The sequence below is a fragment of the Budorcas taxicolor genome, chromosome 18 (assembly GCF_023091745.1).
Source record: "Budorcas taxicolor isolate Tak-1 chromosome 18, Takin1.1, whole genome shotgun sequence".
Taxonomy (NCBI): domain Eukaryota; kingdom Metazoa; phylum Chordata; class Mammalia; order Artiodactyla; family Bovidae; genus Budorcas; species Budorcas taxicolor.
Window position 1 is genome coordinate 60,595,804 of NC_068927.1, and position 288,358 is coordinate 60,884,161.

Genomic DNA, 288,358 nt, shown 5'->3' on the forward strand with positions numbered 1-288,358 from the left:
TGAAAGAGGAACTCCCCAGGTCGGTAGGTGCCCAATATGCTACTGGAGATCAGTGGAGAAAGAACTCCAGAAAGAATGAAGGGATGGAGCCAAAGCAAAAACAATACCCAGTTATGGATGTGACTGGTGACAGAAGCAAGGTCCAATGCTGTAAAGAGCAATATTGCATAGGAACCTGAAATGTCAGGTCCAGAATCAAGGCAAATTGGAAGTAGTCAAAAAGAAGAAGGCAAGAGTGAATGTCAACATTCTAGGATTCAGCGAACTAAAATGGACTGGAATGGGTGAATTTAACTCAGATGACCATTATATCTACTACTGTGGGCAGGAATCCCTTAGACGAAATGGAGTAGCCATCATGGTCAACAAAAGAGTCCAAAATGCAGTACTAGGATGCAATCTCAAAAACGACAGAATGATATCTGTTCGTATCCAAGGCAAACCATTCAATATCACAGTAATCCAAGTCTATGCCCAACCAGTAACACTGAAGAAGCTGAAGCTGAACGGTTCTAGGAAGACCTACAAGACCTTTTAGAACTAACACCCAAAAAAGATGTCCTTTTCATTATAGGGAACTGGAATGCAAAAGTAGGAAGTCAAGAAACACCTGAGGTAACAGGCAAATTTGGCCTTGGAATATGGAATGAAGCAGAACAAAGGCTAATAGAGTATTGCCAAGACAATGCACTGGTCATAGCAAACACCCTCTTCCAACAACACAAGAGAAGACTCTACACATGGACATCACCAGATGGCCAACACCGAAATCAGACTGATTATGTTCTTTGCAGCCAAAGATGGACAAGCTCTATACAATCAGTAAAAACAAGACTGGGAGCTGACTGTGGCTCAGAACATGAACTCATTATTGCCAAATTCCGACTTAAACTGAAGAAAGTAGGGAAAACCTCTAGACCATTCAGGTATGACCTAAATCAAATCCCTTATGACTATACAGTTGACATGAAAAATACATTTAAGGGACTAGATCTGATAGAGTGCCTAATGAACTATCGACGGAGGTTCATGACATTGTACAGGAGACAGGGATCGAGACTATCCCCATGGAAAAGAAATGCAAAGAAGCAAAATGGCTGTCTGGGGAGAATTTACAAATAGCTGTGAAAAGAAGAGAAGCAAAAAGCAAAGGATAAAAGGAAAGATATAAGCATCTGAATGGAGAGTTCCAAAGAATAGCAAGGAAAGATAAGATAACCTTCTTCAGCGATCAATGCAAAGAAATAGAGGAAAACAACAGAATGGGAAAGACTAGAGATCTCTTCAAGAAAATTAGAGCTACCAAGGGAACATTTCATGCAAAGAAGGGCTCGATAAAGGACAGAAATGGTATGGACCTAAAAGAAGAAGAAGATGTTAAGAAGAGGTGACAAGAATACACAGAAGAACTATACAAAAAAGATCTTCACGATCCAGATAATCACAACGGTGTGATCATTCAGCTAGGCCCAGACATCCTGGAATGTGAAGTCAATGTGGCCTTAGAAAGCTTCACTGTGAACAAAGCTAGTGGAGGTGATGGAATTCCAGTTGAGCTCTTTCAACTCCTGAAAGATCATGCTGTCAAAGTGCTGCACTCAATATGCCAGCAAATTTGGAAAACTCAGCAGTGGCCACAGGACTGGAAAAGGTCAGTTTTCATTCCAATCCCAAAGAAAGGCAATGCCAAAGAATGCTCAAACTACCGCACAATTGCACTCATCTCACACGCTAGTAAAGTGATGCTCAAAATTCTCCAAGCCAGGCTTCAGCAATACCTGAACAGTGAACTTCCAGATGTTCAAGCTGGTTTTAGAAAAGGCAGAGGAACCAGAGATCAAATTGCCAACATCCTCTGGATCATGGAAAAAGTATGAGAGTTCCAGAAAAACATCTATTTCTGCTTTATTGACTATGCCAAAGCCTTTGACTGTGTGGATCACAATAAACTGTGGAAAATTCTGAAAGAGATGGGAATACCAGACCACCTGACATGCCTCTTGAGAAACCTATATGCAGTTCAGGAAGCAACAGTTAGAACTGGTCATGGAACAACATAGTGGTTCCAAATAGGACAAGGAGGACGTCAAGGCTGTATATTGTCACCCTGCTTATTTAATTTATATGCAGAGTACATCATGAGAAACGCTGGGCTGGAAGAAGCACAAGCTGGAATCAAGACTGCTGGGAGAAATATCAATATCCTCAGATATGCAGATAACACCACCCTTATGGCAGAAAGTGAAGAGGAACTAAAAAGCCTCTTGATGAAAGTGAAAGAGGAGAGGGAAAAAGTTGCCTTAATGCTCAACATTCAGAAAACTAAGATCATGGCACCCTATCCTTTCACTTCATGGCAAATAGATGGGGAACCAGTGGAAACAGTGGCTGACTTTATTTTGGGGGGCTCCAAAATCACTGCAGATGGTGATTGCAGCCATTAAAGTAAAAGACGCTTGCTTCTTGGAAGAAAAGTTATGACCAACTTAGATAGCATATTCAAAAGCAGAGACATTACTTTCCCAACAAAGGTCCGTCCAGTCAACCCTATGGTTTTTCCTGTGGTCATGTATGGATGTGAGAGTTGGACTATAAAGATAGCTGAGCACCAAAGAATTGATGTTTTTGAACTGTGGTGGGGAAGACTCTTGAGAGTCCTTTGGACTGCAAGGAGATCCAACCAGTCCATGCTAAAGAGATCAGTCCTGGGTGTTCATTGGAGAGACTGATGATGTTGAAGCTGAAAGTACTTTGGCCACCTCATGTGAAGAGCTGACTCATTCGAAAAGACTCATGCTGGGAGGGATTGGGGGCAGGAGGAGAAGGGGGACGTCCGAGGATGAGATGGTTGTATGGCATGACTGACTCAATGGACATGGGTTTGGGCGGACTCCGGCAGTTGGCGATAGACAGGGTTGCCTGGCGTGCTGCGGTTCATGGGGTCGCAAAGAGTCGGACACAACTGAGAGACTGTACTGAACTGAACTGAACTGCCCGCTGCGGCAGGACGCTTTGCCCCCCTGCGCCGAGTCGCTCCTCCTCAACGTGCCGCTCCGCGCCGGGACGCTCCGCCCGGCCGCGCCAGGAGGAGTCTCCCGGCCCCGCCCGGCTGAGTCGCCGCGCCCCGGCGCGCCGGAACGCTCCGCCGCGCCCCTCCTGCCAATTCGAGACGGCCCGCCCCTCTGCTCATGGGGTGCCGCCTCACATTCCAAAGGTCTGGCTGGTCAGGCTTCTCTGAACCACCTACTCCAGGACGGCCAGGCCCTGCCTGCAGGCCGTCCAGCTATCTTTCTGCGCGTGCGGCACCGTGACACACGCGGAAGCGGAGAGCGGCAACTGGAGGTTCCAGCGCAGCGTGAGTTTCTGTCCTTGGAGTCAAACCTGCCTCTCGCATTCACCTTTCTTTGTACCCCGGCTCTGAGGGTGGTACTGACTCTAAATCCCCGCTCCCGCCCCACCACGCTCACCAAATTCGAACATCTCCGTAAGCGGCGAAGGGGCGCCGGCCTTTTGGTTTAAAGTCCGCACTGAAGCCTGTTCCTGCTTTTGGAACACTGAAACCCTGCGTTTCGCACTTTTTCTGGCTTAACGCTGTTTACTGACCTCACTGACCCCTCTATCCTTTCTGCACCACATACAATCCTATTAGGCGAGGTGGTTTATTCGCTCCACGTTCTCAGCCTCTCCTCGGGCCCTGGAGGCCTCGCTGGCCGCCCCGCTCCCGGAGAGGCCGCGTTCTCTCCCCGGTCCTGGGACTCTGGAGAGCTCTCCCCGCTCTGAGACCCCTCTCCCCTCCAGCCCCTCTGTTCTCAGGTCTCCTCAGGCCGGTCCTTCTGCGCTTCAGAGTGACCTTCCCCCTGATCCCTGGTAGGGGAATCCTGAACCAGCCACGTGACGCCCACGGTTCTTCGGCCCCAAATACCACCCGCTGGAATTTGGCTCTTGCGGGAGGGCCTTTCTTATTCAGTCTCGTACCCAACAGGGTAATAGTGGGCGGAAGGCGGGATCAGAAGAAGCCGAGACAGCGACTCCTAGAGAAATGGAAAATTGAGAAAAGCATGTGGGACAAGCGATGGCAGTGAAGAGGATTGTGAGGAACTTGAAAGACAGCTTCATGAAAGAGAATGAGCCTTGAAGGGAGCGGTTGGGGAAAGGAGAGAAATTCAAAGAAAAGCAGGATCTCCGGAGCGTTAAAGGTGAGCAACATAGGGAGGTGTGGTTGTTCTTTCCGACTCTGCGAGTCTTGTATCTCCCAGAGTTTTCTCAAATCCATGTCCGTTGAGTCCAGGGATGGTATCCAACCATCTCATCCTCTGCCGCCCTCTTCTATAGCCTTCAAGGGAGAGCGTCTGTAAATCAGGGTGACAAAGAGGGCGACAGTGGAGAGGCAGTTTACACAACCCGCAAAGGGGACACAAGAGTTGGGACCAGAGCCACAATATCCTGCTAGGGGAGAGAAAGGGGACTTCTAGAGATTGGAGGAGCTGAGAAAAAAGCGAGCTGAAAGGAAGCATAACCACTTGGGAGTGCCAGAGTGTTGGGAGGGAGGGAGGGCAGAAGTGGAAGAAGAAAGGCAGAAATACAGGGAGATTGAGGATCACCAGGGAGGTTGAGAGAAAGCAACTTGAAGGCGAACAGATGGCAGAGAGAGGCGGGATGGGAGGCAGGGAAGAAGTAGAGAGGAGGACAGGCACAGCAGGAGAGCAGAGAAAGAGAGACAGAGAAAGAAGTAGGGAAACAGATCAACCAAATGGAGTGGAAACAGCTAGTGTGCAGGTGATGGTGGGGACTAGATCCAGAAGAGTGCTGAGTCAGTTGGGTAAGAATTATTAAGTCGTTAGGCATTGATTTTTGGCTTTAAAATCTAATGCAAATCTTGCTTCTTTAAATTATACAGATAAGAAAGAGAAATGCAAAACTTCTGTCTGTGAGGCATGTGTATTTTGTAATAATTTGTATTCAAAGATCATCCATGTGTAGAGCCTGTTGAGGTGGGGGCTGTGGCAGTGACTTGATTCTCTCAGCTGTGGGTCACCCCCTTCCCTATTCCTGGTGAGAGCAGAGATGAAGAGAGAAGAAATGGGACAAGAACTGGACTGACTCTTACTACATGATGCCTTTTCAAGGAACCTTAAACATGTTCTTTGTGATGGTTTTACTTTTGGCTTTCTGTTTTGTTTACATTTAATTATTTTTATAGCTTGGGATAAAGATTTGTTCATTCAATAGCAACTTTCTTATAAACAGTTATGGAGATGTGTCTCACTTGGGACAACTTGGATGAATGTAGAGAATATCATGGTAAGTGAATTAAGACAGACAGGGAAAGACTGGTATGTCCTTCCATTATATGGAATGTAAAAAAAAATGAAACTCACTAGTACCAGAGGATAGGATGGTGGTCACCTGGGGCTGGGAGGTGGGGAAGATGGGGAGATGTTGGTCAAACGGTACAGATTTTGAGTTGTGAAATGAATGTGTCCTGGGGAGGTATGTGCAGCATGCTGACTGTAGTTAATCCTGTTCTGTTACTGCATGCTGGGAATTTCTCAGCAGAGTGCATCTTCAGTGTTTTCACCACACACAGTACATGGGAATTTGGAGGTGATGGATGTGTTCATTAGTGGTTTGTGATAAATATTTCACAGTGTACACGTGTCACATGGTCACAGGGTGTATGGTATTGGTTAGTCGGTTCTCCTCCATCAGACATGTTCCTCAGGATCTTGTGTGGGGCTTTGCCCCAGGAATGTGCAAAGAGCTGCAGATGATTCAGATCTGGATCCTGCATTGAGCACCAGGGCTCTTAGCCTCCACTTCTGAGACTGAGTTCAGGCCTTGGGGGAGGGGAGGGTGCTCTGTTCTGAGTGGAGCTGGACCAAGGCCTGCTGTGTGACCTGAAGGGCATCTTGGGGTCAGCAGAGGTGCCCCCTGCCACTGGGTACATGAGGCCTCACCAGGAGGGGAGTGTGATTCAAGGAAATTATGGGAAAGTCCCGTATTGGACTCTATGCGGGAATTGACTGTCCTGAGTCCCTCCTGAGACAGTGGGCACAGAGGACTGTCTGTTCCACACAGTGAGGGCTTCCCTGTGTGTGTGTGGTTGGGGCTCAGGAAAGGGATGTGTTGACTCTAAGCATTAAAGAGTGTGTTTTCAACTTTCATGATAGAACTGTGAAGACTCATGGCCGAAGAAGCCCAGAGGAGGAAAAAGCAGGAGTCAGGGATGGTTCTTTCTCAGGTAGGGTCATATTCTCAGTGGATTCTCACACTGCCTTCCTGAAATGCCCTTCTCAGGACTCACTAATCGTGTCTGACTCTGGAGTGTCCTGTCTGACTCCTGTACATGCACACTCACCTAGGGCCTTCCCTCAGGGCCTGTCGTCTCCACTTAGATCCCGTCTCCCCATGACCTGGTGACCTGGCCCTTGTGAGGAGGCTCCCCTGGGCACCATCCTGGGCAGGGCTTCTCACCCACGGGTTGGAGACGGGGTCTCGGTGCTGTTGGGCAGCAGGGACTGTTTAGGGCCAATCTGGATGCGCTGTCTGCTCTCAGTCAACCAGGGTAAAGAAGCTATATGTGGACCTCAGGTATTAACATGTACAGTACATGGTAAAATCTGTAAAAGAGGCCAATGAGTGAAAATCAGTTCTTACTTTTTATAGTACATTTAAAACTAAATGAGCACCTCCTTGAAAACTTAAGTGTTTGGGAATGGAATGGAAAGTTCAGAAAGAGATCTCAGGACTAGTTGGTGTTTCATATCATTGTCTGTTTTATCTTTTTTCTTCTTTTTCAGTTTCTTTTTTTTTTTTTAATTCTTTTCATTGTTTCTAGTCTTTCCATTGTCTATTTAAACCATGAAATCAAGTTTACTAATATTTTTTGTCTTTCCTTCTTGGTTGCAAGTTGCGTCTTGCAGGATCTTAGTTCCTGAGAATCAATTGAACGTAAAACCCCTGCAGTAGAAATGCAGGGTCTTAAGCACTGGACTACCAGGAAAGTCCCAACTTTACAAATTTTGATTCATTATTTATTTCAGAAACAATATTTAATGTAGGCAATTAGAGACCAAGAATTGGCTCCAAATAGCTTTCCATTGATTTATCAGAATATTATTTCTACTGAAATGATCCTTACCTCTTTTTCTTCTTCTCCTTTTGTGTGAAAATAAAAACTCTGCTCAGGGCCTATTGGTGAAATGTATTTTCATATCAGGGACAGTTGACCTTCAAGGTTGTGGCCATCAAATTCACTCCTGAGGCATGAGAATGCCTGAACCCTGTTCAGAGGGCCTTGTACAGGGATGTGATGATAGAGACCCTCAGAAACGTGCTCTCTGTGGGTAAGAATAACTTGCCTCTGAAGTTTGGGATCTGCCCTGGGGGTGTGTCTCTGCATTTTCTCTGTATGCCTCTTGGTAGCCTGTTTTTAGTGACTGAGCTCAAAGCCCTGTTGACTCAGACATGAAAAGCCTCATGATTGGCATTAGGAATTTAAACTTGTCCTTTCTTCAGGTGATCTGCCCACTACATGGTACACAAGGAGTTTTTCCAGAGCTTAAGTATTTGTAAAGTTGATTTCAAACTTTTGAAATATCCAATTTCCTATTTTGTACCCCTATGGTCTTGGTTTAGTAGTTCTTTAAAAGTAATAGATATTTGCATATTGTACTATTCCTTATGCATTCAGAAGGAGGTAGAGAGGGAATGCATATGTGAAGTACTGTTCTTTCCGTCTTTAATGCTTTAATCAATATTCACACCTTGGAATTCATCAGAGAATTCATACTGGAAAGATATGTAAGAAGTGTGGCAAAGTCTTTAGTTGGAGTTGGGGCCTTATAATTCATCAATACATAATGGACAGAAACCATAGAAATGTAATGAGGGTGGGAAACCTTTAGTGCACGTTTAGTCTTAACTGACCATCAAGCAGTTAAGACATATAGGAGAGAAGCTCTTGAAATGTATGTGGCAAAGCCTTTAGTTACATATCTTATTTTTACAGTTCATTGGAGAATTCATACTGCAGAAAAACCATATAAATATGATGTTTGTGGCCAGTGCTTTACTCAAAAGGTGAGCCTTGGAATTCTTCAGAGAATTCATACTAGAGAGAAAACTTACAAATGTAATGAGAGTGACCAAGATTTCAATGCATGTTGAGCTCTAACCAACCATCAAGCAGTTCATACAGGAAAGAAATTGTATAAATGTAATTTATGTGGCAAAGCCTTCTGTTACAGGTTTTATATTATGGTTCATTGGAGAATTCATACTGGAGAGAAACCATATAAATGTGATGTGTGTGGCCAGTTCTTTACTCAAAGTGCACACCTTGGAATTCATCTGGGAGTTCATGCTGGAGAGAAACCGTATAAATGTGATGTATGTGGCAAAGCCTTTAGGCAAAATGGACACCTTACAGTTCATCAGAGAATTCATACTGAATTCAGATCAGTTCAGTTGCTTACTCGTGTCCGACTCTTTCTGACCCCGTGAACCACAGCATGCCAGGCCTCCCTGTTCATCACCAACTCTTGGAGTTCACTCTGACTCACGTCTATTGAGTCAGTGATACCATCCAGCCATCTCATCCTCTGTTGTCCCCTTCTCCTCCTGCCCTCAATCCCTCCCAGCATCAGGGTCTTTTCAAATGAGTCAGTTTTTCACATCAGATGGCCAAAGTATTGGAGTTTCAGCTTCAACATCAGTCCCTCCAACAAACATCCAGGACTGATCTCTATGGGACGGATGGGTTGGATCTCCTTGCAGTCCAAGGGACTCTCAAGAGTCTTCTCCAACACCACAGTTCAAAAGCATCAATTCTTTGGTGCTCAACTTTCTTTATAGTCCAACTCTCACATCCATACATGACCACTGAAGGAACCGTAGCGTTGACTAGACAAACCTTTGTTGGCAAAGTAATGTGTTTGCTTTTGAATATGCTGTCTAGGTTGGTCGTAACTTTCCTTCCAAGGAGTAAGTGTCTTTACTTTAATGGCTGCAATCACCATCTGCAGTGATTTGGAGCCCAGAAAAATAAAGTCAGCCACTGATTCCACTGGTTCCCCATCTATTTGCCATGAACTGATAGAACTAGATGCCTTGATCTTAGTTTTCTGAATGTTGAGTTTTAAGCCAACTTTTTCACTCTCCTCTTTCATTTTCATCAAGATGCTCTTCTTCTTCACTTTCTGCAATAAGGATGGTCTCATCTGCATATCTGAGGTTATTGATATTTATCCCAGCAATCTTGACTCCAGCTTGGGCTTCTTCCAGCCCAGCGTTTCTCATGATGTACTCTGCATATAAGCTAAATAAGCAGGGTGACAATATACAGCCTTGACGTCCTCCTTTTCCTGTTTGTCTGTTGTTCCATGTCCAGTTCTAACTGTTGCTTCCTGACCTGCATACAGATTTCTCAAGAGGCAGATCAGGTGGTCTGGTATTCCCATCTCTTGAATAATTTTCCACAGTTTATTGTGATCCACACAGTCAAAGGCTTTGGCATAGTCAGTAAAGCAGAAATAGATGTTTTTCTGGAACTCTTGCTTTTTCGATGATCCAGCAAATGTTGGCAATTTGATCTCTGGTTCCTGTGCCTTTTTAAAATCCAGCTTGGACATCTGGAAGTTCACAGTTCATTTATTTCTGAAGCCTGGCTTGGAGAATTTTAAGCATTATCTTACTAGTGTGTGAGATGAGTGCAATTGTGCAGTAGTTGAAGCATTCTTTGGGATTGGAATGAAAAGTGATCTTTTCCAGTCCTGTGGCCACCGCTGACTTTTCCAAATTTGCTGGCGTATTGAGTGCAGCACTCTCACAGTGTCATCTTTCAGGATTTGAAACAGCTCAACTGGAATTCCATCACCTCCACTAGCTTTGTTCACAGTGATGCTTCCTAAGGCCCACTTGACTTCACATTCCAGGATGTCTGGCTCTAGGTGAGTGATCACACCATCATGATTATCTGGGTCGTGAAGATCTTTTTGTACACTTCTGTGTATTCTTGCCACCTCTTCTTAATATCTTTTGCTTCTGTTAGGTCCCTATCATTTCTGTCTTTTATTGAGCCCATCTTTGCATGAGATGTTCCCTTGGTATCTCTAATTTTCTTGAAGAGATCTCTAATCCTTCCCATTTTATTCTTTTCCTCTATTTCTTTGCATTGATCACTGAGGAAGGCTTTTTTTTTTTAATCTCTCCTTGCTATTCTTTGGAACTCTGCATTCAAATGGGTATATCTTTCCTTTTCTCCTTTGCTTTTTGCTTCTCTTCTTTTCACAGCTATTTGTAAGGCCTCCTCAGACAACCATTTTGCTTTTTTGCATTTCTTTTTCCTGGGGATAGTCTTTATTCCTGTCTCTTGTACAGTGTCACGAACCTCCATCCATAGTTCATCTGGAACTCTATCTATCTACTGGAGAGAAACCGTATAAATGTGATATATGTGGCAAACCTTTAGTCAAAGTGCAAAGTTGTAGGTCATCAGAAAATTAATACTGGAGAGAAACCATATAAATGTGACATTTGTGGCCAGTGCTTTACTCAAAATGCCAACCTTGGAAGTCACCAGAGAATTCATATTGGAGAGTAACCTTACAAATGTAACATGTGTGACAAAGCCTTTAGTCAGATTTCTGGCCTTATAGTTCATCAAAGAACTCATACTAGAAAGAAATCATACAAATATAATTAGTGTGCCAGAGCTTTCATTGCACATTCATCTATAACTGACCATTAGGGATAGCAATATAAATGTAATTTATATGTCAAAGCCTTCAATCACAGAAATCGTTTTGCAGATAATCAGTGAATCCATACGGAGTGAAACCTTACAGATGTAATAAATGCAGTTAAGTATATCATCCTTTTGACCTTCAGAAAAGTCAAACTGTAGGAAAACTGCACAAATACAGTGGGTGTGGCATAGCTTTGGATTCTGAGTTCAGAACAAACTAACCGTCATGTAATGAATTCTGAGATCTTGCCCATGTAGTGATTGTGGCAAATGTTTTAGAAGGCATTCAAACCTTACAAATCATGAAAAAAAATCATACTGGAAAGAAGCCATACATTTAGAGTGCAGTAAATCTTAAGGGGACCATAAGGTCACCTGTACATGAGGGAAAGGATGTAAATGTAATATATGTGACCACTGCTTCAATATAAGTCTCATCAGTCACATCATCAGGGAATTCATAATCCAGAGAAAGGAAATGTAATAAGTGGGGCAAATGCACCAGGTAGCATTCAGGCCTAAAAAGACATCAGGTGATCCATACGCAAGAGACCTTACAAATGTATTCACTGTGGAGAGGCTTTTGTCAGGTGTTTCCATTTAGGCTTCATGAGAAAATTCATACTCTAATACATAGAAGCTATGTTGATGTAATGAGTGTGTCTTGACAACAGTCTTATAGAGAGCTTATAGACAACAGTCTCAATTTAAGATTCCATAAAGAAGTCATTCTGAAGGAAAAGCTTACAAGTGATAATGAATGTGTAAAACCTTTACTCAGGGCTCATATCTCACCAATCATCAGATGATCCATACTAGGGAGATCCTTACAAGCGTCTGTAATGTTGCAAGGCTTCTAGGTGCTGCCTTAAATGCAGGATTTATCAGATACTTTATACTTAGAATTGCAATGACTATGGCAGTTTTTACAATTATAACTCACTCTCTAGATATGTAGGAATATATATCCTGGAGACAAGCCACACAAATGTGTTTGTAGGAAGGAGTTTTCTGAAACAGCAAAGTTTGGGGACGATACTAGAGCAATGCCTTACAGGTGCAATGGGAGTGGAAAAAGTTTCACCTTGAGTTGAAGTATTATGCAATAAGAGTCCATATTGAAGAGAAGTCATGAACTGTGTAGGCAAGGGCTTTCTCAAGACAACAGAGTGTATTAGACTTAAAAATATATGTCTTTCAAAGAAACCACACAAAAGTTGTGTATGCTATTTCTTCTGAAATCAGGAAGAAGACAAGGGTGCCCACTCTCACCACAACTATTCAACATAGTTTTGGAAGTCCTAGCAGTGAGAGAAGAAAAAGAAATAAAAGGAATGCAGATTGGAAAAGAAGTAAAATTCTTACTGTTTGCAGATGACACGATCCTCTACATAGAAAACCCTAAAGATAGCACCAGAAAATTACTAGAGCTAATCAATGAATATAGTAAAGTTTCAGGATATAAAATTAATACTCAGAAATCTCTTGCATTCCTATATACTAAGAATGAAAAAAGAGAAACTAAGGAAACAATCCCATTCACCATTGCAATGAAAAGAATAAAGTACTTATGAATAAATTCACCCAAAGAAACAAAAAGACTTATGTATACAAAACTATAAAACACTAGTGAAAGAAAGATGACACAAATAGATGGAGCAATATACCATGTTCGTGGATTGGAAGAATCAGTATAGTGAAAATGAGTATTCTACCCAAAGGAATCTATAGATGGGAAGATGTTAATGTGTGAACTTTGAGTTGGAAAATGAGTAAGTTCTGGGGAGCTATGTGCAGCATTCTAACTGCAGTAAATTCTTCTGTGTTACTACATACTTTAAATTTGCCAGCAGAGTAAATCTTAAGTGTTCTCACCATACAAAACATGGAACCTGGGAGTTGATGGATGTGTTGATGACTGGATTGTGATAAATATTTCACAGTGTATACATCTGTCCAATGGTCACATCATGCATGATAAGTATACACATATCCATTTGATTAATTCTATCTCAGTAAGGCTGGAAAAGAAGAAAGTAGGAGGTGGGCTGGGTTTGCCACCTTTAATGGTGTTCAACCCATGTTTCCCATGAGATCCATGAAGCATTTTGCAAAACCATGTATGGTACCCCCTGCCCTATCAGACGTCCTCAGATACTTGTGTGCGTCCTAGTCCTAGGTATGTTCACAGTGCAGCAAATCTGATCTGGATCCTGCATTGAGAACCAAGGCTCTTAGGCTCCACTTCTGAGACTGAGAACAGCACCAGGGATGAGGAGGACACTCTGCTCTGAGTGGGGATGGACCAGGGCCTGCTGTGTGACCTGAAGGGGATGGTGGGGTCAGCAGAGGTGCCCCCGGCTGCTGGGTACGTGAGGCCTCACCAGGAGGGGAATGTGATCCTAGGGAAAGTGTGGGAAAGCTCCTGTATTGGTCTCTGTGCCGGAACTGACCTGAGTCCCTCCTGAGACATTGGGCACAGAGGACTGTTCCCCATGGAGGGCTTCCCTGCATGTGTAGTTGGGGCTCAGGAAGGGGGAATGTTGATTGTAGGTATTAAACAGCATGTTTTCAACTTTTGGTATCAACCTCTGCAGGATGCCTGAGAAAAAACCTGGAAGAGGGTAGAAAAAGAGTCAGGAATGGCTCTTTCTCAGGTGTCATATTCTGAGTGATTCTCAGTCTGTCCTTCCTGAAGTGCCCTTCTCTGGACTCGCTAATCGTGTCTGACTCTGGAGTATCCTGTCTGTCTCCTGTACATGCACACTCACCGGGGGCCTTCTCTGAGGGCCTGTCATCTCCACTTAGATCCCGTCTCCCCATGACCTGGTGACCTGGCCCTTGTGAGGAGGCTCCCCTGGGCACCGTCCTGGGCAGGGCTTCTCAACCATGGGTTGGAGACAGGGTCTCAGTGCTGTTGGGCTGCAAGTTTGCTTAGGGCCCATCTCGATGTGCTGTCTGCTCTCTGTCAACCAAAATAAAGAAGCTGCATGTGGACATGAGGTATTAACACTCACAATACGTGGTAAAATCTGGAAAAGAGGCCAATAAGGACAAATCAGTCCTGACTATTTCTAGTACGTTTAAAGCTAAATGAGGACCTCCTTGAAAATCTTGGTGTTTGAGAATGGAATGGAAAGTTCAGAAAGAGACCTCAGGGCTAGGGGGCTTTTCATTCCATCATCTATTTTTCACTATGAAGTCCAGGTTTACTGATTTTTTTTGTCGTCTTTGTTACATGGTGCAGCTTGCAGAATCTTAGTTCCCTGAGTATGGATTGAACCTGAAACTCCAGAAATGGAAGTGCGAGGTCTTAACCACGGGACTGCCAGGGAAGTCCCCAACTTTACTAACCTTGGTTCATTGTTTTATTGTGGAATTAACAAATAAACTTTGGTTTTTGTTAATAACTACATACCTAAAATTAACTGCGGATAAAGTCATTTTTTTAGAAAAATTATTTATTTAGGTGTTCTGGGTCTTTGTTGCTGCTTGGTCTTTTCTCTAATTGACAGCACTGGGGGCTGTTCTCTAGTCGTGGTGCATGCGATTCCCGTTGTGGTGTCTTGTTGCAGAGCATGGGCTGTATGATGCTTGGGCTTCAGTAGTTTCAGCACGTGGGCCTAGTAGTTTGGGCTCTTGGGCATTACAGCACAGGCTCAGTAGTTGCGTCACTTGGTCTTAGTTGCCCCGAGGCATGTGGCATTATCCTGCAGCAGAACCCATGTCTTCCGCATTTGCGGGTGGATTCTTTACCATTGCGCCAGGAGAGACGCCCTCATATTATTTGTGAAGACAGGTATTTTATAGAGATTGGACTCAAAGTATTCTATATATGTTTTTTATAAGACTACTACTTTTTCTTTTTTTAAAACTAATATAGTATTAGAGTTGAGACGTCCCTGTTGGTACAGTGGATAAGAATGTGTCTGCCAACGCAGGGGATATGGGTTGGATCTCCCTGGTTGGAGAGGATTCCTCATGCCTGGGAGTAACTAAGCCCGTCCACCACAACTACTGAGCCTATGCTCAAGAGCCTGTGAGCCAAAACTACAGACCCCATGTGTTGCAACTACAGAAGCCTTGTGCCTGCACTTCACCTACAACCTGTTCTCTGTAACAAAAGATGCCATTGCAGTGAGAAGCCCTCTCACCACAACTACAGAGTATCTCCCGCTTAGTGCAACTAGAAAAAGCCACACAAAGTAACAAAGACCAGCACTACCTAAATAAATAAACAAGCTTTTTAAAAAAGGTAATATTGACACACTTAAGTACAGTTGATTCATTTTCATGGCCCCAGAGATGCTGAAATACATATGACTAAAAAGTGATAATGGGAAAATGATTTAAAAATGTGTCAAGAGGCAACTCTTCATTTCAGTTAATCGTGTATTTACATGTGCATGCATGTGTGCATGGATATGCACTCCATGGTTTTATTACAAAACATCATCTCATAAATAAGCTTTGTATTTTCGAACAGTTGAAATTATATCTTAAATATATGTGTAGCTGTAAATTTTTGCTATCCTAGCACAGGAATGATTTAAACAGTAATAAGATTACTGATATTGTGTGGGGGGGGAGGGGTTGAGGAGTGACCCTATACAATGACCTTTTATGGCCTTCCATTGCTCTTCAAATTCCTTGATGTTATTTGAGGTTTCTCAGGGAACTCTTACTGATGGACTTTAATGCTCTGTTACTTAACTGTTTGATTCCTTAGGTTCAAAGGAATTTGACTTGACTTGACTCCCTCCTCTTTTAGTATAAAAGGGGACTGAGTTCTAACTCAGATAAGATGGCTTTGGGGGTACAGTCCACCATATTTTGACATACTCCTTTTCCTATTTGGAACTAGTCTGTTGTGTCATGTCCAGTTCTAAGTGTTGCTTCCTGACCTGCATATAGGTTTCTGAAGAGGCAGGTCAGGTGGTCTGGTATTCCCATCTCTTTCAGAATTTTCCACAGTTTATTGTGATCCACACAGTCAAAGGCTTTGGCATAGTCAATAAAGCAGAAAGAGATGTTTTTCTGGAACTCTTGCTTTTTCCATGATCCAACAATGTTGGCAATTTGATCTCTGGTTCCTCTGCCTTTTCTAAAACCATCTTGAACATGAGGAAGTTCACGGTTCACGTATTGCTGAAGCCTGGCTTGGAGAATTTTGAGCATCACTTTACTAGCGTGTGAGATGAGTGCAATTGTGCGGTAGTTTGAGCATTCTTTGGCATTGCCTTTCTTTGGGATTGGAATGAAAACTGACCTTTTCCAGTCCTGTGGCCACTGCTGAGTTTTCCAAACTTGCTGGCATATTGAGTGCAGCACTTTGACAGCATGATCTTTCAGGATTTGAAATAGCTCAACTGGACCCACATCCTCAAAATTTCCAGTAGGCTGTGGGGGAATGTATAAAATTCAAATTACATCGGAAGAATTTAAGACGAGAACTGTCTAGCAGCCAACAGGCACTAAAAGAAGAAATCAAAGGTAGGCACGGATTGCAGAGTTTTAAGTCTGTCCCCAAACACTGACCATACCCTGGCTGCTTAGATGTTGTTGCTAAAACACTGGATGAATCTTACTAACAGGGGCTTCCCTTGTGGCTCAGCTTGTAAAGAATCAGCCTGCAATGCGGGAGACCTGGGTTAGATCCCTGGCTTGCGAAGATCCCACGCAGAAGGGAAAGACTACCCACTCCAGCGTTCTGGCCTGGAGAATTCCATGGACTGTATAGACCATGCGGTCCCACAGTCGGAAACGACTGAGCGACTTTCACTACTACCACTGTTCTTTTCTCAACATATGACAAAAAGTTTATTTTGTTCATTGACATTCCTATATTGTAATTATAGAATATACTATCTATTTAGATGTTAAAGGCAATAAATTAGGAAAAAGAAAAACAGACTGTAATTTATGGGGCATCACAGGACTGTTAAACACCTCACGGCCGCTTGCACCGCCTAGCTCTCCGCTGCAGACATGGACGCTCCTCGCCCCGCCCCTCGCCTGCAGCCGACCCGGAAGCTCCGCCTCGGAATCGGCGCGTGCGCAGTTTCCTGCGGAAGCGGAAGGCCGCGAGAGAAGGGCGTTGGGGGGGGGCCCTTGAGTTTTTTTCTCCGAGTGTAAACGCGTGCTGCGCGCTTAGCCGTCCAACCCGCCCTCGCCACGCCCAGCTTCAGGTCCCGGTGGTTCTGCCGCAGTAATATCCCAACACCCCGCCGTCCGCCCCAAATAAACCCAGAGGCCGAGGTTGCAGGTCGAGTGTTCGAAATCGCTCTGAGGCTTGTCCTTGCCGTTTGCTTTTCGGCCTTAGGCCCCAGAGACACCGCCTTTAGGGATATTTTCCTGCTTAAAACTTAACCGTTAGTACCTACGCCTGTGCCTTGTAAAGTCCCGGGCGCGAGGGGGATTCGGACACGTCCACCTCCACCGCCTCACCCTGTCGGCCCCTGGAGGTCGCGTCAGCAGCCCAGCTCCAGGAGAAGCCGCCTCCTCTCCCCGGTCCTGGGATTCTGGAGAGCCCGCCCCTCCCGAAACCTCCTTGGCTCCCAGCCTCGCTGCCCACGTCTCCTTAGGCTGATCGTTCTGCCCCGCAGGCCTCCCTTCCTGGTCAGTCCCTTTTCCTCACTCCTGGGCTGCACGTGTGACACCCAGTGTTTTTCCGTCACGAGTCCCTCTTGTTGGAAAAGGTGCTCTTTTGATAGGCGGGCGTTTCATTTACTCATCATTTCTGTAGATACGTGGGCGAGGGGGATCAGAAGAAGCAGTGACTGAGAGTGAAAGGAAAACTCAGAAGTGGAAAACAATGCGAGAACCGACGGGGTCGCCCAGGATGGCTGAGGCAGTTGCAAAGGGATGGTAAAATGAAATAGAGTTAGCCCCTAAAGCAGCGGGTGGGTGAAACAGAAATGGGCAAAGGCGTGGGATCTCCAGGAGTTGGAGACAAGGAGACAGGGGCCCCGCGTCTGCGGTAGGAGGGCTGACAGGGGTGATCCTAGGAGAGAAACAGGGATAGGTGTTGACTAGAAGAGAAGAGAGGGAAGTAAGCCTAGACACCTGCAGTGCCCCAGAGTGGGAGTGTAACAGGGAGAGAAGGGGTGTGACTAGAAAGCAGAGAGGGAGCAGAGTTGGAGAAAGAAAGAGACAGATGTATAGATGTTTAGCACGGTTAGAAGGGTGGGAGAGGAGAGAAGAGCAGCAAGAGGAGAAACAAGTTGCCGAGGGGGGCAGGTCAGGTGTGAGGAAAGAAATAGGAGGGCAGAAACAGCATCCCACCTGAGGCAGTGGACACCAAAGGACTGTTCCACATAGTGAGGTCTTCCTGTTTTTGTGGTTGTGGCAAACGAAGGGGGGACGTTGATTCTAGGCCTTAAGCAGCCTGTTTTCCACTTGCCAGATCAACTTCTAAAAACTTACATTGTCTGAGGAACAAGCTGGGAAGAGGAGGAAAAAAGGCAAGAAAAGAGGAATGGCTCTTTCTCAGGTAAAATCATGTTCTCCGTTGATTCTCAGTCTGTCCTTGCTGAAATCCCTTCTTTGGACCTACTAATCATCTCTGACTCTGAAGTATCCTTCCTTACACCGGTACATACACACACTCACCAGGGAACTTCCCTCAGGGCCTGTCATCTCCACTTAGATCCCAGCTCCCCATGACCCAGTGGCCTGGACTTTGTGTGGAGGGCACCATCCTGTGCAGGGCTTCACACCCACACGTTTGAGAAGGGCTCTCAGTGCTGTTGGGCAGCAGGGATTGCCTCGGGTCCTTCTGGATGTGCAGTCTGCTTTCTGTCAATCAGGATTAAGAAGCTGTGGGTGGAAGTCAGGTATTAACATGCACAGTACCTGGTAAAATCTGGAAGTAGACCTAAAAAGGGAAATTTGTCCTAAGGTAATTGAAGCTAAGTGAGTGAGTCACTGACTTCAAAATCTTGATTGGAAATGGGATTGAAAATTCAGAATCAGGTATCAGTGATAGAGAGTGTGCTATTCCATCATCTGTTTGAAACTGTGACATGAATCTGAATCTCTGAGAGCTGGAAATTCACTGTCATTGCCTTCATTGTTCAGATTTTGTCTTTTCACTATGTTCATTTTGTGGTTTGGCACAGAGATGTTTTTACTTTTGATGCAGGTGAGGTTTCCTCTTCATTGTTTAACCCATAGATTCACCATTTGTTATGGAAGCTGTCTTTTTTCCACTGGGTTTTCTTAGCATCCTTGTCATTAGATATTAAATATATGCAAATATTTATATGCATATGGTTATATTTTAAATATAGGCAAATATATGCAAATGGTTATTTCTGAACATTCTCTTCTGTTCCCTTGGTGTATAAATCCGTGTTTACGCCAGTACTACACCATCTGGATGATATTTTGATATGGCTTGAAATTTTAAAAAGGGTGGCCTTCATCTTTCGTCTTTGTACTTATTGAAGAGTATTTTTGCAGTTTGTGGTCCCCTTGAGATTCTTTATGACTTCTGGCAAGTTTTTTCTATTTCTACCAACATTTCTATTGTACGTTTCATAATGAATTGATTAAATATGTGGAACACTTTGAGTAACTTGGAAATACAGAGTACTGAGATTTCCAGTCCATGACTACTAGATTTATTTGTTTATTGTGGATTTCTTTTAGAAATGGTTAAGCAGTTTGCAGTGTATATGTTTCACCTCCTTGGTGAATTATTCCTAAGTATTTCATCCATTTTTAATACAATAGCAAGTAATTGTTATGTGATTTTCTTTTCACATTGTTCATTGTGTATAGAAATGCAGCTGATTTGCACGTTGACTGTTGTATCTTGCAAGTTTGCTAAAATTGCTATTTGATGTGGCAGGAGGTTTTTTTGTGTCTGTATGGAATCAACAGTTTATACACAAAAGACTTTATCCTCTAGGGAAGAAGGTAACTTACTATTTTTCACTTTGGAAAGTTTTGATTTCTTTTTCTTATGTAATTGCTCTGGTTAGGGGTTTCAGTCCTTTGTTGAACAGTGATGCAGTGTGCACATCCTTGCCTTCTTCCCAATCTCAGAAGAAAAGTTTCCAGTCTTTCACCATTGAGAACAATGTTCAGTTCAGTTCAGTTCAGTCCCTTGGTCATGTCCGACTTTTTGTGACCCCATGAATCGCAGCATACCAGGCCTCCCTGTCCATCAGCAACTCCCAGAGTTCACTCAGACTTACATTCATCGAGTCAGTGATGCCATCCAGAGCCATCTCATCCTCTGTCGTCCGCTTCTCCTCCTGCCCCCAATCCCTCCCAGCATCAGAGTCTTTTCCCATGAGTCAACTCTTCACAAGTATTGCAGTTTCAGCTTTAGCATTGTTCCTTCCAAAGAACACCCAGGACTGATCTCCTTCAAAATGGACTGGTTGGATCTCCTTGCAGTCCAAGGGACTCTCAAGAGTCTTCTCCAACACCACAGTTCAAAAGCATCAATTCCTCGGCGCTCAGCCTTCTTCACAGTCCAACTCTCACATCCATACATGACCACTGGAAAAACCATAGCCTTGACTAGACGGACTTTTGTTGGCAAAGTAATGTCTCTGCTTAGTACAGAGTTTAAGCAGAGTTGTTTTGTTGTGTAATCATCAGCTCTGGGCTTAAAGAAAACAGTTTGTCCTTTTCTCCTCCTTGATAATTCCAGACCACTTTCTATCCTCCTTGAGAGACCCAGACCCCTTTCTCCTCCTCGGGTACCCCAGACTTCTCAACCTACCTAGGAATTGATTCTCTCAGCTCTTTGGCCACAGAGAAGTTTGTTTATTAAAGTCCCAGAGGAAGCTTAACCTTTCCCCGAGTCCTCAGCCTGTCCTTCAGCATGTATCATGTGTTCTTTCACCCGCCAGTGGTGCTGCAGCTCCATCAGACACAAAGGCAAGGTTTGTATCCACAACACTCGCCATCTCCCTGCTGCGAGCTGGTTCTTGAGTGTGAGGAGCATGAGGTGGGCTGCCTTGCCCCCTCTTCTCTTTGTGGGCTTGGATCTATTGGCTACTCAATTCTTAGTCCATATAGATCAGAGGTGATGCCCCAAGCGTCTAACCCCTGATCCAGTGCTGGTTGCATCACAGTTGACATATTTGGAAGATAGAATCGGCAAATGGGAAAGTACTGGCTGCTGTTTAATTTTATCTGGCACCTCAGAACCTGTAATGAACTGCCTTAGTCCCTATCTGCCTCTTGAGATCCCTCAGCCATTTCTGCTGTTCTCCTTTTGCTGCCATACATGTCAGGGTGTGTGGAATAAGCTGGTGGATTGGATCTTCTGTGCCTGTTACTTGGGAAAACTGTAAGGACAGCAGTCCAACAAAGGGAATATGTGTGAATCTTTCAGGCTGTTAACTTGGCATCTCTGGGTGGACCAAATAGTCCCATCTCAAGGTCTTAGGCTATGAGACCCCCACATCTCATAGTTTTCCACTCTTGTACTGGTCTATCTAGTCTGGGAGTGTAGACTCTTCCTGACTTTGCTTTCTCCTTAGTTTGTATAATTTTTCCTTTTAAATTTGATTTGGAAGTATGTGGCTCTAGGGTCTGAAGTCATGTCCAGTTTCTTTGCTGTGGTAATCTGCCTGTGTTTACAGGGCAGCTCCTCCTGGACTCTCTGTGGTGTGGGTTTACTGGGTAAGAGAAAAATTTTAAAGGAGAATACTTTCCCTTATTGGTTGTAATATTTTCCTGCTGCATACAGAATTACCACTTGAAGCTACTTAGTATAGTGGTCAGCGTGTTCTGTGATATGAGAAAGTATCTGAAGACCTTGACCTGTACATCTTTTTCTGGCTTTGAGTGATGTCACAGATGCCTGCATGAAGGGCACTGTGATAGTGTTGTTCACGTGTACTATCACCATGCCCTTTGAACCTCACCAAGAGGTGTAGGAACTTCTCCTGACAAGGGTACTGTCCAGGTTCACACTCTCATATTTGTGAGGCTGTTGACTAAACTGTTGCTAATGCTACATGCTTGTCACCTGGGTGCTATTGATCATTCTGCCTCCAGACTTAATTTTGTAGCAACTTAATGACAGAGCTTATGTAGTGGAGTGATAACTTCAGTGATGAACCATCATTTGTTTTTTTTCAAGGCATAGCTACTGTCCTTTTTCTTTATTTGTATGCATTATAAATGATTGTCTTTTATTTTTGTCATTAAGTTTCTATTTTATGTTACTCTTTGTATTTTATTTGCAATATGTGGGATGGTTGGTTAAGAAAGCTACCCCATCCCTCTCGGGGAATTGGTGATCAGTACTTCGTAGAGTTCTTTATGTATTCTTAATGTTAAACTATTATTGAATATATGCTTGGCAATTTTTTGGTCTTATAGTGTACATTGTTTTTTCACTGCTGAGGATGGTTTACTGCACAATATTTGATAATCAGGATGTGTGCAATTTACCTTTTTTATTTTGTTGGCATGAGCTTTTGGTGTTGTATCTGATAAATCATTGGTGAATCCACTGTCGAGAATCATTTTTAGGTTATCTGTATGAAATTATGGATGCTAGGCAAACTTATTGTGATAATCGTTTCACAGTATACGTATCAGTTAATTTTTTCTCTGTAGCTTAAAGTTACACAATGATATTTGTCATTGTAAGAGTTGCTTATAAAACCCCTTTATGTCACTGTTTAAAGAGTTGGGTTTAGAAAGGGGAAATAATTAAAACACGTTTGATAAAAGAAACAATAACGCAGTTTATAATCATTTAAGTGTCTTGCTCTTAAAAGGCTGTGGTTAGTAACCCAAATGATCACATCCCTTAAGTCCTCCATCTCAGACACCCAGGTACTGACCCTAAGTTTGCTGTTCTGTAGGGTATGAGTAGGGAATAGCCCGTTTCTACCTAGGCAGAGTTTTGTATTTGCATTATAGAGACTAGTCCCATTCTTGTTTCTTAAAACTGCCGAATTTCCCAGATCCCTGAATTGCTTCAGCCTCACTAGCATGATCTGAGCACAACATGCTGTGAAAAACAGTTTTTATTGAGAATAAACCCTTTTAGACTTAAGAGGAAGTATCTTGGCTTCCGACATAACTTGAAGCTTTTACCTGAGCAGTGTTACAGACGGTAACTGAATGCTGTCAAGGTAACAGGCCCCGCCCCCTCCACGCCCCGCCCCTCCCACGAACAGTGCGCACAGCGGGTGCTCGCCCCGCCCCTGGTCGGAAGCCGCGGCTCTAACACCAAAAGCCCTTTCCCACGGAGCCGGAAGTTGGAGAGCGCGCAGCCGAGGTCCCCGAGCGGCGCCTAAGCTTCCTTCTAGAGTAAGTTTGCAGAGCTCGCCACCCCTCCAACCCCCACCTCCGCCCCCACTCACCCGTCCTCATGGTGTGAGAATTGCCAGCAACCTGAAAACCCTGGCACCCGGTGCTCGGCCTCGAATAAACGCTGCTGCTGCCGTTTCGGCCCAGTTATCTTTTCGTTTGGGTTTTAAGTGTTGCTGAGGCGGTTTCGGCCCTCGGTGCGCGTAAACCCCGCCTCTGGCGACATTTTCCTGCTTAAAACCCTTTTTGACCTCTGGCCTTGCCAAGTAAAGCCCTCTCTCGCGAGTTGGAGTCGCGCCCGCCCCGTCGCCTTCTCGACTGCTGGAAGCAGAGCCCTGATAGGCCGCACACTCTCTCCCCAGTCCCGGGATTCCCCGGATTCCGCAGAGCCGGCCCTGCTCCTGAGCCCCTTCCCTCCCAGCCCCTCTGTCCTCGCGTCTCCTGAGGCCGGTCCTTCTGCCTCGCAGCAGCCCCCTTTCCTGTCAGCCCGTCCCCTCACCCCGCATAGGGTAGGTGACCTGGGCCAGCCATGTGTGTCCCATGCCCAATTCAACTCGGTCGGAAAAGATGATCTTCATGTCCAGGGGCGTCTCGTTCTGTCGCCCACTCAGTAAATTCAGGAGGCAGGAGGATCAGGAGAAGCAGAGTCAGAAGGACGGAGAGAAATAACTGAAACCGAGGAGAGAAGCATCAGGGAGAACCAATGGGAAAACTGAGAATGGCTGAGGGATTTGCAAAGGGATAGTCAAGTCAAAGAGGTTAAGCCTTGAAAATAGCCAAGTGAGTAAAATAGAGAAGTATTAATAAATTAGAAAGCCAGATCTCCAGGGACTGGGAAACAGCATAGGGAGAACTGCCCTGTATCAGTGATGGGAGCGGGGAGGCGAAGGGCGATGAGGGACGTCAGAGGTGAAGAGTCCCTAACTGGGTTTTGGCCAGGTTTGAGTCCAGGCCTCTTGAGTTAGGGTCCTGAGTTGTGTTTTCACCTGGTTGGAGTCCGGCCACAAGGGTTCAAGTCTCAGTCTGAGGTGGCCGGTTTTATGGTGCTGGCAGAGAAGGGTAGGAGCAGAGGAAGAAAGGGCTGGCAGGAAGCATAGCCACATGGCCTGCCAGAGAGTGGGGAGGAAGGGAGAGTCACAGCGAGAGGAGGGGAGTAATCTGGAGCGCAGAGAGGGAGCGGAAATGGGGGAAGAAAGAGGCAGACATAGGTATGGATTTTTGAAAGACTCAGGAAGGTTGGTGAGAGAGAGCATTTCGAGGGGTAAGGAATTGCAGCAGCCTGGGACAGGACACGTGTGAGGGAGGAAGTAGGACAGGAGCAGCAGGAGAGCAGAGGGGGAGAAAAAGAGACACCGAGACCCAGATGAAATAGGGAGATAGGTGAACAGAGGAGTAAGCTCGATCCAGGTGTGGCCAGTTTTCGGATACAGATGATTTTTTTAGTTATACAGAGGAGAATGAGAATATCAAAACTTCTGTCTATGAGGCTTGTGTCTTTTTTTATTACTTGTGGCAGAAGATGACTTTCATTTGCAAACCCTGTTGAGCCTGGGACAGTGGCTTGATTCACTGAGTTGTGAGTGACCCCCTTCCCTGGTCCTATCATAAGACAGAGATCAGGGAAGAAGAGACCTGGAGCAAGAAAAGACCATCTCTAGAGTGTCTTTTTTTTTTTTGATGAGTTTTTTTGGCTGTGCTGTGCTGTGGGCTCAGAAGCTGTGGCTCCCAGGTTCTAAAGCACAGGCTCAGTAGTGCACAGGCTTAGTTGCTTGTACTTGTGGGATCTTCCTGAACCAGGGATAGAACCCATGTCCCCTGCATTGTCAGGCAGATTCTTATCCACTGTATCATTATTGGGTAGCATTTTTAAAGGAACACTTTAAAAAAAAAAACAGATTCACATTTTCTCCTTTCTTTATGTATGGTGCTTTTTGTAGCTTGGAATAGGTCTTAATTCATTCAGTTTCTGTACTCATTTTTAACTTCAGAAATAAGCTTTTTTAGTTTCCAATATTCTACTCTTATCATCCTTTTCTAAATATGATTATTCTCCACATTGTTTTAAACTTTGACACCAGGTTTTTGGATTAAAAATCATTCAGTTTTTTTTCCAAATTTTTTTCAGATCCATTCCTTGCCTGAGTGCTTTCTTCCCTTCATCTCATACATTTGAAATCTTCTTCGGTAAGTAGTAAATGTTCTTAGACTATTTGGTGCCATACTTAGCAAAAATGTCACCTCGTTTATCAGTTCTAATGAGATAGAAAAACCTAGAGTCTATTATACAAAGTGAAACAAGTCAGAAAGAGAAAGACAAGTACTGTATATTAATACATATATATGGAATTTAGAAAGATGGTACCAGTGATCCTACATGCAGGGCAACAAAGGGAGACAGAGATGTAAAGAATAGACTTTTGGACTCAGTGGGAGAAGGTGAGGGTGGGATGATTTGAGAGAATAGCACTGAAACATGTAAATTACCATGTGTAAAATGGAATGATGAGTGCAAGTTCAATGCAGGAAGCAGGGCAACCAAAGCCAGTGCTCTGGAACAACCCAGAGAGATCTGGTGAGGAGGGAGGTGGAAGAGGGTTAAGAATGGAGGGGCTGCTGCTGGCTGCTAAGTCGTCTCAGTTGTGTCCGACTCTGTGTGACCCCATAGACAGCAGCCCAACAGGCTCCTCTGTCCCTGGGATTCTCCAGGCAAGAATACTGGCATGGGTTGCCATTTCCTTCTCCAATGCATGAAAGTGAAAAGTGAAGGTGAAGTCGCTCAGTCGTGTCTGGCTCTTATCGACCCCATGTACTGCAGCCTACCAGGCTCCACCATCCATGGGATTTTCCAGGCAGGAGTACTGGAGTGGGTTGCCATTATAGTCACTGCTACTGCTAAGTCACTTCATTCGTGTCTGACTCTGTGCGACCCCATAGACAGCAGCCCACCAGATTCCCCCATCCCTGGGATTCTCCAGGCAAGAACACTGGAGTGGGTTGCCATTTCCTTCTCCAATGCATGAAAGTGAAAAGTGAAAGTGAAGTTGCTCAGTCGTGTCCGACCCTCAGAGACCCCATGGACTGCAGCCTTCCAGGCTTCTCCGTCCATGGGATTTTCCAGGCAAGAGTATTGGAGTGGGGTGCCATTGCCTTCAGTCTCTTAATGAAAGAACGGAATGTTTTAAAACTCAGAATGGCACCAGGCCCCTCATCCATAAGATGCATTTTGGGATAATCTTGGCACCAGATGATACATCCCAGGCCAAAAATGATTAACTTGAATCTTGTAGAAGGGCAGATTACCATGCAAATAGTTTTGTTTACATAGATTAGGGGACAGTATCTGAGTATAACATACTGGTTTGTGAAGTAGGTTCTGAGCCATTAGGCAGAACAGACTTGAAGACAGAGTCTGGGGTAAATGCATAGTCCATTCACATAGCTTAAGACAAACATTTCCATAAGAAAAATGCCTTGGTTAACTCAAGGTTTGAGAATAGTTAACTTCAGGTAAAACCAGGTGTCATTATGGAAACAAGGTATGTTAAAAGAAACCTCGTTTTAAATTTATATAGAGAATGACAAAAGTATCGCTAGTTGGTTTCCTCCTGCCGATTAAGAGAGAGAAAAATGTCTGACACTTACAGCCTATTTCCTCCATTTGGAGACCCCTGGCCTTCCTGCCTGTTACCCTCTCATTCCCCTCTTTTCTTTTAGAAGAATTATGTTGCCTAGGGAAAAGGGGCATTGTTCCCGTTCCATAACTGCTTCCAAGCTGAAAATGGGCATTATCCCTAAATTGGTGAGGCAACATATTCTCCTAACCCTCATACCGAAGATGTCTGATCCAGGGCCCCCAAATAGTAGTTGGAAGAAGCTGCAGCAGTAGCAGGAGTTTGAGCAACTATTGCAGGAAGGGGGATCCCTTCCAGGGTCCAAAACTGAGCTCTTGTCTAACACTCGGAAATGAATTGTCCGAGGAGACACATGTGCTGACCAAGCAAGAGATTTTATTGGGAAAGGGCACCTGGGTGGAGAGCAGTAGGGTAAGGGAACCCAGGAGAACTGCTCTGCCACATGGGTCGCAGTCTCGGGTTTAATGGTGAAGAGATTAGTTTCCGGGTGGTCTTTGGCCAATCATTCTAATTTGGAGTCTTTCCTGGTGGCACATGCATGGCTCAGCCAAGATGGATGCTGGCGAGAGGGATTCTGGGAAGTGGACAGACACTCCATGTCTCCTTTCGACCTTTCCCGAACTCTTCAGGTTGGTGGTGGCTCATTAGTTCCATAATCCTTATCAGGATCTCCTGTCATAAAACAACTCATGCAAATGGTTACTATGGTGCCTGGCCAGGGTGGGGGGTTTCAATCAGTGTGCTTCCCCTAACACAGCCATTTGTAACTTAAAAGCATTCATGCAACTAGAAACAAATCCAGTTACACAGTTACAGATGCAGGGAGCAAACAGCAAAAACAAACCAATCACAATTATTGTAAGAAAGATAGTTTTCCACCATGGGGCACTAGTTAACAGCTCCCAAAATGAGGCAGTTGAGGCTTCAGGAATATCCATAGCCCCAATCATCTTGTTCATGTGTTTAGTAAAATGAATAACATTTGGGCTCATATCAGGTATATATGTACAGCATTGGGTATGAATAATGGCACAAGTTCCTCCTTGCACAGCTGTCAGAATATCTAAAGGCAATCTGTTTTGTAAAACCACCTTTCTAATTTGTGCTTGTTCAGCATTAAGAGCTGAAATAGCTTTTTGAGAATCCTGTAATGCCTGTTGAGTAAAATTAGTCAAAGCATCCACTTGTAGCATATCATCTGTAGTTCCCAAAGAGGGAACAAAGACTGCAGCCAAATAATCATACCAGTGAAATACAGACCTTGCCCACCGAGTTTTAAGGTGGGGTAAATTAGCAGGCTTTTCTGGAAGCTCTGAAAATATAAAGCCATGAATAAAGGCTAGACCCAGGGTGCATCTCCCTATCCAACAAAGGGGAAGCCATGCCCATAAGTAAGAGCCATATATCCAATAGGTCCTGTTTGGAGCAAGCCAGCTGACTGAGATATCCAGTCCCAGTTAGTGCCTGGCCAGACAAAGGGAGGACCTGAATTGGGGTTGGAAAACACAGGAATGATTACATTGCATACATCCTGAGGCAAAAATCCCAATTGTTTCCAATCATTGTAATTAAGTTGTTGGCTGACTTTTGGGGATGGCTCTGTTTGTTCCCAGCATAGAAGGGCAGTAGATACTAGACGTCCTTTTTCAGGAGTTAGCCATATAACCTCATCCCATATTTGATAAACGTCAGGTAAAAAACCATTAGATCCAGACCTATTTTCCTTATGTGTAGCGAAATAGTCATTAAACTGAGACAGTGTATAATCAAAATTAAAAGTCACATTATGTCCATAGTTAAAGTACAAAGTGTTGCACCAGTCCAATTTAGGGTTGGTAGATGCCAGCAGATGTAGAAGAGGCATCACGTATGATTGCTGTCGAAGGTATTCGCAGACTTGGAGAAAGTCTTTTTCTTGAAGTGGAGATGTCCACCACAGGAAGCCTTTCATGATGAAGAGGGGAGTGCTTCACAGACCCAGCAGTTAGACCAATTGTAGAATGCAGCGGGGTGAGCCCAGGACAGGAAGTCATTGTCTTGAGGATCAAAGGGCACACTCAGGATTATTGGAGCCAGCAGAAGTAGGCTCACATAGATTATCAGGCCCATCTGAAAGGTACAAAGTCAGAGCATAGAAAGTAAAGACATAAAATGAAGTCACTTAGTTCTGGTCAGGGTGCCACCTCTTAACTCAAGTGTGATGTACCCATGAATCAATTCCTGGCACTTTGACAGCTGTGGAAGAAGAAAGAATTACCTGGTTAGGGCCTTCCCAGAGGGGCTCGAGGGATGGGCCCCCAGATCCCAATGTTTTTATGAGGACCTCGATTCCTGGCTCAAATAGAGGCTTGCTTGACTCAGAGGCTGGATCAGGAGTCATCTCTCGGAGTTCTGTTAATGCCTGTTGAAAAACTCAGAGCTGAGTTACATAACTAGTGAATTCCAAGGCTTCAGGGTCTATAACTATGTCTGTGCATAAGAAAGGCCTTCGATAAATACATTCAAAGCTGGGCAGTCCTTCCCTTTTGGGGGCAGTTCAAGCCCTCGTTAAAGCTGTGGGTAGGACTTTAATCCAGTTGTCCTATGTCTCTTTAGTTAATTTGGGCAGATGTCTTTTGATAATGTCATTAGATTTTTCAACCTTTCCTGAAGATTGGGGTCTCCAGGAACAGTGTAAGTCATACTCTATTTCTAGAGCTTTAGATACCCCCTGAGTTACAGCAGCTTTAAATGTGGAGCCATTATCACTCTGAAGGCTCCATGGCAGCCCAAACTTGGGGATAGTTTCATGGATTAGAATCTTTATAACCTCCTTAGCCTGCTTACTACAACAGGGAAAAGCCTCAATCCATCCAGTAAAAGTATCTACCCAAACTTGTAAGCAACAATATCAATTAGCTTTTGGCATATGAGTAAAATCAATTTCCCAGCCCTCTCCAGGATACTTTCCACTTCGTTGTAATCCAGATATTGCTAGGTTCTCAGTCTTTGGGTTATTTTTCTGACAAACCTCACACCTTTTGATAATGTTCTTTAAAGTTTTCATTACATTTTTACCTTCAAACAAATGAGAAGCAATCTGGTAAGTACTGTCTGCACTCAAATGAAAACTCTGGTGTAAACCCTTAAGAATTTTCCATTGAGCATTTTCAGGAAGTATTAATCGTCCATCCTGGGACTATAACCATCTTTTATTTGTAATCTTAGTTCCTCTTTTCTCATATCTTTCTAATTCTTGCTAAGTATATTATGGTTTTTCCTGTTTCTCAGGACCTGTGTAGCTCAAAGGCGTCTGCAATGAAGGGGTTTCATAAAGTGCCAGCTTTTCTGGCTTGAGAGTCAGCCAGCTGATTACCTTCAGCTGCTTTGCTTCCATCCCTGCTGTGCCCTTTGCAATGCATAGCAACTACACAATATAAAGCAGTTAAAAGTCTCTCAATCTCTCTGAAATGCTTCATAGGTTCTCCTGTTGCTGTTTCAAACTGTCTTTCTTCCCATATTGCAGCATGAGCATGTAAAGTCAAAAAGGCATACTTAGAATCCATGTAGATATTTAATCGCTGCCTTTTGCTTAACTCTAGAGCTCGGGTCAGAGCCACAACTCCGCTAACTGAGCACTGGTTCCCTGGGGGAGAGATTTTGTTTCTGAAACCTGTTCAGCAGTCACCATGGTGTAACCTGCTTTATGCTTTCCATCCCGAACAAAAGAACTGCCATCTGTAAATATTTCCATGTCAGGATCATCTAATAGGGTATCCATTAGATCCTACCAAGTTGCATAGTTTAAAGTTAGGAATTGGGAACAATCGTGATCAGCTGTTTCATTTTCCTTCTCAGGAAGGAAAGTGGCAGGATTTAAATGTCCACACACTTTAAGCTTAGGTACTGGTCCTTCTAACAACAATGACTGATTGTAAAAAGCCTACTGTCTGTCATCCAAATATTAACCTTAGAATTTAAGATTCCATTCACATCATGAGAATTCAGGACAGTAAGATTTCTTCGATTAATAAAGCCGCTGCCCCAATTACTCTCAGGCAGTGGGGCCACCCATGTGAAATTACATCTAATTTTCTGCTTAGATGAGCAATAGGTTGCCAGTGAGGCCCTCGGGCTTGTGTCAAAATTCCCAAGGCCACACCTTTTCTTTCAGTGACAAACAAATTAAATCCTGACCCTGTGGGCAAGCTCAGAGCGGAAGCTTGCAGGAGGGCAGTCTGAAGAACCTTAAAAGCCTTTTGAGTATCTGGAGACCAAAGCAGTTTGTCTGTTTGGGCCTGCTGAGTTTCAGCTATAAGTTTATATAAAGGCCGGGCAAGTTCCCCATAACCCGGAATCCAAATATGACAGTAGCCTGTGATTCCCAGAAATCTTCTCAATTGTCTTAAAGTCATAGGGGATGATTTGGTATGGGTTTAATTTTCTCAGGGCCTATGGCCCTAGTCCCTTCTGATATGATTAGGCCCAGATATCTAACAGATTGTTGACAAAGCTGAGCCTTTTCTCTTGATTCCTTATAACTGCAGCCTGCCAGAAAGTTAAAGAAATCTTCTGAGGCTCCTGAACAAGCTTCCTCTGTCTCAGCACAGAGCAAAATATCATCTACATATTGTAACACCACCGCTTCGGAGCTATTAAAGTTTTGTAGATCCCGTGACAAACTTTGTCCAAATAAGTGAGGACTTTCACGAAATCCCGGGGGCAAAATTGTCCAGGTTAACTGAGAAGCTGCCTGCATAGGGTCTTCAAAGGCAAATAGAAACTGACTTTCCTCCACCAAAGGCACAGAATAGAAAGCATCTTTCAAATCAATTACTGAGAAATATTTGGTTCGTTCAGGAATTTCAGACAATAGAGTATAAGGATTAGGCACGATGAGGTGTAAAGGAACTACAGCCTCATTTATTATTCGTAAATCTTGAACTAGTCTCCATTTACCATTTGATTTCTTTATATTCAAAATAGTGTTGCATGGACTGTTACAGGGAACTAATAGTCCCTGCTCCTTTAAAGTTTTGATGATGTGTTTTAACCCTTAACCTCAGGTTTCAGTGGATAGTGCTTCTTATGTGGAAATAAGTGGGTCTTTGAGCTTGACAACTACAGGAATAGCATTTTGTGCTCGACCCACAGATTTTCCATCAGCCCATACTCTAGGATTTACAGTTTGTTCAACTAAAGGGAGAGAGAGGGAGGGCTCCATATTTATGAAAACAGAGGCATGGACCTTGTTCAGTATATTCCTCCCCAGAAGGGGTGAGGGAGACTCTGGCACAATCAGAAACTCGTGTGAAAGTAACACAGAATCTAAGTTACAACGTAAAGAATAACTGAAATAATACCCTTTGGCTCATCCAGACAGTCCCATTATGGAAGTGGATCGAGCAGGAAGTGGGCCAGGGGCTTCAGTAAGCATGGAGTAAGTTGCCCAGTATCTAAAAGGAAATCGACAGATTGGCTCCCCACAGTTATTAATATCCGGGGTTCCTCAGGTGTAATTAGGACAGGAGCTTGTGTGGGGACCGCCAGGCACCTTCAGTCCTGATTGTCTTGAGAATCTGACCCCAGGTGTCATTATGACAACCCAGTATTTTAAGAGAAACCTCCTTTTAGATTTGTATAGAGAAGGAAAAAGATATCGCTAGTTTGTTTCCTCCTGCTTAAGAGAGATAAAAATGTCTGACACTTGCAGCCTGTTTCCTCCCTTTGGAGACCCCTGGCCTTCCTGCCTGTTACCCTCTCAACATCGTGTAATAAAATAGACATATTTTCAAGTGTGGTTTTACCAAAGACGTGAATTGTGTGTATGTGTTTATGTGTGCACACACAAATGGATATTTCTGGTCTCAGCTCTTTACCAGAGGATAATGGAGGTATGACATTAGATCTTGTGAAATTAAAGGCATTTCTTTGAGAAATGGGAAAATAAAAGAACATTTAACATGATAAAACCACCAAAATGCTTCATTCTTTCCTTTCAAAAAATGAAAAAAAAAAAAAAAACACCTAGTTTAACTGGTTAGTCTAATGGTCTGCTTTCTCCATTTTCTATGATCAGTGAAAAAAAGTGAGCTGTGCGGTGATATGAAGATATTTCCCTCAGGTCCCTTTGTGACTTTTCTGTGCAAATGGGGAAGGATGGGCTGGATTGACCTGGAACCTTTCAACAGAGCCTCTCTCTTCATAATGAAAAAGATTGCTCAGATCCTATTTCCAAGCTGACCCCTTACAATGGTTTTTGTACCAGTGGATATATATTTGCAATTCTGTATTTTTAAAATATTTTACTGCAGTCATATAATAAAGAATTACCTGCTTGGTATCAGTTTGACCCAATCTTGAAAGAAAAGTTTCGTTTGCTCAGATACATGACTGATGTTCCTGGTCTTAAAAGGGATGGGCAATAAGGACAAACTTGGGCCACTTGCCCTTCAGCCTCCCCTTTCATTATTAAGTTATACCCAGTTCTCTTCACTCAGCTCGGACATTCTCATAAACGGCTTCTCTCTGGGCCTGAGGAAGCCGACTTGTAACATGCAGATGAGAGACTAGAGTGGAATCTCTGAGCGTGAGCAACACTGGCCCCTGAAACGATTAGCCAAATTGGCTGTGTGTCTGTGTGTGGCAGTTCGGGTTTGGAGGGAGTTTCTGGTGGTACTTAGAATTGTAAATAGATCCCAGTCCTCCCTGAATGAAAAAGGAAAAGGAAAACTGTATGATGGAGGCAGGATCACAGGCTCAGAATTAGATGACTTCTATGAATAAGGCTAAATCTGAAGGGAGATTTATTATTATTATTATTTTTTTTTAATGTCCTGAGGTTCAGACCTCCACTGGCTTTCATTTGTTGGGTCAAAAGCTTGACTCCTTGCTGTTTCTCCACAGTCCTCTGTCAAGCTCAGGGCCCTGTCAGTGTCTCCAGCCTCATCCTGGGAGTTGACCCTTTGCTCATGGTTTAGCCTGTCCTGGTCTCATTTACTTTTTCTCTGTTTCCAAATACCCAAACCATTTCTGTCTGACATTGTAGTTCCTTTTCTCACTATCAGGCCACCATGCCTCAGGCCCTTTGTCACCTTTCAAGTCTAGGCTCAGATAGGTCTCCCCATCCCCTCCTAACAGTCTCTCTCATGTTATCCAGGTTTATTGCCTCTGTATCAGTTGCCATCAGCAGAAATTAATGCCCTTCTTCATGGGTTATTTTGAGTCCTTCCTGGTTCCCCTCTTTTTAGGGCTCATAGTGTTCCCCTTCTTCTCAGCATGGCTGCAGTACCTGTTACTGGAAATGTCTTTAGATGACAGAACTATGGGTTGGGCTGAATAATCCTCCGGGAAGATCAAAAGAACAGGGCAGGTGATGAAGATGTTTCCCATGTTCTGGACATTTGAGCTGTAATTGATTTTTACCCCATGTGACTACTTAATTACTCAAAAGATGAGCCAAGAAATATAGGAAGTCCTGGAAAGCCCTACAGAACTGGTGTCCTCAAGCAGTGGGCTAAGATGTCCCCATGTTTAGTCTGCTGGGTTTCGTCCTCTGCAGCCCCCAGATCTAAGCTCTGTCCATCCAGGACCAGTCATCATTGTGAACAGTAGCTTTGCCATCTATGAGTTCATGTGCTTAGTGTCAGCGTTGTGAGTTCAGTGCGCTGAGGATGATCAGAAATCCAAAACCTAATGGAGCAGGAAGGAGACGCTGCCCCCTGCGCCCTGCAAGAAGTAGAATATCTTCCAAGTAGGTGTGGGTGGAGAAAACAGGAGACAGTGAAACCTGGAGACCCTTGCATTGAGACTTACTCATCTCAAATGCCTTTGTACGTGGACTCCATAATGTCCCCAGGTGGTGGCAGACTTTCCCAGGAGGGCCAGTCTCTTAATTTTCATACTGCATTGTGCAGTGTCCTTTGGGTGGTAGCTCATGGGCACTCCTCTTGTGATCCCCTTTGCCAGGAAACCTCTGTGCGCTTTAGTCTTGCTTAGTCCAGTCATCAGGGAGAAGAGGTAGACAAATGGGGAAAGCGGAGGGAGCCTGGTGGGGTCTGCAGGAGGGTTGTGGCAGTACTTGGGGGCATCAAGGTGAGCCCAGTGAGTGGAGCGTGTGCCCATCCCAAGTGTAGTTGCAGGGACAAGGGGTGTGTGGATCTGTTGGAAAAGAATGTCTCCAGCCTGAACGGAGACACCTGGCACCTGGAAGTGGGTTTGTTGGAGAGCCCACATGGAGTGGTTTGAGGTTCTACTGCCTGAGCTCGTGTTCCCCGGGACAGCATTGCTGAGACTGACATGTGCCTGCACAAGTTTGATTTGACAACTCGTGACCACACGTGAGCAGCAATGCAGGACGTGGAATTCAGCCAAGAGAAGTCTTTTCCACTGTTAGAACGGTGGCCTGGGCTGAGCCCACAAGCAGCTGTGGGTACAAGAGGATGGGAGCCTTGGGCTTGAGGGGCTGGTTCTAGCAGGTGCCCCCAGCATCCACTCCATTCCCTGGCCTTTGTTGGCTCTTTTAACAGGCAGGCACTGTAGAGTAACATGGAAAATCTCAGGTCATTTTTTTGCATCAACTTTGTTATCGTTGTGTACTTGGGGTTGCCGGTGCAGAAAGTTTCATGTCCATTTGGGAAGATACCAAGAGAATCTGGAGTGTTTCCTTGGAAGATGCTGAGTTCTCAGTGGGCCATGTGCATCATTGGAATTAACCCTCTTTTTCATAGTCTTTGGAGATTTCGACGTTTGACCTGGATCACTCACTCTAAATGAAAATATAGTGTCTTGTGTCTGTGGATCCTTGGGTGTCCTCTTCTGTATTTTGCCTCATGCATGAGCTATCAGGGCTTGGAATGCTTTGTGTTTGTATAAGAGGGTTAGAGGCTCATTATGGGCTCTGTGGAGACTCTGTTGGATACCATGAAAGTTTGTAAGTTTGTTTGAGTCCCGCTGGGAAAGTAGGAGTACTAAGGTTAAGATTACAGAATGCTTGTTATAAGGTGGTCCTACTCGGTAGGGATCTCTGGGCCCAGCCTGAGAAGAGTCATAAAGTCCTGTGACGTAGGGGAGGATGGCTCCAAAAAATCAGAGGGCAGCGATGCCACAGTGATCTGCAGCCTGGAGGCTTGTCCTCTAGAAGATGGAGCTGCAACTGTCTTGCTGCCAGGCTGGGTTCTGTGTTATCCACTCCTGTCCCTCCCAAAATAATCACACGTACAGGCACAGTACAGAAAACGGGGAATCTTAACTGCACTGTTGGTGGTAATGTAAATGGTTCTGCTATGTTGGAAAATACAATGGAAGTTCCTTAACAAATTAACACAGAAGAGGCCTACAGTCTGTCAAACCCATTTCTGACAGATATCCAAAGGAAAAGCAATCAGTTTTTCAGGGATATGTCCACAGTCCCATGAGTGTGACTAGATTTGCAGTAGCCAAGGCATAGACACAGCCCAGATGTCTCTTGGCAAAAGAATAGGTTACAAAAGTGTGGTATAGAAATATTTATTATATACTGTATATTCATGAACTATTTTTTCTCTGTATATAAATATAAAAATCAAGAATCCTGCATTTATGCCAGAATGAATGAACCTAGAGAACATTATGCCAAGTTAAATAAGCCTGACAAACGAGGACAGACACTATGTGGAAACTAGAATTGTCAAACTCATAGAGCCATCAAGTAATGAGGCTTTTACCAGGAGCTGGGTGGAGGGGGAAATGGGACACTGGTAGTCTAAGAGTAGAGATTTTCTGTTGTAAAATAAGTAAGTTTTGGGGATCTGAGGTACTGCATGCTGCCGGTAGTGTTTCTATATCCTTGAAATTCACCCAGAGAGAAATGATACAGTGTAGTCATAGGTGGAAGTGTAACTTATTCAACTATATTAATTATTCAGTGTATGAGTCTATCACATGATCACTTTGTACACATATATTTATACCATTTTTGTTAGTTACACCTTAGTAAGGCTAGGCAAGAAAAAGAGACTTGGGGGTGGGGTGCTTTTCGCCTCTGAATGGTGCTCAGTCCAGGCTTCACGTTTCATTGATGTCATATTTTGCATACAGATGTGCCGGGAGTCCAGCTCCAGCAGCCACGGAGTCAGCCTGAAGAGATGAGCGGTATCGGCAGAGAATGATGGAGCCTCTGACTCAAGGTACGGGACTGCATGTTTATTTCAAGCTTCAGGTTCACTCTCACACTTTAACGAAACCATTAGGTCAGAGGTTTGGCATTTTCAGTTTTCCCCTCACCCAGATTTATTGTCTCTATAAAACATTGTTGCCCTTCAAACAGAGTTTCTGCTTCAGCTATTCTCTCAGAATCTTGGTTACTTTAACTTGTGATTACACTGTAACTCATGCTTATGTCTGTGCTGTATAACACATTCCTCAGTTTATTTCTTATCTTTCTAAATCCTGTTTGCCCCTAGCATCCTAAGTTCACTATCTCCTAAGAAGGCTTTAGCTATTAATATCTCTGAAATTCCTAATCTGTATAAGCTATTGTAAAACATGCTAGCACTACCACATTGCTTAAATTTTTAGCTTCTAACTATTCTTAATTATTCCAAAACCCTACATTCAGCAAACTTCCTTTGCCATAAACATTTCCCTCACAAATAGGTCTCAGATGACAATCCTTCCCATGGCCTCAAGCTGCGGCCTACTTGCTCATCCTGGAATACTCTTTGTAAAGATCCTTGAACAAAGGTCAGTGGTTAACTATATGGATTATTCTCTGGGCACAACTACAGAAGGCTTTGTGCCTTCTCATGCTCCTCTCAAGGACAATAAGCACCTTAACCTTCTTTTCAGTAACGCAACCGAGGAAAGGAAAAAACAATCAGAATCACAAGACCTAACTCCTTCATTCCAGGTCCGTGCCTGCGGGACAAGGAGAGGGGGTTAGGGCCATGCCTCTATTTTGTCAGTAATGTCTAATGTAGCTCCTGACACACATGTTTTGTACCCTCTGACCAGAGATTCCCCTTCACTTAGTTTGTGTTGGTCCACAGCTCGAGACTGTTTAAGATGCCCCAGTTGATTCCAGTCTGGATCCCTCACTGAGCATCAGGACTCTTGAGTCCTCCCAGTCCTGAGGGCTGAGGTCTGGGCTGAGGAGGGGATGCTCCGTTCTGAGTGGGGATAGATTAGGGCTTGCTGTGTGACCTGAAGGAGATTGCTTGGTCAGCGGAGGTGCCTCCTGCTTCTGTGTACATGAGGCCTCAGCAGGAGGGGAGTGTGAGCCGAGGGAAAGTGTGGAAAAGTCCCATGTTGGTCTCTCTGCAGAATTTAACTGTCCTGAGTCCCTCCTGAGACATTGGCCACAGGGACCTGTCTGTTCCTCTTGGTGAGGGCTTCCCTGTGTGTGTGTGGTTGGGGCTCAGGAAGGGGATGTGTTGACTCTAAGCATTAAACAGCATGTTTTCAACTTTCATGATAGACCTCTGAAGACTCGTGTTGCCTGAGGAAGCCCTGAAGTTAAGGACGAGGAAAGAAAAGGAGTGAGGCATGGCTCTTTCTCAGGTAAGGTCATATTTAGTCTGTCCTTCCTGAAATGCCCTTCTCTGCACTCGCTAATCATGTCTGACTCTGGAGTGTCCAGTGTGACTCCTGTACACACACACTCACCTGGGGCCTTCCCTCAGGCCCTGTCGTCTCCACTTAGATCCCGTCTCCCCATGACTTGGTGACCTGGCCCTTGTGAGGACGCTCCCCTGGGCACCGTCCTGGGCAGGGCTTCTCACCCACGGGTTGGAGAAGGGGTCTCAGTGCTGTTGGGCAGCAGGGATTGCTTAGGGCCTATCTGGATGCACTGTCTGCTGTCTCAACCAGGGTAAGGAAACTGCACGTGAAAGTCAGGTGTTTATATGCACAATAGCTGGTTAAATCTGGGAATAAGATCAATTGAGCCTGTCCTTTGCCTTTTGTGTATCTTGACATCCTTGTGAATATACCTTACATATACACAAAGAATTATTTCTGAGTACTGTGTTGTGTTCAGTTGGTTTATTTGTCTGTTTTTATACCAGTACCACGTCACCTTGATTACCTTGTAATAGGTGTTGAAATAGAAAGACCTCCATCTTCCTTCCTCAAGAGTTTTGCTGTTTGCTCTTTGAATAATTCTATGACTTTCACAATGTTTTATTCTGCTTCTACAAAGATTGTCATGGCAGTATTGATAATGAGTTAATTGGTTGATTGACCCTTTGTGTGGTTATTAATCTGTTTTGATATAGCATGTTTAAATCTTAATGTTTTCTACTGATGAAACTTCGTCATGTGGGAAAGAAGATCTCATCTAATTGCTCTAAGGGTTTCAGTGCTTTGTTGAACTGTAGTGCAGAGTGTGCATCCTTGGCTTCTTCTTGACCTCAGAGGAAAAGCTTTCATTCTTTCCCCATTGCTGTGCTCTTTTCATAATGGCATTTATTATGTTGATGTTGGTAAAATTTATTGTTTGTAGTTTGTTGAGTGTTCCATCTTGAAAGGTTGTCAAATTGTTGTCGAATGGTTTTTTTCTGCATCGAGTTGATCCTGTTTTTTTTTCCCCCTTTAATCTGTCAAATGTGGTGTGTCATATTAATTGATTTTTGTGTGTTGACTTCTCCTTGCCTTATATGAATGAAATCGACTTGGTCATGGTGTCAGATCTTTTTATTTTTTTATTTAAATTATTTTAATTGAAGGATAATTGCTTTACAGAAGTTGTTATTTCCTGCCTAATACCAACATGAATCAGCCATAGGTATACATATGTCCCGTCCCTCCCATCTTCCTCCCTATCCCACCCGTGTAGGTTGTTAGAGAGCCCCTGTTTGAGTCCCTGAGTCAGTCAGCAAATTCACGTTGGCTCTCTACTTTATATATGGTCATGTAAGTTTCCATGTTACTCTCTCCATACATCTCACCCTCTCCTTCCTCCCCTTCCCCCTCCATCTGTTCTCTGTGTCTGTTTCTCCAGATCTTTGTAATATGTGTTGAAGTTCGTTTGCAAGTATTTTAATTTTGCATCAGTATTCGTCAGGGGTATTGGTTTCTAGTTTTCCTTTCTTGTGTCTTTGGGAAATCAGCAAACTATTAGAATCATGCTTGCTCCATAGAATTAGCAGGATTAGTGGTAATTCTTCTGTAAATGTTCGGTAGAATTTGGTCCTGTATTTTTCTTAGAGGTTTCTGACTACTTTTCAAATCTCTCTAGTTATAATGGGCTTCCCTGGTGACTCAAATCATAAAGAATCTGCCTTCAGTGCGGGAGACGCAGGTTCTGTCCCTGGGTTGGAAGAGTCCCTGGAGAAAGGAATGGCTGTCTAGTCCAATATTCTTGTCTGGAGAAATTCCATGGACAGAGGAGCCTTGTGGGCTACAGTGCATGAGGTCACAAAGAGTCAGACACGACTCAGTGGCTATCACTTTCACTTTCAACACTTCTCAGTTTTTTTATTTCTTAATAAGTAAAATAGTTTCTATGTTTCTGAGAATTTGCCAGTATGTCCTGTATTCTGTCATTTATAGGCATTATTGGTCATAGTACTTCCTTATCTTTTTGACCTCAGTTGTAATCACTCCTGTTTCATATCTGTTTTTAGTTATTTGAATCTTTTTTTCTCTTTTCCTTAGTCAAGGTGGGAGTTTTCCTATACAGTTTTTTTAAAACATCAACTGATGGTTTGTTGATTTTTATATTTTTCTACTTTCTATTGTATCTCTGGTTTAATCTTTCTTATTTTATTTTTCCTTCTGCTAAACTTGAGTTTAGTTTGTTTTCTGTTTTCTCCTTTCTAGAGGTCTAAAAATGTATTTCAGATTTAAGATCTTTTCTTTTCTTTACTATAAGCATGTAACAGTTCAGACTTTCCTTTTAGTACAGTGTTCTCTGTGTGTTATAAATTTTGTAATGTTGTCTTTTCGTTATTATCCATGTATTTAAAAATTTCCATGTGATTTTTTTCTCAGACCCATTTGTGGTGTAAGAGTGAGTTGTTTAATGTTCACATTTGAGGAATTTTCTTGTTTTCTTGTGTTTATTTCCTTGTTGTTAGGGAAGACACTTTTATGGTATCAGTCTCTTAAAATGGTTAATTTTGGCCTAATGTGGTCTCTCATAGAGAATATTTTCTGTGTCCTTGAGATACATGTGTTTTATGCTTTTCTTGGGCAGTGTGATCTGTAGATGCCTGTTCAATATTTGCTTCATTTTTCTGAGATATCTAATGTTAGATGTATATATATTTTTACTTGTTACAGCTTTTTGTAAATTGACCGTTTTATCATTACACAATATTTATCTCATTGCACTTTTTTTTCCTTCAGTTTATTTTGTCTGATATAACAGTCTCCCCTGCTCTCTTCAGGATGAACTGTCTTTTTCCATCCTTTCACTTTTCATCTTTCCATGTCCTTAGGTTAGTGAGTACTACCTGTTTCAACTCTCTGACAAACTCTGTGTCTCTTGCCTTGGTTTTTTTCCTCCTGTTAGTTCTTCTAGTGGCCCCTGCTCCTGTGCATCGTATGGTGGTGAAAGACAGGCACCCTGGACAGCTCCTTTCATGCCACTGTAATTTCAGAAGGAATGTATTGAATATTTCCTTCCTATCATGATGTTTCTTGAGATAGTCTTGCTTAATAACTATTTTTTTTCCATATTCTTTATTGCCATGATTTTTAATTCTGCAAGAAGTTTTTTTACTTGATATTGTGATACTTTATTTTGGTCATAATCTAATGACTCTTCTAATTTCAAATCACTGTTTTATTGGAAATGGAAAAAAAGGCAAAGAAAGTCTTTGGCTTCTGTTAATGCCTTGCTATGTAAATCTAAATGGATAAAATTATATTTGTATCTTTGTATGTGGTAATTTTATTATGAATTGAGTTCAAATCATAATTGTTTTTAATTTTTTACCAGTTTTCTTTTGGTAGCCTAGTATAGAATCCTGTTGACAAACTCAGCTGAGTACAAAGGATACATTTTTATCATCTGAAAGATGCTGAAACACATGTGAATAAAAGGATGATATCAAATTGTCCAAAAAATCTGTCAAAAGATGAATCCTCTCACGTCAGTTAATTTTTTATAGATAAGCATGCATGCATGTGCGAGTCTGTGGTTTAGATAGAAGACATCATGATTTAAAAACTACATATCACCTTTTTCTTTCAGTTAAAATTATGTTATCAGTATAATCTGTGGCCTTGAAATTTTCTAAACCATCCTGTTAGTGTTTTAAGTAGTAAATTACTAACAGTTGTGTTTCTGTATTCACGTCTATAATGACCTTTCATGCCATTCCACATTGTTCACCTTGGACTTTTTTTTTTTTTTTCATATTAATACAATATTTATTTGTTTTCCTTCTGTCAAACCCTGAGCCCACCACTTTCCCCAGGCTGCCTGGGGAGTTACAGGAAAGGGAACATACAGGGCAGACACAGGAGAAAGAACTATGGGAGGTGGAAACAGCTGCTTCACATCGTGAAGAAGATGAGCTAGACCACCATCAGGCAAAAGAGCCCCATGGCCTTTGAGAGGGCCAAGCCCATGGCGTAGAAGAGCTACTGTTTCAGAGCAGGGTTCCTGGCATAACAGTGATGAAGCTCCCAAACAATGTCCCACTTCAGCCCCGTAGCCAACCACCCCTGCTGTGGCAACTCCAGCTCCAGGGAACTTGGCTGCTGTGTCAAAGTCCTTTGAAATGGCACTGCTTTGGAAGCTGTGGCTAAGAATAAGTGAGATGGTCCAGGGACCTGGGGCTGCCAAGCTGCTGTGGCTCTCATGGGTCAGTGTCTCTGGTCCTTTACCACCACTGCAGACAGTGATCACTCAACAGTGGGGAGGTTCTCCCAATCAGGGAGGGGGTAGAGACTAATTTGGCACAGGTGTCCATTTTCAAGGGATGAAGCCCTGAGGCCCGAGAGCTGCTTTCCCTGCAGAGAAGACAGAGGGGCAGGGAAGAGGCTCACCTTGGACTTCTTTCAAGTTTTCTTTAGGAGCCCTCTGTCAAAGGACTTGTAATGTTCTCTGTATTACTTCACTGTTAGATGCTTAAGCTTCAGTTGCCAAGCCCAAGCTTCTGAATTCAGGTGCTTCATGTAACATTTCTTACCTTCTTGATCTGAGTCAAGTTTCTCAGAGTGTCTGTGACACAGGTTTTCTTCTCTAAGGTGGGAACAGATGGTTCTTTAATGAGCTATTATGTTGATGACAGGTTCTTGACTGTAAAGTACTTATTTAATGTTTAGAGTAATACTACAGTAATTTAGAACAACAGGAAGCCTTGAGACATTTGGTCCTTGCTGCTATTATCAATATCATAGCTGAAAATTTTGACCTTTCCATTAAAAGTGCCGTGGACTTTGTCATCTCTGAAGACACCACTCATGCTGTACCTCATCGAGATAATGAGTTGCACTCACTGGGTAGAACATAATATCTGACACTTCTGTATAGCCAAAACAGTGTTGAGCTTTATTTTTATATATTTCATGGATTTTGAACAATGATGAAAAATCCATGTTAATTGGAGGATCTCATAAGGTCTTAGGAAAAAGCATAAGAAATTAAAATTAGAGATCCATAATTTCTCCAGATACAGATACCCCTGCATGGATCTGTTAGAACACATACTTCAACCAAGTCAATCCGTACCCTTTACTACCCTTGCTCTTTTGCATGAAAATGAGAACTTTTCATGGCCCTTTTGCTGACATGTGATTTCATTTCAGGAACGACTGACCTCTGAGGATGTGGCCATCAACTTCACTCAGGAGGAGTGGGAATTCCTGGACCCTGCTCAGAGGGCCTTGTACAGGGACGTGATGCTGGAGACCTACAGGAACCTGCTCTCCCTGGGTGAGGTTGACTTCCTTCCAGAGCTGCCCTTGGGATCTGCATTTTCCCTGTGTGCCCCTTGGGAGGCCCTGATGTGTTTCATGTGAGAGTTCTGGTGACTGGGGCATGACACAGCTTCACAAGGTTAAACTGACCCTCTTCAGATGCTGTGTCTGTTTCATGTCATATCTAAGGTTGTCCCAGAGCTTGATTATGTACAGAGCTCACTGGCAGATGTTAAAAACAAATACCTAAAAACCAGATTTCCTATTTTCTACCTTTTGACTTTTGCTCAGTGTTTAAAAAAATCCACGTCACTTTAGATTTCTTTCTTCTGATAACACTCAATATCTATTTGTTTTCGTTTGCTTGTTTACTTTTTTTTGGCTGCACCATTCTGCATGTGGGATCTTAGTTCCCTAAGGATCAAACCTACACCTCCTGCATTGGAAATGCAGAGTCTTAACCACTGGATCACCAGGGAAGTCCCAGAATTTCTGTTTCTGATCTCAATATTATCTCCACATTGGAGCCTGAGAAAAAGCTCTGGACAGTGGGGAGTGATGTAAAAGTAGCCAAAAATACAACATATAAAGAAAAACGAGTATCTCAAAAGGGCTGCTTTTTTTCTGTTTAGGAGTGGGACAAGTTGGTGGATTGGATCCTCTGTGGTTGTTACTTAGGAAAATGTAAGAGTGGGTAGAGAGATCATCTTTTTGATCCTAGATCCTACGAGGGGAGCATATGTGAATCTCACGGGCTCTTAGCTTGCCATCTGTAGGCTGAGCGCATGGTCCCATCTTAAGATGCTGTAATGTCTGACCTTCATGTTGTATTAGTTTTACTCTTGTGCTGCTCTACCCAGTCTGGGAATGTCAACTGTTCCTGATGTTCCATTCTCCTTACTTTGTATCATTTTACCTCTTCAGTTTCTTTGAAATATATTCCTGAGGGTCTGAAATTTTATCTGGTTTCCTTGCTATGATAATCCACCTATGTTTAATTGGCAGCCTCTGAGTCTCTGTGGAGTGGATTTAGTAGGTAACAGAAAACTGTGATGGAGGCACTATTCCTAATGTTATTTTCTTGCTCTGTACAAAGTCACCACTTGAAGCTATCCAGTAGAGTGATCAGTATGTTCTAGGATGATGAGAGAGAAAGAATCATGAGAGCCTGATACGTCTTTCCAGGTTATTTTCTGGCTTTGGAGACTCTGTCAAGGGCACCATGACAGTGTTGTTGATGTGTATCAAGGACCATATATTTTAGCCTCTGTAAATGATATGGGAATTTATCCCAGGACAACTTTGTCTGAGTTCACATTCTCATATCTATGAGGCTATTGGCTGCACTATTCTGTGCATTGTAGGTTTTTTTTTTAAAATTTTATCATTGAGTTCAAATTTCTGTGTTACTCTTAGTGTTTCTGTTTTGTATTTGCAATGCATTGGATGATTGATTGGGAAATGGTCCCTATGGTGGAACTGGTGATCAGTCCCTCTTAAAATTCTTTATATAGTCTTTGTACTCAACTTACTATCAGATGTACGATTTCCACATATTTTCTCTTTTACTGTTGATTGTCTTTTCAAACTCACTGCACTTTAATGCAGAGTAGTTTATAATTTTGATATAGTTCAATTTATTAATATCTGGTTTTATTATGTGGCCTGTGCTTTTGGTGTTATATCTGGTAAATCATTTGTGGGTCCAATTTCCAGAAACATTTCCTGCACATTTACTTCTAGGAGTTTTATACAGTTGGGACTTAGGTTTAGGTCTTTGAACCATTTGAGTTCGTTTTTGTCTGTAGTGTAAGATAATGTTCCAAGTAAATTCTTTTGCTGGTGGGTATTCAGTTTTGTCAACATGTCTTGTTTCATAGACTGCTTCCCCCATTTAGTAGCTTTTACACCCTTGTGAAACATCTTTTGAACATCTCTGCAAGAGGTGTTTTTGTTTTAACCATTCTTTTAAGGTATGCTGCTGCTGCTGCTGCTGCTGCTAAGTCGTGTCAATTGTGTCCGACTCTGTGCGACCTCACAGACGGCAGCCCACCAGGCTCCTCTCTTTCTGGGATTCTCCAGGCAAAAACACTGGCGTGGGTTGCCATTTTCTTCTCCAAGGCATGCATGCCAAGTCGCTTCAGCTGTGTCCGACTCTGTGCGACTCCATAGACAGCAGCCCACCAGGCTCCTCTGTCCTTGGGATTCTCCAGGCAAGAATACTGGAGTGGGTTGCCATTTCCTTCTCCATTTTTTAAGTATAGTTAATTTAGTTTTGTGTTTCAGCAGTTTACAAGATACTCAGTGTAGTTCTCTGAGCTGTATCGTAGGTTCTTGTTGTTTTATCTATTTTGTATATACATTAGTTTGTAAATATTCAGACTGGTAATTTATCTCTCCCTTTCCTGCCCCCATCACCATCCTGTACTATCCCCTTTGGTAACCATAAGTTTGTTTTTTATTCTGGTGAGTTTATTTTGTGAATAAGTTCATTTGTATCATTTATTTCATTTCAACATATAATATCCTATGATATTTGTCTTTCTCTGTCTGATTTCACTTAGAATAATCCCTAAGTCTGTCTATATTGCTACAGAAGGCATAACTTCATTGTGTTTTATGCTGTGGAGGTGGCAACCCACTCCAGTGTTCTTGCCTGGAGAATTTCATGGACAGGGTAGGCTGCCAGCTGCTGGTCATGGGGTCTTAAAGAGTTGGACTTGGCTGAGCTACTTTCACTTCACAATATTCCCTTGTATATATGTACCACATATTCTTTATCCCTTTGTCTGTCAGTGAACATTTAGGTTGCTGCCGTGTTTTGGCTGGTATAAATAGTGCTGCTAAAAACATTGGGGTGCATGTATCATTTTGAATTAGTTTTCATCCTTTCTGGATATATGCCCAGGATTGGAATTGCTGCTTCATGTGATAGCTGTATTTTTAGTTCTTTATGGAACCTCCATGCTATTCTCCAAAGTGGCAGTACCAATTTATGTTCCTTCCAACACTGTAGGAGGGTTCTCTTTTCTCCGCACCCTCTCAAGCATTTATTGTTTGTAGACTTTTTGATGGTGGTCATTCTGACCAGTGTGAGGTGATACGTTCTTGTGGTTTTGATTTGCATTTCTCTCATAAGTAGAGACATCAAACATCTTTTCAGGTTACTGTTGGCCGTCTGTTTGTCTCCTTTGGAGAAGTATCTGTTTTGATCTTCTGCCCAGTTCTTGACTGGGTTGTTTGTTTGTTGGTTTGTTTTGATATGAAGCTGTATGAACTGTTTGTATATTTTGGAAATAAATCCCTTATAGGTAGCATCATTCGCATATATAGTCTCCTAGTGCAAAAGTTGAATTTTTGTTCTTTTTTTGGTTTCCTTTGCTTTACAAGAAGGTTTTAAATTTAATTAGGTCTCATTTGTTTGATTTTGCTTTTATTACCATGACTCTAAGAGATAGATTCAAAAAAATTTTGCTGACATTTATGTCAGTGTTTTGCATTTGTTTTCCACTATGAATTTTAAAGTATCTGGTCTTGCATTTAGATGTTTCACACATTTTGAGTTTATTTTTGTATGTGGTGTTAGAGAATGTTCTAATTTCATTCTTTTTCATGTAACTATCCATTTATCCCAGCATCACTTATTAAAGAGACTTCTTCATTCTATATTCTTTCCTCCTTTGTTATAGAATAATTGACTCCGAGTAAATTGGTTTATTTCTGGGTTTTCTGTCCTGTTCTACTGATGTGTGTTTCTGTTTTGTGCCATCATCATACCACTTCCGTGGTGACTCAGATGGTAAAGCCATCTGCCTACAATGCAGGAGACCCAGGTTCAGTCCCTGGGTCAGGAAGATCTGCTGGAGAAGGAAATGGCAACCCACTTCAGTATTCTTGCCTGGAGAATCCCATGGACAGAGGAACCTGGTAGTCTACAGTCGATGGGGTCACAAAGAGTTGGACATGACTGAGCAACTTCACTTTCACTTTGTTGACTGTCAGTTGGTAGTATAGTCTGAACTCAGGGAACATGATTCCTCCAGCTCTGTTCTTCTTTCTCAAGATCATTTTAGATATCAGAGTCTTTTCTATTTTGGTACAAAGTAAGTTTTTCTTTGTTTTATGAAATATGTCATTGTTAATTTGAGAAGGGTTGCATTGACTATGTAGATTGCCTTGGATAGTATGGTCATTGTGACAGTGTTACTTCTTTCAGTCCAGGAACATGGTATATGTTTGTGCCATCTGTTTGTGTCATCTTTGGTATCAGTCATTAGCATCTTACCGTTTTATGAGTACAGTTCTTTTGACTTTTTAGGTAAATTTATTCCTTAGAATTGTATTGTTTTCTCTGAGATGGTGAATGGGATTGTTTCATTAATTTCACTTTCTGATATATCATTATTAGTGTATAGAAATGCAGCAGCTTTCTATATATTTTGTATCCAGCAAGTTTACTCTGTTTATTGATGAGGTCTAGTAGTCATCTGGTGGCATCTTAAGGATTTTCTGTGTGTAGCATCATAGCGACAGTTTTACTTCTCCTTTATTTTTTTTACCTTGAATTCCTTTTATTTCCTTTTCTTTGCTGATTGTTGTGGCTAGGACTTCCAAAAATATGTTGAATAAAAGTGGCAATAGTGAACATTCTTGTCTTATTCATGTTGTTAAGGGGAGTGCTTTCAGTTTTTTCCTGCTGAGTATGATGTTAGCTGTGTGTTTGACATATACGGTCTTAATTATGTTGAGGTAGGGGCCATCTGTGCTGACTTTCTGAAGGGTTTTTATCATAAATGGCACTTGAATTTTGTCAGAACCTTTTCTGCATCTATTGTGATCATATGGTTTTTAGTCTTCAACTGTTACTGTGGTGTATCATAGTGATTAACTTGTGGATATTGAGAAATCTTGCATCCCTGAAATAAATCCCACTTGATCATGGTATGATCCTTTCATGTCCTTTAATGTATTAGTAACTGTTTGAATCTGCTCTTTTGAACTCAGGGAAGGTCTAGGAGAATAAAGCCTTTTTCTACAAAAAAGAGTTGGATGCCTCAGAAAGGCTTTTGTAACTGGGAAGGTCTTCCAGAGTCAGTGTCAGTCCCTCCTTTCCTTTGATACTCCTCAATCTTGAGATGATCACGTGTGGAAGAAGAAACGAAGTAAATGTCCAATGGAGAGGTTAATCATACTTGGCAGAGGAACCCAGGTTTAGATAGCCTTTTCCTGGATTTTCCTTCTGATTTCTGCTAATGAGATAGTTACACAATATCCTGGAATATTGTGTATGCTTTTCTTGAATATAAGCATTCCATTGTAAGTTACAAAATCAGAGTTGGATACATTACATTGTAAATAGTATAACAGGTATTATCCTGCTTTCTCTATATATCATAATCACTTTTAAAATCTCTCTTGTTTCTGTCCCATTCCCATAGTATAATGCCCATAAACTTGCTGAACCAGTTGTTTTCTTTTAAGGTCAGTATATTAGTTTGTGCTCTCAGTTATTTTCACAAAGACATGCAGTCACAAGCTGGTATCTGACATAAACCTGTGTACCCTATGCTCCACGCAGGCCCTTTCTTAGTCCTGACCCTTCCTCACATAGTACCTTGATATGGATGGAAACATTCTTCTTACCTATCACATCCCTCCACCTTCTACATACTCTCACTGTAAAGATAATCTCTGATCATTTATTGAACACATTTCTCAGGATATGACCTAAATCACTCTGTGCATCCATGATGGCTTACAACCCATTTCGAGATGGGATGGTTGAATAATAGTTAAACAGAGTTCTTTTGTCTTGTATCTTCTTTGATATTTTCCTTCTAAGTTTCTTGTATTATTTTTTTGAAATATATTCTAGTCTATTCATTTGTTGGGTGGTCATGTTTACAAATAATTTTTTTCAGTTGTCTCTGTAGGTTCAGATTCATATCCTGGTGCTCTTACCACTTTGTGGGCCAATTGGGTGTGTCTCCTGCTCTGATTAGAGAAAAACATGTTAATTTACCTCAAGCCTTTAAAGCAAATTAGTGCTGTCAGTAGTACATGTTTTATAGTAAATACTCAAAATTTTATTTGTTTAAAAAAGGAATATCTATATTCTGTCATGTTCTTTATGATACGACTTTATCTACATTATATCTTTTTTAAAATATAAATTTATTTATTTTCATTGGAGGTTAATTACTTTACAATATTGTATTGGTTTTGCCATATGTCAACATGAGCCCACCACAGGTATACACGTGTTCCCCATCCTGAAGCCCGCTCCCTCCCCGCTCCCCGTACCATCCCCCTGGGTCATCCTAGTGCACCAGCCCCAAGCATCCAGTATCATGCATTGAACCTGGACTGGCGATTCGTTTCATATATGATATTATACATGTTTCAATGCCATTCTCCCAAATCATCCCACCCTTTCCCTCTCCCACAGAGTCCAAAAGCCTATTCTATACATCTGTGTCTCTTTTGCTGTCTCGCGTACAGGGTTATCATTACCATCTTTCTAAATTCCATATATATGCTTTAGTATATTGTATTGTTGTTTTTCTTTCTGGCTTACTTCACTCTGTATAATAGGCTTCAGTTTCATCCACCTCATTAGAACTGATTCAAATGAATTCCTTTTAATGGCTGAGTAATACTCCATTGTGTATGTACCACAGCCTTCTTATCTATTCATGTGCTTATGGACATCTAGGTTGCTTCCATGTCCTGGCTATTATAAACAGTGCTGCGATGAACACTGGGGTACACGTGTCTCTTTCAATTCTGGTTTGCTTGGTGTGTATGACCAGCAGTGGGATTGCTGGGTCATAAAGCAGTTCTATTTCCAGTTTTTTTAAGGAATCTCCACACTGTTCTCCATAGTGGCTGTACTAGTTTGCATGCCCTGCAACAGTGTAACAGGGTTCCCATTTCTCCACACCCTCTCTAGCATTTATTGCTTGTAGACTTTTGGATCGCAGCCATCCTGACTGGCGTGAAATGGTACCTCATTGTGGTTTTGATTTGTATTTCTCTGATAATGAGTGATGCTGAGCGTCTTTTCATGTGTTTGTTAGCCATCCGTATGTCCTCTTTGGAGAAATGTCTATTTAGTTCTTTGGCCCACTTTTTGATTGGATCGTTTATTTTTCTGGAACTAAGCTGCAGGAGTTGCTTGTATATTTTTGAAATTGGTTGTTTGTCAGTTGCTTCATTTGCTATTATTTTCTCCCATTCTGAAGGCTGTCTTTTCACCTTGCTTATAGTTTCCTTTGTTGTGCAGAAGCTTTTAAGTTTAATTAGGTCCCATTTGTTTAGTTTTGCTATTATTTCCAATATTCTGGGAGGTGGGTCATAGAGGATCCTGCTGTGATGTATGTCGGAGAGTGTGTTGCCTACGTTCTCCTCTAGGAGTTTTATAGTTTCTGGTCATCTGTTTAGATCTTTAATCCATTTTGAATTTATTTTTGTGTATGGTGTTAGAAAGTGATCTAGTTTCTTTCTTTTACAAGTGGTGACCAGTTTTCCCAGCACCACTTGTTAAAGAGATTGTCTTTAATCCATTGTATATTCTTGCCTCCTTTGTCAAAGATAAGGTGTCTATAGGTGCGTGGATTTATCTCTGGGCTTTCTATTTTGCTCCATGGATCTATATTTCTGTTACTGTGCCAGTACCATACTGTCTTGTTGACTGTGGCTTTGTAGTAGAGCCTGAAGTCAGGCAGGTTGATTCCTCCAGTTCCATTCTTCTTTCTCAAGATTGCTTTGGCTATTTGAGGTTTTTTTTTGTATTCCCATACAAATTGTGAAATTATTTGTTCTAGCTCTACATTATATCTTCTTAAAATTTTATTTATGTTTTAATTGAAGGATAATGGCTTTACTGAATTTTGTTTTCTGTCAAACCTCAACTAGATTATATCTTGTATGCATTTCACTTGCAACATTTTTCAGCAATATTGTGTCTGACCTTAGTCAATGAATACACAAAGCACTCACTTTTTATTTATTATATTTTGGTGCCATTAAACTAGGTAATTAAGAATAGTGCATGGCTAGAGATTAGCCTTGCTTGGTGGCTCAGTGGTAAAGAATTCACCTGCTAATGCAGAAGATGCAGGTTTGATCCCTGAGTCAGGAAGATCCCATGGAGAAGGAAATGGCAACCCACTCCACTATTCTAGCCTGGGAAATCCTATGGACAGAGGAGTCCGGTTCACTACAGTCCACAGTGTCGCAAAGAGGCAAACACGACTGAGCGACTGAACAACATAGGTGGGGGTTGCATTGTTTATTGGCTGTTAGAAAACCGGTGAATATTTTACGTCTTAATTTATGTGTCATTTACAGATGATGGTCTTTTAGCATGTATTCTGCAGTACAGCTGACACATACCACTTGTTAACATTATAAAATGCCTTTTCTTTATGGGTACATAGTTCTATAGCAGATTTAAAAAACTATGTTGTTTCAAAAAATTGTATTAATCATATTCTTCATTTTCTCTTTTTTTTTAATTGTAAACAACCAGTTATGAATAGTTAATTATTAGTTGTTTAAGCTTGGTTTTGGATTATTTACTGTTAAAATATATATTATATTTTTTAGAATTTATGTACAGTAAATTTGCAGAATACAATGATAGTGTAATATTTTGTTTTCAATTTGAGACAGCTGTTGATTGATACGTTCCTAAGGGTTCTGGTAGAAAAACACTCTGTTTTTGAGAGCTGGCATAAGATTGTCCAATGTGAGTGTTTGGCGTATGGTTTTTAAAACTAGGCTACCTTAACGGTGAATTTATGTTATGCTTTCTTAAGTTAAGAATTCTATTCCTTTAGTGTTTCTAAAGACTTAAGGTGATCATTGTGGTGTTTCATAACTTGATGTAAGTATTACTTTTGGTGTAATATATATTCAACATGAAACATTAATTTTGGATTATTGTGAGCAGGATACCTATGATTCTTTTTGTCTTGTAGATATCTCTCCTACACATGTGATGAAGCATTTACAACCCAAAGCGAACAGTGATAAACGAGAAACATTCCAAACATTGATGCTGGGAAGCCCTGAAAGCTGTGAAATCAAACATTTTCATCTTTGGGAAAGTCAGGAAAATATGTGTAACTTTGAGTGTCAGGGGAGAGATGACAAAAGAAACTACAAAGGCACACCTATAAGCCTTAATGGAAGTGTGCCTGATGGAAGAGATTCGCATGATAGAAAGGACGCAGGCATCAAGCCCTTTGGAAAGAGGTTTGGATTTAACTTTCAGGATAAACTGCAGATGTTTCAAACTGGCGGGATAATTTCTGAATATAATCAAGTTAAGAGTTCTGTCAACAACAGTTTCTCATTTTCACCAGTTCAAAGAATTCCTCCTTGTGTCCAAACCAGTGTTTCTAATATATATGGGAATGATTTTATGAATCCTTCAGGAATAGCACAAGAACTCAAAGCACACAGGGAAAAACCTTACAAATGTGATGAGTGTGGCAAGGCCTTTACTCACAGCTCACACCTCAAGAGACATAAGAAAATTCATACAGGAAAGAAATTATTTAAATGTGATATATGTGATAAAGTCTTCAGCCAAAATTCAAATCTTGCTCGTCATCAGAGAGTTCATACTGGAGAGAAACGTTACAAATGTGAAGAGTGTGGCAAGGCCTTTCGTGAAAAGTCAACCCTTTTAAGGCATCAGACAGTTCATACTGGTGAGAAACCTTACAAATGTGATGAGTGTGGCAAGTCCTTTTGTGTAAAGTCAACCCTTTTAAGTCATCGGACAGTTCATACTGGAGAGAAACCTTACAAATGTGATGAGTGTGGCACGGCCTTTCGTCTAAAGTCAAACCTTTTAAGTCATCAGACAGTTCATACTGGAGAGAAACCTTACAAATGTGATGAGTGTGACAAGGCCTTTGCTCACAGCTCAGTCCTCAAGAGTCATAAGAACATTCATACAGGAAAGAAATTATTTAAATGTGACACATGTGACAAAGTCTTCAGCCAAAATTCAAACCTTGCTCGTCATCAGAGAGTTCATACTGGAGAGAAACGTTACAAATGTGATGAGTGTGGCAAGGCCTTTCGTGTAAAGTCAACCCTTTTAAGGCATCAGACAATTCATACTGGAGAGAAACCTTACAAATGTGATGAGTGTGGCACGGCCTTTCGTGTAAAGTCAACCCTTTTAAGTCATCAGACAGTTCATACTGGTGAGAAACCTTACAAATGTAATCAGTGTGGCACGGCCTTTCGTCTAAAGTCAACCCTATTAAGTCATCAGACAGTTCATACTGGAGAGAAACCTTACAAATGTGATGAGTGTGGCATGGCCTTTCGTGTAAAGTCAAACCTTTTAAGTCATCAGACAGTTCATACTGGTGAGAAACCATACAAATGTGATGAGTGTGGCAAGGCCTTTCGTCTAAAGGTAACCCTTTTAAGTCATCAGACAGTTCATACTGGAGAGAAACCTTACAAATGTGATCAGTGTGGCACGGCCTTTCGTGTAAAGTCAAGCCTTTTAAGTCATCAGACAGTTCATACTGGAGAGAAACCTTACAAATGTGATGAGTGTGGCAAGGCCTTTTGTGTAAAGTCAACCCTTTTAAGTCATCAGACAGTTCATACTGGAGAGAAACCTTACAAATGTGATGAGTGTGGCAAGGCCTTTTGTGTAAAGTCAACCCTTTTAAGTCATCAGACAGTTCATACTGGTGAGAAACCTTTCAAATGTGCTGAGTGTGGCAAGGCCTTTCGTCTAAAGTCAATCCTTTTAAGGCATCAGACAGTTCATACTGGAGAGAAACCTTACAAATGTGATGAGTGTGGCAAGGCCTTTCGTGTAAAGTCAACCCTTTTAAGTCATCAGACAGTTCATACTGGAGAGAAACCTTACAAATGTGCTGAATGTGGCAAGGCATTTGCTCAGAGCTCACACCTCAGGAAACATAAGAAAATTCATACAGGAAAGAAATTATTTAAATGTGATATATGTGACAAACTCTTCAGCCAGAATTCAACCCTTTTAAGTCATCAGACGGTTCATACTGGAGAGAAACGTTATATATGTGATGAGTGTGGTGAGGCCTTTCGTCTAAAGTCAACCCTTTCAAGGCATCGGACAGTTCATACTGGAGAGAAACCTTACAAATGTGATGAGTGTCACAAGGCCTTTCATGTAAAGTCAATCCTTTTAAGGCATCAGACAGTTCATACTGGAGAGAAACCTTGTGATGAGTGTGGCAAGGCCTATACTGACAGCTCATACCTCAGGAGACATAAGAAAATTCATACAGGAAAGAAACTATTTAAATGTAATATATGTGACAAAGTCTTCAGGCGAAATTCAAAGCTTGCTCGTCTTCAGACGGTTCATACTGGAGAGAAACCTTACAGATGTGATGAGTGTGGCAAGGCCTTTCGTCTAAAGTCAACCCTTTTAAGTCATCAGACATTTCATACTGGAGAGAAACCTTATAAATGTGATGAGTGTGGAAAGTCCTTTCGTCTAAAGTCAACCCTTTTAAGGCATCAGACAGTTCATGCTGGAGAGAAACGTTACAAATGTGATGAGTGTGGTGAGGCCTTTCGTGAAAAGTCAACCCTTTTAAGTCATCAGATAGTTCATACTGGTGAGAAAGCTTACAAATGAGATGAGTGTGGATAAGTCTTCGGTCAAAAACCACATCTTCAACTTCACTGGAGAATTCATACTGGAGAGAGACCTTTCAGATATAATGAGTGTGGCAGGTTCTTCAGTCAAAATTCACACCTTACAAAACACTGGAGAATACATATAGAGAAACCTTTCAAATGTTTCAAGTGTGGAAAATCCTTTTCTCAGGTCTCAGCACTCACTAAACATCAGAAAATCCATACATGAGAGCAACTCATGTGAATGTGGTATATGGTAGAAGTTTTCAAAATTCACACCCTACTGTTGCTCAGAGAATTCATCCTACTGAGAAACCATACAAATATCATGAGTGTGGCAACATCTTAAGCTTTATGAGAAAATTCATACTGGATAGAAGCCAGATATATATGTATTTATTAGTCAGGTCTTTAGAACATGAATTCATTCTAGAAAGATTCCTCACCAATTTCACAAATGTTAAAAAAAAAAAAAAAAAAGTAACCCTATCCTCACATCTCACCAGTAGTATCAGAGTATTTATCCTGGAGAAGACACACAGCAATGTAACGTGTGTGGCAAGGATCTTAGCCAAAAGTCACAAGATAGGAACGTAGGGGAGCCATACTTCCCAGACTCAGTGGTTGTGGCAAATCCTTTATCTTTTTCACTCTATGTATACTCTGATGACTTTAGTTCAGGTACTCAGCAACTGTAGTAAGTCCATATTTGAAGAGATCTTTTCGTGTAAAAGAAACCCGAATTCTACCTCAGCAAATATGATTCTTTGGGACAGTAGTCCGCCATCTTTTTGGTTTCCTGGCTTTCTGAATAAAGTCACTATTCCTTGCTCAACAAGCAGTCTCTCAGTTTATTGGCCTGTTGTGTGGTGAGCTCTAAGAGCTTGGCTGTGGTAATACATTGATCAAATGCATTTGCTACATGGGTTTCACGATGGTCTCAGGGAAGGAATCAGTGAGATGAAGGGATCGACTTCATTAGATACAATTCATTCACATCCATGTTCCCTGGAAAAACACACAGCCTGAATTACAAAATTCAATAGTGTGTGTGTGAATTAGCAATAGGGAGGGGAGAAAGTAACATAAAACTAGGACATGACTCATCACGGTCAGTAGGAACAGGAAGCCCTTCTGTACATAGTCCAGCCTGTTATAAAACATAATGTTCTACCAACTGACCCTGAACAGAGTAGGCAAGATGTTAAAAGGCCTGGGCTTTTCGTAGGAGGAGAGGGACAGTTATCAGGGACTGATGGTGTGCTGGGAACAATGCATAGGAATAGGGTCATAGTCTCCACTGGATAGAAATAACTGTTGTATATATGATTAAAGAAGAGTTACTCTTATTTGTGGAAATTGAAGACAGAGCTGTCATGGTCTTTGTAGACCAGGACCCAAGGAATGGAGTCGATGAGAAGAAGGAAGCAGGGAACCCAAGTCTCGAGTGAAACAAGTGTGTTTTATTTGCAGAAACAGATGTTTCTATATCTTCATTCAAGGCAGCTTTAGGCAGTAAAAAAAATTGAGGAAAAACAAAGCCAAGCAAATAACAATCTTGAAAGGGCCAGAAAGCATTCCATATCCTGAGGAAGAGGGGCATAACTGAACAGATTACCTTCAAGTAAAAGGTCACTGAAGGGAGTCACTGAATGGATTCCAAGCAGATGCTCTTTCTCATGACCTCAGTCCTGAGAACTGCGTGCAGCTCTGCTCATTCCTGTTTTCCAGGAACTGATAAAGAATAGAGTCCTTGAGAATCAGCACACAGAAGAGGAAAATATCATGTTGGATCCTTTAAATTTGAATGTCCCCTGACAGTTCTCTCTTTTTTACTTTTTCATAATTGGGGATGACTGTAGATACTTGTGTGAAAAAGGCCCTGAGCAAGTGAGTTTGTTTAGTTTGAACAATTTTAGTTGAAAGGCATCAGTATGTTAAGATTATAATCACCAGGATAATTATCAGCATTATAGTTCCAGATCCAATACTATGTGTAATGCCTTGAAACCATCTTCGAGGGCCTAGCCCAGATAATTGATCAGCTAGCTGTTCAGCTAAGGTTCCCAAATTGTTGGAAGAGGGTAGACTCTTAGAGAAGGTTTCAAGGATTTCCTTTTGCAACAATTGTACATTTAAGGAAGCATTATTATGCATATCTTGCAAATGATATTTGATTTTTTTCCCAATTGTAAGCACTATGGTTGAGCCGAAGAGGAGTGATACAAAATTAAGTAGAATTCCAATCACAATTTAATAATACTTGTTTTTGTAAATCTATTAATTGATCTCCAACCCTTTGGATGGCTGTTTTTATCTTGAACTTTTTCATCTTTCTCAACCTGAGTGACCCATATTGTATGAGCATCTTTAGTCCAGTTTTGAATAAAGTTTCGTATTTGAATTGAAGTTTGTAAAGCAGTGTCTGTGACAGTGGCAGTGGTGCAAATGGCTGTTAACCCCAAAATACCAAGAATCAAGCATCTAATTGCTTAGATCGTCAGAGTAATTTCGTGAGTAACTGGGAGGTAAGTCTTACGATGGGATCCTCTTTGCAGGGTCGTTGGAGATCTGCTGGCAACCACAGACTACATCGTGATCGAAGAATCAAAAGGGACTTGTGTTTTTAGAGAAATAGAGGAATTAAGACAAGTATACAATTTGCAATCTATACAAGTCACAGAACGTAAAGTCTTATTGTAAGTTTCCTATGGCGATAACAAAAGGAAGGGGAACGCAAGCTTGTATAAAACATGAATGATTATAATGGAAGGAATAGTTACTATGACTATGACTGGTCCCTGTGAAATATCCAGTCCAGTTTCCAAGTTTTCAGTATTTGTAGCAAGTTTCCAGATGTCCCATTGTTCAGGCCCAGTTTGTTTATTGAGGACAATTTGAGGGCGAGGAGGTGCCATTCCACCATCAAGCCAGCCAAGGAGTCCTTTGTCATGGAAGTGTTCCATTGAACTGTTGGTAATCTTCCATGTTACTTAAGTAACATAATCACACATGGTACTGTTAATATCATCTGAGCAGTACGATAACCACATACCATAGGGTCCCCAATCAACAATGGTGTAATTGGCCACAAACATGAATTTCCATGATTTAGCTTGCCATCTATCTCAACAAACAGGAGTATATTTAAAATCCTTATAAGTAAACCCCTTACATTCCAACTTTTGTCCTTGTCCTAGAGTGTTGGTAGTATTGACGTGGTTCTCATAAAAGGACAGGGCAGTAGACAGTCTAAGCAATGTGTGGAAATTCTTTTTTGGAGGCAGGATGAAAGCCCACGTCTGTCGACTAACATTAATACATAATTCTGCTGGGCCCATGCATAAAGGAAGGATTTTATAGCCTAGAGGAATGTTAATTAATCTTCCTTCGTCCTCAGGATGAGAGGGCCCCTCCAAGCTCCAAGGAGGAGGCATATGTACTGAGTCATTAATGGATACAACCGGTCCTGTATCTGTCCATTCTACAACCTTCAGTAAAGGGGGGTTAGGTATGTAAGCCCAATAACTGATTAATCAAGTCAGCCTGAGCGGGGGAAGCAAAAGCAAGCATAGTGACAAAAATATTTTTAGGATTCCGAGGCATTCGCTGTTGAGAAACCAGATTTTCAGCTTGATTAGTAAGGGTTTTTAATCTGTCCCCAAGTGGGGAAATCATAAGGTCGATGACCTCGAGTGCAGTGTTTCTTGGAAATTTTCAAGTCGCCATGGCTTGTACTGGAAATTCCTCCACCTGGGGATTTCGCCATTTCTTCTCTATCATGAATGCCAGTGGCTCCCCTGAGGCGGATCTTCCGAAGAGGGAGCCAGCTGATCTCGTTGGGTCCATCTGGAGAAATCCAAGCATACCCCTTTCCCTGTAATATTAATTTTCCAGATGTCCATTGTTTAGTCCACCCGTCTTGATACCAAATGGGCAGAGGAAGGGAGGTATCCTTCAATGCCTCAATGTTTTTCTGCTTTGGCAAAGTATCCCCTTGAGGCAAGTTTAAAAATGTTAAGCAAATAAAGCTGTATTAAAATCACTGCAGATGGTGATTGCAGCCATGAAATTAAAAGACGCTTACTCCTTGGAAGAAAAGTTATGACCAAGCTATATAGCATATTCAAAAGCAGAGACATTACTTTGCCGACTAAGGTCTGTCTAGTCAAGGCTATGGTTTTTCCAGTAGTCATGTATGGATGTGAGAGTTGTACTGTGAAGAAGGCTGAGCGCTGAAGAATTGATGTTTTTGAACTGTGGTGTCGGAGAAGACTCTTGAGTCCCCTGGACTGCAAGGAGATCAACTCTGGGATTTCTTTGGAAGGAATGATGCTAAAGCTGAAACCAGTACTTTGGCCACCTCATGTGAAGAGTTGACTCATTGGAAAAGACTTTGATACTGGAAAGTATTGGGGGCAGGAGGAAAAGGGGACAACAGAGGATGAGATGGCTGGATGGCATCACGGACTTGATGGACGCGACTCTATGTGAACTCCGGGAGTTGGTGATGTACAGGGAGGCCTGGGGTGCTGCAATTCATGGGGTCTCAAAGAGTAGGACATGACTGAGCGACTGAACTGAACTGAAGTGAACAATAGTTATAGGATTAAAGAGTATATTGTATTGGAATCTGTTGGGGTCCTTTAACGGACTGGAACCTGGCAGTGCGGAGTCGACGATAAAAAGTGAAAGAGAGAGACACGGGCACCCAAGCTCTGATGGAGCAAAGGTGCTTTAATGATCTTTCTGTGAGAGTATATAGGCTGTTGTACAAGAAATTTCTTTTGATAAAAACAAACAGCAACCATTACCAAGGGAACAAGGGATTAATAATGGTCACAAGGTCAGGAGACAATCCATATCTCAAGAAAGAGGATCGAGATTAAGCAGTTTTGTCATAAGGAGAAAGTTTACTGAAGGCGTTTCAAGCCTGTCTCATCCATGACCTCAGTCCTGAGAGCGGTGTGCTCTTCCACTGGTTTCTGACAACAGAAACTGATAAGGAACAGGATTTATGAGGAACAGCACGTTGGAATCCTCCTGTTAAACATTCCCTGACAATTCCCACTTATTTATATTTGTAAAAAGTGTTCTGACCATTTGAGTTTTTTAGTTCTAACAATTTTGCATGAAGGCAACGGTGAACGACAAATATAATTGTCAAGACAATCACCAAAATTACAGTTCCAGACCCAGTGGTGTGTGTAATGCTTTGAAACCATCCGCGTGGGGCTAACCCAGATAATTGATCAGCTAGTTGTTCAGCTAAAGTTTGCAAATTAGTGGAAGAGGGCAGATTTTTAGAAAAGGTTTCAAAGATTTCTTTTTGTAATAGTTGTACATTCAGAGAGGCATTGTCATGTATGTTTTGTAAATGAAATTTGATTTGTTCCCAGTTGTAGGTACTATTATTGAATTGAACATGTGTAACACAAAATTGAGTAGAATTCCAATCACATTTTACCATCACCTGTTTTTGTTCATGTATTAACTGATCTCCAACCCAGTTGATGACTGATTTTAGTTCCTGTATTTCATCTTGAATATCCTCATCTATCTGAGCCTGAGTGACCAACATAGTATGAGCATCTTTAGTCCAATTTTGGATAAAATTATGTGTTTGAATTGAGGTTTGTAAAGCAATGCCAGTGATGGCAGCAGTGGTGCAAATAGCTATTAATCCCCAAATGCCAAGAATCAGCCATCCAATGAATTGTTTAGATCACCAGAGCAGTTTAATAAGTAACCAGGAAGCAAGTCCAGCCATGGGCCCTTCTTCCCAGGGCCGCTGGAGATTTATTGGTAACCACAGACTACATCGAGATCGAAGAATCAAAAAGGGTTCATTTCTTAAGGAAACAGGAGAGTTAAAACAAGTATATAATCTGCAATTTATACATTACAGAATGTAAAGTCTTATTGTAAACTTCCTATAGCTAGAACAAAAGGAAGGGGAACACAAGCTTGTATGAAATATGATTGATTATAACGAAAGAAATAGTTTCTGTGACTACGATTAGTCCCTGTGAAATGTCCAGTCCAAGTCCTAAGTTCTTTGGTGCTCTCAGCAAGTTTCTAGGTGTCCCATTGTTCAGGCCCAATCTGGTTATGGAGGACCACTCCAGGACGAGGTGGGTGCCATTCCACCGTCAAGCCACCCAAGAAGTCCTTTGTCATGGTAATGTTGCATTACAGTGTTACTAACCTATGCTACTTAGCATAATCAAGCGCAGTGCTGTTAATAGCATCTGAGCAGTTAGATAACCACATACCATGGGGTCCCCATTCGACAATTGTATGATTAGCTACAAACATTAATTTTCCTGATTTGGCCTGACACTTGTCCCAATGAACTGGAGTATATTTAAAGTTCTTATTAGTAAACGCTTTGGATAGTGTTCTTTGTTCTTTCCCTAACTCTTTCCCTAAAGTTTCAGTAGTATAAACATGGTTCACAGACAAAGAAAGGGCGGTAAATAATCTAAGCAACATCTGAAAGTCCTCTTTTGGAGGCAGGGCAAAAGCCCAAGTTTCTCTGCTAACGTTTATGCATAATTTTGCTGGGCCCATACATGAAGGACTTCATAACCTAGAGAGGTGTTAGTTTCACTTCTTCTTCAGGGTGTGAGGGCCCTTTAAGGCTCCAGGGAGAAGGCATATGTATGGAGTCATTGGTTAATATGATTGGCCCTTTCTCCGTCCATTCTACAACCTGAAGTAAAGAGGGGTTGGATATGTAAGCCCAGTGTGATTGATTAGTTCAGCTTGAGTTGGGGGGAGGTGCCAGCAAGCAAAGCAAACCGGGCAACAAAAACATTTTCAGGACTCCAAGGCATTCTCTATTGAGAAACCAGATTTTCAGCTTGATTAGTAAGGGTTTTTATTTGTTGCCCAAGACGGGAGATCATAAGGTTGATGCTGCTGAGGGCGGTGCTTTCTGGAGATCTTTAGAGCCACCATGGCCTGTATTGGAATTTCTTCCTCCTGGGGTTTTTGTTGTCTCATTTCTTTATATTGAAGGCCGGGGGCCCCCTTGGGTCGGATCTTCCAAAGAGGAAGCCATGTGAGTTCATCTGGGGAAGTACAAGCATGCCCCTCTATAAGATTAATTTCCCATATTTCCATTGTCCATTCAACCTGTCTTATTACCAAATGGGCAGAGGAAGAAGAAGAGTCCTTCAATTCCTCAAAATGTTTTTTTCTGCTCGTGTCAAGATATCTCCTTGCAGTAAGTTTAAAAAATTTAAAACAAAGCTATAGTAACAATAGTTATAGGCTTAAAGAATATATTGCATTGGAATCTAGTAAAGTCTGCTCTGGATGAGGAAAATAAAAGTGTTCCTGTGTATTCCCCCGTATTTAATTTTTTATTTGTAGTTTCAGTGTGTAATGTGTTTGTTTAACTGTGTCTTGTGTTTGTGGATTATAAGAAATGTCTGTAATCTGTATAATAGAGGATGAATGTAAAAATTGTTTGAAATGCTTAGAAATACAGGCAAGGTCATTGTCTGTTTTATAGAATTAGGTGTTCTCATTATTGCAAAGTAAGCTAACAGGTGGGTTACAACGTGTAGTTTCATGTCGGAGAGCTGTGGCCCATATAAAAGAATTTGTATCGATCGAGATGTAAGAAGGAAGAGGAAGAAAGTTCAGAGCAATGAGTTCCATCCATTTGCCATAAAATTCTCTTTCATTTGTCAGAAACCTTTTTTATATGTTTGTATTTCTCATTATGGCAAATAAAATACATATTTATTAATAGTTTAAATCTCTTTAGTTTTTCTGTAAGGAAAACTTTGTAAGAGGAAGTTAGTGTTCAGTAATTAATTTTCTAAAATCTTACTTTATTTGGAAATGACCTAGCTATTTAATAAACTTATTTCGTTTAGTACAATTTAATGAATTTAGGTTAACCCAATCCTAAGAGATTACTTTAGGTAGACATGTTGAAAATATAATTATTTTTATTAGAGTTTATCTAAAAGTTTTCATCTCATTTATATATTTATATATATATATATAGTGAGTTACTTTTTTGTTGACAAACTTAGTTTACCTTAATTCTAGGCACAATAAAAGTATTATATAATGATTTAAGACATGTCTTAATTAGATTAGCAAATGATTATATTTAAATAAACATATTAAATATTGAATATTTTTCAGTTGACATGAATTTAAATAGAGCTCATTAATTTCATATTATCCAAAAACAAAGATATACATTGAGACATAGATAATTTTAGATAGACAGACATGGTTTTCCACTTGACATTTAAAATATCTTTCTGATATATATATATATGTGTGTGTGTGTGTGTGTATATATATATATATTTTTTTTTTTTTTTTTTTCCCCTGAGTTCCACCAATTTGTTTATGTCTGGAGTCCCAGATAGAGTGGGCTGTGTATCCCAAGGACATGATAAGAGTTAACTTTAGGTTTTTTCTTAGGCCTGTTTTTGTTTCTGAGGCAGAATTGGAGCGCCAAAAAAGTATTGTAACAAGTTAACCTTTTCCTAACTGCACATGTAAGAAGAACCGGTTTTGCAATTTCAAAAAAGATTTAATCAGTTTTTTCTGGAGTCTAAAGAATGAATATCATGGCCATTCAGTGTCAAAAATATCACTTCTCCTTTTTGTAGTTACAGTATATTAGTAATGATATATGCATGAGGGACTTGCTGTCACATTGGATGTAAAGCCTTGGCTACAAAATTTTGACAAATAGGACTGTTAAGTATACCTTGAGGTAACACAGTCTAATGAAATCTTTTATGAGGCCCGATGTGATTAGGAAAAGGGAGAGAGAAAGTGAATCTCTCTCAGTCTAAAGGGTGTAAAGGCATATTTAAAAAGCAATCTTGTAAATCAGTAATAATAATGTGCCTATTTTGAGGAACAGTGGTAGGGGATGGGATCCCTGGTTGTAGTGCACCCATGGGTTTCATAGATGCATTAACTTTTCTAAGGTCTGTTAAGAGATGTCATTTGTTGGATTTCTATTTTATAACAAAAATAGAGTTCCAAGGAGAGTAAGATTCCTCAATATGTTTTAATTCTGCCTGTCTATAAGTTCTTTAGTAGCCTGTAATTTTTCTTTCGTAAGGGGCCATTGTTCTGTGCAAATAGGCTCATCATTCTTCCAAGTTAGTTTAATAATTGCTTTGTTTGTTAAATGAGCAGTGGCCCCTAGGAAAAATGTGGAATGTATATCTGAGTCTGCCATTGCATAAATAAGTCCCTTCCTATTAGATTAAGGGGTGCATCTAACACATAAGGTCTTAATGTTGCGGGCTGGCCTTTCAGTCCTTCATGTGGGTAGATTTGAATATTTTGATAAATTTCTTGTACTTTGGTTTGAGATATTCCTGCAATTTGGCAAGAGATTTTTTCTATAGGCCCGGTTTGGGGCCATAATGCTTGGAAATAATAGTAATATCAGATCCAGTGTCGAGGAGACCAGAAAGTCTTGAAGCATTAATTTTGATATTTATATTTCATTGGGCATATTGAGATACCAGTGATGTCCATAAGGATTGTTTTTGATCTGCCAAATCTGCTTGTCTGTACATTATTAGAGGAGTTAATAGAAATGTAAGGCAACAGAAGTAATTGAGCAATTTTGTCCCCCTTTTTGAATTGCCATAGAATCTGAGATGACATCATAATTTGAATCTCTCCTTTATAATCTGAATCAATTATTCCAGGGTGAACAGTAATTCCTATAGAAGTCAAACTAGATTGGCCAAGTAAAAGACCAAAGGTTTCTGGGGGCAGGGGTCCAAAAAGTCTGGTAGGTATTGTAGAAGGGACTGCTTGAGGGTAAAGGGAAAAATCATTTAGGGCTGGTATATCGACCGCAACACTGCCGGATGTTGAGGTTTGAGGGAAAAGATAGAAGTTGCCCCTGGTTTTTGTTGTAGGGGACCTGTGGGGGGCGGTGGGGTGGGGTGTCCCCTGTTTGGAGTTTCCCAGAATAGGTTTTCCTTCAATATCAAATTTAGATTTACAGTCTTTGGCCCAATGCATTCCTCTATGGCAGCGAGGGCAGATTCTTCGAAGTTTTTTATTAGCCTTCTTAGGGCAGTCCCTTTCTAAATGGTTTTTTTCTCCACATGTAAAGTATCCTTCATTTCCCTTTCTAGAAGTAGCAGCCATTGTCTTAGCTAGCATTTGCATCTTTTGAGTTTCTGATTCTAGATTGCAACAAGCCTTCAAATAATAATAGTCTCAGTCTCACGAATTGGAACCGTAGGTCTCTGACATTCCAGATTTGTATTCTCATAAGCAAGTAATTTCTCTAGCTTTTTTTTTTTTTTGGCTTCTTCTCTGATTACAGTATGGGAAATAGCAGTTTCTAATCTAGCTAAAAAACCAGCATAACGTTGATTAGGTCCTTGTAATGTTTTAGTGTAGCTACCTGTAGGCTCTCTTTGAGGAGTAATTCCATCCCAGGCTTCAAGGACCACTGTTTTCCATTGTTCATGCAATAAGGGAGGGCATTGTATTTGGGCTTCTATGGTATCAAATTTCCTGGCGCCAGTTAACATTTCAAAAATAATGTGATTTGGGGGAGTGCCAGCTCGAGCATTCTTGTTAGCATGATCTCTGGCTATATCTTGAAACCACATTGTCCATTGAAGATATTCTCCTGGTTTAAGGAGAGCTTTTATTAAAGTTCGCCAATCATAGGGAATAAAATTTCCAATAGAAGATGCCACAACATTTAGAAGCTCTTTAGTAACAGGCGAATGTGGACCATGCATAGTTACAGCCTTTTTCATGTGTTGCATGTGAAAAAAGATTAATACCGTCATATTGATGTATTATGTGCCCTTGAGCGTCAGGATTTCTTAAAACTGAGAAGATGGAGAAACCATCGGCATCAGAAACTTGTGATTGCAAAGCCTGTAATTCAGAGAGCCTCTGTCACAGAGGAGAGTGAGTAAGTGCTGATTTTTTGCAAATATGAGTCTGTACCAAGGACTTTTTGTTCAGAAGAGCATAAAAGGTCGTTGCTGAACCATGCAAAGATCCATGCAGTAAAAGTATCCGCCCAAACTTGTAAGCAAGAATACCCATTAGCTTTTGGCATATGAGTAAAATCAAGTTCTCCGTCCTCTCCAGGATACTTTCCACTTCATTGTAATCCAGATTTTACTAGCTTTTCAGTCTTTGGGTTATTTTTCTAACAAACCTCATACCTTTCGATAATGTTCTTTAAGGTTATCATTACATTTTTACCTTCAAACAAACGAGAAGCCATCTGGTAAGTACTCTCTGCACCCAAATGAAAACTCTGCTGTAAACCCTTAAGAATTTTCCATTGAGCATTTTCAGGAATTATTAGTCGTCCATCCTCGGACTGTAACCATCCTTTATCTGTAATCTTAGTTCCTCTTATATCTTTCTAATTCTTGCTCAGTATATTGTGGTTTTTCCTGTTCTACAGGACCTGTCCAGATCAAGGGTGTCTGTAGTGAAGGGGTTTCTTAAAGTGCCTCTTTTCTGGCTTGACAATCAGCCAGCTGATTACCTTCAGCTGCTTTACTCCCATCCCTGCTGTGCCCTTTGCAATGCATAACAGCTACTTCTTTAGGACAATATATAGCAGTTAAAAGTCTCTCAATCTCTCTGAAATGCTTCATAGGTTCTCCTGTTGCTATTTTAAACTGTCTTTCCATATTGCAGCATGAGCATGTAAAGTCAAAAAGGCATACTTAGAATCCATGTAGATATTTACCTGCTGCCCTTTGCTTAACTGTAGAGCTCGGGTCAGAGCCACAACTCTGCTAAGTGAGCACTGGTTTCCTGGGGGAGAGATTTTGCTTCTAAAACCTGTTCAGCAGTCACTAAGGTGTAACCTGCTTCATGCTTTCCATCCCGAACAAAGGAACTTCCATCTGTAAATATTTCCATGTCAGGATTGTCTAATGGTGTATCCATTATATCCTTCCAAGCTGCATAGTTTAAAGTTAGAAATTGGGAACAATCATGATCAGGTGTTTCATTTTCCTTCTCAGGAAGGAAAGTGGCAGGATTTAAATGTCCACACACTTTAAGCTTAGGTACTGGTCCTTCTAACAACAATGACTGATTGTAAAAAGCCTACTGTCTGTCATCCAAATATTAACCTTAGAATTTAAGATTCCACTCGCATCATGAGAAGTCAGGACAGTAAGATTTCATTGATTGATTATTTTTAAAGCTTCAGGTGCTAATAAAGCTGCTGTCGCAATTATTCTTAGGGAGTGGGGCCACCCACGTGAAGTTACATCCAATCCTCTACTTAGATAAGCAACAGGTTGCTGGTGAGGCCCTCGGGGTTGTGTCAAAACTCCCAAGGCCACACATTTTGTTTCAGTGACAAATTAAATTCTGACCCTGTGGGCAAGCTCAAAGCAGGAGCTTGCAGGAGGGCAGTCTGAAGAACCTTTAAAAAACATCTTAGGAGAGTCGTTGTCAGAATCATTAGGTTCTAACCAAGGAGAGACTTCTGGATTTGTGCCTGCTGGCAGAGGAGGAGCATTTGAAGCAGCCAGGCAGGACTAGTAGGAAAATTTTGAAAAATTTTATGTTCTACTTGGGCCTTTTGTAAAGTTTTATCATCTACTTGATATTCATGCAATAAGTGTTCTGTCTGTTGTCGAGTATTGGGAGGGCTAGAATTTACCTTGAAATGGCAGAATTACAGCTTTAATGGGAGCCCATAGGGGTCAGAAATCAACTGGAATATTTTTTCCCTGCCTGGTGACTCATTCAACAATTTCTTTGACCCGGTGCCAAATTTCTAAATCAAAACGACCTTTAATAGGGGACCAAGGATTTCATTTAACCACTGTTTGAAAGCAAGCCTCTATTCATTGGCATGAAACCAAATGTCCCTGAGCTTTAAACAAATGGTAAAATAAAGTAGAGAAAAGATGGGGCTTTCCAGCCATTTGACCCGTGTCTTAGTACTTACCAACCTCAATAGGTCTCAACCTCAATAGGCCCTGAGTCCCTCTGTCCGAAATGCCACGTATACCAGAGTCCCTGTTCGGACGCCACTTTGGGTCCTTTAATGGATTGGAACCTGGCTGTCCGGAGTCGATGATAAAAAAGTGGAAGAGAGTAAAAGAGAGAAAGAAAGGCACGGAGACCCAAGCTCTGATGGTGCAAAGGTGCTTTAATATTTCTGTGAGTATATATAGACTGTTGTACAAGAAATTTCTTTCGATAATGATAAAGATCAGAAAACCAAACATAAGCAACCATTACCAAGGGAACAAGGGATTAATAATGGGCACAAGGTCAGGAGACAATCCATATCTTAAGAAAGAGGATCGAAACTAAGCAGTTTTGTCGTAAGGAGAATGTTTACTGAAGGAGATTCAAGCCTCTCTCATCTTATGACCTCAGCCCTGGGAGCGGAGTGCTGTTCCACTCGTTTCTGACAACAGAAACTGATAAGGAACAGAGGATTTATGAGAAACAGCACATAGGAATCCTCCTGTTAAAGATTCCCTGACAGGAATCTAGTAAAGTCTGCTCTGGATAAGTGTCAGGGGACGTTCAACTTTAAGGGATCCAGTATGTTGCATTTTCTTCCTTTGTGTAAGTTCAAGGACTTTCAGTTTCGTGTCAGCAAATAGAAGCTTATCTCCAAATGGTGGTTGAACATAATCCCTGGTTCCCCGATGAGGGCAGTTTCAATTTAGAAATTTGGAACCAGATTAAAGAGAATCTTAAACGAGTCTCACGATGGGGAAAAACTATTCCAGGATATTTCTGGCCCTTATGGGCTCTTATTAATAAAGCTGTGATTCTGCCATTTCAAGGTAACTCTGGCCCCACTCCTCCCCAATATTCGATAATAGGCAAAACACTTGTTACATGAATATGAATTAGATGATGAAACTTTACGAAACGCTCAATTAGAACAACATGAAATATTTCAGTTTTCCCACCAGCCCTGCCCCAAGTGCTCCTCTTCCTCCTCTTGCAATGGGCACAAAACCGAAAGTCCCCTCAATTCAAGAACAGGATGACCCTGACGATAATTCTTCTGAGGCTCTTTTTGACACTAAGGCTGACAATACTTTTCTTGATGACAATGATAAGCCTTTGGCACGCACTCGTATTTATGAAAAAAAAAAAAAAACTATCATGCTTCATGATGAAGGCTTTCTGAGTTACTAGCTTTGCAGTCTCAAATCAGAGGCTGATGGTTTCTCTGCTTTTCCTCTTTTTGAGAAATACTAACACCCAAGGGCAAATAATACCTCAATAGCAAGGCATTGATTTTTCTCACATGCAACAAATGAAAAAAGCTGTAACTATGTACGTCCTCATTTGCCTTTTACTACGGAACTTTTAAACGCTATGGCATCTTCCACTGGAAATTTTGTAACTTTATGATTGGCAACTTTTGATAAGGGCTTATCTTAAACCAGGAGAATATCTTCAGTGGACCATGTGGCTTCAGGGTGTGGCCCGAGATCGTGCCAATTCTAATGCTCGAGCTGATACTCCCCCAAACCAACTTACTTTTGAAATATTAACTCATACAGGGCAATGTGATGCTATAGAAGCTCAAATACAAAGCCCTCTTTGGTGGAAAACTAATTGACTGTAATAATTGTAGTCATCTGGTTCTTGCTGTTTGCTTTTCTATCTGTAACTATATAATGAACTTTGTATCTAAGTGGCTTAGGCATTTACGTTACAAGTGATTGTTCATGCTCCTGCAGTTTCCGCTGCCTCCTCTAGCTATTACTCAGGGCCACTGGATCAGAGACCCTCAGTATGAGGATAAGGAGAGTATGTTGCCTCAACAATTTAGGGTCTGTGCCCCTTCCCAGCAGGAAGAAGTTACAGAACGATTTCTCCACCCCTTTCCCTGGCAACAATATTCTCCTAAAAGCAGGAGGAAATGAAAGAGTTAATGCTTAGGCAGGCAGTCCAAGGCCCTCTAAGGAGGAGACAAACATTCTCACTCATGCTTTCCTTAAGCCTTGTGCAACAATGTATCTTGCTGGAGAACTGACCTTTCTTTAGGTCCAGAACTAATGATTACACAGCCATGTCTTACTCATGGAAATGCTTTTCTTAGGCTCTATGGCAATGATTATAATTGTAACAAATCTTGCCTGGGAACCTATATCTCAAGACTTGTACCCCTGCTTACACAGCAACAGTATATCTTGCATAGAGACATTGTCTGGAACCTGTTCTCCCTGGCTAATCTTGTACCAAAGTTATCTCAGCATGTATGTCTTGGGAAAGGGCCTAATAGACCTCTTACAACGTTGAGGTATTCTTTTTCTCATTCTCAACAGCTAGTTGAGAAGTATATAAGGTCCCACTTAAACTAATGAGGTGGATACTCTTTCTACCCCCACAAATCTTCTGCCTTTTACTTGGCTGATCTAGTTTGACTTCTAAAGGAATTACTGTTCACCCTGGAATAATTGATTCAGATGATAAGGGAGAAATTCAAATTATGATGTCATCTCAGATACTATGGCAGTTCAAAAAGGGGGACAAAATTGCCCAACTACTTCTTTTACCTTACATGTCTATTAACTCCTCTAATGGCATCTGGACAGGTGGATTTGGCGGTATAGATCAAAACCAATCCTTATGGACGTCAATAGTATTTGAATATGCACGACCAAATATTAATATCAAAATTAATGACAAAAGGTTTTCTGGTCTTCTTGATACTGGATCCAATATTACTGTTATTTCCAAACATTTATGGCCCAAATCTTGGCCTATACAGAGAATTTCTTGCCAAATTGCAGGAGTTTCTCAACCCAAAGTACAAGAGGTTTATCACAGTGTCCAAGTATATCCATGTGAGGGACCAAAAGGCCAGCCTGCAACATTACGACCTTATGTGATAGATACACCCCTCAATTAAATATTAAGAGATTTACTTAAGCAATGGCAAACTCAAATATATATTCCACATTTTTCCTAGGGGCCACTGCTCACTTAACAATCAATGCACTTATTAAAATTACTTGGAAAAATGACGAGCCTATTTGGACAGAGCAATGGCCCCTCACAAAAGAGAAACTGGAGGCTACTAAAGAACTTATCAATACACAATCGAAATCACAGCATATTGAAGACTCTTATTCCCCTTGGAATCTCCTATTTTTGTAATAAAGAAATCTGGCAAATGGCATCTCTTAACAGACCTTAGGAAAATTAATACTATCTATGAAACCTATGGGTGCATTGCAACCAGGAATTCCATCACCTACCACTATCCCTCAAAACTGGCATATTATAGATTTACAAGATTGCTTTTTTACTATGCCTTTACACCCTCTAGACCCAGAGAGATTTGCTTTCTCTCTTCCTTATCCTAATCATATCGGGCCTAATAAACTATATCAGTGGACTGTATTGCCTCAAGGAATGATGAATTCTCCCACCATGTGTCAATATTATGTAGCCAAAGCCCTTGAACCTGTGAGAAAACAATTTCCTAACTTTCTTGTTATTCATTATATGGATGATATATTGTTTTCAGCTCCATGTGTTTTAGAAACTCAACAAATGTTTGACATAGCTCAACAATGCTTGAAAGACTCTGGATTAATCATTGCTCCTGAAAACATTCAAACCTCTACTCCTTACCATTATTTAGGATCTGTTGTTAATAGACAACGTATTACTCCCCAACTAACAGAGATTCATGTTGATAAATTATCAACCTTGCATGGTTTTCAAAAACTTTTAGGCGATATAAACTGGATTAGACCCACTTTAGGCACTGCAAATGATGAACTGACTAATTTATTGAATACTTTGAAAGGAGATCCCTATTTAAATAGCCCTCATTTAATACAAAATGAATTGCAAAAACAGTTTCTTACTCGTGTTAGACTTCATTTACCTCTCGAGTTGTTTATACTCCCTTCTCTCCATTCCCTCACGGGACTTCTTGCCCAACAAGAACACCTGATAGAATGGATCTATACCCATTTTAGAGGGACAAGGTCACTTACACCCTATATTGATTTGATCACTCTAATAATTATCAATGGGAGAAATAGAACTAAGACTCTGATTGGCTCTGATCCTCATAAAATTGTAATTAATAAATCTCAATTTGAGAATGCACTACAAACATCTACCAAGTTCCAAATAGCCTTTCTGGAATATTTTAAAGATATTTCATTTCATTATCCTTCTAACAAACTCTGGAATTTCTTCAAAAATGCTGAATTTATTATCTCTTGCATTGTCACATTACAACCTATATCTCTAGTGGATGTTTTCTATATAGATGGAACTAAAAACACCAAAGCCTCATTCTGGTCTGTCAAAGAATACAAAGTCTTTTATACTAAATTTCATTCTGCTCAACAAAACGAATTATATACTCTTATTCAAGTTATTCACCTACATCCTTACCCTATTAATATAGTCTCTGACTCTTTATATTCAGGTTTTATATTAAGAAATAGAGAAACCTCTATTATAAATTCCAATCAACCTATTATTCAACAAGTTTTTCTCAAACTACAGTCTCATTAGGGACTGCACTTCCCCCATTTATATTACCCATACTCGAACACATTCCTGCCTTCCCGGCCCTATGACTCATGGTAATGAACAAGCTGGTAAACTTGTTTCTTTTGCTACTCCTGAGGAACAACATGTTCTATTGTACAATAATGCTGGCTCCATAAACCAAATTTACAAAATTCCATACCACCATGCTAAAGAAATCATTAATAATTGCTCTATTTGTAGTCCCCTACATCTTTGACCCATTGCATAGGGTGTTAATCCTCGAGGATTACAACCCAATGAATTATGGCAAATGGATGTAACTCATTGCCCTGAACTTTCTCCATCTTCTTTCCTACATGTCTGTATCATCACAAATTATTTTATATGGACCACCCCTCTTCGAGGTAAGGCTACACAGCACGTTATAGCCCACCCATTAGCTTGTTTTGCAATAATGGGAACTCCCAACTCTATAAAAACAGGCAACGGCCCTGCCTATACTTCTAGGCAATTCAAACAATTTTTACAGTCTTTTTCTATTCAACATATTACAGGCATTCCTTACAATCCACAAGCACAGGGCATAGTTGAACGAGCACATTGAACACTGAAACTACAAATTTAAAAATTAAAAGGGGGAGTACACAGGAACATTTCTATCTTCCTTATCCAGAGCAGGTTTTACTAGATCTCTACACTGTATACTCTCTAACCCTATAACTATTGTTAATACAGCTTTATTTGTTTTAAATTTTTTAAACTTACCTCAAGGAGGTATCTTGACACGAGCAGAAAAACCTTTCAAGGAATTAAAGGATACCTCTCTTCCTCTGCCCATTTGGTATCAAGACGGGCTCACTAAGCAATGGAAATTTGGGAAATTATCTTACAGGGAAAGGGGTATGCTTGTATTTCTCCAGATGGATCCAACGAACTCAATTGGCATCCTCTTCAGAAGATCTGCCCCAGGGGAGCCTCCAGTGTTCAAAATAAAGATGAAAAAACAAAACCCCCGGGAGAAAAATATTCCAATAAATGTCATGGCGGCTCTCAAAATCTTCAAGAAGCATCACCTTTGATGTCATCGACCTGATGATCTCCCTACTTGGGGACAAATAAAAACCCTTACTTATCAAGCTGAAAATCTGGTTTCTCAGCAGGGAATGCCTCGGAATCCAGAGAAGATTTTTGTTGCTATGCTTGCTTTCCTTGCTTTTGCTTCCCCTGCTCAAGCTGAATTATCATACTTATTGGGCCTATATACCCAAACCCCCTTTACTGCAGGTTGTAGAATTGACAGATAAAGGACCGATCATATCCACCAATGACTCAGTACATATGCCTCCTCCTTGGAGCTTGGAGGGGCCCTTTCATCCTGAGGAAGAAGGCAGATTAATATTTCTCTAGGGTATGAAGTCCTTCCTCTCTGCATGGGTCCAGCAGAATTATGCATTAACATTAGCCGACAAACATGGGCTTTCGTTCTGCCTCCAAAGAACTTTCGGACATTGCTTGGACTCTTTACTGCCCTTTCTTTCTATGAGAACCATGTCAACACTACTGAAAATCTAAGAAAAAGACAAAAATCATTATGCAAAGGCTTTACATGTAAGAACTTTAAATATACTCCTGTTCATATATATATATGAATATACAGATGTCAAGCTAAATCAAGGAAATTAATGTTTGTGGCCAATTACACCATTGTTGATTGGGGACCCCACGGTAATGTGGCTGTCTAACTGTTCAGATGATATTAATAGCACTGTCTGTGATTATGCTACTCAAGTAACATAGAAGGTTACTGATACTGTGATGGAACATTGCCATGACAAAGGACTTCTTGACTGGCTTGATGGTGAAATGGCACCCCTTTGCCCTCGAATCATCCTCAGTAAACGGATTGGGCCTGAACAATGGGACATCTGGAAACTTGCCGCAAGCACCGAAGAACTTGGAACTTGGACTGGATATTTCATGGGGACCAGCTGTAGTCATAGTAACTATTCCTTTCATTATAATCATTCATATTTCATACAAGCTTGTGTTCCCCTTTTATTATAGCTATAGGGAACTTGCAGTTCAATAAGACTTTATGTTCTGTGACTTGTATAGATTGCAAATTGTATACTTGTCTTAATTCCTAGGTTTCTTTGAAAAATGAATCCCTTTTGATTCTTCAATCGCGACATAATCTATGGTTGCCAGTAGATCTCCAACGACCCTAGGAAGAGGGTCCCATGGCAGGACTTGCCTCCCAGTTACTTACTAAAGTACTTCGATGATCTAAACGATTTATTGGATGGTTAATTCTTGGCATTTGGGGATTAACTACCATTTGCACTACCGCCGCTGTCGCAGGCATTGCTTTACAAGCCTCAGTTCAAACACACAACTTTATTCAAAATTGGAGCAAAGATGCGCATGCTATGTGGACCACTCAGGCTCAGATAAATGAGGAAGTTCAAGATGAAATACAGGAAATAAAAACAGCCATCCAATGAGTCAGCGATCAACTAATAGATTTACAAAAGCAAGTTATACTAAAATGTGACTGGAATTCTACTCAATTTCGTATTACCCCTGTTCAGTTCAACTATAGTGCCTACAATTGGGAACAAATCAAATTTCTTTTGCAAGACATACATGATAATGCTTCCTTAAATGTACAATTATTACAAAAGGAAATCTTTGAAACCTTCTCTAAGAGTCTACCTTTTTCCAACAATTTGGAAACCTTAGCAAAACAGCTAGCTGATCAATTATCTGGGCTAGACCCTCGAGGATGGTTTCAAAGAATTACATGTAGTGTTGGATCTGGAGCTATAATGCTGATAATTATCCTGGTGATTATATTTGTAGTATACTGATGCTTTTCAAGTAAAATTGTTCAAACTAGACAAACTCAATTGGTCAGGGCCTTTTTCACAAAAAGTATCTACAGTCACCCCCAAATATGAAAAAATAAAAAAGAGGGAATTCTCAGGGGATGTTCAACTTTAAGGTATCCAATACGTTGCATTTTCTTCCATTGTGTGCCATTTCTCAAGACTCTCTGTTCCTTATCAGCTCCTGGAAAACAGGAACAAGCAGAGCTGCACGCAGTTCTCAGGACTGAGATCATAGGAAAGAGCACCTGCTTCGATTCCCTTCAGTGACTCCCTTCAGTGACCTTTTACTTATAGGACTATCCATTTTCTTACAACTGATGGAATTTCATTCTTAATGGCTGAGTAATCATTTTTATTGAAGATATATAAGCATGCGTTTCTGAAAATAAAGTACCCTTGTTTCACTTGAGACTTGGGTCCCCCGCATTCTTCTTTTGCCTTCTTTTCATCGACTCTAGACCCCAGGGCCCAGTCTGTAAAGACTATAACAGATAAGGAAGATAGAAGTGTTCCTGTGTATTCCCCCTTTTTAGATTTTTTTTATATGTAGTTTCAGTGATGTGCTAATTCTGCTAGGCACTATTCTTGTGGATTATAAGGAATAACTGTAATATGTTTAATAGGAAATGATTGTAAAAATTGTTTGAATGACCTAGAAATATAGGTAGGGGCATTGTCTGCTTTTATTGAACTAGGTGTTCCCATTGTTGTAAAGCAAGTTAATAGGTGGGTTATAACATGTGTAGCTTCACCTTGGGGAGATGTGGCCCATATAAAAGAAGAATTTGTATCGATTGAGATATGTAAGAAGGAAGAGGGAGAAAGTTCAGGGCAATGAGTTACGTATATTTGCCATAATTCATTGGGTTGTAATCCTCGAGGATTGATATTTTGTGCAAAGGGTTGAAGATGTAGGGGCCTACAAGTAGAGATATTCTTAATGATTTCTTTAGCATGTCGGTATGGAGTTTTCCAAATTTGATGTAATGAGCCAGCATTATTGTATAATAGAGCATGATGCTCTTCAGGAGTAACAAGAGAGACAAGTTTATCAGCTTGTTCATTGCCGTGAGCCATCGGGCCAGGAAGAAAAGAATGTGTTTGAATATGGGTCCTTGCAAGAAAAATTATGACCAACCTAGATAGCGTATTGAAAAGCAGAGACGTTGCTTTGCCAACAAACATCCGTCTAGTCAAGGCTATGGCTTTTCCAGTGGTCACATATGGATGTGAAAGTTGGACTGTGAAGAAAGCTGAGCGCCGAAGAATTGATGCTTTTGAACTGTGGTGTTGGAGAAGACTCTTGAGAGTCCCTTGGACTGCAAGGAGATCCAACCAGTCCATTCTGAAGGAGATCAGCCCTGAGTATTCTTTGGAAGGACTGATGCTAAGGCTGAAAATCCAGTACTTTGGACCCCTCATGAGAAGAGTTGACTCATTGGAAAAGACTCTGATGCTGGGAGGGTTTGGGGGCAGGAGGACAAGGGGACGACAGAGGATGAAATGGCTGGATGGCATCACCATCTCGGTGGACATGAGTTTGAGTGAACTTCAGGAGTTAGTGATGGACAGGGAAGCCTGGCATGCTGCAGTTTATGGGGCTGCAAAGAGTCAGACATGTCTGAGCGACTGAACTGAACTGAACTGAATATAAATGGGGGAAGTATGGTTCTTAACAATAATTGTAGTTCAAGAAAAAGTTGTTGGATAATAGATTGATTAGAATTTATGGTAGAAGTTTCTGTATTTCTTAATACAAAAACTGAATATAAGGAGTCAGAAACTATATTAATAGGATAAGAACGTAGGTGAATAACCTGAATGAGAGCGTCTAATTCGTTTTGTTGAGCAGAGTGAAATTTAGTATAAAAGATTTTATATTCTTTGAGAGACCAGAATGAAGCTTTGGCATTTTTAGTCCCATCTATATAGAAAACATCAGTTTGAGGTATAGGTTGTGATGTGACAATGTGAGAGAGAATAAATTCAGTATTTTTGAAGAAATTCCAGAGTCTGTTAGAAGGATAATGAAATGAAATTTCTCCAAAATATTCCAGAAAGGCTATTTGGAAATCAGTAGTCAATCGTAATGTGTTTTTGAATTGAGATTTATTAATAGGTACTCCAATTTTATGAGGATCAGAGCCAATTAGAGTCTTAGCTCTCTTTCTTCCATTGATAATGATTAGCATGATCAAATCAAGATAGGGTGTAAGTGACTTTGTCCCTCTAAAATGGGTATAGATCCATTCTATTGGGTATTCTTGTTGGGTAAGAAGTCCAGTGGGAGAATGAAGAGAGGGGGGTATAAATAATTCTAGAGGTAAATCAAGTCTAATATGAGTAAGAAATTGTTTTTGCAGTTTATTTTGTATTAAACAGTTTATCTCGTGCCTCTTGTGAAAGTGAATGAGGGCTATTTAAACTGGGGTCTCTTTTTAAACTGTTAAATAAATTAGTTGATAATATGTAATGTCTAAAGAGGGTCTAATCCAATTTATATCGCCTAAAAGTTTTTGAAAATCATTCAAGGTTGATAATTTATTAATATGAATCTGTTAGTTGGGGAGTAATAAGTTGTCTATTAACAACAAATCTTAAGTAATAGTAAGGTGTAGATGTTTGAATCTTTTCAGGGGCAATGATCAATTTAGAAGCTTTTAAGCATTATTGAGCTAAGTCAAACATCTGTTGAGTTTCTAAAATAGATGGAGCTGAAGATAATATATCATCCATATAATTAATAACAAGAAAGTCAGGAAATTGTTTTCTCACAGGTTCAAGGGCTTTGGCTACATAATATTGACACATGGTGGGAGAATTCATCATTCCTTGAGGCAACACAGTCCATTGGTACCGTTTATGACACGCGATATGATTATGATAAGGAAGAGGGTATCAGTTTAGTTTAGTTCAGTTCAGTCACTCAGTCATGTCCGACTCTTTGTGACCCCATGAATTGCAGCACACCAGGCCTCCTTGTCCATCACCAACTCCTGGAGTTCACTCAGACTCACGTCCATCGAGTCAGTGATGTCATCCAGCCATCTCATCCTCTATCGTCCCTTTCTCCTCCTGCCCCCAATCCCTCCCAGCATCAGAGTCTTTTCCAATGGGTCAACTCTTCACCTGAGGTGGCCAAAGTAATGGAGTTTCAGCTTTAGCATCATTCCTTCCCAAGAAATCCCAGGGCTGATCCCCTTCAGAATGGACTGGTTGGATCTCCTTGTAGTCCAAGGGACTCTCAAGAGTCTTCTCCAGCACCACAGTTCAAAAGCATCAATTCTTCGGCACTCAGCTTTCTTCACAATCGAACCCTCACATCCATGGGTATACTAAAAAAGCAATCCTGTAAATCTATAATTATAATATGCCAGTTTTGAGGAATAATGGTAGGTGATGGAATTCCCGGTTGGAATGCACCCATAGATTTCATAGATGTATTAACTTTTCGAAGATCTGTTAAAAGACGCCATTTGCCAGATTACTTTTTTATTCCAAAAATGGGAGAATTCCAAGGGGAACAAGGTTCCTCAAAATGCTTTAATTTCAATTGTGTATCTATCAGTTCACTTGCTCAGTCATGTTCGACTCTTTGCAACCCCTTGAATCGCAGCACGCCAGGCCTCCCTGTACATCACCAACTCCCGGGGTTCACTCAAACTCACGTCCATTGAGTCGGTGATGCCATCCAGCCATCTCATCCTCTGTCATTCCCTTCGCCTCCTGCCCCTAATCCCTCCCAGCATCAGACTCTTTTCCAATGAGTCAACTCTTGGCATGAGGTAGCCAAAGTACTGGAGTTTCAGCTTTAGCATCATTCCTTCCAAAGAACACCCAGGACTCATATACTTTAGAATGGACTGGTTGGATCTCCTTGCAGTCCAAGGGACTCTCAAGAGTCTTCTCCAGCACCACAGTTCAAAAGCATCAATTCTTCAGTGCTCAGCTTTCTTCACAGTCCAACTCTCACATCCATACATGACTACTGGAAAAACCATAACCTTGACTAGACGGACCTTAGCAGCCTTTAATTTCTATTCTGTAAGGGGCCACTCTGTTTGTCTCCAAGGCAAACCATTCAATATCACAGTTATCCAAGTTTATGCCTGAACCAGTAACACTGAAGAATCTGAAGTTGAACGGTTTTATGAAGACCTACAAGACCTTTTACAACTAACACCCAAAAAAGATGTCCTTTTCATTACAGGGGACTGGAATGCGAAAGGAGGAAGTCAAGAAACACCTGGGGTAACAGGCAAATTTGGCATTGGAATGTGAAATGGAGAAGGGCAAAGACTAATAGAGTTTTGCCAAAAAAATGCACTGGTCATAGCAAACACCCTCTTCCAACAACACAAGAGAAGACTACACATGGATATCACCAGATAGTCAACACCGAAATCAGATTGATTATATTCTTTGCAGCCAAAGATGGAGAAGCTCTATACAATCAACAAAAACAAGACCAGGACCTGACTGTGGCTCAGATCATGAACTTCTTATTACCAAATTCAGACTCAAATTGAAGAAAGTAGGGAAAACCGCCAGACCATTCAGGTATGACCTAAATCAAATCCCTTATGATTATACAGTGGAAGTGATAAATAGATTTAAGGGCCTAGATCTGATAGATAGAGTGCCTGATGAACTATGGAATGAGGTTCGTGACATTGTACAGGAGACGGGGATCAAGACCATCCCCATGGAAAAGAAATGCAAAAAAGCAAAATGGCTGTCTGGGGGAGGCCTTGCAAATAGCTGTGAAAAGAAGAGGCAAAAAGCAAAGGAGAAAAGGAAAGATATAAGCATCTGAATGCAGAGTTCCAAAGAATAGCAAGGAGAGATAAGAAAGCCTTCTTCAGAGATCAATGCAAAGAAATAGAGGAAAAGAACAGAATGGGAAAGACTAGAGATCTCTTCAAGAACATTAGAGATACCAAGGGAGCAATTCATGCTAAGATGGGCTCAATAAAGAACAGAAATGGTCTGGACCTTACAGAAGCAGAAGATATTAAGAAGAGGTGGCAAGAATACACAGAAGAACTGAACAAAAAAGATCTTCATGACCCAGATAATCATGATGGTGTGATCACTAATCTAGAGCCAGACATCCTGGAATGTGAAGTCAAGTGGGCCTTAGAAAGCATCACTACGAACAAAGCTAGTGGAGGTGATGGAATTCCAATTGAGCTACTTCAAATCCTGAAAAATGATTCTGTGAAAGTGTTGAATTCAATATGACAGCAAATTTGGAAAACTCAGCAGTGGCCACAGGACTGGAAAAGGTCAGTTTTCATTCCAATCCCAAAGAAAGGCAATGCCAAAGAATGCTCAAACTACCCCACAATTGCACTCATCTCACATGCTAGTAAAGTAATGCTCAAAATTCTCCAAGCCAGGCTTCAGCAATACGTGATCCGTGAACTTCCTGATGTTCAAGCTGGTTTTAAAAAAGACAGAGGAACCAGAGATCAAATTGCCAACATCTGCTGGATCACGGAAAAAGCAAGAGAGTTCCAGAAAACATCTATTTCTGCTTTATTGACTATGCCAAAGCCTTTGACTGTGTGGATCACAATAAACTGTGGAAAATTCTGAAAGAGATAGGAATGCCAGACCACCTGACCTGCCTCTTGAGAAATCTTGTATGCAGTTCAGGAACAATAGTTAGAAGTGGACATGTAACAACAGACTGTTTCCAAATAGGAAAAGGAGTACATCAAGGGTGTATATTGTCACCCTGCTTATTTAACTTATATGTAGAGTACATCATGAGAAATACTGGGCTGGAAGAAACACACGCTGGACTCAAGATTGCTGGGAGAAATATCAGTAACCTCAGATATGCAGATGACACCACCCTTATGGCAGAAAGTGAAGAGGAACTAAAAAGCCTCTTGATGAAAGTGAAAGAGGAGAGTGAAAAAGTTGGCTTAAAGCTCAACATTCAGAAAACGAAGTTCATGGCATCCGGTCCCATCACTCCATGTGAAATAGATGGGGAAACAGTGGAAACAGTGTCAGACTTTATTTTTCTGGGCTCCAAAATCACTGCAGATGGTGATTGCAGCCATGAAATTAAAAGAGGCTTATTCCTTGGAAGGAAAGTTATGACTAACCTAGATAGCATATTGAAAAGCAGAGACATTACTTTGCCAACAAAGGTCCATCTAGTCGAGGCTATGGTTTTTCCTGTAGTCATGGATAGATGTGAGAGTTGGACTGTGAAGAAGGCTGAGCGCCGAAGAATTGATGCTTTTGAACTGTGGTGTTGGAGAAGACTCTTGAGAGTCCCTTGGACTACAAGGAGATCAGCCCTGGGATTTGTTTGGAAGGAATGATGCTAAAGCTGAAACTCCAGTACTTTGGCCACCTCATGCGAAGGGTTGACTCATTGGAAAAGACTCTGATGCTGGGAGGGATTGTGGGCAGGAGGAGAAGGGGATGACCGAGGATGAGATGGCATCACTGACTGAATGGACTTGAGTCTGAGTGAACTCTGGGAGTTGGTGATGGATAGGGAGGCCTGGTGTGCTGCAATTCATGGGGTCGCAAAGAGTTGGACACGACTGAGCGACTGAACTGAAGGGGCCACTGCTCTGTCTATATAGGCTCGTTATTTTTCCAAGTTATTTTAATAATTGCATTGTTTGTTAAATGAGTGGTGGCCCCTAGGAAAAATGTGGAATATATATTTGAGTTTGCCATTGCATAAGTAAATCTCTTCCTATTAAATTAAGGGGTGCTTCTATTACATAAGTTTGTAATGTTGCAAGGTGGCCTACTGGTCCCTCATATGGATATATTTGAACATTTTGATAAATCTCTTTTATTTTGGTTGAGAAATTCCTGCAGTTTAGCAAGGAATTCTCTGTATAGGCCAAGATTTGGGCCATAAATGTTTAGAAATAATGGTAATATCGAATCCAGTATCAAGAAGACCAGAAAATCTTTTGCCATTCATTTTGATATTGATATTTGGTCATGCATATTCAGATACTATCGTTGTGCATAAGGATTGCCTTTGATCTGTATTACCAAATTCACCTGTCTGTATACCATTAGAGGAGTTAATAGAAATGTAAAAGAAGTAATTGGGCAATTTTGTCCCCTTTTTGAATTGTCATAGTATCTGAGATGACATCATAATTTGAATTTTTTTCTCATAATCTAAATCAATTATTTCAAGGTGAGTAGTAATTTCTTTAGAAGTCAGAGTAGATTGGCCAAGTATAAGGCTGAAGGTTTGTGGGGGTAGGGGGTCCATAAAGGTTGGTAGGTATTCTAGAAGGGACTGCTTGAGGAAAACGAAGAAACTCATTTAGGGCTGGTATATTGATGGCAGCATTGCTGGATGTTGAAGGTTTGAGGGAAAAGATGGAGTTTGCCCCTGGTTTTTGTGGATGGGGACCCAGGGAGTTCCCATCTTTGAGTTTCCTTAAATAGGGTTCCCTTAAACATCACACTTAGATCGATATTTTTTAGCCCAACGTACCCCTTTATGACATTGAGGGCAGACTCCTGGAGGTTTTTTAGTAGTTTTATTTTTTTCTGTGTGTTTTTTAGGACAATCGTTTTTTAAATGGCTCATCTCCACAAACAAAACATCCTTCATCCCCCTTTGTAAAGGCAGCAGCCATTGCTTCAGCTAACATTTGCATTGTCTGAGTTTCTGATCCTAAGTTGTGACAATCCTTCAAATAATCATTAACATTCCTGATCTCACGAATTGGAGCAATGGCTCTTTGAAACTCCTGATTCACATTCTCATATGCAAGCAGTTTTTCTAATTGCACTCTTGTCTCTTCTCTGACAACATTATGGGAGATACCAATTCCCAGTCTAGTTAAAAAATCAGCATAGGCTTCATTGCTGCTGCTGCTGCTGCTGCTGCTGCTAAGTCGCTTCAGTTGTGTCCGACTGTGCGACCCCATAGACGGCAGCCCACCAGGCTCCCCCATCCCTGGGATTCTCCAGGCAAGAACACTGGAGTGGGTTGCCATTTCCTTATCCAATGCATGAAAATGAAAAGTGAAAGTGAGGTCTCTCAGTCATGTCCGACCCTCAGCGACCCCATAGACTGCAGCCTACCAGGCTCCTCCATCCATGGGATTTTCCAGGTGAGAGTACTGGAGTGGGGTGTCACTGCCTTCTCCATAGGCTCCATTAGGCCCTTGTAATATCTTTGCGTAGTTACTATTAGGTTCCCCTTGAGGAGTAATTCGATCCCAAGCTTCAAGGGCAACTTCTTTCAATTGCTCATGCAACAAAAGAGGACATTGTATCTGAGCTTTCACCAAATCAAATTGCCCCATACCAGTTAACATTTTTAAAGTAATTTGGTTTGGGGTAGTGCCAGCTTGAGCGTTAGAATTGGCATGATCTCGGGTCATATCCTGAAACCACATTATCCACTGAAGATATTGTTATGGTTTAAGAAGAGCTTTTATCAAAATTAGCCAATCATAGGAATAAAGTTTCCAGTAGAAGATGCCATAGCGTTTAGAAGTTCTTCAGTAAAAGGTGAATGAAGGCCGTACACAGTTACAGGCTTTTTCATCTCTTGCTTGTGAGAAAAATCAATGCCATCATATTGCAGTATTAGTTGCCCTTGAGCATAAACATTTCCTAACACAGGAAAGGCAAAAAGATCATCGGCCTCAGAGACTCGAGTTTGCAAAGCCAGTAAATCAGAAATCCTTCGTCATGAAGGAGAATGAGTGGATCATCTGTTTTCATAAATATGAGTGTGTGTAGGGGCTTATCATTGTCATAAAAAAAAAGTATTGTTGGCTTTAGTGTCAAAGAGAGCATCAGAAGAATCATCATCAGATTAATTTTGTCCTCTAATTGAGGGGACCTTCAGTTTCATGCCCGTTACAAGAGGAGGAGGAGGAGGAGCGCTTGGGACAGTCGGAGCAGGAATGGTGGGAAAGTTTTAAAACATTTTATGTTGCTGTAATTGGCCCTTCTGTAAAGTCTTCTCATCTAATTTATATTCATATAATGAGCATTCCACTTGTTGACCAATATCAAGGGGGCTAGAATTACCTTGAAATGGCAAGGTCACAGCTTTAATGAGGGCCCACAAGGGCCAGAAACTTATTGGAATATTTTCTCCCATCTTGCAGCTTGCTCACCTTTTCTTTAACCCGTCTCCAAATTTCTAAATCAAAACTGCCTTCATCGGGGAACGAGGGATTATATTTAACCACTGTTTGGAGACAAGCCTCTATTCATTGACGCAAAACTGAAAGTCCTTGACCCTTAAATAAATGATGAAGGAAAGTAGAAAAGTGGTGGGGCTTTCCAACTGTTTGTCCTATAACCCCGCACTTACTGACCTCCTTAGGTCCTAACAGTCTCTCCGTCCGCTTGCCAAGGGCGTTCACCAGGTGCCTATTTGGGCGCCACTTGTCACGGTCTTTGTAGACCAGGACCTGGGAACTGGAGTCAATGAGAAGAAGGACGCAGGGGACCCAAGTCTCGAGTGAAACAAGTGTGTTTTATTTGCAGAAACGGATGTTTCTATATCTTCATTCAAAGCAGCTTTAGGCAGTAAAAAAAATTGAAGAAAAACAAAGCCAAGCAAATAACAATCTTGAAAGGGCCAGAAAGCATTCCATATCCTGAGTAAGAGGGGCATAACTGAATAGATTACCTTTAAGTAAAAGGTCACTGAAGGGAGTCACTGAAAGGAATCCAAGTAGATGCCCTTTCTCATGACCTCAGTCCTGAGAACTGCGAGCAGCTCTGCTCATTCCTGTTTTCCAGGAACTGATAAGGAATAGAGAGTCCTTGAGAAATGGCACACAAAAGAAGAAAATAACATATTGGATCCCTTAAAGTTGAACGTCCCCTGATGGAGAGCAATTATTTTGAGCATCAAATTTGATCAGAACCAGGGTAATATCTGTATGTGTATGAATCACATTTAACAGCTGTCATTACCATTTGCTACTGCTGTATTCAAAGAACTACATTCTGAATGTATCAAGGTTTCCTGTTTCCATGAATAAAATAGAAACGCTTGTGTCCTAACTCAGGATGAATTGTTATTCCATCAACACAGTTTTATCTCACTTCACTACTTTGTAACAGCAGCTAAGAAGGGAGCATTAGGCTCTCTGCTGCTGCTGCTGCTAAGTTGCTTCAGTTGTGTGACTCTGTGTGACCCCATAGACGGCAGCCCACCAGGCTCCCCCGTCCCTGGGATTCTCCAGGCAAGAACACTGGAGTGTGTTGCCATTTCCTTCTCCAATGCATGAAAATGAAAAGTAAAAGCGAAGTCGTTCAGTCTTAGCGACCCTATGGACTGCAGCCAACCAGGCTCCTCCATCCATGGGATTTTCCAGGAAAGAGTACTGGAGTGGGTTGCCAGGTTTAAATGAATCTAGAACAATTTCTTGTCACCATGGAATCAAAACAACATAAAATTTGGGGGGTACGTAGTCATAACTTGTAACTAAAGTTACTCTCTCTACACTCTATACCAGAACATTCATATGACTGTAATCCAAATAGCACAGCAGTGCATTTTAGACTGACTTTCATTAATGTGCAAAAATTGCATCAAATAAATTTAAAGGTCTAATTTGCTTTATTTTTATTTTTGGCTGTGCTGAGTCTTCGTTGCTACATGCAAGCTTTCTCTAGTTGCTGTGTGTGTTGGCTTTTCTTGTTGGGGAGCACAGCCTCTGGGTGCCAGGGCTCAGTAGTTGCAGCTCCCAGGCTCTAAAGCACGGACTCAGTAGCTGCAGCACACGCTGTTAATTGCCCTGTGGCATGTGGGATCTTCTCAGACCAAGGATGGAACCTGTATCCTCGGCATTGACGGGTGGATTCTTAACCACTGAACCATTGGGAAAGTCCCTAATTAGCTCTATTCAGTGACTGATGCATTGGGCAGAATTCAACCTGGTAAATGGGTGCACCAACGAGCCTGACACAGTGGACAGTCTCAGGATGTTGAGGGTATTTTCATGTGCATTTTCACAGTGTATCACAGATTTTTGACCTGTCCTTACTATGAAGTTTTTATTTAGATATGGGCTCTTGGTGATTCTTAGACTTGGGTGACTGTTTCCTTTCCAAGATTAGAGTGGTTTCAGCTGTTTTCTCCTCCTAAGATTTTCCTGTCTTCTTCTGGGACGCTACATGGCAAATATTAGTGGCTTGTTGTCCCAGAGGTCTCTTAAAATGTCCTCCTTTTATTCTTTTTTATTCAGTTCAGGAGTGGTGATTTTCAGTGCTCTTTCTTCTAGCTCACTGATGTGTTTTCTGCCTCATTTAGCCTGTTCTGATTCATTTTAGTTTTTGGTTTTTTATTTTGTTTTGTTTTGATTTTTTCATTTCCTTTACTATATTCTTCAGTTCTGTTTGGTTGGTTGTTATATTTTCTAAGTCTTCGTTAAAGACTTCTCATTTCTCAGGTCATGCATTCTTCTCCCAAGTTCTTGATCATGTTTGCTATCATTATTCTGAACTCTTTCAGGTAGATTGTCTATCTGCATGTTAGTTAGTTCCTCTAGGGTTTTGTCTTGTTCCTCCCTCTGAAACATATTCCTCTGTCACCTAGTTTTGTGTAAATTTCTATTTGTATTTTAATCTATCTGGTAGCATAGTTATGTTTCTTGACCTTGGAGAAGTGGCCATCTGCAGAAGATATCCCAGGCATCCTTCTCCCGATCCAAGAGCCAGAGGACATCTGATCCCAGGGTGGTGTCCCACGTGTATTTGTGGACTCGGTTTGCAAGATGTGGGTCTCTACTTTTCTTGCTTTTGGTGTCTGCCCCCTGCTGTGAAGAGCCAACTCATTGGGAAAGACCCAGATGCTGGGAAAGTTTGAGGGCAGGAGGAGAAAGGGGCAACAGAGGACTAGAGGGTTGGATGACATCAGTGATTCAATGGATATGAGTTTTAGCAAACTCCAGGAGATGGTGAAGGACAGGGAAGCCTGGCGTGCTGCAGTCCATGGGGTCGACTGAGCAGCTGACCAACAACCCTGCTGGGTGAGGCTGGTGTGGAGGCTTGTGCCTGCACAGTGATGTTTAGAACTGGGTCTTGACCCTTTTGTGCGTAGAGTTACGTTGAAAGACATGTGTACAGGAAGCCTTTGGACAGCCTGTCTGCTGATGGTTAGGGCTGCATCCTGGCCCTTTCATCCTTTGGCCTTAGGGGGCCCATTGCTGAGGCCTACAGGTTCTGAGTGGAGCCAGTGTCGGGCCAAGATGGAGATCTTACGCAGACGAGTGCTCACTCATAGTTCTGCCCTCAGGATCTGTGTCCCCACAGTGAGCCACAGCCCACCTCCCACCCCCCGGAGATCCTTCAAGACCGGCAGGCAGGTCACACCATCCAGGATCCTAGCAAACGATTGTGCTTTGCTCTTCATCTCAGCTTCATCTCAGTGTGCATGAGGCTTCGTCTGCACCTGTTAAGAGTGAAGTCTCTGTTTTCCCCATTCCTGTGGGGCTCGTTTAATCATGGCTCACTGGTCTTCACAAGTAAATATTAAAGATCCCTATGGCCTTATTCATTGATTCATGGGTTGGTTAGCATCCCACCTGGTAAATAAACAGGTGCTCCCAGAAGCTGTCCTCTTTACACCAAGGTATATATGAATCAGTGGGTTGTTTTCAAACTTTTGTGACCTGAATATGCTCATAAATGCCATGACGTGTACAAAGTAGGTGCAGTGAAGAAGCTGAGTTTCTTTAGGGATGGGGTTCACTTCCATGAAAAAACTGAAATGGCCAAATTGTGAAATGAAATGTTTCATTTGGGAGTTGGCTGTGATCAGGTGCTTGAAAGTCAAGTGAGCAGAACTGTACAAGCACACAGTGAAGGGAATGACTATGGATTCCAACTGTATTTTGTGACAGGGAAATAGTCTCCAGTGCCAAATGCTTGCAAGCCATCCTGCTGTTTCTCAGTGTTGCATTCACATTCAGAGCCCAAAGATCTTGCAGAGAAAGTGAGATGTGTTCTTTGTTCCCAACCGAAAATACTTTCCATGATAATTGATGTTAAATTCGACTCAAAATCACTTTTAAATCCCAGTTTGAGAATCCCTGTTTTAATACTTTATGCATGCTATCTTTTTGAATTTGAACTCTAAAATAAGTACTGACATTGTCTCTCGTTTCCCATATGATGGAACTTGAATGGAACAAAAGCACCCCATCCCAGGAAGTGACTGAATTGGAGCTTGAATCCACATTGTCTCGCCTCAAAGATCTCTTCACCATGTTGCTACACTGAGGCCTAGGTTGTTGGCATGGCTACAGTAATTCTTGGTGCAGTTGACAGGGCCGAGGTGCAGGCAGGCACAAAGGGTGGGATGAGTCACCTTGTCCCAGTTGTATTTCTGGGGGAACAGCTAAGAGGAGGCTCCCTGAGGTGGCACCTCAGGCAGCAGACCAGGTGCAGGTGGACTCTCTGCATATAGTAATTCTGAGTAGGGCCATCCACCAGCTCTGCGCCCACGAAAATCAAATGCTGCTGGTCAGTTAGGATGACCTCAGTGTATTTACAAAGATTTGTTGGAAGAACTTAACAGAAAAATTTGAACAAAACTGTTTGGCCAACCCAGTAAATATCTGTGTCCACTGGGCCACCTCCCAGAAGAAAAAGACAAAGAATAAACATTTCATTAATGTATTTAGACTGTTTTTCTTTTAAGACATAATTCTGTTGCATAGTTTAGTCTGTAGAATAGTGAAAATGTAACTTTTATATGCATCATGTGTATTTGCTAAGGTGCTTTAGTCATGCCTGACTCTGTGTGACCCTATGGACTGTAGTGCCCCCAGGCTCCTCTGTCCATGGGATTCTCCAGGCAAAAATACCAGAGTGGATTGCCATGCTCTCCTTTAGGGTATGTTGCTGACCTAGGGATCAAATTGTTCTTTACCACTAGCGCCACCATGACCCAGTGATAAGTGCCTTGTTGTGGTAGTCCAGAAATGAACCCACATTATCTCCAGACCATGTCATTAGTTTCATTTCATCAGTGTTGTGAATGAATGTTTAAATAAGATGTAGGTACACTGATTACCATATAATCCTAGAAGAGAGACTATGCAAGGTGAAGTTTTATTTGTTTAGACAAGAGATGTTCATTCTGATTGATAGAGAAGACACATTTCCTTTTAGTCAAGAACAAGTGTATATTGGTACCAACTGCTGAAATAATTTGACAAGATTGTGGTTGCTGAGGTTTAGAAGAGAATCATGAGTAAGCGATAAAACACTTTAGAGTAACAAAAATTTATTATCTATTAGAAATCATATCATTATTAATGGAGGACTAAAAGAGAAACTCTTGGCAGAGCTCTATTAGCCTTTACCCTGCTTCATTCTGTACTCCAAGGCCAAATTTGCCTGTTATTCCAGGTGTTTCTTGACTTCCTACTTTTGCATTCTAGTCCCCGATAAAGAAAAGGACATCTTTTTTGGGTGTTAGCTCTAGAAGGTCTTTTAGGTCTTCATAGAACCGTTAAACTTCAGCTTCTTCAGCGTTACTGGTTGGGGCATAGACTTGGATTACCGTGATATTGAATGGTTTGCCTTGGAAACGAACAGAGCATTCCGTCGTTTTTGAGATTGCATCCAAGTACTGCATTTTGGACTCTCTTGTTGACTATGACGGCTACTCCATTTCTTCTAAGGGATTCCTGCCTGCAGTAGTAGATAAAATGGTCAAAGTTAAATTCACCCATTTCAGTCCACCTCAGTTTTCTGACTCCTAAAATGTCGATGTTCACTTTTGCCATTTCCTGTTTGACCACTTCCAATTTGGCTTGATTCATGGACCTAACATTCCAGGTTCCTATGCAATTTTGCTCTTTCTAGCATTGAACCTTGCTTCTATCACCAGTTCCATGTACAACTGGGTGTTGTTTTTTCTTTGGCACCATCCCTTCATTCTTTCTGGAGTTATTTCTCCACTGATCTCCAGTACCATATTGGGCACCTACCGACCTGGGGAGTTCCTCTTTCAGTGTCTCTATCTTTTTGCCTTTTCATACTGTTCATAGGGTTCTGAAGGCAAGAATACTGAAGTGGTTTGCCATTCTCTTCTCCAGTGGACCACATTCTGTCTGACCTCTCCACCATGACCCATCCTTCTTGGGTGGCCCCACACAGCATGGCTTAGGTTCACTGAATTAGACAAGGCTGTGGTCCATGTGATCAGACTGAGTAGTTGCCTGTGACTGTGGTTTCAGTCTGTCTGCCCTCTGATACCTTCTCTCAGTGCCTACCATCTTATTTGGGTTTCTCTTACCTTGGATGTGGGGTATATCTTGATGACTGCTCCAGCAAAGCACAGCCTCTGCTCCTTACCTTGGACATGGGTAGGTCCTCTCGGTCACCACCCCTGACCTTGGACATGGGGTAGCTCTTCTCCACCGCTGCCCCTGACCTTGGCCGTGGGATAGGTCCTCTCAGCTGCTTCCCCTGACCTTGGATGTGGGGCAGCTCCTCTTGGTCATGCTTGTTAAGGCCACAACAAACAAGCTGAATCCTCAGTTAGTGATACACTGGTGTGTGGCATTTTCAGATCGAGTAAGTGATAAAACTGTTTAGCTTGTGAAGTCAACAAGAGAGTTCCAGAAAAACATCTATTTCTGCTTTATTGATTATGCCAAAGCCTATGACTGTGTGGATCGCAATAAACTGTGGAAAATTCTGAAAGAGATGGGAATACCAGACCACCTGACCTGCCTCCTGAGTAAACTATATACAGGTCAGGAAGCAACACTTAGAACTGGACGTGGAACAACAGACTGGTTCCAAATAGGAAAAGGAGTATGTTAAGGCTGTATATTGTCACCCTGCTTATTTAACATATATGCAGAATACATCATGAGAAACACGGGCTGGAAGAAGCACAAGCTGGAATCAAGATTGCCGGGAAATATCAATAACCTCAGATATGCAGATGACACCACCCTTATGGCAGAAAGTGAAGAGGAACTAAAAAGCCTCTTGATGAAAGTGAAAGAGGAGCGTGAAAGAGTTGGCTTAAAGCTCAACATTCAGAAAACTAAGATCATGGCATCTGGTCCCATCACTTCATGGCAAACAGATGGGGAACTAGTGTAACAGTGGCTTACTTTATTTTTCTGGGGTCCAAAATCACTGCAAATGGTAATTGCAGCCATGAAATTAAAAAACACTTACTCCTTGGAAGAAAAGTATGACCAACCTGGGCAGAATATTAAGAAGCAGAGACATTATGTTGTCAACAAAGGTCCGTCTAGTCAAGGCTACGGTTTTTCCAATGGTCGGTCATGTATGGATGTGAGAGTTGGACTGTGAAGAAAGCTGAGCGCTGAAGAATTGATGCTTTTGAACTGTGGTGTTGGAGAAGACTCTTGAGAGTCCCTTGGACTGCAAGGAGGTCCAACCAGTCCATCCTAAAGGAGACTAGTCATGAGTGTTGATTGGAAGGAGTGATATTGAAGCTGAAACTCTAATACTTTGGCCACCTGATGCAAAGAGCTGACTCATTGGAAATGACACTGATGCTGGGAAAGATTGAGAGCAGGGGGAGAAGGGGACGACAGAGGATGAGATGGTTGGATGGCATCACCGACTCAATGGACATGGGTTTGCATGGGCTCCGGGAGTTGGTGATGGACAGGGAGGCCTGGTGTGCTCCAGTTCATGGGGTTGCAAAGAGTCGAACATGACTGAGCGACTGAACTGAACTGAACACCTAATTGATATGTAACCTAATCTATCTACCATGTTCTCATTCCGCATTATCTATGTCCTTCATTTAATCCCTAAAGAGGAATACTCAAGACGTCTGGCTCCTCCCATGGTTGCAATTCCTCAGGGATGTGTGACCTGTTTGCTAAACATGAATGCTTGACTTTGACATATTACCTTTTAATCTTTCTCCAGGCATTGCTTTCCCTACAAAGTTTAATGACAAGTATAATGAAAGTCATAGCAGACTCTTGGTAGGGGAGCACCTGTAAGAAATCTTTCTCTTACCCCCAATGTGAAATATGTAATTTATACACCACACCCAGCTAGATAAAATTACACAACAGGTAAATTAGCTTCCACAAGTACATGATCTGATTTGTCGAGGAATAAGGTTTATATTTGAGATGCTCAGTATAAGGTTTGTGAAAGTGAAGTCACTCAGTCGTATCCGACTCTTTGCGACACCACGAACTGTAGCCTACCAGGGTCCTCTTTCCATGGGATTTTCCAGGCAACAGTACTGGAGTGGATTGCCATTTCCTTCTCCAGGGGATCTTCCCAACCCAGGGATTGAACCCAGGTCTCCCACATTGTAGACAGACACTTTACCATCTGAGCCACCAGGGAAGTTTTGTAGTCCTCATCAAACTCTGGACCTGTTCTGGGTCTGGTATCCTTTAACCCATGACCCTCCAATCTAGGAGTCATGCCATCCTGGTAGCTGACCAGCCATAAAGGGTTGCTCAAAAGCCAAACAATATATGGCTTTTGTGATTTGTCAGTAACAGTGAAGAATTTCTGTCACCACACGGTGTTCTTAAAAATGCTCATTACACATTACTGCACATAGAACATTATAGTCTTGGTAAATTGAAGTGAAACCGTATCAAGAATCTTCTCTGACTGCTATGAGAGGGAGAATCAAACTACAAGGGGAAAAAGTGCAAAGACAAGATATATAAATTTTTAAAGCTGCACAAAAAAATGCCAGCAAATTTGGAAACCTCAGAAGTGGCCACAGGACTGAAAAGGTCAGTTTTAATTCCAATCCCAAAGAATGTTCAAACTACCACACAACTGCACTCACCTCACACACTAGTAAAGTAATGCTCAAAATTCTCCAAACCAGGCTTCAGCAGTACGTGAACTGTAACCTTCCAGATGTTCAAGCTGGTTTTAGAAAAGACAGAGGAACCAGAGATCAAACTGCCAACATCTGCTGGATCATGGAAAAAGCAAGAGAGTTCCAGAAAAACATCTATTTCTGCTTTATTGACTATGCCAAAGCCTTTGGCTGTGTGGATCACAAGAAACTGTGGAAAATTCTGAAAGAAATGGGAATACCAGACCACCTGACCTGCCTCTTGAGAAATCTGTATACAGGTCAGGAAGCAACAATTAGAACTGGACATGGAACAAGAGACTGGTTGCAAATAGGAAAAAAAATCGTCAAGACTGTATATTGTCACCCTGCTTATTTAACTTATATGCAGAGTACATCATGAGAAACGCTGGGCTGGAAGAAGCAAAAGCTGAAATCAAGATTGTCGGGAGAAATATCAATAACCACAGATATGCAGATGACACCACCCTTATGGCAGAACGTGAAGAGGAACTATAAAGCCTCTTGATAAAAATGAACATGGAGAGTGAAAAAGTTGGCTTAAAGCTCAACATTCAGAAAACCAAGATCATGGCATCTGGTCCCATCACTTCATGGGAAATAGATGGGGAAACAGTGGAAACAGTGTCAGACTTCATTTTTCTGGGCTCCAAAATCACTGCAGATTGTGACTGCAGCCATGAAATTAAAAGACGCTTACTCCTTGGAAGGAATAACCTAGATAGCATACTGAAAAGCAGAGACATTACTTTGTTAACAAAGGTCCGTCTAGTCAAGGCTATGGTTTCTCCTGTAGTCATGTAAGGATGTGAGAGTTGGACTGTGAAGAAAGCTGAGTGCCGAAGAATTAATGCTTTTGAACTGGGGTGTTGGAGAAGACTCTTGAGAGTCCCTTGGACTGCAAGAAGATCCATCCAGTCCATTCTGAAAGAGATCAGCCCTGGAATTTCTTTGGAGGGAATGATGCTAAAGCTGAAACTCCAGTACTTTGGCCACCTCATGTGAAGAGTTGACTCACTGGAAAAGACTCTGATGCTGGGAGGTATTGGGGGCAGGAGGAGAAGGGGACAACAGAGGATGAGATGGCTGGATGGCATCACGGACTCTATGGATGTGAGTCTGAGTGAACTCCAGGAGTTGGTGATGGACAAGGAGGCCTGGCGTGCTGCGATTCATGGGGTCGCAAAGAGTTGGACATGACTGAGCGACTGAAGTGAACTGAACTGATCTGAACTGAGACAAAAATGAAAGGAAAACACAATTCACATGTGGGAAAATTATACCTACCACCTACCTCAGGATATAAGGAAAATCTGAAAGAATTTTTATACCTAGAAAAAGAAGAAAACCCAAAGAGATCAGAATAGACAGAAATGAAATTTTAGAATTTAATAAAAAAGATCGATGAAGTCGAGAATAAAGAGGGTCAAAATCAATAAAATGATAAAGAAATTACTATCAACACCACAAAATACATAAGAATAAAAAAACTCTAGGCCAATGAAATGGACAAATATGAACCACAAAGAAAATACCAGATCAGCTTACAGGGTGATTTCTAAATCAGACTTCACTGATTCCTCTCAAGCTATTCCAAAAAATTAGAGAAGAGAATGCTTCTAAAACTTCTTCAACAAGGCCTCCACCAAACACCTTGGTAAAAAGAAATGGTTAAAAGGAATCAGCACCATGATCAAGTGGATCTCCCATGGGCACAAGGAAACAGTCAATAATTGTAACTTCATCCATGTGATACCAGACCATATTAACATTTTGATTGTGGGATTTTTGCAGAAACGAACTGACACCGGTGTCATTCGTAAGAAAAGACTCCAGTCAAGTAAATGTTACATGCAAAAAAAGACCTTTTCATAAAATTCACATCTAACATCACAGTTGAGACTGAAAAGCTAAAAACATTCTAAAATAAAAAAATAAGGCAAGGATGCCCAATACCGCTTTAATTCAAGTAAAACTGTCACTGTCTGGGGACATTAAAAATATATATCACCAAAACGAAAGTTATAGCCCACATCAGTGAACTTGATAAAAGTTGCAGGATATTAAACATACAGAAATCTGTTGCATTTTCTGTACACTAAAAGTCAGAAAGAGAAATTAAGGAATGGCAGGCAAATGGGAGTTTTCCTTAACTCCCTGTCTGCCATATCAAAAATAAATACCGCAGGGCCCAGGTCCCTGTTCTTCACTGAGCACACTGCATGTGAGCTCAGCTCAAGGCTGGTTTCTAATAATATTCTCTCTGCCTAATTCCACTTCCTTCCTTTCTGTGCCAGATATGATTATCAATTACCGAGTTAAAACCCCAGGCATGCAAATCTGAGTTTCACCACCCACTGAGGCACCTCACACCCGTTCCTTGATCCTGAAACTACCCATAAACTCAGCCTCAGGCTTCCAATGAGACGTGAGATGTCCAGCAGTTCCACACACTGCTTGATCCCACAATCACCTGCGATGCACACCATTCACTGGGTGCCTCTAGAGCTCCACTCTCTCCTCCCTCCAGGCACTGGTATCACAACAGGAATGCACACAAGCTGCAAATCCAAGAATTGGTTGTTCATTTGAACTTTGCAGAACAAAGATGGAACCATCCAGACCTGCCCTGATCCCTTGCTCTTTCCGAAGGATTACTCAATCTTAACCCCTACACACATCCCCAGAGTGACATGTTGCAGGCATTCAGGGAAGAAAATAAACATTGTGTGCCCGTCGATGAACAGACAGGAAGGAAAACTCAGGCAAAGGAGATGGGCAGTTCTGATGTGGTTGTTGATAGGTTATTGACAGGGAGGCCAGAAAACCATGGTAAAAGTACATGATGGATGGGAAGATATCTTTGAGCCTAGACCTGAAGATCTGAGAGACAAAGGAGAGGAACAGGAACCTCAACTTTGAGAAAGAAAAGGTGAAAGTGACCAGAGCAGAGTGAACCATGAGAAAACGGTCGGTGCCTAGGGTGGGGTTGCGACTACATGTCCAGAGGACAGACAACTAGAAGCCCATGGAGCACATAATTTTTCATGTTTATCCTAATGCAGAGAAAGACGTATGAGTCTACCAGCCTGCACTCTGGCATTTTTTGTTTTTCATTCTGAAAGGACTGGCATTCCACATGACTAGTGCATCTTAGTTCCTCAAGTCCCTGCTGGAGGCAGTGAAAATACTGAGTCCTAACCATTGGACCGCCAGAGAATTTGTTGGGATCCATTCAAAATTTGAATTACATGTAGGCACTACCCTCGTGAACACACACACACCCAACTGAGCCAATCACTTCAGGGGTGTCTCAATCTCCCTCAGGCCCACCAGGGAGACATTTCTGAAACTGTCTTGAGTAGAGTGAAAGAACCAGGTATAACTGAATTCTGGAGAGGTCGCATGATGGGCTAGTCAGTGGGCAGTTTGTCCTTAGTGTGCATCCCACTTAAAAACACTGGAGCCATCTTCTGTGTCCATAAGCCCAAAGGAAAGCTCTCTTTCAAGATCTGATCACACTGGTGGTGGTTTAGTTGCTCACAGTCCAACTTTGCAACCCCATGGACTATATAGCCTGCCAGGCGCCTCTGTGCATGGAATTCTTCAGGCAAGAACACTGGAGTGGGTTGCCATTTCCTTCTCTAGAGGGTCTTTCCGTGCCTCCTGCATGGCAGGTGGAATCTTTACCACTGAGCAAACAAGGAATCCCTAGTTACATAGATACCAACCACGTAATTCCTCTTTGCCAGAAAAATCTAAATAAAATACTTTAAAAAAATACTGAGTTGCAAAAGCATAGCTACTCCTCAGGAAAACACTGAAATGGAGTTAGGTTAGAAATATGCTAAACAAACATGTCTATTTATCTCATCATAAATAGACAGATTCTCATTTGCAGAGAAGGGACTTAGGTGAATGTCTATTTAGTACCTCAGAGCTCACTGTTTTACATTATAAAAAAGGCAAGAAAAGAGACTGTTAAATGATCATCAACTTTCTTTACTGGGCTTTCCTGGTGGCTCAGATGGTAAAGAGTCCGTCTGCAATTCGGAGACCCTGGTTCTATCCCTGGGTCCAGAAGATCCCCTGGAGGAGGGCATGGCAACCCACTCCAGTATTCTTGCCTGGGAAATCCCATGGATGGAGGAGCCTGGCAGACTGCAGTCCAAGTACTTGGTAATACTTGGTAATACTTCTTACCAAGTACTCATCAAAAGTGTAAAATTATTAAGTTATTACCAACGAACTTTTTCAACATGTAACATAAAGAGGAGAAAGCATACAAGTCCTGATTTAACCTTAAATGAATGAAAAAAAAAAAAAACATACAGTTTTTTCTAATTTAAAAAAAGTCTGGTGTCACGTTCCTTCTACCCTAGGGGTCCAGTGGCTAAGATCCTACATGCTACAACTAAGACCCAGCATAGCCAACTATTTTAAAAGCTTTTAGAATATAGCATAAGAATATAAGTGGATTATAGGAAGCCAGTAAAGTACATTTCAGAATAATTCTTTATAGGAAACAATTCAATGTAAAGCAAAAAGCAAAACCATCACCAGAAGGAATAAAAGCACCTTTTAGTGGCACCCCACTCTAGTACTCTTGCCTGGAAAATCCCACGGATGGTGGAGCCCGGAGGGCTACAGTCCATTCACTTTTCCCTTTCATGCATTGGAGAAGGAAATGGCAACCCACTCCAGTGTTCTTGCCTAGAGAATCCCAGGGATGGGGGAGCCTGGTGGGCTGCCATGTATGGGTCGCAGAGTTGGACACGACTGAAGTGACTTAGCAGCAGCAGCAGCAACATTCCTTCAGAGAGGCACCGCATGGTGACAGATGTCATTTCTGGCTCCACCAGTCTCCCCGTCCTCTGCTCCACACCAGGAAACAGAAGGGGTGACCCACAGCTGTCTGAGTCAAGTCACTGTCCCCTGGGCTGAACAGGATGGCAGATGGAAGCTCTATTATGATACAAATAATTACAAGATGCACACATACAGACAGGACATTTTCAATTCTCATCCTTATCAGAATAATTTTACAAGGTATTTTTTGGAGTCCAAAGCCACAAATCAAATACATCACAACTTAATCATGCATAAGCAAACAGCTGAGCACTCATCTGGGTCCAGATCTGCACCCCCTCACTTCCACGTCTTTCCCTTTCATTTGGTTTGTCTCGCTGGTCCTCTCTGCTGTCCTGCCTCTCTGCACTTTGTTCCCCCTCAACCTTTCTGACTTGTTTTCCTTGTGTCCCTCTCTTTCAGTCCTCCAGGTTACCACCATTGAATCCGTGACACGCCCTTCATCCCCACTCTGTCCTGCCTCTGGTGGCCAAACTACCTTTCCACCCTCTCTTCCTCTGCTCACTTTGTCCCCACTCCAGCCCTTCTCTCCCAGCATCAAGTCTCTCCCTAAGTCATGTCTTCCACCCTTTTATACCCTCACTATACTGATCAGCCCTGGAGCAGGAAATGGCAACCCACTCCAGTATTCTCACCTGGAGAATTCCATGGACAGAGGAGCCTAGTGGACGACAGTCCATGGGAATCACAAAAAAGTCAGACACAACTAAGGGACTAACCTTCCCTTTTCATACTGATCGGGAGCTCCTCTCCTATTCTGTCTTTACTCCTTCATGTCCCAAGAGATCCCAACTTTCTTTCACTTTGTTTTTTACCATCTGCTACTTTCACTGTTTATTCTTTCATTCTTATCATCTCTTTGCAAAACACCCATCCTCCACACTGCCCTCTGATCTCACCCCCTCTTCTGTTCTCCTCACATTTCTATTTCTCTCAGTCACTCTGTCTCCTGATCCCTGTTGCCCACACATTCAGAGTAGGTGGGACACACTAAGATGTCTGCCTCCTGAGAGAGCACTGATGAAATAAAAACTCAACAGTTTAGGCAAGACAGGAAAATTAAATGCAAACTTTTCCTCTGCCCATTTTGGCCCCCTCCCTCCTCTCGCATGAGCCCTCTGTTAACCAGACCTCGATGGAAGAACCTGTTCAACCATAAAGATCAATTTTTCTTCCTCTGGCACCAAGCCACATCACTCCTTAGAAGACAACATTCTCAATATTCTAAAGGATCACAATGAGACAGAAGGAAGGGGTCAGGGCACAACCATTAAAAGAAGTGGGGGGACGGGATGACACAGTCATTGAGAAAAAAAGGATATGACAAAAACTAGGCACAAGATGCCGGAAGAGTCTACTTCCAGTTGACCTTAAGCCCGTTACACTCTCACTCTAACACATCACCTAAACGACACATGCACAGGCACAATGATAGTTCACAGGATAACCATAAAAGGCCAAAGGCAGGCAGAGGCCCAATTCCCAGAAACCCTGCCCCTTAAATAGAATAGTCCTCCCATCTACTTCTGCTTCATTGAATAGTCTTTGACTGTGTGGATCACAACAAACTATGAAAAATTCTTCAAGAGATGGGAATACCAGACCACTTAACATGCCTCCTGAGAAATCTGTATGTAGGTCAGGAAGCAACAGTTAGAACTGGACGTGGAACAACAGATTGGTTCCAAATAGGAAAAGAGTATGTCAAGGCTGTATATTGTCACCCTGCTTATCTAACTTATATGCAGGGTACATCATTCGAAATGCTGGGCTGGATGAAACACAAGCTACAATCAAGATTGCCAGGAGAAATATCAGTAACCTCAGATATGACACGACCCTTGTGGCATAAAGAACTATAGAGTCTCTAGATGAACATGAAAGAGGAGAGTGAAAAAGCTGGCTTAAACTCAACATTTAGAAAACTAAGATCACGGCATTCTGTCCCATCACTTCATGTCAAATACTTGCGGAAACAACGGAAACAGTGAGACACTATTTTGGGGGCTCCAAAATCACTGAAGATGGTGACGGCAGCCATGAACTTAAAAGACACTTGCTCCTTGGAAGAAAAGTTATGACCAACCTAGACAACATATTAAAAAGCAGAGACATTACTTTGCCGACAAAGGTCCACCTAGTCAAGGCTATGGTTGTTCCAGTAGTCATGTATGGATGTGAGAGTTGGACTATAAAGAAAGCTGAGTGCTGAAGAATTGATGCTTTTGAACTGTGATGTTGGAGATAACTCTTGAGAGTCCCTTGGGCTGCAAGGAGATCCAACCAGTTCATCCTAAAGGAAATCAGTCCTGGGTGTTCATTGGAAGGACTGATGCTGAAGCTGAAACTCCAATGCTTTGGCCACCTGATGCAAAGAACTGACTCATTGGAAAAGACCCTAATGCTGGGAAAGATTGAAGGCGAGAGGAGAAGGGGACGACAGAGGATCAGATGGTTGGATGGAATCACTGACTCAATGGACATGAGTTTGAGTAAGCTCCGGGAGCTGGTGATGGGCTGGGAAGCCTGGCATGCTGTAGTCCATGGGGTTGCAGACAGTCAGACATGACTGAGAAACTAACTGAACGGAGATCATTACAGTAAGTGTATCTGAGCAGGTCTTTGAAAAGGAGTACCCAGGCAAAAGAGCTTAGATAAATTCAAGAGATACACCAAAAACCCAATGACGATCCATCAAAGTTTCTAGAAAGAATTTATCATACTTATAGGCACTGCTCTGATGCAAACCCTGAGGCCTCTGAAAATAATGAGAATGGTAAACATAACCTTTATTGGACCAAGTTCCCCAGACATAAGAAAATCACAGAAGTTAGATGGTCCACTTGGAATGACCCCTTCTCAACTGCCAGATGTTGCTTTAAAAGTGTTCAACAACAGGGGACAACAAAAGAAGCAGGAAGATGCAAGACTGAAAGCCACACTACCTGGTGGCAGCAGTGGATTCCCAGAGCATGAGTAACCTGAGGAGAGGTGAGCCACTGTGGGGGAGGGAACAACGTGCTTAGTGTAAGGAGGGCAATGGAAAACAGACTGTCCTTGGCTAAGGAGTAAGAAGGAAAACAGTAACAGACAGGAGCCTGTCACTGCAGTAGAAAGAGATGAACACTCTGATGATGCCCCAGGAACCCCGGGTACCTGTGACAGTGGGGACAAGCTGACTGACCTTCTGATAGCTACAGTGCAGCACGCTCTGGTAGATACCAAGATGGCACAGAGAATGACTCAGTCCATCCCAGCCACAGGAGTTTCTGGAGAAGTGCAAAGCTGTTCTTTCTTACAACCCCTGCAATGCCAATTAGGGGACCTCAACCTGAAACACAGATTCTTATATATGCCAACATGTCCAATCCCTCTTCTGTAAATTAAATGCACAAATGATTTTTTCACCAGAACAGCTTGACCTCTGCATCCTGTCAGGGCACCCGGTAAGCAGGCAGATGACATTTGTGGACACTCTGGAGAAGGAGACTGATTCCCCCTCCCCAGGTATAGAAAAAGATAAGGCAGGAAGTGTGGACTGACAGCACCACAGGGAAGGCCGACAAACACGTGGCCAATACAAATCCTGTTATTAGGGACACTGGAGGGATTCCCTGGTGGGTCAGTGGTTAAAGTTGGCACTTTTGCTGCAGTGGCCCGGGTTCAGTTCCTGGTGAGGGAACTTAGGATCCTGCAAACTGTGCAGGACAGCCAAAATAAAACAAAAAAAGTGACACTGGGACACCTAATTTAAAACAATACTTTCTGAGGCAAGAGACCCCAAAGATAATTCAGACAATTCTTGAAAAGTTGGCTTAACTGGGACTAATTAAACCTTGTAGATTCCTATATCAAACTCCTATCCTCCCAAAGAGGTGAACTCAGCAGTGTACGAATCATTGTCCAAGACGTCAGGGCCATTTGTGAGACAGCCCAAGATTTGCAGCCTGTAGTAAGTAATCCATATATGTTGTGCTCACAGCTACTGTGGGACAATACTGCTGGTTCTCAGTTCTGGACTTGAAGCATACTTTTCCCTGCATTTCTACTGCAGAAGAACCACTGCAGCTGTCTGCTTTCTGGTGGCAGGACCCGGAAACACAGGGAGTCCAACAGTACTGCTGGACAGTGTTGCCTCAGGGACTGAAGATTTCCCCTACCTTGTTTGGGGAAATGTTGGCTCGGGTTGTTACTCCAATGTGTGTGGATGACTTGCTCTCAACAAGCAAAGTGTCTGAAAAATACCATAAGAACCCTGAACTCGGCCAATTGTGGATGGAACGGCTCCCAGAAAGCTCAACTATGTAAGTAACAAGTCACGTACCTGGGTTTCATCCTCTGCCGGACAGAAAATAGGCAACTGCCAGCTTGGGAACACCCAAGACACGCAGAGCTGAGGGGCTTCTGGGAAAGGCAGGATTCTGTCGAATTAGGATCTCGAATTCAGGCTTTAAAAGAACATATCTTGAGCTCTTACTTCGACAAAAGAGCACCAAACAGCCTGGGAAATGATAAAAACAAGGTTAGTCTCGGCTCCAGCTTTGGAACTAGCAGACTTAAACCTTGCATACTGTAGGTCCCTGAGGGACAAGGCCTGAGCCTCACATATTAATTCAAGCTCCGGGGAACATCCCTTGGCCCACTACTTACTTCTCAACTAAAACAGAGTGTTCAGGGTGGCCCCCTAGCCTTCGAGCTGTGGCAACTCCTTGTGCCAGACTTCAGGAAACCTAGCAGTTCACCCTGGGGCAACCCACCACTGTGTACGTCTCTCACCTGACCAAGCTGCAAAGGCAGGCAGCAAAGGCAGGCGATTCTCAAGCCATGAGAGGGTCACTCTAGATTAATTTGTCAAAATACCAGGTGGTGTATCCAGAAAAGGAGTGAGGATTCACTCTGGACCACACCACACCCGGGGGAGATGTGTGCATGTGGAAATGTCCTGACTCCTGAGGCCCTCTTTCACACCGTGCCACACTACACTGTAACAGCACCCACACCAGGAGAGATGCCACAACGGATTCACAAGTTCATAATGGACCCTAACCTATGGAAGACCATCCAGCAAGCCCCTCAAACTTGCATGATTTATGCTAAAAAATAAAGACTGCTGTCAGACCTCCCCACGTGGGGACCCAACACAGGAACCTGGGTCGTCCAAACTGGCAAGTAGACTAAGGTAAATCAAGTTGGTAAGGACAGAGAAGAGAGACAGAGTGGGTGATTAAATAGTTAATCCCACTAGGGGATTGTAAGTAAAGAAAAAAGTGTGGGAGACTCTGTAAGTTAAAGGATCACTCAAGAAAGTAGGTTTGCTCAACAACAAAACTGTGTGGCAAAGGCAAGGGACCTGCAAACAATAAAACATCTGTGGCATGAGTTTCACATCCTGCCCAGTGGGCTCAGTAAGTTAATGACCCCCAAGGACATGCTTCTTTGTGTGCACTAAAAACAGAAATAAAAGGAAAGGGTGACATTATGATGAAACCTGAGATGACTTACCAAATTTTTGTGCATTTCCACTGAGCCATGAGAGTCCAAGCTTGACCATGTAAGGACAAGAAAATTCCCCTGCCCAATGAGGAGAAGGAGCTGACGATGGAAGCTGACTTCTAATCAAGATGTTTGAACTTCGCTTTGCTAGCGGGTGAGATGAGTGCAATTGTGTGGTAGTTTGAACATTCTTTGGCATTGCCTTTCTTTGGGATTGGAGTGAAAACTCACATTTTCCAGTCTTGTGGCCACTGCTGGGTTTTCCAAATTTGCTGGCATATTGAGTGCAGCACTTTCACAGCATCATCTTTGAGGATTTGAAATCGCTCAGCTGGAATTCTATCACCTCCACTAGCTCTGTTCACAGTAATGCTTCCTAAAGCCCACTTGACTTCACATTCCAAGATGTCTGCCTCTAGGTGAGTGATCACACCATCATGGTTACCTGGCTCATTAAGATCCTTTTTGTATAGTTCTTCTGTGTATTCTTGCCACCTTTTCTTAATCTCTTCTGCTTCTGTTAGGTCCATGCCGTTTCTGTCCTCTGTACCTCTAATTTTCTTGAAGAGATCTCTAGTCTTTCCCATTCTATTGCTTTCCTCTCTTTCTTTGCATTGTTCACTTAAGAAGGCTTTCTTATTTCTCCTGGCTATTCCTTGGAACATTTCATTCAAATGGGTTTATCTTTCCTTTTCTCTTTGCCTTTCATGTCTCTTCTTTTCTCAGCTATTTGTAAGGCCTCCTCAAACAACCATTTTGCCTTTTTGCATTCCTTTTTCCTTGTGATGGTCTTGATCACTGCCTCCTGTACAATGTCATGAACCTCTGTCCATAGTTCTTCAGGCATTCTGTCTACCAGATCTAATCCTTTGAAACCATCTGTCACTTCCACCGTGTAATCATAAGAGATTTGATTTAGGTCATACCTGAATGGTGTCTAGTGGTTTTCCCTACTTTCTTCAGTTTCAGTCTGAATTTGGCAGTAGGGAGTTCATGATCTGAGTCACAGTCAGCTCCTGGTCTTGTTTTTGCTGACTGTATAGAGCTCCCCCATCTTCAGGTGCAAGGAACATAATCAATCTGATTTCGGTATTGAGCATCTGGTGATGTCCTTGTGTGGAGTCGTCTCGTGTTGTCAGAAGAGGGTGTGTCAACTCAAAAAGATGTACAACTTGAGAGTTGCAAGTAAAGTTTTATTTGGGGAAAATAAGGACTGCAGCCAGGGAGGCAGCATCTCAGATAGCTCTGACAGGTGTCCAGAGATCTTTGACTATTAAGACCTAGTCCAGTAATAGCACATTGAGTGGTGTATCAGCAAAAACCTTCTTCAGATCTAGGAATGAGCCTTCCCAGCAATGCGGGACAAAATGGTCATGAAATGCCCTCCAAAGTAGAGTCATATTTGCTAAACGGTCATATCAGGAGAATAGTCTGAGCACTCTGAGAGACTGCTCCAAAGCAGCAGTGGGGGAAGTTCAATATATAAGGTTTTGGTGAAGGGGAAGTTCAATACCATGAACTACTCATTTCACAAATGGTTTTTTGTTAGTCATGAGGATCTGATGTCACCATGAAGGGATTTAGTGCGTCTTTAGATAGGAAGAGATGCAAGGATTGAGACCATAAAGTCTGTTCCTAAAAACATCCAACTATCTACAGACCAGTCCCACCAGAGTCCCTGGAGCAGAGTGCCTCGCTCCACTCTGAAGTCCCTCCAGGGCTGTTAAAAGTCAACAGCTTTAGCAGAATGGGGTTCAGTCTCCATGGAGGCAGAGGGTAAATGCCTCTGACGTTCACTCATTGGCATGCCCTTGGTAAGTGCCAATTTGTAGATGACATGGCCCTCTTGTGGCTATACATCCGATCATGTTTTGGGGGGCATTTCATGGACATTTTGTCTCACGTTGCTGGGAAGGCTCCTTCCCAGTTCTGAAGAAGGCTTTGCTGACAAGTCACTCAATGTGCTATTACTGGACTAGGTCTCCATAGTCAAAGATCTCTGCAGACCTGTTTTCTAGTTATGGTCCAGGAAAGTATTCCTTCTTGTTGCATCTTCCCGTGTCTCAGTTCAATTCAGTCACTCAGTCGTGTCAGACCTTGCAACCCTATGGACTGCAGGACGCTAGGCCTCCCTGTCCATCCCCAACTCCCAGAGCTTACTCAAACTCATGTCTATCATGTCGGTGATCGATCCAACCGTCTCATCCTCTGTCGTCCCCTTCTCCTCCCGCCTTCATTCTTTCCCAGCATCAGGGCCTTTTCCAATGAGTCAATTCTTCACATCAGGTGGCCAAAGTATTGGAATTTTAGCTTCAGCATCAGTCCTTCCAATAAATATTCAGGGCTGATTTCCTTTAGGACGGATTGGTTGGATCTCCTTGCAGCTCAAGGGACTCTCGAGAGTCTTGTCCAACACTACAGTTCAAAAGCATCAATTCTTCAGTGCTCAGCGTTTGTTATAGTCCAACTCTCACATCCATACATGACTACTGGAAAAACCATAGCTTTGACTACATGGACCTTTTTAAATAAAGTAATGTCTCTGCTTTCTAATATGCTGTATAGGTTGGTCACAACTTTTATTCCAAGGAGCAAATGTCTTTTCATTTCATGGCTGCAATCACCATCTGCAGTGATTTTGGAGCCCTCCACCTTCAAAAAAAAAGTCTCTCACTGTTTCCATTGTTTCCCCAACTATTTGCCATCAAATGATGGGTCTGTATGCTAAGATCCTCATTTTCTGAATGTTGGCTTTTAAGCCAGCCTTTCACTCTCCTCTTTCACTTTCATCAAAAGTCTCTAGTTCTTCTTCACTTTCTACCATAAGGCTGGTGTCATCTGCATATCTGAGGTTATTGATATTTCTCCCAGCAATCTTGAGTCCAGCTTGTGCTTCCTCCAGCCCTGCATTTTGCATGATTGTACTCTACATATCAGTTAAATAACCAGGGTGACAATACACAGCCTTGATGTACTCCCTTCCCAGTTTGGAACCAGTCTGTTGTTCCATGTCCAGTTCTAACTGTTGCTTCTTGACCTGCATACAGATTTCTCAGGAGGCAGGTCAGGTGATCTGGTTTTCCCATCTTTTTAAGAATTTTCCTCAGTCTGTTGTGATCCACACAATCAAAGGCTTTGGCATAGTCAATAAAGCAGAAGTAGATGTCTTTCTGGAACACTTGCTTTTTTGATGATCTAGCAGATGTTGGCATTTTGATCTCTGGTTCCTCTGCCTTTTCTAAACCCAGTTTGAACATCTGGAAGGGGAAGTTACTCCTATATCTAGAGTAACATCATTACAATCACTGATCACATATCGGGCTATACATTTCATCCACTGCTTCAAGTCCAATCATTATTGAGCCCATCTTTGCATGAAATGTTCCCTTGGTACCTCTAATTTTCTTGAAGAGATCTTTAGTCTTTCCCATTCTATTGTTTTCCTCTATTTCTTTGCACTGATCACTGAAGTAGGCTTTCTTATCTCTCCTTGCTATGCTTTGGAATTCTGCATTCAAATGGGTATATTTTTCCTTTTCTCCTTTGCTTTTCACTTCTCTTCTTTTCACAGCTATTTCTAAGGCCTCCTCAGACAGCCATTTTGCTTTTCTGCATTTCTTTTTCTTGGGGATGGTCTTGATTCCTGTCTCCTGTACAATGTCATGAACCCCCGTCCATAGTTCATCAGGCACTCTGTCTGTCAGATCTAGTCCCTTAAATTTATTTCTCACTTCTACTGTATAGTCATAAGGGATTTGATTTAGGTCATACCTGAGTGGTCTAGTGGTTTTCCCTACTTTCTTCAATTTCAATCTGAATTTGGCAATAAGGAGTTCATGATCTGATCCATAGTCGGCTCCTGGTCTTGTTTTTGCTGGCTGTATAGAGCTTCGCCATCTCTGGCTGCAAAGGATATAATCAATCTGATTTTGGTGTTGACCATCTGGTGATGTCCATGTGTAGAGTCTTCTCTTGTTTTGTTGTAATAGGATGTTTGCTATGACCAGTGTGTTCTCTTGGCAGAACTCTGTTAGCCTTTGCCCTGCTTCATTCTGTACTCGAAAGCCAAATTTGCTTGTTACTCCAAGTGTTTCTTGACTTCCTACTTTTGCATTCCAAAAGGGTTCAGATAGAAAAGAGAAATGTTTCAATTTGTGTATAAAATATAATTTTCCCAAGTTGCTGTCATAATTAGTTTCAGGGGAAGGTTTTTTTTTCCTTACACCTGGAAAACACTTATTCTAACTAGCAATTTTTCAGATACAAACCATAAAACTTATAAGCATATCCATCAGTCCTTCTGTTAAGCTTTGTGAAGTCATCAGATTTTGCACTAGAATCCTTACCCAGTTCAGAAAGTGGTATTTATCCGAAAGTCCTTTCTGTACATCTTCTTGAAGAGCAAGTATTCCTGCAAAACTTGATTAGTGCTATGACAATATTTTGAGATAATTAGAATTATGCCTGATAACATTTTACCCAAACATACCAGAATTATAGGGGCACTGTATGGTTTCTACGATATCTATATTAGTAACATTTACTATACAATATCAGTTCAGTTCAGTTCAGTCGCTCAGTCGTGTCCGACTCTTTGCGACCCCATGAATTGCAGCACGCCAGGCCTCCCTGTCCATCACCATACAATGTAACCCGAGACTTATTCCTCACTTGACAATACTTCCCATGTCATTCTGTACAGAACGTAAGACGAATTGGTGTAATATCTCTCTTTGGGGTGTTTCAGGGCCCTCTGAAGCATCCCAAAGTTAGCTAGAAATCAAGTTCTTCATTACAATGACTTAGGAAGTTTTGTCAACAAATATCAAAAAGGTTTAGCACACTCAGTCAGATAGGATTATAGGTCATTGTGAAACAATAGCTTTTCATATAGCTAAATTAACAATAAAAGATTTCAGAACAGATCATTTAAGAGATAAAGAAATTTAAATCTGTTATCAAAGGCAGTTCACCATCTGAAAAAAAGGTGTCATCTTAACAGAAAAGCTAAATTCAAGTTTTGCAACAGATGGAAAAGCAAAATTCAAAGCTAAATAAATTTTACTTTATTTAAAAGGCAAACTTAATTCAATTTATTTTACACTTATTTTAAACCATGTACAAAACTCACTTCTCATGGTTCACTTTTCACAAACCTTATCACTTTCTGTACCCATTACTTTGTTCTTCCATCCTAAAAAGCCACCTGTAAGTCAGGCTTACTTCCTTTTCCCATCACAAAATGCAATTCCATTCCTCATACCTTCTTTACTGAAAACACACTTCGTAATTTCCTTAAGCAACCACGAATTGACTCTTTTTTTTTTTTTTTTTGGCAAGTTGGTCCATTTTTAATACTGAGTCAAAAGAAGTTGTTTTTCGCTTCCCGAATTGCCCGTCCCTTTTTATTGAGGTGAACATATTTCTGAGTTTTAAGTAAACAGTCGCTGTGACTGGGTAAAGTTGCCCCAGGTCCATCCTCCAGGAATGGAGGATGTCATTATCGGAATGCCATCCAGTCTTCAAGGGGGATATCAGCCTGGATCTGCTCTGTAATTATTGCAGAGCTCTAATTTGCTTTATCCGTGTGAACAGTTCCCCTCTCTCATGAATATTTACTAGATCAGTGAACTCTTTACCGATGAAGACCCGAGGTACCGTTCTGGCTCCTGTGAGCTGTTGCAAGTAATCTTGTATCTCATTGGTGTCGCCGCTGGCTGTGATATCCACAAATTCCAAAAGCCCTTGTTTGAAGGGCAGTTGATTGAGGAGCTCCTGAGTCCTTGTGCAGTAGGGCAGGTTGGGTTGAACACGACCACCTTCCCAGACTGGATCTTGCTATTCACGAATGCTTGAGCCATGCTGCCTCTCCTGGGAGGAGACCTTAACTGCCAAGAACTGACTTTTATATTAGCATTTTATAGATTGGTGAGCATAAATACCAGTGATAATTTCTAAAACCTTTGCTTTCTTAGAGAGAACATTTTAGGATGGCACCAAACAAAATGAGGGCAAAATCAGGACTGTAGCCCAGGAGGCAGCATCTCAGATAGCTCTGAGAGACTGCTTCAAAGCAGCAGTGGGGAAGGTCAATATACAAGGTTTTGGTGAATGGGAAGTTCAATACCATGAAGCACTTATTTTACAAAAGGATTTTTGTTAGTCATGAGGATATGATGTCATCATAAAGGGATTTAGTGCTTCTCTAGATGGGAGGAGATGCAATGATAGAGACCATAAAATCTGTTCCTAAAAACATTAAAAAAAAAATCCAATTGTCTAAAGACCCATCCCACCGGGTTCCCTGGAGCATGGAGTGCCTCACTCCACAGCTGTTGAAGGGCAACAACTATAGGAGCATGGGGTTCACTCTCCATAGAGGCAGACGACAAATGCCTTTGTTGTTCAGTCACTGGCACTGCTCTTGGTCAATGCCACTTTGTAGTTGACAGGCGTTTGCTATGACCAGTGTGTTCTCTTAACAAAATCGTTAGCTTTGCCCTGCTTCATTCTGTACTCCAAGGCCAAACTTGCCTATTACTCCAGGTATCTCTTGACTTCCTACTTTTGCATTCCAGTCCCCTATGATGAAACGGACATCTTTTTTTGGTATTAGTTCTATGAAATTTGTAAGTCTTCATAGAACTGTTCAACTTCAGTTTCTTTGGCATTAGTGGCTGAGGCATAGACTTGGATTACTGTGATATTGAATGGTTTGCCTTGGAAATAAACAGAGATCCTTCTGTAGTTTTTGAGACTGCATCCAAGTACTGCATTTTGGACTCTTTTGTTGACTATGAGAGCTACTCCATTTCTTCTAAGGGATTCTTGCCCACAGTAGTAAATATAATGGTCATCTGAATTAAATTCACCCATTCTGGTCCATCTTAGGTCACTGATTCCTAGAAAGTTGATGTTCACTCTTGCCATCTCCTGTTTGACCACTTCCAATTTACCTTGATTCATGGACATAACATTCCAGGTTCCTACACAATATTGTTCTTCACAGCTTCAGACTTTACTTTCACCACCAGAAACATCCATAACTGGGCATTGTTTTTGCTTTGGCTCAGCCTCTTCACACATTTTGGAGCTATCTCTCTGCTTTCGTCCCATGGCACACTGGGCATCTAGCAACCTGGGGAGTTTATTTTTCGGTGTCATCTTTTTGCCTTTTCATAGTGTTGATGCTAGCAAAGTAATGCTCAAAATTCTCCAAGCTAGGCTTCAACAGTACATGAACCAAGAACTTCCAGACATTCAAGCTGGATTTATAAAAGGCAGAGGAACCAGAGATCACATTTCTAACATCCACAAAGCAAGAGAATGTCAGAAAAACATCTACTTCTGTGTCACTGACTACACTAGAGCCTTTTACTATGTGGATCACAACAAATTTTGGAAAATTCTTAGAGATGGGAGTACAAGACCATATTACCTGCTTCTTGAGAAATGTGTATGCAGGTCAAGAAGCAACAGTTAGAACCAAACATGGAACAATGGACTGGTTCCAAATTGGGAATGGAGTACAAAGAAGTACGTCAAGGCTGTATATTATCACTCTGCTTATTTAACTTAGCTTCAGAATACATCATGCAAAATGCCAGGCTGGATGAAGCACCAGCTGGAATCAAGATTGCTGGGAGAAATATCAATAACCTCAGATATGCAGATGACAGCACCCTTATGGCAGAAAGTGAAGAGGAACTGAAGTGAAAGAGGAGAGTGAAAAAGCTGGCTTATAATTCAACATTCAAAAACTAAGATCATGGCATCCAGTCCCATCACTTCATGGCAAATAGATGGGGAAACAATGGAAACAGTGAGAGACTTTATTTTTCTAGGCTCCAAAATCACTGCAGAAGGTGACTGCAGCCATGAAATTAAAAGACATTTGCTCCTTGGAAGAAAAAGTATGACCAACCTAGACAGCATATTAAAAAGCAGAGACATTACTTTGCCCACAAAGGTCCATCTAGTCAAAGCTATGGTTTTTCCAGTAGTCATGTATAGATGTGAGAGTTGGGCCGTAAAGAAGGCTGAGTGTTGAAGAATTGATGCTTTTGAGTGATGGTGTTGGAGAAGACTCTTTAGAGTCCCTAGGACAGCAAGGAGATCAAACCAGTCAATCCTAAAGCAGATCAACCTGGAATATTCACTGGAAGGACTGAAGCTGAAGCTTCAATATTTTGGCCACCTGATGGGAAGAAGTGACTCATTAGAAAAGACCCTGATGCTTGGAAAGATTGAAGGCAGGACAAGAAGGGGGCAGAGGATGAGATGGTTGGATGGCATCACTGACTCAATGGACATGAGTTTGAGCAAGCTCCGGAAGATGGTGAAGGACAGGGAAGCCTGGTGTACTGCAGTCCATGGGGTCGAAAAGAGATGGACACAACTTGAGCTGCTGAACAACTCAAGAAGAGGAAGCAGAAGAGAGAGATAAGGACACTCTTCCTCTCCCCACTTCTCCTTTTATTATAAAATTGTAGCCCACTAATTACTCTGGGCAGCACCCTCTCCCCCTCTGCTTGTAAGCCTCACAAGTGTCCTATCTTTTCTTTTCTTTCTTTCTTTCTTTTTTTTTTTCAGTCAGCACAGGCTGCCATAAAAATGTGGTATCGATGTCTAGAGACACAGAAAGGATCTTGTTGCTAGCGCAGGAGACAGGGTAGATGGTATGTGAGAAGGAAGAAATTTTACTGTCTGAGTGCTGCTCACAGGTTCTGAAAATCGACTTCTTTTTAATTTGGGGATTTTTCTCCTATGTTCTAAGTCTAACCCTGGTAAAACTCAAGTCTATAAATTTAGGTTATTCTACCTGTTATTTATGTATTTTTTAAGAATAAATACTTATTTATTATTTATTTGGCTGCAGTGGCTCTTAGCTGTGGCAAGTGGGATTTAGTTTCCCATCCAGGAATGGAACCTGGGCCCAATGCGTTGGAAGTATGGAGTCTTAGTTACTGGACCACCAGGGAAGTCCTCAAATATATCTTAGCTGGTAAGTTTTGCATTGCAATGCCTGTTTTATGACTAAGTTTTAAAGTGAAACTGTGAGATCTCTATTGGGATATATGTATTGCTCAGGTTAATTTGTAGGTGAGCTCTATTTAACTGTCTTTCAAAAAAGTGCTTACAAATTAAACATTTCTAAATATAACAGAAACTAAGCTAAATGGATTTTGGATTCGTATGACCCAAGAAACATTTAGTATTAAATTACCATCTGGCATTAAAGTTTGTTGTTTGCTTGTTATTTAATAGAGACATGTCATTTAGACACATCACTATTAAGCACAATGTTTTTATGGTACCCAGGTTTACTCAAAGGCAGTAAGTATATTTGTTGTAAAGTTTGTCAGCAAGAAAATTAACTCATGGTCTTTCCTGGAGGCTCAGCAGTAAAGAATCCCCTTACCAATGCAGGAGACGTGGGTTCGATCCCTGATCTGGGAAGATCCCACATGCTGTGGAACAACTAAGCCCATGCGAGCCAACTACTGAGCCTGTGCTCTAAAGCCTGGAAGCCACAACTACTGAAGCCCACGCCCCCTAGAGTCTGTGCTCTGCAAAAGAGAAGCCGCCTCAGTGAGAAGCCAGTGCACCTCAGCAAACAGTAGCCCCTGCTTGCTGCAAATAGAGAGTCCGAGTAGCAGTGCAGACCCAGCACAGCCAAAATTAAATAAATAAATATTTTTGAAATGTGTTTTTCACTTGCGGTGTACTTTGTACAATTTTTAGTGATCAAGACACTCACTTTCCTGGACCAATTTTACAAGCCTATGTTATCAGTTAACCAGACTCATTTTACAAACAAATTAATCTAAACTTGGCTATGTTTGGGACAAATGAGGGTGATTTAAGAAGAAAGGAATTATGTTTTAATAGATATTAAATTTTAGTTTGGCTGAGATCAGTATCTACTGTCTAAAATTCACTTTTAAATTTTACTTTTGTCATATTTTTGTAATGTTTAATTGAGTTGTTAGGAAGATATTCTAGGCTTGGGTCTGAAGCTCAGCAGTGTAAGCTATCTTTGGATGCAGATCAGATGCCCATAATCTATAACCAGGGCGTTATATGTCCAAGAAAATAAACAAGACATCTTTTAAAGGACTGTGTCCAGCCTGGATAAATGCCTCTTATGAGGTATTCTCAACATCCTGCACAAGGATACTGAAGGGAATCAACTTCCAGGATTTACCCTCCTCCCCTGACCCTTTACTTCCAACTTGCAGCCAGACCAGTTCCTGAAAGCTCTCTGTCAAGGCCACTGGACACACACTCTGTATTATTCCTTTAGGACAGTTTCTCAGCCATTCACACCTGGCTGAGAGACTACTCGGAAGGGATAACATCTAAAGCTGTAAGCACAAATCCTCATTAAACTGCACAGTGAAGTGTGACACAGGAACGTAACATCTGGATAGCTAACTACTGCTCGAGGAATGGGAATGGCAAGGACTGTCTCAGCTGCTGCTCCAGCCAAGGCCACTAGCCCAGAGTCAAGGGCACCCAAGGGTGAGGAGACTGCCCACTATATTCAGGAGCTCCTTCTCTGTACCCCGAGTTACCCAAGGGCCAAATCTCAGCCCAGACAGCACCTGCAGTGTGTAAGTTATGGACCAACTGCCCCATGGCTCCGCCTCTGTGAGAAGCCCCTTTCTCCATGTCCATCTTTCTCTGCCTTTCTCCTTGTCCATCTCCTTGTTCATAAGTCAGCAGAAGATAAATTGATATATTTTTCTGAGAACCCTGAACTTTCCAGGATGGAGTTTACCCAGTTAATGAGATCTTTTGATCTCATCCAAAGGGAGATTTACAGATTTTACTCTCCCACAGGCAGCTAGGGTCCATGCTGACCCAGTGGCGGCCTGAGCCCAACAGGGCCACGCGGGGGGCAGGGGGCGCTGCCACTGTCCCTGAGGCAGGTCCATGGCTACATGACTGTTTAACAGAGGTTATGAAAACACGTGCAGTTAAACCTGTCAGTTATGAAAAAGTGCAGGTAGTACAACAGGGGTGAGATGAAAATCAGAAAGCATTTCAAGAGAGGTTGATAGAAGCTTTAAAAAATATAGCAGGGGCTTTTCTGGTGGCTCACTGGGAAAGAATCCACGTGCCAATGCAGGGCACATGGGCTCTATCTCTAATCCAGGGAGATCCCATGTGTCATGGAGCAATTAAGCCCGGGAGCTGAAACTACTGAAGCCCAGGCCCTAGAGCCTGTGCTCTGAAACAAGAGAAGCTACTGCAGTGAGAAGCCCATGCTGAGAAAAGCCCACAAGCAACAGAGACAGAGCATAGACAAAATAAATACACAGGAGTGTGGATCCCTTCTCCCTCGAGGGACAGGCCCTTTTGGCTATGCATTTCATAGCCCACCCTGCCACAGACATCAAGAGCGAGATTCGAAAAGCAACTGCTAGTCCTCAGATGCCTATGAGCGATTTGCTCCAAGTGGCTTATTCAGTTTTTGATAATAGGGACATGGTTGAAAAGGCTGAACACTCCCAGAGAAATACACAAAGGGCTGAAATGATGATTGTAGCTTTGTCCACTCAGAGACCACCAGAGGGGAGGTCAGCCTTTGCAGGCCAAGCTGGCCATGGTGGACCACAAGGCCCACAACCAACCAGACCAACCCAGGATGCTGTGTGGACAGAAGGGCACTGGAGGAGAGACTGTGGTGGACTCGCCCTTTTATAGACAGCCAGGGGACTGGAGGAGGGAATGCCCCAGACACCTGAGATCCATAGGGCCCCTCAGCCTTGGATGGTTTCCCCACACTGAGGGGCCCCGAGGTCACAAGTGGCTCTGCCTACAACACCGTGTATATAACTAGTGCTGAAGTTTGGGGGGGTCACTGAAGCGGGGGCCGAAATGGAATTCCTTGGACACCAACGCAGTCCTTTCCATCTTAACCTGAAGGGCTGGAAATTTTAACAGCCATAAAAAATACATCATGGGAACATCAGCACCAACAGAGGGCCCGCTTTCCAGGAAACCCCTTCGTGCTCCAACAATGGCCAGTGGTTTCTACATCGATTTCTCTGCCTGTCACCTCTCTTTTAACTCAAGGGACTTTCTAGTTAAATTAGGCTCCACTCTGATTCTTGAGGGACAAGGAAGCCACCCTTATGACCAAATGATACTAACAAAACTAAAAAACAGATTAACTCTATAACTGAGATAAAAGACTTAATAGATGCTGCAGTGCAAAACACTGAAGCTCTGGGTCTGGGTACAAATAAACAGACTGAGGCCTTACGTGATGCTCTTCCAGATTTGGAACTTGTTCTGAGCTACATAGCCCAGCTGGTAAAGAATCCGCCTGCAATGCTGTTACTGAAAGGTATGTGTTGGGGGTCTAGGCATGTTTGGTACCCCTCCCTCATCAGACAGACTCGTCAGGTTCTCGTGTGGGTCCTCGCCCCAAGAATGTGCACAGGCCACAGATGATTCCGATCTGGATCCTGCATTGAGCACCAGGGCTCTTAGCCTCCACTTGTGAGACTGAGATCAGGCCCTGGGGGAGGGAATGGCGCTCTGCTCTGAGTGGGGCTGGACCAGGGCCTGCTGTGTGACCTGAAGGGCATCGTAGGGTGAGCAGAGGTACCCCCTGCTGCTGTGTGCATGAGGCCTCACCAGGAGGGGAGTGTGATCCGAGGGAAAGTGTGGGAAAGTCCCATGTTGGACCCTATGTGGGAGTTGACTGTCCTGAGTCCCTCCTGAGACAGTGGCCACAGGGGACTGTCTGTTCCTCATGATGAGGGCTTCCCTGTGTGTGTCGATGGGGCTCAGGAAGTGGGTGTGTTGACCCTAAGCGTTAAACAGCATGTTTTCCACTTTCATGAGAGAACTGTGAAGACTCATGGCCGAAGAAGCCCAGAGGAGGAAAGAACAGGAGTCAGGCATGGCTCTTTCTCTGGTAAGGTCATATTCTCAGTGGATTCTCAGTCTGTCCTTCCTGAATTGCCCTTCTCTGGACACGCTAATCATGTCTGACTCTGAAATATCCTGTCTGACTCTTGTACACCCACACTCACCCGGGGCCTTCCCTCAGGGCCTGTCCTCTCCACTTAGATCCCGTCTCCCCATGACCTGGTGACCTGGCCTTGTGAGGAGGCTCCCCTGGGCGCTGTCCTGGGCAGGGCTTCTCACTCACGGGTTGGAGACAGGGTCTCGGTGCTGTTGGGCAGCAGGGGTTGCTTAGGGCCCATCTGGATGCGCTGTCTGCTCTCTGTTAACCAGGGTAGAGAAGCTGTAGGTGGACCTCAGGTATTAACATGTACAGTACACGGTAAAATCTGCCAAAGAGGCCAATGAGGGGAAATCGGTTCTGACTTTTTACAGTACATTTAAAACTAAATGAGCACCTCCCTGAAAACTTCAGTGTTTGGGCATGGAACGGAACATTCAGAAAGAGATGTCAGGGCTGGGGAGTGTTTCGTTAGACCATCTAATTTAAACTGTAAAATCAGGTTTACTACTTCTTTTTTCTTTCTTTTTTGACCATGTGATGCAGCTTCCAGGGTCTTAGTTCGCTGAGTCGGGATCGAACCTGAAACCCTGCAGTGGAAGTGAGGGATGTTAACCACTGGACCATGAGGGAATTCTCCAACTTTAATAATTTTGATTATTTTTATTATAATGGAATAAAGTAATAAATTTTTGATGTTGTTAATAAGTACATACCTAAAATTAATTATAAAAATCACATTATGATTTTTAAAATATATTTCTTTCCTGTACTCTGACTTCATTGCTTGAGTGTCTTTTCCCTGTATCTGGCAAGTGGTGGCCACTCTCTGGTTGTGGTGCGCAGCTTCTCATTGTGGTGGCTTCTCTTGTCTTGCAGCCCAGGCTCTAGAGCACACTGGCTTCAGTAGATTCACCTCCTGGGCTCTACAGCGCTGAATCAGAAATTGAGACTCATGGGCTTAGTTGCCCCTCAGCATGTGGGATCTCTGACCAGACAACAACCCACATCTCTTGCATTGCCCAGTGGATTCTTTACCACTTACCCATAGGGAGGCCCACACTTTTCAATAAAAGTATTTTATAAAGATTGGAAGAAATCTGTATCTTATTTTCTGCTTGATTACTTTTTTTTTCCTGAACTAGAATAAGATAATGTTGGGGAGTTCCCTGGTAGTATAGTGGCTAAGAGTGTGCCTGCAAATTTTGGGTGTACGAGTTCTATCCCAGGACCCAGAAGATGCCTCAGAATAACTAAGGCAATGGGCCACAATGACAGACCCTGTGCCCTAGTGCCCAGGAGCCATTAGTATGGAAGCCTGCACTCTCTAGAGCCTGTGCTCCAAAACAAGAGAAGCCACTGCAAGGAGAAGCCTGGGCACTGCAGCTGCAACTAGAGAAAGCCCGCTCACAGCAAAGACCCAACATAAGCAAAATAAATAAGCTTGAAAAAGAAATAGAATGTTGACAAAGTTACTGAATGAAGAAGTAAAATAAAGAAGAGAATGAGAACCCAATCAGTATTCTTACCTGGAGAATTCCATGGATAGAGGAGCTGGCAGGCTGCCCTCAGCGGGGTTGCAAAGAGTCTGGCATAAGTAAGCAGGTAAACAGCAACTTCCACACACAGCAGATTGAGCTCTGAAAAACAAATCTAAGTGTCTAACTTTCCTCTTGCAGATTCTTCAGTGACTTCCAGTATCTTTTGGAATAAAGTCCTAAATCCATAGATCTTGCATAAATTAGCCTCTGCCTGGCATCACCCCATGTACATTCCCTGTGTCCCAGTCGCTGACTTTCTGTTCAGTAAATATCTTCCTGCCTCAGAGCTTCTCTCTGCTTGCAACACTCTTCTGTTTCCCACCTTGCCAATCCTAAGTTTCTTCTTCACAGAGACCTTGTCTGATTTCTCAATGTAGCTTCAGACTTTCTGTTTAATCTTGTCTTAGCACCAGGCCTGTGTCAGAGCACTTTTTTCAGTAGTTACATTAAAATTGTGGACGAAATTGGCTGGCTGGCTGCTAGATTGTAAGCTCCATCATGTTCACTTGTGTATTTCAAGTTTGAGGCACAAAGCTGATGCTGAATGAAATTTGATAGAATGAAAGAAAAAAGATAATGACAGCTCTTGTTTCAATCAATTGTGTGTTTACACACGCATGCATGAATGCATGGATATGTAACTCCATGATTTTATTACAAAAACATCATCTCATAAATATGGTGTATGCTTTGTAGCAGTTTCAGTTGTATCTTAAGTGTATTTCATGGCGTTGATTTTTCTACATCATTAGATGAATGATGTAAATTGTAGTAAGAGTATTGACACTGTGTGGGTTGCGCTGGGAGAGGGTGTGACCCTGTATCGTGACCATTTATGCTGTTCTATTGTATTTCAGCTTCCTTGAACTTGTTTCAGGTATTCTCAGGGAGCTCTCTGTGGATGCTCTTTCCTTCTCTGCTAGTTAACTGGTTGATTCTTTGGGTTCAGTTGTCTCTCCCAACCACCTGAGCTCAGGTGCTGTTGCCTCATTTCTTCCGTTTGATCTGAGCGATTTCTTAGAGTGACAGAGTTTTCTCCCCAGTAAGGTGGACGAGATCTTTCTCTAACGTGCTGTTTTGTTGATGACAAGTTCATCCGTGTGAAGTCTTTAGAGTAATGCTTAGTGTGTAGGATGTGCTGAAACACCTGTCGTCAGTGTGATGGTGTCATCGTCATCACAATGTCTGTTCTTTTAAAGTCACTGTGGACTTTGTCGTCTCTGAAGACATGAGTCTTGCTGTAACTCATCTAGATAGTGACACTATGTCACTCAGTGTGATGAATGTAACACTTCCACAATGACAACCCAGTGCTGGTTTTAATTTGTGTAATTTTCATGTATTTTCCACATACATGACAAATTCATGTTGATTGCAGGATATCATAATCTTAGAGGAAAAGAGGAAATTTTAAATTAGATTAGAGACCGACAGTTTGCTTCAAGCAGCTTTTAATGGATTTATCGGAATATTACTTCAACTGAATTGAGCTTTACCCCTCTCACCTCTTCTCATTTTGTGTGAAACTAAGAGTCCTCCTCAGGGCCCATTGGAGGAATCTGTTTTCATTTCAGGCACAGTTGAGCTTCAAGGATGTGTTCCTAGATTTCACTCCTGAGGAGTGGGAATGCCTGGACCCTGCCCAGAGGACCTTGTACCAGGATGTGGTGGTGGAGACCCTCAGGAACCTGCTGTCTGTGGGTGAGGATCACTTCCCTCTGAAGTAGGGATGTGCCCTGGGGTACCTCTGCACGTTCCCTCTGAACCTTTTGAGATCCCCTGTTTTTCTTGACTAAGCTCAAAAGCTTGTTGACTCATACATGTAAAGCTTCACGATTGGTATCAGGAGTTTAAACTTGTCTTTCCTTCAGGTGACCTGCCCACTGTGTGATACACAAGGAGTTTCTCCACAGCTCGAGTGTTTATAAAGCTGATTTCAAACGTTGAAATCTCCAGATGCCTGTTTTCTAGCCCTATGTTCTTAGTTCAGTAGTTCTTAGGTAGGAACTAGATACCTGCTGTTCCCTGTGCATTCAGAAGGCGGCAGAGAGTAAATTCATTTGAGAAGTATTTTTCTGTCAGTTTGTAATGTCCTCACTCCTTGGCTGACGAAAGAGCTGCATTCTACACCTGCCAATGCAGGAGACACAGGTTGGATCCTTGGTCTGGGAAGATCCCACAGGTCACAGAGCAGCTACGCCTGTGTGCCTCAACTAAGACCCAGCACTCTAGAGCCTGGAATCTGCAACTACTGAGCCCACATGGGACAACTACTGAAGCCCGTGCACCCAGGAGAAGCCGCAGCAAGTGAGGCACACGAGCACTGCAACTGGAGCGTAGCCCCTACTTGCTGAACTTGAAGACCGACCAGCAATGAACACTCACCCGATCCAGAAGAAACGAATACACCAATGTATTAAAAATCACAGATACATTTATTTAAAAAAGAGAGAGAGAGGTTGGATTCTGGAAGAAGCCACGGTATATAGCATTACTTCTGAGTAGGAACTTCTGTTTCTGATCTGAATGTTATCTCCATTCTTGTGGCACAAGGAAGAAGACCCCTGGATTGTGGAGAATGAGATGCTAATAGCAAACATCCAGATGAGTGGGAAAGTATCCACAGTGTGATCACAGGTCAACTGCCACAAGCACAGAGAGGAAGCCACACCGTTCATGGGGTTTGGGAAACTCTCCAAGTGGGAGAGTTCTGTGAAAAACAGATGTTTAATGTTTGTGAACTCTCACAGGAGATTTTTCTTCTCTGTACTTAGGGTTCTGTTCTTTGACATGTGAAATGTACAGCACCCTTGACTGGTGCTGTAGCACCCACAGAGATGAAGGTAAGCTCATTTCTTTACGCCTGTACCGGATCTTTTTTGCTGTGTGGACTTTTGTCTATTTGAGACGAGTGAGGGCTACTCTCTAGTTGCGGGGAGCACGGTTTCTCATTGTGGTGGCTTCTTTTGTTGTGAAGCCTGGGCCCTAGGCACACGGGCTTGCGTAGTTCTACCGTACAAGCTCAGTATTTGTGGCTCATCAACTTATTCTCCGTGACATGTGAGATGTTCCCAGAACAAGAATCAAACCCATGTCTCCCACATTACTAAGCAGATTCTTACCATGGAGCCACCAGGGTGTTAGGGAAATTAAATAAATAGTCTTGTTTAGGCTTCAAGACAAAGCAGTGCAGTCCTCTGACCTTGCTTCTAACCTGCATGGAAACTGCCCTGAGTCTGAACGTCCTGACTGTCTCCTGTGAGTGCAAGTCTTGCAGCATCATAGATAAGATAGGGGACAAATCTTGAGATTGTTCAGCCTTTGCAGGGGCCCTTGCCAACCAACCCCAGGCTTAGCACCATCTAAGTTGGCTCCTGGATCCTCCTCTCTGCCTACCATGAGGTAAATAAAGGTAACTTAAAACTATCTAAAGAGAAGTTACAACTGAAAAAGGAAATATGCAATTTGTGAAGATGATTATCCATGTTACAATGTCACATTATATTTTGGCTGATCAAATCTTCACTTTTTAAGTCGACTCTCTTTAGCCGGCCCACAGCTCCAACAGTGTCCCCCACTGCCTTTCTCTCTCCATTCTTTGTCCTGTTGTGGCCTTACAGCCCTCCCAACCCCCTCTTTCTCCCTCTCCATCAGCCGGTTCCCTTCTAAGTGCCCCAGTCTCTGAGTGGGGAGGGCATGCCCAGGTTCCCCCACTCTAGCAAGTTTGTTTACCCCTTTAGATTCTTCTGATCAAACACCCCCATCTCCTTGGAGGGACGTTCCAAGATTTTTATCAGTCCTTCTGGCCCTGTTATCACAGTCAATTTGACCACTATTTGATCTGTATTTTAGCCATAAATCTATGACTATAGGAAGGAAAGATAACTTGTTTGATACAGGATAGCCATATTGTTTAGACTCTGGAGAAAACTGGTTAAGATGATTTTTTTTTCTTTGAAAGTGCAAAACCGGTTCTTTTTACATGTGGAATTGAAAACAGCAAGCTTGTTAAAAAGACCTACCCCAAAAAAAAGCTGAAAGTTAACCTTTGCCAGGGCTTCCCAGATGACTCTAGTGGTAAAGAACCTGCCAGCCCCTGGGGGAGACACAGGAGACGTGGATTTGATCCCTGGGTAGGGAAGATCCCCTGAAGGAGTGAATGGAACCCACTCCAGTATTCTTGCCTGGAGAGTCCCATCATGGACAGAGGAGCCTGTTGGGCTAGAGTCCACGGGGTTGCAGGGGGTTGGACAGAACTGAAGCGACCCTGCATAGCATGCAACCTATGCCATGTCCTTGAAGTACGTAACCCATTTTTCCAGGGATGTCAGTCTTGGGCAAATTAGAATTTTAAACCACAGGGCGGGGGGTGGGAAGAAAACGGTGAAAGAGACATTTTAAATCTCAAGCAGGAAAGTATGAGAGCTCTCATGTCTGTCGATCTGCATTTATGTTTGTCTCAGTGTGTGTCTTTGTTTTTGGATAATATTGCTGAGGTGAATTTGTAAATGAGCTCTAATTCAATTGTTTGTTAAAAAAAAGTAAGCACTTACAAATCAAACAATTACAAGAGAAATTAACGTAAATGAATTTCAGGTTCACGTGAAGTGGGAAATATTCAATATTAAATATCTAATATTAATGTTTGTTTGCTACTCTAATTAAGACATGTCTTGTGTCTTGAACATTGTCTAATACTTTTATTGTACCTAGGTTTAATGTTAAGTAAGTTTGTCAACACTTAAAGTAACTCGAGTGAAGAAACTTTTAAGGAAAGAATGCAAATGCGATTGGAGTTTCTGGATAAACTCTGTTAGGAATGATTATACGTTAGAAATGTCTGTCTAAAATAATCTCTCCAGATTTGAATAACCTGAATTTCTAGGGTTGTGCTAAACTAAGTGATGAAAGTTCGTTGAATGTCTAGGTCATTTCCAAATAAAATAAGATTCTAAAACACAGATTACTGAAAACTCATTTCCTCTTACAGACAAACTAAAGAGATTTTGGACTATTAATGACTACATTTGGTGCCACCCTGAGATGTTCTCTATAAGAAAGCAAATATTCTTAGACTTTATGTTCACCAGTCTACAAAATGCTAATATAACAGACAGCTCATGGATGCTTAAGGAAAGTAAGACCTGTGTTTTTAGTAAGAAAGGTATGAGAAATGTGGGCCAGTCACCTTGCTTTGACCCCCCTGGTTAAGTTTTCTCAGGACCCTCCCCTTGGGTACACAGGCACACCCTGATCTTGAAGTAAAGGCTTCTCAGAGGAGCAAAACTCATTATGGCCTGGACTGATCCTCTGACTTTTAACTCCTAGGCGCCTTTCTGCACTTGTGTATTGTCTCCTTTATCAGACAGGGTTTTTTCCTTTCTTTGTCCTTGCCATGATTGTTCCCTTGAATTAAGAGACAAACTGCCTGTTTACCCTGTTTTTGTTGGCTGTAAATTCCTCAACCGAGCCCACCTATATCTTGTCTCAGGGCATGCAAGTGGAGGGTAGCTGATTGTAGATGTCCAACCTGCAGCCCTTCCAAATCCTACCTCAAAATTACATTTTATTAAGGAAAATGCAAAGTACTTCTGACCTACAGATAACTGTTTCTAAATTAACAAAGTGATTTTTTTTTTGAAAAAAACAGAGAGGTTTCATGGAAATTGGACTCCAAGAAAAGAGGTCCCAAAGGCAAGCTCTTTATATGTTCTGCAACAATCTGTCATTTGACTCCTGTCAATTTTGTTGCTTGACTTTGGGTAGCATGTGATGAGCTATTTGAAAGGGATTTACTTCCCCTTGTCCCCCTCCTGTGGTAATTAGTGCTGTTAGGTGGCATAGACTCTTGCGTGTTTTGTAGAAAAAATTAGAAGTTATTATTATTATTATATTTTTGCTGCGCCACATGGAAGTCTGGTTCTTAGTTCCCCATTCATGGATGGAATCTGTGCCCCCTACAGTGGAAGCACATCATCCCAACTACTGACCACAGGGAGTTTGCCTCAAAGGTTACTTTTGCTTAAAAGATATATTTACTTCCTGTCATGCTTATTGTCACATGTCTCATCTACATTACATCTTGTATGTTGTTATTTTACATTTCGTTCCCAAGAGAGTTGTCTCTGACTCTAGTTAACTAGGTTTTCCAATCACATTCCTTTATCTTCATAACAGTATGTTAAAAATTTATTTAAAATTTGTTTGTTTTTGGCTGCACTGGGTCTTTGTTGCTTTAGTTACAGTGCATGGACTTCTCATTCTAGTGGATTCTCTTGTTGCAATGCGTGGTCTCTGTGTGTTTGCACAGTAGTTGTGACTCCCCAGCTCTAGAGCACAGAATCATCACATGTAGCCTACAGGCTTAGTTGTTCTCAGGCATGTGGGGGTTTCCCAGATCAGGGATCAAACCTGTGTGCCCTGCACCAGCGGGCGGATTCTTTACCTCTGAGCCACAAGGGAAGCCCCACAGCTTGTTCCTTTACATATATCTTGGAGCCAATGAACTGGGTGAGTTTAGGTTACTGTGTAGATAGGAGGTTGATGTATTGAATGATTATTGTGTAAGCAGAGAATGTTTTACTTATTTTTTTTTAAATGTTGGTCTTTTTGTACTACACAATAGAACTTACATGAAACACTTATTAATGGTTCGTATTAATAGTCATAAAATGCCTATATGTCTATCTACTGGTAGACTTTTAAGAGGTATTTAGAAAAGTGTTTATTTTTTTATTTTTAAAATTATTTTATGGAATTCCCTGACAGTCCAGTGGATAGGACTCAGTAGTTTCACTGCAGCAAGCATGGATTTAATCCATGGTCAGGGAACCAATATCTCATAAGCCACATGGTCCAGCAAATTTTATATATATATATATATATATATGGTTTACAGAATTCTTTATTTTCTCAATGCAGTATTTGTGGAACAGTTACTAACTGCCATTTATTTTTCACATTATTCATTAGAATGCTTCTTTTGCATCGTTACCCTTCCAGTGTATTGCCTGATTGATGCTAGTTTGCTCAGGTACTCAGTCCTGTCTGACTCTTTGTGATCTCATGAACTGTAGCCCACCAAGCTTTCCTATCCATGGAATTTTTTTCAGGCAAGAATAGTGCACTGGGTTGTGATTTCCTGCTCCAGGGGATCTTTCCTACCCAAGGATTGTATCCCCCTGTGGCGTGTCTTCTGCATTGGCAGGCAGTTTCTTTACCACTGAGTCACCTCTTTAGTCCTGTATGTTCTTTACCTTTTAACTATGTATAAGTATGCATAAAATGTGTACAATATACCGTTAGTTGCTCCTCAATTATGAGACAGCAGTGTGTTTAGTACAAAGTAGGATGAGCTTTGAGGTCATGGTGGGAAAATGTTTTCTTTGCTAACTGACGTGAGTTTGCATAAAATGAATGTTTTCTGGTTGTGTTTGAAACTACACTACCCTAAAGTTAATTTAAATTACGTATGATCACTCTTTTTTAGAGAGTTCTATTCCTTTAGTGTTCTATACTTTTAAGATCATCATTACGAAGATTTGTAATTCTGTTCAGGATGGATATGACTTTTGGTACAATATCATGTGTTTGACAAAAAATAATTTATTTATGAATTGTAACTAATAGAATACCTGTGGTTCTTTATGTCTTGTAGATATGTCTCATATACATATGACCAAGAAATTACAGGCAAAAGCAAACAGTGGGAAAGGGGAAATTTTTCAAAGAGTGATGTTTGGAAGAGCTGAAAGCCTTGAAATCAAAGATTTTCGCCTCAGGAAGATCCAGGAAAATATACATGACTTTGATTGTCTGTGGACAGATGATGAAAGAAATGACAAAGGAATGTCTGCATCCCATAACAAAACCTCACTGATGGAAGAGATCATCATAGTAGAAGTGATGCAGGAAATAGACCTTTTGAAATGCACAGATCCACCTTTCAGGATGAATTGCAGATGGTACAATCTGAAGGAATAATTTTTGAATGTAGTCAAGTTGTGACAAATGTCAGCGCCTCAGGTTCATCGTCTCAGAGAACTTGTAATGTCTGCAAAGGCTTTTCTCATAAACATGAGAATGCTGTTATGCACCCTTCAGAACTGTTACCAGACCATGAAACACACACAAAAAAAAGACCTGACAAATGTAATGAGTATGACATAACCTTTCTTCAGGACTCAGAACTCACTAGACATCAAAGAATCCATACAGGAGGAAAACCAGATAAATGCGACGTGTGCAACAAGGCTTTTAATCAAACTACAAAACTTGCAATGCATTGGAGAATTCATACTGGAGAGAAACCATATAAATGTGATATATGTGGCAAGGCCTTTAATCAAACTGCAAGACTTGAACTTCATCAGAGAATTCATACTGGAGAGAAGCCATACAAATGCAATGTATGTGACAAGGCATTTAGTCATACTGCCAACCTTACTGTTCATCAGAGACTTCATGCTGGAGAGAAATCATATAAATGTGACATATGTGGCAAGGCTTTCAGAGGAAGTTCAAACCTTGCTGTTCACCGGAGTGTTCATACTAGAGAAAAACCACATAAATGTGATGTGTGTGGCAAGGCGTTTAGTCATACTGGAAACCTTGGTATTCATCAGATAGTTCATACCAGAGAGAAACCATATAAATGAGGTATATGTGGCAGGGCTTTCAGTGTGAATGCAAACCTTGCAGTTCATCAGAGAATTCATACTGGAGAGAACCTTACAAATATAAAAATTTTGACAAACCATTTAGGCACAGTCATCCATAACTCATCATCAGGCAGTTCAGACAGGAGAGAAACCATATAAATATGATGTGTAAGGCCAGTGCTTTATTTGAAATGACGAACTTAGAAACCATCGGAGAATTCATACTAGAGAGAAACATTAGATGTGACAGCTGTGAGAAACATTTTAGTGCAAATGTCGTGAGTGTGACAAAGCCTTTAGTCAGTGTTCAGGCCTTATAATTCAGAGAATTCATACAGCATAGAAAAGATACAAGTGAAATGAATGTGGCAGTTTCTAGTGCATGTTCAGCATCAGTTCCTACAGGAGAGAAACCACATAAATGTTGTTTTGTGGCAAACCCTTCAGTCACAAGGAATGACGCTGCAGATCATCTGAGAATCCATAGGGCAGTGAAAACTTAGACATGTAGAGAATGTGGTAAAATATATCAACTTTTTGACCCTCAGAAAATTCAAACTGGAGGAAAACTACACAAATGTGTTAGGTGTGGGAAAGGTTTGATTCTGTGTTCAGGCCTAACTCACCATCACTTAATTTTTTTTTTCAATATTGTAATGGTTTTCGCTATTCATCAACATGAATAGGCCATAAGTGTACATATGTCCCCTCCCTCCTGAACCCACCTCTCTAACCACCATATTCCTCCAGATTGTCCCAGAGCACTCGCTCATACATCAGACTCTCACAGGCTCTTTTACATATGGTAATATATATGTTTCAGTGCTAATCTCTTAAATCTTGCCATCCTATTTCTTTCGTTTTTCCTTAGCGTTACTTTTTCTATCCACATGTTATGACCCAGATTTAATGTTGAATTTACATTTCTTTCTTGCCTTACACTAACAAATGCATAAGCCAGTGGGTTATTTTGAGGCTTTTGTATCATTAAAATGCATGTCGACAATGACAGGGAACATAGTATGTGCCCTGTAAATGTAAAGAAAGACAGTTCCTTTAGCACCTGAGTTCAGCCAGATAATACATATAGAAATACTCATAAATAGTGCCAAGTTGATAATTTTGGTGAAAATAAATTCTAATGTCTTAAGACTTTATATTTTACAATGTGCTTTGTTGTCCACAACTGACAGATCTTTCAGAAACAGACAACAAAGAAATGAGAGAAAATATACTACAATTTTTCAACAAGAAATAAATTGCCTAATTACCGTGAAGTGATCTTATAGTAATTTGACATTCCATTACATTGAAGTACTGACTTAAGTATTATATATTATGATGTAAACAAGTTTTTCTCATATAAGTATGTGAAGCTTTGTCATCATAAGCATGGAACAGAAACTTTTATGAAGAAGAGTTCATTTCTCATTAAATGTTTTTTTTCTCTCTTTAATAATCTTTAAAATTCATTGTTGGCTATGCTAAGTCTTCATTGTGCTGGCTTCTTGCTCTTTTTGCAGCAGCAATCGGGCTATGAATTCTCCACAGAAACTTGGCTGGGGTATGGTTGGAGACTGGCATTTTGATGCTTCTTTTGGTCAGTCCAGAAGACTCAGTCGGTTTTTGTTTGTTTTTTTTTTGGCTGTGCTGAGCCTCTTTTTGCTGCAGATGGGCTTTCTCTAGCTGTAGCAAGGAAAAGCGAGTTTCTAGTTACTTGTGTGCAGGCTTCTCATTGCTGTGGCTACTGTTGTTGCAGAGCACAGGCTCAGTACTTGTGTTGCACGGGTTTAGTTGCTCTAAGGCACGTGGTATCCTCCCAGACCAGGGATCAAACCCGGGTCCTATGCATTGGCAGGTAGATTATTTACCACTGGACCACCAGGGAAGTTCTACTCAGTGTCTTTTAACTGGGCTCTATGTATGTTAAAAAACTGCCAAACAAAATGGGGGTCATCAATCAATAACTGGGAGATCTGAAAACCAGGAGAGACTCTGCCAAACTTCTCTGGCCTTGCTGAAGAGGTGGATGGACCCAAGAGATCCTTCCTGAAATACCAAGGCCAGAATGTCCAAAGCACAGTATGGTGCCTGCTTTTCTCAATCCTACTTCCCCCTCAGGGTGCACTTTCACGTCTGAACACACATCTGGATACACGTCCAGACGCGGGCTTGTGTCCTAGGCTCCGCCCCTCGTTGTCCGTTTCCTCTGGAACCTAACGCTTGGGAGTTTCTGGTGTCTCCACTTGAAGGACGAGAGTTTACAGCAATTCCTGAAGCCGAGATGTGGTAGGTGCGGGCTCCCCGGGAATAGTGAGGTACTGTTTTTTGCTTCAGTCTTGTTCAGCTCCGCCCATAGGGTCCCCTCTACTCCATATCTGTGGTCGCGGGTCACTTCGGACCTTCCTAATCCCCAGCCTTTCCTCCCCAAGTAAATTCAGTTGTTACCTTGAAAGGCCAGTGGTCTAATTTCCTTTCAGTGTAAAATCCTGAGGTAACATATATCATGCATGAAATATATAGTAATTTATAGGGGGAAAGTGATTATCATTGAGACATGGCACTTGATAATTCTGTAAATATACCAAAACACTGGTAGGAACTAGCTTAGACTTTCATCTTTGCAACTGGTGGTGGAGCTGGAGTTCTTTCTCAAGTGTTAAGGAGGCGTATTACTGTCCTTTTCTGGTTTATATGACCAGGGTAATAAATTGACTACAAAGACTCTTCACTTTAGGAGATTATTTTCAGTGATGCTGGTTACTGGTATGAGCTCTAGAATCAAAGAAAAATATAAAATGGTCTCTATGCTCAGACATTTTTGACTCTTTGAGACCCCATGGAGTGTAGCCGCCAGGCTCCTGTGTCCATGGGATTTCCCAGGCAAGAATACTGGAGTGGGTTGCCATTTCCTAATCCTGGGGATCTTCTGACTCAGGGATAAAACCCCCATCTCTTGCATCTCCATTGGCAGGAGGATTGTTACCACTGAGCCACCTGGGACGCCTCTTTGGTCTGATACTACTGTTTTATTTGAATTAAAGAAGTGAGTTTTGGTTGGTAGTTTTCCAGTCAGTGAGACCGAGTGTGGATAATGCTGAATTATGGACTGTTGGCAAGTGCAGTGGAAAGTGGTGTATAATAGTGGGAAAATATCTTATGAGATCAGAGAATCTGAAGGCATTTGAGGGATAGTTTTAGATTTTGTGCATCAAGGTTGACTGTCAGTGCTACACTAAACCTAAGATGATTATGTGGGGCAGGTGGACAAGGAGCAGTTAGCGTCAAGTAATGAGGCCTGGTTATTTGTGGGAATGTTGTGGAATATTGTCAGAGATTAAACATTGGTTGAAAATGCTTCTAACGAACAGACCTTTGATAGAGTTGAGTAGGAGTGGGTTGTCTTCATTAATTAAAATTAATCAGAGAAGGGAGGTTGTCCTAGAATTGTGAAGCCAGTGACATGAGTGCTGTACACAGCTGTGTGGGATGTAGAGTCAGGGTTATTAATAGGCTCAGGTCTTGGTGTGCAACATGTGGGCTGATTGGATAATAATATCTTAAGAATGGAAGCCTGTGAGGACTGGCAATCCTGTTAATGGGAGACTTCATAATGAGGGCTGTAGTGGGGAGACGCATTGCTTTCAGCGGTTTATCTACTCAGAGTGGGGGATACTGATTTTACTGTGGTTAGAGTGGCCAGAAGCTTTGGAATCTAAGAGGCTATAAAGGAGGCCCCACTTCCTTCAAGAGCTGGGGTATCTTCCAACTAGGTCAGTCAGGGACAACAGGCAGCAGTGAGATTGGGGCCTTTCTCTGTGACTTCTTCACTGAGCTCAGTCGAGCCATATCTCAAGGACCTTTAAAACTTGGTAATATCCCCAGTTCCTGGCATGTTTTCCCAGGAGGGCCAGTTTCTTGGTCTCCATACTGAGTGCCCAGTGCCCTTGCATTTGCGGCTTGTGTGTTTCTGTGTGTTGCCCAGGCCCAGTGGTCTCTACTGTTTAGCCCTGTTGCTCAAAGAGCACACAAAAGTGGTGAAAAAATGTGGGAAAGTGGAGAGGAAGCTATCGGGGGTCTATGAGAGTTGTGAGAGGAGGCAAGTTTCGGCCTCTGGATGAGCCCTATGAATGGTGTATGCGTGTGTTGCAAGCACAGTGGTGTGACCCAGTTCAAGCTCGCTCTGCTGCCTGTGAGAGAGGCCAGTGCTTCGGGGAGACGACTTCTTGAGGCAAACAATGGGACTTCATTTTGAAAACCCGCCGACCAAGAAGATGGCTAACTAATATCTCAAAATAGCCATCTTGTTGGTGTCTGGATGCCGGATTCTTTTAGAAGCAGTGAGGAAATAAAGTCAGAAGGGAGGATCGAGGGGGAGAGGCAGTGAAGAAGTAAGGTAAAAAGGGCCGTCAGTAAAGGGCCATCAGTCTTGCAGTACATCTCAGGGACAGCCAGCCTTCTGTGTTCATCTCTTCTTTCCTGCAGCCATTCACAGGTTGGGAGGTCAGAGCATCTCCCTGTGAGCTCAACAAAGGCACTTTAGTTTAACAGTCAGGCTAAGAGGTAGGGTCCTCTGAGGCCAGCCATTATGGAAGATTACAATAACCACAGCAGTGAGAAGCAAGGCAAAGAAACCATTCCAACTTGGAATCAGAATTGGCTCTTCCCTGGAATAGTTGTGGGATCACGTTGTGTGGAACTGTTGACAAGAGTGGTCTCAGTTTTGACTGGAGGACCTGGATGTGGGCTCATGGCTAATTGCAGGTTGCCTGGAAGGGTAGGCATGCCACAGTGTCTTAGCTCAGTTTCCCTGGGACACAGATGCTGTGACTGAGGTTTGTGTGTGTTGGTTGATTGGGACGGTCATAATCACACATGTGGAGGAAGGAAGGAAGTGGACTTGGGAAGAGGACTGTCACCCGGCAGTGTGTTAGAATCCAGGCCTGAGCTGAGCCCACAGGGAGGGATCGGTGCATTGGTCCTGGAGGTGGGATCCAGAAGGTTCCCCACAGCATCAACTCCATGGAGTGGATTTTGTGATGTCTTTTGGAAGAGCAAGAATCACTATGCAACCTAAAAATAACTGTTGGTAAAATCCTGGAGATGATATTGTTGGTTACTTTTAGTATTTTCTGTGATTTTGAGTTGTAATGAAGAAGGTTTCTGATGGATTTGGAAGGGAAAAAAGACCTTGGAGTGTATCTTTGGAGGTTGTTGAAGTCTCACTGGGACATGTGCATCAGCATATACATCTTCTTTATATTATTAGAGTTTGGAGATGACAGTTTTGGGGCTGGCTGAGGTCACCGTGACTGATAAGAAGCTGTCTTGAATCCTGTTTGCTGCTTGGGCACCTTCATGTGTATTATTCCATCATAAATGCATGAGTTGTTAAACCGTGGTATCTTTCTGGGGATTGCATAGTACAATGGATGGACTATTACTGAATGTGTGGAGAGTGTGTTGAACCAGATGAAATTTCATAAGGGTCTTTCAACCTAGAAGGAAAATGGTGCTAAACTTTGATGGCAGAGGGATTTCATTAGGGAGGGGCCATTAAATCTCAGGATGTAAGGAAAGATCAAGCTCCCCAAGTGGTGCTAGTGATAAAGAATCACCTGCCAGTGAGCGATGGCACCCAACTCCAGTACTCTTGCCTGGAAAACCCCATGGACGGAGAAGCCTGGTAGGCTGCAGTCCATGGGGTTTCGAAGAGTCGGACACGACTTCACTTTTACTTTTCACTTTCCTGCATTGGAGAAGGAAATGGCAACCCACTCCAGTGTTCTTGCCTGGAGAGTCCCAGGGACGGGGGAGCGCAGAGTCAGACACGACTGAAGCAACTTAGCAGCAGCAGCAGCCAGTACAGGAGACATAAGAGATGTGGGTTTGATCCCTGAGTCAGAAGGAGGGCATGGCAACCTACTCCATGATCAGAGGAGTCCTTTGGACTATAGTCCATAGGGTCGCAAGAGTCAGGCATGACTGAAGCGACTTAGCTCACGGGCACAGGGAAGGATTATTCATAGACTCCGAGGACCATCATTTCCATAGCAATCTGGAGTACAGAGGCTTATTCTGGACATGATGCAGCTGCTATTTCTTGCTGCCAGTGCAGTGGGCTTCTCGCCATGTCTTTCCAAATCACATGCATGTGCCACATACTTGCACAATACAGATAAACAGAAACTCTTGTGAATGGTTTGTGGGAATGTAAATAGTACATGGAACATCAGTCCTTCCAATGAACACGCAGGACTGAACTCCTTCAGAATGGACTAGTTGGATCTCCTTGTAGTCCAAGGGACTCTCAAGAGTCTTCTCCAACACCACAGTTCAAAAGCATCAGTTCTTCGGCGCTCAGCCTTCTCCACAGTCCACCTCTCACATCCGTACCCGACCACAGGAAAAACCATAGCCTTGACTAGATGGAGCTTAGTCGGCAAAGTAATGTCTCTGCTTTTGAATATACTATCTAGGTTGGTCATAACTTTTCTTCCAAGGAGTAAGCGTCTTTTAATTTCATGGCTGCAGTCACCATCTGCAGTGATTTTGGAGCCCCCCAAAATAAAGTCTGACACTGTTTCCACTGTTTTCCCCATCTATTTCTCATGAAGTGATTGGACTGGATGCCATGATCTTCATTGTCTGAATAGTGAGCTTTAAGCCAACTTTTTCATTCTCCATTTTCACTTTCTTCAAGAGGCTTTTTTAGTTCCTCTTCACTTTCTGCCATAAGGGTGGTGTCATCTGCATATCTGAGGTTATTGATATTTCTCCCGGCAATCTTGATTCCAGCTTGTGTTTCTTCCAGTCCAGCGTTTCTCATGATGTTTGTATGTATATGACATATATTAAGATATAAACAAGTTTTTCTCAAAAGTATTTGAAGCTATGTCATCATAAGCATGGAACAGAAAGTTTCTATAAAGAAGAATGCAGTTTTCATGACAGGAAATGTTTTCTCTCTTCTTAAATAACTTTACAAATTTATTTTTGACCATGCTGGACCTTCACTGTGTCCCTGGCTTTTCTATCCTTGCGGTGAGCAGGGGCTATAAATTCTGTACATAAAATACATAAACGTGGCTGGTGTTTGGTTGGAGACTGGCATTCTGAATTTTCTTGTTTTGGTCAGTCTAGAGGGATGTGCTGAGCCTTTTTCTGTGCAGCAGAGAAAGCTGCACGTGGGCTTTCTCTAGTTGTAGCAAGCAGGAACTACTCTAATTGCTGTGCTGGCTTCTCACTGCTGTAGCTACTCTTGTTGCAGAGCACAAGATTTAGAGCACAGGCTCAGTACTTGTGTTGCTTGGGCTTAGTTGCTCCAAGGCACGTGGTATCCTCCCAGACCAGGGATCAAACCTGTGTCCCATGCATTGGCAGGTGGATTCTTTATCACTGGACCACCAGGGAAGTGTCACTGAGTGGCTTTCAACTGAGCAAATCCCAGTATCTTTCAACCAGGATCCTCCTGTGTCTTTTAACTGTTAATACCCTGCAAAATAAAATTTGGGGTCATCACCCCATAACTGGGAGATCTGAAAACCAGGAGAGACTCCCCTAAACTTACCTGGACTTCCTGAGGAGGACGATGGGCCTGAGAGGCTGTTCCTGATTTACCAAGGCTACTATGTCGGAAGCTCAGAATGGTACCTGTTTTGCTCCAGCCTGCATTCCTCTCAGGGTGCATTGTCATTGGGCTGCTGCAGTGACTAATAAGCTTGATCTTTGAAGAAGTGGAATGTCAAGATATTTTTCTCCTTCTGGGTGTTACTATGAGGTGTTACTAAGAGCTGTGTGTTTCACATTCCAGCTTGTCATCCGTACACTAAGCCAGTTCTTGTTTACTTAAACTGCTTAAATAAATTCTAATTGCAGGAATATTTCTGGGTCCAGCCACCACCCCACATCAACCCCCACCCACCCCTACCCACCCCCAGCCCGGCCACCACACCAGGTTTCAGTTCCCATACTGAACTGCTTCAGCCTCATCAGCAGGAATCCTGTTAAGAGGAAACCTTTCTCTCCAACGCAATTATCCCACAGAATTTTAAGTTTTTACTTTAAAACTGTTACAGTTATGAGGAATCAATGATGCAACACAAGACGGGAAAGACCTTCATGTACTTCTAAACCCTGACAAGATACCTGGGAACCAAAACGAAGAACACAGCAGGTGTCCTCTTGGCCAGGATCGGCCGGCTCGCTGGGCCCCTCACAGGCCCAGGCTCAGGCATGTGCCCTATGCCCCGCCCTTCGCTGTGGCATTCTTCTGATACCAATGGCTGAGGAGTGTCCCGTCCTCGCTTCGATGCAAGCGATTCTACAGCCATTTCCCGACGCTGAGACTTGGTAGGTGTGGTTGACCATTGGAAACGTCAGGTACTTATTTTTGTTGTTAAGCTGCGCCTGTGGGGTCCCCGCTCCTCCCTATCCGTGGTCTCCAGTCACTTCACACCTGCCTATTCCCTGACCCCTTCCTCCAGCCCAAGTAAATTCAGCCGTTGCTGTGAGAGGCCCAGGGTCTGATTTCCTCTCGATGTAAGATCCTGAGGTAACAGATACAGTGCATGAAACACGTAGTCATTTATAAGGAAAAAGTCATTTTTAATTATGACGTGGCACTTGATAATTTTATGAATATCAAATCACGTGTTCAGGAACTAGTTTCGAATTTCAGCTTTGGGACTGGTGCTTGAGCTGAAGTTCTTTCTCGAGTGTTGGGGAGGCGTATTACTGTCCTTTTCTGTTTTATATGGGCATGGTAGTAAATTGACTACAAAGACTTCATTTTAGGAGATTATTTTCAGTGTTGCTGGTTACTTGTATGAGCATTAGAATCAAAGAGAAATATAAAATGGTCACAGTGCTCAGTCAGAGCTCTTTGAGATCCCCAGGGACTGTAGCCTGCCAGGCTCCTGTGTCCATGGGATCCCAGGCAAGAATACTGGAGTGGGTCGTTGTTAAGTCGCTCAGTCCTGTCGGACTCTTGGCAACCCTATGGACTGTACCAGGCAGGGTTCCCTGCCCTTCACCATCTCCAGAACTTGCTCGAACTCCTGTACATTGAGTCCGTGATGACATCCAACCATCCCATCCTCTTTTCCGCCTGCCTTCCATCTTTCCCAGCATCAGGGTCTTTTCCAGTGAGTCGGCTCTTCACATCAGGTAGCCAAAGTATTGGAGCTTCAGATTCAGCATCAGTTCTTCCAGGGAATATTCAGGGTTGATTTCCTTTAGGATTTGTTATGGAAAAATGAGAATCCAGAGTCGCAAAGCACACCTCAGAGGACAGTCAAGACAGTGGAGAACAGTTTATTACCCCAGTACATCCCAGGGGAATCAGTTCCGAACAAGGACCCCGACTTTTTCCAGAGACTCGGTTTTGTACCCCTCACTAAGTGAGTGTTCACATGTTCACAACTTTTTTTGATGTGTATGATTTAGTTTTAGAACATGTAGGTGTAGAGAAAACTAACAAGGTTAAAGGGGAACAATAATTCTACTTCAAGGGGGATATCTTCATTGTTAATCTAACCGCGGCAGCCTGACCTTAACTCCAATCTTTGCCATCTGTGGGAAGCGAGGTCTCCAAGGAGACCTGGTTTTACTTTAAGGATGGTTTCCTCATTCTTGGGCAAAGTTCAGGCTAAGTTCAGCTGCTGTCTTAAGATGGCTGACAGGCCTCAAGACGGAGTTCTTCCTGCCCTCCTCAAAGCAACTCCAAGAGATTGATGGTCCTAGATGACTCGCTTTGCTGTCCAAGGGACTCTCGAGAGTCATCTTCAGCACCACAGTCCAAAAACATGAATTCTTGTATGTTCAGCCTTCTTTATGGACCAGCATTCAAAATGCAAAACTTTGATTCTAATTTTTATATCATAGGCTCTTCAGATAAAACATTCAGTTGCTTAAGCACTGCATAAGAACATGATAAAATTTTTATTTTCTAGTGTTCCCCTTACATAAGTGTTGAAATGGAGATGATCTGTAATGTATACATAATATTTAAGTCGTGAATAATGTTGATAATGCCATTTATCATGTTTTTAAAATAGTCCACAAAAATGTCTTCTTACCTATTTACACCTCTCATACAGAGGGTTACCATATGCAGCTGTTTTTGGTTAGATGCCACATCCAAAGATTCAATGGCAGTATGTTTCATGACAGGTTAAAGCAAAATCAAACAAAAACCCATGAATTTAATTTGAAACTCTATATGATATTACATATTTGCTAGGAATTTGATATTTGGAGAGAAGAAAGTACAGTCGACCCTTCCTATCTGCATATCCATGGATTCAATTGCAGTATGGAAAATATTGGGGGGAAAATTCCATGATATTCCAAAAAACACAACTTGAATTTGCCTCTCATCTCATCTATTTCCACTGCACTTACATTATATCTGAGCTTCCCTGGTGGCTCAGGCAGTAAAGAATGTGCCTGCATTGCAGGAGACATGGTTTGATCCGTAGGTCAGGAAGATCCCCTGGAGAAGGAAATAGGCACCCACTCCAGTATTCTTGCCTGGAGAATTCCCTGGACAGAGGAGCTTGGCGGACAGAGGAGTCCAACTCCATGGGGTCGAAAAGAGTCGGACACGACTGAGCAACTAACATTAGGTTATTTTGAGTATAGGGACCTTTGTTGTCAGTGTGATGCCTTTGCTTTATAACTTTCCTTCCAGGAAGTTTCCTGCAGTCACCTTCCTCAGAGATTACACTATTGAATTGTTCGGCTCCGCCCGCCTCACCTTCGCAAGGTGCAGGGCAGACCCGGCTTCCCTCCACGACCCGCACCCTGACAGCTTGTCTCCCTTTAGGCCGCTTCCCCAGGCCGCCCCGCCGTTTCCCCGCCGGCCCGCGCAGCTTCCCACATCCGGAAGCGGAGAGCCGGCGGTGCAGCTGTCTCAGCAGCGCGGCGTGAGTTTCTCTCCTTCTTAGTCACACGTGCCGCTCTCACTCGGCTTCCCTCGGTACCCCGGGTCTGAGGGTCTCTGCTGCCTCTAAATCCCCGCGCCCGCCCCACCAACCCCAGCAAATTCAGACGTCTCCGGAAGCGGTGAAGGGGCGCCTCCCTTTTGGTTTAAAGTCTGCACTGAAGCCGGTTCCTGCTTTTGGAACTCGGAAACGCTGCATTTCGCACCTCGTTCCGTCTTAAAACCATTTACTGTCCCCTCTGCTCTTCCTGCACCCCATAAAATTCTCTTCCACGAGGTGGGTATTTACGCTCCGCGGTCCTCAGCCTCGCCTTCTCGGCTCCTGGAGGCCACGTCCTCTCCCAGGTCCTGGGATTCTGGGGAGCGCGCCCCGCTCCTGAGACCCACTCCCTCTCAGCGCCCGTGTCTCCTCGGCCTTGTCTTCATAACGACCTTCCCCCTGATCCTGTGTCGGGGTGGGTGACCTGGGCCAGCCACTTGACCCCCTGGTTCTTCCCTGCCAAATTCCAGCTGGAATTTGGCTCTTGCAGAAGGAGGGCTTCTTATTCAGCCGCCATTCCCGTAAATAGTGGGGATGGGGTGGGGTGGGGTGGGGTGGGGTGGGGTGGGGTGTGGTGTCATTAGAAGCAAAGACATCAACCTCGAGAGAAAAAGAAAACTGAAAAAAGCCTGAGGAAGAATCGATGACAAGAGAATTGGTTAGGAACTTGCGAAGAGAAGGCAACATGAAAGAGGAAGTCTTGAAGGTTGCGGGTAGGCAAGGAGAGAAGTTTAGAGAAAAGCACAATCTCCGGAGAGTTAAAGGTGAGCAAAATAGGAAGGTGGTGTTCAGTCTGAGCCTTGGCGACCCCTGTATCTCTGAGAGTTTGCTCAAATTCATGTTCATTGAGTCCAGGGATGCCATCTAACCATCTGATCCTCTGCCGACCCCTTCTATAGCCTTCAAGTAGAGGGGCTGTAAATCAGGGGTCCCAAAGAGGGCGACAGTGGAGAGGCGGTTCACACCGAGAGCCCGTAAAGGGGATACAAGAGTTGGAACCTTGCAGGAGAGAAAGGGGACTCCTAGTGATCGGGCTTCCCTCCTGGCTCAGCTAGTAAAGAATCCGCTGGCAATGCGGGAGACCTGGGTTTGATCCCTGGGTTGGGAAGATCCCCTGGAGAAGGGAACAGCTACCCACTCCAGTATTCTGACCTGGAGAATTCCACGGACTACAGCCATGGGGTCGCAAGAGTCATCAGGACTGAGCGACTTTCACTCATCCAGTAATTGGAGGAGCTGAGAAAGAAAGCAAGCAAGGTGAAAGGAAGCATAGCCACTTGAGGGTGCCAGAGAGTTGGGAGGAAGGGAGGGCAGAGATGGAGGAAAAGGCAGAAATTCATAGGAGATTTAGGATCATCAAGGAGGCTGGATTAGAAGCATTTTACAGGGAACAGATGGCAGTGAGAGGTCAGATGGGAGTCAGGGAAGAAGCAGAGAGGAGGACAGAGAAAGAAGTAGGGAAGCAGATGAACTAAATGAGGTGGAAACAAGTAGTGTGCAGGTGGGAGACGGGACTGGATCCAGGAGAGTGCTGAATTGGTTGGATAAGGATTATGAAGTCGTGATACATTGATTTTTGCCTTACCTCATAGCTCAGTCGGTAAAGAATCTGCCTGCGATGCAGGAGACCCGAGTTCAATTTCTGGGTGGAGAAGATCCCCTGGAGAAGGAAATGGCAACCCACTCCAGTATTCTTGCCTGGAGAATCCCATGGACTGAAGACCTTGGCAGGCTACAGTCCATGGGATCGCAAGAGTCTGACACGACTTACTGACAAAACCATCACATTGATTTTTGGCTTTAGGATCTAATAAATTTGAAACTTGTTTCTTTACATTATACAGATGAGAATTGCGAAAGTTCTGTCTGTAAGGCTTGTGCCTTTTGTAATTATTTGTATTAGAAGATAACATCCATGTGCAGAACTGACTGACTCTCTTACTACATGGTGCCTTTTCCAGGAACATTAAATATGTTCTTGGTGATCATTTTCCTTTTTGCTTTCTCCTTTCTTTACATTTAATTCTTTTTGTAGCTTGGGATAGATTAGGTCATTCAATACCGACGTAAAGAATTATTCGCTTCTGAAATAAGATTTGTCGTAAAGAATTATTCGCTTCTGAAATAAGATTTGTTGCCCTCCTGTAGTTAATTCATGTCATTGTTTTCTAAGTATGCTGTGTTCTCAGAAGTGTTTTTTTCACTTGACACATTCATTCTTCAGTGGAAAAATTTTTAACAAGCTGATTCACGTTAGGCTTGTTTCATGTTTGAGTCCCATTTGCTGTTTCTTCTTGATGTTATATTTTAAAAGCTTTTTTCTGGTAACTAGTAAAGAGATGTCGACTGATTTGATGAGTACTTAGGAAGAATGTCAGTGATCTTTCATATTAAGAGTCACGACCTAATTTAAGCAGTTTGTCTGATTCTCCATTTTCCTCTCTTTTATGTGATCTGGTAACTAGTGAGCAATGAGGTGACCTGATGATGTTTCCCTTGGGTCCAGAATCTGAGCAACAGTGACCGCTGAAATGATTGGCCAAATTGGGTGTGTGACTGTGTGTGGCAGTTCTTCTTGGAGGGAGAGCCCAGTTGTTACTAGAATTTGAAATGGGTCCCAGTTTTGCAAAATGAAAAAGGACTACAGTAGGATAGAGGCGGGAACATATGCTTAGAGTGAGATAGATAATCAGCAGATGTCTTCCATGAATAAGGGTCAGTCTGCAGGGAGGCCTCCCACCTCCACTGGCTTCCCCGTGTCCTCAGGGCAGCATCCTGACTCCTCAGGTGGCTCCACAGCCCTTTGTCACCCTCAGGTCGCTGCCAGTGTCTCCAGCCTCATCCTGGGAGCTGACCCCATTCTCATGGTCAGTCTGTCCTGGACACATTCACTTAGTCCTTGTTCATAGATACCAAAACCTTCTCTGTCTTGGATCTTAGTTTCTACACCTGCGTTTGGTCATTAATCACCATGGCCCTTGCTCTTTCTGTTCCTTCAGGTCTAGGCCAGCAAGGTCTCCCCGTCTCCTTCCCACATTCTCTGTCACATTAACCAGGTTTCCTGCCTCTATATTAATCACCTTCATCAGAAATGCCCTTGTCCTTTGACTGTTTGGAGTCTTTGCTTTTTTTCCTCCATTGAAGGATGCACCGTGTTCCCCTTCCTCCCTGGATGCTCACAGCATCTCACTCTGGGGGTGAGGACTGGGAATGTGGGTTGGGCTGAAGAATTCTCAGGGGAGACAGTGGGGACAGGGTAGGTGATGATGGTTCCTGTATCTGTTCTGAACATTTCAACTCTAATTGATCTTTACCCCATGTGGACACTTAATCACTGAAAAGCAAACAGATATGGGGAGTCCTAATGAGCCCGATAGATCTAGTGTCTTGAGGTGTCCTCATGTTTTAGTCTGCTGTGTCACTGCTCACTGCAGCCCCCAGGTCTTCTAAGTTCTGTCCACCCACGGACTGGTTGCCATCTTAGACAGCAACTCTGCCTTCCAGCAGTTTATGTGCTCAGATCAGGGGATGCTGAGTTTACTGTGGTTAGAGTGGCCAGAAGGTTTGGAATCCAAGGGAATATGAGGGAGTTCCCCCCACCCCTCCTTAAAGATCTGGGATATCTTCCAGTTAGCTCTCACTGGGGAGAACAGGGGTCAGTGAGACTGGGGTCTCTCTATCTTTGTTAATTCTTCACTGAGTTCAATCCAACCAAATCTCAAGGGCCTGTAAAATTTTCTGATGTCCCAAGTTGCTGGCAGGTTTTCCCAGGAGGGCCAGCTCCTTGGTCTCTGTACTGAGTGCCCAGTGTCCTTGGATTTGCAGCTTGTGCGCACCTCTGTTGCGATGCTCATGCCCTTGGTCTCTGCTGTTTATCCCTCTTGTTCAACCATGCATGAAGAGGTAGAAAACTGGGGGACAGTGAAGGGGAGCTTGTCAGAGTCTCCAGGAGGGCTGTGGCAGCAAGAGTAGGCCTCTGGATGAACCCAGTGAATGGGGGTGTGTGTGTGTGTATGTGTGTGTGTGAGAGAGAAAGAGAGAGATATTGATACTTGTGGGATCATGTGGTGTGTGGAACTGTTGACAAAGGTGGTCTCAGTTCTACCTGGAGGACCTGGATGTGGGCTCATGGCCAATTGTGGGCTGCGTGGAATGGTGGGCATGCCATAGTGTCTTAGCTCAGTTTCCCTGGGACACAGATGCTGTGACTGAGGTTTGCATAACTGGGTTTCACTGGGAAACGCATGATCACACCTGTGGAGGAAGGAAGGAAGTGGAATTGAGTTGAGGACTCTTACCCTGCAGTGTGTTAGAATCAAGACCTGAGCTGAGCCCACAGGGAGGTGTGGGTGCAGGGGGATTGGGCACAGTGGTCGCAGAGAAGGGGGTTGGGGTCCAGGAGGTGCCACACAGCACCCCTTCCACACAGTGGATTCTGTGGGGTCTTTAGGGAGGGCGAGAATCAGACCCATAGAATAACTGTCATTGAAATTCCACATTGGAAGAAGGGAAAGACTGGCAGCTCTTCGAGTGCATTTGGTGTCTCAGATCCTACACAGAGCTGCCTTCAACCTGTCTTTCTGTTCAGAGCCCTCAGCTATTCTTGTTACTACTTTTGCCACATCCTTCAGGGGTGTGTGTAACAGGAATGTGGTTTGGCTCTTCTGTGATTGTAACTCAGGAAACCTGTAAGGACAGTGGATATTGATTGAGGTCCTCTCTTAGACAGGACCTGAACTGATATCTTGTTGGTGCCTTGGAAACAATTTCCAAGAGGGATGGCTGAGTAACACAATTACACAGGTCAGTTCTTGTGTCTGATCTGAAGTTTCCTTTTTACACTCCTGGAGGTCATTGTAACTTTTTGTCCTCTGTTCTGCCCAAGTAGGCCCTGGTGGTTCAGAGCATGGATGAATCTGTAAGGCTCGGTTTCAGTCCTGCTTTTTGCTCATTTACTTTCATATTCCATGGAGTTGTGTACAGGAACCCTGTGAATCCACTACCTTTATTTGTAATATTGAGGTAATTAGTGCTGTTAGGTGGCATAGAATGTTGCCTGTTTTACAGAAAAGGTCAGAATTTTTTTTTTTTTTTTTTTTTGCTGTGCCATGTGGCAGGTTGTATCTTAGTTCCCCATTCCTTGATGGAATCTGTGCCTCTTCCAGTGTATGTGTGTAGTCCTAACGACTGAACCACCAGGGAATTTGCCTCAAAGATTACTTTTGCTTAAAGAATATATTTACTTCCTGTCTTGCTTATTGTGACATCTCTTTGTCTACTTTACATCTTGTATGTTTTTATTTTACTTTTCATTTTTATGAGAGTTGTCTCTGACTCTGGTTAATAGGTTTTCAAATAATATTGGTTTTCTTCATACCAATACATTACATTTTTTAAATGTTTCTTATTTTTGGTTGCACTGGGTCTTTGTTGCTTCAGGGGCTTTTCGTTACTTGTGGCAGGCAAGGGCTACTCTACTTGCAGTGCATGGACTTCTCATTCTAATGCCTTCTCTTGTTATCGTGCATGGGCTCTATGCCTGTGCCCAGTAGTTGTGACTCCCAAACTGTGGACCACGGAGTTGTGGCCTACAGGCTTAGTTGCTCCAAGTTATGTGGGAACTTCCCAGATCAGGGATGGAATCCTTGTACCCTGTGTTAATTACCAGGTGGATTGTTTACCTCTGAGCCAGAAGGGAGGCCCCAAAGCTTGTTCCTTGACATATATCTTGGAACCAATGAACTTAGTAAGTTAAAGTTACCGTATAGATAGGGAATCTCTGTTCTGAATGACTACTCTTCAAGTCGAGAATGTTTCATTTATTAATATTTTGTTATTTAAAGATGAGATGGTCTTTATGTATTACACAATGTAACTGACAGGAACAACTTGTCAGTGTCATAAAATGCCTATACGTCTATCTACTGATCGATTTATAAGAGGTATTTAGAAAAGTTTTCTTTGTTTTTTTCCATTATTTTAGGGAATTTCCTGAACAGTTGTCAACTGCTATTTATGTTTTCCATTATTCGTTATAGTGCTTCTTTGGGATTATTTACCATTGCAGTCTGTTGCCTGTTAATGAATGCTTGTTCAGTTGATTATTCTGTCTGACTCTTTGTGATCTCATGGACAGTAGCCTGCTAAGCTCCTTATCCATGGAATTTTTTTCAGGCAAAGATAGTTCAGTGGCTGCCATTTCCTCCTCCAGGGTATCTCACCCTCCTAGGGACTGAAGCTCCCTATCCTATGTCTCCTGCCTTGGCAGGCTAATTCTTTACTACCAAGTCACCTATATAGCCCTAGCTGTTCTTTACCATTTACTTATGTATAAGTATGCATAAAGTGTGTACAATATGCTATATTTTCTCGTCAATTATGAGACAGCAGTGTGTTTACTACCAAGTAGAATGAGTTTAGAAGTCATGGTGTGAAAATACCCTTTTCTTTGAGAACTGACATGAGTTTGGAAAAAATTAATATGTTCTGATTGTATCTTTGAAGCTAGGCTACCCTAAAATTAATTTGGATCACATGTGATTGTTCTTTGATTTTTAAAGCATTCTATTTGTTTAGTGTTTCAAACATTTTTAAGATCATCATTGGGAAAATGCCTAATTCTGTTCGGCATGGATATGCCTTTTGGTATAATACCATGTATTCAGCATGAAACAACTTATTTATGAATTGTAATTGATAGAATGCATATGGTTTTTATATTTCATAGATATGTCTCAAATACGTATGATCAAGAAATTACAGACAAAACAAAACAGTGGTAAAGAAGAAATTTTTCAAAGAGTGGTGTTGGGAAGAGCTGAAAGCCATGAAATTGAAGATTTTTTTCCTCAGAAAGATACGGGAAAATATGTATGATTTTGAGTGTCTGTGGATAGATGATGAAAGAAATGACAGAGGAACCTCTATATCCCATAACAACAATCTCACTGATAGAAGAGCTCATGATAGTAGAAGTGATGCAGGAAATAAGCCTGTTGAAAGGCATGGATCAAGCTTTCAGGATCAGTTGCAGATACTTGAATCTGAAGGGACAGTTTCTGAATGTAGTCAGGTTTGGCAAATATCAACAGTAGTGCCTCAGGTTTACCACCTCAGAGAACTCGTCATGTCCGTAAAGTCAATTCTCATAAAAATGAGAGTGCTGTTATATATCCCTCAGAACTGGCACCAGACCAGGAAGCACAGAAGAAAAAAAACTTACAGTTGTAATGAGTGTAGCATAACTTTTCTTCGGGACTCAGAACTCACTAGACATCAAAGAATCCATACAGGAAGAAAAGCATATAAATGTAACATATGTTGTAAGGCTTTTAATGATAAATCGACCCTTATAGTTCATCAGAGAAATCATACTGGAGAAAAGCCGGATAAATGTGATGTATGTGGCCACTGCTTTAAACAGCATACACACCTTCAATGTCATTGGCGAGTTCATACTGGAGAGAAACCATATAAATGTGATGTGTAAATGAAAGGCTTGTAGTTCATCAGAGAGTTCATACCGGAGAAAAACCATATACATGTGAAGTATGTGGTCATGGTTATACTCAAAAGTCAATATTTTTAATTCATCAGAGAAATCATACTGAAGAGAAACCATATAAATGTGATGTATGTGGCAAGGCCTTTAGTGTAAATTCAAGGCTTGTAGTTCATTGGAGAGTACATACTGGAGAGAAACCATATAAATGTGATGTGTGTGGAAAGGCCTTTAGTTAAAAAGCAAGGTGTACAGCTCATCAGACCCTTCATACTGGAGAGAAACCGTATACATGTGAAGTATATGGCCATGGCTATACTCAAAAGTCAAAACTTGTAATTCATGGGAGAATTCATACTGGAGAGAAGCCATTTAAATGTGATGTGTGTGGCAAGGCCTTTAGTGTAAATGCAAGGCTTGTAGTTCATCGGAGAGTTCATACTGGAGAGAAACCATATAAATGTGATGTGTGTGGAAAGGCCTTCAGTCAAAATTCAGGCCTTGTAGTTCATCAGAGAGTTCCTACTGGAGAGAAGCCATGTAAATGTGATGTGTGTGGCAAGGCCTTTAGTGTAAATGCAAGGCTTGTAGTTCATCAGAGAGTTCATACTGGAGAGAAACCATGTAAATGTGATGTATGTGGACAGGCCTTTAGTGGAAATTCAATCCTTTCAATTCATAAGAGAATTCATACTGGAGAGAAACGTTACAAATGTAACAGTTAGGACAAACATTTTAGTGCACAGTCATCCTTAAATTGCCATCAGGCAGTTCATACAGGCGGAGAAGTGTAGAAAGGTAATTTATGTGGCAAAGTCTTCAGTTGCAGGTCTTTACATTTCATTGGAAACATTGGAGAGAAACCATATAAATAATGATCTATGTGGCAAGGCCTTTTGTCAAACGGCAAACCTAGCATTTCATCAGAGAATTCATACCAGAGAGAAGCCGTGTAAATGTGTTGTGTGTGGCTGATGCTTTACTGGAAACCCACAGCTTGGAATTCATCAGAGAATTCATACTGGAGAGAAACCATGTAAATGTGATCTCAGTGGCAAGGCCTTGAAATGCAAACCTTGCAGTTCATTGGAGAATTCATACTGGAGAGAAACCTTACAAATGTAACCATTCTGACAAACGTTTTACTGCACAGCTAGCCTCACCATCATGCGGTTCATACAGGAGAGGCAGCATAGAAATGTGATGTATGTGGGCAGTGCTTGAAATGACCATCTAAGAAATCAGATAATTCATAGTGGAGAAAAATGTTACAAATACAACAATTATGAGAAACATTTTAGTGCAGATGTAATGAGTGTAGCAAAGCCTTTAGTCAGAGTTCAGGCCTTATAATTAATCAAAGAATTCATACTGTATAGAAAGCATACAAATGAAAGAAATATGGTAAAGCTTCTAGTGTATATTCAGCCTCAACTGACCATTGGGCAGTTCATACAGGAGGGAAACCACATAAATGGAATTTATATGACAAACCCTTCAGTCATAAAGTGTATCAACTTTTTGACCCTCAGAAAAATCAAACTAGAGGAAACCTCATGAATGTGGTAGGTGGTGCAAAGCTTTGGTTCTGTGTTCAGACATAACTAGCCATCAGGTAATTAATTCTGAATGGAAATCTTACCCACATAGTGCATCTGGTGTCTTTTGGAAGGCATTCAGTTATTTACAACACATGAGAAAATTCATACTGGTGAGAATCCATACATTTAGAGCACAGTCCATCCCTCCAATAAGATTGGAGGAAATCATGTAAATATAATGTGTGTAGCCAGGGCTTCAATAACAGGTCTCACCTTTCCCATTAGCAGAGAATTCATAATGCAGAGACACAAATGTAAGAGTGTGGCAAATCCTTCAGGTGGCATTCAGGCCTCAAAAGATATCAGGTGATGGACCAGAGAGACCATCCAAATGCAGTCAGTGTGTCCAGGCTTTTGTCAGGTGTGTTTACACCTTAGGCTTCTTGAGAATATTCACACTGGATAGAAACTATATCAATGTAATGAGTGTGCTTTTAGACAACAGTCCTAAGTCAAGATTCAGTAAAGAAGTCATTCTGGAGAGAAAGCTTACAAGTGACATGAGTGTGTAAAACCTTTACTTGGGGCTCACATTGCACTAGCCATCAGATGATCCATACTAGAGAGAACCTTACCAGTGTACAGAATATGGCACGACCTTTAGGTACTGCCTTAAACTCAGGATTCACCAAATACTTTATACTTTGGCAGTTTTATACTTTATGCTTTATGGAAGTTTTCACAGTTACTGCTCACTCCTTAGGTGTGTAAGAATATATATCCTGGAGTTAAACCACACAAATGTAATATTTGTGGGAAAGATTTTACCAAATGTCCAAGTTTGGGAACATTCTGGAGCAATGCTCAAATGTAATGGGTGTGGGAAATTTTTCACCTTGAGTTGAAGTGTTAGACAAGACTCCATAGTGAAGAGGAGTCTTGGCAATGGACGGGCAAGGGCTTTCTGGAGGGTTCAGAGTACACTAGACTTCAGAATATATGTCTCTCTGAGAAACCACAGAAAAGTAATGTGCACACTGAAGGTTTAACTCAAAGATCAAAACTGTGGAACATGAGAGGATATATATGGAGAGCAAACTTGGACAGGTAATGAATATTGTGTAGTCTGTTCCATGAAATATTCACACCATGGGCATAATGAAGTGATTCATGTATGTCAGAAACTACACTATACCAAATTTGGAAACATGTTTAAGAAAACAATATTTCCTCAAGTTCCCCCCCCACCCAAAATTCATATTGAAGAGAATCCTTACAATTGTAATGAATTTGACCATCTTTTGTGACAGTTCTTACAGCAGATCACAGAAGAGAGAATTCATTTGAGGAATAAATCTTCAGTTCTCCAGCACTAACCTACAGTATTACTTCAGAATAATTAAGTATGTTGAAACTTAACCACATGTGTGGAAAGGGCCCATTATCTTCAGTGTGTGTTTAATTACTTGAATTTTCTTGAGAACATCACATTATTGTTCTTTATTTCCTGAAAGTTTTAAATTCTTACAGCTTTCTTAGAGACTTTCATGATGGTCTCTGCAAAGAAATGAGTAAGATGAAGGGGCTGACTTCATTAGGTGTGGTTCATTTATATCTATCCATCCTGGTAAAACAGGGACACTGAGATACCAAATGCAATGGTGTGTGAATTAGGATCAGTGAGGGACAGAGAACCATGTAAAACCATGAGTCAGCATGCTCATTATGTTCAGGGCGCCCTTCTGTACACAGGTCACCGCGGTTAAAGAACTGAATGCTGTACCATCTGACCATGCAAAGAGCAGGCTGGACATTGAGGGACTTGGGCTTTTCATGGGAGGGGAGTTGACAGGTTACTGGGGACTGATTGTGTGGAAGAAATAGTACCAGGGAAATGGTGGTCCTTTTCTCCCTTAACTAGCAATTGCTATTGTGTGTAAATGATTAATGGAAACTTATTCTTGGAAATTGAAGAGAGCAGTTTTCTTGAAAAAATGTTAATCAAAAGATCCAGAAAGAGGATGCCCATGTATCTGCTTCATCATTACCTGCTGCCATTTGCAATGTGCCTCTGTTTTATTCAGAAAGTATCATAAGTCTTGTGCTCTAATAAAATTTGTATCATTTTTTCCATAACTCTGAATGGATCATGTTTCTTTAAATAACACAATTTTAATACACCTCAGTACTTCATAACAGAAATTAGCAATGCACCAAAGACTGTCAAGGTTGAAAGAATCTCTAACAGTTTCTTTGCATGGTGAAATCAAGTAGACAATTTTTGGACTATATACTAACAATACACACTTGAGTTATTCTCTCCACACTTTGTCCATAGCAGAGCAATTACAGATTCTGGCCCTGTAAAACCTACCCCCCGTTTATATGTGCACTACATGATATTTCCCAATGTTATCTTTTGTGCCCAAATAAAACTAAAATGTATGTGCCTGATTTACATGAAGTGAAAATAGGAATAATAAACATGCAAAAATTAGGAAATAAAAAACTTTTGAAATAAGGGTAACAGTGACATGTCTTTTGGAGCTTGGAGCATTCTGGAAAACGTGTTTTTTTTTTTTTTTTTTTTGCTTATTGTTGGCTGAATAATTGTGGCTCATGGGGTCGGGAGCTCTGCAGCATATGGGAATTTTCCAGACCAGGAATTATCAGTCCCTTGTCTACTGCATTGGCAGGTGAATTCCTTACCCCTAAGCGACCAGGGAAGCCCTGGAAATAATTTAGAAGGCAAACTATATGATGGCAACTTTTTTCGTTTGCTAAACTAGAAATTTCATATATTCAGACCCCAACATTTCGGTTCTTGTTACTTTGCAGTCACCCAGTGGAACAAGATGGCACCAAATAAAGTCAAACATCAAAAAAACATCGTGAGACTGTTTAACAAAACACTGAATGTTTACTCGTTCTTTCAATTTATTACATTCCTTTTCCTGCTGTACACATATTTTCTATTGTTCTATATGGTGTTGAAGATGGTATAAATTACTATTAGTCTATTTTACTAGGCAGATAAATTGCTATTTACTGTCCATTGCCTGTGACATTTTTACACTAGCCTATGAACATTAGGAACATTAATGTTTGGAAATATTAGGTAAGAAATAGAATTCCAGAGGATATTAAAGTCTTGATGTCACATAGAATTAAGTAATATACTCCATTGTTTATTCTCAGATGTATTAAATTTTTTTTTTTACAATATTGTGATGGTTTTTGCTCTGCATCAACATGAATTGGCCGTAGGCATAGATATGTCCCCTCCTTTCTGAAGCCACCTCCCTCCCCACCCTATCTGTCCGGGTCTTCACAGAGCACTGGCTCTGAGTGCCCTGCTTCATACATCAAACTGCCACTGGCTATGTTTTACATATGGCAATACATGTTTCAGTGCTATTGTTTCAAATCACACCACACTATTTGTTTTTTCAATAGTTTTTCCTTAGCATAATTTTTTCTGTCCACATGTTGTGACCAAGATTTAATGTTTAGTTTACATTTCTTCCCTGCCTTACTCTAACAAATCCACCTCAATGGGTTGTTTTCAGATTTTAGAACATGAAAATGCACATACATAAGACAGTGACGGGGCATAGTAGGTACCCTATAACTATGAAGATAGACATTCCTTTAGGACTTGAGTTAATACACAGAAATATTTACAAATAGTGCATAGTTGATAATTTTGCAGAAAATTCTAATGTCTTCTGAAAACGTTATATTTTATACTCTGCTTTGTTGTTCACAAGTGACAGTGCTTCCAAACAGACAACAAAGAAAAGAGAAAAATAGATACAAATTTTTTTTAAAGTAAATTGCCTGCTGCTGCTGCTGCTAAGTCACTTCAGTCGTGTCCGACTCTGTGTGACCCTATAGAAGTCAGCCCACCAGGTTCTCCCGCCCCTGGGATTCTCCAGGCAAGAACACTGGAGTGGGTTGCCATTTCATTCTCCAATGCATGTAAGTACAAAGTGAAAGTGAAGTCACTCAGTCATGTCCGACTCTTAGCGACCCCATGGACTGCAGCCTACCAGGCTCCTTCATCCATGGGATTTTCCAGGCAAGACTACTGGAGTGGGGGTGCCATTGCCTTCTCCGTAAATTGCCTAATTACCCTCAAATGGTCATACAGTAATTTGAAATTCCATTACATTGGGCTTCCCTGGTATCTCTGACAGTAAATTGTCTGCCTGCAATGCGGGAGACCTGGGTTTGATTCCTGGGTCAGGAAGATCCCCTGGAGAAGGAAATGGCATCCCGTTCTCCTCCTGCCCCCCAAACCCCTGCAGCATCAGAGTCTTTTACAATGAGTCAACTCTTCGCATGAGGTGGCCAAAGTACTGGAGTTTCAGCTTTAGCATCATTCCTTCCAAAGAATTCCCAGGGTTGACCTCCTTCAGAATGGACTGGTTGGACCTCCTTGCAGTCCAAGGGACTCTCAAGAGTTTTCTCCAACACCACAGTTCAAAAGCAACAATTCTTCGGCACTCAGCCTTTTTCACGTCCAACTCTCACATCCATTCATGACTACTGGAAAAACCATAGCCTTGACTAGACAGACCTTAGTTGGCAAAGTAATGTCTCTGCTTTTCAATATACTATCTAGGTTGGTCATAACTTTTCTTCCAAGGAGTAAGCGTCTTTTAATTTCATGGCTGCAGTCACCTTCTGCAGTAATTTTGGAGCCCAGAAAAATGAAGTCTGACACTGTTTCCACTGTTTCCCCATCTATTTCCCATGAAGTAATGGGACCGAATGCCATGATCTTCATTTTCTGAATGTTGAGCTTTAAGCCAACATTTTCACTCTCCTCTTTCACTTTCATCGAGAGGCTTTTGAGTTCCTCTTCACTCTCTGCCATAAGGGTGGTGTCATCTGCATATCTGAGGTTATTGATATTTCTCCTGGCAATCTTGATTCCAGCTTGTGCTTCTTCCAGTCCAGCGTTTCTCATGATGAACTCTCATAGAAGTTAAATAAGCAGGGTGACAATATACAGCCTTGACATACTCCTTTTCCTATTTGGAACTAGTCTGTTGTGTCATGTCCAGTTCTAAGTGTTGCTTCCTGACCTGCATATAGGTTTCTGAAGAGGCAGGTCAGGTGGTCTGGTATTCCCATCTCTTTCAGAATTTTCCAGTTTATTGTGATCCACAGTCAAAGGCTTTGGCGTAGTCAATAAAGCAGAGATAGATGTTTTTCTGGAACTCTCTTGCTGTTTCCATGATCCAGCACATGTTGGCAATTTGATTTCTGGTCCTCTGCCTTTTCTAAAATCAGCTTGAACATCAGTAAGTGCACGGTTCACATAATGCTGAAGCCTGGCTTGGAGAATTTTGAGCATTACTTTACTAGTGTGTGAGATGAGTGCAATTGTGCGATAGTTTGAGCATTCTTTGGGATTGCCTTTCTTTGGGATTGAAATGAAAACACCTTTTCGAGTCCTGTGGCCACTGCTAAGTTTTCCAAATTTGCTGGCATATTGAGTGCAGCACTTTCACAGCATCATCTTTCAGGATTTGAAATAGCTCAACTGGACCCAAATCCTCAAAATTTCCAGGAGGCTGTGGGGGAATGTATAAAATTCAAATTAAATCGGAAGAATTTAAGGAGAAGAGAACTGTCTAGCAGCCAACAGGCACCAAAAGAAGAAATCAAAGGTAGGCACGGATTGCAGATTTTCCAGTCTGTCCCCAAACACTGACCATACCCTGGGTGCCTAGATGTTGTTGCTAAAACACTGGATGAATCTTACTAACAGGGGCTTCCCTTGTGGCTCAGCTGGTAAAGAATCAGCCTGCAATGCGGGAGACCTGGGTTAGATCCCTGGCTTGAGAAGATCCCACGCAGAAGGGAAAGACTACCCACTCCAGTGTTCTGGCCTGGAGAATTCCATGGACTATAGACCATGGGGTCGCAGAGTCGGACACGACTGAGCGACTTTCACTACTACCACCGTTCTTTCCTCAACATATGACAAAAAGTTTATTTTGTTCATCGACATTTCCATATTGTAATTATAGAATGTGCTATCTATTTAGTTGTTAAAGGCAACAAATTAAAAAAAAAAAAAAACAGGCTGTAATTTATGGGGGATCACAGGACTGTTAAACATCTCCCGGCCCCTTGCCCCACCTTGCTCTTGCCCTGCCGACCTGGACGCTCCTAACCCCGCCCCTCCCCTGCAGCGATCCGCCCAGCCTCCGACTGGAAATCTCCGCCTCGGAATCCGAGTGAGCGCAATTTCTTGCGTAGGGCGGAAGGCCGCGAGAGAAGGTTGCCCGGCGGCCCTTGAGTTTTTATTTTCTCCTAGTGTAAGGATGTGCTGCGCGCTTAGCCAACAAACCCGCCGTCGCCACGCCCATCTTCAGGGTCCCGCTGATTCCGCGGAAGTAATATCCCGATACCCCGCCGTCCGCCCCAAATAAACCCAGAATCCGCGGTTGCAGGTCGAGTATTCGAAATCGCTCTGAGGCTGGTCCTTGCCGTTTGAATTTCGGCCTTCGGCCCCAGAGACAGCGCCTTTCGGGATATTTTCCTGCTTAAAACTTAACCGTTAGTACCTACGCCTGTGCCTTGCAAAATCCCCGGGCGCGAGGGGCATTCGGGCACGCCCACCTCCACCGCCTCACCCTGTCGGCCCCTGGAGGTCGCGTCGGCAGCCCCGCTCCCGGAAGAAGCCGCGTCCTCTCCCCGGTCCTGGGATTCTGGAGAGCCCGCCCGGCCCGAGACGCCCCTGGCTCCCAGCCCCTCTGCCCTCGCGTCTCCTCAGGCCGATCGTTCTGCCCCGCAGGCCTCCCTTCCTGGTCAGTCCCTTTTCCTCACCCCTGGGCTGGACGTGTGACACCCAGTGTTTTTCCGTCACGAGTCCGTCTCGTTGGAAAAGGTGCGCTTTTGATAGGCGGGCGTTTCATTTACTTATTTCTGTAGATACGTGGGCGAGGGGGATCAGAAGAAGCAGTGACTGAGAGTGAAAGGCAAACTCAGAAGTGGAAAACAGTGAGAGAACCGACGGGGTCGCCCAGGATGGCTGAGGCAGTTGCAAAGGGATGGTAAAATGAAATAGAATTAGCCCTTAAAGCAGCGGGTGGGTGAAAGAATAATGAACAAAGGCGTGGGATCTCCAGGAGTTGGAGACAAGGAGACAGGGGCCCCGCGTCTGCGGTAGGAGGGCTGAGGGGTGATCCTAGGAGAGAAACAGGGGTAGGTGTTGACTAGAAGAGAAGGAAGTAAGCCTAGACAGCTGGAGTGCCCCAGAGTGGGAGTGTAACAGGGAGAGAAGGGGTGAGACTAGAAGGCAGAGAGGAAGCAGAGTTAGAGAAAGAGACAGATGTATAGATGTTTAGGACAATTAGAAGGGTGAAATTGGGGAGAAGAGCAGCAAGAAGAGAAACAAGTTGCCGAGGGGGGCAGGTCAGGTGTGAGGAAAGAAATAGGGCAGAAACAGCATCCCACCTGAGGCAGTGGACACCTAAGGACTGTTCCACATAGTGAGGTCTTCCTGTTTTTGTGGTTGTGGCAAACGAAGGGGGGACGTTGATTCTAGGCCTTAAGCAGCCTGTTTTCCACTTGCCAGATCAACTTCTAAAAACATTGTCTGAGGAAGAAGCTGGGAAGAGGAGGAAAAAAGGCAAGAAAAGAAGTATGGCTCTTTCTCAGGTAAAATCATACTCTCAGTTGATTCTCAGTCTGTCCTTCCTGAAATCCCTTCTTTGGACTTACTAATCATCTCTGACTCTGAAGTATCCTTCCTTACACCGGTACATACGCACACTCACCAGGGAACTTCCCTCAGGGCCTGTCGTCTCCACTTAGATCCCATCTCCCCCTGACCCAGTGGCCTGGACTTTGTGTGGAGGGCACCATCCTGTGCAGGGCTTCACACCCACATGTTTGAGAAGGGGTCTCAGTGCTGTTGGGCAGCAGGGATTGCCTCGGGTCCTTCTGGATGTGCAGTCTGCTCTCTTGTCAGTCAGGATTAAGAAGTTGTGGGTGGAAGTAAGGTATTAACATGCAGGGTACCTGGTAAAATCTGGAAGTAGACCTAAAAAGGGAAATTTGTCCTAAGGTAATTGAAGCTAAGTGAGTGAGTCACTGACTTCAAAATCTTGATTGGAAATGGGATGGAAAGTTCAGAGTCAGGTATCAGTGACAGTGTGCTATTCCATCATCTGTGTGAAACTGTGACATGAATCTAAATCTCTGAGAGCTGGAAATTCACCGTCATTGCCTTCATTGTTCAGAATTTGTCTTTTCACTGTGTTCATTTTGTGGTTTGGCACAGAGATGTTTTTACTTTTGATGCAGGTGAGGTTTCCTCTTCATTGTTTAACCCATAGATTCACCATTTGTTATGGCAGCTGTCTTTTTTCCACTGGGTTTTTTTTAGCATCCTTGTCATTAGATTTTAAATATATGCAAATGATTATTTCTGAACATTCCCTTCTGTTCCCTTGGTGTATAAATCCGTGTTTATGCCAGTACTACACCATCTGGATTATATTGTGATATGGCTTGAAATTTTAAAAAGGTTGGCCTTCATCTTTCATCTTTGTACTTATTGAAGAGTATTTTCGCAGTTTCTGGTCCCCTTGAGATTCTTTATGACTTCTGGCAAGTTTTTTCTATTTCTGCCAACATTTCTATTGTACATATCATAATGAATTCATTAAATCTGTGGAACACTTTGAGTAACTTGGAAATATAGAGTACCGAGATTTCCAGTCCATGACTACTAGATGTATTTGTTTATTGTGGATTTCTTTTAGAAATGTTTAAGTAGTTTTCAGTGTATATGTTTCACCTCCTTGGTGAATTATTCCTAAATATTTCATCCATTTTTAATATAAGAGTAAATAAAAGTGTTATGTGATTTTCTTTTCACATTGTTCATTGTGTATAGAAATGCAGCGATGTGCATGTTGACTTTTGTATCTTGCAAGTTTGCTAAAATTGCTATTTGATGTGGCAGGAGGTTTTTTGTGTCTGTGTGGAATCTATAGTTTATGCACAAAAGTCTTGTTCTCTAGGAAAGAAGGTAACTTTCTAGTTTTCACTTTGGGAAGCTTTGATTTCTTTTTCTTGTGTAATTGCTCTGGTTAGGGGTTTCAGTCCTTTGTTGAACAGTGATGCAGAGTGCACGTCCTTGCCTTCTTCCCGATCTCAGAGGAAAAGTTTTCAGTCTTTCACCATTGAGAACAATGTTCAGTTCAGTTCAGTTCAGTTCAGTCGTTCAGTCGTGTCCTACTCTTTGCGACCCCATGAATCGCAGCACGCCAGGCCTCCCTGTTCATCACCGTCTCCCGGAGTTCACTCAGACTCACTTCCATCGAGTCCGTGATGCCATCCAGCCATCTCATCCTGGGTCGTCCCCTTCTCCTCCCGCCCCCACTCCCTCCCAGCATCAGAGTCTTTTCCAATGAGTCAACTCTTCACATGAGGTGGCCAAAGTACTGGAGTTTCAGCTTTAGCATCATTCCTTCCAAAGATATCCCAGGGTTGATCTCCTTCAGAATGGACTGGTTGGATCTCCTTGCAGTCCAGGGGACTCTCAAGAGTTTTCTCCAACACCACAGTTCAAAGGCATCAATTCTTTGGTGCTCAGCCTTCATCACAGTCCAACTCTCACATCCATACATGACCACAGGAAAAACCATAGCCTTGACTAGATGGACCTTAGTCGGCAAAGTAATGTCTCTGCTTTTGAATGTGCTATCTAGGTTGGTCATAACTTTTCTTCCAAGGAGTAAGCATCTTTTAATTTCATGGCTGCAGTCACCATCTGCAGTGATTTTGGAGCCCCAAAAAATAAAGTCTGACACTGTTTCCACTGTTTCCCCATCTATTTCCCGTGAAGTGATGGGACCGGAACCCATGATCTTCTTTTTCTGAATGTTGAGCTTTAAGCCAACTTTTTTGCTCTCCACTTTCACTTTCATCAAGAGGCTTTTTAGCTCCTCTTCACTTTCTGCCATAAGAGTGGTGTCATCTGCATATCTGAGGTTATTGATATTTCTCCCGGCAATCTTGATTCCAGCTTGTGTTTCTTCCAGTCCAGCATTTCTCCTGATGTACTCTGCATAGAAGTTAAATGAGCAGGGTTACAATATACAGCCTTGACGTACTCCTTTTCCTATTTGGAACCAGTCTGTTGTTCCATGTCCAGTTCTAACTGTTGCTTCCTGACCTGCATACAGATTTCTCAAGAGGCAGGTTAGGTGGTCTGGTATTCCCATTTCTTTCAGAATTTTCCACTGTTTACAGTCAAAGGCTTTGGCATAGTCAATAAAGCAGAAATAGATGTTTTCCTGGAACTCTCTTGCCTTTTAAATGATCCAGCAGATGTTGGCAATTTGATCTCTGGTTCCTCTGCCTTTTCTAACACCAGCTTGAACATCAGGTAGTTCATGGTTCATGTATTGCTGAAGCCTGGCTTGGAGAATTTTGAGCATTAATTTACTAGCATGTGAGGTGAGTGCAATTGTGCGGTAGTTTGAGCATCTTTGGCATTGCCTTTCTTTGGAATTGGAATGAAAACTGACCTTTTCGAGTCCTGTGGCCACTGCTGAGTTTTCCAGATTTGCTGGCATATTGAGTGCAGCACTTTCACAGCATCAGGTTTCAGGATTTGAAACAGCTCAACTGGAATTCCATCACCTCCACTAGCTTTGTTCGTAGTGATGCTTTCTAAGGCCCACTTGACTTCACTTTCCAAGATGTCTGGCTCTAGTTTAGGGATCACATCATCATGATTATCTGGGTCGTGAAGATCCTTTTTGTACAGTTCTTCCGTGTATTCTTGCCACCTCTTCTTAATTTCTTCTGCTTCTGATAGGGGCATACCATTTCTGTCCTTTATCGAGCCCATCTTTGCATGAACTGTTCCCTTGGTATCTCTAATGTTCTTGAAGAGATCTCTAGTCTTTCCCATTCTGTTCTTTTCCTCTATTTCTTTGCATTGATCTCTGAAGAAGGCTTTCTTATCTCTCCTTGCTATTCTTTGGAACTCTGCATTCAGATGCTTATATCTTTCCTTTTCTCCTTTGCTTTTCGCCTCTCTTCTTTTCACAGCTATTTGTAAGGCCTCCCCAGACAGCCATTTTGCTTTTTTGCATTTCTTTTCCATGGGGATGGTCTTGATCCCTGTCTCCTGTACAATGCCACAAACCTCATTCCATAATTCATCAGGCACCCTATCTATCAGATCTAGGCCCTTAAATCTATTTCTCACTTCCACTGTATAATCATAAGGGATTTGATTTAGGTCATACCTGAATGGTCTAGTGGTTTTCCCTGTTTTCTTCAATTTCAGTCTGAATTTGGTAATAAGGAGTTCATGATCTGAGCCACAGTCAGCTCCTGGTTTTGTTTTTGTACAATGTTAGGTGTGTTCTTTTCTTACATCATATATTTTAGTTTGAGATACTTGTTTTGAAAACAAAACAAAAGCCCCAAATGGACGGGAATGTATCAAAAGTGTGAACAGAGATGAGATCTCAGGGCAGAGAGGAAAGCACAACATTAATAGTGGTTGGAAACCTCTTGTAATGGTACATAGAGATGAGAGCTTACGGTGAACAACGTCAGATTCATGATCTCCAAAGAAGAAGATATAGCTTTGGGACCAGGGACCAGACTTGATCACTCAAGAGCTTTGGTGTAGCAGAGTTTTATTAAAGTATGAAATGGGACAGAGAAAGCTTCTGACATAGGCATCAGAAGGGGGGATGGAGAATGCCCCCCCTCGCTAGTCTTAGCGAGGGAGCTATATACTTTCTCAATTGGTTATTATAGTAAGTCAAAAGACTGTCTCAAGATTGTAAAGGTATTACCAGACCCATGCCCAGAATTTACATTTCAAGATGACAGGATTAACCAGAAGGTTCTCAAGAAGGAGAAACCTGTCCTCAAGCAGGAAACATTGTTGTTATATTATCTTCAGTTCAGTGCATTTGCTCAGTCGTGTCCGACTCTTTGCGACCCCACGAATTGCAGCACGTCAGGCCTTCCTGTCCATCACCAACTCCCGGCGTTCACACAAACTCATGTCCATCGAATCAGTGATGCCATCCAGCCATCTCATCCTCTGTCGTCCCCTTCTTCTCCTGCCCCCAATCCCTCCCAGCATCAGAGTCTTTTCCAATGAGTCAACTCTTCACATGAGGTGGCCAAAGTATTGGAGTTTCAGCTTTAACATTGTTCCTTCCAAAGAACACCCAGGACTGATCTCCTTCGGAATGGACTGGTTGGATCTCCTTGTAGTCCAAGGGACTCTCAAGAGTCTTCTCGAACGCCACAGTTCAAAAGCATCAATTCTTTGGTGCTCAGCTTTCTTCACAGTCCAACTCTCACATCCATACATGACCACAGGAAAAACCATAGGCTTGACTAGATGGACCTTTGTTGGCAAAGTAATGTTTCTGCTTAGTACAGAGTTTCAGCAAAGTTGTTTTTTTGTGTAATCATCAGCTCTGGGCTTAAAGAAAAATGTTTGTCCTTTTCTCCTCCTTGATAATTCCAGACCACTTTCTATCCTCCTTGAGAGCCCCAGACCCCTTTCTCCTCCTCGGGGACCCCGGATCTCTCAGTCTAGCTGGGAATTGACTCTCTCAGATCTTTGGCCAAAGAGAAGTTTGTTTATTAAAATCCCAGAGGAAGCTTAACCTTTCCCCGAGTCCTCAGCCTGTCCTTCAACATGTATCGTGTTCTTTCACCCGCCAGTGGTGCTGCAGCTCCATCAGACACAAAGGCAAGGTTTGTATCCACAACACTCGCCATCTCCCTGCTGTGAGCTGGTTGTTCTTGCGTGTGAGGAGCATGAGGTGAGCTGCCTTGCCCCCTCTTCTTTGTGGGCTTGGATCTATTGGCTACTCAATTCTTAGTCCATATAGATCAGAGCTGATGCCCCAAGCGTCTAACCCCTGATCCAGTGCTGCTTTCATCACAGTTGTCATATTTGGGAGATGGAATCGGAAAGTGGGAAAGTACTGGCTGCTCTTTAATTTTATCTGGCACCTCAGAACCTCTAATGAACTGTCTTAGTCCCTGTCTGCCTCTTGAGATCGCTCAGCCATTTCTGCTGTTCTCCTTTTGCTGCCATACATGTCAGGCTGTGTGGAATAAGCTGGTGGATTGGATCTTCTGTGCCTGTTACTTAGGAAAACTGTAAGGACAGCAGTCCAACAAAGGGAATATGTGTAAATCTTTCAGGGTTTTAGCTTGGCATTTCTGGTGGACCAATTAGTCCCATCTCAAGGTCTTAGGATATGAGACCCCCACATCTCATAGTTTTCCACTGTTGTACTGGTCTATCTAGTCTGGGAGTGTAGACTCTCCTTGAATTTGCCTTCTTCTTAGTTTGTATAATTTTTCCTTTTAAATTTGATTTGGAAGTATGTGGCTCTAGGGTCTGAAGTCATGTCCAGTTTCTTTGCTGTGGTAACCCACCTGTGTTTATGGGGCAGCTCCTCCTGGACTCTCTGTGGTGTGGGTTTACTGGGTAAGATAAAATTTTTAAAGGAGAATACTTTCCCTTATTGGTTGTAATATTTTCCTGCTGCATACAGAATTACCACTTGAAGCTACTTAGTATAGTGGTCAGCGTCTTCTGTGAGATGAGAAAGTATCTGAAGACCTTGACCTGTACATCTTTTTCTGGCTTTGAGTGATGTCACAGATGCCTGCGTGAAGGGCACTGTGATAGTGGTGTTCACGTGTACTATCACCATGCCCTTTGAGCCTCACCAAGAGGTGTAGGAACTTCTCCTGACAAGGGTACTGTCCAGGTTCACACCCTCATATTTGTGAGGCTGTTGACTAAACTGTTGCTGATGCTGCATGCTTGTCACCTGGGTGCTATTGATCATTTTGCCTCCACACTTAATTTTGTAGCAGCTTAATGACACAGCTTATGTAGTGGAGTGATAACTTCAGTGATGAACAATCATTTGTTTTTTTTCAAGGCATAGCTACTGTCCTTTTTAAATATTTGTATGTATTATAAATGATTATCTTTTATTTTTGTCATTAAGTTTCTATTTTATGTTACTGTTTGTATTTTGTTTGCCGTATGTGGGATGTTGATTAAGAAAACTCCCCCACCCCTGTGAAGGATTTGGTGATCAGTACTTTTTGGAGTTCTTTATGTATTCTTAATGTTAAACTATTATTGAATATATGCTTGGCAATTTTTTCGTATTATAGTGTACATTGTTTTTTCACTACTGAGGATAGTTTACTGCACAATATTTGATAATTAGGATGTGTGCTATTTACCTCTTTTTACTTTGTTGTCGTGAGCTTTTGGTGTCTATCTGATAAATCATTGGTGAATCCACTGTCACGAATCATTTTTAGGTTATCTATAATACCCAGCTTTAGATGTGACTGGTGATAGAAGCAATGTCCGATGTGATAAAGACCAATATTGCACAGGAACCTGGAATGTCAGGTCCATGAATCAAGGCAAATTGGCAGTGGCCAAACAAGAGATGGCAAGAGTGAATGACGACATTCTAGGAATCAGCGAACTAAAATGGACTGGAATGGGTGAATTTATCTCAGATGATCATTATATCTACTACTGCAGGCAGGAATCCCTCAGAAGAAATGGAGTAGCCATCATGGTCAACAAAAGAGTCCGAAATGCAGTACTTGGATGCAGTCTCAAAAACGACAGAATGATCTCTGTTCGTCTCCAAGGCAAACCATTCAATATCACAGTTATCCAAGTCTATGCCCCAACCAGTAATGCTGAAGAAAGCTGAAGTTGAACGGTTTTATGAAGACCTACAAGACCTTTTAGAACTAACACCCAAAAAAGATGTCCTTTTCATTATAGGGGACTGGAATGCAAAAGTAGGAAGTCAAGAAACACCCGGAGTTACAGACAAATTTGGCCTTGGATTGCGGAGTGAAGCAGGGCAAAGGCTAATAGAGTTTTGCCAAGACAATGCACTGGTCATAGCAAACACCCTCTTCCAACAACACAAGAGAAGACTCTACATATGGACATCAACACCAAAATCAGATCGATTATAATCTTTGCAGCCAAAGATGGAGAAGCTCTATACAGTCAACAAAAACAAGACCAGGACCTGACTGTGGCTCAGATCATGAACTCCTTATTACCAAATTCAGGCTCAAATTGAAGAAAGTAGGGAAAACTGCTAGACCATTCAGGTATGACCTAAATCAAGTCCCTTATGATTATACAGTGGAAGTGAGACATAGATTTAAGGGCCTAGATCTGATAGATAGGGTGCCTGATGAACTATGGAATGAGGTTTGTGGCATTGTACAGGAGACAGGGATCAAGACCATCCCCATGGAAAAGAAATGCAGAAAAGCAAAATGGCTGTCTGGGGAGGCCTTACAAATAGCTGTGAAAAGAAGAGATGCGAAAAGCAAAGGAGAAAAGGAAAGATATAAGCATCTGAATGCAGAGTTCCAAAGAATAGCAAGGAGAGATAAGAAAGCCTTCTTCAGAGATCAATGCAAAGAAATAGAGGAAAAGAACAGAATGGGAAAGACTAGAGATCTCTTCAAGAACATTAGAGATACCAAGGGAACAGTTCATGCAAAGATGGGCTCGATAAAGGACAGAAATGGTATGCCCCTATCAGAAGCAGAAGAAATTAAGAAGAGGTGGCAAGAATACACGGAAGAACTGTACAAAAAGGATCTTCACGACCCAGATAATCATGATGATTCGATCACTAACCTAGAGCCAGACATCCTGGAATGTGAAGTCAAGTGGGCCTTAGAAAGCATCACTACGAACAAAGCTAGTGGAGGTGATGGAATTCCAGTTGAGCTGTTTCAAATCCTGAAACCTGATGCTGTGAAAGTGCTGCACTCAATATGCCAGCAAATCTGGAAAACTCAGCAGTGGCCACAGGACTCGAAAAGGTCAGTTTTCATTCCAATTCCAAAGAAAGGCAATGCCAAAGGATGCTCAAACTACTGCACAATTGCACTCACCTCACATGCTAGTAAAGTAATGCTCAAAATTCTCCAAGCCAGGCTTCAGCAATACGTGAACCATGAACTTCCTGATGTTCAAGCTGGTGTTAGAAAAGGCAGAGGAACCAGAGATCAAATTGCCAACATCCGCTGGATCATGGAAACAGCAAGAGAGTTCCAGAAAAACATCTATTTCTGCTTTATTGACTATGCCAAAGCCTTTGACTGTGTGGATCACAATAAACTGTGGAAAATTCTTCAAGAGATGGGAATACCAGACCACCTGACCTGCCTCTTGAGTAATCTGTATGCAGGTCAGCAAGCAACAGTTAGAACTGGACATGACACAACAGACTGGTTCCAAATAGGAAAAGGAGTATGTCAAAGCTGCATATTGTAACCCTGCTTATTTAACTTCTGTGCAGAGTACATCATGAGAAACGCTGGACTGGAAGAAGCACAAGCTGGAATCAAGATTGACGGGAGAAATATCAATAACCTCAGATATGCAGATGACACCAGTCTTATGGCAGAAAGTGAAGAGGAGCTAAAAAGCCTCTTGATGAAAGTGAGAGTTGAGAATGAAAAGGTTGACTTAAAGCTCAACATTCAGAAAACTAAGATCATGGCATCTGGTCCCATCACTTCATTGGAAATAGATGGGGAAACAGTGGAAACAGTGTCAGACTTTATTTTTCTGGGCTCCAAAATCACTGCAGATGGTGACTGCAGCCATGAAATTAAAAGGCGCTTACTCCTTGGAAGAAAAGTTATGACCAACCTAGATAGCATATTCAAAAGCAGAGACATTACTTTGCTGACTATGGCCCGTCTAGTGAAGGCTATGGTTTTTCCTGTGGTCATGTATGAATGTGAGAGCTGGACTGTGAAGAAGGCTGAGCACCAAAGAATTGATGCTTTTGAACTGTGGTGTTGGAGAAGACTCTTGAGAGTCCCTTGGACTACAAGGAGATCCAACCAGTCCATTCTGAAGGAGATCAACCCTGGGATTTCTTTGGAAGGAAGAAGGTGAAACTCCAGTACCTTGGCCACCTCATGTGAAGAGTTGACTCATTGGAAAAGACTCTGATGCTGGGAGGGATTGGGGGCAGGAGGAGAAGGGGACGACAGAGGATGAGATGGCTGGATGACATCACTGACTCGAGAGACGTGAGTCTGAGTGAACTCCGGGAGTTGGTGCTGGAGAGGGAGGCCTGGCCTGCTGCAATTGATGGGGTTGCAAAGAGTCGGACAGGACTGAACGACTGAACTGAACTGAATTCATATGAAATTATGGATTCTGGGCAAACTTATTGTGATAATCGTTTCACAGTATACGTATCAGTTAATATATTCTCTGTAGCTTAAACTTACACAATGATATTTGTCATTGTAAGAGTTGCTTATACAACCCCCTTTTTACACTGTTTAAAGAGTTGGGTTTAGAAAGGGGAAATAATTAAAACACGTTGGATACAAGAAACAATAATGCAGTTTTTAATCATTTAAAGTTTATTGCTGTTAAAAGGCTGTGGTTAGTGACCCAAATGGTCACATCCCTTAAGTCCTCCATCTCAGACACCCACGTACTGACCCTGAGTTTGTTGAACTCAGCACTATGTTAAGTTTGCTCTTTTGTAGGGTATGAGTAGGGAATAGCCCATTTCTACCCAGGCAGAGTTTTGTGTTTGTAATAGAGACTAGTCTCGTTTTTGTTTCTTAAAACTGCCCCAGTTCCCAGATCCCTGAGTTGCTTCACCCTCACTAGCAGGATCTGAGCACACCATGCTGTGAAAAACAGCTTTTTATTGAGAATAAGCCCTTTTAGTCTTAAGAGGAAGTATCTTGGCTTCCGACATAACTTGAAGCTTTTACCTGAGCAGTGTTACAGATGGTAACTTAATGCTGTCAAGGTAACAGGCCCCGCCCCCTCCGCGCCCCGCCCCTCCCAGGAACTCTGCGCACAGCGGGTGCTCGCCCCGCCCCTGGTCGGAAGCCGCGGCTCTAACACCAAAAGCCCTTTCCCACAGAGCCGGAAGTCGGAGAGCGCGGAGCCGAGGTCCCCAGCGGCGCCTAAGCTTCCTTCTAGAGTAAGTTTGCAGAGCTCGCCACCCCTCCAACCCCCACCTCCACGCCCGCTCACTCGTCCTCACGCTGTGGGAACTGCCAGCGACCTGCAAACCCTGGCACCCGGTGCTCGGCCCCCAATAAACGCTGCCGCTGCCGTTGCGGCCCAGTTATCTTTTCGTTTGGGTTTTAAGTGTTGCTGAGGCGGTTTCGGCCCTCGGTGCGCGTAGACACCGCCTCTGGCGACATTTTCCTGCTTAAACCCCTTCTTGACCTCTGGCCTCGCCAAGTAAAGCCCTCTCTCGCGAGTTGGAGTCGCGCCCGCCCCGTCGCCTTCTCGACCGCTGGAGGCAGAGCCCAGACAGGCCGCGCGCCCTCTCCCTGGTCCCGGGATTCCGGAGAGGCCGCCCCGCTCCTGAGCCCCCTCCCTCCCAGCCCTCTGTCCTCGCGTCTCCTGAGGCCGGTCCTTGTGCCCCGCAGCAGCCCCCTTTCCTGTCAGCCCGTCCCCTCACCCCTCATAGGGCAGGTGACCTGGGCCAGCCATGTGACAGCCAGTGCTGTTCCATGCCCAGTTCAACTCGGTCGGAAAAGGTGATCTTCCGGTCCGGGGGCGTCTCGTTCTGTCGCCCACTCAGTAAATTCAGGAGGCTGGAGGATCAGGAGAAGCAGAGTCAGAACGATTGAGAGAAATAACTGAAACTGAGGAGAAAAGCATCAGGGAGAACCAATGGGAAAACAGAATGGCTGAGGGATTTGCAAAGGGATAGTCAAGTCAAAGAGGTTAAGCCTTGAAAATAGCCAAGTGAGTGAAATAGAGAAGTGTTAATAAATTAGAAAGCCAGATATCCAGGGACTGGAAAACAGCACAGGGAGAACTGCCCTGTCTCAGTGATGGGAGCGGGGAGGCGAAGGGCGATGAGGGACGTCAGAGGTGGAGAGTCCCTAACTGGGCTTCAGCCGGGTTTGAGTCCAGGCCTCTTGGGTTAGAGTCCCGAGTTGTGTTTTCACCCGGTTGGAGTCCCACCACAAGGGTTCAAATCTCAATCTGAGGTGGCTGGTTTTATGGTGCTGGCAGAGAAAGGTAGGAGCAGAGGAAGAAAGGGCTGGAAGGAAGCATAGCCACATGGCCTGCCAGAGAGTGGGGAGGGAGAGTCACAGCGAGAGAAGGGGAGTAATCTGGAGCGCAGAGAGGGAGCCGAAATGGGGGAAGAAAGAGGCAGACATAGGTATGGATTTTTGAAAGACTCAGGAAGGTTGGAGAGGGAGAGCATTTCGAGGGGGAACGAATTGCAGCAGCCTGGAACAGGACACGTGTGAGGGAGGAAATAGGACAGGAACAGCAGCAGAGCAGAGAGAGAGAAAAAGAGACACCAAGACCCAGATGAAATAGGGAGATAGGTGAACAGAGGGGTCAGTTCGATCCAGGTGTGGCCAGTTGTTTGGATACAGATGATTTTTTTAGTTATACAGAGGAGGATGAGAATTTCAAAACTCCTGTCTATAAGGCTTGTGTCTTTTTTTATTAGTTGTGGCAGAAGATGACTTTCATTTGCAAACCCTGTTGAGCCTGGGGCAGTGGCTTGATTCACTGAGTTGTGAGTGACCCCCTTCCCTGGTCCTATCATGAGACAGAGGTCAGGGAAGAAGAGACCTGGGGCAAGAAATGACTGACTCTAGAGTGTCACTCTGTGGTACCATTTTTTTTTTAATGAATTTTTTTGGCTGTGCTGTGCTGTGGGCTCAGGAGTTGTGGCTCCCAGGTTCTAAAGCACAGGCTCAGTAGTTGTGCACCGGCTTAGCTACTTGTACTTGTGGGATCTTCCTGAACCAGGGATAGAACCCATGTCCCCTGCATTGTCAGGCAGATTCTTATCCACTGTATCATTATTGGGTAGCATTTTTAAAGGAACACTTTAAAAAAAAAAACAGATTCACATTTTCTCCTTTCTTTATGTATGGTGCTTTTTGTAGGTTGAAATAGGTCTTAATTCATTCAGTTTCTGTACTCATTTTTAACTTCAGAAATAAGGGTTTTTAGTTTCCAGTATTCTACTCTCATCATCCTTTTCTAAATATGATTATTCTCCACAATTTTTTAAATTTTGACACCAGATTATTAGATTAAAAATAATTCTGTTTTTTTTTTTTTTCAAATTTTTTTCAGATTCATTCCTTGCCTGAGTGCTTTCTTCCCTTCATCTCATACATTTGAAATTTTCTTTGGTAAGTAGTAAATCATCTTAGACTATTTTGTGCCATACTGAGCAAAAGTGTCACCTCGTTTATCAGTTTTAATGAGGTAGATGAACCTAGAACCTATTATACAGAGTGAAACAAGTCAGAAAGAGAAAGACAAATACTGTATATTAATGCATGTATATGGAATTTAGAAAGATGGTACCAGTGATCCTACATGCAGGGCAACAAAGGGAGACACAGATGTAAAGAACAGACTTTTGGACTCAGTGGGAGAAGGTGAGGGTGGGATGATTTGAGAGAATAGCACTGAAACATGTAAATTACCATATGTAAAACAGAATGATCAGTGCAAGTTCAATGCAGGAAGCAGGGCACCCAAAGCCAGTGCTCTGGAACAACCCAGAGAGATCTGGTGAGGAGGGAGGTGGAAGAGGGTTCAGAATGGGGGAGCTGCTTCTGCTGCTAAGTCGTGTCAGTCATGTCTGACTCTGTGCGACTCCATAGATGGCAGCCCAACAGGCTCCTCTGTCCCTGGGATTCTCCAGGCAAGAAGAATGGAGTGGGTTGCCATTTCCTTCTCCAATGCATGAAAGTAAAACGTGAAAGTGAAGTCGCTCAGTCGTGTCAGACTCTTAGTGACCCCATGGACTGCAGCCTACCATGCTCCTCCATCCATGGGATTTTCCAGGCAAGAGTACTGGAGTGGGGTGCCATTGCCTAGCAGTCTGTGAATGAAGGAAAGGAAGGTTTTAAAACTCAGAATGGCACCAGGCCCCTCATTCATAAAATGCATTTTGGGATAATCTTGGTAGCAGATGATTCATCCCAGGCCATAAAATGATTAACTTGAATCTTGTAGAAGGGCAGATTACCATACAAATAGTTTTGTTTACACAGATTAGGGGAACAGTATCACAGTATAACATACTGGTTTGTGAAGTAGGTTCTGAGCCATTAGGTGGAACCGACTTGAAGACAGAGTCTGGGGTAAGTGCATAGTCCATTCACGTAGCTTAAGACAAACATTTCCATCAGAAAAATGCATTGGTTAACTTAAGGTTTGAGAATAGTTAACTTCAGGTGAAACCAGGTGTCATTATGGCAACAAGTATGTTAAGAGAAACATCCTTTTAAATTTGTATAGAGAAGGAAAAAGTATCGCGTTTGTTTCCCCCTCCCGCTTAAGAGAGATAAAAATGTCTGACTCTTGCAGCCTATTTGCTCCATTTGGAGACCCCTGGCCTTCCTGCCTGTTACCCTCTCAGCTCCTTTTCTTTTAGAAGAATTATGTTGCCTAGGGAAAAGGGGCATTGTTCTCGTTCCATAACTGCTTCCGAGCTGAAAATGGGCATTGTCCCTAAATTGGTGAGGCAACATATTCTCCTAACCCTCATACCGAAGATGTCTGATCCAGGGCCCCCAAATAGTAGTTGGAAGAAGCTGCAGCAGTAGCAGGAGTTTGAGCAACTATTGCAGGAAGAGGGATCCCTTCCAGGGTCCAAAACTGATCTCTTGTCTAACACGCGGAAATGATTTGTCCGAGGAGACACATGTGCTGACCAAGCAAGAGATTTTATTGGGAAAGGGCACCTGGGTGGAGAGCAGTAGGGTAATGGAACCCAGGAGAACTGCTCTGCCACATGGGTCGCAGTCTCGGGTTTAATGGTGAAGAGATTAGTTTCCGGGTGGTCTTTGGCCAATCACTCTAATTCAGAGCCTTTTCTGGTGGCGCACGCATTGCTCAGCCAAGATGGATGCTAGTGAGAGGGATTCTGGGAAGTGGACAGACACTCCATGTCTCCTTTCGACCTTTCCCGAACTCTTCAGGTTGGTGGTGGCTCATTAGTTCTGTATTCCTTATCAGGCTCTCCTGTCATAAAACAACTCATGCAAATAGTTACTATGGTGCCTGGCCAGGGTGGGTGGTTTCATTGTGCTTCCCCTAACACAACCATTTGTAACTTAAAAGCTTTCATGCAACTAGAAACAAATCCAGTTACACAGTTACAGATGCAGGGAGCAAACAGCAAAAACAAACCAATCACAATTATTGTAAGAAAGATAGTTTTCCACCATGGGGCACTAGTTAACATCTCCCAAAATGAGGCAATTGAGGCTTCAGGAATATCCATAGCCCCAGTCATATTGTTCATGTGTTTAGTAAAATGAATAACATTAGGGCTCATATCAGGTATATATGTACAGCATTGGGTATGAATAATGGCACAAGTTCCTCCTTGCACAGCTGTCAGAATGTCTAAAGCCAATCAGTTTTGTAAAACTACCTTTCTAATTTATGCTTGTTCAGCATTAAGAGGTAAAATAGCTTTTTGAGAATCTTGTAATGCCTGTTGAGTAAAATTAGTCAAAGCATCCACTTGTAGCATAACATCTGTAGTTCCCAAAGAGGGAACAAAGACTGTAGCCAAATAATCATACCAGTGAAATACGGACCTTGCCCACCGAGTTTTAAGGTGGGGTAAATTAGCAGGCTTTTCTGGAAGCTCTGAAAATATAAAGCCATGAGTAAAGCCTAGACCCAGGGTGCATCTCCCTATCCGACCAAGGGGAAGCCATGCCCATAGGTAAGAGCCACATATCCAATAGGTCCTGTTTGGAGCAAGCCAGCTGACTGAGATATCCAGTCCCAGTTAGTGCCTGGCCAGACAAAGAGAGGACCTAAATTGGGGTTGGAAAACACAGGCATGATTATGTTGCATACATCCTGAGGCAAAAATCCCAGTTGTTTCCAATCATTGTAATTAAGTTGTTGGCTGACTTTTGGGGATGGCTCTGTTTGTTCCCAGCATAGAAGGGCAGTAGATACTAGACGTCCTTTTTCAGGAGTTAGCCATATAACCTCATCCCGTATTTGATAAACGTCAGGTGAGAAACCATTAGATCCAGACCTATTTGCCTTATGTGTAGCGAAATAGTCATTAAACCGAGACAATGTATAATCAAAATTAAAAGTCACATTATGTCCATAGTTAAAGTACAAAGTGTTGCACCAGTCCATTTTAGGGCTGGTAGATGTCATCAGATGAAGAAGAGGCATTACATATAATTGTTGTCAAAGGTATTCGCAGACTTGGAGAAAGTCTTTTTCTTGAAGTGGAGATGTCCACCACAAAAGCCTTTCATGATGAAGAGGGGAGCGCTCCGCAGACCCAGCAGTTAGACCAATTGTGGAATGCAGTGTAGAAGTGAGCACAGGACAGGAAGGCATTGTCTTGAGGCTCAAACGGCAGACTAAGGATTTTTGGAGTCAGCAAAAGTAGGCTCACATAGATTATCAAGCCCATCTGAAAAGTACAAAGTCAGAGCATAGAAAGTAAAGACATAAAATGAAGTCCCTTAGTTCTGGTCAGGGTGCCACCTCTTAACTCAAGTGTGATGTACCCACGAATCAATTCCTGGCACTTTGACAGCTGTGGAAGAAGAAAGAATAACCTGGTTTAAGGGCCTTCCCAGAGGGGCTCGAGGGATGGGCCCCCAGATCACAAAGTTTTTATGAGGACCTCAGTTCCTGGCTCAAATAGAGGCTTGCTTGACTCAGAGGCTGAGTCAGGAGTTGTCTCCCAGAGTTCTGTTATTGCCTGTTGAAAAGGTGAGAGCTGAGTTACATAACTAGTGAACTCCAAGGCTTCAGGGTCTATAACGATGTCTGTGCATAAGAAAGGCCTTCCATAAATACATTCAAATGGGGACAGTCCCTCCTTTTGGGGGCAGTTCAAGCCCTCATTAAAGCTATGGGTAGGACTTTAATCCAGTTGTCCTGCGTCTCTTGAGTTAATTTGCGCAGATGTCTTTTGATAATGTCATTAGATTTTTCAACCTTTCCTGAAGATTGGGGTCTCCAGGAACAGTGTAAGTTATATTAAATGGCAACCCACTACAGTGTTCTTGCCTGGAGAATCCCAGGGACAGAGGAGCCTGGTGGGCTGCCGTCTATTGGGTCTCACAGAGTCGGACACGACTGAAGTGACTTAGCAGCAGTAGCAGCACAGCTTTAGATACCCCCTGAGTTACAGCAGCTTTAAATGCAGAGCCATTGTCACTCTGAAGGCTCCATGGCAGCCCAAACCTGGGGATAATTTCATGGATTAAAATCTTTATAGCCTCCTTATCCTGCTTACTACAACAGGGAAAAGCCTCAATCCATCCAATAAAAGTATCTACCGAAACTTGTAAGCAAGAATATCAATTAGCTTTTGGCATATGAGTAAAATCAATTTCCCAGCCCTCTCCAGAATACTTTCCACTTCATTGTAATCCAAATATTGCTAGCTTCTCAGTCTTTGGGTTATGTTTCTGACGAATCTCACACCTTTTGATAATGTTCTTTAAAGTTTTCATTACATTTTTATCTTCAAACAAATGAGAAGCCATCTGGTAAGTACTCTCTGCACCCAAATGAAAACTCTGGTGTAAACCCTTAAGAATTTTCCATTGAGCATTTTCAGGAATTATTAATCATCCATCCTCAGCCTGTAACCATCCTTTATCTGTAATCTTTGGTCATCTTTTCTCATATCTTTCTAATTCTTCCTCAGTATATTGTGGTTTTTCCTATTCCACAGGATCTGTCCAGATCAAAGGCGTCTACAGTGAAGGGGTTTCATAAAGTGCCAGCTTTTCTGGCTTGAGACTCAGCCAGCTGATTATCTTCAGTTGCTTTACTCCCATCCCTGCTGTGCCCTTTGCAATGCAAAACAGCTACTTCTTTAGGACAATATTCAGCAGTTAAAAGTCTCTCAATCTCTCTGAAATACTTAATAGGTTCTCCTGTTGCTGTTTTAAACTGTCTTTCTTCCCATATTGCAGCATGAGCATGTAAAATCAAATAAGCATACTTAGAATCCATGTAGATATTTACTTGATGCCCTTTGCTTAACTCTAGAGCTCGGGTCAGAGCCACAAGCTCCACTAACTGAGCACTGGTTCCCTGGGGGAGAGATTTTGTTTCTGAAACCTGTCAGCAGTCACCATGGCCTAACCAGCTTTATGCTTTCCATCCCGAACAAAAGAACTGCCATCTGTAAATACTTCCACGTCAGGATTGTCTAATGGGGTATCTGTCATGTGAGTGTATGTTCCTCGATTCTTTGTCTCGTCACAACAAAGATTTGGAGTGACGGACATTAAAGCCCCCTCGGGTGTCACAGCTCTCAGGTCTTAGATAGACCTTGTCATTGCTCTCAGCTCTCAAATGGACCACGTTATAGCTCTTAGACAAATCAGTGTTACAGCTGTATTTTATTTAGAAAAGAGCAGGAAAATCAATCTTCAAGGTATGAAGGCACATCGATCTAAAGACAGGAGGAGAAGAGTGCCCCAGCTTGCGGTGGGGGGTTGGGGAGGGTGGGGAGAGCTAGCTTTGGCTCCTCTATTTATATGTTTATCTCTCTCTGGGCCTGTCCTATGTAAATTGGGCCAGCCAGGAGTAGTTGTTTGTTTCACCTGAGGTCCTCACTCTGGTCCTCGGACCTTCTTTTGTTTCATTTTCGTGGGCTTTTCCCTTCTTTGTCTTGTAGCCACCGCCATTTTGGACTCCTTTTCCCTGTGCTACCTACCTAACAGTATCCTTTAGATCCTCCCAAGCTGCATAGTTTAAAGTTAGAAATTGGGAACAATCGTGATCAGCTGTTTCATTTTCCTACGTAGGAAGGAAAGTGGCAGGATTTAAATGTCCACAGACTTTAAGCTTAGTTACTGGTCCTTCTAACAACAATGACTGATATTTAAGAAACCTACTGTCTGTCATCCAAATATTAACCTTAGAATTTAAGATTCCATTCACATCATGAGAAGTCAGGACAGTAAGATTTCATCGATTAACTATTTTTAAAGCTTCAAGTGCTAATAAAGCCGCTGCCCCAATTACTCTTAGGCAGTGGGGCCACCCATGTGAAAGTACATCTGTTTTTCTGCTTAGATAAGCAATAGGTTGCTGGTGAGGCCCTCGGGCTTGTCTCAAAATTCCGAAGGCCATACCTTTTCTTTCAGTGACAAACAAATTAAATCCTGACGCTGTGAGCAAGCTCAAAGCGGGAGTCTGAAGAACCTTAAAAGCCTTTTGAGTATCTGTAGACCAAAGCAGTTTGTCTGTTTGGGCCTGCTGAGTTTCAGCTATAAGTTTATATAAAGGCCAGGCAAGTTCCCCATAACCCGGAATTCAAATATGACAGTAGCCTGTGATTCCCAGAAATCTTCTCAATTGTCTTAAAGTCATAGGTAGGGGATGATTTGGTATGGGTTTAATTTTCCCAGGGCCTATGGCCCTAGTCCCTTCTGATATGATTAGGCCCAGATATCTAACAGATTGTTGACAAAGCTGAGCCTTTTCTCTTGATGCCTTATAAGTGCAGCCTGCCAGAAAGTTAAAGAAATCTTCTGAGGCTCGAGAACAAGCTTCCTCTGTCTCAGCACAGAGCAAAATATCATCTACATATTGTAACACCACCGCTTCGGAGCTATTAAAGTTTTGTAGATCCCATGACAAACTTTGTCCAAATAAGTGAGGACTTTCACGAAATCCCTGGGGCAAAATTGTCCAGGTTAACTGAGAAGCTGGCTGCTTAGGTCTTCAAAGGCAAATAGAAATTGACTTTCCTTTGCCAAAGGCACAGAATAGAAAGCATCTTTCAAATCAATTACTGAGAAATATTTGGCTCGTTCAGGAATTTCAGACAATAGAGTATAAGGATTAGGCACCATGAGGTGTAAAGGAACTACAGCCTCATTTATTTTTTGTAATCTTGAACTGCTGCTGCTGCTGCTGCTAAGTCGCTTCAGTCGCATCCGACTCTGTGCGACCCCGTAGACGGCAGCCCACCAGGCTCCCCAGTCCCTGGGATTCTCCATTCAAGAACACTGGAGTGGGTTGCCATTTCCTTCTCCAATGCATGAAAGTGAAAAGGGAAAGTGCATTCGCTCAGTCATGTCCGACTCCTAGCGATCCCATGGACTGCAGCCTACCATGCTCCTCCATCCATGGGATTTTCCAGGCAAGAGTACTGGAGTGGGGTGCCATCGCCTTCTCGGAATCTTGAACTAGTCTCCATTTACCATTTGATTTCTTTATACCCAAAATAGGAGTGTTGCATGGACTGTTATAGGGAACTAATAGTCCCTGCTCCTTTAAATTTTCGATGATGGGTTTTAACCCTTAACCTCAAGTTTCAGTGGATACTGCTCCTTATGTGGAAATAAGTGGGTCTTTGAGCTTGACAACTACAGGAATAGCATTTTGTGCTCGACCCACAGATTTTCCATCAGTCCATACTCTAGGATTTACATTTTATTCAACTAAAGGGAGAGAAAGGGAGGGCTCCGTATTTATGAAAACAGAGGCATGGACCTTGTTCAGTATATTCCTCCCAGAATCTCAGTTACAACACAAAGAATAACTGAAATAATACCCTTTGGCTCATCCGGACAGTCCCATTATGGAAGCGGATCGGGAACGAAGTGGTCCAGGGGCTTCAGTAAGCATGGAGTAAGTTGCCCAGTATCTAAAAGGAAATCGACGGCTTGGCCCCGCACAGTTATTAATATCCGGGGTTCCTCAGGTGTAATTAGGACAGAAGCTTGTGTGGGGACCCCTGGGCACCTTCAGTCCTGATTGTCTTGAGAGTCTGATCCCAGGTGTTATTATAAGAACACAGTATTTTAGGAGAAACCTCCTTTTAGATTTGAATAGCGAAGGAAAAAAATATCGCTAGTTTGTTTCCTCCTGCTGCTTAAGAGAGATAAAAATGTCTGACACTTGCAGCCGATTTCCTCCCTTTGGAGACCCCTGGCCTTCCTGCCTGTTACCTTCTCAACATCTTGTAGTAAAATAGACATATTTTCAATTGTGGTTTTACCAAAGACATGAATTGTGTGTATGTGTGTATGTGTGCACACACAAATGGATATTTCTGGTCTCAGCTCTTTACCAGAGAATGACGGAGGTATGACATTAGATCTTGTGAAATTAAAGGCATTTCTTTGAGAAATGGGAAAATAAAAGAACATTTAACATGATAAAACCACCAAAATGCTTCATTCTTTCCTTTCAAAAAAAGAAAAAAAAAAACACCTAGTTTAACTGGTTAGTCTAATGGTCTGTTTTCTCCATTTTCTATGATCCGTGAAAAAAAGTGAGTTGTGCGGTGATATGAAGATGTTTCCCTCAGGTCCCTTTGTGACTTTTCTGTGCAAATGAGGAAGGATGGGCTGGATTGACCTGGAACCTTCCAACAGAGCCTCTCTCTTCATAATGAAAAAGATTGCTCAGATCCTATTCCCAAGCTGACCCCTTACAATGTTTGTTGTACCAGTGGATATATATTTGTAATTCTGTATTTTTAAAATATTTTACTGCAGTCGTATAATAAAGAATTACCTGCTTGGTATCAGTTTGACCCAATCTTGAAAGAAAAGTTTCTTTTGCTCAGATACATGACAGATGTTCCTGGTCTTAAATGGGATGGGCAATAAGGACAAACTTGGGCCACTTGCCCTTCAGCCTCCCATTTCATTATTCAGTTATACCTGGTTCTCTTCACTCAGCTCAGACCTTCTCATAAATGGCTTCTCTCTGGGCCTGAGGGAGCCCACTTGTAACATGCAGATGAGAGACTAGACTGGAATCTCTGAGCGTGAGCAACACTGACCCCTGAAATGATTAGCCAAATTGGCTGTGTGTCTGTGTGTGGCAGTTCTGGTTTGGAGGGAGTTTCTGGTGGTAATGAGAATTTTAAATAGATCCCAGTCCTCCCTGAATGAAAAACAAAAGGGAAAACTGTAGGATGGAGGCAGGATCACAGGCTCAGAATTAGATGACTTCTATGAATGAGGCTAAATCTGAAGGGAGATTTTATTTTACGTCCTGACATTCAGACTTCCACTGCTTTCATTTGTTCTTGGGTCAAAAGCTTGACTCCTTGCTGTTTTTCCACAACCCTCTGTCAAGCTCAGGGCCCTGTCAGTGTCTCCAGCCTCATCCTGGGAGTTGACCCTTTGCTCATGGTTCAGCCTGTCCTGGTCTCATTTACCTTTTCTGTTTCCAAATACCCAAACCATTTCTGTCTGACATTGTAGTTCCTTTTCTCACCTTCAGGTCACCCTGGCTCAGGCCCTTTGTCACCCTTCAAGTCTAGGCTCAGGGAGGTCTCCCCAACGCCTCCTAACAGTCTCTCTCATGTTACCCAGGTTTATTGCCTCTGTATCAGTTGCCATCAGCAGAAATCAGTGCCCTTCTTCATGGGTTATTTTGAGTCCTTCCTGGTTCCCCTCTTTTTAGGGCTCATAGTGTTCCTCTTCTTCCCAGCATGGCTGCAGTACCTGTTACTGGAAATGTCTGTAGATGACAGGACTATGGGTTGGGCTGAATAATCCTCAGGGAAGACCAAGAGAACAGGGCAGGTGATGAAGATGTTTCCCATGTTCTAGACATTTCAGCTGTAATTGATCTTTACCCCATGTGACTACTTAATTACTCAAAAGATGAGCCAAGAAATATAGGAAGTCCTGAAAAGCCCTACAGAACTGGTGTCCTCAAGCAGTGGTCTAAGATGTCCCCATGTTCAGTCTGCTGGGTTTCGTCCTCTGCAGCCCCCAGATCTAAGCTCTCTCCATCCAGGGACCAGTCACCATTGTGGACAGCAGCTTTGCCATCTAGGAGTTCATGTGCTCCTTGTAAGCATTGTGATTTCAGTGCACTGAGGATGAGCCCCCTGCAACCCCCAAGAGCTAGAATATCTTCCAAGTAGGTGTGGGTGGAGAAAACAGGAGATAGTGGGACCTGGAGACCCTTGCTTTGAGACTTCCTCATCTCAAACGCCTTTGTACGTGGACTCCATAATGTCCCCAGGTGGTGGCAGACTTTCCCAGGAGGGTCAATCTCTTGATTTTCATACTGCGTGTGCAGTGTCCTTTGGGTGGTAGCTCGTGGGCACTCCTCGTGTGATCCCCTTTGCCAGGAAACCCCTGTGTGCTTTAGTCCTGCTTAGTCCAGTTACGCAGGGAGGAGAGGTAGACAAATGGGGAAAGGGGAGGGAGCCTGGTGGGGTCTGCAGGAGGGTTGTGGCAGTACTTGGGAGCATCAAGGTGAGCCCAGTGAATGGAGCGTGTGCCCATCCCAAGTGTAGTTGCAGGGACAAGGGGTGTGTGGATCTGTTGGAAGAGAATGTCTCCGTTCCAGGCTGGAGCACCTGGAAGCGGGTTTGTTGGAGAGCCTGCATGGAGTGGTTTGAGGTTCTACTGCTTGAGCTCGTGTTCCCCAGGACAGCAGTGCTGAGGCTAACATGTGCCTGCACAGGTTTGATTTGACAACTCATGACCACACGTGAGCAGCAATGAAGAACGTGGAATTCAGCCAAGAGAAGTCTTTTCCACTGTTAGAACAGTGGCCTGGGCTGAGCCTGCAGGCAGCTGTGGGTGCAGGAGGATGGGAGCCTTGGGCTTGAGGGGCTGGTTCTAGCAGGTGCCCCCAGCATCCACTCCACTCCCTGGCTTTTGTTGGCTCTTTTAGCAGGCAGGCACTGTAGAGTAACAGGGAAAATCTCAAGTCATTTTTTGCATCAACTTTGGTATTGTGTACTTGGGGTTGCCGGTGCAGAAAGGTTCATGTGCATTTGGGAAGATACCAAGAGAATCTGGAGTGTTTCCTTGGAAGATGCCGAGTTCTCAGTGGGCCATGTGCATCATTGGAATTATCCCTCTTTTTCATAGTCTTTGGAGATTTCAATGTTTGACCTGGATCACTCACTCTAAATGAAAATGCGGTGTCTTGTGTCTGTGGATCCTTGGGTGTCCTCTTCTGTATTTTGCCTCATGCATGAGCTATCAGGGCTTGGAATGCTTTGTGTTTGTATAAGAGGGTTAGAGGCTTATTATGGGCTCTGTGGACACTCTGTTGGACACCATGAAAGTTTGTAAGTTTGTTTGAGTCCTGCTGGGAAAATAGGAGCACTAAGGTTAAGATCACAGAATACTTGTTATAAGGTGGTCCTGCTCGGTAGGGATCTCTGGGCCCAACCTGAGGAGAATCATAAAGTCCTGTGATGTAGGGGAGGATGGCTCCAAAAAATCAGAGGGCAGCGATGCCACAGTGATCTGCAGCCTGGAGGCTTGTCCTCTAGAAGATGGAGCTGCAACTGTCTTGCTGCCAGGCTGGGTTCTGTGTTATCCACTCCTGTCCCTCCCAAAATAATCACACATACAGGCACAATACAGAAAACACGGAATCTTAACTGCACTCTTCGTGGTAACGTAAATGGTACTGCTATGTTGGAAAATAAAATGGAAGTTCCTTAACAAATTAACACAGAAGAGGCCTACAGTCTGTCAAACCCATTTCTGACAGATATCCAAAGGAAAAGCAATCAGTTTTTCAGGGATATGTCCACAGTCCCATGAGTGTGACTGGATTTGCAGTAGCCAAGGCATCGACAAAGCCCAGATGTCTCTTGACAAAAAAATAGGTTACAAAAGTATGGTATAGAAATATTTATTATATACTGTATATTCATCAACTGTTTTTTCCTCTGTATATAAATATAAATACCAAGGATCCTGCATTTATGCCAGAATGAATGAACCTAGAGAACATTATACGAAGTTAAATAAGCCTGACAAACGAGGACAGACACTATGTGGAAACTAGACTTGTCAAACTCATAGAGCCATCGAGTAATAAGGCTGTTACCAGGAGGTGGGTGGACGGGGAAATGGGGCACTGGTAGTCAAAGAGTGGAGATTTTCTGCTGTAAAGTAAGTTCTGGGGATTTGAGGTACTGCATGCTGCCGGTAGTGTTTCTATATCTTTGAAATTCGCCCAGAGAGAAATAATACAGTGTAGTCATAGGTGGAAGTGTAACTTCCTCGACTATAATAATTATTCATTGTATGAGTCTATCACATGATCACTTTGTACACAGTACATTTATACCATTTTTGTTAGTTACACCTTAGTAAGGCTGGGAAAAAAAAAGAGAGTTGGGGGGCGGTGCTTTTCTCCTCTGAATGGTGCTCAGTCCAGGGTTCACGTTTCATTGATGACGCGTTTTGCATACACATGCCAGAGTCCAGCTCCAGCAGCCAGGGAATCATCCTGAAGAGATGAGTGGTATCGGCAGAGAATGATGCAGCCTCTGACTCAAGGTACGGGACTGCATGTTTATTTCAAGCTTCAGGTTCTCTTTTATACATTGAGAAAAGCATTAGCTCAGAGGTTTGGCATTTTCAGTTTCCCCTCACCCAGATTTATTTTCTCCATAAAACATTGTTGCCCTTCAAACAGAGTTTCTGCTTCAGCTATTCTCTCAGAATCCTGTTTACTTTAACTTGTGATTACACTGTAACTCATGCTTATGTCTGGGCTGCAAACCACATTTCCTCAGTTTATTTCTTACCTTTCTAAATCCTGTTTGCCCCTAGCATCCTAAGCTCACTATCCCCTAAAAAGGCTTCTAGCTATTAATAGCTCTGAAATTCCTAATCTGTAAAGCTATAGTAAAACATGCTAGCACTACCACATTCCTTAAATTTTTAGCTTCTAAGTATTCTTAATTATTTCTAAACCGTAAATTCGGCAAACTTCCGTTGCCATAAACATTTCCCTCACAAATAGGTCTCAGATGACAATCCTTCCCATGGCCTCAGGCTGTGGCTTACGTGCTTATCCTGGAACTCTCTTGTAAAGATCCTTGAACAAATGTCAATGGTTAACTTTATGGATTATTCTCTGGGCACAACTGCAGAAGGCTTTGTGCGTTCTCCTGCTCCTCTCAAGGACAATAAGCACCTTAACATTCTTTTCAGTCAACTCAACTGAGGAAAGGAAAAAACAAGTCAGAATCACAAGACCTAACTCCTTCATCCTGGGTCCGTGCCTGCGGGACAAGGAGGGGAGGTTGGGGCCGTGCCTCCATTTTGTCAGTAATGTCTAACGCGGCTCCCGACACACATGTTTTGTACCCACTGACCAGAGATTCCCCTTCAGATAATTTTTGTTGGTCCACAGCTCGAGAATGTTTAAGATGGCCCAGTTGATTCCAGTCTGGATCCCTCACTGAGCATCATGAGTCTTGAGTCCTCCCAGTCCTGAGGGCTGAGATCTGGGCTGAGGAGGGGATGCTCTGTTCTGAGTGGGGATGGATTGGGACCTGCTGTATGACCTGAAGGAGATTGCCTAGTCAGCAGAGGTGCCTCCTGCTTCTGTGTACATGAGGCCTCAGCAGGAGGGGAGTGTGAGCCGAGGGAAAGTGTGGGAAAGAGACCCATGTTGGTCTCTCTGTGGAAGTTGACTGTCCTGAGTCCCTCCTGAGACAGTGGCCACAGGGGCCTGTCTGTTCCTCATGGTGAGGGCTTCCCTGTGTGTGTGTGGTTGGGGCTCAGGAAGGGGATGTGTTGACTCTAAGCATTAAACAGCATGTTTTCAACTTCCATGATAGACCTCTGAAGACTCGTGTTGCCTGAGGAAGCCCTGAAGTTAAGGACGAGGAAAAAAAAGGAGTGTGGCATGGCTCTTTCTCAGGTAAGGTCATATTTAGTCTGTCCTTCCTGAAATGCCCTTCTCAGGACTCACTAATCGTGTCTGACTCTGGAGTGTCCTGTGTGACTCCTGTACATGCACACTCACCCGAGGCCTTCCCTCAGCCCTGTCATCTCCACTTAGATCCCGTCTCCCCATGACCCAGTGACCTGGCCCTTGTGAGGAGGCTCCCGTGGGCACCGTCCAGGGCAAGGCTTCTCACCCACGGGTTGGAGCTGGGGTCTCAGTGCTGTTGGGCAGCAGGGATTGCTTAGGGCCTATCTGGATGCACTGTTTGCTCTGTCAACCAGGGTAAGGAAACTGCACGTGGAGCAGCTGGTAAAATCTGGGAATCAGAGCAATTGAGCCTGTCCTTTCCCTTTTGTGTATCTGACATCCTTGTGAATATACCTTACATATATATGCACAAAGAATTATTTCTGAGTACTGTGTTCTGTTCAGTTGGTTTATTTGTCTGTTTTTATACCAGTACTGCATCACCTTGATTACCTTGTAATAGGTGTTGAAATAGAAAGACCTCCATCTTCCTTCTTCAAGAGTTTTGCTGTTTGCTCTTTGAATAGTTCTATGACTTTCCCGATGTTTTATTCTGCTTCTACAAAGATTGTCATGGAAATTTTCATAATGAGTTAATTGGTTGATTGACCCTTTGTGTGGTTATTAGAAATCTGTTTTGATATAGCATGTTTCTTTTGTAATCTTTATGATTTTTACTGATGAAACTTTGTCATGTGGGAAAGAAGATAACATTTACTTCTGTTTCAATTTGGGGACCTTTGATTTCTTTTTCTCATCTTATTGCTCTAAGAGTTTCAGTGCTGTGTTGAACTGCAGTGCAGAGTGTACATCCTTGCCTTCTTCTTGACCTCAGAGGAAAAGCTTTCATTCTTTCTCCATTGCTGTGCTCTTTTCATAATGGCATTTATTATGTTGATGTTGGTATAATTTATTGTTTGTAGTTTGTTGAGTGTTCCATCTTGAAAGGTTGTCAAATTGTTGTCAAATGTTTTTTTTCTGCATCGAGTTGATCCTGTTTTTTTTTTCTCCTTTAATCTGTCATATTAATTGATTTTTGTGTGTTGACTTCTCCTTGCCTTATATGAATAAAATCCACTTAGTCATGGTGTCAGATCTTTTTATTTATTTATTTAAGTTATTTTAATTGAAGGATAATTGCTTTACAGAAGTCGTTGTTTTCTGCCAAACACCAGCATTAATCAGCCATACATATACATATGTCCCCTCCCTCCCATCTTCCTTCCTATCCCACCCCTGTAGGTTGTTAGAGAGCCCCTGTTTGAGTCCTTGAGTCAGTCAGGAAATTTGCATTGGCTCCATACTTTATATATTGTAATGTAAGTTTCCATGTTACTGTCTCCATACATCTCACCCTCTCCTTCCTCCCCTCCCACCTCCATCTGTTTTCTGTGTCTGTTTCCCCAGTTCTTTTTAATATGTGTTGAAGTTCGTTTGCAAGTATTTTAATTTTGCATCAGTATTCGTCAGGGGTATTGGTTTCTAGTTTTCCTTTCTTGTGTCTTTGGGAAATCAGCAAACTATTAGAATCATGCTTGCTCCATAGAATTAGCAGGATTAGTGGTAATTCTTCTGTAAATGTTTGGTAGATTTTGGTCCTGTATTTTTCTTAGAGGTTTCTGACTACTTTTTAAATCTCTTTAGTTATAATGGGCTTCCCTGGTGACTCAAATCATAAAGAATCTGCCTTCAGTGCAGGAGACCCAGGTTCTCTCCCTGGGTCGGAAGATTCCCTGGAGAAAGGAATGGCTCTCTAGTCCAGTATTCTTGTCTGGAGAAATTCCATGGATGGAGGAGCCTTGTGGGCTACTGTCCATGAGGTCAGAAAGAGCCAGACATGACTGGGTGGCTATCACTTTCACTTTTAACACTTATCAATTGTTTTATTTCTTAATAAGTAAAATAGTTTCTATGTTTCTGAGAATTTGCCAGTATCTCCTATATTCTGTCATTTATAGTCATTATCAGTCATAATACTTCCTTATCTTTTTGACCTCAGTTGTAATCACTCCTGTTTCATATCTGTTTTTAATTATTTGAATATTTCTTTCTCTTGTCCTTAGTCAAGGTGGGGGTTTTCCTATACAGTTTTTTCAAAAGATCAACTCTTGGTTTGTTGATGTTTATATTTTTCTACTTTGTATTGTATCTCTGGTTTAATCTGTCTTATTTACAGGTTTCCTTCTGCTAAACTTGAGTTTAGTTTGTTTTCTGTTTTCTGCTTCCTAGAGGTCTAAAAATAGGTTTCAGATTTAAGATCTTTTCTTTTTTGTACTGTAGGCATTTAACAGTTCAGACTTGCCTTTTAGTACAGTGTTCTCTCTGTGTTACAAATTTTGTAATGTTGTCTTTTCATTTTCATCCATGTATTTAAAATTTTCCATGTGATTTTTTTCTTAGACCCATTTGTGGTGTAAGAGTGAGTTGTTTAATGTTCACATTTGAGGAATTTTTTTTTTCTTGTGTTTATTTTGTTGTTGTTAGGGAAGATACTTTTACGGTATCCGTCTCTTAAAATGGTTAATTTTGGCCTAACGTGTGGTCTCTCATAGAGAATGTTTTCTGTGTCCTTGAGATACATGTGTTTTCTGCTTTTCTTGGGCGGTGTGATCTGTACATGCCAGTTCAATGTTTGCTTCATTTTTCTGAGATATCTAATGTTAGATGTATATATATTTTTACTTGTTACAACTTTCTGGTAAATTGACCGTTTTATTGTTATGCAATATTTATCTCATTGCACTTTTTTTTTCTTCAGTTTATTTTGTTTGATATAACAGTCTCCCCTGCTCTCTTTAGGATGGACCTTTTCCATCCTTTCACTTTTCACCTGTCCATGTTCTTAGGTTTGTGAGTACTACCTGTTTCAACTCTCTGACAAACTCTGTGTCTCTTGCCCTGGTTTATTCCTCCTGTTAGTTCTTCTAGTGGCTCCTGCTCCTGTGCATCATATGGTGGTGAAAGACAGGCACCCTGGACAGCTCCTTTCATGCCACTGTAATTTCAGAAGGAATGTATTGACTATTTCCTTCCTATCATGATATTTCTTGAGATAGTGTTACTTAATAACTATATTTTTTCATGTTATTTTTTGCCATGATTTTTAGTTATCCAAGAAGTTTTTTTACTTTTCTATTGTGATATTTATTTTGGTCATGATCTAATGACTCTTCTAATTTCAAATCACTGTTTTATTAATGGAAAAAAAAAACAAAGTCTATGGCTTGTGTTAATGCCTTGCTATGTAAATCTAAATGGATAAAATTATATTTGTATCTTTGTATATGGTAATTTTATTATGAATTGAGTTCAAGTATTCTTTTTTTTTTAATGTTTTTACCAGTTTTCTTTTTGTAGCCTAGTATAGAATCCTGTTGACAAACTCAGCTGAGTACAAAGGATACATGTTTATCGTCTGAAAGATGCTGAAGCACATGTGAATGAAAGGATGATATAAAATTGTCCAAAAAATCTGTCAAAAGACAAATCCTCTCATGCCAGTTAATTTTTTATAGATAAGCATGCATGCATGTGTGAGTCTGTGGTTTAGATAGAAGACATCATGATTTTAAAACTATATATCACCTTTTTTTTTAGTTCAAATTATGTTATCAGTATAATTTGTGGCCTTGAAATCTTCTAAACAATCCTGTTAGTGTTTTAAGTAGTAAATTACTAACAGTTGTGTTTCTGTATCCACATCTATAATGACCTTTCATGCCATTCCACATTGTTCACCTTGGACTTTTTTTTTTTCATACTAATACAATATTTATTTGTTTTCCTTCTGTCAAACTCTGAGCCCACCACTTTCCGCAGGCTGCCTGGGGAGTTACAGGAAAGGGAACATACAGGGCAGACACAGGAGAAAGAACTATGGGAGGTGGAAATAGCTCCTTCATATCGTGAAGAAGATGAACTAGACCACCATCAGGCAAAAGAGCCCCATGGCCTTTGAGAGGGCCAAGCCCGTGGTGTAGAAGAGCTACTGTTTCAGAGAAGGATTCCTGGCATAACAGTGATGAGGCTCCCAAACACAGTCCCACTTCCAGCCCCAGAGCCAGCCACCCCTGCTGTGGCAGCTCCTGCTCCAGGGAACTTGGCTGCTGTGTCAAAGTCCTTTGAAATGGCACTGGTTTGGAAGCTGTGGCTAGGAATAAGTGAGATGGTCCAGGGACCTGGGGCTGCCAAGCTGCTGTGGCTCTCATCAGTCAGTGTCTCTGGTCCTTCACCACCACTGTGGACAGTGATCACTCAACAGGAGGGAGGTTCTCCCAATCAGGGAGGGGGTAGAGATGAATTTGTCACAGGTGTCCATTTTCAAGGGATGAAGACTGGAGGCCCGAGAGCTGCTTTCCCTGCAGAGAAGACAGAGTGGCAGGAAAGAGGCTCACCTTGGACTCCTTTCAAGTTTTCTTTAGGAGCCCTCTGTCAAAGGACTTGTAATGTTCTCTGTATTACTTCACTGTTAGATGCTTAAGCTTCAGTTGCTGATCCCAAGCTTCTGAGTTCAGGTGCTTCATGTAACATTTCTTACCTTCTTGATCTGAGTCAAGTTTCTCAGAGTGTCTGTGACACAGGTTTGGTTCTGTAAGGTGGGAACAGATGGTCCTTTAATGAGCTTTTATATTGATGACAGGTTCTTGCCTGTAAAGTACTTATTTAATGTTTAGAGTAATATTACAGTGATTTAGAGCAACAGGAAGCCTTGAAACATTTGGTCCTTGCTGCTATTATCTACATCATACCTGAAAATTTTGACCTTTCCATTAAAAGTGCCGTGGACTTTGTCATCTCTGAAGACACCACTCATGCTGTACCTCATCGAGATAATGAGTTGCACTCACTGGGTAGAACATAATATCTGACAACTTCTGTATAGCTAAAACAGTGTTGAGCTTTATTTTTATATATTTCATGGATTTTGAACAATGATGTAAAACCCATATTAATTGGAGGATCTCATAAGGTCTTAGCAAAGAAATTAAAATTAGAGATCCATAATTTCTCCAGATACCCCTGCATGGATCTGTTAGAACACAAGCTTCAGCCAAGTCAATCCGTACACCTTACTACCCTTTCTCTTTTGCATGAAAATGAGAACTTTTCATGGCCCTTTTGGTGACATGTGGTTTCATTTCAGGAACGACTGACCTCTGAGGATGTGGCCATCGAATTCACTCAGGAGGAGTGGGAATTCCTGGACCCTGCTCAGAGGGCCTTGTACAGGGACGTGATGCTGGAGACCTACAGGAACCTGCTCTCCTTGGGTGAGAATGATTTCCTTCCAGAGCTGCCCTTGGGTATCTGCATTTTCCCTGTGTGCCCTTTGGAAGGCCCTGATGTCTTTCATCTGAGAGTTCTGGTGACTGGGGCATGAGACAGCTTCAGAAGGTTAAACTGACCCTCTTCAGATGCTATGTCTGTTTCATGTCATATCTGAGCTTGTCCCAGAGCTTAATTAGGTACAAAGCTCACTGGCAAATGTTAAAAAAAAAAAATACCAAAAAACCCGATTTCCTATTTTCTTCCTTTTGACTTTTGCTCAGTGTTTAAAAAAATCCACAGCACTTTAGATTTCTTTCTTCTGATAACTCTGAATATCTATTTGTTTGTTTTCACTTGCTTGTTTACTTTTTTGGGCTGCACCATTCTGCATGTGGGATCTTAGTTCTCTGACTAAGGATCAAACCCACACCCCCTGCATTGGAAATGCAGAATCTTAACCGCTGGATCATCAGGGGAGTCCCAGAATTTCTGTTTCTGATCTGAATATTATCTCCACATTAGAGCCTGAGAAAAAGCTCTGGACAGTGGGGAGTGATGTAAAAGTAGCCAAAAATACAACATATAAAGAAAAACGAGTATCTCAAAAGGGCTGCTTTTTTTCTGTTTAGGAGTGGGACAAGATGGTGGGTTGGATCCTCTGTGGTTGTTACTTAGGAAAATGTAAGAGTGGGTAGAGAGATCATCTTTTTGATCCTAGATCCTACGAGGGGAGCATATGTGAATCTCGCATGCTCTTAGCTTGCCATCTGTAGGCTGAGCGCATGGTCCCATCTCAAGATGCTGTAATGTCTGACCTTCATGTTGTATTAGTTTTACTCTTGTGCTGCTGTACCCAGTCTGGGAATGTCAACTGTTCCTGATGTTCCATTCTCCTTACTTTGTATCATTTTACCTCTTCATTTTCTTTGAAATATATTCCTGAGGGTCTGAAATTTTATCTGGTTTCCTTGCTGTGATAATCCACCTATGTTTAATTGGCAGCCTCTGGTGAGTCTCTGTGGAGTGGATTTAGTAGGTAACAGAAAACTGTGATGGAGACACTATTCCTAATGTTACTTTCTTGCTGTGTACAAAGTCACCACTTGATGCTATCCAGTAGAGTGGTCAGTATGTTCTAGGATTATGAGAGAGAAAGTATCACGAGAGCCTGATACATCTTTCCAGGTATTTTCTGGCTTTGGAGACTCTGTCAAGGGCACCAAGACAGTGTTGTTGATGTGTATCAAGGACCATATATTTTAGCCTCTGTAAATGGTATAGGAATTTATCCTAGGACAACTTTGTCCAAGTTCACATTCTCATATCTATGAGGCTATTGGCTGCACTGTTCTGTGCATTGTAGGTATTTTTTTATTTTATCATTGAGTTCAAATTTCTGTGTTACTCTTAGTGTTTGTGTTTTGTATTTGCATTGTGTTGGATGGTTGATTGGGGAATGGACCCTATGGTAGAACTGGTGATCTGTCCCTCTTAAAATTCTTTATATATTCTTTGTACTCACTTACTATCAGATGTACGATTTCCACATATTTTCTCTTTTACTGTTGATTGTCTTTTCAAACTCACTGCACTTTAATGCAGAGTAGTTTATAATTTTGATATAGTTCAATTTATTAATATCTGGTTTTACTTTGTGGCCTGTGCTTTTGGTGTTATATCTTGTAAATCATTTGTGGGTCCAATTTCCAGAAACATTTCCTGCACGTTTACTTCTAGGAGTTTTATACATGTGGGACTTAGGTTTAGGTCTTTGAACCATTTTGAGTTCCTTTTTGTCTGTAGTGTAAGATAATGTTCCAAGTAAATTCTTTTGCTGGTGGGTATTCAGTTTTGTCAACATGTCTTGTTTCATAGACTGCTTCCCCCATTTAGTAGCTTTTACACCCTTGTGAAACATCTTTTGAACATCTCTGCAAGGGTGTTTTTGTTTTTGCTCTAACCACTCTTTTTAGGTATGCTGCTGCTGCTGCTGCTAAGCCGCGTAGGTCATGTCTTGACTCTGCCCACAGACGGCAGCCCACCAGGCTCCTCTATCCCTGGGATTCTCCAGGCAAAAACATTGGCGTGGGTTGCCATTTCCTTTTCCAATGCATGCATGCCAAGTCGCTTCAGCTGTGTCCAACTCTGTGTGACCCCATAGACGGCAGCCCACCAGGCTCCTCTGTCCCTGGGATTCTCCAGGCAAGAATACTGGAGTGGCTCGCCATTTCCTTCTCCACTCTTTAAGTAAATTTACAATGTTGTGTTTCAGGTATACTGCAGTTTACAAGATACTCAGTACAATTCCCTGAGCTATATAGTAGGTTCTTGTTGTTTATTTATTTTGTATATACATTAGTTTGTAAATATTCAGACTCCTAATTTAGCTCTCCCTTTCCTGCCCCCATCACCGCCCTGTACTGTCCCCTTTGGTAACCATAAGTTTGTTTTTCATTCTGGTGAGTTTATTTTGTGAATAAGTTCATTTGTATCATTTATTTCAGTTCAACATATAATATCCTATGATATTTGTCTTTCTCTGATTTCACTTAGAATAATCCCTAAATCTGTCTATATTGCTGCAAAAGGCATTACTTCATTGTGTTTTATGCTGTGGAGGTGGCAACCCACTCCAGTGTTCTTGCCTGGAAAATTACATGGGCAGGGGAGTCTGGCAGCTGCAGGTCATGGGGTCTTAAAGAGTTGGACATGGCTGAGCTACTTTCACTTCACAATAGTCCCTTGTATATATGTACCCCATATTCTTTATCCCTTTGTCTGTCAGTGAACATTTAGGTTGCTGCCATGTTTTGGCTGGTATAAATAGTGCTGCTAAAAACATTGGGGTTCATGTATCATTTTGAATTAGTTTTCTTCCTTTCTGGATATATGCCCAGGATTGGGCATATATGCTGGTTCATGTGATAGCTCTATTTTTAGTTCTTTATGGAACCTCCATGCTATTCTCCAAAGTGGCAGTACCAATTTATGTTCCTTCCAACAGTGTAGGAGAGTTCTCTTTTCTCCACACCCTCTCAAGCATTTATTGTTTGTAGACTTTTTGATGGTGGTCATTCTGACCAGTGTGAGATGATACATTTTTGTGGTTTTGATTTGCATTTCTCTCATAAGTAGAGACGTCAAATATCTTTTCAGGTGACTGTTGACCATCTGTTTGTCTCCTTTGGAGAAGTATCTGTTTTGATCTTCTGCCCAGTTCTTGATTGGGTTCTTTGTTTGTTTTTATATGAAGCTCTATGAACTGTTTGTATATTTTGGAAATTAATTCCTGATAGGTAGCATTATTTGCATATATAGTCTCCTAGTCCAAAAGTTTAGTTTTTATTCTTTTCTTGGTTTCCTTTGCTTTGCAAAAAGGTTTTAAATTTAATTAGGTCTCATTTGTTTGATTTTGCTTTTATTACCATGACTCCTAAGAGATAGATTCAAAAAAATTTCGCTGACATTTATATCAGTGTTTTGCATTTGTTTTCCACTATGAATTTTATTGTATCTGGTCTTGCATTTAGATGTTTCACACATTTTGAGTTTATTTTTGTATGTGGTGTTAGAGAATGTTCTAATTTCGTTCTTTTTCATGTAACTATCCATTTATCCCAACATCACTTATTAAAGAGACTTCTTCATTCTATATTCTTTCCTCCTTTGTTATAGAATAATTGACTCTAAGTAAATTGGTTTATTTCTGGGTTTTCTGTCCTGTTCTACTGATGTGTGTTTCTGTTTTGTGCCATCATCATACCACTTCCCTGGTGGCTAAGACGGTAAAGCCATCTGCCTACAACAGGAAATCCAGGTTCAGTTCCTGGGTCAGGAAGATCTGCTGGAGTAGGAAATGGCAACCCACTTCAGTATTCTTGCCTGGAAAATCCCATGGACAGAGGAACCTGGTAGTCTACAGTAGATGGGGTCACAAAGAGTTGGACACAACTGAGCGACTTCACTTTCACTTTGTTGACTGTCAGTTTGTAGTATAGTCTGAACTCAGGGAACATGATTCCTCCAGCTCTGTTCTTCTTTTTCAAGATCATTTTAGATATCAGAGTTTTTTGTATTTTGGTAGAAATTAAGTTTTTCTTTGTTTTATGAAATATGTCATTGTTAATTTGATAAGGGTTGCATTGTATATGTAGATTGCCTTGGATTATGTGGTCATTGTGACAGTGTTACTTCTTTAAATCCAAGAACATGGTATATGTTTGTGCCATCTGTTTGTGTCATCTTTGATATCAGTCATCAGCATCTTACCGTTTTATGAGTACTGTTCTTTTGACTTTTTAGGTAGGATTATTCCTTAGAATTTTATTTCTCTGAGATGGTGAATGGGATTGTTTCATTAATTTCACTTTCTGATATATCATTATTAGTGTATAGAAATGCAGCAGTTTTCTATATATTTTGTATCCAGCAAGTTTACTCTGTTCATTGATGAGGTCTAGTAGTCATCTGGTGGCATCTTCGGGATTTTCTGTGTGTAGCATCATAGTGACAGTTTTACCTCTTCTTTATTTTTTTACCTTGAATTCCTTTTATTTGTTTTTCTTTTCTGATTGTTGTGGCTAGGACTTCCAAAAATATGTTGAATAAAAGTGGCAATAGTGAACATTCTTGTCTTATTCATGTTGTTAAGGGGAGTGCTTTCAGTTTTTCCCTGTTGAGTATGATGTGAGCTGTGTGTTTGACATATACAGTCTTAATTATGTTGAGGTAGGGTCCATCTGTGCTGACTTTCTGAAGGGTTTTTATCATAAATGGGACTTGAATTTTGTCAGAACCTTTTCTGAGTCTATCAATCATATGGTTTTTAGTCTTCAACTGTTACTGTGGTGTATCATAGTGATTAACTTGTGGATATTGAGAAATCTTGCATCCCTGAAATAAATCCCACTTGATCACGGTATGATCCTTGAATGTCCTTTAATGTGTTAGTAACTGTTTGAATCTGCTCTTTTGAACTCAGGGAAGGCCTAGGAGAAAAAAGCCTTTTTCTACAAAAAAGAGTTGGATGCCTCAGAAAGGCTTTTGTAACTGGGAAGGTCTTCCAGAGTCAGTGTCAATCCCTCCTTTCCTTTGATACTCCTCGATCTTGAGATGACCATATGTGGAAGAAGAAACGAAGTAAATGTCCAATGGAGAGGTTAATCATACTTGGCAGAGGAACCCAGGTTTAGATAGCCTTTTCCTGGATTTTCCTTCTGATTTCTGCTAATGAGATTCTTACACAATATCCTGGAATATTGTGTATGTTTTTCTTGAATATAAGCATTCTATTGTAAGTTATGAAATCAGAGTTGGATACATTACATTGTAAATAGTATAACAGGTATTATCCTGCTTTCTCCATATATCACAGTCACTTTTAAAATCTCTCTTGTTTCTGTCCCATACCCATAGTATAATGCCCATAAACTTGCTGAACTAGTTCTTTTCTTTTAAGGTCAGTATATTAGTTGGCGTTCTTAGTTATTTTCACAAAGAGATGCAGTCAGAAGCTGATATCTGACATAAACCTGTGTACCCTACGCTCCACGCAGGCCCTTTCTTAGTCCTGACCAGTCCTCACATAGTACCTTGATATGGATGGAAACATTGTTCTTACCTATCACATCCATCCACCTTCTACGTACTCTCACTGTAAAGATAATCTCTGATAATTTATTGAACACATTTCTCAGGACATGACCTAAATCGCTCTGTGCATCCATGATGACTCACAACCCATTTCGAGATGGGATAGTTGAATAATAGTTAAACAGACTACTTCTGTCTTGTATCTTCCTTGATATTTTCTTTCTAAGTTCCTTGTTTTTTTTTTTTTTTTAATATTTTCTAGTCTATTCATCGGAAAAGGCAATGGCACCTCACTCCAGTACTCTTGCCTGGAAAATCCCATGGACTGAGGAGTCTGGTGGGCTGCAGTGCATGGGGTCGTGAAGAGTCAGACACGACTGAGCGACTTCACTTTCACTTTTCACTTTTATGCATTGGAGAAAGAAATGGCAACCTACTCCATTGTTCTTGCCAGGAGAATCCCAGGGACAGGGGAGCCTGGGGGGCTGCCATCTATGGGGTCGCACAGAGTTGGACACAACTGAAGCGACTTAGCAGCAGCAGGAGCAGTCTATTCATTTGGTGGGTGGTCATGTTTACAAATAAGTTTTATCAGTCGTCCCAGTAGGTTCAAATTCATATCCTGGTTCTCTTACCACTTTGTGGGCCAATTGGGTGTGTCTCCTGCTCTGATTAGAGAAAAACATGTTAATGTACCTCAAGCCTTGTAAAGCAAATTAGTGCTGTCAGTAGTACATGTTTTATAGTAAATACTCAAAATTTATTTGTTGAAAAAAGGTAATATCTATATTCTGTCATGTTCTTTATGATAAGACTTTACATTGTCTTTTTTTTAATATAAATCTATTTATTTTCATTGGAGGTTAATTACTTTACAATACTGTATTGGTTTTGCCATACATCAACATGAGTCTACCACAGGTATACACGTGTTCCCCATCCTTAACCCCTCTCCCTCCTCCCTCCCCGAACCATCCCTCTGGGTCATCCCAGTGCACCAGCCCCAAGCATCCAGTATCATGCATCGAACCTGGACTGGCGATTCATTTCATATATGATATTATACATGTTTCAATGCCATTCTCCCAAATTGTCCCACCCTTTCCCTCTCCCACAGAGTCCAAAAGCCTCTTCTATACATCTGTGTCTCTTTTGCTGTCTCGCATACAGGGTTATCGTTACCATCTTTCTAAATTCCATATATATGCGTTAGTATATTGTATTGTTGTTTTTCTTTCTGGCTTACTTCACTCTGTATAATAGGCTTCAGTTTCATCCACCTCACTAGAACTGATTCAAATGAATTCTTCTTAATCGCTGAGTAATACTCCATTGTGTATATGTACCACAGCCTTCTTATCTATTCATCTGCTGATGGCCATCTAGGTCTGTTTTGTTCCATTGATCTATATTTCTGTCTTTGTGCCAGTACCATACTGTCTTGATGACTGTGGCTTTGTAGTAGAGCCTGAAGTCAGGCAGGTTGATTCCTCCAGTTCCATTCTTCTTTCTCAAGATTGCTTTGGCTATTCGAGGTTTTTTGTATTTCCATACAAATTGTGAAATTATTTGTTCTAGCTCTACATTATATCTTCTTAAAATTTTATTTATTTTTTAATTGAAGGATAATGGCTTTACCAAATTTTGTTTTCTGTCAAACCTTAACTACATTATATCTTGTATGTGTTTCACTTGCAACATTTTTCAGCAATATTGTGTCGGACCCTAATCAATAAATACACAAAGCACTCACTTTTTGTTTATTATATTTTGGTGCCATTTAACTAGGTAATTAAGAATAGTGCATGGCTAGAGATTAGCCTTCCTTGGTGGCTCTGTGGTAAAGAATTCATCTGCTAATGGAGAAGATGCAGGTTTGATCCCTGAGTCAGGAAAATCCCATGGAGAAGGAAATGGCAACCCACTCCACTATTTTTGCCTGGGAAATCCTGCCTGGAAAATCCCATGGATGGAGGAGCCTGGTAGGCTGCAGTCCATGGGGTCGCTAAGAGACTGAGTGACTTCACTTTTCCTTTTCACTTTCATGCATTGGAGAAGGAAATGGCAAGCCACTCTAGTATCCTTGCCTGGAGAATCCCAGAGACAGAGGAGCCTAGTGGGCTGCTGTCTATGGGGTCGTACAGGGTCGGACACGACTGAAGCGACTTAGCAGCAGCAGCAGCAGAGATTAGCCTTCCTTGGTGGCTCCGTGGTAAAAAGTTCACCTGCTAATGCAGAAGATGCAGGTTTGATTCCTGAGTCAGGAAGATCCCATGGAGAAGGAAATGGCAACCCACTCCACTATTCTTGCCTGGGAAATGCGATGGACAGAGGAGTCCAGTGAGCTACAGTCCACAGGGTCGCAGAGAGGCAAACACGACGGAGCGACTGAACAACAACAACATAGGTAGGGGTTGCATTGTTTATTGGCTGTTAGAATACCAGTGAATATTATACATCTTAATTTACGTGTCATTTACAGATGATGGTCTTTTCGCGTGTATTCTGCAATACAGCTGACACATACTACTTGTTAACATTGTAAAATGCCTTTTCTTTTTGGGTACATAGTTCTATAGCAGATTTAAAAAACTATGTTGTTTCCAAACAATTTTTTTAGTCATATTTTTCATTATCTTATTTGTTTTCAATTGTAAACAACCAATTATGAATAGTTAATTATTAATTGGGTAAGCATGGTTTTGGATTATTTACTGTTATAATATATAATATATTGTTTAAAATTTATGTACAGTAAGTTTGCAAAATACAATGATAGTGTAATATTTTTCTTTTCAATTTGAGACAACTGTTGATTGATACGTTCCTAAGGGTTCTGGTAGAAAAACACTGTGTTTTTGAAAGTTGGTATAAGACTGTCCAATGTGAGTATGTTTGCATTTTGTTTTTAAAACTAGGCTACCATAACGGTGAATTTATGTTATGCTTTCTTAAGTTAAGAATTCTATTCCTTTAGTGTTTCTAAACACTTAAGGTGATCATTGTAGTGTTTCATAACTTGATGTAAGTATTACTTTTGGTGTAATATATATTCAACATGAAACATTTATTTTTGAATTATTGTGAGCAGGATACCTATGATTCTTTTTATCTTGTAGATATCTCTCCTACACATGTGATGAAGCATTTACAACCCAAAGCGAACAGTGATAAACTAGAAACATTCCAAACATTGATGCTGGGAAGCCCTGAAAGCTGTGAAATCAAACATTTTCATCTTTGGGAAAGTCAGGAAAATATGTGTGACTTTGAGTGTCAGGGGAGAGATGACAAAAGAAATTACAAAGGCACACCTGTAAGCCTTAATGGAAATGTGCCTGATGGAAGAGATTTGCATGATAGAAAGGATGCAGAGATCAAGCCCTTTGGAAAGAGGTTTGGATTTAAGTCTCAGGATAAACTGCAGATATTTCAAACTGGCGGGATAATTTCTGAATATAATCAAGTTAAGAGTTCTGTCAACAACAGTTTCTCATTTTCACCAGTTCAAAGAATTCCTCCTTGTGTCCAAACCAGTGTTTCTAATATATATGGGAATGATTTTATGAATCCTTCAGGAACAGCACAAGAACTCAAAGCACACAGGGAAAAACCTTACAAATGTGATGAGTGTGGCAAGGCCTTTCGTGTAAAGTCAGTCCTCTTAAGTCATCAGACAGTTCACACTGGAGAGAAACCTTACAAATGTGATGAGCATGGCAAGGCCTTTACTCACAGCTCACATCTCAGAAGACATAAGAAAATTCATACAGGAAATAAATTATTTAAATGTGATATATGTGACAAAGTCTTCAGCCAAAATTCAAACCTTGCTCGTCATCAGAGGGTTCATACTGGAGAGAAACCTTACAAATGTGATGAGTGTGGCAAGGCCTTTTGTGTAAAGTCAGCCCTTTTTACTCATCAGACAGTTCATACTGGTGAGAAACCTTACACATGTGATGACTGTGGCACGGCCTTTCGTCTAAAGTCAACCCTTTTAAGGCATCAAACAGTTCACACTGGAGAGAAACCTTACAAATGTGAGTGTGGCAAGGCCTTTTGTGTAAAGTCAGCCCTTTTAAGTCATCAGACAGTTCATACTGGTGAGAAACCTTACAAATGTGATGAGTGTGGTGAGGCCTTTCGTCTAAAGTCAAGCGTTTTAAGTCATCAGACAGTTCATACTGGAGAGAAACCTTACAAATGTGAATGGTGTGGTAAGGCCTTTTGTGTAAAGTCAACCCTTTTAAGGCATCAGACAGTTCATACTGGAGAGAAACGTTACAAATGTGATGAGTGTGGCAAGGCCTTTCGTCTAAAGTCAAACCTATTAAGTCATCAGACAGTTCATACTGGTGAAAAACATTACAAATGTGATGAGTGTGGCAAGGCCTTTTGTGCAAAGTCTAACCTTTTAAATCATCAGACAGTTCATACTGGTGAGAAACCTTACAAATGTGATGAGTGTGGCAAGGCCTTTCCTCTGAAACCAACCCTTTTAAGGCATCAGACAACAGTTCATAGTGGAGAGAAACCTTACAAATGTGATGAGTGTGGCAAGGCCTTTCCTGTAAAGTCAACCCTTATAAAGCATCAGACAATTCATACTGGTGAGAAACCTTACAAATGTGATGAGTGTGGCAGTGCCTTTCGTCTAAAGAAAATCCTTTTAAATCATCAGGCAATTCATACTGGAGAGAAACCTTACAAATGTGATGAGTGTGGCAAGGCCTTTCCTGTAAAGTCAACCCTTATAAAGCATCAGACAATTCATACTGGTGAGAAACCTTACAAATGTGATGAGTGTGGCAGTGCCTTTCGTCTAAAGTCAATCCTTTTAATGCATCAGAAAGTTCATACTGGTGAGAAACCTTACAAATGTGATGAGTGTGGAAAAGTCTTTGGTCGAAAACCGCATCTTCAACGTCACTGGAGAATTCATACTGGAGAGAGTCCTTTCAGATGTAATGAGTGTGGCAAGTTCTTCAGTCAAAATTCACAGCTTCAAAAACATCAGAGAATACATATAGAGAAACCTTTCAAATGTGATGAGTGTGGAAAAATCTTTGGTCAAAAACCACATCTTGAACATCACTGGAGAATTCATACTGGAGAGAGACCTTTCAGATGTAATGAGTGTGGCAAGTTCTTCAGTCGAAATTCACACCTTAAAAGACATCGGGGAATACATACAGAAAAACCTTTCAAATGTTTCGAGTGTGGAAAATCCTTTACTCAGGTCTCAGCACTCACTAAACATCAGAAAATCCATACGTGAGAGAAACTCATGTGAATGTGGTATATGGTAGAAGTCTTCAAAATTCAAAGTTCAAAATTCACACCCTACTGTTGCTCAGAGAATTCATCCTACTGAGAAACCATACAAATATCGTGAGTGTGGCAACATATTAGGCTTCATGAGAAAATTCATACTGGATAGAAGGGAGATATAAATGTATTTATTAGTCAGGTCTTTAGAACATGAATTCATTCTAGAAGATTCCTCACCAATTTCACAGCTGTTTTTTAAAAAATAATAACCCTATCCTCACATCTCACCAGTAGTATCAGAGTATTTATCCTGGAGAACACACACCACAATGTAATGTGCATGGCAAGGATCTTACCCAAAAGTCACAAGATAGGAACATAGTGGAGCCATACTTCCCAGACTCAGGGGTTGTGGCAAATCCTTTACCTTTTTCACTATATGTATTCTTTGATGACTTTAGTTCAGGTACTCAGCAACTGCAGTAACTCCATATTTGAAGAGAAGCTAGAGATCTTTTCATGTAAAAGAAACCCAAATTCTACCTCAGCAAAGATGATTCCTTGGGACAATAATCCGCCATCTTTTTGGTCTCCTGGCTTTCTGAATAAAGTCACTATTCCTTGCCCAAGAAGTAGTCTCTCTGTTTATTGGCCTGTTGTGTGGTGAGCTCTAAGAGCTTGACTTTGGTAATCATTGATCAAATGCATTTGCTACATGCGTTTCATGATGGTCTCTGGGAAGAAATCAATGAGATGAAGGGACCGACTTCATTAGGTACAATTCATTCACATCCCTGTTCCCTGGAGAAACACACAGCCTGAATTACAAAATGCAATAGTGTGTGTGAATTAGCAACAGGGAGGGGAGAAAATAATGTAAAAGTAGGACATGACTCATCATGGTCAGTAGGATCAGGAAGCCCTTCCGTACATAGTTCAGCCTGTTATAAAACATAATGTTCTACCAACTGGCCTTCAACAGAGTAGGCAAGATGTTAAAAGGCCTGGGCTTTTCGTAGGAGGAGAGGGAGAGTTACCAGGGACCGATGGTGTGCTAGGAACAAAGCATAGGAATAGGGTCATGTTCTCTATTGGATAGAAATAACTGTTGTATCCATGATTAAAGAAGACTTACTTTTATTTGTGGAAATTGAAGACAGAGCTGTCACGGTCTTTGTAGCCCGGGACCTGAGGAATGCAGTTGACGAGAAGAAGCAGGGGACCCATGTCTCGAGTGAAACAAGGTTGCTTTATTTGCAAAAATGCATGTTTATTTATCTTTATACAAGGCAGCTTTAGGCAATAAACACATTGAAGAAAAACAAAGCGAAGCAAATAACAATCTTGAAAGGGCCAGAAAGCATTCCATATCCTGAGGAAGAGGGGCATAACTGAATAGATTACCTTCAAGTAAAAGGCCACTGAAGGGAGTCACTGAAGGGAATCCAAGCAGATGCTCTTTCTCATGACCTCAGTCCTGAGAACTGCATGCAGCTCTGCTCATTCCTGTTTTCCAGGAACTGATAAAGAATAGAGTCCTTGAGAATCGGCACACAAAAGAAGAAAATATGTTGGATCCTCTAAAGTTGAATGTCCTTGACAGTTCCCCCTTTTTTACTTTTTCATAATTGGGGATGACTGTAGATACTTGTGTGAAAAAGGCCCTGAGAAAGTGAGTTTATTTAGTTTGAACAATTTTAATTGAAAGGCATCAGTATGTTACAATTATAATCACCAGGATAATTATCAGCATTATAGTTCCAGATCCAATACTATGTGTAATGCCTTGAAACCATCTTTGAGGGTCTAGCCCAGATAATTGATCAGCTAGCTGTTCAGCTAAGGGTCCCAAATTGTTGGAAGAGGGTAGACTCTTACAGAAGGTTTCAAAGATTTCCCTTTGCAATAATTGTACATTTAAGGAAGCATTGTTATGCATATCTTGCAAATGAAATTTGATTTTTTTCCCAATTGTAAGCACTATGCAGAAGATATTAAAAAGAGATGGCAAGAATACACAGAAGAACTGTACATAAAAAAGATATTCAACCCGGATAATCACGATGGTGTGATCACTCATCTACAGCCAGACATCCTGGAAAGTGAACTCAAGTGGGCCTTAGAAAGCATCACTACGAACAAAGCTAGTGGAGGTGATGGAATTCCAGTCGAGCTGTTTCAAATCCTGAAAGATGATGCTCTGGAAGTGCTGCACTCAATATGCCAGCAAATTTGGAAAACTCAGCAGTGGCCACAGGACTCGAAAAGGTCAGTTTTCATTCCAATCCCAAAGAAAGACAATGCCAAAGAATACTCAAACTACTGCACAATTGCACTCATCTCACATGCTAGTAAAGTAATGCTCAAAATTCTCCAAGCCAGGCTTCAGCAATACGTGAACCGTGAACTTCTTGATGTTCAAGCTGGTTTTAGAAAAGGCAGAGGAACCAGAAATCAAGTTGCCAACATCTGCTGGATCATGGAAACAGCAAGAGAGTTCCAGAAAAGCATCTCTTTCTGCTTTATTGACTATGCCAAAGGCTTTGAGTGTGTGAATCACAATAAACTGTGGAAAATTCTGAAAGAGATGGGAATACCAGACCACCTGACTTGCCTCTTGAGAAATCTGTATGCAGGCCAGGAAGCAACCGTTAGAAATGGACATGGAACAACAGACTAGTTCCAAATTGGAGAAGGAGTACGTCAAGGCTGTATATTGTCACCCTGCTTAGTTAACTGTTATGCAGAGTACATCATGAGAAACGCTGGACTGGAAGAAGCACAAGCTGGAATCAAGATTGACAGGAGAAATATCAATAACCTCAGATATGCAGATGACACCACCCTTATGGCAGAAAGTGAAGAGGAGCTAAAAAGCCTCTTGATGAAAGTGAAAGTGGAGAGTGAAAAAGTTGGCTTAAAGCTCAACATTCAGAAAAGGAAGATCATGGCATCTGGTCCCATCACTTCATTGGAAATAGATGGGGAAACAGTGGAAACAGTGTCAGACTTTATTTTGGGGACTCCAAAATCACTGCAGATGGTGGCTGCAGCCATGAAATTAAAAGATGCTTACTCCTTGGAAGAAAAGTTATGACCAACCTAGATAGCATATTCAAAAGCAGAAACATTATTTTGCCCACTAAGGTCTGTCTAGTCAAGGCTATGGTTTTTCCTGTGGTCATGTATGGATGTGAGAGTTGAACTGTGAAGAAGGCTGAGCGCTGAAGAATTGATGCTTTTGAAATGTGGTGTTGGAGAAAATTCTTGATAGTCCCTTGGACTGCAAGGGAATCCAGCCAGTCCATTCTGAAGGAGATCAGCCCCGGGATTTCTTTGGAAGGAATGATGCTAAAGCTGAAACTCCAGTACTTTGGCCACCTCATGCGAAGAGTTGACTCATTGGAAAAGACTCTGATGCTCGAGGGATTGGGGGCAGGAGAAGAAGGGGACAGCAGAGGATGAGATGGCTGGATGGCATCACTGACTCGATGGATGCAAGTCTGAGTGAACTCCGGGAGTTGGTGATGGACAGGGAGGCCTGGCATGCTGTGATTCATGGGGTCTCAAAGAGTCGGATATGACTGAGGGACTGAACTGAACTGATGGTTGAACCGAAGAGAAGTGATGCAAAATTGAGTAGGTTTCCAATCACAATTTAATAATACTTGTTTTTGTAAAGCTATTAATTGATCTCCAACCATTTGGATGGCTGTTTTTAATTCCTGAATTTTATCTGGAACTTTTTCATCTTTGAACCTGAGTGACCCATATCGTATGAGCATCTTTAGTCCAATTTTGAATAAAGATTTGTGTTTGAATTGAAGTTAGTAAAGCAGTGTCTGTGACAGCAATAGTGGGGCAAATTGCTATTGACCCCAAAATCCCAAGAATCAAGCATCTAATTAATCGCTTAGATTGTCGGAGTAATTTAGTGAGTCACTGGGAGATAAGTCTTGCCATGGGACCCTCTTTCCAGGGCTGTTGGAGATCTACTGGCAACCACGGTCTACGTCAAGATCGAAGAATCAAAAGGGATTCGTGTTTTTTAGAGAAATAGAGGAATTAAGTATACAATTTTCAATCTATACAAGTCACAGAACGTAAAGTCTTATTAAATTGTAAGTTTCCTTTGGTGAGAACAAAAGGAAGGGGAACGCAAGCTTGTATAAAACATGAATGATTATAATGGAAGGAATAGTTACTATGACTATGACTATGGTCCCTGTGAAATATCTAGTCCAAGTTCCAAGTTTTTCAATATTTGTAGCAAGTTTCCAGATGTCCTATTGCTCAGGCCCAATTTGTTTATTGAGGACAATTTGAGGGCGAGGAGGTGCCATTCCACCATCAAGCCAGCCAAGGAGTCCTTTGTCATGGAAATGTTATTGAACTGTTGGTAATCTTCCATGTTACTTGAGTAACATAATCACACATGGTACTGTTAATATCATCTGAGCAGTTAGATAACCGCATACCATGGGGTCCCCAATCAACAATGCTGTAATTGGCTACAAACATGAATTTCCATGATTTAGCTTGACATCTATCTCAACAAACAGGAGTATATTTAAAATCCTTATAAGTAAACCCCTTACATTCCAACTTTTGTCCTTTTCCTAGAGTGTTGGTAGTATTGACATGGTTCTCATAAAAGTACAGGGCAGTAAACAGTCTAAACAATGTGTGGAAATTCTCTTTTGGAGACAGGATGAAAGCCCACGTCTGTCGACTAACATTAATACATAATTCTGCTGAGCCCAAACATAAAGGAAGAGTTTTATAGCCTAGAGAAATGTTAATTAATCTTCCTTCGTCCTCAGGATGAGAGGGCCCCTCCAAGCTCCAAGGAGGAGGCATATGTACTGAGTCATTAGTGGATACAACCGGTCCTATATCTGTTCATTCTACAACCTGCAATAAAGGGGGATAGGTATATAAGCCCAGTAAATGTGATTAATCAATTCAGCCTGAGCGGGGGAAGCAAAAGCAAGCATAGCGACAAAAATATTTTCAGGATTCCGAGGCATTCCCTGTTGAGAAACCAGATTTTCAGCTTGATTATTAAGGGTTTTTATCTGTCCCCAAGTGGGGAAATCATAAGGTCGATGATCTCGAGTGCGGCGTTTCTTGGAAATTTTTCAAGTCGCCATGGCTTGTACTAGAAACTCCTCCTCCTGGGCATTTCGCTGTTTCTTCTCTATCTTGAATGCCGGTGGCTCCCCTGGGGCGGATCTTCCGAAGAGGGAGCCAACTGATTTCGTTGGATCCATCTGGAGAAATCCAAGCATACCCCTTTCCCTGTAATATTAATTTTCCAGATTTCCCTTTAGTCAACCTGTCTTGATACCAAATGGGCAGAGGAAGGGAGGTGTCCTTGAATGCCTCAAAATGTTTTTCTACTTCATCAAAATATCCCCTTGCATCAAGTTTAAAAATTTTAAACAAATAATGCTGAATTAACTATAGTTATAGGATTAAAGAACATATTGCTTTGGAATCTGTTGGGGTCCTTTAATGGACTGGAACCTGGCGGTCCAGCGTTGACGATAAGAATGTGAAAGAAAGAGAGAAAGAAAGAAAGACACGGGCACCCAAGCTCTAATGGAGCAAAGGTGGTTTAATGATATTTCTAGAGTATATATAGGCTGTTGTACAAGAAATTTCTTTCGATAAAGATCAGAAAACCAAACATAAGACAACCGTTACCAAAGGGAACAAGGAATTAATAATGGTCACAAGGTGAGGAGAATGTGTACTGAAGGCGTTTCAAGCCTGTCTCACCCTATGACCTCAGTCCTGAGAGTGGTTTCCAGTGGTTTCTGACCATAGAAACTGATAAGGAACAGAGGATTTATGAGGAACAGCACGTTGGAATCATCCTGTTAAACATTCCCTGACAATTCCCACTTATTTATAATATTTGTAAAAAGGGTTCTGACCATTTGAGTTTGTTTAGTTTTAACAATTTTTGCATGAAGGCAACGGTGAATGACAAATATAATTGTCAAGACAGTCACCAAAATTACAGTTCCAGACCCAATGCTGTGAGTAATGCTTTGAAACCATCGGCATGGGTCTAACCCAGATAATTGCTCAGCTAGTTGTTCAGCTAAAGTTTGCAAATTAGTGGAAGAGGGCAGATTTTTAGAAAAGGTTTCAAAGATTTCTTTTTATAATAATTGTACATTCAGAGAGGCATTATCATGTATTTTTTGTAAATGAAATTTGATTTATTTCCAGTTGTAAGTACTATTATTGAATTGAACAGGATCAATGCAAAGAAATGGAGGAAAAGAAGACAATGGGAAAGACTAGAGATCTCTTCAAGAAAACTAGAGGCACCAAGGAAACATTTCATGCAAAATGGGCTCGATAAAGGACAGAAATTTTATGGACCTAACAGAAGCAGAAGATATTAAGAAGAGGTGGCAAGAATACACAGAAGAACTATACAAAAAAGATGTTCACGACCCAGATAATCATGATGGTGTGATCACTCACCTAGCGCCAGACATCCTGGAATGTGAAGTCAAGTGGGCCTTAGAAAGCATCACTACGAACAAAGCTAGTGGAGGTAATGGAATTCCAGTTCAGCTATTTCAAATCCTGAAAGATGACACTGTGAAAGTGCTACACTCAATATTCCAGCAAATTTGGAAAACTCAGCAGTGGCTACCGGAGTGGAAAAGGTCAGTTTCCATTCCAATCCCAAAGAAAGGCAATGCCAAAGAATGCTCAAACTACTGCACAATTGCACTCATCTCACACGCTAGTAAAGTAACGCTCAAAATTCTCCAAGCCAGGCCTCAGCAATACGTGAACTGTGAACTTCTTGATGTTCAAGCTGGTTTTAGAAAAGGCAGAGGAACCAGAGATCAAATTGACAACATCTGCTGGATCATGGAAACAGCAAGAGAGTTCCAGAAAAACATCTGTGTCTGCTTTATTGACTATGCCAAAGGCTTTGAGTGTGTGAATCACAATAAACTGTGGAAAATTCTGAAAGAGATGGGAATACCAGACCACCTGACTTGCCTCTTGAGAAATCTGTATGCAGGCCAGGAAGCAACCGTTAGAAATGAACATGGAACAACAGACTAGTTCCAAATAGGAGAAGGAGTACGTCAAGGCTGTATATTGTCACCCTGCTTAGTTAACTGTTATGCAGAGTACATCATGAGAAACGCTGGACTGGAAGAAGCACAAGCTGGAATCAAGATTGACGGAAGAAATATCAATAACCTCAGATATGCAGATGACACCACCCTTATGGCAGAAAGTGAAGAGGAACTAAAAAGCCTCTTGATGAAAGTGAAAGTGGAGAGTGAAAAAGTTGGCTTAAAGCTCAACATTCCGAAAACTAAGATCATGGCATCTGGTCCCATCACTTCATTGGAAATAGATGGGGAAACAGTGGAAACAGTGTCAGACTTTATTTTTGGGGACTCCAAAATCACTGCAGATGGTGACTGCAGCCATGAGATTAAAAGACACTTACTCGTTTGAAGAAAATTTATCACCAAACGATATAGCATATTGAAAAGCAGAGACATTACTTTGCCAACAAAGGTCTGTCTAGTCAAGGCTATGGTTTTTCCTGTGGTCATGTATGGATGTGAGAGTTGGACTGTGAAGAAGGCTAACCGCCAAAGAATTGATGCTTTTAACTGTGGTGTTGGAGAAGATTCTTGTGAGTCCCTTGGACTGCAAGGGGATCCAACCAATCCATTCTGAAGTAGATCAGCACTGGGATTTCTTTGGAAGGAATGATGCTAAAGCTGAAACTCCAGTACTTTGGCCACCTCATGCGAAGAGTTGACTCACTGGAAAAGACTTTGATGCTGGAAGGGATTGGGGGCAGGAGGAGAAGGGGATAACAGAGGATGAGATGGCTGGATGGCATCACTGACTGGATCGACGTGAGTCTGAGTGAACTCCGGGAGTTGGTGATGGACAGGGAGGCCTGGCGTGCTGCGATTCATGGGGTCGCAAAGAGTAGGTCATGACTGAGCAACTGAACTGAACTGAACACAAAATTGAGTAGAATTCCAGTCACACTTTAGCATCACCTGTTTTTGTATATTTATTCATTGATCTACCCATTTGATGACTGTTTTTAGTTCCTGTATTTCATCATGAATATCCTCATCTACCTGAGCCTGAGTGGCCCACATAGTATGAGCATCTTTAGTACAGTTTTGGATAGAATTATGTGTTTGAATTGAGGTTTGTAAAGCAATGCCCGTTTGGCAGCAGTGGTGCAAATAGCTATTAATCCCAAAGTGCCAAGAATCTGCCATCGAATGAATCGTTTAGATCACTGGAGCAGTTTAGTAAGTAACCGGAAAGCAAGTCCAGCCATAGGGTCTTCTTCCCAGGGCCGCTGGAGATTTATTGGTAACCACTGACTACATCGAGATCAAAGAATCAAAAGGGATTCATTTCTTAAGGAAACAGAGGAGTTAAGACAAGTATATGATTTTGCAATTTGTACAAGTTACAGAACTTAAAGTCTTACTGAATTGTTAACTTCCTATAGCTAGAACAAAAGGAAGGGGAAGACAAGCTTGTATGAAATATGATTGATTATAACAAAAGAAATAGTTACTGTGACTACGACTGGTCCCTGTGAACTGTCCAGTCCAAGTTCCACGTTCTTCGGTGCTCGCAGCAAGTTTCCAGGTGTCCCAATGTTCAGGCCCAATCTTTTTTTCGAGGACGAGGTGGGTGCCATTCCACTGTCAAGCCACCCAAGAAGTCCTTTGTCATGGTAATGTTCCATTATAGTGTTACTAACCTTCTATGCTACTTGAGTAGCATAATCACACACAGTGCTGTTAATATCATCTGAGCAGTTAGATAATCACATACCATGGGGTCCCCAATCGACAACTGTATGATTAGCCACAAACATAAATTTTCCTGATTTGGCCTGACATTTGTCCCAACGAACCAGAGTATATTTAAAGTTCTTATTAGTAAACCGTTTGCATAGTGTTCTTTGTTTTTTCCCTAACTCCCTAAAGTTTCAGTAGTATAAACATGGTTCACGGACAAAGAAAGGGCAGTAAAGAATCTAAGCAGCGTATGAAAGTCCTCTTGGAGGCAGGGTAAAAGCCCAAGTTTGTCTACTATCATTTATGCATAGTTTTTCTGGTCCCATACCCAAAAGAAGGACTTCATAACCTAGAGAAATATTAGTTTCCCTTCTTCTTCAGGGTGTGAGGGCCCTTTAAGGGTCCAAGGAAAAGGCATATGTATGGAGTCATTGGTTAATACGATTGGTCCTTTCTCCATCCATTCTACAACCTGAAGTAAAGGGGGGTTGGGTATGTCAGCTCAGTAAGTGTGATTGATTAGTTCAGCCTGATTGGGGGGCAGGTGCAAGCAAGCAGAGCAACAAAAATATTTTCAGGACTCTGAGGCATTCTCTATTGAGAAACCGGATTTTCAGATTGATGAGTAAGGGGTTTTATTTATCCCCAAGAGGGGAGATCATAAGGTTGGTGCCGCCAAGGGCAGTGCTTTCTGGAGATCTTTAGAGCCACCATGGCCTATATTGGCATTTCTTCCTCCTGGGGTTTTTGTTGTCTCCCCTCTATGTTGAAGGCCGGGGGTCCCCTTGGGTCGGATCTTCCAAAGAGGAAGCCATGTGAGTTCGTTGGATGCATCTGGGGAAATACAAGCATACCCCTTTCCCTATAAGATTAATTTCCCAGATTTCCATTGTTTATTCAATCTATCTTGGTACCAAATGGGCAGAAGAGAAGAGTCCTTCAATTCCTCGAAATGTTTTTCTGCTCACGTCAAGATATCTACTTGCGGTAAGTTTAAAAAATTTAAAACAAAGCTATATTAACAATAGTTATATGCTTAAAGAATATATTGCGTTGGAATCTAGTAAAGTCTGCTCTGGATAAGGAAGATAAAAGTGTTCCTGTGTATTCCCCTTTATTTAATTTTTTATTTGTAGTTTCAGTGTGTAATGTTTTTGTTTAACTGTGTCTTGTGTTTGTGGATTATAAGAAATGTCTCTAATCTGTTTAGTAGAGAATGAATGTAAAAATTGTTTGAACTGCTTAGAAACACAGGCAGGGCCATTGTCTATTTTTATAGACTTAGGTGTTCTCGTTATTGCAAAGTAAGCTAACAGGTGGGTTATAATATGTCGTGTAGTTTCATCTCGGAGAGCTGTGGCCCATATAAAAGAAGAATTTGTATTGATCGAGACATGTAAGAAGGAAGAGGAAGAAAGTTCAGAGTAATGAGTTTCATCCATTTGCCATAAAATTCTCTTTCATTTCTCAGAAACCAAATGTTTGTATTCATCATTTTATTTGCCAGTTCTTCTCTTTTTATTAACAGCATACATCTTTTCTTTAGCAACTGTGAAGTGTCTTGTATATTAGCATTTTATTTTGGTGAATATATTTATTATATATTGTAATATATATTTATTTTTATATAAATATATATATTTATATATATTAATAGTCTAAAATCTCTTTAGTTTTTTGGTAAGAAAAACTTTTTCTAAGAGGAAGTTAGTGTTCAGTAGTTAATGTTTAAAAATCTTACTTTATTGGAAATGACCTAGCTATTTAATAAACTTTCATTATTTCATTTAGTACAGTTTTATGAATTTAAGTTAACCCAATCCTAAGACATTATTTTAGGTAGAGATTTTGAAAATATAATTATTTTTATTAGAGTTTATCTAAAAGATTTCATCTCCCATATATATATATATATATATATATATATATAAAGAGTTACTTTTTTGTTGGCAAACAGTTTACCTTAAATCTAGGCACAATAAAAGCATTATATAATGATGATTTAAGACATGTCTTAATTATATTAGCAAACAATTATATTTAAATTATCAGTTCAGTTCAGTTCAGTCGCTCAGTCGTGTCTGACTCTTTGTGACCCCATGAATCGCAGCACGCCAGGCCTCCCTGTTCATCACTATCTCCCGGAGTTCACTCAGACTCACGTCCATCGAGTCCGTGATGCCATCCAGCCATCTCATCCTTGGTCGTCCCCTTCTCCTCCTGCCCCCAATCCCTCCCAGCATCAGAGTTTTTTCCAGTGAGTCAACTACTCTCATGAGGTGGCCAAAGTACTGGAGTTTAAGCTTTAGCATCATTCCTTCCAAAGAAATCCCAGGGCTGATCTCCTTCAGAATGGACTGGTTGGATCTCCTTGCTGTCCAAGGGACTCTCAAGAGTTTTCTCCAAAACCACAGTTCAAAAGCATCAATTCTTCGGTGCTTAGCCTTCTTCACAGTGCAACTCTCACATCCATACATGACCACAGGAAAAACCATAGCCTTGACTAGACGGACCTTAGTCGGCAAGTAATGTCTCTGCTTTTGAATATGCTATCTAGGTTGGTCATAACTTTTCTTCCAAGGAGTAAGCATCTTTTAATTTCATGGCTGCAGTCACCATCTGCAGTGATTCTGGAGCCCCCAAAAATAAAGTCTGACACTGTTTCCACTGTTTCCCCATCTATTTCCCAAGAAGTGATAGGACCGGATGCCATGATCTTCTTTTTCTGAATGTTGAGCTTTAGGCCAACTTTTTTACTCTCCTCTTTCACTTTCATCAAGAGGCTTTTTAGTTCCTCTTCACTTTCTGCCATAAGGGTGGTGTCGTGTGCATATCTGAGGTTATTGATATTTCTCCTGTCAATCTTGATTCCAGCTTGTGTTGCTTCCGGTCCAGCGTTTCTTGTGATGTACTCTGCATAGAAGTTAAATAAGCAGGGTGACAATATATAGCCTTTACGTACTCCTTTTCCTATTTGGAAGCAGTCTGTTGTTCCATGTCCATTTCTAACTGTTGCTTCCTGACCTGCATACAGATATCTTAAGAGGCAGGTCAAGTGGTCTGGTATTCCCATCTCTTTCAGACTTTTCCAAAGTTTCTGTGATCCACACAGTATAAGGCTTTGGTATAGTCAATAAAGCAGAAATAGATGTGTTTCTAAAACTCTCTTGCTGTTTCCATGATCCAGTGGATATTGGCAATTTGATCTCTGGTTCTTCTGCCTATTCTGAAACCACCTTGAACATCCGGGAGTTCACAGTTCACATATTGCTGAGGCCTGGCTTGGAGAATTTGGAGCATTACTTTACTAGCATGTGAGATGAGTGCAATTGTGCAGTAGTTTGAGCATCCTTTGGCATTGCCTTTCTTTGGAATTGGAATGAAAACTGACCTTTTCCAGTCCTGTGGGCATTGCTGAGATTTCCAAGTTTGCTGGCATATTGAGTGCAGCACTTTCACAGCATCATCTTTCAGGATTTGAAACAGCTCAGTTGAAATTCCATCACCTCCACTAGCTTTCTTCATATTGATGCTTTCTAAGGCCCACTTGACTTCACATTCCAAGATGTCTGGTTCTAGATTAAAGATCACATCATCATGACTATCTGGGTTGTGAAGATCTTTTTTGTACAGTTCTGTGTATTCTTGCCACCTCTTCTTAATATCTTCTGCTTCTGTTGGGTCCATACCATTTCTGTCCTTTATCGAGCCCATCTTTGCATGAAATGTTCCCTTGGTATCTCTAATTTTCTTGAAGAGATCTCTAGTCTTTCCCATTTTGTTGTTTTCCTCTATTTCTTTGCATTGATTGCTGAAGAATGTGGTCCACTGGAGAAGGGAATGGCAAGCCACTTCAGTATTCTTGCCTTGAGAACCCCCATGAACAGTATGAAAAGGCAAAATGATAGGCTACTGAAAGAGGAACTCCCCAGGTCAGTAGGTGCCCAATATGCTACTGGAGATCAGTGGAGAAATAACTCCAGAAAGAATGAAGGGATGGAGCCAAATCAAAAACAATACCCAGCTGTGGATGTGACTGGTGAAAGAAGCAAGGTCCGATGCTGTAAAGAGCAGTATTGCATAGGAACCTGGAATGTCAGGTCCATGAATCAAGGCAAATTGGAAGTGGTCAAAAAAGAGATGGCAAGGGTGAACGTCGATATTCTAGGAATCAGCGAACTAAAATGGACTGGAATGGGTGAATTTAACTCAGATGACCATTATATCTACTACTGCGGGCAGGAATGCCTCAGAAGAAATGGAGTAGCCATCATGGTCAACAAAAGAGTCCGAAATGCAGTACTTGGTTTCAATCTCAGAAACGACTGAATGATCTCTGTTCGTCTCCAAGGCAAACCATTCAATATCACAGTGATCCAAGTCTATGCCCCTACCAGTAGTGCTGAAGAAGCTGAAGTTGAACGGTTCTATGAAGACCTACAAGACCTTTTAGAACTAACACCCAAAAAAGATGTCCTTTTCATTATAGGGAACTGGAATGCAAAAGTAGGAAGTCAAGAAACATCTGGAGTAACAGGCAAATTTGGCCTTGGAATGCGGAATGAAGCAGGGCAAAGACTAATAGAGTTTTGCCAAGACAATGCACTGGTCATAGGAAACACCCTCTTCCAACAACACAAGAGAAGACTCTACACATGGACATCACCAGATGGTCAACACTGAAATCAGATTGATTATATTCTTTGCAGCCAAAGATGGACAAGCTCTATACAGTCAACAAAAACAAGACCAGGACCTGACTGTGGCTCAGATCATGAACTCCTTATTACCAAATTCAGACTGAAATTGATGAAAATAGGGAAAACTGCTAGAACATTCAGTTATGACCTAAATCAAATCCCTTATGATTATACAGTGGAAGTGAGAAATAGATTTAAGGGCCTATATCTGATAGATAGAGTGCCTGATGAACTGTGGAATGAGGTTTGTGATACTGTGCAGGAGACAGGGATCAAGGCCATCCCCATGGAAAAGAAATGCAAAAAAGCAAAATGGCTGTCTGGGGAGGCTTTACAAATAGCTGTGAAAAGAAGAGAGGCGAAAAGCAAAGGAGAAAAGGAAAGATATAAGCATCTGAATCCAGAGTTTCGGAGAATAGCAGGGACAGATAAGAAAGCCTTCTTCAGCGATCAATGCAAAGCAATAGAGGAAAAGACCAGAATGGGAAAGACTAGAGATCTCTTCAAGAAACTTAGAGATACCAAGGGAACATTTCATGCAAAGATGGGCTCGATAAAGGACAGAAAAGGTATTGACCTAACAGAAGCAGAAGATATTAAGAAGAGGTGGCAAGAATACACAGAAAAACTGTACAAAAAAAAGATCTTCACAACCCAGATAATCACAATGGTGTGATCACTCACCTAGAGCCAGACATCCTGGAATGTGAAGTCAAGTGGGCCTTAGAAAGCATCACTATAAACAAAGCTAGTGGAGGTGATGGAATTCCAGTCGAGCTATTTCAAATCCTGAAAGATGATACTGTGAAAGTGCTACACTCAATATGCCAGCAAATTTGGAAAACTCAGCAGTGGCCACAGGACTGGAAAAGGTCAGTTTTCATTCCAATCCCAAAGAAAGAGAATGCCGAAGAATGCTCAAACTACTGCACAATTGCACTCATCTCAAATGCTAGTAAAGTAATGCTCAAAATTCTCCAAGCCAGGCTTCAGCAATACGTGAACCGTGAACTTCCAGATGTTCAAGCTGGCTTTAGAAAAGGCAGAGGAACCAGAAATCAAATTGCCAACATCTGCTGGATCATGGAGACAGCAAGAGAGTTCCAGAAAAACATCTCGTTCTGCTTTATTGACTATGCCAAAGGCTTTGAGTGTGTGAATCACAATAAACTGTGGAAAATTCTGAAAGGGATGGGAATAGCAGACCACCTGACCTGACTCTTGAGAAATCTATATGCAGGTCAGGAAGCAACAGTTAGAACTGGACATGGAACAACAGACTGGTTCCAAATAGGAAAAGGAGTACGTCAAAGCTGCACATTGTAACCCTGCTTATTTAACTTCTATGCAGAGTACATCATGAGAAACGCTGGACTGGAAGGAACACAAGCTGGAATCAAGATTGCCGGGAGAAATATCAATAACCTCAGATATGCAGATGACACCACTCTTATGGCAGAAAATAAGAGGAACTAAAAAGCCTCTTGATGAAAGTGACAGAGGAGAGTGAAAAAGTTGGCTTCAAGCTCAACTTTAAGTAATTTAGAAAACGAAGATCATGGCATCTGGTCCCATCACTTCATAGGAAATAGATGGGGAAACAGTGGAAAGAGTGTCAGAGTTTATTTTGGGGGGGCCAGAGAATTTGTTGGGATCCATTAAAAATTTGAATTACGAGTAGGCACTACCCTTGTGAACAAACAGACACACACCCAACTGAGCCAATCACTTCAGGGGTCTCTCATTACCCCTGAGGCCCACCAGGGAGACTTTTCTGAAACTGTTGAGTTGAGTGAAAGAACCAGGTATAACTGAATTCTGGAGAGGTTGCATGATGGTCTAGTCAGTGGGCAGTTTGTCCTTAGTGTGCATCCCACTTAAAAACACTGGGACCATCTTCTGTGTCCATAAGCCCAAAGGAAAGCTCTCTTTCAAGATCTGATCATACTGGTGGTGGTTTAGTTGCCCAGTGTCCAACTTTGCAACCCCATGGACTATATAGGCTGCCAGGCTCCTCTGTGCATGGAATTCTTCAGGCAAGAACACTGAAGTGAGTTGCTATTTCCTTCTCTAGAGGGTCTTTCCGCACCTCCTGCATGACAGGTGGAATCTTTGCCAGAGAAATCTAAATAAAATACTTTAAAAAAAATATTGAGTTGCAAAAACATCGCTACTCCTCAGGAAAACACTGAAATGGAGTTAGGTTAGAAATATGCTGAACAGACATGTCTGTTTATCTCATCATGAATAGACAGATCCTCATTTACAGAGAACGGACTTAGGTGAATGTCTATTTAGTACCTCACAGCTCACTGTTTTACATTATAAAAAAGGGAAGAAAAGAGACTGTCAAATGATCATCAACTTTCTTTACTGGGCTTTCCTGGTGGCTCAGATGGTAAAGAGTCCGTCTGCAATTCGGAGACCCTGGTTCTATCCCTGGGTCCAGAAGATCCCCTGGAGGAGGGCATGGCAACCCACTCCAGTATTCTTGCCTGGGAAATCCCATGGATGGTGGAGCCTGGCAGACTAAAGTCCAAGTACTTGGTAATACTGCTTACCAAGTACTCATCAAAAGTGTAAAATTATTAAGTTATTACCAATGAACTTTTTCAACATGTAACATAAAGAGGAGAAAGCATGCAAGTCCTGATCTAAACTTGAAATGAATGAAAAAATATATATAAAGTTTTATTTTTTTCACTTGGTATTATCTTTAATTACAAAGACATTTCCAGTCATATCACATAGAGATCATTTTATCCACTGCTCTGTTTGGGTGCCAATCTCTTATCTCTCTCCTCAGCAATGGTAAGGCGAATACCCTTTCCACGGGGAAGAGAGATCCATGGTTTGTTGCCTTTGCCAATAACGAAAATGTTAGAGAGCCATGTGGCAAATCTGTTGCCGTTTGCATCTTTCACATGAACTACATCAAAAGAACTTGGATGTCTCTCCCGGTTTATAATCACACCAATTCTTTGCAGGTTAGCACCTCCAGTCACCATGCACAGGTTACCAGTGTCAAATTTGATGAAATCAGTAATCTTGCCAGTCTCCAAGTCAATCTGAATTGTATCATTCAGCTTGATGAGGGGATCATGGTAACGGATGGTACGCGCATCATGGCTTACCAGATGAGGGATTCCTTTTGTCCCCACAAATATCTTTCTTACTTTGCACAATTTATACTTGGCCTCCTCAGGTGTAATACGATGAACGGCAAAGCGAACCTTGGTGTCATAGATCAAACGAAAATTCTCTCCAGTCTTATCAGTGCTGATGACATCCATAAAACCAGCAGGGTAGTTTATATCTGTGCAGACTTTGCCATCGATATAAATGAAACACTGCATGCAACTCTTCTTTACTTCATCTCCAGTTAGGGCATACTTAAGTCTATTGCTTAGGAAAATGATTAGGGGGAGACATTCCCTTAGCTTGTGGGGGCCAGTAGATGGACTAGGGGCAAACACACCAGTCAGTTTATCCAGCATCCAATGTTTTGGAGCTGCTACGCATTTCAGGTGCTTCTTGGGACCCCGAGCCATGGCTGTGCTAGGCACGAAAAGAGGAACGTTTTTTTTTTTTTTTAATTAAAAAAAATGTCTGGTGTCACGGTCTTTCTATCCTAGTGGTCCAGTGGCTAAGATCCCACATGCTACAACTAAGACCCAGCATCGCCAAATATTTTAAAAGCTTTTAGAATATAGCATAAGAATATGAGTGGATTATAGGAAGCCAGCAAAGTACATTTCAGAATAATTCTTTATAGAAACCAATTCAATGTAAAGCAAAAAGCAAAACCATCACAAGGGATAAAAGCATCTTTAACATTCCTTCAGAGAGGCACCGCATGGTGACAGATGTCATTTCTGGCTCCACCAGTCTCCCGGTCCTCTACTCCACACCAGGAAACAGAAGGGGTGACCCACAGCTCTCTGAGTCAAGTCACTGTCCCCTGGGCTGAACAGGATGGCAAATGGAAGTTCTATTGTGATACAAATAATTACGAGATGCACACATACAGACAGGACTTTTTCAATTCTCATCCTTATCAGAATAATTTTAAAAGGTATATTTTGGAGTCCAAAGCCACAAATCAAATACATCACAACTTAATCATGCATAAGCAAACAGCTCAGCACTCATCTGGGTCCAGATCTGCACCCCCTCACTTCCACGTCTTTCCCTTTCATTTGGTTTGTCTCTCTGTTCCCCTCTGCTGTCCTGCCTCTCTGCACATTGTTCCCCCTCAACCTTTCTGACCTGTTTTCCTTGTGTCCCTCTCTTTCAGTCCTCCAGGTTACCACCATTGAATCCGTGACACGCCCTTCATCCCCACTCTGTCCCGCCTCTGGTGGCTGAACTACCTTTCCACCCTCTCTTCCTCTGCTCACTTTGTCCCCACTCCAGCCCTTCTCTCCCAGCATCAAGTCTCTCCCTAAGTCACGTCTTCCACCCTTTTATACCCTCACTATACTGATCAGCCCTGGAGCAGGAAATGGCAACCCACTCCAGTATTCTCGCCTGGAGAATTCCAAGGACAGCTGAGCCTAGTGGATGACAGTCTATGGGAATCACAAAAAGTCAGACACAACTAAGGGACTAGCCCCTTTTCATACTGGTCAGGAGCTCCTCTCCTATTCTGTCTTTACTCCTTCATGTCCCAAGAGATCCCAACTTTCTTTCACTTTGTTTTTACCATCTGCTACTTTCACTCTTTATTCTTTCATTCTTACCATCTCTTTGCAAAACACCCATCCTCCACACTGCCCTCTGATCTTACCCACTCTTCTGTTCTCTTCACGTTTCTATTTCTCTCAGTCACTCTGTCTCCTGATCCCTGTTGCCCACACATTCAGAGTAGGTGGGATGCACTAAGATGTCTGCCTCCTGAGAGACCATTGATGAAATGAAAACTCAACAGTTTAAGGCAAGACAGGAAAATTCAATGCAAACTTTTCCTCTGCCCATTTTGGCCCCGTCCCTCCTCTCGCATGAGCCCTCTGTCAACCAGACGTCGATGGAAGAACCTGCTCAACCATAAAGATCAATTTTTCTTCTCCATCTTCAGCTGCAAGGAACATAATCAATCTGATTTCGGTATTGAGCATCTGGTGATGTCCTTGTGTAGAGTCGTCTCGTGTTGTTGGAAGAGGGTGTGTCAACTAAAAAAGACATATAACTTGAGAATTGTGAGTTGTTTTATTTGGGGAAAATGAGGACTGCAGCCAGGGAGGCAGCATCCAGCTCTGACAGGTGTCCAGAGATCTTTGACTATTAAGACCTAGTCCAATAATAGCACATTGAGCGGCGTATCAGTAAAAACCTTCAGAACTGGGAATGAGCCTTGCCAGCAATGCGGGACCAAATGGTTATGAAATGCCCCCCAAAGTAGGGTCATATTTGCTAAACGGTGCTATCAGTAGAATAGTCTGAGCACTCTGAGAGACTGCTCCAAAGCAGCAGTGGGAGAAGTTCAATATATAAGGTTTTGGTGAAGGTGAAGTCGCTCAGTCGTGTCCGACTCTTTGTGACCCCGTGGACTGTGACCTACTAGGCTTCTCTGTCCATTGGATTCTCCAGGCAAAAATACTGGAGTGGATTGCCATTTCCTTCTCCAGGGGATCTTCCCGACCCAGGGATTGAACCCGGGTCTCTGGCATCGAAGGCAGACGCTTTAACCTCTGAGCCATCAGGGAAGCAGTTCAGTACCATGAAGCACTCATTTCACAAACGGTTTTTTGTTAGTCATGAGGATCTGATGTCACCATGAAGGGATTTAGTACTTCTCTAGATAGGAGGAGGTGCAAGGATTGAGACCATAAAGTCTGTTCCTAAAAACATCCAACTATCTACAGACCAGTCCTACCAGAGTCCCTGGAGCAGAGTGCCTCGCTCCACTCTGAAGTCCCTCCAGGGCTGTTGAAAGTCAACAGCTTTAGCAGAATGGGGTTCAGTTTCCGTGGAGGCAGAGGGTAAATGCCTCTGATGTTCACTCATTGGCATGCCCTTGGTAAGTGCCAATTTGTAGATGACATGGCCCTCTTGTGGCTATACATCCGATCATGTTTTGGGGGGCATTTCGTGAACATTTTGTCTCACATTGCTGGGAAGGCTCCTTCCCAGTTCTGAAGAAGGCTTTGCTGACAGGTCACTCAATGTGCTATTACTGGACTAGGCCTCCATAGTCAAAGATATCTACAGACCTGTCTTCTAGTTATGGTCCAGGAAAGCATTCCTTCTTGTTGCATCTTCCCATATCTCACTTCAATTCAGTCACTCAGTCGTGTCCAACTTAGTGACCCCATGGACTGCAGGACGCTAGGCCTCCCTGTCCATCCCCAACTCCCAGAGCTTACTCAGACTCATGTCTGTCATGTCTGTGATGCGATCCAACCGTCTCATCCTCTGTCGTCCCCTTCTCCTCCCGCCTTCATTCTTTCCCAGCAGCAGGGCCTTTTCCAATGAGTCAGTTCTTCACATCAGGTGGCCAAAGTATTGGAATTTCAGCTTCAGCATCAGTCCTTCCAATAAATATTCAGGACTGATTTCTTTTAGGATTGACTGATTTGATCTTGAAGCTCAAGGGACTCTCAAGAATCTTGTCCAACATGACAGTTCAAAAGCATCAATTCTTCAGTGCTCAGTTTTCTTTATAGTCCAAATATCACATACATACATGACTACTGGAAAAACCCTAACTTTGACTACATGGACTTTTTAATAAAGTAACGTCTCTGCTTTCTAATATGCTGTATAGGTTGGTCTCAGCTTTTCTTCCAAGGATCAAATGTCTTTTCATTTCATGGCTGCAGTCACAATCTGCAGTGATTTTGGAGCCCTCCACCCTGAAAAAAAAGTCTCTCACTGTTTCCATTGTTTCCCTAACTATTTGCCATGAAGTGATGGGACCGGATGCCATGATCTTCATTTCCTGAATGTTGACTTTTAAGCCAGCCTTTTCACTCTCCTCTTTCACTTTTATCAAGAGGCTCCTTAGTTCTTCTTCACTTTCTGCCATAAGGGTGGTGTCATCTGCATATCTGAGGTTATTGATATTTCTCCCAGCAATCTTGAGTCCGGCTTGTGCTTCCTCCAGCCCTGCATTTTGCATGATGTACTCTGGATATAAGTTAAATAAGCAGGGTGACAGTATTCAGCCTTGATGTACTCCTTTGCCAGTTTGGAACCAGTCTGTTGTTCCATGTCCAGTTCTAACTGTTGCTTCTTGACCTGCATACAGATTTCTCAGGAGGCAGGTCAGGTGATCTGGTTTTCCCATCTTTTTAAGAATTTTCCTCAGTCTGTTGTGATCCACACAATCAAAGGCTTTGGCATAGTCAATAAAGCAGAAGTAGATGTCTTTCTGGAACGTTTGCTTTTTTGATGATCTAGCAGATGTTGGCATTTTGATCTCTGGTTCCTCTGCCTTTTCTAAATCCAGCTTGAACATCTGGAAGGGGAAGTTACTCCTGTATTTAGAGTAACATTATTACAATCACTGATCACATATCGAGCTATGCATTTGATCAACTGCTTCAAGTCCAGCCATTATTGAGCCCATCTTTGCATGAAATGTTCCTTTGGTACCTCTAATTTTCTTGGAGAGATCTCTAGTCTTTCCCATTCTATTGTTTTCCTCTATTTCTTTGCACTGATCACTGAAGTAGGCTTTCTTATCTCTCCTTGCTATTCTTTGGAACTCTGCATTCAAATGGGTATATCTTTCCTTTTCTCCTTTGCTTTTCACTTCTTTTCACAGCTATTTCTAAGGCTTCCTCAGACAGCCATTTTGCTTTTCTGCATTTCTTTTTCTTGGGGATGGTCTTGATTCCTGTCTCCTGTACAATGTCATGAACCCCCGTCCATAGTTCATCAGGCACTCTGTCTGTCAGATCTAGTCCCTTAAATTTATTTCTCACTTCTACTGTATAGTCATAAGAGATTTGATTTAGGTCATACCTGAATGGTCTAGTGGTTTTCCCTACTTTCTTCAACTTCAGTCTGAATTTGGCAATAAGGAGTTCATGATCTGATCCATAGTCCGCTCCCAGTCTTGTTTTTGCTGGCTGTATAGAGCTTCTCCATCTCTGGCTGCAAAGGATATAATCAATCTGATTTCGGTGTTGACCATCTGGTGATGTCCATGTGTAGAGTCTTCTCTTGTGTTGTTGGAATAGGATGTTTTCTATGACCAGTGTGTTCTCTTGGCAGAACTCTGTTAGACTCTGCCATGTTTCATTCTGTACTCCAAGGCCAAATTTGCCTGTGACTCCAGGTGTTTCTTGACTTCCTACTTTTGCATTCCAGAAGGGTTCAGGTGGAGAGAAAAGAGAAATGTTTCAATTTGTGTAAAAAATATAATTTTCCCAAATTGCTGTCATAATTAGTTTCAGGGAAAGATTTTTTTCCCTTACATCTGGAAAACAGTTATTCTAACCAGCAGTTTTTCAGATACAAACCATAAAAGTTATAAGCATATTCATCAGTCCTTCTGTTAAGCTTTGTGAAGTCATCAGGTTTTCCATTAGAATCTGTACCCATTTCAGAAAGTGGTATTTATCCTAAAGTCCTTTCTGTACATCTTGTTGAAGAGCAAGTATTTTTGCGAAACTTGATTAGTGCTATGACAATATTTTGAGATAGTAATTAGAATTATGCCTGATAACATTTTACCCAAACATATCAGAATTTTAGGAGCGCCGTATGGTTTCTATGATATCTATATTAGTAACACTTACCATACCATATAACCCGATACTTATTCCTCACTTGACAATACTTCCCATGTCATTCTGTATAGAAAATGAGCTGAACTGGGGTAATATCTCTCTTTGGGGTGTTTCAGGGCCCTCTGAAGCATCCCAAAGTTAGCTAGAAATCAAGTTCTTCATTACAATGACTTAGGAAGTTTTGTCAACAAATATCAAAAAGGTTTAGCACACTTAGTCAGATAGGATTATAGGTCATTGTGAAACAATAGCTTTTCATACAGCTAAAGTAACAAAAGATTTCAGAACAGATCATTTAAGAGATAAATTTAAATCTGTTATCAAAGGCAGTTCACCATCTGAAGAAAATGTGTCATCTTAACAGACAGAAAAGCTAAATTCAAGTTTGCAACAGATGGAAAAGCAAAATTCAAACCTAAATAAGTTTTATTTTATTTAAAAGGCAAACTTAATTAAATGTATTTTACACTTACTTTCAACCATGTACAAAACTCACTTCTCATGGTTCACTTTTCACAAATCTTATCACTTTCTGTACCCATTACTTTGTTCTTCCATCCTAAAAAGCCACCTGTAAGTCAGATTTACTTTCTTTTCCCTTCAGAAAATGCAGTTCCATTCCTCATACCTTCTTTACTGAAAACACACTTTGTACTTTCCTTAAGCAACCAAGAATTGACTCTCTCTCTCTCTGTCTCTCTCTCTTTTTTTTTTTTTTTGACAAGTTGGTCCATTTTTAATAGTGAGTCAAAAGAAGTTGTTTTTGGCTTCCCAAAGTGTCCGTCCCTTTTTATTGAGGTGAACATATTTCTGAATTTTAAGTAAACAGTTGCTGTGACTGGGTAAAGTTGCCCCAGGTCCATCCTCCAGGAACTGCTGTCGTTATCGGAACACCACCCAGTCTTCAAAGGGGCTATCAGCCTGGATCTGCTCTGTAATTATTGCAGAGCTCTAATTTGCTTTATCCATGTCAACAGTTTTCCTCTCTCATGAATATTTACTAGATCAGTGCATCCACCTATGCACTCTTTACCGATGAAGACCCGAGGTACCATTCTGGCTCCTGTGAGCTGTTGCAAATAATCTTGTATCTCAGTGGTGTCGCCGTTGGCTGTGATATCAACAAATTCCAAAAGCCCTTGTTTGAAGGGCAATTGACTGAGGAGCTCCTGAGTTCTTCTGCAGTAGGGGCAGGTTGGGTTGATGAACACGACCACCTTCCCAGACTGGATCTTGTTGTTCACGAATGCTTGAGCCATGCTGCCTCTCCTGGGAGGACACCTTAACTGCCAAGAACTGACTTTTATATTAGCATTTTATAGATTGGTGAGCATAAATACCAGTGATAATTTCTAAAACCTTTGCTTTCTTAGAACATTTTAGGATGGCACCAAACAAAATGAGGGTAAAATGAGGACTGTACCCAGGAGGCAGCATCTCAGATAGCTCTGAGAGACTGCTTCAAAGCAGCAGTGGGGAAGGTCAATATATAAGGTTTTGGTGAATGGGAAGTTCAATACCATGAAGCAATTATTTTACAAAAGGATTTTTTGTTAGTCATGAGGATATGATGTCACCATGAAGGGATTTAGTGCTTCTCTAGATAGGAGGAGATGCAATGATAGAGACCATAAAATCTGTTCCTAAAAACATTTAAAAAAAAAAAAAAATCCAATTGTCTAAAGACCCATCCCACCGGGTTCCCTGGAGCATGGAGTGCCTCACTCCACAGCTGTTGAAGGGCAACAACTATAGGAGCATGGGGTTCACTCTCCATAGAGGCAGACGACAAATGCCTTTGTTGTTCAGTCACTGGCAGTGCTCTTGGTCAATGCCACTTTGTAGTTGACAGGCATTTGCTATGACCAGTGCGTTCTCTTAACAAAATCGTTAGCTTTGCCCTGCTTCATTCTGTACTCCAAGGCCAAACTTGCCTATTACTCCAGGTATCTCTTGACTTACTACTTTTGTATTCCAGTCCCCTATGATGAAAAGGACATCTTTTTTTGGTATTAGTTCTATGAAATCTTTAAGTCTTCATAGAACTGTTCAACTTCAATTTCTTTGGCATTAGTGGCTGAGGCATAGACTTGGATTACTGTGATATTGAATGGTTTGCCTTGGAAATGAACAGAGATCCTTCTGTAGTTTTTGAGATTGCATCCAGGTACTGCATTTTGGACTCTTTTTCTTGACTATGATAGCTACTTCATTTCTTCTAAGGGATTCTTGCCCACAGTAGTAAATATAATGGTCATCTAAATTAAATTCACCCATTCTGGTCCATCTTAGGTCACTGATTCCTAGAAAGTTGATGTTCACTCTTGCCGTCTCCTGTTTGACCACTTCCAATTTACCTTGATTCATGGACATAACATTCCAGGTTCCTACACAATATTGTTCTTTACAGCTTCAGACTTCACTTTCATCACCAGAGACATCCATAACTGGGCATTGTTTTTGCTTTGGCTCAGCCTCCACACATTTTGGAGCTATTTCTCTGCTTTCCTCCAGTAGCACAGTGGGCATCTAACAACCTGGGGAGTTCATCATTCGGTGTTGTATCTTTTTGCCTTTTCATAGTGTTGATGCTAGCAAAGTAACGCTCAAAATTCTCCAAGCTAGGCTTCAACAGTACATGAACCAAGAACTTCCAGACATTCAAGCTGGAATTGGAAAAGGCAGAGGAACCAGAGATCACATTTCTAACATCCACAAAGCAAGAGAATGTCGGAAAAACATCTACTTCTGTGTCACTGACTACACTAGAGCCTTTTACTATGTGGATCACAACAAATTTGGAAAATTCTTAAAGAGATGGGACTACCAGACCACCTTACCTGCTTTCCGAGAAACCTGTATGCAGGTCAGGAAGCAACAGTTAGAACCAATCATGGAACAATGGACTGGTTCCAAATTGGGAATGGAGTACAAAGAAGTACATCAAGGCTGGATATTGTCATTCTGCTTATTTAACTTAGCTTCAGAGTACATCATGCAAAATGCCAGGCTGGATGAAGCACCAGCTGGAATCAAGATTCCTGGGAGAAATATCAATAATCTCAGATATGCAGATGATAACACCCTTGTGGCAGAAAGTGAAGAGGAACTGAAGTGAAAGAGGAGAGTGAAAAAGCTGGCTTAAAATTCAACGTTCAGAAAACTAAGATCATGGCATCCAGTCCCATCACTGTATGGCAAATAGATGGGGAAACAGTGGAAACAGTGAGACACTTTATTTTCTTAGGCTCCAAAATCACTGCAGAAGGTGACTGCAGCCATGAAATTAAAAGACACTTGCTCCTTGGAAGAAAAAGTATGACCAACATAGCATATTAAAAAGCAGAGACATTACTTTGCTCACCAAGGTCCGTCTAGTCAAAGCTATGGTTTTTCCAGTAGTCATGTATGGATGTGAGAGTTGGGCCATAAAGAAGGCTGAGTGTTGAAGAACTGATGCTTTTGAGTGATGGTGTTGGAGAAGACTCTTGAGAGTCCCTAGGATGGCAAGGAGATCAAACCAGTCAATGCTAAACCAGATCAACCTGGAATATTCATTGGAAGGACTGAAGCTGAAGCTTCAATATTTTGGCCACGTGATGCAAAGAAGTGACTCATTAGAAAAGACCCTGATGCTGGGAAAGATTGAAGGCAGGAGGAGAAGGGGACAGAGGATGAGATGGTTGGATGGCATCACTGACTCAATGGACATGAGTTTGAGCAAGCTCCGGGAGATGGTGAAGGACAGGGGAGCCTGGTGTGCTACAGTCCAGGGGGTCACAAAGAGCTGGACACAACTTGAGCAACTGAACAACAACTCAAGAAGAGGAAGCAGAAGAGAGAGATAAGGACACTCTCCCCCTCCCCACTTCTCCTTTTATTATAAAACTGTAGCTTACTAATTACTCTGGGCGGCACCCTCTCCCCCTCTGCTTGTAAGCCTCACAAGTGTCCTATCTTTTCATTTTTTTTCAGTCAGCACAGGCTGCCATAGAAATATGGTATAGATGTCTAGAGACACAGAAAGGATCTTGTTGCTAACTCAGGAGACAGGGTAGATGGTATGTGAGAAGGAAGAAATTTTACTGTCTGAGTGCTGCTCACAAGATCTGAAAGTCGACATTCTTCTTAATTTGGGGATTTTTCTCCTATGTTCTAAGTCTAACCCTGGTAAAACTCAAGTCTATAAATTTAGGTTATTCTACCTGTTATTTATGTATTTTTTAAGAATAAATGCTTATTTATTGTTTATTTGGCTACAATGACTCTTAGCTGTGGCAAGTGGGATATAGTTTCCCATCCAGGAATGGAACCTGGGCCCACTGCATTGGAAGCATGGAGTCTTAGTTACTGGACCACCAGAGAAGTCCTTAAATATCTCTTAGCTGGTAAGTTTTGCATTGCAATGCCTGTTTTATGACTAAGTTTTAAAGTGAAACTGTGAGATCTCTATTGGGATATATGTATTGCTCAGGTTAATTTGTAGGTGAGCTCTGTTTAACTGTCTTTTTAAAAAGTGCTTACAAATTAAACATTTCTAAATATAACAGAAATGAAGCTAAATGGATTTTGAAATTATATGACCCAAGAAACGTTTAGTATTAAATTAACATCTGGCATTAAAGTTTGTTGTTTGCTTGTTATTTAATAGAGACATGTCATTTAGACACATCACTATTAAGCACAATGTTTTTATGGTACCCAGGTTTACTCAAAGGCAGTAAGTATATTTGTTGTAACGTTTGTCTGCAAAAAAATTAACTCATGGGCTTTGCTGGAGTTCAGCAATAAAGAATCCCGTTACCAACGCAGGAGACGTTGGTTTTGATCCCTGATCTGGGAAGATCCCCCATGCTGTGGAGCAACTAAGCCCATGCGAGCCAACTACTGAGCCTGTGCTCTAAAGCCTGGAAGCCACAACTACTGAAGCCCACGCCCCCTAGAGTCTGTGCTCTGCAAAAGAGAAGCTGCCACAGTGAGAAGCCAGTGCACTTCAGCAAACAGTAGCCCCTGCTTGCTGCAAATAGAGAGTCCGAGCAGCAGTGCCGACCCAGCACAGCCAAAATAAAATAAATATTTTTGAAATGCGTTTTTCACTTGCGGTGTACTTTGTACAGTTTTTAGTGATCAAGACACTCACTTTCCTGGACCAGTTTTACAAGCCTATGTTATGAATCAACCAGACTCATTTTACAAACAAATTAAACTTGGCTACGTTTGGGACAAATGAGGGTGATTTTAGAAGAAAGGAATTATGTTTTAATAGATATTAAATTTTAGTTTGGCTGAGATCAGTATCTACTGTCTAAAACTCAGTTTTTAAATAGCACTTTTGTCATATTCTTGTAATGTTTAATTGAGTTGTTAGGAAGATATTCTAGGCTTGGGTCTGAAGCTCAGCAGTGTAAGCTATCTTTGGATGCAGATCAGATGCCCATAATCTATATCCAGGGGACTATATGTCCTAGAAAAAAAACAAGACATCTTTTAAAGGACTGTGTCCAGCCTGGATAAATGCCTCTTATGAGGTATTCTCAATATCCTGCACAAGGACACTGAAGCGAATCAGCTTCCAGGATTTACCCTCCCCTCAACGCCCCCCCCCCCCCCCGCCCCCCGCCCCGACCCTTTACTTCCAATTTGCAGCCAGACTAGTTCCTGAAAGCTCTCTGTCAAGGCCACTGGACACACACTCTGTATTATTCCTTTGGGACAGTTTCTCAGCCATTCACACCTGCCTGCGAGACTACTCGGATGGGATAACATCTAAAGCTTTAAGCAGAAGTCCTGATGAAACTGCACAGTGAAGTGCGACACAGGAACGTAACATCTGGATAGCTAACTACTGCTCGAGGGAGGGGAATGGCAAGGACTGTCTCAGCTGCTGTTCCAGCCAAGGCCACTAGCCCAGAGTCAAGGGCACCCAAGGGTGAGGAGACTGCCCACTATATTCAGGAGCTCCTTCTCTGTACCCCGAGTTACCCAAGGGCCAAATCTCAGCCCAGACAGCACCTGCAGTGTGTAAGTTATGGACCAACTGCCCCATGGCTCCGCCTCTGTGAGAAGCCCCTTTCTCCATGTCCATCTTTCTCTGCCTTTCTCCTTGTCCATCTCCTTGTTCATAAGTTAGCAGAAGATAAATTGATACATTTTTCTGAGAACGCTGAACTTTCCAGGATGGAGTTTACCCAGTTAATGAGATGTTTTGATCTCATCCAAAGGGAGATTTGCAGACTTTACTCTCCCACAGGCAGCTAGGGTCCATGCTGACCCAGGGGCTGCCCGAGCCCAACAGGGCCACGCGGGGGGCAGGGGGCGCTGCCGCTGTCCCTGAGGCAGGTCCGTGGCTACAGGATTGCTTAGCAGAGGTTATGAAAACACGTGCAGTTAAACCTGTCAGTTATGAAAAAGTGCAGGTAATACAACAGGGGTGAGATGAAAATCAGAAAGCATTTCAAGAGAGGTTGATAGAAGCTTTAAAAAATATAGCAGGGGCTTTTCTGGTGGCTCACTGGGAAAGAATCCACGTGCCAATGCAGGGCACATGGGCTCTATCGCTAATCCAGGGAGATCCCATGTGTCATGGAGCAATTAAGCCCGAGAGCTGACACTACTGAAGCCCAGGCCCTAGAGCCTGTGCTCTGGAACAAGAGAAGCCACTGCAGTGAGAAGCCCATACTGAGAAAAGCCCACCCAGCAACAAAGACAGAGCATAGACAAAATATATACACAGGAGTGTGGATCCCTTCTCCCTCGAGGGACAGGCCCTTTCGGCTATGCATTTCATAGCCCACCCTGCCACAGACATCAGGAGCGAGATTCAGAAAGCAACTGCTAGTCCTCAGATGCCTATGAGCGATTTGCTCCAAGTGGCTTATTCAGTTTTCAATAATAGGGACATGGTTGAAATGGCTGAACGCTCCCAGAGAAATACACAAAGGGCTGAAATGATGATTGTAGCTTTGTCCACTCAGAGACCACCAGAGGGGAGGTCAGCCTTTGCAGGCTAAGCTGGCCATGGTGGACCACAAGGCCCACAAGTACCCAGACCAACCCAGGATGCCCTGTGTGGACAGAACGGCGCTGGAGGACAGACTGTGGCGGACTTGCCCTTTGCTAGACAGCCAGGGGGCTGGAGGAGGAAATGCCCCAGACACCTGAGATCTATGGGGCCCCTCGGCTTTGGATGGTTTCCCCACACTGAGGGGCCCCGAGGTCACAAGTCGCTCTGCCTACAGCACCGTGTATATAACTAGTGCTGAAGTTTGGGGAGTCACTGAAGCAGGGGCCAAGATGGAATTCCTTGGACACCAGTGCAGTCCTTTCCATCTTAACCCGAAGGGCTGGAAGTTTTAACAGCCATAAAAAATACATAATGGGGACATCAGCACCAACAGAGGGCCTGCTTTCCAGGAACCAACAATGTCCAGTGGTTTCTACATCAATTTCTGTGCCTGTCACCTCTCTTTTAACTCCAGGAACTTCCTAGTTAAATTAGCCTCCACTCTGATTCTTGAGGGACAAGGAAGCCACCCTTATGACCAAATGATACTAACAAAACTAAAAAAAAGATTATTACTGAGATAAAAGACTTAATTGACCCTGCAGTATGAAACACTGAGGCTCTGGGTCTAAGTACAAATAAACAGACTGAGGCCTTACGTGATGCTCTTCCAGATTTAGAACCTGTTTTGAGCTACATAGCCCAGCTGGTAAAGAACCCACCTGCAATGCTGTTACTGAAAGGTATGTGTTGGGGGTCCAGGCATGTTTTGTACCCCTCCCTCATCAGACAGACTCCTCAGGTTCTCGTGTGGGGCCTCACCCCAGGAAAGTGCACAGAGCCACAGATAATTCCGATCTGGACCTTGCATTGAGCACCAGGGCCCTTAGCCTCCACTTCTGAGACTGAGATCAGGCCCTGGGGGAGGGAAGGGTGCTCTGCTCTCAGTGGGGCTGGACCAGGGCCTGCTGTGTGACCTGAAGGGCATCGTGGGGTGAGCAGAGGTACCCCCTGCTGCTGTGTGCATGAGGCCTCACCAAGAGGGGAGTGTGATCCAAGGGAAAGTGGGGGAAAGTCCCATGTTGGATTCTGTGCAGGAGTTGACAGTCCTGAGTCCCTCCTGAGACAGTGGCCACAGGGGACTGTCTGTTCCTCATGATGAGGGCTTCCCTGTGTGTGTGGTTGGGGCTCAGGCAGGGGGTGTGTTGACCCTAAGCATTAAACAGCATGTTTTCCACTTTCATGATAGAACTGTGAAGACTCACGGACGAAGAAGCCCAGAAGAGGAAAGAACAGGAGTCAGGCATGGCTCTCTCCGGTAAGGTCATATTCTCAGTGGATTCTCAGTCTGTCCTTCCTGAATTGCCCTTCTCTGGACTCGCTAATCATGTCTGACTCTGAAATATCCTGTCTGACTCTTGTACACCCACACTCACCCGGGGCCTTCCCTCAAGGCCTGTTTTCTCCACTTAGATCCCGTCTCCCCATGACCTGGTGACCTGGCCTTGTGAGGAGGCACCCCTGGGCACCGTCCTGGGCAGAGCTTCTCACTCACGGGTTGGAGAAGGGGTCTCGGTGCTGTGGGGCAGCAGGGCTTGCTTAGGGCCCATCTGGATGCGTTGTCTGCTCTCTGTTAACCAGGGTAGAGAAGCTGTAGGTGGACCTCAGGTATTAACATGTACAGTACATGGTAAAATCTGCAGGAAAGGCCAATGAGGGGAAATCAGTTCTGACTTTTTACAGAACATTAAAATTAAATGAGCACCTCCTTGAAAACTTAAGTTTTGGGAATGGAACAGAACATTCAGAAAGAGATGTCTGGGCTGGGGAGTGTTTCGTTAGACCATCTAATTTAAACTGTAAAATCAGGTTTACTACTTTTTTCTTTCTTCTTTTTTGACCACATGATGCAACTTCCAGGGTCTTAGTTCACTGAGTAGGGATCAGACCTGAAACCCTGCAGTGGAATTGAGGGATGTTAACCACTGAACCATGGGGGAATTCTCCAACTTTACTAATTTTGATTCAGTATTTTCTTAATGGAATAAAATGATAAATTTTTGATGTTGTTAATAAGAACATACCTAAAATTAATTATAAAAACCACATTATGATTTTTAAAATATATTTATTTCCTGTACTCTGACTTCATTGCTTGAGTGTCTTTTCCCTGTATCTGGCAAGTGGTGGCCACTCTCTGGTTGCAGTGCACTGCGGTGCACAGCTTCTCATTGTGGTGGCTTCTCTTGTCTTGCAGCCCAGGCTCTAGAGCACGCTGGCTTCAGTAGATTCACCTCCTGGGCTCCATAGCTCTGGATCAGAAATTAAGACTCATGGGCTTAGTTGCCCCTCAGCATGTGGGATCTCTGATCAGGCAACAACCCACATCTCTTGCATTGCCCAGTGGATTCTTTACCACTTACCCATAGGGAGGCCCACATATTTTTCAATACAGGTATTTTATAAAGATTGGAAGAAATCTGTATGTTATTTTCTGCTTGTATTACTTTTTATTTATTTATTTATTTATTTTGAACTAGAATAAGATAATGTTGAGGAGTTCCCTAGTAGTACAGTGGCTAAGAATGTGCCTGCAAATGTTGGGTGCACGGGTTCCATTCCAGGTCCCGGAAGATGCCCCAGAGCAACTAAGCCCATGGGCCACAATGACGGAGCCTGTGCCCTAGAGCCCGGGAGCCATTACTATGGAAGCCCGCACTCTCTAGAGCTTGTGCTCCAAAACAAGAGAAGCAACTGCAAGAAGAAGCCTGGGCACTGCAGCTGCAACTAGAGAAAGCCCACTCACAGCAAGGACCCAACAGAAGCAAAATAAATGAGCTAGAAAAAGAAATAGAATGTTGACCAAGTTACTGAATGAAGACGTAAAATAAACAAGAGAATGGGAACCCACTCAGTATTCTTGCCTGGAGAATTCCATGGATAGAGGAGCTGGCAGGCTGCCCTCAGCGGGATTGCAGAGTCTGGCATGAGTAAGCAGTAAACGACTTCCACACACAGCAGATTGAGCTCTGAAAAACAAATCTAAGTGTCTAACTTTCCTCTTGCAGATTCTTCAGTGACTCCCAGTATCTTTTGGAATAAAGTCCTAAATCCATAGATCTTGCATAAATTAGCCTCTGCCTGGCATCACCCCATGTACATTCCCTGTGTCCCAGTCACACTGGCTGACTTTCTGTTCAGTAAATATCTTCATGCCTCAGAGCTGGCACTCAGGCTGTTCTCTCTGCTTGCAACACTCTTCTGTTTCCCACCTTGCCAATCCTAAGTTTCTTCCTCGCAGAGACCTTGTCTGATTTCTCAATGTAGCTTAAGACTTTCTGTTTAATCTTGTCTTAGCACCAGGCCTGTGTCAGAGCACTTATTTCAGTAGTTACATTAAAATTGTGGATGAAATTGGCTGGCTGGCTGCTAGATTGTAAGCTCCATCATGTTCACTGCTGTATTTCAAGTTTGAGGCACAAAGCTGATGCTGAATGAAATCCGATAGAATGAAAGAAAAAAAAAATAATAACAAATCTTGTTTCAATCAATTGTGTGTTTACACACACATGCATGAATGCATGGATATGTAACTCCATGGTTTTATTACAAAAACATCATCTCATAAATAATGGTGTATGCTTTGTATCAGTTTCAGTTGTATCTTAAGTGTATTTCATGGCACTGATTTTTCTACATCATCACATAAATGATGTAAACTGTAGTAAGATTATTGACATTGTGTGGGTTGTGATGGGAGAGGGTGTGACCCTGTATCGTGACCATTTATGCTGTTCTATTGTATTTCAGCTTCCTTGAACTTGTTTCAGATATTCTCAGGGAACTCTCTGTGGATGCACTTTCCTTCTCTGCTAGTTAACTGGCTGATTCTTTGGGTTCAGTTGTCTCTCCCAACCTCCTGAGCTCAGGTGCTGTTGCCTCATTTCTTACCTGTTTGATCTGAGCGATTTCTTAGAGTGAAAGATTTTTCTCCCCAGTAAGGTGGACGAGATCTTTCTCTAACATGCTGTTTTGTTGATGACAAGTTCATCCGTGTGAAGTCCTTAGAGTAATGCTTAGTGTGTAGGACGTGCTGAAACACCTGTCGTCAGTGTGATGGTGTCATCAGCATCACAATGTCTGTTCTTTTACAGTCACTGTGGACTTTGTCGTCTCTGAAGACACCAGTCTTGCTGTAACTCATCTAGATAGTGACACTACATCACTCAGTGTGTTGAATGTAACTCTTCTGGGTAGACAACCCAGTGCTGGTTTGAGTTTGTGTATTTTTCATGTATTTTCCACATACATGACAAATTTATGTTGATTGCAGGATGTCATAATCCTAGAGAAAAAGAGGAAATTTTAAATTCGATTAGAGACCAACAGTTTGCTTCAAGCAGCTTTTAACGGATTTATCAGAATATTACTTCAACTGAATTGAGCTTTGCCCCTCTCACCTCTTCTCATGTTGTGTGAAACTAAGAATCCTCCTCAGGGGCCATTGGTGGAATGTGTTTTTATTTCAGGCACAGTTGAGCTTCAAGGATGTGTTCCTAGATTTCACTCCTGAGGAGTGGGAATGCCTGGACCCTGCCCAGAGGACCTTGTACCAGGATGTGATGGTGGAGACCCTCAGGAACCTGCTGTCTGTGGGTGAGGATCATTTCCCTCTGAAGTAGGGATGTGCCCTGGGGTACCTCTGCACGTTCCCTCTGAACCTTTTGAGATCCCCTGTTTTTCTTGACTAAGCTCAAAAGCTTGTTGACTCATACATGTAAAGCTTCACGATTGGTATCAGGAGTTTAAACTTGTCTTTCCTTCAGGTGACCTGCCCACTGTGTGATATACAAGGAGTTTCTCCACAGCTTGAGTGTTTATAAAGCTGATTTCAAACGTTGAAATCTCCAGTTGCCTGTTTTCTAGCCCTGTGTTCTTGGTTCAGTAGTTCTTAGACAGGAACTGGATACCTGCTGTTCCCTGTGCATTCAGAAGGCGGCAGAGAGTAAATTCATTTGAGAAGTATTTTTCTGTCCGTTTGTAATGTCCTCACTCCTTGGCTGACGAAAGAGCTGCATTCTACACCTGCCAATGCAGGAGACACAGGTTGGATCCTTGGTCTGGGAAGATCCCACATGTCACAGAGCAGCTACGCCTGTGTGCCTCAACTAAGACCCAGCACTCTAGAGACGGAAGCTGCAACTACTGAGCCCACACGGGACAACTACTGAAGCCCGTGCACCCAGGAGAAGCCGCAGCAGGTGAGGACCACGAGCACTGCAACTGGAGCGTAGCCCCTACTTGCTGAACTTGGAGAAAAGACCAAGCAGCAATGAACACTCACCTGATCCAGAAGAAATGAATACACCAATGTATGAAAAATAACAGATACATTTATTTAAAAAAGAGAGAGAAAGGTTGGATTCTGGAAGAAGCCACAGTATATAGCATTACTTCTGAGTAGGAAGCTCTGTTTCTGATCTGAACGTTATCTCCATTCTTGTGGCACAAGGAAGAAGACCCCTGGATTGTGGAGAATGAGGTGCTAATAGCAAACATCCAGATGAGTGGGAAAGTATCCACAGTGTGATCACAGGTCAACTGTCACAAGGACAGAGAGGAAGCCACACCGTTCATGGGGTTTGGGAAACTCTCCAAGTGGGAGGAGAGTTCTGTGAGAAAACAGATGTTTAATGTTTCTGGACTCTCACAGGAGATTTTTCTTCTCCGTACTTAGGGTTCTGTTCTTGGACATGTGAAATGTACAGCACCCTTGAGTGCTGCTGTAGTACCGACAGAGATGAAGGCAAGGTCATTTTTTTTAGCCCTGTACCGGGTCTTTTTTGCTGTGTGGACTTTTGTCTATTTGAGACGAGTGAGGGCTACTCTCTAGTTGCGGGGAGCACGGTTTCTCATTGTGGTGGCTTCTTTTGTTGTGAAGCCTGGGCCCTAGGCACACGGGCTTGCGTAGTTCTACCGTACAAGCTCAGCATTTGTGGCTCATCAACTTATTCTCCCTGACATGTGAGATGTTCCCAGAACAAGAATCGAACCCATGTCTCCCAAATTACTAAGCAGATTCTTACCATGGAGCCACCAGGGTGTTCAGTTCAGTTCAGTTCAGTCTCTCAGTCATGTTGGACTCTTTGTGACCCCATGAATCGCAGCACGCCAGGCCTCCCTGTCCATCACCATCTCCCAGAGTTCACTCAGACTCACGTTCATCGAGTCCGTGATGCCATCCAGCCATCTCATCCTGGGTCGTCCCCTTCTCCTCCTGTCTCCAATCCCTCCCAGCATCAGTCTTTTCCAATGAGTCAACTCTTCGCATGAGGTGGCCAAAGTACTGGAGTTTCAGCTTCAGCATCATTCTTTCCAAAGAAATCCCAGGGTTGATCTCCTTCAGAATGGACTGTTTGGATCTCCTTGCAGTCCAAGGGACTCTCAAGATTCTTCTCCAACAAAACAGTTCAAACGCATCAATTCTTCGGTGCTCAGCCTTCTTCACAGTCCAACTCTCAAATCCATACATGACCACAGGAAAAACCATAGCCTTGACTAGGTGGACCTTAGTCGGCAAAGTAATGTCTGCTTTTGAATATACTATCTAGGTTGGTCATAACTTTTCTTCCAAGGAGTAAGCATCTTTTAATTTCATGGCTGCAGTCACCATCTGCAGTGATTTTGGAGCCCCCCAAAATGAAGTCTGACACTGTTTCCACTGTTTCCCCATCTATTTCCCATGAAGTGATGGGACCAGATGCCATGATCTTCTTTTTCTGAATGTTGAGCTTTAAGCCAACTTTTTCGCTCTCCTCTTTCACTTTCATCAAGAGGCTTTTTAGCTCCTCTTCACTTTCTGCCATAAGGGTGGTTTCATCTGCATATCTGAGGTTATTGATATTTCTCCCGGCAATCTTGATTCCAGCTTGTGTTTCTTCCAGTCCAGCGTTTCTCATGATGTACTCTCCATATAAGTTAAATAAGCAGGGTGAGAATATACAGCCTTGACGTACTCCTTTTCCTATTTGGAACCAGTCTGTTGCTCCATGTCCATTTCTAACTGTTGCTTCCTGACCTGCATTCAGATTTCTCAAGAGGCAGGTCAGGTGGTCTGGTATTCCCATCCCTTTCAGAATTTTCCACAGTTTATTGTGATCCACACAATCAAAGGCTTTGGCATAGTCAATAAAGCAGAAATAGATGTTTTTCTGGAACTCTCTAGCTTTTTCCATGATCCAGCGGATGTTGGCAATTTGATCTCTGTTTCCTCTGCCTTTTCTAAAACCAGTTTGAACATCAGGGAGTTCACGGTTCATTTATTGCTGAAGTCTGGCTTGGAGAATTTTGAGCATTACTTTACTAGCATGTGAGATGAGTGCAATTGTGCGGTAGTTTGAGCGTTCTTTTGCATTTCCTTTCTTTGGAATTGGAATGAAAACTGACCAGGGTGTTAGGGAAATTAAATAAATAGTCTTGTTTAGGCTTCAAGGCAAAGCAGTGCATTCCTCTGACATTGCTTCCAACCTGCATGGAAACTGCCCTGAGTGTGAATGTCCTGACTGTCTCCTGTGAGTACAAGTCTTGCAGCATCATAGATAAGATAGGGGACAAATCTTGAGATTGTTCAGCCTTTGCAGGGGCCCTTGCCAACCAACCCCAGGCTTAGCACCATCCAAGTTGGCTCCTGGATCCTCCTCTCTGCCTACCGTGAGGTAAATAAAGGCAACTTAAAACTATCTAAAGAGAAGTTGCAACTGAAAAAAGAACTACGCAATTTGTGAAGATGATTATCCATATTACAATGTCACATTATATTTTGGCTGATCAAATCTTCACTTTTTAAGTTGACTCTCTTTAGCTGGCCCACAGCTCCAGCAGCATCCTCCACTGCCTTTCTCTCTCCATTCTTTGTCCTGTTGTGGCCTTACAGCCCTCCCAACCCCTCTGTCTCCCTCTCCATCAGCTGGTCCCATTCTAACTGCCCCAGTCTCTGAGCGGGGAGGGGAGCCCAGGTTCCCCCACTCTAGCAAGTTTGTTTACCCCTTTAGATTCTTCTGATCAAACACCCTCATCTCCTTGGAGGGACGTTCCAAGACTTCTATCAGTCCTTCTGGCCCTATTATCACAATCAATTTGACTACTATTTGATCTGTATTCTAGCCATAAATCTATGACTATAGAAAGGAAAGATAACTTGTTTGATACAGGATAGCCATATTGATTAGACTCTGGAGAAAACTGGTTAAGATGAATTCTTTTTCTTTGAAAGTGCAAAACGGGTTCTTTTTACAAGTGGAATTAAAAACAGCAAGCTTCTTAAAAAGACCTGCCGAGAAAAAAAGCTGAAAGTTAACCTTTGCCAGGGCTTCCCAGATGACTCTAGTGGTAAAGAACCTGCCACCCCTGGGGGAGACACAGAAGACGTGGATTTGATCCCTGGGTAGGGAAGATCCCCTGAAGGAGTGAATGGCAACCCACTCCAGTATTCTTGCCTGGAGAGTCCCATCATGGACAGGGGAGCCTGGTGGGCTAGAGTCCATGGGGTTGCAGGGGGTTGGACAGGACTGAAGCGACCCTGCATAGCATGCAACCTATGCCATGTCCTTGAAGTACGTAACCCATTTTTCCAGGGATGTCAGTCTTGGGCAAATTAGAATTTTAAATCACGGGGCGGGGGGTGGGAAGAAAACGGTGAAAGAGACATTTTAAATCTCAAGCAGGTAAGTTGAGAGCTCTCATGTCTGTCGATCTGCATGTATGTTTGTCTCAGTGTATGTCTTTGTTTTTGGGTAATATTGTTGAGGTTAATTTGTAAATGAGCTCTAATTCAATTGTTTGTTAAAATAAAAAAGTAAGCACTTACAAATCAAACAATTACAAGAGAAATTAACCTAAATGATTTTCAGGTTCACGTGAAGTGGGAATATTCAATATTAAATATCTAGTATTAATGTTTCTTTGCTAATCTAATTAAGATTCAACATTGTCTAATACTTTAATTGTACCTAGGTTTAATGTTAAGTAAGTGTCAACACTTAAAGTAACTCGAGTGAAGAAACTTTTAAGGAAAGAATGCAAATGCAATTGGAGCTTTTAGATAAACTCTGTTAGGAATGATTATACTTTAGAAATGTCTGTCTAAAATAATCTCTCCAGATTTGAATAACCTGAATTTCTAGGGTTGTTCTAAACTAAGAGATGCAAGTTCGTTGAATATCTAGGTCATTTCCAAATAAAATAAGATTCTGAAACACAGATTACTGAAAACACATTTCCTCTTTCAGGCAAACTAAAGAAATTTTGGACTATTAATGAATACGTTTGGTGCCACCCTGAGATGTTCTCTATAAGAAAGCAAATATTCTTAGACATTATCACTGTTATTTATGTTCACTAGTCTACAAAATGCCAATATAATGGACAGCTCATGGTTGCTTAAGGAAAGTAAGACATGTGTTTTTAGTAAGAAAGGTATGAGAAATGTGGGCCAATCACCTTGCTTTGTCCCCCCTGGTTAGTTTGTCTCAGGATCCTCCCCTTGAGTACACAGGCACACCCTGGATCTTGAAGTAAAGGCTTCTCAGAGGTGCAAAAGTCATTATGGCCTGTACTGATCCTCTGACTTTTAACTCCAAGGCGCCTACTTGTGTATCTTCTCCTTTATCAGACAGGGTTTTTTCCTTTCTTTGTCCTTGCCATGATTGTTCCCTTGAATTAAGAGACAAACTGCCTGTTTACCCTGTTTTTGTTGGCTGTAAATTCCTCAACAGAGCCCACCTATCTCTTATCTCAGGGCATGCAAGAGGAGGGTAGCTGATTGTAGATGTCCAACCTGCAGCCCTTCCAAATCCTACCTCAAAATTACAATTTATTAAAGAAAACACAAAGTACTTCTGACCTACAGATGGCTGTTTCTAAATGAACAAAGTGATTTTTTTTTTTTTTAAAGAGAGAGGTTTCATGGAAATTGGACTCCAAGAAAAGAGGTCCCAAAGGCAATGTCTTTATATGTTCTGCAACAATCTGTCATTTGACTCCTGTCAATTTTGTTGCTTAACTTTGGGTAGCATGTGATGAGCTATTTCAAAGGGATTTACTTCCCCTTGTCCCCCTCCTGTGGTAATTAGTGCTGTTAGGTGGCATAGACTCTTGTGTGTTTTATAGAAAAACATTAGAAGTTATTATTTTTTTATTTTTTATTTTTTTGCTGTGCCACATGGCAGTCTGGTTCTTAGTTCCCCATTCATGGATGGAATCTGTGCCCTCTACAGTGGAAGCACATCGTCCTAACTACTGGACCACAGGGAGTTTGCCTCAAAGGTTATTTTTGCTTAAAAGATATATTTACTTCCTGTCATGCTTATTGTCACATGTCTCATCTACATTACATCTTGTATGTTGTTATTTTACATTTTGTTCCCAAGAGAGTTGTCTCTGACTCTAGTTAACTAGGTTTTCCAATCACATTCCTTTATCTTTATAACAGTATGTTAAAGATTTATTTAAAATTTATTTGTTTTTGGCTGCACTGGGTCTTTGTTGCTTCAGGGGCTTTTCTCTACTTGCAGCGAGCAAGGGCTATCGTCTAATTGCAGTGCATGATCTTCTCATTCTAGTGGGTTCTCTTGTTGCAATGCGTGGTCTCTGTGTGTTTGCAGAGTAGTTGTGACTCCCCAGCTCTAGAGCACAGAATCATCACTTGTAGCCTACAGGCTTAGTTGTTCTCAGGCTTGTGGGGATTTCCCAGATCAGGGATCAAACCTGTGTGCCCTGCACTAGCAGGTGGATTCTTTACCTCTGAGCCACAAGGGAAGCCCCAAAGCTTGTTCCTTTACATGTATCTTGGAGCCAATGAAGTGGGTGAGTTTAGGTTACTTTGTAGCTAGGGAGTTGATGTATTGAATGATTATTGTGTAAGCAGAGAATGTTTCACTTATTTTTTGTTTTTAAAAAATGACGGTCTTTTTGTATTACACAATAGAACTTACATGAACCACTTATTAATGGTACTTATTAATAGTCATAAAATGCCTATATGTCTATCTACTGATAGATTTCTAAGAGGTATTTAGAAAAGTGTTTTTTTTTTATTTTTAAAATTATTTTGGGGAATTCCGTGACAGTCCAGTGGATAGGATTCAGTATCTTCATTGCAGCGAGAATGGATTTAATCCATGGTCAGGGAACCAAGATCTCATAAGCCACATGGTCCAGCAAAAAAAGAAGAAGAAGAATATATATATAAGGGATATATATATAGTTTACAGAATTCTTTATTTTCTCAATGCAGTATTTGTGGAACAGTTACTAACTGCCATTTGTTTTTCACATTATTCATTAGAATACTTCTTTTGCATTGTTTACCATTCCAATGTATTGCCTGATTGATGCCAGTTTGCTCAGGTGCTCAGTCCTGTCTGACTCTTTGTGATCTCATGAACTGTAGCCCACCAAGCTTTCCTATCCATGGAATTTTTTTCAGGAAAGAATAGTGCACTGGGTTGTGATTTCCTGCTCCAGGGGATCTTTCCTACCCAAGGACTGTATCCCCCTGTGCCGTGTCTTCTGCATTGGCAGGCAGTTTCTTTACCACTGAGTCACCTCTTTAGTCCTGTATGTTCTTTACCTTCTAAATATGTATAAGTATGCATAAAATGTGTACAATATACCATTCGTTTGTCCTCATTTATGAGACAGACAGCAGTGTGTTTAGTACAAAGTAGGATGAGCTTTGAGGTCATGGTGGGAAAATACGTTTCCTTTGCGAACTGACATGAGTTTGCATAAAATGAATGTTTTCTGATTGTGTTTGAAACTACACTACCCTAAAGTGAATTTAAATTACATATGATCACTCTTTTTTAAAGAGTTCTATTCCTTTAGTGTTCTATAGTTTTAAGATCATCATTACGAAGATTCGCAATTCTGTACAGGATGGATAGGACTTTTGGTATAATATCATGTGTTTGACAAAAAATAATTTATTTATGAATTGTAACTAATAGAATACCTGTGGTTCTTTATGTCTTGTAGATATGTCTCATATACATATGACCAAGAAATTACAGGCAAAAGCAAACAGTGGGAAAGGGGAAATTTTTCAAAGAGTGATGTTTGGAAGAGCTGAAAGCCTTGAAATCAAAGATTTTCGCCTCAGGAAGATCCAGGAAAATATACATGACTTTGACTGTCTGTGGACAGATGATGAAAGAAATGACAAAGGAATGTCTACATCCCATAACAAAACCTCACTGATGGAAGAGATCATCATAGTAGAAGTGATGCAGGAAATAGACCTTTTGAAAGGCACGGATCCACCTTTCAGGATGAATTGCAGATGGTACAATCTGAAGGGATAATTTTTGAATGTAGTCAAGTTGTGACAAACGTCAGCACCTCAGGTTTATCATCTCAGAGAACTCGTAATGTCTGCAAAGGCTTTTCTCATAAACATGAGAATGCTGTTATGCACCCTTCAGAACTGTTACCAGACCATGAAACACAAAAGAAAAGACCTGACAAATGTAATGAATGTGACATAACCTTTCTTCAGGACTCAGAACTCACTAGACCTCAAAGAATCCATACAGGAGGAAAACCATATAAATGCGACGTGTGCAACAAGGCTTTTAATCAAACTACAAAACTTGCAATGCATTGGAGAATTCATACTGGAGAGAAACCACATAAATGTGATGTATGTGGCAAGGCCTTTAATCAAGCTGCAAAATTTGTAATTCATTGGAGGTATCATATGAGAGAGGAAACTATATAAATGTGATGTATGTGGCAAGGCTTTCATGCAAACTTCAAATCTTGCAGTTCATCAGAGAATTCATACTGGAGAGAGCCTTACAAATATAAAAGTTGTGACAAACCATTTAGGCACAGTCATCCATAACTCATCATCAGGCAGTTCAGACAGGAGAGAAACCTTATAAATATGACGTACATGGCCATCATTTGAAATGATGAACTTAGAAACTATTGGAGAATTCATACTAGAGAGAAACATTAGAAATGTGACAGTTATGAGAAACATTTTAGTGCAAATGTGAGTGTGACAGAACCTTTAGTCAGTGTTCAGGCCTTATAATTCAGAGAATTCATACAGCATAGGAAAAATACAAGTGAAATGAATGTGGCAGTTTCTAGTGCATGTTCAGCATCAGTTCATACAGGAGAGAAACCACATAAATGCTATTATGTGGCAAACTCTTCAGTCACAAGGAATGACGTTGCAGATCATCTGAGAATCCATATGGCAGTGAAAACTTAGACATGTAGAGAATGTGGTAAAATATATCAACTTTTTGACCCTCAGAAAACTAAGACTGGAGGAAAACTACACAAATGTGTTAGGTGTGGGAAAGGTTTGATTCTGTGTTCAGGCCTAACTCGCCATCACTTAATTTTTTTTTTTTTTTTCAATATTGTGATGGTTTTTGCTGTACATCAACATGAATAGGCCATAGGCATACATATGTCCCCTCCCTCCTGAACCCACCTCTGTCACCACCGTATTCCTCCAGATTCTCCCAGAGCACTCGCTCATACATCAAACTCCCACAGGCTCTTTTACATATGGTAATATATATGTTTCAGTGCTAATCTCTTAAATCCTGCCATCCTATTTCTTTTGTTGTTTTTTTTTTCAATAGTTTTTCCTTAGCGTTACTTTTTCTATCCACATGTTATGACCCAGATTTAATGTTGAATTTACATTTCTTTCCTGCCTTACACTAACAAATACATAAGTCAGTGGGTTATTTTGAGACTTTTGTAACATTAAAATGCACATAGACAATGACAGGGAACATAGTAGGTGCCCTGTAAATGTAAAGACAGTTCCTTTAGCACTTGAGTTCAGTCAGATAATACATGTAGAAATATTTATAAATAGTGCCAAGTTGAAAATTTTGGTGAAAATAAATTCTAATGTCTTCTTAAGACTTTATATTTTACAATGTGCTTTGTTGTCCACAACTGACAGATCTTTCAGAAACAGACAACAAAGAAATGAGAGAAAATATTTTACAATTTTTCAGCAAGAAATAAGTTGCCTAATTACTGTGAAGTGATCTTATAAGAATTTGACATTCCATTACATTGAAGTACTGACTTAAGTATTATATATTATGATGTAAACAAGTTTTTCTCATATAAGTGTTTGAAGCTTTGTCATCATAAGCATGGAACAGAAACTTTTATAAAGAAGAGTTCATTTCTCATTAAAAGTTTTTTTCTCTCTTTAATAATCTTTAAAATTTATTTTTGGCTATACCAAGTCTTCATTGTGCTGGCTTCTTTCTCTTTTTGCAGCAGCAATCAGGCTATGAATTCTCCGCAGAAACTTGGCTGGGGTATGGTTGGAGACTAGCATTTTGATGCTTCTTTTGGTCAGTCCAGAGGACTCAGTTTTTTTTGTTTGTTTGTTTGTTTTATTTTTGGCTGTGCTGAGTCTTTTTGCTGCACGTGGGCTTTCTCTAGCTGTAGCAAGGAGAAGTGAGTTTCTAGTTACTTGTGTGCAGGCTTCTCATTGCTGTGGCTTCTCAGTCCAGAGGACTCAATGTCTTTTTTTTTTTTTTTTTTTTGGCTGTGCTGAGCCTCTTTTCACTGCATGTGGCCTTTCTCTAGTTATAGCAAGGACAAATGACTTTCTAGTTACTTGTGTGCAGGCTTCTCTTTGCTGTGGCTACTGTTGTTGCAGAGCACTGGCTTTAGAGCACAGGCTCAGTACTTGTGTTGCACAGGCTTAGTTGCTCTGAGGCACGTGGTATCCTCCCAGACCAGGGATCAAACCCGGGTCCTATGCATTGGCAGGTAGATTATTTACCACTGGCCCACCAGGGAAGTTCTACTCATGTCTTTTAACTGGGCGCTATGTATGTTAAAACACTGCCAAACAAAATGGGGGTCATCAATCAATAACTGGGAGATCTGAAAACCAGGAGAGACTCTGCCAAACTTCTCTGGCCTTGCTGAAGAGGTGGATGGACCCCAGAGACCCTTCCTGAAATACCAAGGCCAGAATGTCCAAAGCACAGTATGGTGCCTGCTTTTCTCAGTCCTGCTTTCCCCTCAGAGTGCACTTTTGCTGGGCCACTTCAGTCACTAATAAGCTTGATCCTTGAAGGAGTGGAATGTCAAGACATTTTTTCTCTTTAGAAGTGTTAGTATGAAGTAGCCCTTTCAAGAGTTGTGTGTTTCACATTCTAGCTTTTCATCCCTACATAAAGCCAGTTCTTGTTTACTTAAACTGCTTAAATTCTAATTGCAGGAATATTCCTGGGTCCAGCCAGCACCCCACATCCAGCCCCACCCCAGCAGCACCCCACATCAACCCCACCCAACCCCAACCTGGCCACCAGACCAGGTTTCAGTTCCCAGGCCTCTGAATCACTTCAGCCTCAGCAGCAGGTCTCCAAGTACAGTTTGGTTCAGTCCCTCAGTCATATCCGACTCTTTGTGACCCCACGGACAGCAGCACACCAGGCCTTCCTATCCATCACCAACTCCCAGAGTTTACTCAGACTCATTGTGTCCGTGATGCCATCAAACCATCTCATCCTCTGTCTTCGGACATGCAGGACTCCAAATGTTATGCCAAAACCTTTCTTTCCATTGTGATTATCCCACAGATTTTTAAGGTTTTATTAAAAGTGTTATAGTTACTTAAACCAATGAGCAATCAATGCTGCAATACGAGACTTTTTGAGGGACCCTCAAGTACTACTTAACCCTGATAAGATACCTCTGGAACCAAACGGAGGGCCCTGCCCTCCCCCGCCCGGCCCCACCCTCCCCCGATCAGCCTCTCACACTTCCAGAGGCAGGCTTGTGTCCTAGGTTCCGCCCTGCGTTGTCTCTTTTCTCTGGAACCTAACACTTGGGAGTCTCTGGTGTCTCCACTCAAAGGAGGTGAGTTTACAGCAATTCCTGAAGCCCAGAGTTGGTAGGTGCGGACACCCGGGAATAGTGAGGTACTGTTTTTTGCTTTTCAATCTTGTTAAGCTCCGCCCGTAGGGTCCCCTCTACTCTATATCTGTGGTCTTGGATCACTTCAGAACTTCCTAATCCCCCAGCCTTTCCTCCCCAAGTAAATTCAGTTGTTACCTTGAGAGGCCCATGGTCTAATTTCCTTTCAGTGTAAAATCCTGAGGTAACATATATCGTGCAGGAAATATATAGTAATTTATAGGGGGAAAGTCATAATTGAGACATGGCACTTGATTATTTTGTAAATATACCAAAACACTTGTTCAGGAGCTAGCTTAGAATTTCATCTTTGCAACTGGTGGTGGAGCTGGAGTTCTTTCTCGAGTGTTCAGTTCAGTTCAGTTCAGTAGCTCAGTGTCCGACTCTTTGTGACCCCATGAATCGCACCACGCCAGGCCTCCCTGTCCATCACCAACTCCTAGAGTTCACTCAGACTCACTTACATTGAGTCAGTGATGCCATCCAGCCCTCATCCTCTGTTGTCCCCTTCTCCTCCTGCCCCCAATCCCTCTCAGCATCAGAGTCTTTTCAATGAGTCAACTCTTTGCATGAGGTGGCCAAAGTACTGGAGTTTCAGCTTCAGCAACATTCCCTCCAAAGAAATCCCAGGGATGATCTTCAGAATGCACTGGTTGGATCTCCTTGCAGTTCAAGGGACTCTCAAGAGGCTTCTCCAACACCACAGTTCAAAAGCATCAATTCTTCAGTGCTCAGCTTTCTTCACAGTCCAACTCTCACATCAACACATGACCACTGGAAAAACCATAGCCTTGACTAGATGGACCTTTGTTGGCAAAGTAATGTCTCTGCTTTTGTGTATACTGTCTAGGTTGGTCATCACTTTTCTTCCAAGGAGTAACTGTCTTTCAATTTCATGGCTGCAATCACCATCTGCAGTGATTTTTGAGCCCCCCAAAATAAAGACTGACACTGTTTCCACTGTCTCCCCATCGATTTCCCATGAAGTGATGGGACCAGATGCCATGACCTTAGTTTTCTGAATGTTGAGCTTTAGGCCAACTTTTTCACTCTCCTCTTTCACTTTCAGAAAGAGGCTAGGGAGGCGTATTACTGTTCTTTTCTGGTTTATGTGACCAGGGTAATAAATTGACTACAGACAATCTTCACTTTAGGAGATTATTTTCAGTGATGCTGGTTACTGCTATGAGCTCTAGAATCAAAGAAAAATATAAAATGGTCTCTATGCTCAGACATTTCTGACTCTATGAGACCCCATGGAGTGTAGCCCGCCAGGCTCCTGTGTCCATGGGATTTCCCAGGCAAGAATACTGGAGTGGTTTGCCATTTCCTAATCCTGGAGATCTTCTGACTCAGAGATAAAACCCCCATCTCTTGCATCTCCATTGGCAGGAGGATTGTTACCACTGAGCCATCTGGGACGCCTCTTTGGTCTGATACTAGTGTTTTATTTGAATTAAAGAAGTGAGTTTTGGTTGGTAGTTTTCCAGTCAGTGAGACCGAGTGTGGATAATGCTGAATTATGGACTGCTGACAAGTGCAGTGGAAAGTGGTGTATAATAGTGGGAAAATATCTTACGAGATCGGAGAATCTGAAGGCATTTGAGGGATAGTTTTAGATTTTGTGCATCAAGGTTGACTGTCAGTGCTACACTAAACCTAAGATGATTATGTGGGGCAGGTGGATAAGGAACAGTTAGCGTCAAGTAATGAGGCCTGGTTATTTGTGGGAATGTTGTTGGTGGAATACTGTCAGAGATAAAAAATTGGTTGAAAATGCTTCTAGCTAACAGACCTTTGATAGAGTTGAGTAGGAGTGGGTTGTCTTCATTAATTAAAATTAATCAGAGAAGGGAGGTTGTCCTAGAATTGTAAAGCCAGTGATAGGAGTGCTGTACACAGCTGTGTGGGATGTAGAGTCAGGGTTATTAATAGGCTCAGGTCTTGGTGTGCATCATGTGGGCTGATTGGGTAATAAGGTCTTAAGAATGGAAGCCTGTGAGGATTGGTAATCCTGTTAATGGGAGACTTCATAATGTCTGTAGTGGGGAAACACATTGCTTTCAGCAGTTTATCTACTCAGAGTGGGGGATACTGATTTTACTGTGGTTAGAGTGGCCAGAAGCTTTGGAATCTAAGGGGCTATGAGGGAGGCCCCGCTTCCTTAAAGAGCTGGGGTATCTTCCAACTAGGTCAGTCAGGGACAACAGGTGGCAGTGAAATTGGGGCCTTTCAATGTGATTTCTTCACTGAGCTCAATCAAGCCAAATCTCAAGGACCTTTAAAACTTTGTGATATCCCCAGTTCCTGGCATGTTTTCCCAGGAGGGCCAGTTTCTTGGTCTCCATACTAAGTGCCCAGTGCCCTTGCATTTGAGGTTTGTGTGTTTCTGTGTGTTGCCCGGGCCCAGTGGTCTCTACTGTTTAGCCCTGTTGCTCAACAGAGCACAGAAAAGTGGTGAAAAAATGTGGGAAAGTGGAGAGGAAGCTATCGGGGGTCTAGGAGAGTTGTGAGAGGAGGCAGGTTTCAGCCTCTGGATGAGCCCTATGAATGGTGTATGCGTGTGTTGCAAGCACAGTGGTGTGACCCAGTTCAAGCTCGCTCTGCTGCCTGCGAGAGAGGCCAGTGCTTCGGGGAGATGACTTCTTGAGGCAAACAATGGGACTTCATTTTGAAAACCAGCCAACCAAGAAGATGGCTAGCTAATATCTCAAGATAGCCATCTTGTTGGTGTCTGGATGCCGGATTCTTTTAGAAGCAGTGAGGAAATAAAGTCAGAAGGGAGGATCGAGAGGGAGAGGCAGTGGGGAAGTAAGGTAAAAAGGGCCATCAGTAAAGGGCCATCAGTCTTGCAGTACATCTCAGGGACAGCCAGCCTTCTGTGTTCATCTCTTCTTTCCTGCAGCCATTCACAGGTTGGGAGGACAGAGCATCGCCCTGTGAGCTCAACAAAGGCACTTTAGTTTAAAAGTCAGGCCAAGAGGTAGGGTCCTCTGAAGCCAGCCATTATGGATGATTACAATAACCACAGCAGTGAGAAGCAAGGCAAAGAAACAGTTCCAACTTGGAATCAGAATTGGCTCTTCCCTGCAACAGTTGTGGGATCACGTTGTGTGGAACTGTTGACAAGGGTGGTCTCAGTTTTGACTGGAGGACCTGGATGTGGGCTCATGGCTAATTGTGGGTTGCCTGGAAGGGTGGGCATGCCGCAGTGTCTTAGCTCAGTTTCCCTGGGACACAGATGCTGTGACTGAGGTTTGTGTGTGTTGGTTGATTGGGAAGGTCATGATCACACCTGTGGAGGAAGGAAGGACGTGGAATTTGGAAGACGACTGTCACCCTGCAGTGTGTTAGAATCAAGGCCTGAGCTGAGCCCATAGGGAGGGATGGGTGCACTGGTCCTGGAGGTGGGATCCAGAAGGTTCCCCACAGCATCAACTCCATGGAATGAATTTTGTGATGTCTTTTGGAAGAGCAAGAATCACTATGCAACCTAAAAATAACTGTTGGTAAAGTCCCGGAGATGATATTGAAGGTCATTTTTAGTATTTTCTGTTATTTTGAGTTGTAATGAAGAAGGTTTCTGATGGATTTGGAAGGGAAACAAGACCTTGGAGTGTATCTTTGCAAGTTGTTGAAATCTCACTGGGACATGTGCACCAGCATACACATCTTTTTATTATTAGAGTTTGGAGATGACAGTTTTTGGGCTGGCTGAGGTCACTGTGACTGATAAAAAGCTGTCTTGAATCCTGTTTGCTGCTCGGGCACCTTCATGTGTATTATTCCATCATAGATGCATGAGTTGTTAAACCTTGGAATCTTTCTGGGGATTGCGTAGCACGATGGATGGATTATCACTGAATGTGTGGAGAGTGTGTTGAACCAGATGAAATTTCATAAGGGTCTTTCAACCTAGAAGGAAAATGGTGCTAAACTTTGATGGCAGAGGGATTTCATTAGGGAGGGGCCATTAAATCTCAGGATGTAAGGAAAGATCAAGCTCCCCAGGTGGTGCTAGTGATAAAGAATCACCTGCCAATGCAGGAGACAGAAGAGACGCGGGTTTGATCCCTGAGTCGGGAGGAGGGCATGGCAACCTAGTCCATGGGCAGAGGAGTCTAGTGGACTACAGTCCATAGGGTCTCAAAGAGTCAGACATGACTGAAGCGACTTAACTCACGGGCACAGGAAAGGATTATTCGTAGACTCCGAGGACCATCAGCTCCATAGCAATCTGGAGTACAAAGGCTTATTCTGGAGATGATGCAGCTGCTATTTCTTGCTGCCAGTGCAGTGGGGTTCTCTCCATGTCATTCCAAATCACGTGCATGTGCCACATACCTGCACAATACAGTTAAACAGGAACTCTTGTGAATGGTTGGTGGGAATGTAAATAGTACATGGAAAACAGTACAGAGGTTCCTCAAATATTAAAAAGAGAACATGCATAGGATCTCAGAGTCTCACTTCTGATTATATACCCAAAGGAAGCAGAATCAGTATATTTTTTAAAATATTTATTTATTTGACTCCCATGGGCCTTATTGTGGATCACGAGATCTTTTTTGCATCACACAGGACCTTTCATCCTGGCAGGGGGCTCTGGAGTATGCCTTCTCTGTCTTTGCGGTACCTGGGCTTAGTTACTCTGCTGCATGTGGGATCTTATATCCCCAACCAAGGACTGAACAAGGATTGAGTCCCCTTTGTTGCAAGGCAGGTTCTTAACCTGGGATTCCTGTGACCACCAGGAATGTCCTGTGAAAAATTAGTATTTTGAAGGATTTATGTGCATTCATATAATCAATATTTCTTTATTCACAACAATCATTTTCTTCAAATAACACAGTTTTATCCGATTTCAGTTCTTCATAGGAGAACCTAGTAATGCCCCAAAGGCTCTTAAGGTTGAAAGAATCTATTAGAGTTTATTTTCATGATGAAATCAAAGAATAGTTAATTTGGGGAGTATATACTAATAATTTGCACTTGAGTTATTCTCTCCACACTCTGTCCATAGTGGAGCTTTTATAGACTCTGCCCCCCTAAAACCTACTTCCCTGTTTACGGATGTTCCTGTATGATATTTCCCAAAGTCCTCCTTTGTTCCCAATAAAACCAATAGTATGCACCTGATTTACATGAAGTGAAAATAGGAAAGTAAACATGTAAACTATTAGGAAATAAACTTCAGAACTAAGGTATAAGTGGTATCTCATTTTGACCTTGGAGAATTCTGAAATAATTTATTTGGGATTATTTATTTATTATTGGCTGAACAGTTGTGGCTCAGGGGTTAGTGGCTCCACAGCATGTGAGAGTTTCCTGGACCAGGCATTGACCCCTCGTCTCCTGCATTGGCAGGCCGATTCCTTATCCCTGGGTCACCGGGGAGGTCCCAGAAATCATTGAGAATGCAGACTACATGGTGGAATCTTTTTGTTGGTTTGATAAGCTAGAGATTTCATATATTCAATCCCCAACATGTTTGTTCTTGTTACTTTGAAGTCACCAAAAGCACAAGAATGAACCAAACCCAAAATCTGGTTTGGATACTGGGACAGATGATATGTTATGAGAATGTTTGTTAACTGATGAAGCTTTCTAGTTGGAGCACTATAGACTTCCAACTGATGGGAATTTCTCAGTCTGCCCAGATAGGCAGCATAGGAAGCAGTTGGCTTTAAAGTCTAAAGGTATCAGTTGTCAAACATCGGAGAAACCACAGTGAGACTGTTTAACAAAACACTGAATGTTTACTCCTGCTATGAATTTGTTACATTCCTTTTCCTGCTGTACAGATATGTCCCATTGTTCTATACGGTTGTTGAGGGAAAGTGAAAGTGAAGTAGCTCAGTTGTGTCTGACTCTTCGCGACCCCATGGACTGCAGCCTACCAGGCTCCTCTGTCCACAGGATTTTCAAGGCAAGAGTATTGGACTGGGTTGCCACTGCCTTGAAGAGTGGTAGTAAATTACAGTTTATCTGTTTTACTAAACAGAAAAATTACTATTTACTATCTATTGCTTAAGATATTTTTACACTAGCCTAATGAACAGTACTGTTTAGAAAAATTTAATATTAATACGAAATAGAAGTCCAGTTTTCTAAAGCATATTAAAATGTTGAAGTAACATTATAGGGGCTTCCCTGGTGGCTCAGAGGTTAAAGCGTCTGCCTGCAATGTGAGAGACCTGGGTTTGATCCCTGGGTCGGGAAGATCCCCTGGAGAAGGAAAAGGCAACCCACTCCAGTATTCTCGCCTGGAGAATCCCGTGGACGGAGGAGCCTGGTAGGCTGCAGTCCATGGGGTAACATTATAGAATTAATAAATATGCTCCATAGTTCATTGTCAGCTATAGTAGAATTTCCTTTTTCTTGAGTTTTTTTTTGTTTGTTTGTTTAATATTGTGATGGGTTTTGCCATATCTCAACATGAATCGCCCATAGGCATTCATGTGTACCCTCCCTCCTTCCCCAACCTATCCCTCCAAGTTGTCACAGAGCAGTGGCTCTAGATGCCCAGTTATATATCAAACTCCCACTGGCTATCTATTTTATATATGGTAATATATATATGTTTCAATGTGATTCTCTCAAATCAAGCTACCCTATTTCTTTTGTTTTTTCAAGTTTTTTCCTTAGCGTTATTTTTTCTGTCCACATGTTGTGACTGAGATTTAAAGTTTAATTTACATTTTAAGTCAGTGGGTTATTTTGAGACTTTTTGTAATGTGAAATTGCACATAAGACAATGACAGGGAACATAGTAGCTGCCCTATAAACATGAAGAAAGTTCCTTTAGGACTTGAGTTCAGTCAGTTAATACACATAGAAATATTTATAAATGGTGCAAAGTTGGTGATAATTTTGGTGAAAATAGATTGTAATGTCTTCTCAAGATGTTATTTTGTAATCTGCTTTGTTGTTCACATCTGACGGAGCTTTTGGAAACAGACAGCAAAAAAAAGAGAGAACATATAATTTGTAAGTAAAAACTAAAACTGCCTAATTAGTGTCAAGTGATCATCTAGTAATTTTTGACATTCCATTACATTGAGGAAGTATTCACTTATGATGTTTATATGTATATGACATATATTATGATAAAAACAAGTTTTTCTCAAAAGTAGTTGAAGCTGTGTCATCATAAGCATCATAAGCATGGAACAGAAACAGTTTCTATAAAGAATAATGCAGTTCTCATGACAGGAAGTGTTTTCTCTCTTCTTTAATAACTTTACAAATCTATTTTTGGCTGTGCTGGGTCTTCACTGTGCCCCGGCTTTTCTCTCTTGCGGCGAGCAGGGGCTATACATTCTGTACATAAAATACATAAACGTGGCTGGTTGGTTGGAGACTGGCATTCTGAGTCTCCTTTTTTGGTCAGTCCAGATCACTCAATGTCTTTTTTCCTTTGGCTGTGCTGAGCCTTTTTTGCTGCACGTGGGCTTTCTCTGGGTGCAGCAAGCAGGAACTACTCTAATTGCTGTGCTGGCTTCTCACTGCTGTAGCTACTCTTGTTGCAGAGCACAAGCTTTAGAGCACAGGCTCAGTACTTGTGTTGCTTGGGCTTAGTTGCTCCAAGGCACATGGTATCCTCCCAGACCAGGGATCAAACCTGTATCCCGTGCACTGGCAGGTGGATTCATTGGACCACCAGGGAAGTGTCACTGAGTGGCTTTCAACTGAGCAAATCCCAGTATCTTTCAACCAGGATTCTCCTGTGTCTTTTAACTGTTAATACCCTGCAAAATAAAATTTGGGGTCATCACCCCATAACTGGGAGATCTGAAAACCAGGAGAGACTCCCCTAAACTTACCTGGACTTCCTGAGGAGGACGATGGGCCCGAGAGGCTGTTCCTGATTTACCAAGGCTACTATGTCGGAAGCTCAGAATGGTACCTGTTTTGCTCCAGCCTGCATTCCCCTCAGGGTGCATTGTCACTGGGCTGCTGCAGTGACTAATAAGCTTGATCTTTGAAGAAGTGGAATGTCAAGATATTTTTCTCCTTCTGGGTGTTACTATGAGGTGTTACTAAGAGCTGTGTGTTTCACATTCCAGCTTGTCATCCGTACACTAAGCCAGTTCTTGTTTACTTAAACTGCTTAAATTAATTCCAATTGCAGGAATATTTCTGGGTCCAGCCACTACCCCACATCAACCCCCACCCACCCCTACCCACCCTGTTTTATATGAGCATGGTAGTAAATTGACTACAAAGACTTCATTTTAGGAGATTATTTTCAGTGATGCTGGTTACTTGTATAAGCATTAGAATCAAAGAGAAATATAAAATGGTCGCAGTGCTCAGTCAGATCTCTTTGAGATCCCCAGGGACTGTGTCCATGGGATTTCCCAGGCAAGAATACTGAAGTGGGTCGTTGTTAAGTCGCTCAGTCCTGTCGGACTCTTGGCAACCCTATGGACTGCTCCAGGCAGGGTTCCCTGCCCTTCACCATCTCCAAAACTTGCTCAAACTCCTGTCCATCGAGTCTATGATGACATCCAACTATCCCATCCTCTTTTCCGTCTGCCTTCCATCTTTCCCAGCATCAGGGTCTTTTCAAGTGAGTCGGCTCTTCACATCAGGTAGCCAAAGTATTGGAGTTTCAGATTCAGCATCGGTCCTTCCAGGGAATATTCAGGGTTGATTTCCTTTAGGATTTGTTATGGAAAAAAGCAAGAGAGTTTTTATTACCAAGCTCCAGCTGGGGCTTCCATGGACACCGACGCAGCGGCTGCAGAAAGGAGCCTCGAACTCTGGGTTTCATTGTTTATATAGGGTATTCTCGCGCGAAAAATGTTACCTTCTGTGGAAGGGTTAGGTGTTGGGTTCTGATTGGTTTTCATTTCCTGGGCTGGCCATGGGTTCTGATTGGTTCCCATTTCCCCGGCTTAATTCGAATTTCCTGGGCAGGTCATAAGTCCTGAACCATAAAGTCAGGAGATCCTGATCTGGGATCTGATTGGCTCGAAGGTGGTGGGGTGAGGTCAGGGGATTTCCAAATCTTTCCTCAGAACTCTAAAATGGAGTCTTTTTTAACAAAATGGGGTGGCTTAGGTTCTTCACGATAAGAGACTGACACGACTGAGGGACTTCACTTTCACTTTTCACTTTCATGCATTGGAGGAGGAAATGGCAACCCACTCCAGTGTTCTTGCCTGGAGACTCCCAGGGACGGGGGAGCCTGGTGGCTGCAGTCTATGGGGTCGCACAGAGTCGGACACGACTACAGTGACTTAGCAGCAGCAGCAGCTGCACTTGCTGCAGCGCATAAAATTCTCTTCCACGAGGTGGGTATTTATGCTCCGAAGTCCTCAGCCTCTCCTTCTCGGCCCCTGGAGGCCACATCCTCTCCCAGGTCCTGGGGTTCTGGGGAGCACATCCCGCTCCTGAGACCCACTCCCTCTCAGTGACCGTGTCTCCTTGGGCCTTGTTTTCATAACGACCTTTCCCTTGATCCTGTGTCGGGGTGGGTGACCTGGGCCAGCCACTTAACCCCCGTGGTTCTTCCATGCCAAATTCCAGCTGGCTCTGGCAGAAGGAGGGCTTCTTATTCAGCCGCCATTGCCATAAATAGTGGGGGTGGGGTGTGGTGTGGTGTGGTGTCATGAGAAGCAAAGACATCACAAGAAAGAGAAAACTGAAAAACCTGAGGAAGAATCGATGACAAGAGAATTGGTGAGGAACTTGGGAAGAGACGGCAACATGAAAGAGAAGTCTTGACGGTTGCTGGTAGACAAGGACAGAAGTTTAGAGAAAAGCAGGATTTCCGGAAACTTAAAAGTGAGCAAAATAGGAAGGTGTTGTTCAGTCCGAGTCTTTGCGACCCCTGTATCTCTGAGAGTTTGCTCAAATTTATGTTCATTGAGTCCAGGGATGCTGTCCAACCATCTGATCCTCTGCCGACCCCATTTATCAGTTCAGTTCAGTTCAGTCACTCACGCGTGTCTAACTCTTTGCCACGCCATGAATCAGAGCACGCTATGCCTCCGTGTCCATCACCAACTCCCAGAGTTCACTCAGACTCGCGTCCATTGAGTCAGTGATGCCATCCAGCCATCTCATCTTCTGTCATCCCCTTCTCCTCCTGCCCCCAATCCCTCCCAGCATCAGAGTCTTTTCCAATGAGTCAACTCTTCGCAAGAGGGGACCAAAGTACTGGAGTTTCAGCTTTAGCATCATTCCTTTCAAGAAATCCCAGGGCTGATCTCCTTCAGAATGGACTGGTTGGATCTCCTTGCAGTACAAGGGACTCTCAAGAGTCTTCTACAACACCACAGTTCAAAAGCATCAATTCATCGGCAATCAGTCTTCTTCACAGTCCAACTCTCACATCCATACATGACTACAGGAAAAACCATAGCCTTGACTAGACAGGCCTTAGTTGGCAAAGAAATGTCTCTGCTTTTGAATATGCTATCTAGGTTTATCATAACTTTTCTTCCAAGGAGTAAGCGTCTTTTAATTTCATGGCTGCAGTCACCATCTGCAGTGATTTTAGGGCCCAAAAAAAAAAAAAAAAAAAAAAAAAAGTCTGACACTGTTTCCACTGTTTCCCCATCTATTTCCCATGAAGTGATGGGACCAGATGCCATGATCTTTGTTTTCTGAATGTTGAGCTTTAAGCCAACTTTTTCACTCTCCTCTTTCACTTTCATCAAGAGGCTTTTTAGTTCCTCTTCACTTTCTGCCATAAGAGTGGTGTCATCTGCATATCTGAGGTTATTGATATTTCTCCCGGCAATCTTGATACCAGCTTGTGTTTCTCACAGCCCAGCGTTTCTCATGATGCATAACAGTTAAATAATCAGGGTGACAATGTACAGCCTTGACATACTCCTTTTCCTACTTGGAACCAGTCTGTTGTTCAGTGTCCAGTTCTAACTGTTGCTTCCTGACCTGCATACAGATTTCTCAAGAGGCAGGTCAGGTGGTCTGGTATTCCCATCTCTTTCAGAATTTTCCACAGTTTATTGTGATCCACACAATCAAAGGCTTTGGCATAGTCAGTAATGCAGAAATAGATGTTTTTCTGGAACTCTCTTGCTTTTTCCATGATCCAGCGGAAGTTGGCAATTTGATCTCTGGTTCCTCTGCCTTTTCTAAAACCAGCTTGAACATCTGGAAGTTCACTGTTCAGGTATTGCTGAAGCCTGGCTTGGAGAATTTTGAGCATTACTTTACTAGCATGTGAGATGAGTGCAATTGTGTGGTAGTATGAGCATTCTTTGGCATTGTCTTTCTTTGGGATTGAAATGAAAACTGACCTTTTCCAGTCCTGTGGCCACTGCTGAGTTTTCCAAATTTGCTGGCATATTGAGTGCAGCACTTTCACAGCATCATCTTTCAGGATTTGAAAAAGCTTAACTGGAAAGCCATCACTTCCACTAGCTTTGTTCGTAGTGATGCTTTCTAAGGTCCACTTGACTTCACATTCCAGGATGTCTGGCTCTAGATGAGTGATCACACCATCGTGATTATCCAGGTCAGGAAGGTCTTTTTTGTACAGTTCTTCTGTGTATTCTTGCCACCTCTTCTTAATATCTTCTGCTTCTGTTAGGTCCATACCATTTCTGTCCTTTATCGAGCCCATCTTTGCATGAAATCTTCCCTTGGAATCTCTAATTTTCCTGAAGAGATCTCTAGTCTTTCCCATTCTGTTCTTTTCCTCTATTTCTTTGCATTGATTGCTGAAGAAGGCTTTCTTATCTCTTCTTGCTGTTCTTTGGAACTCTGCATTCAGACGCTTATGTCTTTCCTTTTCTCCTTTGCTTTTTGCTTCTCTTCTTTTTACACCTATTTGTAAGGCCTCCCCAGACAGTCATTTTGCTTTTTTGCATTTCTTTTCCATGGGGATGGTCTTGATCCCTGTCTCCTGTACAATGTCACGAACCTCATTCCATAGTTCATCAGGCACTCTATCCGATCTAGGCCCTTAAATCTATTTCTCACTTCCACTGTATAATCATAAGGGATTAGATTTACGTCATACCTGAATGGTCTAGTGGTTTTCCCTACTTTCTTGAATTTCAGTCTGAATTTGGTAATAAGGAGTTCATGATCTGAGCCACAGTCAGCTCCTGGTCTTGTTTTTGTTGACTGTATAGAGCTTGTCCATCTTTGGCTGCAAAGAATATAATCAATCTGATTTCAGTGTTGACCATCTGGTGATATCCATGTGTAGAGCCTTCCCTTGTGTTGTTGGAAGAGGGTGTTTGCTATGACCAGTGCATTTTCTTGGCAAAACTCTATTAGTCTTTGCCCTGCTTCATTCCGCATTCCAAGGCCAAATTTGCCTGTTACTCCAGGTGTTTCTTGACTTTTGCATTCCAGTCCCCTATAATGAAAAGGACATCTTTTTTGGGTGTTAGTTCTAAAAGATCTTGTAGGTCTTCATAGAACCGTTCAACTTTAGCTTCTTCAGCGTTACTGGTTGGGGCATAGACTTGGATTACTGTGATATTGAATGGTTTGCCTTGGAGATGAACAGAGATCATTTTGTCATTTTTGAGACTGCATCCAAGTACTGCATTTCGGACTCTTTTGTTGACCATGATGGCTACTCCATTTCTTCTGAGGGATTCTTGCCCACAGTAGTAGATACAATGGTCATCTGAGTTAAATTCACCCATTCCAGTCTATTTTAGTTCGCTGATTCTTAGAATGTCGACGTTCACTCTTGCCATCTCTTGTTTGACCACTTCCAATTTGCCTTGATTCATGGACCTGAGATTCCAGGTTCCTATGCAATATTGCTCTTTACAGCATTGGAGCTTGCTTCTATCACCAGTGACATCCACAGCTGGGTATTGTTTTTGCTTTGGCTCCATCCCTTCATTCTTTCTAGAGTTATTTCTCCACTGATCTCCAGTAGCATATTGGGCACCTACTGCTCTGGGGAGTTCCTCTTTCAGTATCCTATCATTTTGCCTTTTCATACTGTACATGGGTTCTCAAGGCAAGAATACTGAAGTGGTTTGCCATTCCCTTCTCCAGGGAACCACATTCTGACCCCTTCTACCGCCTTCAAGTAAAGGGGCTGTAAATCAGATACAAGAGTTGGAACCTTGGCTTACAGAGCAATATCCTGCTGGGAGAGAAAGGGGACTCCTAGTGATCGGGCTTCCCTCATGGCTCAGCTAGTAAAGAATCCGTTTGCAATGCGGGAGACCTGGGTTCAATCCCTGGGTTGGAAAGATCCCCCGGAGAAGGGAACAGCTACCCATCCAGTATTCTGACCTGGAGAATTCCCCTACTACCTCCATGGGGTCACAAGAGTCAGACAGGACTGAGCGACTTTCACTCATATCCAGTAATTGGAGGAGCTGAGAAAGCAAGCAAGGTGAAAGGAAGCATAGCCACTTGGGGGTGCCAGAGAGTTGGGAGGAAGGCAGGCAGAGGGGGAGGAAGAAAGGCAGAAATTCAAGGGAGATTTAGGATCATCAGGAGGTTGGATTAGAAGCATTCTACAGGGAACAGATGACAGTGAGAGGCCAGAAGGGAGTCAGGGGAAAAGTAGAGAGGAGGATAGCTGGAGAGCAGAAGGGAAGAGAAAGGGAGACGGAGAAAGAAGTAGGGAAGCAGATGAACTAAATGAAGTGGAAACAAGTAGTGTGCAGTTCGGGGAATGGACTGGATCCAGGAGAGTGCTGAATTGGTTGGATAAGGATTATGAAGTCGTGATACGTTGATTTTGCCTTACCTCATAGCTCAGTCGGTAAAGAATCTGCCTGCAATGCAGGAGACTCGAGTTCAGTTTCTGGGTGGAGAAGATCCTCTGGAGAAGGAAATGGCAACCCACTCCAGTATTCTTTCCTGAAGATTCGCATGGACAGAAGAGCCTGGTGGGCTACAGTCCATGGGATCAGAAGAGTCTGACACGACTTTGTGACAAAACCAACACATTGATTTTGGCTTTAGGATCTAATAAATTTAAAACTTGTTTCTTTACATTATACAGATGAGAATTGCAAAACTTCTGTCCGTAAGGCTTGTGCCTTTTGTAATTATTTGTATTAAAAGATAACATCCATGTGCAGAACTAACTGACTCTCTTACTACATGGTGCCTTTTCCAGGAACATTAAATGTGTTCTTGGTGATCATTTTCCTCTTTGCTTTCTCCTTTCTTTACATGTAATTCTTTTTGTAGCTTGGGATAGATTAGGTCATTCAATACGGACTTTCTTGTAAAGAATTATTCACTTATGAAATAAGATTTGTTGCCCTCCTGTAATTTTGTTCATGTCATTGTTTTCTAAGTATGCTGTGTTCTCAAAAGTTTTTTTCACTTGACACCTGAATTCTTCAGTGGAAAAATTTTTAACAAGCTGATTCACTTTAGGTTTGTTTCATGTTTATTTGAGGCCCATTTGCTGTTTCTTCTTGATGTTATATGTTCGAAGCATTTTTCTGGTAACTAGTAAAGAGATATAGACTGTTTTAATGAGTACTTAGGAAGAATGTCAGAGATCTTTTATATTAAGAGTCATGACCTAATTTAAGCCGTTCATCTGATACTTCATTGTCCTCTCTTTTATGTGATCTGGTAACTAGTGAGCAATGAGATGATCTGATGATGTTTCCCTCGGGTCCAGAATCTGAGCACCAGTGACCACTGAAATGATTGGCCAAATTGGGTGTGTGACTGTGTGTGGCAGTTCTTCTTGGAGGGAGAGCCTAGTTGTTACTAGAATTTGAAATGGGTCCCAGTTTTGCAAAATGAAAAATGACAACCTAGGATGGAGGCGGGAACATATGCTTAGAGTGAGATAAATAATCAGCAGATGTCTTCTATGAATAAGGGTCAGTCTGCAGGGAGGCCTCCCACCTCCACTGGCTTCCCCATGTCCTCTGGGCACATCCTGACTCCTTAGGTGGCTCCACAGCCTTTTGTCACCCTCAGGTCACCCCCAGTGTCTCCAGCCTCATCCTGGAAGCTGACCCCATTCTCATGGTCAGTCTGTCCTGGACACATTCATTTAGTCCTTGTTCATAGACACCAAAACCTTCTCTGTCTGGGATCTTAGTTTCTATGCCTGCCTTTTGTCATTAATCACTGTGGCCCTTGCTCTTTCTGTTCCTTCAGGTCTAGGCCAGCAAGGTCTCCCCGTCTCCTTCCCCTATTCTCTGTCACAGTAACCAGGTTTCCTGCCTCTATATTAATCACCTTCATCAGAAATGCCCTTGTCCTTTGACTGTTTGGAGTCTTTGCTTTTTTTCCTCCATTGAAGGATGCACCGTGTTCCTCTTCCTCCCTGGATGCTCCCCACATCTCACTCTGGGGGTGAGGACTGGGAATGTGGGTTGGGCTGAAGAATTCTCAGGGGAGACAGAGGGGACAGGGTAGGTGATGGTGATTTCTGTATCTGTTCTGAACATTTCAACTCTAATTGATCCTTATCCCATGTGACACTTAATTACTGAAAAGCAAAAAGATATGGAGAGTCCTAATGAGCCCGATAGATCTAATGTCTTGAGGTGTCCCCATGTTTTAGTCTGCTGTGTCACTGCTCACTGCAGCCCCCAGGTCTTCTAAGTTCTGTCCACCCAGGGACCGGTTGTCATCTTAGACAGCAGCTCTGCCTTCCAGCAGTTTATCTGCTCAGATCAGGGGATGCTGAGTTTACTGTGGTTAGAGTGGCTAGAAGGTTTAGAATCCAAGGGGATATGAAGGAGTCTGCCCCCTCCTTAAAGATCTGGGATATCTTCCAGTTAGCTATCACTGGGGAGAACAGGAGTCAGTGAGACTGGGATTTCTCTATATTTGTTAATTCTTCACTGAGTTTAATCCAACCAAATCTCAAGGGCCTGTAAAATTTTCTGATGTCCCAAGTTGCTGGCAGGTTTTCCGAGGAGGGCCAGCTCCTTGGTCTCTGTACTGAGTGCCCAGTGTCCTTGAATTTTCAGCTTGTGTGCCACTCTGTTGCGATGCTCATACCCTTGGTCTCTGCTGTTTAGCCCTCTTGTTCAACCATGCATGAAGAGGTAGAAAACTGGGGGAAAGTGAAGGGGAGCTTGTCAGAGTCTCCAGGAGGGCTGTGGCAGCAAGAGTAGGCCTCTGGATGAACCCAGTGAATGGGTGTGTGTGTGTGTATGTGTGTGTCTGTGAGAGAGAGGGAGACATTCATACTTGTAGGATCACATGGTGTGTGGAACTGTTGACAAAGGTGGTCTCAGTTCTACCTGGAGGACCTGGATGTGGGCTCATGGCCAATTGTGGGCTGCGTGGAATGGTGGGCATGCCATAGTGTCTTAGCTCAGTTTCCCTGGGACACAGATGCTGTGACTGTGGTTTGCATGACTGGGTTTCATTGGGAAATGCATGATCACACCTGTGGAGGAAGGAAGGAAGTGGAAATGGGTTGAGGACTGTTACCCTGCAGTGTGTTAGAATCAAGACCTGAGCTGAGCCTACAAGGAGGTCTGGGTGCAGGAGGATGGGCACAGTGGTCTCAGCGAAGGGAGTTGGGATCCAGGAGGTGCCCCACAGCACCCCCTCCACACAGTAGATTCTGTGGGGTCTTTAGGGAGGGCTAGAATCAGGTCCATAGAATAACTAGTCATTAAAATTCCAGAGATCACTTTGCGGATTACCTATAGTTTTTCTGTTAGTTTTAGTTGCTAATGAAGATTTCAGATGGAAGGTAAAAAAAGAGAAGTTGGCGTGTTCCTTGGAAGATGGTGAAGTTGCACTGGGGCGTGTGCATCAGCCTACACGTCTGTCTTGTATTATTAGATTTTGGTGATGATAGTTTGGGGCTGGTGGGGTCACTGTGACTGATAAGATGTCTTGAGTCTGGTTGGTGTTTGGGCGTCTTCGTGTATATTATTCCATCACTAACACAGGAGTTGTTAAGGCTTGGAACCTTCTGGGGATTGCATAGCAGGATGGGTGGATTATTACTAGGTCTCTGGGAAGTGTGTTGGCCCAGATGCAGGTTTGGAAGTTTCTTTCAGCCTCAGAGGGTAATGATTGGGCCTCAGCTTTGATGGCAGAAGTTTTGCATGATGCAGTGAAGGCTTATTCTTAGAATCCAAGGATTATCAGCTCCTCAGCAACCTGTAGTACAGGGGCTTATTCTGGAGATGACGCAACTGCTACTTGTTGCTGCCAGCCCAGTGGATTCCTCTACTGTTCTCTCATCGTCTTTACAGATCTCGGGCGTCTGCCATGTACATGCATAGTACAGTTAATGGTTGTAAACGGTTGAAGGCAGTGTCAATGGTACATGGAAAACAGTACAAAGTTACCCAAAGATTAAAAATAGAACATGCATAGGATCGTGCAATCTCACTTCTAATTATGTAGCTAAGAAAAGGAAAAATTTAAAAACTGTTTATGTATTTGGCTTCACCTGCGTCCTTCAGGATCTTTGGTTTCAGTGCACTGAAATTCTAGTGTGGTGCTCAGGCTTAGTCCCTCCGCCACCTGTGGGATCTTAGTTCCCCCACCGGCGATTGGACCCACATCCCCCACAGAGCTAGGCAGGTTCTTTACCACTGGACCACCAGGGAAATCCTGTGCAAAAATCAGTATTGTGAAGGAGTAACCTGCACTCCCGTAACCCATACCGTATGATTCACAACAGCCATGTGTTGTAGAAAGAACCTGAATGTCTGTTCTCAGCTGAGTGGATGATGAAACCGTGATGTGTGTATGAGACAGGCTGGGTCCTGGGACCTTTCACTGCAGTTCTTGCACCTGGATGAACCTCTTCTCGGGCAACAGACCACAAAGAATGTGTAATTGAACAAAGAAACTATAGCCACATTCATGAGCAGGCAGCAATTCTGAACAATAAGTAAAAGGACCACAAACCAAGCTTGATTTCTGAGGCTCCAGAAGCAAAATCAGGTCACTTCCCGAGATCCCTGCTCACAGCACCACCAGAGGGCCCTAGGCGGTGCAGATCACCTCAGCTTCCTTCCAGCCTTAACCAAAGGGATGAGCTCACCCCCCTTTTTGGGAGGAGCAGGGGCACACACTTCTTTTTCTGTCTCTCCTTACTGCAGCAGGAGTCCCAATAAAGCCTTATTGAAATTCCCCTCTGGTCTCATAACTATTTCTATTGATTAAAGAGCCCCAGGATCCAGGTTGAAAACATGTAAGTGTTAAGTGTTAGTCACTCAGGCATGTCACACTCTTTGTGACCCCAGGGACTGTACCCTGCCAGGCTCCTCTGTCCATGGAATTCTCTAGGCAAGAGTACTGGAGTGGGTTGCCATTCCCTACTCCAGGGTATCTTTCCAACCAAGGGATCAAATCTGGGTCTTCTGCATTGCTGGCAGATTCTTTACCTTCTGAGCTCCCAGGGAAGTCCTCATTGGTAACCCAGGCAAATATACACACATATTTTTAATGGCGTATTCAGTTCAGTTTAGTTGCTCAGCCATGTCTGACTCTTTGCCAGCCCTATCCATCACCAACTCCCAGAACTTACTCAAACTCATGTCCATCACATCAGTGATGCCATCCAACCATCTCACCCTCTGTCATCCCCTTCTCCCACCTTCAATCTTTCTGAGCATTTGGGTTTTTGCTAGTGACTCTGTTAAAGAACTGAGGTGGCCAGAGTATTGGAGTTTCAGCTTCATCATCAATACTTCCAATGAATAGTCAGGAATGCTTTCATTTAGGATTGACTGGTTGGATTTCTTTGCTGGCCAAGGGACTCTCAAGAGTCTTCTCCAACACCACAGTTAAAAAGCATCAATTCTTTGGCACTCAGCTTTCTTTATACTCCAGCTCTCACATCCATACATGACTGCTGGAAAAACCATAGCTTTGACTAGACAGACCTTTGTTGGTAAAGTAATGTGTCTGTTTTTTAATATGCTATCTAGGTTGGTCATGGACATAGCTTTTCTTCCAAGGAGCAAGTGTCTTTAATTTCATTTGTGCAGTCATCATAAGCAGTGATCTTCAAGCCCCTCAAAATAAAGTCTGTCACTGTTTCCACTGTTTGCCCAGCTATTTGCCATGAAGTGATAGGACCGGATGCCATGATCTTAGTTTTCTGAATGTTGAGTTTTAAGCCAACTTTTTTACTCTCTCACTTTCACCAAGAGGCTGTTTAGTTCTTCTTCACTTTTTACCATAAGAGTGGTGTCATAAGTATATCTGAGGTTATTGATATTTCTCCCGGCAGTCTTGATTCCAGCTTGTGCTTCATCCAGCCCAGCATTTTGCATAATGTCCTCTGCCTGTTAAGAGCACACTTTTTAACTTTTCTGTAAGTTAAGTAAGCAGGGTAATAGTATGCAACCTTGATGAACTCCTTTCCTAATTTGGAACCAGTCTGTTGTTCCATGTCCAGTTCTAACTGTTGCCTCTTGACCTGCATGCAGATTTCTCAGGAGGCAGTTCAAGTGGTCTGGTATTCCCATTTCTCTCAGAATTTTCCACAGTTGTTGTGATCCACACAGCCAAAGGGTTTGGGATATTCAATAAAGCAGAAGTACATGTTTTGTGGAACTCTGTTACTTTTTTGATGATCCAGTGGATGTTGGCAATTTGATTTCTGGTTCCTCTGCCTTTTCTGAATCCAACTTGAGCATCTGGAAGTTCACAGTTCACATACTGTTGAAGCCTGGCTTGGAGAACTTTTAGCATTACTTTGCTAGCATGTGAGCTGAGTGCAATTGTGAGGTAGTTTGAACATTCTTTGGCATTGCCTTTCTTTGAGATTTAAATGAAAACTGAACTTCTCCAGGCCTGTGGCCACTGCTGAGTTTTCCAGATTGGCTGTCATATTGAGTGCAACACTTCCACAGCATCATCTTTTAGGATTTGAAATAGCTCAGCTGGATTTCCATCACCTTCACTAGCTTTGTTCATAGTGGTGCTTCCTAGGGCCCACTTGACTTTGCATTGCAGGCTGTCTCTCTCTGGGTGAGTGATCACACCATCGTGGTTATCTGGGTCATGAAGATCTTTTTTGTACAGTTCTGTGTATTCTTGCCACATCTTACTATCTTCTGCTTCTACTAGGTCCACACCATTTCTGTCCTTTATTTTGCCCATCTTTGCATGAAATGTCCCCTTGGACTCTCTAATTATCTTCATGAGATCTCTAGTCTTTCCCATTCTATTGTTTTCCTCTATTTCTTTGCACTGATCACTGAGGAAATGTTTCTTATCCCTTCCCGTGTAGATGGAGATTTTTGTCACTTGGGAGAGCTTGGATGAATGTAGAGAATATTATGCTAATTGAATTAGGACAGACAGGGTAAGACTGATATTGTATGTGCTTCCTTATATGTAGAATGTAAAAAAGTGAAACTCACTAGTACCAGACAGTGGGATGGTGGTTATCTGGGGCTGGGAGCTGGGGAGGTTGGGGAGATGTTGGTGGAAGGGTGGTACAGGCTTTGAGTTGTATAATGAGTGCATCCTGGGGAGGTGTGTGCAGCACACTGACCATAGTTAATCCTATTCTGTTACTGCATGCTGTGAATTTGTCAGGAGAGTCTGTCATCAGTGGGACTGTCCGAGGAGTGGGACTGTCTGGACCCTGCCCAGAGACCCTCAGGAACCTGCTGTCTGTGGGTGAGGATCACTTCCCTCTGAAGTAGCGATCTACTTAGGGGTATCTCTGCATTTTCCCTTGCTCTCTCTTGGGAGCCCTGTTTTTCTTGACTGAGCTGAAAACCTTGTTCACTCAGACATGTAAGGCTTCGGGTTTGGCATGGGGAGTTCAAACTTGTCTTTTCTTCTGATGACCTGCCCACTGTGTGATACACAAGGAGATTTTCCAGAGCTTGAGTGTTTATGAAGCTGATTTCGAACTTTGAAATATCCAGTTGCCTGTTTTATACCCCTGTGTTCTTGGTTCAGTAACTCCTGGGAAGGAACTAGACTCCTGATGCCTCCTATACTGTGTAGTATACTGTTCCCTGTGCATTCCGAAGGACACAAATAGTAAAGTAATCTGTGAAATATTTTTCTGTCCATCATAATGTCCTCATTTCTTGAGTGACAAAAGAGCTGGGATTTTCCACCTGCCAGCGCAGGAGACACAGGTTCGATCCCTGGTCTGGAAGATCCCACATCACAGAGCAGCTAAGCCCGTGGGCCAGAACTACTAAAGCAGCTTTCTAGAGCCTGGAAGCTGCAATGACTGAGCCCACATGGGACAACTACTGAAGCCCATGCAGCCAGGAGAAGCCAAAGCAAATGAGAAGCCCAAACACTGCAACTGGAGAGTAACCCCTACTTGCCCAACTTGGGGAAATGTCCAAGCAGCAAGGATCACTCACTCCAGCCAAAGTAAATGAATAAACAAAATTATTTGCCAGGGTTCAGCCCCAGTGGATCCAGGGAATTTGAAGCGGGGATGGCGTTGGTGTCTGAGGAATCAATTGCTTAATTAAAGATATGGAGGGAGATTAGAAAGAAATAGTGTAGTAGGAAAATTAGTGAAGAAAAGAGGCTGAATAACTTGGTTTATGCGGAGAACCAATAAAACTCCAAGACAAGGGGTTTGCACCACCGACATAGGCCACCGGCGCCCGCTTGAATAGCGGAGGGTGCCCCACCTTGGGCTCCCTCTCACGTACGTCTTAGAAGCCAGGGCAAAATTAGTAGGCTTGGTGAGCCTCCAAGCTCCAGATGGGAATTCAGCCAGACGGTGAGAGAAAGAACGACATGAGGAGACCAGTCTTTCCAGGAACTGATCCATTTCTTTATTTTTCAGATCCACTTTCATACTTTCAGTTATACACAATTTTTAGTTATACATTTAGGGATAAGTGTAAGAAACAGAGTCACGAAGGGTCAGCTGCTCTGACCCGTATCTACAGACAGTGTTCTTTGCATATCTTTTTCTTACAAGGGTCTTACGTTTGTTCACAATATCTTCTGGTCTGGAGACCGAATAACATTTTATGGCCCCACCTTTCTTTCTATTGATAAAGGTTAATCAATCAGAAAAATTATTTCCCCTTCAGATCTACTTAGTCTTAAGATAGTGATAAAGTTACATTCTTACATAACAAGGACACAATGATTTATAACAAAGAAAGAGGAGTACAGTGATTTATAACAAAGAGAAAATTCATTAACTCAAAAAGTCTAGTATTGCTAACATCAAAACTACTATATTTCTTTTTCTACATTCCAATTACATTGAATAACATACTCCCAGATGCCTAAGGATATGGAGGCCTGGCGGCAATCATTAGCTCAGCAATGAAACCCTTCACCAATATGATTTTTATCTTTAGAAAAAAACCTATGCTAACAAAGACTTTCAAAGTACTCCAAACTCTCTGTGCTGTTTATGGTTGGGAGGTTGTAAACAATCATGTATGTTGGATAATCCTGTCACACAAGCTAGTCTGCCAGCAGAGAGGTTTGACCTGAGACACTCCTTTTATATACAGAAGACCATTAACTAGAACTCTAAGTTAATTTTCCAGAGAAAGGTGGTCAGAGATAGCCCCCTATAATGTCAGAAATATAGGTGAAAGGCATAAGTGCAGCAAGGCAGGCAAACTCTAGTATTTGGGGCAGATGCACAAGCAGGTCCAGTGAGGCTCCCTTAAGGCCCGACTTGCCTGCCTGTCGGGCCCCTTAACCTCATGACCTTTGCCACAGGCAGGTTCCTCGTGCTGGTTCCCAGCAATTATTAAAGATAGCAGATGCATTTATTTTTAAAAAAGAAAGTTTGGATTCTGGAAGAAGCCAAGTATGACATTTCTTCTGAGCAGGAATTTCTGATTCTGACCTAAATCATACCTCTATTTTTGTAGCACGAGAAAGATCCCTGGATTGTGGAGAATGAGGTGCTATTTAGCAGAAAATCAGATGAATTGGAAAGGATCAACAGTGTGATTTCAAGTCTGCTGTCACAAGGGCAGAGAGGAAGCCACACCATTCACTGTGTTTGGGAAAGTCTTGAAGTGCGAGAGTTCTGTGAGAAAACAGATATTTAGTGTTTGTGAACTCTCATGGGAGATTTTTCTTCTCTTCAACTTCCTGCTCTGTACTTTGAACTATGAAATGTACATCACCCTCCAGTGGTGCTTTAGTGCCCACAGAGACAAAGGCAAGGCTTTTTGGTTGGTTTTTTTTTTTTTTTTTTTGGCTGTACTGAGTGTCTATTTCCTGTATGGCTATTTCTGTATTTGAGACAAGTGGGGGTTACCCTCTGCTTGCAGGGTGCATGGCTTCTCGTTGCAGTGGCTTCTTTTGTTGTGGAGCACCAGCTCTAGGCACACACACTTCAGTAGTTTTGCTACACAGGCTCAGTATCTGTCCTTCAGCTTAGTTGCTCCCTGGCATGTGAGATCTTCCCAGAACAAGGATCGGACCCATGACTCCCACATTGGCAAGCTAACTTTTTACCATGCGGCCACCAGGGTGTTAGGGAAATTAAAGAAATAGTCCTGTTTAGGCTTCAAGACAAAGCAGTCCATTCCTCTGTGTTTGCCTCCAACCTGCCTGGACACACCCTGACTGTGAGTACCCTGACTGCCTGCTGTGAGTGCAAGGCTTACAGCACCATAGATAAGTTAACACACAAATCTTGAGACTGTTCACCTTTGAGATTGTTCAAAGAGGCTCTGACCAACCCAGCCCGAGGCTGAGGAACATCCAAGTTTCATAAGACAAAACAAACAGTATTAAGATGAAACCAGAGCTGCTGTTTGCTCACAGATGGATGATATCAGTTTGTATCCTGGGATGATAAGCAGGAACCCCGAACTGCCGTATTAAAGCCTCACCCATGGAGTAGACGGGCTGCAGGGGACATTTACCCAATTGAGACTCCAGATGTGCTGTGTCCTGGGACTTCCCAGGGCTGTTCCAGTCGGGATGTTGGTCAGAAGCCAATTTGGTGATGTATCCTCTGCTGTTTCTATTTCCTTGTCTTTTCAGTTCACTTCAGTCGGTCAGTCATGTCTGACTCTTTACCACCCCATGAACCGCAGCATGCCAGGCCTCCCTGTGCACCACCAGCTGCCGGAGTTTTGAACCCAAACTCATGTCCATTGAGTCAGTGATTCCATCCAACCATATCATCCTTTCGCCTTCTCCTCCTGCCCTCAATCTTTCTGAGCACCAGGGTCTTTTCAAATGAGTCAGCTCTTCGCATCAAGTGGCCAAAGTACTGGAGCTTCAGCTTCAACCTCAGTCCTTCCAATGAGCACCCAGGGCTGATCTCTTTTAAGATGGACTGATTGAGTTCAGTTCAGTTCAGTTCAGTTCAGTCACTCAGTCATGTCCGACTCTTTGTGACTGCATGCATTGCAGCACGCCAGGCCTCGCTGTCCATCACCAACTCCCGGAGTCACTCAAACTCATGTCCTTCCAAAGACCACCCAGGACTGATCTCCTTTAGACTGGACTGGTTGGATCTCCTTGCCATCCAAGGGGCTCTCAAGAGACTTCTCCAACACCACAGTTCAAAAGCAGCAATTCTTTGGCGCTCATCTTTCTTCACAGTCCAACTCTCACATCCATACATGACCACTGGAAAAACGATAGCCTTGACTAGACAGACCTTTGTTGGCAGAGTAATGTCTCTGCTTTTGAGTATACTATCTAGGTTGGTCATAACTGTCCTCCCAAGGACTAAGCTTCTTTTAATTTCACGGCTGAAATCATCATCTGCAGTGATTTTGAAGCCCCCAAAAGTAAAGTCTGACACTGTTTCCACTGTTTTCCCATCTATTTCCCATGAAGTGATGGGACCAGATGCCATGATCTGGTTGAATGTTGAGCTTTAAGCCAACTTTTTCACTCTCCTCTTTCACTTTCATCAAGAGGCTTTTTAGTTCCTCTTCACTTTCTGCCATAAGGGTGGCCTCATCTTCATATCTGAGGTTATTGATATTTCTCCTGGCAATCTTGATTCCAGCTTGTGCTTCTTCCAGCCCAGTGTTTCTCATGATGTACTCTGCATATCAGCAGAATAAGCAGGGTGAGAATATACAGCCTTGACGTACTCCTTTTCCTATTTGGAACCAGTCTGTTGTTCCATATCCAGTTCTAACTGTTGCTTCCTGACCTACATACAGGAGGCAGGTCAGGTAGTCTGGTATTTCCATCTCTTTCAGAATTTTCTACAGTTTATTGTGATCTACACAATCAAAGGCTTTCGCATAGTCAGTAAAGCAAAAATAGGTGTTTTTCTGGAACTCTTTTGCTTTTTCCATGATTCAGCGGATGTTGGCAATTTGATCTCTGGTTCTTCTGCCTTTTCTAAAACCATCCTGAACATCTGGGAGTCACGGTTCACGTATTGTTGAAGCCTGGCTTGGAGAATTTTGAGTATCATGTTACTAGTGTGTGAAGTGAATGCAATTGTGTGGTAGTTTGAGCACTCTGGCTTTGCCTTTCTTTGGGATCGGAACGAAAACTGACCTTTTCCAGTCCTGTGGGCACTGCTGAGTTTTCCAAATTTGCTGGCTTATTGAGTGCAGCACTTTCACATCATAATCTTCCAGGATTTGAAATAGCTCAAGGAGAATTCCAACACCTCCCCTATCTTTGTTCATAGTGATGCTTTCTAAGGCCCACTGGACTTCTAAGGCCCACTTGACTACACAGTCCAGGATGTCTTGAGTGATCACACCATCGTGATTATCTTGGTCATGAAGATGTGTTTTGTACAGTTCTTCTATGTATTCTTGCCACCTCTTCTTAATATCTTCTGCTTCTGTTAGGTCCAGACCATTTCTGTCCTTTATCAAGAGCCCATGTTTGCATGAAATATTCCCTTGGTATCTCTATATTTCTTGAAGAAATCTCTAGTCTTTCCCATTCTGTTGTTTTCCTCTATTTCTTTCCATTGATCGCTGAGGAAAGCTTTCTTATCTCTCCTTGCTATTATTTGGAACTTATATATATATATATATATTTTTTCTCCTTTGGTTTAAAGCTTCTCTTCTTTTCACAGCTATTTGTAAGGCCTCCCCAGACAGCCATTTTGCTTTTTTGCATTTTTTCCATGGGGATGGTCTTGATCCCTGTCTCCTGTACAATATCTCGAACCTCCTTCCATAGTTCATCAGGCACTCTGTCTATCAGATCTAGGCCCTTAAATCTATTTCTCACGTCCACTGTATAGTCATAAGGGATTAGATTTAGGTCATACCTGAATGGTCTAGTGGTTTCCCCTACTTTCTTCAATTTAAGTCTGAATTTAGCAATAAGGAGTTCATGATCTGAGCCACAGTCAGCTCCCAGTCTTGTTGTTGCTGACTGTACAAAGCTTCTCCATCTTTGGCTGCAAAGAATATTATCAATCTAATTTCAGTGTTGACCATCTGTTGATGTCCATGTGTAGAGTCTTCTCTTGTGTTGTTGGAAGAGGATGTTGCTATGACCAGAGCATTGTCTTGGCAAAACTCTATTAGCCTTTGTCCTGCTTCATTCCGTATTCCAAGGCCAAATTTGCCTGTTACTCCTGGTGTTTTTTTAACTTCCTACTTTTGCATTCCAGTTCTCTATAATGAAAAGGACATCTTTTTTGGGTGTTAGTTCTAAAAGGTCTTGTAGGTCTTCATAGAACCATTCAACTTCAGCTTCTTCAGCATGACTGGTTGGGGCCTAGACTTGGATTACTGTGATATTGAATGGTCTGCCTTGGAAAGAACAGAGATCATTCTGTCGTTTTTGCGATTGCATCCAAGTACTGTATTTTGGACTCTTTTGTTGGCCGTGATGGCTACTCCATTTCTTCTAAGGGATTCCTGCCCACAGTAGTAGATATAATGGTCATCTGAGTTAAATTCACCCATTCTGGTCCATTTTAGTTCACTGATTCCTAGAATGTCAGCGTTTACCCTTGCCATCTCCTGTTTGAGCACTTCCAGTTTGCCTTGATTCGTGGATCTGACATTCCAGGTTCCTGTGCAGTATTGCTCTTTACAGGATCTTTACTGCTTCTATCACTAGTCACATCCAAAACTTGGTATTGTTTTTGCTTTGGCTCCATCCCTTCATTCTTTCTGGAGTCATTTCTCCACTGATCTCCAGTAGCATATTGGCCACCAACTGACCTGGGGAGTTCCTCTTTCAGTATCCTATCATTTTGCCTTTTCATACTGTTCATGGGGTTCTCAAGGCAAGAATAGTGAAGTGGTTTGCCATTCCCTTCTCTAGGGGACCACTTTCAGTCAGACCTCTCCACCATGACCCGCCCTTCCTGGGTGGCCCCACACAGCATGGCTTGGTTTCATTGAGTTAGACAAGGCTTACATCAGTCCTTCCAATTAACACCCACGGCTGATCTCCTTTAGGATGGACTGGTTGGGTTAGTTAGTATATTGAAAGTCAGCTAGATAATTCTCTAATAAATATTGGAATATTTATTTGTATAGAATGAGTGGCCTATTAACAAATCCTTGGAACCTGAGACAAAAGTGAAAACTTTTGGCAAGGCATGAATTGGCGCTGTGAGCAGCATTTGTGAGACAAAACACCACTCTTTAAGAAGCAAGGGATTAAGGATTATGATGTTTTTATTTCCAGATGGGAAAATTCACCTTATTACTCATTAGCTAATACATGGGACATCTTCTCTGGATTGTGTGAGAAGTGGAACCGTAAATTAAACAGGGCTGAACCCTTAGAAGTTACTGAATGTTCGTGACTCTTGCCCATTGAGAAAGGATAACAATCTGCCCTTCCAAATGAGAGGATGAATCCTCCTCTCTCCTACAATGAGGTACATAAAGCGAACTTAAAACTGTCTTAGAGAAGTTACTGGAAAAATAATTATGTGATTAGTGAGGATGTTCATCCATATTACAGTGTGAAAATTATATTTTGGCTGATCAAATCCTCACTTTTTAAGTAGGCTCTATATTGAGCTGGCCCACAGCTCCAGTAGTACCCCCCCACTGCCCTTTCTCTCTCCATTCTTTGTCCTGTTGTGGCCTTTTACCCCTCCCAACCCCTCTGTCTCCCTCTCCATCAGCTGGTCCCCTTCTAATTTCGCCTGTCTCTCAGGGGGGAGGATGAGGCAAGCTTCCCCTACTCCTGTCCCCCACTCTAGGAAGTTTCCTTTCCTGTTCAGTTTTTTCTGAACAATCCAAGACCCCCATCTCCCCAGAGGGACAATCCAAGATTTTTATCACCCCATCTGCTGCTGTTTCCACTGTCAATTTGAGCACTATTTGATCTGTATTTTAGCTACAAAACTATGACTATGGAAAGGAAAGGTAAGTTTTTTGACATAGGATAACTGTGCTATTCTCTAGACTCTGGAGAAAACTGGTTAAAATGATTTTTTTTTTTTCTCTTTGAAAGTGCACAACTGGTTCTTTTTGCATATGGAGCTCAAAGCAACTAACTCGCTGAGACAGCTAGCCTAGAAAAAAGCTTGAAGTTAACCTTTACCAGGGCATCCCAGATGACTCTAATTGTACAGAACCTGCCTGCAAGTGTGGCAAAGGTGGATTTGATCCTTGGGTTAAGAAGATACCCTGGAGGTGGGACTAGCAACCCACCGAGTGTTCTTGCCTGGAGAGTCCCATGGAAAGAGCAGACTGGCGGGATACAGTCCATGGGATCACAGATAGTCGGGCGTGACTGAAGCAGCTTAGCACAGCAGGCTACCTTTACCAAGTCCTTGAAATACATAAGCCACTTTGCCTGAGGCCTCAATCTTGGGCAAATTAGAATTTCAAACCAAAGGGAAAGAAAAAGGTCAAAGAGACATTTTAAATCTCAAGTAGAAAATTATTTATTGTCTCTGTCTGTCCATCTGTGTGTCTGGATTTATGCATGTCACACTGTGTCTTTGTTTTTGGATAATATTGCTGAGGATACTTTGTAAGTGTGATCTAAATCAGTTGGCTTAAAAAAAGAAAAACTAAGTACTTACAAATCAAACAGTTATGAGAAATTAATGTAAATGAATTTCAGATGCACATGACCTGGGAAATATTCACCAATAAATATCTAGTAAAAACCGTTTGTTTGCTCATCCAAGTAAGACATCAGTTGAGTCATCAAACTGAGTAATGCTTTTATTGTATTACACTGATTACTGAGAATTCAATCTCTGCATCGGAAAGATCCCTGGAGAAGTAAACAGCAACCCACTTCAGTATCCTTGCCTGGAGAATCCCATGGAGGAGCTGGCAGGCTACAGTCATGGGTTTGCAAAGAGTTGTATATGCCTGAAGCGACTTAGCACACACATCAGTTCAGTTCAGTTCAGTTCAGTCACTCAGTCGTGTCTGACTCTTGCGACCCCATGAATCACAGCACACCAGGCCTCTCTGTCCATCACCAGCTCCCGGAGTTCACTCAGACTCACGTCCATTGAGTCAGTGATGCCATCCAGCCATCTCATCCTGGGTCATCCCCTTCTCCTCCTGCCCCCAATCCCTCCTAGCATCAGAGTCTTTTCCAGTGAGTCAACTCTTCGCATGACGTGGCCAAAGTACTGGAGTTTCAGCTTTAGCATCATTCCTTCAAAAGAAATCCCAGAGCTGATCTCCTTCAGAATGGACTGGTTGGATCTCCTTGCAGTCCAAGGGACTCTCAAGAGTCTTCTCCAACACCACAGTTCAAAAGCATCAATTCTTTGGCGCTCAGCCTTCTTCACAGTCCAACTCTCACATCCATACATGACTAGTGGAAAAACCATAGCCTTGACTAGACGGACCTTAGTTGGCAAAGTAATGTCTCTGCTTTTGAATATGCTATCTAGGTTGGTCAGAACTTTTCTTCCAAGGAGTAAGCGTCTTTTAATTTCAAGGCTCCAATCACCATCTGCAGTGATATTGGAGCCCCCCAAAATAAAAGTCTGACACTGTTTCCACTGTTTCCCCGTCTATTTTCCATGAAGTGATGGGACTGGATGCCATGATCTTCGTTTTCTGAATGTTGAGCTTTAAGCCAACTTTTTCACTCTCCTCTTTTACTTTCATCAAGAGGCTCTTTAGTTCTTCTTCACTTTCTGCCATAAGGGTGGTGTCATCTGCATATCTGATTGACGTTTCTCCCAGCTATCTTGATTCCAGCTTGTGTTTCTTCCAGTCCAGCGTTTTTCATGATGTACTCTGCATACAAGTTAAATAAGCAGGGTGAGAATATACAGCCTTGACGTACTCCTTTTCCTATTTGGAACCAGTCTGTTGTTCAGTGTCCAGTTCAAACTGTTGCTTCCTGACCTGCATACAGATTTCTCAAGAGGCAGGTCAGGTGGTCTGGTATTCCCATCGCTTTCAGAATTTTCCACAGTTTATTGTGATACACACAGTCTGCGTAGTTAAGAACAAATTTAGATGATGAGGCAGATGAAAGAGTAGAAGGACAAAGTTTATTGAAAGGAAAAGTACATGTGGCAAGGCACATGGGCAACCTCAGAGAGAGAGACGCCTTTGGGAAGTGTAAATTCTTTACAAAGGGGCTGTTTTCCAGGTCTTCATCTTCCCTCAGGCCAATCACCTTGTTTATTTGCCCTGGCTAATTTGTCGCAAGACCCTCCCTGGAGTGTGCATGCACACCTTAGCCAAGTTGGATCTCAAAGTAAAGGCTTCTGGGAGAAGCAGGACTCATTATGGCCTGGAATTATCCTGTGAGTTTTGACTCCAAGTAGCCTTTCTGGGCATGTGTAGTGTCTCCCTTAACAAACAGGGTTTTTTCCTTTTTTTGTCCTTGCCATAATTATTCCCTGAGATTAGAGAATGACTGTGTATTTACCCTGTTTATGTTGGGTGTAAATTCCTCAACTGGAGCCCACATATCTCTTATCTCAGGGAATGCAAAGGGGAAGATGACACATTCAAGACATTTAACATGGAGCCCATCAGTCTCCTACCAGAAAATTACATTTTATTAGGGAGAAAGAAAGTAGGTCTGACTTACAGGTGGCTGTTTCTAAATGAAGAAAATTATTTAATTAGAAAAAAAAAGAGTTTTTATGCAAAGTGGACCTCCAAGAAAAGAGGTCCCAAAGGGCAAAGTCTTTATATGTTCTGTAACAGTCTGTCATTTGACTCCTGTCAGTGTTGTTGCTTGACTATGGGAAGCATGTGATGAGGTGTTTCAAAGGGATCTGTTTCCTCTTGGTCCCCCTTCTGAGCTGGATTCCATCGGATGCCTGCTTTTTGGTCCGTGTAGAACATCACTGACACCTCCAGAGATTATTTCGGACCCAGCCTGGTTCTCTTCCTATTTGCTGCACTTGGGAGACCTCACTGGAAGAAGGGGAAGACTGGCAGCTCTTCGATCACATTTGGTGTCTCAGATCCTACAGAGAGCTGCCTTCAACCTGTCTTTCTGTTCAGAGCCCTCAGCTGTTCTTGTTGTTACTACTTTTGCCACATCCTTCAGGGGTGTGTGTAACAGGAATGTGGTTTGGATTCTGTGATTGTAACTCAGGAAACCTGTAAGGACAGTGGATATTGATTGAGGTCCTCTCTTAGACAGGACCTGAATTGATATCTTGTTGGTGCCTTGGAAATGATTTCCAAGAAAGATGGCTGAGTAACACAATTACACAGATCAGTTCTTGTGTCTGATCTGAAGTTTCCTTTTTACACTCCTGGAGGTCATTGTAACTTTTTGTCCTCTGTTGTGCCCAAGTGGACCCTGATGGTTCAGAGCATGTATGAATCTGTAAGTCTTGGTTTCAGTCCTGCTTTTGCTCATTTACTTTCATGTTCCCTGGAGCTATGTACAGGAACCCTGTGAATCCACTACCTTTATTTGTAAAATTGAGATAATTAGTGCTGTTAGGTGGCATAGAATGTTGCCTGTTTTACAGAAAAGGTCAGAAGTTACTGTTTCTTTTGTTTTTTTTTGCTGTGCCATGTGGCAGGTTGTATGTTAGTTCCCCGTTCCTGGATGGAATCTGTGCCTCCTCCAGTGTATATGCGTAGTCCTAACAACTGGACCACCAGGGAATTTGCCTCAAAGATTACTTTTGCTTAAAGAATATATTTACTTCCTGTCTTGCTTATTGTGACATCTCTTTGTCTACTTTACATCTTGTATATTTTTATTTTACTTTTCATTTTTATGAGAGTTGTCTCTGACTCTGGTTAATATGTTTTCAAATATATTGGTTTTCTTCATACCAATACATTACATTTTTAAAATGTTTCTTATTTTTGGTTGCATTGGGTCTTTGTTGCTTCCGGGGCTTTTCGCCACTTGTGGCAGGCGAGGGCTACTCTCTACTTGCAGTGCATGGACTTCTCATTCTAATGCCTTCTCTTGTTGCGGTGTGTTGGCTCTATGCCTGTGTACAGTAGTTGTGACTCCCAAACTCTGGAACACGGAGTTGTGGCCTACAGGTTTAGTTGCTCCCAAAGTATGAGGGAACTTCCCAGATGAGGAATGGAATTGTGGATTAATTACCAGGTGGATTCTTTACCTCTGAGCCAGAAGGGAGGCCCCAAAGCTTATTCCTTGACATGTATCTTGGAACCAATGAACTGAGTAAGTTAAAGTTACTGTATAAATAGGGAATTGCTGTACTGAATGACTGCTCTTCAAGTCGAAAATGTTTCATTTATTAATATTTTATTATTTAATGATGAGATGGTCTTAACAGTGTTACTGACATGAACAACTTGTCAGTGTCATAAAATGCCTATACGTCTATCTACTGATCGATTTATAAGAGGTATTTAGAAAAGTTTTCTTTTTTTTCCATTATTTTAGGGAATTTCCTGAACAGTTGTCACCTGCTATTTATGTTTTCCATTATTCGTTAAAGTGCTTCTTTGGGATTATTTACCATTGCAGTCTATTGCCTGTTAATGAATGCTTGTTCAGTTGTTCATTCTATCTGACTCTTTGTGATCTCATGGACAGTAGCCTGCTAAGCTCCTTATCTATGGAATTCTTTTCAGGCAAAAATAGTTTCGTGGCTGCCATTTCCTCCTCCAGGGTATCTCCCCTCCTAGGGATTGAAGCTCCCTATCCTATGTCTCCTGCAGTGGCAGGCTAATTCTTTACCACCAAGTCACCTATGTAGCCCTATGTGTTCTTTACTGTTTACTTATGTATAAGTATGCATAAAGTGTGTACAATATGCCATATTTTCTCTTCAGTTATGAGACGGCAGTGTGTTTACTACCAAGTAGAATGAGTTTAGAAGTCATGGTGCAAAAATACCCTTTTCTTTAAGAACTGACATGAGTTTGGAAAAAATTAATATGTTCTCAATGTATCTTTGAAGCCCACTACATGGTACACAAGGAGTTTTTCCAGAGCTTAAGTATTTATAAAGTTGATTTCAACCTTTTGAAATATCCAATTTCCTATTTTGTACCCCTATGGTCTTGGTTTAGTAGTTCTTTAAAAGTAATAGATATTTGCATATTGTACTATTCCTTATGCATTCAGAAGGAGGTAGAGAGGGAATGGTTACGTGAAGTATTGTTCTTTCCATCTTTAATGCTTTAATCAATATTCACACCTTGGAATTCATCAGAGAATTCATACTGGAAAGAAACATTACAGATGTAAGAAGTGTGGCAAAGTCTTTAGTTGGAGTTGGGGCCTTATAATTCATCAATACATAATGGACAGAAACCATAGAATTGTAATGAGGGTGGGAAACCTTTAGTGCACGTTTAGTCTTAACTGACCATCAAGCAGTTAAGACATATAGGAGAGAAGCTCTTGAAATGTATGTGGCAAAGTCTTTAGTTACAGATCTTATTTTACAGTTCATCGGAGAATTCATACTGGAGAAAAACCATATATATGTGATGTTTGTGGCCAGTGCTTTACTCAAAAGGCGAGCCTTGGAATTCTTCAGAGAATTCATACCAGAGAGAAAACTTACAATTGTAATGCGTGTGACCAAGATTTAAATGCACGTTGAGCTCTAACCAACCATCAAGCAGTTCATCCAGGAAAGAAATCATAGAAATGTAATTTACGTGGCAAAGCCTTCTGTCACAGGTTTTATATTACGGGTCATTGGAGAATTCATACTGGAGAGAAACCATATGAATATGATGTGTGTGGCCGGTGCTTTACTCAAAATACACAACTTGGAATTCATCTGGGAGTTCATGCTGGAGAGAAACCATATAAATGTGATGTATGTGGCAAAGCCTTTAGTCAAAATGCACACCTTACAGTTCATCAGAGAATTCATACTGGAGTTCAGTTCAGTTCAGTTCAGTTGCTCAGTCGTGTCCGACTCTTTGCGACCCCGTGAACCGCAGCATGCCAGGCCTCCCTGTTCATCACCAACTCCTGGAGTTCACTCAGACTCAGGTCCATTGAGTCAGTGATGCCATCGAGCCATCTCATTCTCGGTCATCCCCTTCTCCTCCTGCCCTCAATCCCTCCCAGCATCAGGGTCTTTTCATATGAGTCAATTCTTCACATCAGGTGGCCAAAGTATTAGAGTTTCAGCTTCAACATCAGTCCTCCAATGAACACCCAGGACTGATCTCTATAGGATGGACGGGTTGGATCTCCTTGCAGTCCAAGGGACTCTCAAGAGTTTTCTCTAACACCACAGTTCAAAAGCATCAATTCTTCAGCGCTCAGCTTTCTTTATAGTCCAACTCTCACATCCATACATGACCACTGGAAAAACCATAGCGTTGACTAGACAAACATTTGTTGGCAAAGTAATGCCTCTGCTTTTGAATATGCTGTCTAGGTTGGTCATAACTTTTCTTCCAAGGAGTAAGCGTCTTTTAATTTCATGGCTGAAATCACCATCTGCAGTGATTTGGAGCCCAGAAAAGTAAAGTCAGCCACTGATTCCACTGGTTCCCCATCTATTTGCCATGAACTGATGGAACTGGATGCCATGATCTTCGTTTTCTGAATGTTGAGCTTTAAGCCAACTTTTTCACTCTCCTCTTTCAGTTTCATCAAGAGGCTCTTCTTCTTCACTTTCTGCAATAAAGATGGTCTCATCTGCATATCTGAGGTTATTGATATTTCTCCTAGGAATCTTGACTCCAGCTTGTGCTTCTTCCAGTCCAGCATTTCTCATGATGTACTCTGCATAGACGTTAAATAAGCAGGGTGACAATATACAGCCTTGACGTCCTCCTTTTCCTCTTTGGAACCAGTCTGTTGTTCCATGTCCAGTTCTAACTGTTGCTTCCTGACCTGCATACAGGTTTCTCAAGAGGCAGGTTAGGTGGTCTGTTATTCCTATCTGTTTCAGAATTTTCCACAGTTTATTGTAATCCACACAGTCAAAGGCTTTGGCATAGTCAATAAAGCAGAAATAGATGTTTTTCTGGAACTCTGTTGCTTTTTCTATGATCCAGCAGATGTTGGCAATTTGATCTCTCCTTCCTCTGCCTTTTTTAAATCCAGCTTGAACGTCTGGAAGTTCACAGTTCATGTATTTCTGAAGCCTGGCTTGGAGAATTTTAAGCATGACCTTACTAGTGTGTGAGATGAGTGCAATTGTGTGGTAGTTTGAGCATTCTTTGGGATTGGAATGAAAAGTGACCTTTTCCAGTCCTGTGGCCACTGCTGAGTTTTCCAAATTTGCTGGCATATCGAGTGCAGCACTCTCACAGTGTCATCTTTCAGGATTTAAAATAGCTCAAGTGGAATTCCATCACCTCCACTAGCTTTGTTCGTAGTGATGCTTCCTAAGGCCCACTTGACTTCACATTCCAGGATGTCTGGCTCTAGGTGAGTGATCACACCATCATGATTATCTGGGTCATGAACATCTTTTTTGTATAGTTCTTCTGTGTATTCTTGCCACCTCTTCTTAATATCTTCTGCTTCTGTTATGTCCCTACCATTTCTGTCTTTTATTGAGCCCATCTTTGCATGAAATCTTCCCTTGATATCTCTAATTTTCTTGAAGAGATCTCTAGTCCTTCCCATTCTATTCTTTTCCTCTATTTCTTTGCCTTGATCACTGAGGAAGGCTTTTTTATCTCTCCTTGCTATTCTTTGAAACTCTGCATTCAAATCAGTATATCTTTCCTTTTCTCCTTTGCTGTTTGCTTCTCTTCTTTTCACAGCTATTTGTAAGGCCTCCTCAGACAGCCATTTTGCTTTTTTGCATTTCTTTTTCCTGGGGATAGTCTTGATTCCTTTCTCCTGTACAGTGTCACGAACCTCCATCCATAATTCATCAGTCACTCTATATCTACTGGAGAGAAACCATATAAATGTGATATCTGTGGCAAACCTTTAGTCAAAGTGCAAAGTTGTAGTTCATCAGAGAATTAATACTGGAGAGAAACCATATGAATGTGAAATTTGTGGTCAGTCCTTTACTCAAAATGCCAACCTTGGAAGTTATCAGAGAATTCATACTGGAGAGAAACCTTACAAATGTAACATGTGTGACAAAGCCTTTAGTCAGATTTCTGGTCTTATAATTCATCAGAGAACACATACTAGAAAGAAATCATACAAATATAATTAGTGTGAGAGAGCTTTCATTGCACATTCATCTGCAACTGACCATTAAGGAAAACGATATAAATGTAATTTGTATGCCAAACCCTTCAGTCACAGGAATCATTTTGCAGATAATCAGTGAATCCATATGGAGTGAAACCTTACAGATGTAATAAATGCAGTAAAGTATATCATTCTTTTGACCTTCAGAAAAGCCAAACTGTAGGAAAACTGCACAAATACAGTGGGTGTGGCAAAGCTTTGGATTCTGAGTTCAGAACTAACTAACCGTCATGTAATGAATTCTGAGATCTTACCCATGTAGGGATTGTCACAAGTGTTTTAGAAGGCATTCAAACCTTGCAAATCGTGAAAAAAAAATCATACTGGAAAGAAGCCATACATTTAGAGTGCAGTAAATCTTAAGGGGAGCATAAGATAACCTGTACATGAGAGAAAGAATGTAAATGTAATATATGTGACCACTGCTTCAATACAAGTCTCATTAGTCACATCATCAGGGAATTCATAATCCAGAGAAAGGAAATGTAATAAGTGGGGCAAATGCACCAGGTAGCATTCAGGCCTAAAAAGACATCAGGTGATCCATACGCAAGAGACCTTACAAATGTATTCACTGTGGTGAGGCTTTTGTCAGGTGTTTCCATTTAGGCTTCATGAGAAAATTCATACTCTAATACATAGAAGCTATGTTGATGTAATGAGTGTGTCTTGACAACAGTCTTATAGAGAGCCTATAGACAACAGTCTCAATTTAAGATTCTGTAAAGAAGTCATTCTGAGGGAAAAGCTTACAAGTGATAATGAATGTGTAAAACCTTTACTCAGGGCTCATATCTCACCAATCATCAGATGATCCATACTAGGGAGATCCTTACAAGTGTATGTAATGTGGCAAGGCTTTTAGGTGCTGCCTTAAACTCAGGATTTATCAAATATACTTAGAAATGCAATGACTATGGTAGTTTTCACAGTTACTACTCACTCTCTAGGTATGTAGGAATATTTATCCTGGAGACAAGCCACACAAATGTGTTTGTAGGAAGGAGTTTTCTGAAACAGCAAAGTTTGGGGATGATACTAGAGCAACGCCTTACAGATGCAATCAGAGTGGAAAAAGTTTCACCTTGAGTTGAAGTATTATGCAATAAGAGTCCATATTGAAGAGAAGTCATGAACTGTGTAGGCAAGGGCTTTCTCAAGACATCAGAGTGTATTAGACTTAAAAATATATGTCTTCCAAAGAAACCACACAAAAGTTGTGTATGCTATTTTCTCTGAAATCAGGAAGAAGACAAGGGTGCCCACTCTCACCACAACTATTCAACATAGTTTTGGAAGTCCTAGCAGTGAGAGAAGAAAAAGAAATAAAAGGAATGCAGATGGGAAAAGAAGTAAAATTCTTATTGTTTGTAGATGACAGGATCCTCTACATAGAGAACCCTAAAGATAGCACCAGAAAATTACTAGAGCTAATCAACGAGTATAGTAAAGTTTCAGGATATAAAATTAATACTCAGAAATCTCTTGCATTCCTATATACTAAGAATGAAAAAAGAGAAACTAAGGAAACAATCCCATTCACCATTGCAATGAAAAGAATAAAGTACTTATGAATAAATTCACCTAAAGAAACAAAAAGACTTACATGTACAAAACTATAAAAGACTAGTGAAAGAAAGATGACTCAAATAGATGGAGCAATATACCATGTTCGTGGATTGAAAGAATCAATATAGTGAAAATGAGTATTCTACCCAAAGGAATCTATAGATGGGAAGATGTTAATGTATGAACTTTGAGCTGTAAAGTGAATAAGTTCTGGGGAGCTATGTGCTGCATTCTAACTGCAGTAAATTCTTCTGTGTTACTACATACTTTAAATTTGCCAGCAGAGTAAATCTTAAGTGTTCTCACCATACAAACATGGGAACTGGGAGTTGATGGATGTGTTGATGACTGGATTGTGATAAATATTTCACAGTGTATATATCTGTCAGATGGTCACATCATGCATGATAAGTATACACATATCCATTTGATTAGTTCTATCTCAGTAAGGCTGGAAAAGAAGAAAGTAGGAGGTGGGCTGGGTTTGCCACCTTTAATGGTGTTCAACCCATGTTTCCCATGAGATCCATGAAGCATTTTGCAAAACCATGTATGGTACCCCCTGCCCTATCAGACGTCCTCAGATACTTGTGTGGGTCCTAGTCCCAGGTATGTTCACAGTGCAGCAAATCTGATCTGGATCCTGCATTGAGAACCAAGGCTCTGAGGCTCCACTTCTGAGACTGAGAACAGCCCCAGGGATGAGGAGGACACTCTGCTCTGAGTGGGGATGGACCAGGGCCTGCTGTGTGACCTGAAGGGGATGGTGGGGTCAGCGGAGGTGCCCCCTGCTGCTGGGTACATGAGGCCTCACCAGGAGGGGAGTGTGATCCGAGAGAAAATGTGGGAAAGCTCCTGTGTCAGTCTCTGTGCTGGAATTGACTGTCCTGAGTCCCTCCTGAGACAGTGGGCACAGAGGACTGTCTGTTCCCCATGGAGGGTGTCCCTGTATGTGTAGTTGGGGCTCAGGAACGGGGGATGTTGATTGTAGGTATTAAACACCATGTTTAGCAGGGCTAGGGGGATTTTCATTCCATCATCTATTTTTCACTATGAAGTCCAAGTTTACTGATATTTTTTTGTCTTCTTTGTCACATGGTGCAGCTTGCAGAATCTTAGTTCCCTGAGTATGGATTGAACCTGAAACTCCAGAAATGGAAGTGTGAGGTTTTAACCACAGGACTGCCAGGGAAGTCCCCAACTTTACTAACCTTGGTTCATTGTTTTATTGTGGAATTAACAAATAAACTTTGGTTTTTGTTAATAACTACATACCTAAAATTAACTGCAGAGAAAATTTTTTTATAAAAACTAATTATTTAGGTGTTCTGGGTCTTTGTTGCTGCTTGGTCTTTTCTCTAGTTGCCAGCAGTGGGGGCTGTTCTCTAGTCCTGGTGCATGGGATTCTCGTGTCTTGTTGCAGAGCATGGGCTGTATGATGCTTGGGCTTCAGTAGTTTCAGAACATGGGCCTAGTAGTTTGGGCACTTAGGCGTTACAGCACAGGCTCAGTAGTTGTGTCACTTGATCTTAGTTGCCCCGAGGCATGTGGCATTATGCTGGAGCAGATCGCATGTCGTCCACATTTGTGGGTGGATTCTTTACCATTGCGCCAGGAGAGATGCCCTCATATTATTTGTGAAGACAGGTATTTTATAGAGATTGGACTCAAAGTATTCTATGTGTTTTTTATACGTCTACTACTTTTTCTTTTTTTTAAACTAATATAGTATTAGAGTTGAGATGTCCCTGTTGGTACAGTGGATAAGAATGTGTCTGCCAATGCAGGGGATATGGGTTGGATCTCCCTGGTCCGAGAAGATTCTGCATGCCGGTAAGTAACTAAGCTCATCCACCACAACTACTGAGCCCATGCTCAAGAGCCTGTGAGCCAAAACTGCAGACCCCATGTGCTGCAACTACAGAAGCCTTGTGCCTGCAGTTCACCTACAACCTGTTCTCTGTAACAAAAGATGCCATTGCAGTGAGAAGCCCACTCACCACAACTACAGAGTATCTCCTGCTTAGTGCAACTAGAAAAAGCCACACAAAGTAACAAAGACCAGCACAACCTAAATAAATAAACAAGCTTTTACAAAAAGGTAATATTGACACACATAAGTACAGTTGATTCATTTTCATGGCCCCAGAGATGCTGAAATACATATGACTAGAAGTGATAATGGGAAAATGATTTAAAAATGTGTCAAGAGGCAACTCTTCATTTCAGTCAATTGTGTATTTACATGTGCATGCATGTGTGCATGGATATGCAACTCCATGGTTTTATTACAAAACATCATCTCATAAATAAGCTTTGTACTTTTCAACAGTTGAAATTATCTCTTAAATATATTATGTACCCGTAAATTTTTTCTACCCCAGCACTGGAATGATTTAAATAGTAATGAGATTACTGATATTGTGTGGCAGGGAGGGGTTGAGGAGTGACCCTATACAATGACCTTTTATGGCCTTCCATTGCTCTTCAAACTCCTTGATGTTATTTGAGGTTTCTCAGGGAACTCTTATTGATGGACTTTAATGCTCTGTTACTTAACTGTTTGATTCCTTAGGTTCAAAGGAATTTGACTTGACTTGACTCCCTCCTCTTTTAGTATAAAACGGGACTGAGTTCTAACTCAAATAAGATGGTTTTGGTGGTACAGTCCACCATATTTTCGGTTTGCTGATTTTCTGAATAAAGTCATTATTCCTGCCCAAGAAACTTGTCTCTCAATTATTGGCCTGTTGTGTGGAGAGCAGTAGAAGTTTAGAATGTGTACTAAAGGAACAAGGCAGTTTTCATCAATTTTTAAAGATGTATTGCTCTTTTTGGCCACATGATGCAAAGAGCAGACTCAATGGAAAAGACCCTGATGCTGGGAAAGATTGTGGGCAGGAGAAGAAGGCAACAGAGGATGAGATGGCTGGATGGCATTACCCACTCAATGAACACAAGTTTGAGAAAACCCTGGGAGATAGTGAAGGACAGGGAAGCCTGGTGTGCTGCATTTCATGGAGTTGCAAAGAGTCAGATTCGACTTAGCAACTGATCAACGAAAATTGCTCTTATTAAAGCAACGGTTAGTAAACTCTGTCAAGTTCAAAATTAAAAAAAAAGGTACTGACGGAAGTTCCCATCACATACCTTAGTCCTCCACTCTCAGACTGTAGGTTTTGACCTTGTGTCTCTGGAACTGAGCCATGTGGAAAGAGGAAAAGTTGTGATACAGGATGTCACTGTAAAATGGTACATTTTCCCCAGGGATAGTTTTGTATTTCTTATTTTAGTTTGTAGTACAGAGAGAAATCCAGAAAAATTTCTTGTTTTCTTAAGATGGTTAGATTATTCTAATGGCAGGAAATGTTCTGCATCTAATTACCACCCTATAGGAACTCTTTGGAGACCCAGGTTCCCAACCCCTGAATTGCCAGGAGCAGGACAGGCAAGAACCTGCTGATAAAACCATTTATTTATTTATTGCACTTGAAAATATGTGGGTTATTTTCAAATACCTTTTGGTATTGATTCTCACATAGTTTCACAGTAATAAGAGAGCAGGCCCTGTATGATTTCAATACTCGTTATTTAGGCCGTGATACTTTTGCACCTTGTTTTATGTCATGTTCCAGTGTCTCCTGGTTAATAGTCTATGGGAACTTGAGTAAAATTTGTAGCCTGCTCTTGTGTGAAAATTGTATAAGTCTTAATTATGTTGAATTGGTTCACAATTCTTTTCAGGTCTAGTATATCCTACTTTCCTGTCCATTTTATTAATTTTTGAGAGTTTAATATTGAAATTCCAACTAAAAAAATCTTAATTTGTCCACGGAAAAATTGTAATATATAGTGGAACTGTCTGTAACTACTTTCAAAGCATCATGTAAATGTGTTGTCATACTTTTGTAATTTCAAAAATTTTTAAAAAGGAAAATAAAATCTTTATTGAAACTTTTCTACTTGTTAGGAGGACATATAGTAGTTTCTAACATACTGGTCTCCAAAGTTATAAGCTTTTGCCTTAAAAGTATAACGGGGTGACACAGCGACCTGGGAAGGCCGGCCGCCTCTGCCTGCATGGCGGTGTGGAGCCCTGCCGCAGCAGTCCCTGCGGTCCGCAGAACCCACCAGCTTCCTCCTCTCCACTGTGCCCAGTGCATGTTTTTCTGGCATCCCGAGGGGGGAGCTCAAAGTGACTCAAATCCTCAAAATTTCCAGGAGGCTGTGGGGGAATATATAAAATTCAAATTAAATCTGAAGAATTTAAGAAGAGAACTGTCTAGCAGCCAACAGGCACTAAAAGAAGAAATCAAAGGTAGGCACGGATTGCAGATTTTTAAGTCTGTCCCGAAACACTGACCATACCCTGGCTGCTTAGATGTCGTTGCTAAAACACTGGATAAATCTTATTAACAGGGGCTTCCCTTGTGGCTTAGCTGGTAAAGAATCTGCCTGCAATGCGGGAGACCTGGGTTAGATCCCTGGCTTGGGAAGATCCCACGCAGAAGGGAAAGACTACCCACTCCAGTATTCTGGCCTGGAGAATTCTATGGACTGTATAGACCATGGGGTCGCAGAGTCGGACACGATTGAGCGACTTTCACTACTAGCACCGTTCTTTCCTCAACGTATGACAAAAAGTTTATTTTGTTCATCGACATTTCCATATTGTAATTATAGAAGAATATGCTATATATTTAGATGTTAAAGGCAACAAATTTAAAAAAAACAGGCTGTAATTTATGGGGCTTCACAGGACTGCTAAACACCTCCCGGGCCCCTTGTCCCGCCTAGCTCTCGCGCTGCAGACATAGACGATCCTCGCCCCGCCCCTCGCCTGCAGTGATCCGCACAGCCCCCGACCCGGAAGCTCCGCCTCGGAATCCGCGCGTGCGCAGTTTCCTGCGGAAGCGGAAGGCCGCGAGAGAAGGTCGCTGGGCGGTCCTTGAGGTTTTTTTTCTCCTAGTGTAAAGGTATGCTGCGCGCTTAGCCGTCCAACCCGCCCTCGCCACTCCTATCTTCAGGGTCCTGTTGGTTCTGAGGCCGTAATATCCCGATAACCCGCCGTCCGCCCCAAATAAACCCAGAATCCGCGGTTGCAGGTCGAGTGTTCGAAATCGCTCTGAGGCTGGTCCTTGCCGTTTGCTTTTCGGCCTTCGGCCCCAGAGACACCGCCTTTCGGGATATTTTCCTGCTTAAAACTTAACCGTTAGTACCTACGCCTGTGCCTTGTAAAGTTCCCTGGCGCGAGGGGGATTCGGGCACGCCCATCTCCACCGCCTCACCCTGTCGGCCCCTGGAGGTCGCGTCGACAGCCTCGCTCCGGAAGAAGCCGCGTCCTCTCCCCGGTCCTGGGATTCTGGAGAGCCCGCCCGGCCCGAGACCGCCCCTGGCTCCTAGCCTCTCTGCCCTCGCGTCTCCTCAGGCCGATCATTCTGCCCTGCAGGCCTCCCTTCCTGGTCAGTCCCTTTTCCTCACCCCTGGGCTGGACGTGTGGCACCCAGTGTTTTTCCGTCACGAGTCCGTCTAGTTGGAAAAGGTGCTCTTTTGATAGGCGGGCGTTTCATTTACTCATCATTTCTGTAGATACGTGGGCGAGTGGAATCAGAAGAAGCAGTGACTGAGAGTGAAAGGCGAACTCAGAAGTGGAAAACAATGAGAGAACGGACGGGGTCGCCCAGGATGGCTGAGGCAGTTGCAAAGGGATGGTAAAATGAAATAGAATTAGCCCTTAAAGCAGCGGGTGGGTGAAAGAATAATGGACAAAGGCGTGGGATCTCCAGGAGTTGGAGACAAGGAGACAGGGGCCCCGCGTCTGCGGTAGGAGGGCTGACAGGGGTGATCCTAGGAGAGAAAGAGGGATAGGTGTTGACTAGAAGAGAAGAGAAGGAAGTAAGCCTAGACACCTGCAGTGCCCCAGAGTGGGAGTGTAACAGGGAGAGAAGGGGTGTGACTAGAAGGCAGAGAGGGTGCAGAGTTGGAGACAGAAAGAGACAGATGTATAGATGTTTAGGACAATTAGAAGGGTGGGGGTGGGGAGAAGAGCAGCAAGAGGAGAAACAAGTTGCCGAGGGGGGCAGGCCAGGTGTGAGGGAAGAAATAGGAGGGCAGAAACAGCATCCCACCTGAGGCAGTGGACACCAAAGGACTGTTCCACATAGTGAGGTCTTCCTGTTTTTGTGGTTGTGACAAACGAAGGGGGGACGTTGATTCTAAGCCTGAAGCAACCTGTTTTCCACTTGCCAGATCAACTTCTAAAAACTTACATTGTCTGAGGAACAAGCTGGGAAGAGGAGGAAAAAAGGCAAGAAAAGAGGAATGGCTCTTTCTCAGGTAAAATCATATTCTCAGTTGATTCTCAGTCAGTCCTTCCTGAAATCCCTTCTTTGGACTTACTAATCATCTCTGACTCTGAAGTATCCTGCCTGACCCTGGTACATGCACACTCACCAGGGAACTTCCCTCAGGGCCTGTCGTCTCCACTCAGATCCCATCTCCCCATGACCCAGTGGCCTGGACCTTGTGTTGGGGGCAGCATCCGGGGCAGGGCTTCACACCCACACGTTTGAGAGGGGTCTCAGTGCTGTTGGGCAGCAGGGATTGCCTCGGGTCCTTCTGGATGTGCAGTCTGCTCTCTGTCAATCAGGATTAAGAAGCTGTGGGTGGAAGTCAGGTATTAACATGCACAGTACCTGGTAAAATCTGGAAGTAGACCTAAAAAGGGAAATTTGTCCTAAGGTAATTGAAGCTAAGTGAGTGAGTCACTGACTTCAAAATCTTGATTGGAAATGGGATGGAAAGTTCAGAATCAGGTATCAGTGACAGTGTGCTATTCCATCACCTGTTTGAAACTGTGACATGAATCTAAATCTCTGAGAGCTGGAAATTCACTTTCATTGCCTTCATTGTTCAGATTTTGTCTTTTCACTGTGTTCATTTTGTGGTTTGGCACAGAGATGCTTTTACTTTTGATGCAGGTGAGGTTTCCTCTTCATTGTTTAACCCATAGAGTCACCATTTGTTATGGCAGCTGTCTTTTTTCCACTGGGTTTTCTTAGCATCCTTGTCATTAGATTTTAAATATATGCAAATAGTTATTTCTGAACATTCTCTTCTGTTCCCTTGGTGTATAAATCCATCTTTATGCCAGTACTACACCAGCTGGATTTTATTGTGATATGGCTTGAAATTTTAAAAAGGGTGGCCTTCATCTTTCATCTTTGTGCTTATTGAAGAGTATTTTTGCAGTTTGTGGTCCCCTTGAGATTCTTTATGACTTCTGGCAAGTTTTTGCTATTTCTGCCAACATTTCTATTGTACGTATCATAATGAATTCATTAAATCTGTGGAATACTTTGAGTAACTTGGAAATACAGAGTACTGAGATTTCCAGTCCATGACTACGAGATTTATTTGTTTATTTTGGATTTCTTTTAGAAATGGTTAAGTAGTTTTCAGTGTATATGTTTCACTTCCTTGGTGAATTATTCCTAAATATTTCATCCATTTTTAATATAATAGTAAATAAAATTGTTATGTGATTTTCTTTTAACATTGTTCACTGTGTATAGAAATGCAGCTGACTTGCACGTTGACTGTTGTATCTTGCAAGTTTGCAAAAATTGCTATTTGATATGGCAGGAGGTTTTTTGTGTCTGTGTGGAATCTACAGTTTATACACAAAAGACCTTGTCCTGTAGAGAAGAAGGTAGCTTTCTAATTTTTCACTTTGGGAGGCTGTGATTTCTTTTTCTTGTCTAATTGCGCTGGTTAGGGGTTTCAGTCCTTTGTTGAACAGTGATGCAGAGTGCACGTCCTTTCCTTCTTCTCGATCTCAGAAGAAAAGTTTTCAGTCTTTCACCACTGAGAACAATGTTAGGTGTGCTCTTTCCATACATCATATATTTTAGTTTGAGATACTTGTTTTGAAAACAAAACAAGACCCCAAATGGACGGGAATGTATCAGAAGTGTGAACAGAGATGAGATCTCAGGGCAGCGAGGAAAGCACAACATTAATAGTGGTTGGAAACCTCTTGTAATGGTACATAGAGATGAGAACTTACGGTGAACAACGTCAGATTCATGAATTCTGAAAAAGAAGATACAACTTTGAGACCAGGGACCAGGCTTGATCACTC

General features: G+C 42.2%; 3 protein-coding genes and 1 pseudogene across 3 annotated transcripts; 1 reads left to right on the forward strand and 3 right to left on the reverse strand.

The window, feature by feature from the left end:
• Window positions 1-38,162: 38,162 nt before the first annotated feature.
• On the forward strand, window positions 38,163-197,296 carry LOC128064126 (zinc finger protein 665-like). Its single transcript, XM_052656919.1, has 4 exons — window positions 38,163-38,190; window positions 185,989-186,124; window positions 195,320-195,455; window positions 195,540-197,296. The coding sequence occupies exons 1-4, from the start codon at window positions 38,176-38,178 to the stop codon at window positions 196,984-196,986; spliced, it is 1,734 nt and encodes a 577-aa protein (XP_052512879.1). The 5' UTR covers window positions 38,163-38,175; the 3' UTR covers window positions 196,987-197,296.
• Window positions 109,357-109,661, reverse strand: LOC128064130 (glutaredoxin-1-like; annotated as a pseudogene).
• A 15,982-nt stretch (window positions 197,297-213,278) lies between the features above and the next one.
• On the reverse strand, window positions 213,279-214,070 carry LOC128064128 (40S ribosomal protein S4, X isoform-like). Its single transcript, XM_052656920.1, has one exon. The coding sequence runs from the start codon at window positions 214,068-214,070 to the stop codon at window positions 213,279-213,281; it is 792 nt and encodes a 263-aa protein (XP_052512880.1).
• A 6,125-nt stretch (window positions 214,071-220,195) lies between these two features.
• Window positions 220,196-220,516, reverse strand: LOC128064129 (glutaredoxin-1). The gene has a single exon (XM_052656922.1). It carries the CDS (start codon window positions 220,514-220,516, stop codon window positions 220,196-220,198), a length of 321 nt encoding a protein of 106 aa, XP_052512882.1.
• Window positions 220,517-288,358: the final 67,842 nt, after the last annotated feature.

Coding starts and splice junctions, on each gene's coding strand:
- LOC128064128 (XM_052656920.1), bottom strand. CDS start 214,070: ATGGCTCGGGGTCCCAAGAAGCACCTGAAATGCGTAGCAGCTCCAAAA.
- LOC128064126 (XM_052656919.1), top strand. Junction 186,125..195,319: donor GCTCTCCTTGGGTGAGAATG/ATTTCCTTCCAG, acceptor ACAGGGAAAAAC/CTTACAAATGTGATGAGTGT. Junction 195,456..195,539: donor ACTCACAGCTCACATCTCAG/AAGACATAAGAA, acceptor TTCAAACCTTGC/TCGTCATCAGAGGGTTCATA.
- LOC128064129 (XM_052656922.1), bottom strand. CDS start 220,516: ATGGCTCAAGCATTCGTGAACAACAAGATCCAGTCTGGGAAGGTGGTC.